At 44.9% G+C, this 231,085-nt stretch overlaps 12 protein-coding genes and 1 long non-coding RNA gene across 23 annotated transcripts; 8 read left to right on the top strand and 5 right to left on the bottom strand.

The window, feature by feature from the left end:
• Positions 1–27,285: 27,285 nt before the first annotated feature.
• lrrc40 (leucine rich repeat containing 40) lies at positions 27,286–41,998 on the top strand. 3 transcript variants are annotated; one of them, XR_004795604.2, is made up of 15 exons: positions 27,286–27,553; positions 29,951–30,132; positions 30,407–30,480; positions 30,753–30,882; positions 30,976–31,099; positions 31,199–31,338; positions 31,440–31,612; positions 32,687–32,777; positions 33,113–33,158; positions 33,236–33,338; positions 34,600–34,707; positions 35,157–35,267; positions 35,597–35,665; positions 35,859–35,936; positions 41,402–41,457. XR_004795604.2 is itself a non-coding variant. In XM_035647297.2 (15 exons), the coding sequence occupies exons 1-15, from the start codon at positions 27,403–27,405 to the stop codon at positions 41,835–41,837; spliced, it is 1,803 nt and encodes a 600-aa protein (XP_035503190.1). In that variant the 5' UTR covers positions 27,286–27,402; the 3' UTR covers positions 41,838–41,998. The 3 variants fall into 3 exon arrangements, 2 of the variants coding, with proteins under 2 accessions (XP_035503190.1, XP_035503191.1); XM_035647297.2 differs by lacking the exon at positions 35,597–35,665 and adding an exon at positions 41,732–41,998 and having other exon boundaries at positions 41,402–41,587; XM_035647298.2 differs by lacking the exon at positions 35,597–35,665 and adding an exon at positions 41,701–41,841 and having other exon boundaries at positions 41,402–41,587.
• Positions 41,999–43,262: 1,264 nt separating this feature from the next.
• LOC118318035 (prothymosin alpha-A) lies at positions 43,263–50,936 on the bottom strand. The gene is made up of 5 exons (XM_035647300.2): positions 50,751–50,936; positions 46,342–46,410; positions 46,179–46,254; positions 45,355–45,452; positions 43,263–44,207 (listed from the first exon to the last, which is right to left on the bottom strand). Exons 1-5 carry the CDS (start codon positions 50,793–50,795, stop codon positions 44,169–44,171), a joined length of 327 nt encoding a protein of 108 aa, XP_035503193.2. The 5' UTR covers positions 50,796–50,936; the 3' UTR covers positions 43,263–44,168.
• Positions 50,937–53,623: 2,687 nt separating this feature from the next.
• Positions 53,624–60,281, top strand: LOC118318796. The gene is made up of 3 exons (XR_004795824.1): positions 53,624–54,005; positions 58,204–58,446; positions 58,972–60,281. It is a non-coding gene; the product is annotated as an uncharacterized LOC118318796 (long non-coding RNA).
• Positions 60,282–63,242: 2,961 nt separating this feature from the next.
• phb2b (prohibitin 2b) lies at positions 63,243–104,143 on the bottom strand. Of its 2 annotated transcripts, none has more exons than XM_035648486.1 (10): positions 104,065–104,143; positions 103,370–103,502; positions 73,168–73,252; positions 72,289–72,384; positions 70,874–71,058; positions 70,669–70,798; positions 69,934–70,037; positions 69,612–69,689; positions 69,436–69,515; positions 63,243–63,802 (listed from the first exon to the last, which is right to left on the bottom strand). In XM_035648486.1, exons 2-10 carry the CDS (start codon positions 103,394–103,396, stop codon positions 63,778–63,780), a joined length of 810 nt encoding a protein of 269 aa, XP_035504379.1. In that variant the 5' UTR covers positions 103,397–103,502; positions 104,065–104,143; the 3' UTR covers positions 63,243–63,777. The 2 variants fall into 2 exon arrangements, with proteins under 2 accessions (XP_035504379.1, XP_035504378.1); XM_035648485.1 differs by having other exon boundaries at positions 72,289–72,368; positions 104,065–104,137.
• A 3,054-nt stretch (positions 104,144–107,197) lies between these two features.
• pde6d (phosphodiesterase 6D, cGMP-specific, rod, delta) lies at positions 107,198–121,656 on the bottom strand. 2 transcript variants are annotated; one of them, XM_035648166.2, is made up of 6 exons: positions 121,527–121,656; positions 121,263–121,436; positions 114,622–114,710; positions 113,011–113,136; positions 108,897–109,002; positions 107,198–108,604 (listed from the first exon to the last, which is right to left on the bottom strand). In XM_035648166.2, exons 2-6 carry the CDS (start codon positions 121,310–121,312, stop codon positions 108,523–108,525), a joined length of 453 nt encoding a protein of 150 aa, XP_035504059.1. In that variant the 5' UTR covers positions 121,313–121,436; positions 121,527–121,656; the 3' UTR covers positions 107,198–108,522. The 2 variants fall into 2 exon arrangements, with proteins under 2 accessions (XP_035504059.1, XP_035504058.1); XM_035648165.2 differs by lacking the exon at positions 121,527–121,656 and having other exon boundaries at positions 121,263–121,520.
• A 6,424-nt stretch (positions 121,657–128,080) lies between these two features.
• rpl36 (ribosomal protein L36) lies at positions 128,081–130,606 on the bottom strand. The gene is made up of 4 exons (XM_035647350.1): positions 130,470–130,606; positions 129,696–129,790; positions 128,744–128,878; positions 128,081–128,206 (listed from the first exon to the last, which is right to left on the bottom strand). The coding sequence occupies exons 2-4, from the start codon at positions 129,786–129,788 to the stop codon at positions 128,117–128,119; spliced, it is 318 nt and encodes a 105-aa protein (XP_035503243.1). The 5' UTR covers positions 129,789–129,790; positions 130,470–130,606; the 3' UTR covers positions 128,081–128,116.
• Positions 130,607–135,394: 4,788 nt separating this feature from the next.
• Positions 135,395–145,444, top strand: lmnb2 (lamin B2). Its single transcript, XM_035647349.2, has 13 exons — positions 135,395–135,823; positions 137,111–137,247; positions 137,349–137,505; positions 138,139–138,264; positions 138,543–138,641; positions 140,653–140,724; positions 140,808–140,933; positions 141,046–141,266; positions 142,103–142,334; positions 142,407–142,514; positions 142,747–142,866; positions 142,974–143,060; positions 143,264–145,444. Exons 1-13 carry the CDS (start codon positions 135,611–135,613, stop codon positions 143,297–143,299), a joined length of 1,734 nt encoding a protein of 577 aa, XP_035503242.2. The 5' UTR covers positions 135,395–135,610; the 3' UTR covers positions 143,300–145,444.
• A 9,876-nt stretch (positions 145,445–155,320) lies between these two features.
• Positions 155,321–161,721, top strand: commd2 (COMM domain containing 2). Its single transcript, XM_035648352.2, has 6 exons — positions 155,321–155,512; positions 156,962–157,039; positions 160,235–160,317; positions 160,737–160,811; positions 160,924–161,022; positions 161,302–161,721. The coding sequence occupies exons 1-6, from the start codon at positions 155,446–155,448 to the stop codon at positions 161,509–161,511; spliced, it is 612 nt and encodes a 203-aa protein (XP_035504245.1). The 5' UTR covers positions 155,321–155,445; the 3' UTR covers positions 161,512–161,721.
• Positions 161,722–165,585: 3,864 nt separating this feature from the next.
• On the top strand, positions 165,586–187,922 carry trappc8 (trafficking protein particle complex subunit 8). Of its 4 annotated transcripts, XM_035647293.2 has the most exons (31): positions 165,586–165,916; positions 169,035–169,244; positions 170,545–170,628; positions 171,963–172,052; positions 172,455–172,629; positions 172,808–172,961; positions 173,456–173,543; positions 175,086–175,336; positions 175,666–175,781; positions 175,869–176,019; positions 176,294–176,394; positions 176,884–176,989; positions 177,214–177,345; positions 177,902–178,126; positions 178,543–178,648; positions 178,967–179,161; positions 179,429–179,604; positions 179,689–179,763; positions 180,300–180,405; positions 180,823–180,980; positions 181,845–182,278; positions 182,659–182,815; positions 182,935–183,031; positions 183,509–183,577; positions 183,667–183,725; positions 184,749–184,955; positions 185,357–185,458; positions 185,656–185,795; positions 186,198–186,240; positions 186,336–186,425; positions 186,978–187,115. In XM_035647293.2, exons 1-30 carry the CDS (start codon positions 165,760–165,762, stop codon positions 186,402–186,404), a joined length of 4,233 nt encoding a protein of 1,410 aa, XP_035503186.1. In that variant the 5' UTR covers positions 165,586–165,759; the 3' UTR covers positions 186,405–186,425; positions 186,978–187,115. The 4 variants fall into 4 exon arrangements, with proteins under 4 accessions (XP_035503186.1, XP_035503182.1, XP_035503181.1 ...); XM_035647289.2 differs by lacking the exon at positions 186,198–186,240 and having other exon boundaries at positions 165,588–165,916; positions 179,429–179,589; positions 186,978–187,922; XM_035647288.2 differs by lacking the exon at positions 186,198–186,240 and having other exon boundaries at positions 165,588–165,916; positions 186,978–187,922.
• A 2,989-nt stretch (positions 187,923–190,911) lies between these two features.
• Positions 190,912–202,225, bottom strand: ctns (cystinosin, lysosomal cystine transporter). 3 transcript variants are annotated; one of them, XM_035647296.1, is made up of 11 exons: positions 202,135–202,225; positions 201,198–201,303; positions 200,811–200,889; positions 198,898–198,988; positions 197,638–197,741; positions 196,105–196,242; positions 195,427–195,526; positions 194,097–194,216; positions 193,184–193,354; positions 192,679–192,796; positions 190,912–191,309 (listed from the first exon to the last, which is right to left on the bottom strand). In XM_035647296.1, exons 2-11 carry the CDS (start codon positions 201,274–201,276, stop codon positions 191,149–191,151), a joined length of 1,161 nt encoding a protein of 386 aa, XP_035503189.1. In that variant the 5' UTR covers positions 201,277–201,303; positions 202,135–202,225; the 3' UTR covers positions 190,912–191,148. The 3 variants fall into 3 exon arrangements, with proteins under 3 accessions (XP_035503189.1, XP_035503187.1, XP_035503188.1); XM_035647294.1 differs by having other exon boundaries at positions 202,039–202,184; XM_035647295.1 differs by having other exon boundaries at positions 202,043–202,184.
• Positions 202,226–204,284: 2,059 nt separating this feature from the next.
• Positions 204,285–208,309, top strand: mrpl55 (mitochondrial ribosomal protein L55). The gene is made up of 3 exons (XM_035648287.1): positions 204,285–204,442; positions 205,043–205,253; positions 207,944–208,309. The coding sequence occupies exons 1-3, from the start codon at positions 204,393–204,395 to the stop codon at positions 208,091–208,093; spliced, it is 411 nt and encodes a 136-aa protein (XP_035504180.1). The 5' UTR covers positions 204,285–204,392; the 3' UTR covers positions 208,094–208,309.
• A 633-nt stretch (positions 208,310–208,942) lies between these two features.
• Positions 208,943–211,540, top strand: ndufa11 (NADH:ubiquinone oxidoreductase subunit A11). The gene is made up of 4 exons (XM_035648286.2): positions 208,943–209,099; positions 210,032–210,124; positions 210,765–210,887; positions 211,352–211,540. The coding sequence occupies exons 1-4, from the start codon at positions 208,973–208,975 to the stop codon at positions 211,462–211,464; spliced, it is 456 nt and encodes a 151-aa protein (XP_035504179.1). The 5' UTR covers positions 208,943–208,972; the 3' UTR covers positions 211,465–211,540.
• A 3,253-nt stretch (positions 211,541–214,793) lies between these two features.
• Positions 214,794–228,848, top strand: LOC118318398 (calcium homeostasis endoplasmic reticulum protein). Of its 2 annotated transcripts, XM_035648018.2 has the most exons (20): positions 214,794–214,979; positions 216,550–216,723; positions 219,362–219,400; positions 220,781–220,950; positions 221,976–222,113; positions 222,203–222,354; positions 222,830–222,941; positions 223,364–223,453; positions 224,259–224,469; positions 224,576–224,739; positions 225,041–225,295; positions 225,442–225,637; positions 225,719–225,981; positions 226,185–226,318; positions 226,640–226,729; positions 226,820–226,966; positions 227,140–227,253; positions 227,342–227,436; positions 227,605–227,790; positions 227,905–228,848. In XM_035648018.2, the coding sequence occupies exons 1-20, from the start codon at positions 214,955–214,957 to the stop codon at positions 227,940–227,942; spliced, it is 2,793 nt and encodes a 930-aa protein (XP_035503911.2). In that variant the 5' UTR covers positions 214,794–214,954; the 3' UTR covers positions 227,943–228,848. The 2 variants fall into 2 exon arrangements, with proteins under 2 accessions (XP_035503911.2, XP_047192825.1); XM_047336869.1 differs by lacking the exon at positions 219,362–219,400.
• Positions 228,849–231,085: the final 2,237 nt, after the last annotated feature.

Below are 231,085 nucleotides of genomic sequence, written 5' to 3'. Positions count from 1 at the left end.
GAGACTCAGGAGATAGAGAGGGTTGTCGACTAATCTCAAGAAAGAGCGAGTGTTCGATCCCCGCTTCCCCCAGTCCTCATGCTGAAGTGTCCTTGGGAAAGACACTTGACCTTAAATTGCCTCTGACGGCTGTACCAGCAGCGTATGTGACAGAAAATGCACAATGAATAGCGGCGCTGTATGAATGTGTGTGAATAGGCGAATGTGACTTGTCCTATAAAGCGATTTGAGTGGTCGACAAGACAGAAAAGCAATTTAAAAATACATACAGTCTATTTACCATTGAAGCCAGTCATGCTTCCACTACTGTGTGTGTGTGCAGTGAGCTCCACCGACCTTGGAGGCAAACCCAGAAGCTAGAAAACTTTTTCGGCTCAAGCACTGTGAGCAACTTACATACAAGCGGCTGATTGAGTCCAGTATTCATTTCCTATGGTTCATCCATGTAGTCGACTGTGAGCTGACAAGTCTCAGCAGGGGTGGCTGGCAAACAGAAGTGAAGGTAAAGTATGAAACAACCATGTCTCTCTGTCCCTAACTCAGCACTGGGCTCCTCCTGATCACCTCCATCTCATAGGAGTAAACAGACTCTCGAAACAACACACACACATATAGCACTCCGTATAACAATACCGTGGCAATGTACACCATTTCAATGTTGTTACAGCAGTACAATGACAATAGATGAGTGTGAAACAAATAAAAAAATGCGTTACACGAGTGACTGGCTGACAGGAGGAGGCTGTCTAAGATTTGCTCGTGCTATTAATAATTGCATCCCATTACTAGAGAAGCGGAGATTGGTAGACACTCTACATCTCCTCAATTCAATCTCACTTAAGCCATCGCCAGCTCCACCATTCCAGTCCAGCAGGTGGCAGCAATGAAACAACAAAAAAAGGAGCCATCCTTGCACGATGGCATGGCAGGCCGAACTGTAGGCTTCCGCACTACTGGCACTGCTATCACTGAAGCTGTGGGCGAAAAAAACCCAGAAAATGACACTGTGCAGAAATAATATACAATCAGCATTTATGTGAGTTAAATTATATTATACTGAACACCAACAGTTTACAGCCCACATTCTCTGCACGTCTACTGTAATAAGGGAGGTTTCTCCCACACTTTCAGTGCTTTGTCCTGATGGCTCACTAAGAAGAAACCTCAGCTGGAGTTCCTCCTGCTTGTTTTTCAATAAGCCAGCAGAGGAAAATAACTTGCCACTATATTCTCCATACTGTATATTTTTCCATAAACCTCAATTCAGTTTGTAAATTAAAGTATATGTATTTGTCTAATTGTATGTTTGTGATCTGATGATGTTACAAGACACAAAAAATCAGTTGTATTCATCAGATTAATCCGACATTAATCAAAATTTTTAGTCATTCACTATTTTATGGCCGTAGATGTTAAAGTACTGTCCTTCTTCCCCTTCTTCCCTTCTAGCCAAAGCAAAAAGTATTGCAGAACACTATAATAGCATAGATATAATTTCAAAAAAATATGTCATGATATCTAAATATATTATACCACAATTGATTTGATTGCCATCGTGATACTGTTTTTGAAAGACATTGCATCCAGGACATATTTTACCAACAAGGTTGTGTGGGCTGAGTTTGATTTGGCAGCTACTTAATGCTCCTCTTGCCTATGCAGTTATATAATTTTTTGGTTGTTGTTGTAATTATTCGCTTTCCTTACAACCTGGCAGCAAATTTTAGGAAGCCCAGTTCACTTCCATGGACTGGCTGTGGGTCTTTATATCGACACAATGACGAAGATGTCTATATTTCACCTATCAAGAAATTCAGGGAACAGTTAAGAAGCTGCCACTGACATCCAGCAGATTGAGAGCAGCTTGGCAGCCTGATGCCTGTGCAAGGTACAAAGTGGTAGAAAGTCTTACACCAACTGTAGCTCAGCTGCTCCTGCAGGTTCCCAGCATATGGATATTAGATTGCATAATACACAATACATGATCTTTGGTATAAAGTCTTTTGTTTAAAACAATTTTATGTCAGTTTACTATTGACTTAATCCTGCATTCCTTGTGTCCGACTGTGCTCCTCTGCCTCGTGGTGTCCCCCAGGGATCGGTCCCGGGTCCCCTTTTATTCTTCTTATACATGCTACCATTAGAACAGATTATCAGACGTTTTGACGATATCTCCTATCACCTGTATGCTGACGACATCAAATTATATTTCTCTTTTGAACCCGTGTGTCACATAAACTCTCTTCACTGAACAACTGTGTGGACACAATTAGGGCCGGGATGGCAAACAATCTTCTGCAGTTAAATGTAGACAAAACTGAAGATATGATCTTTGCTCCGGACAGTCTTCATTCTGAAATTAATCAGAACCTTGGTGCCTTGTCCTCATCCCTTCGTTCTCACAATCCATGAGCTTCAACAACACTTTAGATCTCTGATTCAATCCTGTTTTTTTATTTGAGAAACATAGCGAAACTCAGATCTGTTATTCAAGGTAATGAATTGGAGATGCTAATTCATGCTTTTATTTCCTCCCGTTTAGATTATTGAAATTCACTGTTTACCTGTCTCAATAACTAATCTCTCCACTGCAAATAGTTCAATACGCTGCTGCCTGGCTCCTGACCCAGTCCAACAGATGGTCACATATGACACCTCTTTTGACATCACTGCACTAGCTTCCAGTCAATTTTGGGATTCAATTTAAAATCTTGGTGCTCACTTATAGAGCCCTACTTGCCCAGGCGCCACGGCTTATCTCAGAGTCTTCCCATAGGCCATAGTTGTTTAAAATCAAATTACTATTAATGATTTGATATGAATGTTTTATCCATGCCTCTGTCACTAGTATTAGTATTATTATGGTGACTCACCTAACACTAACCAGATTGAACCTTCTCCTAAACCTAACCAGGTTTAATGTCACCCAAACCCTAACCAGGGTGAAATCTCTCCTAAACCCTAACCAGGGGTAATTTTCCCCTAACCCCCCCCTGCCCCATCACCTCACACTTACCAGGGTGAACCTTCCCCTAACCCCTACCCAAGCCAAGGTTTGTATCCAACCCTCACTCCTCACCCTAAACCCAACCCTTACCAGAACCAGGGTTTTTATCCCAATCCCACCCCTCACCCTAACCTCTACCTGAACCAAGGTTCGTATCCCATTCTCTTCTCTCTTTCTCCCCCATTTCTCTCCTCGCACTGAGGAGAGGAATGGGACTCTCTCAGTCGCCAAGTGCTGCTCATCGTGGGAACTGTTGGGGTTTCTCTGTAATATTGTGACGTCGCGACCTTAATAGGTAAGTGCCTTGAGATAACGTATGTGGCGATTTGGCGCGATAAAATTTAATTGTATTTAATTGAATCAAGTTCATTATCATCATCATTATCCTGTCTGTGAAAGGTGCTACATCAATAAAGATTTTTTACTTACTTACAGTTGATCCCAAAATGGCAGTAATTTGCCTCTAATGTTTTGTTAAGCCAAACATTGAGGTAAGACCTGTTGGCACAGCTCTTTCACTGAATATCTCAGACAATTTGTTTTTGAATTATTATTATATTTCCCCACAGCTTTAAAGGGTTTTGCATACTTGAAAAACATTTATCTTGACTTAAAATTATGGAGTAATGAAGTAAATCAAGCCATACCCTGCCAAAAAAATTAAAAACAACTCAGGTTGTGTCTATACATTCCTTGAATTTACAAAGGATTAAATAATAACACAACAGCTAAAAAAAAGTTTCATCACAAAAAATTTGCGGATTTAAATAAATGAATGGTAAAGTGATATTGGTATTATACTTACTATCAGCTTGCACGTCCAGTGTGAGTATAAGCCATACTCATTTTATGAAGCTCTTCTTCACTAATGAAGAATACATTCTTGTTCCTACTGACATCAACATCACTCTTTAATCTCATGTAGTGGAGAATTTCAGTGATAGTGCACATCCTTCAATAATCCCAGCACCACTGCAGAAATGCCAAAAAAGACTCCTGACCGTAAGACTGTTGTTACAGTGCATGCTGGGAGGTTTCTGTACATGCTCCAATATAAACTCATACAAATATTACAGCATGTTTACAGTAGTACCTCACCACCCTCCTCCATTACAGTACATCTAAACTACCACCTTTCACAAAACCATTTTCAACTGTGTTTCACAACAATTACAAAAAAGTCAGACATTTATCTTTTAAAGCCTATCAATTACTCATCAATTAATCAATTATTAGACTATGTTATTAGGTCAATTCAAAATGTGGCATGAACAGCAGTATTTCATTTCAAGCTGAAAATAAAGGGTAAACACACATTTCCTTTTGTAGCTCTTATCTACACAACAGTAGCCTCCTCCTCAGTATTTGTGTGTGTGTGTGTGTGTGTGCATGCGTGCGTCATATAACTAACCAATGGACCAAATAGGCATCAATAACAGCAACGTAAATGCATGCATGAATGCGTGTGTGTGTGTGTGTGTGTGTGTGTGTGTTTGCGTGTGCGTGTCCTAGAACAAAAGAGGAGCAGATGCTGAGTCAGCCTCCTTCGATCTGCATAGCAACTCTCCCTGGAGGTCTGCATGTTCACCCACACACAGACACACACTAAGCGCCCAGAGCTCTTCCTACATACTGGAGTTGGAGGTTGGCTGCAGTGCTAAGAATAAGAATAATAGTAACACAAAGCAGGAGGGAAAGTTAATCTTTTCCTTCTTTTGCCCAGAGCGGTTCAAAATCTCATGCAGTCAGCAAACAGAATGAGATGATTCAGGCTCTGCAGGGCTGCCGGTTGGACAGGAACAGGTGGTGAGCACTGAAAGTGTAACAATAATAAGTCTATAAAAAGACTGCATTTATACGGCGCTTTTCTAGTCTTATGGATGAAACAAAGACATTCACACACACATGCACACACACACACACACACACACACACACACACACATTCACATGGCACTTCTATATCTAGTATTTGTCTTATGTTTGTATCAGTTCTGAATCTCATTCACACACACAGCTGTCAGGTGCAATTTGGGGGCCGGGGTCTTGCCCAAGGACACTTTGGCATATGGAGTGGACGAGCTGGGACTCAAACAGCCGACCATCCAACTAGTGGACGATTCGCTCTATCCATCACAGCACGTGTATATGGTCGTCTGACCACGAATTCAAGGAAATTCTGAACATTCAAAACATTTCTAAATATCTGTCATATCTAAATCCAGTACAAAGTCTGTCTGCACTATGGTACTAACTACAACAACACTAACACCCACGAAGTCATGACAGGTGAGCAAAGTCCAAAATCCCTCATTCTCTCCTCCCTGCAGCAGAGTAGTTTCAGTCATTCACTCCATACATACACCAAAAATGGATGCTACCCAGCTCTTGGTACAGGACAGGTTAACTCTTTAGTGCGGTGCCCTTTGGTCGGGCCTCCCTTCAGGAGCTGTGAAACAGTTGGCCTCAATGAGCCTCAAAGGGCAAATGACACTGCGTAGCTCATTGCCCTCCACTGAACCAGTTACTAATGTTTGTCTCCAGAGTGGCAATCATATGAGTTTCCCCTTGGATACTCTGTTCCTCAAAGGGAACGTTTTCATCCCTACACTCAAGGCAATCACAATCCAGACTCTTCTCCCTTTTGGTTCTTCAATGGTGGAACGGATCCTCTCTGTCTTTAAGAACCTCTTAAAGACTCTTACTGGCACTTGACTTCTTTTGCCCGATCTTCTACACGTTGTCTTCCTGAAAAGATTTAGAGGCTTTAGTGATGTCCCCAAGTTGTAAGTTCCTCTCAATAAAAGAGTTTGATAAATGAGTAAATGTAAGTTGAAATGTAAATGTAATATGACACATTAACTGAGATTTTGGACACATATTGCTTAAAGGGATAGTTCAGTGATTTTGAAGTGGGGTTGTATGAGATACTTATGCATAGTTAATATGTTACCTTAAGGAGATGGAGAACAGCGATGTCATTTACGGAGTTTGGAGGAGAAGTGGAAGTAGCCCCTGTGCTACAACCAGAGGGCAGTAAACTCCTGGTCAGGGTTCCTCATATGAAAGTGCTACTCCTCCGGAAAGGGAAAGATATTAGATAACGCTGAGCATGCACACGTAACTTCAGTGCAGATTCTAAAAATGAAAACACATGCACAGAAGACAAATGCATCCTTTTACTGCAGGAATGGACTGAACCAAGTCCTTATTTAGTTCATTTCCCTCTTTCTTCGAAAGAGAGGCGGGAGATGGAGCGTGGCTGAGTTATGTCTTTCGAAGCATCCAGAAGACAGATGTTGGTGGAATTACAGAATTTGCTTTAAGCCGGATCAACAGGGCTTACGGAGCTCAGCCTCTTTCTGCTGGACCCACAACTACATCTGTGATAAACTCACACTTGGATGTACATGTCACTGTCTTGGGCAGTGATGGACAGTGAGAGTGAGTGAGAATACACTCCAGCATCACAGCGGCAATGTGAGAAATTAAACACAAGAATCTCAACTCTTCCAAAATAAACAAAGTCTTCACGGTTGAGGTTAGGAGGGGTGAGAGTTGTGGGGAGGTTGAGGGGGTGGTCTCTCCTGCATCACTCACATGTCTACCTGTGTCTCCGTCAAACAATAGCCATGACCTCAGACTGCCACTAGAGGTCCTCGTTTGGTGAACGTGAAGACAGGTATTTGAATAGTGAAGGCAGCGTCGCTCTGCATGTCTTAATATGATATATTTCATATGTTTGATATTTTTTCTCTAAAGGATGTTAATACTGTAGAATAAAATACTATCTTAAGACTACCTTAACTCCTCTACTGCTTACTTCTAGTACTGATTTAAATACCCTGTCTGATTCTGATGTTCTCAACACCAAAATCATTTTGTTTTAGCCAGCTTAAATGGGAGCAGTCGAGACGTTTACCAGAGGTAAGTCAGAGGGCTGAGCTCAAACGGCTTCCGTTCAATCCTCAGATCCCCTTTGACGTTCAGAGATTAATTGAACAACTACGGTAAGAAGGAGACATTTGTGAGGCACTTGGGATCCTTCAGGATTGATATCAGCGTAAACATGGCTCACACCCATCAAGCTACAACTGGCTCCTACGAACCTCCTCCATTCAGTTCACATGAGTCTTTCAACACCTCACAATCTTCCTGGCTGAATATTGCTACTTCGGGGTCAGCTGGACAAATCCCATCTGCTCGTGAACAAACTGTAGCAATAACGAGGAAACCTGATCATGTCATCCCGTCAGATGTTCAGATTCCACAGCCCCTGGAACATCAGAACTGCACTTACATGTTTGTCTAACCATGAAGCCCTCTGGTCACCAGCCAAACGCCTTCAACTCAATACGATGAACTGGCCCTGAGCCACCTTACTCCCAGCAAACAGCCTGCTGACCTCACGTCAAGGTGGTAAGCCTTTAAAGACAAGCACACTCCGCCATGTTAAAATCATGTTCCTCAGCTGGACCCCGATCTGCACTTTCAACAGCTGCTTTCTTCTTTCCTCCCCAACCGACAACACAATACTGACAACGCAATAACAATGAGTATGTTCATTGGTTCACGTCTCCTGGAATTACAAAGATGGCGCACAACGACTCATGTATTTTCTTTGACTTGACACTTTTTAGGGTAAAGGTCAGGGTGAGGGTTCGTTGTCATTGCAGACAAACTGAACATCCAACCACAACATTTTTATAACTTTCTTATAATTAGGGCCCGAGCGCTGACCAGCAGGAGGCTGGCGAAGGCCCTCTTGTTTTTGATTATAATCAAAATGAAGAATATACTGGTTTTAAAAACAAACCATCACTACATCTTTATAACGTCAATGTAGGTACCTCCCTTCTTTCGCTTTTTCGCCACATTTTAACATCTGTCTCTGTCAGAGGAAAGGGAAAACTCCGGAGCAGAAGATGCCGATAATGCGCCTATTACGGTTGCCAACTGCCATTAAAAATGTCGAAGAAGACTGTACTTTACAACCGATCAACACGGCCGCAACCAGAGCTCCAATTATATGAAATTGATTGAGTAAGGGAGTTGCAACACTTTGGATTCACTTAAGTTCATTTCCAGGAAATTCCTGAAATACAGAGGTGATGATTATGATGACAATGAGAGTGATCTTTATTTGAAGGCTGAATTTGATCAGTCAGAATTCTGCTTGCACTGACTCAAACAGTGGTCTCTTGTTAGTTCATGCTCCATGTCTGAATCTGCTCTGCCTTTTCTCTTCATTCTGGTAATGAGCAGCTTCTCTTGCTCAGGTTGTTAGTTCCTCTGCCTTTCCCAGTGTATCTGTCTCCCTCTCTCTGCTCACCCCCTCACACACATTATGAAGATCACACTGCCCGCCGCCCTCCTACACATCACTTGCCACCCAGTGAGTTGTTTAAACCTAAATGGGATGTGACTGGCACAATAGGGACCTGCTGCTAACATGGACCTTTTCAAACAGAGTAAATACTAAAGAGCATGGTCTTGTTGTTTTCCTCTCAAGCTTCTGGAGCTGTGCAGTGTAGAAAAACCCCACGGTTCAGTACTGCATCACAGTCCAGTCGTCGACTGATCAGATCTGATCGAATCCGATCGAATCCGCACATGATAATTACACAGACCAAAATGACACAGCCATAATACATAAAAACACATCATGTCAAGTGTCTGAATAAATGATATTACTCACAAAAAATATAAAGTCACCCGCACTAAGCACACACACAGTTCAAAATATTCCAATTTTCATTGACTGTTATTTCTCATAATATGAAAACTGTTAAGCTTTGACTATGCACTATGACAGACAACTGACAAGAAGAATCTCTGATCCATCAGAGCCCTGACGACAGACTGACAGTCCCTGTAATAAAGTCTGAGAAACATCGTAAAACACTGCAGACAGTACTACTATGAACTTCACTAATAACAGAAAAAAATGACTAGATGATAATGTGAAGTATACCCAACCCTACCAAATAATTTAAATATGAATATATTACATACGACTTGAAATGACAAAGTAACTGAATCCAATATTCTATTTCAATTTTTCTATTTCAATCATATCTAATTCAGGTTTAGATTGTTCTTCTTAGTGACTATAAGCCTTGTTTGCCATTTCATTTTCTCTGGTGCTCTTGCTTTCGTATTTTACACAGTCAAGGAACAATATACAGTCGATATAAAATCAGAGTCCAGGGGTGTTTCTGAGTCCCGGGCTGAGGCCTATCTTTGATACGAATTTTCATGAAAATCCTTTTTGGGTAATCCTGCCAACAAACAAACCGAATATCACATGATCTACTTAGAGTGGGTCAAAATCGGTCCAAGGGGGAGAAGATGTTTGGCTGAACACGTACTCGTTCTCTTTTCACTGATCATCTGACTGTTCATATTTATTGCCCTGTCTGGCCTAAGTTTAAGATTCCACTGTGTTCCCAGATCTCAGCAATTCACTATATTTCTGAGTTGATATTATTTGCAATCAAAATGATGGCCAGAGCAACAACAATAAGAAATCTTGCAGAAGTCCTTAAAGTAGTGTTAAAGCCTGAACAGGTAACAAATGTTACAGGCAGCATGACTGAAAATATGAATATGAATATGAGTTCTTGAAAGCACAAATTAGGACTGCAACTTACGATCATTTTCATAATCGATTAATCTGTTGATTATTTTATCGATAAATCGATTACTTGTTTGGTCCAAAAATGGTCATAAAATGGTGAAAAATGCCGATCGTGTTTCCCAAAACCCAAAATGACGTTTTGTTTTGTCCACAAGTCAAAGATATTCAGTTTACTGTCATAGAGGAGCAAAGAAACCAGAAAATATTCACATTTGAGAAACAAAAATCAGAGAATTAAGACTTTTTTTCCCTAAAAACTACTTGAACGGATTAATCGATAATCAAAATAGTTGGCGATTAATTTAGTAATCGATTACTAATGGCTTAATCAATTAGCTGTTGCAGCTCTTGCACAAATTAAAGCCTTGTGAGCCTGAAAGTGTCTGAGGGAAGCATATGATTTTTTTCAAAAGTTTTGAGACTCATTTGTAAAAGGACAGAGATGAGAGGAACAGGGAGAAGAACTCTGAGTTTGTTGAAAAGTGTTTGGACCAGTCAGTCAAAAGCAAACAGAAACACACATGGTCTTAGCTACAGGAATGGTGTGTTCGATGTCTTGGTACAGTGATGAACAATGAACATACACTGTACAAAGAAATACAGAGTTCAAATAAAAGCAGGGAGCGGTTGTTTCAGCCATCGTTGTGTCTACAAGACTAAAGGTGATTAGACTGCTAACCTCGGTAGAAACAAAGGGCCGATAGAAATAGAAGCAACGCAAGAGTTAACATTTGCGTTACCAGATGATGATCTCGAAACATTTCTGATAAACTGGGAAGTAAACAGCGAATGCAAATGTTGGCTATGGAGCAATAGCAAAATATCATCAGGCTACTGGATCACATTTCTTTTATCATCTTATTTAATTCGGGTCAACATCCAAAAATTGCATACTGGGAAAATATCCCATGCAGTCCAGGGTATCACTGCCATAGATCTTTTAAAATTAAAAATCTAAATATCAATAACACATAGTCAGAGAAGCCCAAGAAGTAATAATTCATTCTACAGTCAACATTCAAGATCCCTGAACCACGACACGTTTTGGGCCACGAGGGCGTCAAACTCACCATCCACCACGTCTTGGCAGTGACATCATAACACAGCTGCCACTTCACCGAGCTGTCGGCCTCGCCACAGCCTCCTGTTGTAGTTGACATCGACATGACCGTCCAAATATCAACCAGGCATGGCTTTGGAGTGAACACAGGACTTGTGGTAAATCCGAGCAGCGAGAAGACCTCCGTAGAGACGTGATGTGATTTTGGCTGCTTTTCTCAGTATTTCCTGGACGTTTTTCCCAGTTTGTTGGACAGAATCTGTTACTCTTTATGAATTCAGTTCCTGTCCCCGTGGATCCCCGTTGCTCTGATTCCTTACACAAAGAGGGAGTTCTTTAGGAGTGCATTTTGTCTCCAAAGGCAACCGCCGGCAAATTCATGACAAGAACTTCAGCTGCATTAAAAATAAGGTCACCCGCGTTTAACCTTCATTAGAATGAATCTAATCTTCGTCTTTTATTGACGTGAAGATTTGAAGATGCATCTGAAATCTAGACAGTATGTGCTCCCTTAATATGACGTTCTCCTGGTTCAGCACATCTTTCCCGTCTCAAAAACGTAGAAGACTCACTTGAAGACGTTTCAACCACGGAGCCTACACACCTTTGAACTAAAGCGTCATCCTGTTAGATCCAGCTCCGTTTCTCCTCTCAGTTCAGCTGGACCTTCCTTCAGATAGAGATGTTCACAAGTCCACATCCAACATGTGTTCTGGTCACAATTGTTCACCTGGAGCCTCTTCCCTTCCAAGCTGATGTTCTTCTCTCTCAGCCTCTGGTCGATCAGGCGAAACCTTTCTGCTCTCAAAGATCCATACAGCAGTTAAAGCATCAAGCAAAACTCCCTGTAAATTCAACCACCACTCAAAATCCATGCATATAGCTCTGTGCTGTTTCTACACATCACCTGATTTTTATTTTTTTCTTAGTTCTCCATGGGTCTTGAAAAGATTCCAGGGCAGTTGTTCCAGCTCCTCTCAGCACCTGTCCAAGTCCAACAGTGTCTTTACAGAGGAACTCCCAGTCAGAAATGCCCAATCAACTCCCAGTCCCTCCGAGCAAAAGAGCACCAACCAGCCACCGACAAAACCAACCAGCCAGCCAGCCGCCCCTGAGTGGGCTGTCACTTTGAAGAGGCGGATTAGGTACTAGTAGACACAGACACACACACACACACACACACACAAACAAAATGCTTCTTACCAGCTGTCTAAACACACTCACATGCAACGTGTGTAGGTTTTAAAAGAGTTTGATCATATATGGTTGGAACACCAATAAGGTCAAAACTGTTTCTACCATGACCTCGGTCTGTCCGTGTCCCTCCACTGTGACTCAGTGGCCATTTTAAAATAACGACATTGACCTTTCTCTTTTTTTTCTTACTCACTCTCTGTCCCTCTTTCCATCTTCCTCACACCCTCTGAACAAAAAAGGTTCTTCGGGGGACCTCAAAGCTGATTTGGAGCACAGAAGAACCATTGAGAACCCATTCAGATCTCGCGTCTTATCTCAAGGAGAGTAACATTCAGATTAAAGTGGTAAAAATCCAATTTAGGATTTTCTGTAAATTCTTGGGAAGACAACTTTGGCACAATTTGCTTTCAGACTTTCTTTCAAGAGGCAGAAGAAAAGATGGGTATCAATCACATGTGATGTGTGGAGCTGGAGTCAGCATGTGGTTATCCTAGCTTTATATAAAGAGTGGAAACAGTTCACTCCCTCTTTCCAAAGCTCACATGGTGTATCTCGTTTGTTTAATCTGTACACAAGCAGAAATGTAAAAAATGACACTTGTGTTTAGATGACGTTTTGATGCGGAAGTATCTAACAAGCTGTAGTTGACGTCTGCCTATTCTGTGGTGTCTCCTCTGGTATCCTGGCAACTTCACACTTATGACAAGATTTGCCACAGTGCAGACTTTGACTGTCCTCCAACCAAAATCGACGTATGTGAAAGACTGCTGACCTCTTGCGATAGTTATGTACACAGCTCCTAGAGGTTCACCACATATGACATAGTTCATCGTGTGAGTTGGAGGACTTGTTGGGTGTTTTATGCTAAGCTACTCCAACTGCCTCATCGGCTCGGGCGCTGTACAATCTCATTATCTAACCCACAGCAACAAACCACGTAAGCATATTTCCCAAAAGTTAAAACTATTATATTAACATTTTTTCAGTGTTCACAAATAATAACTAAACCATGATAACTATTTCTATGACAATACAACAAACTCCTGATGAAGGCTGCTGTGTGCAGACTCATTTGATTTTGTTAAACAAAGTGTAGTCGCAGAAAATGAATGTCTGGGTTCGGATTTGATTTGGTCTATTATTGAAAATGAACCCCTGAGTGGTGCTCAGTATAATAGGCATGTCAATAGAACCTCAGAGTGACATTGGTGAATATCAACACTAGAATTCAGTCGAAGCCTATGATCGAGATGGCCGCACTTTTTTTTACCATAGTAATACTGTGTTGTCAACAAAATGCCTTACAATAGAAGCTCTGTACATTATGTTATGTAGATTAGCGAGGCATTTTGGGAAATATGTCATGGATGGCTTGAATTCTAGTGAAATGAAAATTTTACCCATTACCAGAGATGTATTTTTTACTTCACACTGACATAGATGCTTGCAAATGGCTCATCACATGGGACTTCTCCTTTCTTCTGTCTTTTTGACACGAGGAAGGGCAAAGGTTCAATCACACCATCCTACGGTCATTAACAAGAAGTTTGAGCTGCATGTCTTGCTGGGCGTGAGCGATACTACGCTAGCTTAGCTTCAAAGCTAGCTTAGCGAACAAGCATTACTATTTGGTGTTAAATACCTTAAATGTAAATGTAATGTCTGTTCTGACACTGGATAACTATGCAAAAAAACAAGTAACCCTTTTGTTTCACAGTTATTTGTAAATCAACCAATTTACAGTGCCTCTACCCTCAACAGAGAACCCTTATATAGAGCACCAATGGGTTTTAAGGGTGTGGTGACAGTGTGGTCAAGTCAGTGTCTATGTCAGCCCACAGAGCTAGAGCCTCACAGCTGAGGGCCTGAGGTCTGTGGATCAGAAAACCACAGCCCACTGTGGAGAAGGTCAAGACTCTAAAAGCAAATGTCTCCCGGCCTTTTCAGGCCTGTCCTTAACTGGCATCTTTATTCATCGCTGCATTGCTGTTGTTCTCTTCAGTGGATTTTCACATTGTACCTCCAACTGTAGGAGAGGATTGAAACTCTTTAAAGGTTTATCAATGTCGAACCGCCCACACAAACCCCCACACACGTGCACATAAACATGAGTCTTATAATTAGAAGTTCAGTCTGTAGACTGCAGGCTCCCACCCCCTCAGTTAACTGGCCAATTAACCTCCCTCAGAGGTGTAAACATCCAGCCAATCAGGCTTAAACGCAGGGGATCTGATCCAATCACAGTGTCGGTCCAGAGGAACAACAGGACGAAAAGAGAGAAAATTACAGGACAGAACACACACACACACTCTCACACACACACACACACACTCCATTGCCGAACCCCTGAGCAGACCTCACACTTACTGAATGACAGAGCAGAAATGCTGGCTCTCCCCTCTGTGGTCTTAAGATCTGCTGTACGTCTTCTGACCTTTTAACAATTCTGCTACCCTCTTAGTTGACATTCATACGGCGTTCCATAAAAAACTGTCTGCAGCCACGCATTTTAATTTAATTTTGTTTTAGTTCCGTTTAGTCAGCAAAACTTCATATCGCATATAGCTGCGATCTTGTAAGGTATTTTCAACATGATGTTGGTTATTGGATAATTAGATCACTATATGCTTTCATTGTCATGTATTGGACATATCCGTCGGTTAATGGATAAGTCTGTAATATGATTCTGTACTTGTTGCACTGGGAGTACGATTTGTTGTTTCATGGCACCAGTCATTGACTGACACCAGAATCGACAACACTAACGGTGCAAATTCAGTAACATATCAAATCCAGAACACACAGAGCGCAGAAACAGCTGCGACGACACTGTCCTGCTAAAAAAAAGCAGTACTAACACTGGTCTTTATTCAAACATCTTCCTGACAAGAGCCAGAGTGTAAATACTTTCATCTGCACGTCAAAAAAGGCAGTTGTACTTAAACTGTCATAAATAACCAAAATAGTCTCAAACATATACAAAAACAAGCAGTATACTTTGTGTAGACCACAGACTAATTTATTGATTTAAAAGAAAGTAGTTTTCAATAGTGAGTAAAGTGGAACCTGGCCAATATGATAAATGCTCCCAATCTGCCATCTTTCAAGCTCATGCTGAGTTTCATTAGTTGTTTTTTCACTCCTTCACTTCCCCTCAGCCCTTGGTATTACGTAACAGCATAAGTCACACGGAGGGGAGGAGCTGGGAATTGAAATGGAAGGCACTGGCAGTTGTAGACTTAGTGCTATACTGCTTCTTATACATAATCAGAAATACCTCTAGACTCATTTCAATGAGACAGAGGCGTTTTCTACGGATGATTGCAATACGTCAGCACCACCGTTGGGCGGACTGGAACCAAAATTCAGCCCTGTCACTTTGGTTCCTGACCGGCCCAATTTCAGACTGGGCCATCGTTTGCTTTATAATTGCAAATATCAGGCTCACGTGAGATTATGGCACCAGCAACCTGCGGCTCACATACAGGCTTTCATAATTAAATATACGCACACTGAAGCAATTCATAAAACGTTCAATTAAACCCCCATTACCTGAAAATAAAAACTAACTGGCTCTGGACAAGGATTGTATCATTTACAGGGAGGCAGAGAAAAGTTCACTGATGCCCTAACCCTCTCTCTCTCACTTGCTCACTTGCGCATCATGATTATCATCACTATTATTGATATTCTTCTTTAGTGTTGAGCAATCGCGTAACTGCAATGTATTGTGGGTGATATCCACCTCTCAAGTGAGAGGGTCGATCTCCACGAGTTCACTTCAGATTTTTTTAGACAAAGGGAACGACACTTATTCCCCCGAAGGCAAGTGAACGAGGGCATGTTGAACCACCAATGACACGGAGCCTTGGTGTCACGGATCCACCCTCCCCTGTCTGTGTGTGTGTGTGTGTGTGTACTGGTCTCACTGGCAGTCCGGCTCACCTTCTCCTCATCAACTCATCAGCCCCTGCACAAGAGCTCCTGCCGCTCTGCATTCGGCGCCAGATTATACATCTACACAAGTGGTAGTTCTTCTGGGCCGTGATGCACTTTGAATTAAGTCTGAGTTCCTGGTGATCCCTGCGATTTCCCTAACTTACTGTTCTCCCTATACAGATTCCTGCCATGCCGCTTCCACTATAGTTCCCTCCTTCCTAAGGACACTGTTGTTTGTTTTGTGCTTATATCTAAATCAGGAAATTGAATGGATCAGATTAAAACCTTGACAGTAAACCTTCCAATAAAATCCTTGGGAAACAGCAGAAGGGATGTTTATACGAGACACAGGTGAAACAAGAGCACTCAGAAGTCACAGACCTGGATCCAGATCCCTCCCAAAGTGTAATAACCTGTTACCATGGCCGAGACTTAGATACATTTATGCAAATCCATCGTTAAACTTTTCAGTATCCTTCGAACACACAAACAAAGAAACAGACAATCCAGCCCAACAAATCACATAGCTCCTTGGCAGAGATAATACATTTGATGAATTAATAAGCACCTTTCCCACCAGAGCGGGGAAGGGGGTGAGGGCTTTAGCCAATCCCAGCTGACATTGGAGATAGGCGGGGTACACCCTGAACAGTTCCCCAGTGTATCACAGGGCAACATACAGAGACAAAGAACTATTTACTCCTACGATCAATTTAGAGTCTACAACTAACCTTAAAGGGGCAGTCAGCAATTATAAAGCAAAACACGTTTTGTAAAAATCTGTGAAGATTTCCTTGCGGTCCATTAGTTGTCGGTTCTGTGTGTGCGCAGCAAAAAATCTGGGTTTTCGCCCCTAACCTTAACCCCCTAACCCTAACCCCTAACCCTTTTAATCTGCTTCAATGGGACAATTAACGTTGAAAAATCAGCTAATGGAGCCCTCTGACGAGGAAAGTGGCCCCATGTTAACCAGCGGAAAGGTCTGGGAGACACTTCATGCTCAAGGCCAAGCTATCGCCGAGGCTGAGGAACGCATTTCTGAAGTGGAGGCACGCGGTGCGGTAACCAAAGAGGCGCTGCACGTGTCATGTGGAAGAACAACCCAAGCTGAAGGAAAAAGTGACCGATCTGGAAAGTAGATCTAGAAGAAACGACATGCGGATGGACGGCGTGCCCAAGGGCTCCGAGCAGTGACGGGCTGGCCATCTGGAATTTGGGCAAATGCCAGAAGGGCCAAGTATGAGACTGTTTTGACTCCACAAGTGTTCCTGTGAATTTTAACACTGACTCCGCCCCCATGTCAGAGTACCTCAGACCAGCGGGATGGATCTCCTGGACGCCCATCGGATGGGTAAAGAAACACACCGATAACTGAAAACCTTTTTAACATCGTGAAAGTGGTTGCAGACAATTTTGTGAACTGGGCAAACACAATATTTCTAGGTGAGGAATGTAAAAGTGCAGGACGCATTGCCAGCAAAACAAAAAAGAAAAGCCATGCCAGAGGAGTCTGGTGATGCAGCGGACACAGCTACAGACTTATTGTCAGACTATAGATGTAATAGCCACAATGTCATTCTCCATACAGCATCAGAATGTATGAATCGCTGGTTCCTGCAGCACAGGGAACTTTATACTGATCTAGCGGATCCTCATAATTTCCCACAGATAAAAGCCAATGGACCACCACCAGATTTACGTCAGAACATAAGTAAATGCCTCCATCTTTACATTTGATGAATGTAAAGATGAGTTGAGAATTTACAGTCTGAGTTTTCAAATCTCGCCACACACTGGGACAGTCTGAAAAGTCTCCACTCTGTGAAAACACAGTCAGATTGTTACAACCTGTTGCCTGTAGCCTACTGTACTGTAAAGGGGCAGTAAGAGATTTTAATTCAATACACGTTTTGTAAAAATCAGCGAATATTTCCTCACAGTCCGCTACCAGTCGGTTCGGTTTGTGCAGGAAAGATCACCGGACACTGGCTGTAGTGATGGTGGTTTGAGTGTGTTGTGCATTTCTGCAGTCTTGTCAGTCTGTATGGTTTTATGCTTTTAATGTCAACATTTAAGTGGGGTTGGTGTTGTTGAGTTTGAAAATAGGGCCGGTGTGTGTTGCAAATGCCAGTGCCGTCTTTTGATCCCAGTCCGTCACTGACTCCGAGGGGGACTCTGTGATTAAGTTTGTGGAAAACTTGCTAACCACGCAGCTCCCTCTGCGCAACAGCATGTCCCTCCAAATTCAACGCGCTCATAGAGCTCTGGCACAGAAACCAGCACCTGAAGCGACGTCAAGGTTCATTGTCATAAACTTCCTGCAGTTTGCAGTTAAAGAAACTGTCCTGAAATTAGCTTGGATGAAGAAAGTTCACATAAATAACAAACAGATTCTCTGCGACCACGACTATGCATACGAGATGATGCAGAAGCACAGAGCGTACGGGGGAATCAAAAGATGCTCAAGGAGAAAGACTTTCACTTTCAAACTCCATTCAAGAGGATCCGAATCCACTGGAGCACTGACCATTAAAAACATGGTCATCACACAGTTCAATGAGTGGACAGAATGGACATGAGGAGGTAACTCTATGTCACTCAGGCCTTTTCTTCATAAATAATAATAATAGCGTTATTGGTTATGCTGGATGTTGATATGGAGTGAACGTTCAGGCTGGTCTGTCTGACACTGGGGAGGGCCCCATGGTCTTTAGAGGGACAAGGGTCCCCTTTTCCAGGAGAGTGTCTGTTTATGTTCTGATGTTCTTGGCAGCTTGTTTTTGTTTAGTGTTAAAAGCAGGGGAGATCTATTTTTCACAATATGACACTCAAAACTAAAACCTTGAATTTAGACGCCAGGTTAAATGTAATTTATCAAAATGTTTATGGGCTTATTAGCCCAAGCAAACACAAAAATATTCGTACGAAATTAAAAAAAGAGATCATGCATTTCTGCATGAAAACCCATATGACGAAGAGAGAACATGAAAAACTTAAAAGACAAGGATTTGAAAATGAATTTTCTTCAAACATGCAAGAGGGTTAGTTACACTGATTTCAGGAAGAGTAATGAATGAAGATATGATCACTATTAAAGATAAAGAAGGTATTTGTACTGATGAAGGGGAAAGTTGACAGAAATGTTCATAACCCTATACAATGTATATATGCCTCCTGGCTCCGACTCAGATTTCTATATAAAAATACAAGACAGAATTGCAACAGAAGCACAGGGGTTCCTAATGTGGTGAAGCCTTTGATATAGCTCTAAACCCCCATTTTGACTCATCAGGAACAAGAACATTTCAATCCTGATAGGACTGATTGATGTCTGGAGACAAGTAAACCCATCATGTAGAGACTTCACTTTTTTTTCCTTTCCACATTCATATCCTTCAGGATGAACTTAAAAACCTAGAGTCCAAACACAAGACCTCAATTGATCCTAGAACTAAAGTTGAGATGATGAAGAAATATATACACAAGAAATTCAAAAGAAATTGTTATTTACCAAGCAAAAGTACTATGAGAGGGTGGAAATTATACAAAACTATTGGCTTATAAACTACGAAAACAACAGGCGGATAACACAATATATAAACTGAGACCCCACATCTAAGTATATCCACCATCAAATGAAGGAAGTTAAGGATTGTTTTAAGGAATACGATGAAAAATTATAACCTCAGACCTACAATGATCAGAAAATGGAGACATTACTAACTTGCCAACCCTCGCAGAAGATCAAAATAAAAATCTAAGTCCCCAATTTCAAAAGAAGAACTCCATTCTGCTTTAGCCACACTGATTGACAGACCGCATTTTAGACCCCAATATTCCTTGGATATCTGGTTCCCTGAGGACATGGAAGAAGTTAATTAAAAAGGACCAATCGACGGACATCACAGAAATTTTGAAATGGTTTGCCTATGACCCAGATTTCATGCCCAGTAAATATGACACCAGGTTTAGAAGCTGGACTGGAAACAGTCTTACTGCGTACTGTACCCTCTTCAAACCATATGATTGGGAGCTTCCAGGACTTTAATCGACAGAATCAGGATCACTTCAAATATCTACAAGTTAGAGATTTCCAAAAAGGTGCCCGACAATTGAGAAAGAAATCTTGGATATTTTCCTACAAGCCAAAAAATGATATCTAAATTACATAATGTTATTCAAACATTAAAAGGAGATCATACTCTGAATACAAAATCAAGATGGGAAGCAGAGGGCAACCTCACAGTAGCACTAGACGAATGGGACAGGACCTGCAGACGGCAATGGTCGACGACAAGCACTCCTCCCTGCAGAGAAGTGTCCGCGTCGTCCTGGAGGCAGTATTTAGAATGAAAATCTATTTTCATTGTAAAATAATGTACCTTGGAGATTTAGAAGAGCTTCACTGGGGAAAGCGAGACAAATACTTATTAAGAGTAGCAAAAATGCTTTGACCAGAAAGTGGCTTACGAAAGATATGCCGACCAGAAATGAGTGGATCGACTTGGTTTATAATATATACATACACCAGGGAGAGAATTACTTTTAACCAAAGAACTCTGGTCTAAATGGCTAAATGTACAAACTAAAAGACCTGATTTTGTATAGTAGTGTTTTATTTGCACTGAGCGGACATTTTTCAATATGACGTGTTTCTCCTCGTTTCCTATAGGAAGAGTCACCAAGGATTAATAGGATTGTGCATTGGAATATACATTTATAAATGTGTTACGTGTGCATATATACAAATCTATCTGGACTTGCAGTTCATTCAAGTAATGGATCCTCCCCTGTTCAAGGTGTTTTTTTGTGTCCGGAGGGAACATATGTATCTGTACTTTGTACTGATTGTGTTCTTTAAACAAAAACTTCATATAAAGAACATTTAAAAAAAACAAAAAAAAAAAACAATTGCTCATAGCACCAAGTTCAGCAGTAGATACCTATTGAGCTAACCAAACGCTAGTCTCATTGACTCCATGTGAGCTAATTGAACAAAAGATATTCTTTATTTGTCCATCAACTTTTTCTGATGTCGTGGTAGGCGGAACACATCAGGAACAAGATTGAACTAACACACTATGATATCATGATAGCAGATACTAGACTGTGTTCTACCTCAGTGTTGTTTCCCTGTGTTGTGGGCTCCTCTGCTGGTGACAGAAACCAGAGCGGCTCAATATCTTGAGGCACAGTGTAGAAGCACGACTGACACTGAGTGAAACATTCAAATAAAAGAGTCTGTGTATGACTTGAATGCATTCTTTCACAAAATGGAAATATTCTAAATGTCCTGTGTAACATTTTTCATATATTTTCCAAAATTTCAGTCTGACAGATTGGGAATTTTTGGAAACTTGGATCTCCACTGGGATATAAAATGAACAGCATTAGTTCACATGCGTGGATACACAGGTGGTTTGAAACAATGCAGAGGTCAATAGGTTACATTCCTCCTAAAGCACTGTGATTGGACCACTCACTCAGAAGGCTGTCGTTTAGGCAATGGCTTGAAATGATTATGGTTTGGGTGCACGTCTTGAGATGGATGTAAAAATCCATTTTTTATATGATGTATGTATGACAGTTGAAACAAACAAAGGCCTTTTTTAAATTTGTATTTCTGTTTTAAAACAAATATCAAGACATGAGTGAATCAACACAACTCAGGCCACTTCATACTGAATAATCAACACCCCAGACATTGTTAATGGCTCTCACTGAATTTAAATGGACATCATTTTCATAACTCAACAGTCATCTTCAGTGGATGGAGCACAATAGAGCTGTCAGTCGACTTTGTTTCTACAGATTTGTTTGTTTGGTGTCAGCTCCCTCCAGCTCCACGGCCCTGTTGTATTCCCATCCATCTCCACTGTCCCTGCAACACAAAACACCAAGCAAACAGGCTGTTTTAACTGAAGTTGGTCATTATGCGTAATGCTGATGCAAGGCTATAATTGATGAGGTGGAGGAGGGGAACATAGGACTGCTTTATTATGGCACACTTCTAGTCTTATCAACCACTCAAAGCACTTAGGAGTACAGTTGACATTCACACACGTTCACACAGCGCTCTGTCAAACAGTCAGGCATCCCATCTCATTCACACCTTGTCGGCACAGCCGTCAGGGGAAATTTGGGGCCCAAGGACACTTCAGCATGCTGTGTAGTGGACAAGCTGGGAATCAAACCACGACCATCCAATTAGTGGGCGACTGACTCTACTTCCTGAGCCACAGCCGCCCATTGTGAAGCAGAATTTACTATTTTGGACATCGACGAGTAAATTTGACCTTGACTGCCTACTAAACAAAAAAAGGATTTGGCTCAATCCGTCAACCATGGTTATGGTAAAATTAATTTTATGAGTCTTGTCTTCATCAGTCAATTCACACAGTTAGATTAGTTTTACCCCTGAGTTAACTGGTAACACAACCTGAAGAAGGAGTACTGTTACTATATATATGATAGGATGATACTAACTCTTTTTAGTGGACATGCTTTGGGAAGGCACACACCTTCTGAATAAGGTCTCACAGCTGACAATGCACATGAGAGGAAGGAGAGACCTGCAGTGCTCAGAGACAGGATTGTGTGGAGTCTACTAATCTGTACTGAAGATCCCATTTTTAAATGGAATAATTTTGGAACATCCAGGGTTCCTCCTACAGCATATCACCCAGCCAAATTGAACAAACAGGGAAGACGGGCATTGGTAAGAGACGAGACCAAGAACCTGATGATCACGCTGGCTGAACTCTAGAGATCCTAGAGTGGAGATGGGAGAAATGTTCAGATGGACAATCCACTGAATCACAGCATCATGTCTGGAGGAAACCAGGCACTGCTCATCACCTGCCCATGAAGCACGGACAGGGAAGCCTGCTGGTGGCAGCATTATGCTGCAGGGACTGGGAGACTGCTGAACGGAGAAATGTACAGAGATATTCTCAACGAGGATACTGTTAGTGAGTGTGTGTGTGTGTGTGTGTCTGACCTGTTCCTCTTGAGCACTCTGCGAACAATCAGGATGATGAAAACGATGAGCAGGAAGCCGACCACAGCTGAGAGACCCACCAGCCAGGGCTGGACAGTCACTGACTGAGATCCTGCTCCTACTTGTATGCCACTCCCCACACCTGACACACACACACACACACACACACACACACACACACACATTCTGAATCTGAATGATGTATGAACAACAGTGCTGTTTTGAGGTCTGAACCAGTCCTTCACCATAATGAATATCACACATTAGTCTGATTCATACATATTATCAGTTATTAAACTCACTTTGTTCACATGTTTCCTAGCAACTCAACAAAGTGATAAGTGCTATGACTCACTCAAAAGCTGATTTGTGCTACAATAAAATAGAAACTGATTACCTGTGTACCTGTTCTCTGATAGCCAATGGCAATAATAAGTGCACTGCAGTGTTTTTTTTATGTGTCTGTTTTCATCATTTTTCACTATCAGTGCAATTACTGAGCAGATAGGTGAGATTCTGATTGGAGTTTGAGTTGTCTCACTCAAGAAATGTCATTTTACTAGATAATATTGTAATCTTATGCCACAAAGTTACAAAATGTTGAAAACAAAAAAATGTCCACATATTATTACAGGTTGGGTCTACAACACGGATTTTGACGTTTTTCTTTGTTTACTTGACAGGGAAGCACACAGGCTCCCATATACACTTATAAGTCAATGAATCAAGAGAAAGAACAGAAAGGAAAAGTTTTACCTCTTTTGGCTGCACAGCTGGTGACAGACAGCAGCACACACAGCATAAGGAAAGACACGTCCATTCTGAATATAACAGACCACAGTACTACAGGACTGGACACACACACACACATACACCTGAACCTACCTGTGGCCAAAGTTCACAGTCCAGAGGGAGGGTGCCGCAACAATCTTTCTGTGTGTGTGTGTGTGTGTGTGTGATCAGCAGTTTTCAGTCAGTTCTGCTGTAGTAGCCTACATAAACATGAAAACATTGGCTCTGATTGTCTCATTGACACAATCTCAAGTGACTGACTGAACTTGATCAAGGAATATGTGCCATTTATGTTTAATATGAATTGCGATTATACTTATTACTTTTACTGTGAGCCACTCTACAAGACTCTTCCTTAAGATTGAAAATTATAAAGTTAGATGGTAGATAGATGTAGTAAATCTTTGTGCTTTGTTCTGCGTTTGACGCTGTTATCACTATAAGTACTTACTCGGACAGAGCTTCTCCATCAGACTTGCAGACTCTGACTTGATGAACTGATCCCTTAGCAAAGGCTTGTTCACTTATAGTAAAATAATTAAAGCCAAAGATTTGAATTTACAATCTTTATTTACGATTTCCACCACAAACTATTCTCACACTCATTTTAAACAATCCACGTCCATCAGACATAATGTCTGAAGATCTCACTGAAATCATTTTCTACTGAAGTAATAGCTTCTATGAAAAATGTTGACCCCACCCATACCCAATCCCCCAACATCACGAGACAAGGGCTTCCCTACTCACAAACCTAAATTGAATCACTGTTTATAACCAGTGATGCATCAATGTGCGAATCACATTAAAGGTCCAGTGTGAACGGTTTAGGGGATCTATTGGCAGAAATGGAATATAATATTCATACTAATATTTCCATTAGTGAATAATCACCTAAAAATCAGTGGTTTAAAAAAACTAATCAAACAAAAAAATGAATAGATGACAGTATAGAGCATTAAGTGTATGCATTGGAGCTATGAGGTCAACCCCCATTAAGGCAATACCCATAGAAGGATGGTTTCAGGGGCATGGGTTTGGATGGACGAGGCAAAAGAGAGTGAGGGGATATGAAATGGAAGCCTTATTAACACACCACCATGGCTTTTTCCAGAAGTAAAGGCAGATATCAATATTCTGGAAAAGAAAAGAGACTGGAGAATGGAGGAAGTAAGAGTTAAAACAAGCATTAATCTGAGAAACAGTTACTATAATCATCTCAAAATTTACACAGAACAAGCAGGAATGTGTCGGAGTTGGTATACTACTCCCGAAATTCAAAATAAACATCTCCAAAAGTTTTTTCTGACCAGTTATCTGTATACAGCAGAGATAGTGGCAGCCATCTTTACACTACAGTGGGTTGAAGAGGTCAGACCTGATAGGGTGGTATTATACACAGACTCCTTAGCTGTCATAAAAAGCATACAGTCAATGACATCTGTCAGAGAAGACCTACTTATAGAACTTTATCACAGTTTGTTAAAACTACACCGGGGTGGCACAGATGTTCAGTTCTGTTGGGTTCTAGCACATGAGGGGGTGGAAGGGAACGAGGGTGCATGCGGACAAACTAGCGAAAGAAGCGTTACAAAAGGAAATAACAGTTCCAATTCCACTTGGAAATGGAAAGGGAAAAGCAGTGGTTAAGAAGGAAGGAATTGAAATATGGCAGAAATGGTGGGAGGGAGACACGAAAGGAAGGGGATATCATAAAATTCGAAAGTCTGTCAGTACAAAAAAAATTATAGGGAAAAGACCAGGAGGGAGGAAATTGTAATGACAAGACTCAAAGTGGACCACACGGGACTAAATGGATCCTTGTTTTTAACGTTGAAAAGTGTGAAAAGTGTGGGGTGCAAGAACATGCTGAACATGTCATAGTTGGAAAGACAGTGTTTCTAGATAGGGTTCAGGAGGCAGGGTGGGAGTGTAATCTGGTGGGGATACTGGGAACAGAAGGAGAGGGAGGGGAGATAAGAATCACCAGGAAGGACCTACTCAAATTTTTAAAAGACACAGTGTTGGTGTTAGTGAGTAGAATGTTAGAACACTTTAAAATGACATGACGTGACACACTCCAGTACAGTAGGTGGCGGTATGCCAGGGAGAAGAAGAGGAAGCAGGACAGTTATGAACAAGTAAAATCTGATTTTTTTGGTGTATGGTTTGATGAAAAGCTCACATGGAATACTCACATAGGAAAGGTTCAGAATAAATGTAAAAAGATCATTAATGTAGGTCCTCTCTACAAAACATATACTGGGCACTCATGAGACCTGTCTTAGATTATGGTTGTATAGCTTTCATGTCAGCAACAGAATCACATCTCGAGAAGCTCAATGTCTTTCAAGCTCAGGCCCTGAGAATCTGCAGTGGATCTTTTAAAACATCTCCGGTATCAGTGGTGCAGGTGAAAATTAGGGAGATGCCTTTTAGAATAAGAAGGGTCAAGTTAATGCCGTCATACTGGGTTCATCTTCAAGGGCGTTGTTATTCAAATCCTGCAAAGAGCATTTTAACAGCCTGCTGGGAACACAATGAAACACATTTCATCAGTTTTGGATGGATTGGATTAGATCAACTACAGTACAGGCCTACTGTTTCAATCTCCTCCATTGCACCCTGGTTATTCCCCTTACCACGTGTAGACCTCAATATACAGCAGGAATTGAATAGTACGTCAGAACATCTTCGTATGGCACTTAGTCCAGAATTATGTTTACAGATGGCTCTAAAGATCCAGATACAGGGTGTGCAGGTGCAGCAGTGAGTGGATACATCAATAAAGAAAAGGGTATCAGACCATTTATCAGTATGCACCACAGAGTTGTTAGTAGTGTTATTGGCATTACAGTGGATAGAAGAGAAGGAAATCCAAAAATACTGTTATTGCATCTGACAGTTTTTCAGCCCTTTCCAGTATCAGATCAGGTAGATCGTCAGTTAGAACTGATATTATCAATTAAATATTTCCAATTATGTAAAGATTGAAAAATTAAGGGAATATTTACAAGTTTCATGTGGGTTCCTGCCCATGTTGGTATGGAGGGAAATGAGAAGTCGGATATTCTGGCCAAACGAGCACTTAAGATTACAAATGTAGACCTACAGGTTCCACTTCGCAAAGCTGAGGTTAAAAAAGTTAACAGGACATATGCACAAACAACCTGGCAGCAGGAGTATTGGGACATTAGTGAAACAGGAAGGCATCTTTATAATATACAAAGATGTGTCGGTGATGGGAGGACAGTGGGTTTTAAACATAGGGGAAGAAAATATCATTACTCATCTCAGAATTGATCATACAGGTCTCAATTATATGCACATAAAATAAAAATAAAATGCACATATTGTAACCAGCCAGAAACTGTTGAACACATACAAATGGAATACAAGGAATACAATACCCAGAGAGACCACCTTTTTCAGACACCACAACTTTTCACTGTCAGGGCTATTGGTAAGGCAAGACATATCACAGTGTTATTACGTTTCTAAGAGAAATTGATTTCGTAAAAATAATCTAGTTTTTTTGTTTTTGTTTTATTTTCTGCATTTATCTGTAGTTTACACTCCAGTCCAGTTGGTGGCGGTAATGCGTCTTTAACTTGGTTTGCCAACCGCCAGTAAACAATAAAGAAGAAGAAGAAGCAGTAGTAGAAGAAGAAGAAGAAGAAGACGAATACAACGACGACGACAGTTGGGCGAGGAGGTGTGGAGGAAAACACGCTTCTCGGTGTCTCACCACAGAACACTTCTGTTGACATGTCTCGACCCAGGCGAGCGGATCGCGTGGACTCTCTGGCGGGCTTCAGGACAGAGAAGACGGAGCCCGCCGGTGCCGTCCCTCACGGTCTGCTGAAGGCAGCGAGGAAGAGCGGCCAGCTCAACCTGTCCGGCCGAGGGCTCACGGAAGGTACAGTAGTCCCGTCAGAAGGTACAGTAGGTACAGTAGTCCCGTCAGAAGGTACAGTAGTCCCGTCCGAAGGTACAGTAGGTGCAGTAGTCCCGTCAGAAGGTACAGTAGTCCTGTTAGAAGGTACAGTATTCCCGTCAGAAGGTACAGTAGGTACAGTAGTCCTGTCAGAAGATACAGTAGTCCTGTTAGAAGGTACAGTATTCCCGTCAGAAGGTACAGTAGGTACAGTAGCCCTGTCAGAAGGTACAGTAGTCCCGTCCGAAGGTACAGTAGTCCTGTAAGAAGGTACAGTAGTCCTGTAGGAAGGTACATTATTCCTGTCAGAAGGTACAGTAGTCCCGTCAGAAGGTACATTAGTCCTGTAAGAAGGTACAGTAGTCCCGTCAGAAGGTACATTAGTCCTGTCAGAAGGTACAGTGGTCCCGTCAGAAGGTACAGTAGTCCTGCAGGAAGGTACAGTAGTCCTGTCAGAAGGTACAGTAGTCCCGTCAGAAGGTACATTAACCTGTAAGAAGGTACAGTAGTCCCGTCAGAAGGTACAGTGGTCCTGTAAGAAGGTACAGTAGGTACAGTAGTCCTGTCAGAAGGTACATCAGTCCTGTAAGAAGGTACATCAGTCCTGTAAGAAGGTACAGTAGTCCTGTCAGAAGGTACAGTAGGTACAGTAGTCCTGTCAGAAGGTACATTAGTCCTGTAAGAAGGTACAGTAGTCCTGTCAGAAGGTACAGTAGGTACAGTAGTCCCGTCAGAAGGTACAGTGGTCCCGTCCGAAGGTACATTAGTCCTGTAAGAAGGTACAGTAGTCCTGTCAGAAGGTACAGTAGTCCCGTCAGTAGGTACAGTAGCCCCGTCAGAAGGTACAGTGGTCCTGTCAGAAGGCACAGTGGTCCCGTCAGAAGGTACATTAGTCCTGTAAGAAGGTACAGTAGTCCTGTCAGAAGGTACAGTAGGTACAGTAGTCCCGTCAGAAGGTACAGTAGTTCCGTCCGAAGGTACATTAGTCCTGTAAGAAGGTACAGTAGTCCTGTCAGAAGGTACAGTAGTCCTGTCAGAGGCGCATTACTGTTTGAGACAGTTTTAGATGTGATCTTATTTTGGAAGAAAAAGTTGTCATCTATGCTCTTAGGGGCAGTTTTCTGTCTGACCTTAGACCACCATGTTTGTGGTAAATTTTATTAATGTGAGTTTTACATTACAATCTTAATTTTAATCCACCAACATATGACTTCCAAAGATGTGTAGTGGATCTGTTTTTTAATAAGTCAGCATGGGCTGCTGTTGTTTAAGGGATAAAAGGTGGAAATTAAATGTAAGTCTCTTTATGGTTTATGGTCCTGACTCCGCCTCTCGTAAACTGGATAGGATAACCCAAGGTTGACTGAGACTTGGGTTTGAGGTTGATATGGGACGTTCTAAAGCACTTAACGTGAAAAGGCATAACGTCACTAAATTTGCTTAAGCAGCGGTCAATAATCACCACATTTCTCTCAGATATGCCAAGTCATAAACACTTACACCTGTTAACGTTAAGCCTTTTCCGGTCCTGTCACTCAACTGAAACTACCTTGACCAGAGTAGTCAATGATATACTGATCCCTGTCGACTCTGACTCATCATCTCGGCTGTCGCTCCTTGACCTGTAGTACAAGGGTATACAAGGGACGGCACTTTGATGGTTTCACTCATATCTATCAAATAGAACTGAACATGTAACAATAATACAAATTCTGACTCCTCTAGAGTGAAATCTGTTGTGCCCCAGGGATCAGTCCTTGGCCCAATGCTTTTTTCCATCTACATGCCCCTTGCTGACATCATTAGCAAATACAGTGTTGAATTTTACTTTTACGCTGATGATTCACAGCTATATGTACCATTTAAGCCAAGCGATCTTTCCCAACTCTTAAATTTAGAGGCATGTGTAGCAGATGTAAAAAGATGGATGGGTATGAACTTTCTGCTGTTAAACGCAGACAAAACAGAACTTTTGGTAGTTAGACCAGCTAAACATGCACACCTGCTGGAAAATGTTTGTGTTAATATGGATGGATGTGTTATCTTAGAAAGCTCGAGCATCAAAAATCTTGGTGTGATTTTCAGTACTCTATTAACAAGACAGCATTTTTTCACCTTAGTAATATTGCCAAAATTCAACCAATGTTAACGTTGCGTGATGCAGAAACTATAATTCATAGATTTTTCTCTTCTAGACTTGATTATTCCAATGTCCTGTTTTCTGGTCTTCGAAATTGTGCGGTCTTCAACAGGTTCAGTCAAACTAGTAAACTAGTTAATTTTCACTGAAGTGTGTGTGTGTGTGTGTGTGTGTGTGTGTGTGTGTGTGTGTGTGTGTGTGTGTGTGTGTGTGTGTGTGTGTGTGTGTGTGTGTGTCAGTCCCTCAGAATGTGTACCGCCTGAACGTTGACACACCCGAGGAGGCGCAGCAGAACGTCGGCTTCGGAGCCTCCGATCGCTGGTGGGAACAGACTGACCTCACCAAGCTCCTGCTCTCATCCAATCAGCTCACACAGCTGTCTGATGACATCAGACTATTGCCTGGACTCACTACTCTGGATGTGAGTTATATCTGTCTGCAGAGACCAGCAGTGAAAATAAGTTTGTACTGTAATAACAGTAATCTGGGATAAATTCACCCACATAACTAACCTGACTCTTTTACTTTCGAACACTACAAATTACTACAACTCAAATGAGTAAATCCATAGAAGCTCTTATGGTCGTCCTTTATTACTTGTAGATTTTGATGAACATTACTATGACACATTAGTTGAAATAATTAAAAAGAGGTTTTTAATTCCATCTAATCTCAAATGTTCCTTCACCGTGAAGCTCCATGACAACCAGCTGAGCAGTTTGCCCTGTGCCCTGGGAGAACTGCAGGAGCTGCAGCAGCTGCGAGTCAGGTACACGCCTACTAACACATGTGTTAGTGAGCTGGATATTACAGATTTGATGATGAGGTTTTTGTCAGAAAATGCCGTTCAGATTTCAAAACTCAATATACACGAATGCAGTAATACGTGAACAGAGCAAGGCACAAGAAGTCCAAGGTTGTACTGCCTCATCACGCTGCTCTGGTGTGCACCTTGATAGGGAGTAACCACAGAAGGAAACAGACCTGCATAATATATTTCTGATTTATTATTAAGTGAAGCATTTATTTTCCTGTGGCCAGTCACAACCAGCTGACATCGCTGCCCGCGGAGACGTGCACTCTGAAGAACCTCTGTGTCCTCACGATGCAGCAGAACCTGCTGGAGAACCTGCCAGAGGAACTGGGCCAACTGGAGAACCTGACCGAGCTGGTAACTAACACAAACTCCCCCATCGGGTTCTTCTCTCTTCCCTGTTGTGTGACTGGCTGACGGAGGTGTCCTGTGTGTTGGGATCGCTTGAAGGACCTGTCCAACAACCAGCTGGAGGACCTGCCGTCCAGCCTGGGTCGTCTAACCCGCCTGCAGAAACTGAACCTATGTGGCAACAAGCTCAGCTGTCTGCCCGACAGTCTGGCCCAGCTCACGAGTAAGACCAGACAACTTGTGTTCGCCAAATCCTCACCAATCCAACCTTTTTAACCTGCTACTCAGGTCTGTTCGACTGAGTTTTGACTTCATTTGACAGATGTGAAGCTGCTGGACTGCAGCAGGAACCAGCTGACTGACATCCCTGCCAGCCTATCAGAGATGCTTGCTCTGGAGCAGCTCTACCTCAGACACAACAAGCTCCGCCTCTTACCACAGCTCCCGGCACCCGCGCTGAAGGTGACCACAGCACCACCACAGTTCCACATCTCGACCACAGTTCCCCTTGTGTATATGTGGTGTAAATAATACTGATGGTGTTACATTGTGTGTGTGTTCAGGAGTTGTACGTTGGGAACAACCACATTGAGCGGGTGGACACAGAACAGCTGGCCTGCCTAGCGGCCATCTCTCTTCTAGAGCTCCGAGACAATAAGATCCAGACCCTCCCTGAACAGATCACCTTACTGAGCACGCTCACACGCCTCGACCTCACCAATAATGACATCACCACGTAGGTCCTCGGCATCATGACACCATGACCTCCCATGGTAGTCGTCCGTTTGTGTCGATTGAAATATCCTTTGAGAAACAAAAGTCTTTGCACCATTCGCACTCTGCGCAGCTTCCAGTGGTTTCACCAGGTGAGCCACTGGAACACATTTGTGCTTCGTATTATATATTTTCAGTCATCTCAAATATTCTATTTCCGTATGTTAAGTGACAGTTCTTACATGACTTCAGTGTAGATGCATGCTCACTGTGACTCCATTGAGCCCAAACATGCGACAGATGTGTTTTTGATGATCAGTTTAATGTTACTGCATCGTAATGCACACTAAGGATGCATTGTGACCACATTGAACAAAAGTGTAATTACGTCATTAATCCACATGATCACACACGACTAATATCAGCAGTTAGCTGGTTAACACAGGAACACACCTCCTCAGCCCTCATGTTGTTCAACACAACCTGTGGACATAGGCGTCGGACCCATTGAACGTGGGTGAGACAAGACCCACCCACTTTTTAAGACAAATAATATCTGACCCCCCACTTTTACCATATCTAATTCAGCGCATCTCTCTAATAAATTAAACTCTAATAATTCAACTAAACCTGTGTTTTAGCTACTCACTTGCCTTCCACGCTCATGCTTTCTGACACCCCCGGCCTCTGTTACACTTAATTAAAACGCACCAGAATACAGGAAATGGCATCTACAGTAGAAAAAAAATTCTCAGGGAGGACCCACCAGTATTTTTTTGGCTTCCTATGCCCATGCCTGTGGATGAAGTGAAGACGTAAAACACGACACAGCTTCACTGATGGATAAAATCCTCCATTTAATTCAGTTTTATTTGTATAGCACATAATGACAATATGCATTATCTCAAGGCACAATTCTTTCTCTATCTTTACTTTGTTGTTTTTGGTGACGAACATAGAGAGACAGACCCATCATATCTTACTCAATCTGGAGACGCAGGTGTCAATGGAGTGTAGTTGGTCGACGTTATCAGCTAACACAGTACTGTTGAGTCTGTCTGTCAGAGCAGAGACTTTATTTATTTGTTTCTGTCAGTCTTCCAGCGGCGCTCAGCCTGTTGCCCAACCTGAAGGTGTTACTGTTGGAGGGAAACCCTCTGCGAGGAATCAGGAGAGACCTACTCACTGTAGGTGACACACTGAGCATCCACGCTAACTCACATGGGAGAATTGGAGAAAATGGACAACACGTCTGTTGATGTATTTCATATGTTGATGTAAATCATTAGGGAGAGATGAGGGCTGTTGACCAGACAGATTAGTGTGTCAGAATAACCCTCATGTAAAACCACTTTTAGCCAAAATCATTAAGAGTCTTCATTTCCATTCCTCTGAATGCAGTAATCCTGTAAATTGCAGTGACAAGTTTCCAGGTGAAACCCTCAGATAGGCTGTTGATCCGTCAAACATTCATATTCATGTTGTGACCGCTTACCCTCGTCTGCTGTCGTTCTCGTCACAGAAAGGAACCAACGAGCTTCTGAAATATTTAAGAGGAAGAATTAAAGGTAAAGTTCACTTTTTGTGCTGACTGGAAAACACTGGACATTAAGGGGCTGAAAAATGCGTGTGTGTGTGTCTGCAGAGGAGCCTGAGCGACCAGAAGACGGAGATACTGCTATGACGTTACCCAGCCAGTCCAATGTCAATGTACATAACATCAAAAGCCTCAAGTTATTGGTGTACAGGTTGGTGACATTTATGTTTGAAAAGATAAAGGAAGAGCCAAGTGCTTGAAATGTCACTATGGCAAATAAAAAGCATGCATCAAAAAAAAAATGTGTTAAATTTGCTGATGCAGAAAAGCTATCCCCTCATCCACATCAGTATGGTGTTTTCTTCTGAATAGGCCCAGTTCACGGCAATGTCCGGATGCTTCTGATAATATGGTGATTCTGGGCTGAAATCACAAGTATTTCCTTATTGCTAAATCAGATTTCAAATTATCATTTGAAAGACATAGTACATGGCATGCCGCAGCGTCTGTGGTGATCCTGAAGCGTTGTAGTTCCTTGAAAAACAAAACACTATTTTTCCAACTTTTGTTCTCGTAAATTTACGACTTTAATGTCAGAAATTCAGTTTTTTTTTCTCAGAATATTACCCCCCTCCCCCGGCTCCATAATTTATTTTTCCCCCTTCAATCGCCCTAACACGCCGTCGTACAGACACACACACAATGTTCATCTACATAAAAAACAAAACAAAAGAAATTTACCCAAAAAGAAAGTCCAGAAAACTGTGGCAGTCCAGAGGTTGAACACTGTTTAAGAATGAAAGAGTGCTGAGACATTCGACTTCGCGCTCTACATGCAAATAAACACACACATTATTTCTGTTTAGGAAGACCAAATGATGATTTAGATTCTGATGACGTTTGGAGATCCTCTGACTGTGAAAGACGGCTCTGTTGTCTGCGTTGCTCTGAGTTGAGTTCAGTAAATTCATTTGTCTTCGAAATGTCCCACTCACTACATAACTTGATCGCTTTTGTTTATGGAGTAAAAACTCACATAAATGTTGTCTAGTATATCATCAGACATCAGTATCAACCTCTGATGCCCAGTATTCAGAAGACTTCCTGCTTCTGTACTCTCTCTTTCTTCACAGTTTCTCTCTCTCTCTCTCTCTCTCACACTCACACACGCACACACACACACACACACGTCACTGTGGCCCAGACCTCAGAAACTACTGGTTTGTACAGTGTTAATATCAAAATGTTGCTGGTTTAAACTCTTACTTACACTCGTAACTAGTTACAGTGGAAGTTGGAGTGAGTCGAGTGTAATTGTGTGTGTGTGTGTGTGTGTGTGTGTGTGTGTGTGTGTGTGTGTGTGTGTGTGTGTGTGTGTGTGTGTGTGTGTGTGTGTGTGTGTGTGTGTGTGTGTGTGTGTGTGTGTGTGTGTGTGTGTGTGTGTGTGTGTGTGTGTGTGTGTGTGTGTTCAGTGAGAAGCAGGCAGGGGACGTTCCAGATGAGCTGTTTGATGCTGCAGCGGATCAGGGTGTGGCCACAGTGAACTTGAGCAGGAACCAGCTGACCTCCATACCTCCCAGGTACACACACACACCACAGGCACAGTTTTCTTATTTGTCCAATGAAGGTTTATTCTGTGTTGTGGCATACTGGGTCCATTGTGTTTATATTACACGTAAGTCTCATAGACTGTACTCCGTGACAGTTGTATATGAATACATGAATATTAATACTAGTTGTAGACTATTGATCTATGTGAGGGACAGGTCAAGCAGCCATTGAACTGATGTGATGGCTGCCTCACATTACTGCCTCAAGTCACTCTTCATGTAAAATAATGTTGTAATGCCATATTATTATTAATTATTGATGACGGTGTGTGTGTGTGTGTGTGTGTGTGTGTGTGTGTGTGTGTGTGTGTGTGTGTGTGTGTGTGTGTGTGTGTGTGTGTGTGTGTGTGTGTGTGTGTGTGTGTGTGTGTGTGTGTGTGTGTGTGTGTGTGTGTGTGTGTGCGCGTGTGCGTGTGCAGACTGGTGGAGTTCCACTCATCCCTATCAGATCTCAATCTGGGTTTCAACAGACTGACCTGTTGTTCACCTGACATCTGCAAGTTACTGCAGCTGACGCACGTCGACCTCAGGTCCGTACACACACACACACACACGCACACACGCACACGCACAGATCAGTTCACATACTTTTGATGCATAAAACTCCGTAATGTGTGTTACAGAGTTTTCATGTGTAGGGCTGCAAACGGCACAGTGCTCAATTCATTAATTGATGTATTGTCTTGTGTTGTCCAACAGTCCAAAATCATACCAAAGACATTTAGATTATGGTAATAAAAATATCTCTAACTATCCACACAGATGAAACATTTGGCTTCCAAATACACAATACCATGACATGATGTCATTGCTGTTCTGCCACAGTTGTTTTTTAAACTCTATCTGTGATGCTCAACAGTCTGGATTTCTGCTGAGGCTGCATGTGGAGTCAGAATCTGCCTCATTTCAACAGTCCAGGCTGCTGCCGGTGTGGTGATGCTTTCTCGTCACACTTTGGGCTTTAATACCAATCAACTAAACCATGTTCATCCCTCTACAACAGTTTACCACGAGTGTGGTCATGAACATTACAAAATGTGATGACAGCTTGAGGAAGCCAATAATATGACAGATAGTATTTCTGAACTGTATGTCTTCATGACCTGTCTTTACTCTTTCAGGAACAACCAGCTGATTGATTTACCACCTGACATGAAGAATTTGACTAAACTGCGCTCCGTCATTCTCAGTTACAACAGGTGAAGCATTTCTACTGACAAACTGAATGGGTTTCATAATGAATTTCATATTCCGTGATGTTTCCTCAGGCCCATGGATGATTAGCACCTGTTTGTGTCTGTATTCATACACATTCATATACTGCCAGAAGAGCTGTCAAAGGCAATTTAGGGTTAAGTGTCTTGCCCAAGGACACTTTGGCATGAAATTTCCCTGTATTTCTTCAACTTGTTTGCATGATCAGGTTAGAGTTTATTTCTGTAGTTGTCTGCGTGTCGGCCGAGGGATCGACAATCAGTCGGTGTGTTGGGAGGAATGGCGGCCTCCCAGACGCCTCCTCCGTGTCTCCGGCAGGGAGCGAGGATCGTCCCGCCGGATCACAACGTGATGGTGGAGGAAGTGTTGTTGTCTGTCGGGGAACAGGTGGGACACGACAAACTGTCGTACGCGTCCAGAATGAACAAAGCAGTGGTTGTGTTCTTGACAGAGGAGCCTCTCGTCCAGTGCCTGGTGGAGAGCGGCGTGTTCATCCGGGACCTGTTGGTGCAGGTGTCCCCGCTGTCCACTCCCTCCACACGGATCACTGTGTCCGGGGTTCCGCCGTTTATTCACAACGACCTTTTGGAACATGAACTCCGGAGGTTCGGCAAACTGGCCAGCAGCTTCAAGAGTGTGAGTCTGGGCTGTAAGGACCCGAAACTGAAGCACGTCCAGTCTCTGAGGCGGCAGGTGTTCATGTTCCTCGACTCGCCCACACAGACACTGGACATGTCCTTCCGGGTGAAGCACGGCGACAGCTCGTACATGGTGTACGCCAGCTCCGGACACATCCGCTGCTTTGAGTGTGGAGACGTGGGTCATAAACGCTATGCGTGCCCGCACAAACAGACGGCGTCTGGCTCCGCGTCCACCAGCCCAGTGGGCCTTGTAGGCTCGTGGAGGTGGAACAGTCCGTGAACACTGACAGGGTGGAACAGACACTGGCCGAGAGGCAGCAGGCGTCTGTGGCTGCAGGAAACCTGAGCAGCTCTCAGTGTGCAGGTCCAACACAAGCACAGCCAGCAGTCAGGACTGAAGAAGCAAACAGAGAGCACGGTGTGATCACCAGTGAAGAACAGGGTGCACCCACTAGCCAGGCACCAGATCAGGGAGATGACATGGAGGATGACTCGGGGTCAGACACAACATCTATTGGTGAAACTCCTGTCAAGAGCACTGATCTCTATTCACTAGAGGAAATCAACAATTTTCTAGACGAGACATTCAAGAAATCAGACAAAGTGAGTGATTACTTCAGTGATATTGATAAATTCATAAGATCTGTCAGTATACTGAAAAGGGTAGTCGGGTTTGATCTGTTGGATCAAAAGAAACGCTTCCGACTTAAAAAGCATATCACAGCTTTGAGGAAGGTGTCAATAGTTCGACCTGTAAGAAAGACCAGGAAGTAGAACGATCATGCATCACATGGTGTTTTCTTCTATATACGTTTCTCTCCTCGTTTCCTTTTTTCTGTACTCTTTATGCGGAGCCTTAAGATAGGATCTTTAAACATCAATGGAGGGAGAGACAGACAGAAAAGGGCTTTAATTTCTGAATTTTCAACACTAAAAAATACAGATGTGTTGTTCCTACAGGAGACACATACTACTCCAGCAGACGAGACAGACTGGGGCCTTTGGTGGAAGGGCCCAGGGTCCTTAGCCATGGCACCAACTTCAGTGCAGGGGTTGCTGTGCTATTCAAAGCATCTGCAGGGCTAACCCTCCTATCTTCTACTGAAGTGGTGAAGGGCCGTCTGCTATTTGTCAGAGCAGAAGTAGATAGCTCAGTTTTTTGTTTTGTTAATATTTACGCTCCAAATCAGGGAACAGAGAGAGTCAGTCTTTTCACACTCCTAAGAAATGAGCTGAAGAATTACCAGCATGATCAGCTCATCATCGGTGGAGACTTTAACTGCACCGCAGATTTCACCATTGACAGGACAAGTGAGGATCCCCACCCACAGTCAGCTCAGAGCCTCAACAGCCTCATCACAGATATAGATCTGTTAGATGCATGGAGAGTGAAGCATCCACAATCCTGGCAGTACACATGGGTGAGGGTCAGCAATAACAGTCCAGTTGGTTTCACTGACCATCACTTCATTAGTGTAGAGTTGGTCATCTCACCAGGCAACAGGGTGTGTCAGAGCTTTGAGTGCTTTTGCCAAAAGTGGAGGGCTGAGAAAGCAAATTTTTGTTCTCTGAAGATGTGGTGGGAGGTGGGTAAAGCACAGATTCGTGTTTTTTGCCGGCAGTACACCTCCCAGTCGACTGCTAGGATCAAGGCAGTGGTTCATGAGCTTGAAACCAACATTAAAGACATTGAAGAGGGGTTGCACAATAATCCAGACCCCTCAACAGGTCACCTGTTGAAGGAGAAGAGGTTGGCGTTGAGCTCCTTTCTGCCGGAGAGAGTGAAGGGAGCTCTAGTTAGGTCTCGCTTCCTTCAGCTCAAGGACATGGACGCCCCCACCTCCTTCTTTTTTAACCTAGAAAGGTCAGCGGCTCAGAGGAAGCAGATGACCTGCCTTCAGCTTCCAGGAGGCAGAGTGACCACCAGTCCAGGAGAGATGAGGAGCCATGCAATGGTTTTCTTTGCCAATCTCTTTGGGGCGGAAGAGTGCAGCAAGGAGTGCCGTGAGGAGCTCCTGGAGGGCCTTCCACAGCTCAACCAGGGAGAGAAAGCTGCTCTCGACTCTGACCTGACAATGGAGGAACTAACAACTGCTGTCAATCAGATGTCTTCCGGAAAGGCACCTGGGATTGATGGTCTCTCCTCTGACTTTTTTAAACAATTTTGGAACTCTCTGGGAGCTGATCTTCACAATGGAATGTTTCAGGACAGGATCACTTCCTGTCTCCTGTCAGCGAGCAGTGCTCTCTCTGCTGCCAAAGAAGGTAGACCTGGCCTTACTAAAGAACTGGAGGCCATTTTCTCTCCTCTGTACAGACTACAAACTCCTTTCAAGAGCTCTATCAAATAGACTTAAAATCATTCTGGAAGTAGTTGTACACTCGGACCAAACTTATTGGATTCCTGACAGAAAAATTATGGACAATATTTTTCTTATGCGTGATGTAATTGATTTATGTAAATATCATAATTTAAGTGTTTTTTGTTTCTTTAGATCAAGAGAAAGCTTTTGATAGGGTTGATCACTCATATTTGTTTTCTGCACTCAAGGCGTTTGGTATTGGTGATGGGTTTCTGGCTTGGGTTGGTGTATTGTACAGTGATGCACAATGTTTGGTGAAGATGGGGGCGGGGCTGAGTCGGCCAATCCCTGTAAAGCGAGGTATTAGGCAGGGCTGTCCTCTCTCAGGTCAGCTGTATAGTCTCGCTATTGAGCCACTACTATGTATGTTGAGGAAGCGACTCAGTGGACTCACCGTGCCTGGGTCATTCGGACTCGACCAGGATTTTCCGTCTCTTTCGGTCTATGCAGACGGTGTGAACATCCTGGTTTCCAACCAGCAGGATGTTCAGAATGTGCAGGACACCCTGTCGCTATATGAACGAGCGTCGTCTGCACGGGTCAACTGGGCCATGAAGCCTTGTGGGTAGGACAGGGATCAGGTGATGCCTAGTCTGCCTGGGGGGCTTAAGTGGGGGAAGGAGGGGTTAAAAGTGTTAGGAGTGTTTTTGGGTTCAGAGGGGTTTCAAAAGAAGAACTGGGCGGGAGTGAATGAGAAAGTGTGTGCTCGGTTGTCATAATGGAAATGGTTGCTACCCCAGCTGTCCTATAGGGGAAGAGGTCTGGTGGTCAATAACTTGGTTGCCTCGAACCCTTTGGCACAAACCTATATCCCTGACGCCACCGTGAGGCCTGATAGAGGATGTTCAGAGATCCATCGTGGACTTTTTCTGGTCAGGTAAGCACTGGATCCGAGCAGCTGCCCTCTACCTGCCTGTGGCTGAAGGAGGACAGGGACTAATAAACATCCAGGCAAGAATCGCATCATTCAGACTACAGACAGCACAAAAACTGCTTTTTAACTGTGTCCCGAGGTGGTGCGACACAGCCCGATTGGGCTATGACAAGCACCTCTTCCTCCTACAACCTGGGGACGTGGACCTGACTGGGCTGTCGCCGTTCTACTCGTCTGTGCTGGAGGCATGGCAGATTTTCCAGGTCACACGTAACATCAATGAGACTCCGGGCCTGTGGGTGTTTGAAGAACCGTTGTTCTTCAGCAACTTCCTCAGGACCCGAACGCTGCAGTCTGCCAGCCTCCGAGCCAACCTCAGAGAAGCTGAATGTACAAAACTAGGCCATCTGATGAGGGTGACGGCGACGTCAGTCAACAGACTGAGGGAGACCAGCAACATCACCTCTGCCAGGCTGGTCCACAGAGTGGTGGAGGAAATCTGTGCTGCTCTGCCACCATCCTTGAGAGCACTGGCTGAAGACCGAACCTGTGTGACCAGTGGAGTGAGGGGTGTGAGTACAGGTTCCCTTCCCTGTCCATCACCCCGGCTGTGGGGGAGTGGCAGGAGGGAGGGAACCAGCTGCTGTCCTTCACAACCCCTCACCTGGACACATTTCAGGATGCAGGGAAGAAGACACTCTATCAAGCCTGTGTAAAGACCTTGACTCTGAACTCTCTGGCAGGGATAGAGGAGTCGTGGTGGACTGAGTTTTTCGGCCCAGACATTTCCCCGAAAGGCAGCTGGCGGTCCCTGTACAAGCTGCCTGTTGAGAAGCGGACAGCACACCGCCAGTGGAGGATTGTGCATGGGGCGATAGCTACGAACAGATACAGAGCACACCTTGATCCGGAGCTAGGGGAGGGCTGTATCTTCTGTTCACAGTCTGAGACATTGGTGCACCTGTTTGTTCAGTGTCCTCGCCTGTTGCCAATGTTTGATTGTTTGAAGGTGTGGTTCCAAGGGCTTGGGGAGGTTTTTTCCTTTTCGTTATTTATTATGGGCCCAAAATACTGTGCCAAGAAAAAGACTGTGCACACTCTTTTATACTATTCATCTGGTTCTGCAAAATTGGCTATTTGGCCGACACGTAGGAACCGGGTCCATAACGTGGGCAGTGTGGAACCCATGCCGGTTCTGAAAGGACTGTTGAAAGCCAGACTTCGGGTGGAACACACATACTTTAAGATGATGGGTGATGTGCTGGCCTTCAGTCGGATGTGGGCTGTTGGGGAGCTTTGTGCTCTGTGGGGGAGGGCGGGGAGTTATTTGTTAATTTTTGAAATTTTTCCTTTTGCCGTTTACCCTCAAAATGTTGAGGTCACAGTCATTTATTTTGTTTGTTTAATGTCTCAATGAAGGGCCTTTGAAAACCAAAACCTCTCCTCGCTCCTCTCTCCTCGCTCCTCGCTTCTCTCGCCACTCTCAGTGATACAACAGCTCACCGGACTGAAGGTGGTGGGCCGGAGGATCAGTCTCCTCCAGTTTGTCATGGTCTTTGTACTTGTCACAGGTTCAAGTCTTTCCCTGAAGTCCTCTATGAGATTGCATCCTTGGACACGTTGTTGCTTGGTAACAACCATGTGGGAGTGGTGGACCCTAGTCGTCTGATGAAGTTGGTTAATCTGTCAACACTGGATTTGTCAAACAATGACCTACTTAACATTCCCCCTGAACTGGGCCTCTGCTCCAGCCTCAGGTAGGAACACAGCACCACACTCTACCGTCTCATTAGGATTAGGACTCAAAATGTTGGTTTTGATTATTATTTTTTAATCCAGGAAGTTTTTTTAATATAAAAATTCTGTACAGGTGATGAGTTGAGGCCTGTGTTGTCCCTCAGGTGTCTCACTCTGGAGGGGAATCCTTTCCGCACACCCAGAGCAGCCATCATGGCCAAAGGAACAGACGCAGTGATGGAGTACCTCCGCAGCCGCATCCCCACATGACCGCTGAGCTCAGCTTACACTGCCCCACCAATACAGTCCTGTTTTTAATCCAGTTCAATCAATTTTTACATTTCAATGTGTCAAGCAACAACACATGATTGTTCTTTTGGATTCAAGGACACTTTAAGGCACTTTGTGAATAAAATCGTTGCTAAGCATTATGAGGAGTGGTGTGAATTTATTCATCTTGAAGTAGTAACAGTTGGTGGCCATGTTAAACAATCACCTGATGAACAGTCAGCCACATGTTACCAGAGGTTGTCAGGATCACTTATGAGGTTTCAGAAGGCCTTGGGAAGGTCCAGTGTTTCTTTGGCTTCAAGGGATTGTTCAGAAGATTCAAGTGTTCATCAAAGAGGCAAGATGCTTTTAGGTTTTACTAGGCTCTGCTCTAGTAGTCCCATAGGTTGTTCTAGGAGTCGTTTAGAAGGTTTGAGTGGTCACTGAGAAGGTTCGCCATGTAGAAGTTTGAGACAGCGAGACAGTTGGTATTGGTCATTTTAGGAGGTTTTGTCCCAGAAGGTACCTGGTGTACCTTTCGTAGCTTATGGTGGCCATTAAGAAGGTTCTAGGTGTCTTCTAGTTGTTCTTTAAAATGTCCCTTATAATTCATATATAGTCTGTAGAGTGTGAGGTGATGTGTTAGACAGTGTTCCACACCAAATAAGGAAAAATCTTCACTGTGAGAGTGAACCTCATCCCTCCAATAGTTTAGTACAAGTCAAAGAATTTATGACAATGACCACTGTAGATGTTGTATATAATCGTGTTGGTGTATCACATTTTGTCCTTTGTTCGCAGAAAATTCAGCCATGCCGTTACAGCTTGGTGATGTCAACCAAAATGTGAGCTGAGGAAATGTTCTCATCAAAAGACACATTCAAACCTTCAGCTCTGTCGTTTGTCTGACAGTTTGTCATCCCCAGACCTGGACCAAGAAACTGTGGTTTGAAATGTTTCATAACACAAAGAAACTTTGGCTGACTGACTAAATATTTCCTTAATATCTAAGGCTACAGTGACTGTGTGACATTTATTACCCAGAAGATGTGGTAGATTAGTGTAAATGAGAATTTTGATTCAGTTTTCAACAGAGGACACACCAGCCTGAGAACTGGTTTCCCAACTGTCTTCACACTAGCTGTAAGTGTTGCCTCTTTCCAAGTTTAGCAGATTTATTGTGGCATTAATAACACATGTCTTATGTTTTCCTTTACTTTTTCATCTGGTCCTACATCAGAAATACTACTGTCATACTTCATAATGAACATGTCATGGACTGACATTCTAAAGAGAGGAAGGTGAAAGAAGTGTCATGTGGATCAGTGACCAGCTCGTTTCCAGGTGAGGGTAGAGTGACGGTCACTTCTCTCAGCCTGCTCATCACTCACATCATCCAGGAAACAGACATGCTCTGACTGTATGCACTGTTTGGAACAAACTTTATTGAAACTGTCTACCAGGACAGGTGCAACCTGACAAGCTGAATATTTTTTCAAAAGTATGAAGAGAGTCACCAACAGTTAATATGCCAGTTTTTGTTTTACAATCCTCAACCACAACATATTAACCAGTTATCTAAAAAATAACAATAATAATAAAAAAAACAATCTGGATACCAGCTTTAATCCGTAACCAAGATGCTGAGGAGCTCAAAGATTTCTTGGCTGTTTAAACAGATTTGGATTTTTTAAACCACTAACGTGCAGCCAGTGGGAGTCACATGACCACACATCACTGATGACTGATTCTCCTCATTCTTTTTACTGCAGGTATACTGTACCAGGTCAACTGTACATGACCTCTGACAGGTATCAACTAACACAGTTACTAACCAACAAACAGCACAGACAATAAGAACATTGACATCTGGCCATGACAGACAGACGGATAGTGACGGACGCACAGTAGGAACTAGCCTTCTCACACAAACTATCAGTAAAACACAATCAGTCACCATTATCTTCCCCATGCCACTACAAGTCAACACCCTCCCTGTAGGAACCCTAATGTAAGAAAAGTAAGCCGGTGCGGGGACAGGGGGCACAGCGGGGGGGTGGATGATACAGAATGTGGACGGCTGATGACGAGTCTGGATCTAAAAGTCCTCAAAGCACCACTTGATACCCAGAAAGATCATTGTTGCAAAATGGCCAACCTCCTTACAATATTTACAAAAATATAAAATGTAAATAAAAATACAAACTTATTCTGTTTGTAAAAGTATTCTTGTTAAGAAGGGAGGACTGAGGTGTTGAAGGTTTGCTGGAAAACTGTCTGTCTGTCCTCTCGGTGGCATCGTCCCCCAGACAGCACGGGCGCGGCCAATCTCTACTTGTCTGTCTTCTGCTTCTTGGTTTCCACCTCGTCCTGGAAATGAGAAGAAGAACCAGGTGAGACGAAGTGAGAGGAAGTGAGACGAGGTGAGACGAGGTGAGACGTGTTGTGTCAGCTGACCTGCCTCTCCCTCTGCAGAGCGCTGTTTGTAATGTGGCTGTGCAGTGTTACCATGGAGCTCCCTGCTCCCAAAGCTAAACCGTCTTTTTATTTGACTGGTTTTGTTGATCGCTATCTTTTCTTATGTTTGCAAGTGGCAAAAGAACTTCCTGGTTCCTGTAATGCGGTAACATTTTGGCTTCAATTATGAAGCCAGCATTCTTTCAGAATAGTGACATATTAACTATTAGAAATACATATTGGTCGAGCCAATATATATATATATACAGTATATATATAATTTGCAACACAAAATACAAATTATTCTATTACAATGTCCACCCTGTAAGGTTCGCAAAGTTTGTGTTTAGTTAGCCATAGCTCTTTGAGTGACCAACATTTGTTAGTTAACCCTTTTACAGATCAACAAAACTTCTTTAATTATGTCACGTGTTGAAAAAAGTGTTCCATTGGATATACATTCTCAATAAAATAGCCTAACAGGGGACCTTTGTTCGTCCCACAATGGGGAAATTCCGGACAAGCAGAATAATATTTCAAAAACTAGACAAAAAGGTAGGAGTGACGGTTGAAGCGTACCCTAATTTACCCCAATGTGTGATCTGTCAAATTCTATTTTCTTACGATCACGCAGAGGGAGTTAGCTGAGTAGGCAGTCCCTAATGTGGCCAGAAGTCACATACCCGCTCTCACTGCTATTAGAATGTGGTCACATGAGGCTTAAACCACCTCTGAATGGGGTTTTTGAGGTCCGATCTCAGTGTTTTCACCTGTACTTAGAGCTGTCCACTTGTGATCGGATCACTCTGGACGGATGTTACTGCCAGGTGAAAACGGGGTCTTAGAGAAGCATGTGGATGTGGAACTACTTTCTATCACACAAAATCACCATGAAATGTTTTGACCTTGTCTTCTGTAGATTTCCCAAAATAAAAGGTTTAAATCTAATTATGTGAGAACCTGAGTCTATCCTGTATGTTCCCTTCACCTCCATTGTGCTGTCATTGAGGGAATAATAAGTGTACTACTACTTCACGTATGTATGGCAACTCCTCCTTACCTCTTCATCATCATCATCATCATCATCATCATCATCCTCAGCTGCTCTCTTCCTCGTTGGCGCATCAAGGTCGTCTTCATCATCATCATCCTCATCACCTGAACAAACCCAGAAAATCACAGTGACGCTGGATAAATCCTGAATAACACAACTCGCATGTCTTAGATTCTAAATGTCACCTCCTAATGACCAGTGAATTGAATTACATTGTTATGAACTTATTTGAAAATTAGGTTTAACTCCCAGTTACAGTATGTATTCTGATGTCAGTATGGTCTCAAGGACATTGTACAGTTGCACTGACTGGCCACCAGGTGGCAGGCCAACCCCTTCTATTGAATAAATATGGAATTCAGGGGAACAAGCTGGTGTCATTGATCGTGATCCATTGAATGTGCAGCTCTGTTTCAGCAGACGACACATGCAGATTTTAAAGATAGTGATGTTGTGAATCCTTTTTTCTGTTTGGCTGTTTGACGTGTCCCAAAGAAACAGAGGACACTTGAATTCTAAATCATTTCAGTTACAATTTCCAGCAACAACAGATGCATTAAATGGCACCTGCCGTAATGAGAGCAAATGCTTTGTGAATAAACTCCTGTGCTCTTTTACGTGAACAGCCACTGGCCAGGGCCTTTGTATTCCTGTTATAGATATGTAGGTGCTATATGTACGTTGCACAGCAAATCGTTTTTGTACTGAAAACAATATCATCCCATAATAAGGAGCCCCACAACGTTGCGTCAGCTGTGCTCTGGCTGGTATTACCACCTTCACTTTCTCTCTGTTTGTGTCTTCGTGTGCTACTGTATGAAGACACCCACCCTCTCCATCCTCGTCCTCGTCCTCTTCTCCCACGTCCTCCTCCACCTCGTTCTCCTGCTCGCCGTTCTCCTCGCCCTGACAGAGTTACAGAGTTACATTGGTGGCCGGCAGACAGACTAGGATCATTCGTGTTCTGCGAGCGGAGAGGAGGAGCAGTCTTACAGTTTTGCCGTTGGCAGCAGCATCCTCTCCGTTCTCGGCCTCCTCCGTCTGCTTCTTCTCCTTCAGCTCCTGAGAGCAGACATGTTCTTAGACACACAAGTCCACTTTTATGAATTTTGTGTTGCATTGATATTAACAAAAGGACAGGATGAAACGATCTGGTGACCAAATCAACTTCACTGATGAGTGTGAGAGGTCAACACTCAGCTCGCTGCAACAAATACTATGTTTACACATCTGTTTTTCTAAACTTTGTATTTTTACTCTGTAGTCAAACTGGTTGCACTCAGGACTTGGTGAGAGGTTGGATACGAGCTGCAGTCCCCGAAGTCTGATAACAGACCCTCCATCCTCCTGACCTGTGGAGCGGCCGTCAGTTGCCTTTTACAGTCAGGTGGTTGATCTCACACCTCCTATTGGTGAGTTCCTCCTAAGTCCCGCCCACCCCCTACCAGCTGAAACCCGACTCCGTCTGTCACTGCTGCCATGTAGCCAGAGCGGAGGCTGGCAGAGGCCACAGCCTCACCAGTGGAGACTACAACTCCCAGCAGCACAGACGCAAATGATTCTCTTGTCTGCTAATGAGATCAGATCAGCTCCCTTCTTCTTACCAAGTTCCTCAAACAACCGTCCGCAGTACAGATGTCACCTGAACAACACTGTATACACTGTACTACACATCAGTATTACCACATGATTCTACTATCTTCATATAGTAAACACAGACATCCTGTCTGTGGTGTCTTCTGATTGTATAGTTAGGTTTCCTATACAGTAGAATAACTACCTTCTCGCTGGCCTCACATCAGGGGACCAGTCCACATGTCTGCCTTCTCTTTCTAACACCAAGAGCCCCAGACACTTCACCTGAATGACACTTTACCTGAGTCAGGGTGGATCACAATGTTGAGCATCAGTTTACTGTTCTTTACTCCTGTCTGTCTGTCTGTCTGTCTGTCTGCCTCTGCACATCTGTCTGTCTGTCTGTAAGTCTATGTCTCTCTGTCTGTCTGTCTGTGTCTGTCCATCTGTCTGTCTGTTAGTCTCTGTCTGTCTGTCTGTGTCTGTCCATCTGTCTGTCTGTTAGTCTCTGTCTGTCTGTCTGTCAGTCTCTGTCTGTCTGTCTGTGTCTGTCCATCTGTCTGTCTGTCTCGCTCGCTGTCTGTCTGTCTGTCAGTCTCTGTCTCTGTCTGTGTCTGTCCATCTGTCTGTGTCTGTCCATCTGTCTGTCTGTCTCGCTCTCTGTCTGTCTGTCTGTCTGTCAGTCTCTGTCTCTCATTCTGTCTGTCTGTGTCTGTCCATCTGTCTGTCTGTTAGTCTCTGTCTGTCTGTCTCTGTCCATCTGTCTGTCTGTTAGTCTCTGTCTGTCTGTCTGTCAGTCTCTGTCTTTCTGTCTGTCTGTCTGTGTCTGTCCATCTGTCTGTGTGTCTCGCTCGCTGTCTGTCTGTCTGTCTGTCAGTCTCTGTCTCTCTGTCTGTCTGTCTGTCTGTCTGTCAGTCTCTGTCTCTCTGTCTGTGTCTGTCCATCTGTCTGTCTGTCTGTGTCTGTCCATCTGTCTGTCTGTCTCGCTCTCTGTCTGTCTGCCTCTGTCTCTCTGTCTGTCTGTCTGTGTCTGTCCATCTGTCTGTCTGTCTCGCTCTCTGTCTGTCTGTCTGTGTCTGTCAATCTGTCTGTTTGTCTGTCTGTCTGTCTGTCAGTCTCTGTCTCTCTGTCTGTCTGTCTGTGACTGTCCATCTGTCTGTCTGTTAGTCTCTGTCTGTCTGTCTGTGTCTGTCCATCTGTCTGTCTGTTAGTCTCTGTCTGTCTATCTGTCTCTGTCTGTCAATCTGTCTGTTTGTCTCTCTCTGTCTGTCTGTCTGTGTCTGTCCATCTGTCTGTCTGTTAGTCTCTGTCTGTCTGTCTGTCTATCTGTCTGTCTCTCTATCTGTCTCTGTCTATCCATCTGTCTGTTAGTCTCTCTCTGTCTGTCTGTGACTGTGCATATGTCTGTCTGTCTGTCTGTTAGTCTCTGTCTGTCTGTCTGTGTCTGTCCATCTGTCTGTCTGTTAGTCTCTGTCTGTCTGTCTGTCTGTCTGTGTCTGTCTGTCTCTCTATCTGTCTCTGTCTGTCTGTCTATCTGTCTATCTGCCTCTGTCCATCTGTCTGTCTCTCTATCTCTCTCTGTCTGTCTATCTGTCTGTGTATGAATGGAAACACAGGATGACAATGCCTCCATCATCCAAAAGGACACATGAGGTCACTGAAAGGTTTAATGAGTATGAAAATGATGTGCATCACTGCTCAGTCACCACATCTCAATCTCTCTCCACCTCCATCATCACATCACCTTCCCACAGACTCAATAGCAAGCTGGAATGTGGTGGTCCATCACCTAACTAACTAAAACTAACTGACTGACTAGCTAAAACTAACTAACTAAAACCATCGAACTAACTGATTAACTAACTTAAACTAACTGACTGACTAAAACTAACTAATTACAATGAACTGACTTTGTTGGGTTTTCCCTGTAATATTGTAATATTGACCTCACTATGTAAAGTGCCTTGAAACAATGTATGTTGTGATATGGCGCTATACAAATAAAATTGAATTGAATTGAATTGACTGACTAGCTAAAACTAACTAACTAAAATCATCTAACTAACCGATTAACTAACTAACTAAAACTAACTGACCGACTAGCTAAAACTAACTAACTAAAACCATCTAACTAACCGATGAACTAACTAACTAAAACTAACTGACTGACTAAAACGAACTAACTGACTAACTAAAGCCAACTAATTGAAACATATAACTCACTGATTACCTAACTAACACTAACTGACTGACTAACTAAAACTAACAAATTGACTAAAACTAGCTAACTCACTAAAACTAACTAACTAAAACCATATAACTAACTGATTAACGAACTGAAACTAACTGACTAACTAACTTAACAACTCACTAAAACGAACAAACACTAACCAACTAACTAGAACTAACTGACTAGCTAACTAAGACAAACTAATTCAAATTAACTAACTAATTGATTGACTAAGTAGCTAAAACGAACTTACTAACTGATATCCTAAATTAACAACTAACTAAAATGAACTAACTAACTAAAACAAACTGTCTGACTTACTTACTAACAAACTAACTCAACAACTAACTAAAACAAACAGAACAAACACTCACCAACTAACTAAAACCAACTGACTGACGAACTAACTAAAACCAATGAACACTAACCAACTAACTAACTAATGAACTAACGAATCACTAACTGAAATGAACTTACTAACTAAAACAAACTGTCTGACTAACTTACTAACAAACTAACTTAACAACTAACTAAAACAAACGGAACAAACACTCACCAACTAACTAAAACCAACTGACTGACAAACTGACTAAAACCAATGAACACTAACCAACTAACTAACTAATGAACTAACGAATCACTAACTAAAACGAAAAAGACAAACACTAACAAACTAACTAACAAACTAATATGAACTCACTAACTGACTGACTAACTAAAACTAACTAACTAACTGACAAACTAATTAAAACCAACTAACTAGAACGAACTAACTGTTTGTATAGGTTCTTCCTGTCTTGCTTGCCTCGCGCGCCCTGCCGTGCACGCGCAGCTCCCTGACAGACACGCCCCCCTCGGTCACCAGGAGAGCACGCGCTCTGTGATATATGTACATATTCAATAAAACATCACTTTGTTCTTCACCGACACTGGACACTTTTCTCTTTCTTCTTTCTGAAGCGACCGACAGGTACAGTTCAGTGCTGTGCGCGCGCGCACGTGTGCGTGCGTGTGCGTGTGCGTGCCTCCGCAGTGACCAGTGAACACACACTGAACACAGACGCGTGCGCGCGCCCAGCGACGAGCCGGAGCGGGAGGAGCTCCAGATGAAGAAAGTCAGATTACTATTCACTGGATCGCGTCACCGGTGAGTTACAAGCCGCGGGACTAAGCTGGACACTGTACTTATGATCCACGCTCCGTGTCTGGACCTGCGCCTTCTCCTTACACACAGTTGTGTCCGAGCTCCGACTGACACAACTCTGATGAAATACAGTGTGAACCTTCACGTCGACACCAGAACGAGATGCACACCATGCTCCCTCCCTCTTTGTGAATATACACAGTGAACATGATGCACAGACAGTCACAGACCGTGAGTGTCAGTGTCAGTGTCGGTGCACACTGAAGGGACCGGGGCGCCACTTCCAGCCCTCTCCTCTCTCCTCTCATCCACCAGCTCCGTCCTCAGCTCCTGTCAAGTCTCACTGCACTGATGGATTCCACGTTTCAAACGGTCTCTTCTCTTCTGTCGATGCCGCGCGGCTCAAAATAGACCAATTACTAATACAGTAATATGTGTCCTCCTCGTCCTTACCTTGACGCTCACTTCTGCGCTGCTCTCTACTTTACTGTCCGCCATGTTACTGGTGCCAAGACAGCTCGATGTCCAGTCAGAATACTGAAGAATTGAAGAATTGAATTGAAAAACAGAACAGACGTAAAGTCCTCAGCCCTGTGGGAGAAAAGACGCGGTCCTGCCAGCTGCGGCTCGCGCAGTCGGCGCTGCCGCCTTTATAGACGAGTGGGCGGCGAAAGGTGTCTGGACGGAGCCGCTGATTGGTCCGTTAGCTCTGGAACTACTTAGCCTGCAATTGGCCAAAGGGAAACAATAGACATCTCTCTTTCTCTCTCTCTCTCTCTCTCTCTCTCTCTCTCTCTCTGTGTGTGTGTTGTTTTCAAATGGAGGGATTTTTTTGCCCACACAAGTTTTTCATATTTAATAGCTGTCTCTCTCTTTTCTTATGATATATGTACACAGCCACGGGCACATAAACACGCCATAAATCTCACGCGCGCGCGCGCACACACACACACACACACACACAAACACATACACACACATACATGCAATCCCTTGATTAAACTGAGCAGTCCAGCACACACTCATGCTCTTCACATGCTATTGGCTAATCAGTCATTGGTTAGTGAAGAATTAACTACAGGCGGTATTTTAGTGTTGTATCTGGTCCAGATGCATTTACTACTTTAAATACTGTATGGTAGATAAGATAAGATAAGATAAGGTAAGGTAAGGTAAGGTAAGATAGTGTAGCCCCACAACGGGGGCATTTAGTTGTTACAGCAGCAAAGTGGACAGCAGAGTATAAAAAAGCAATGATATGTACAACTATAAAATAAGAACACCATATACAGAGAGCAGTAACAATAATTGCACATAAAGAATAATTATTGCTCAGTTGGTAGTTGCACTGTTGCGCAGTACAAAGGACATGAATATTGTACTTAAGTGGTCCAGTGAAGATCTACCAATTATCATATCCATTAATTCATGAATGTGAAAAAAAAAACACTTCCATAAAACTCACTGCTACAGTAATTATTACTTTGTGCTGGTAGATACCACAGCTACTGTAAATACTGTAACCACAGCAATAGCTACTGATACTGTACTGCACTATATCTTTTCTATTTTCCTCTTTGGCCTGTGTGATACTGATTAATGATTTTGCCACTGTTGGTCTTCTGATGTTTTTCTTCATCACAGCACTTCACTTTAGATATAGATATAGATATATAGAGTGGGACAGTGACATGGAGACGGGGAGAAACTGAGAGGGACAGAAAGGGAGGAGATGAAAGAGATGGATGAGAGCGACAGGGAGGGAGGGAGGAAGAGAGGGTGATGGGAGAGAAAGGGAAGGAGGGAGGGTGAGTGATGGGTGAGGGTGGGAAGAGATGGGTGAGAGAAGGAGGGAGGGTGAGAGATGGGAGAGAGAGGGAAGGAGGGTGAGTGATGGGGAGGGTGTGGAGAGATGGGTGAGAGGAGGAGGGTGGGGAGAGATGGGTGAGAGGAGGAGGGAGGGTGAGAGATGGGAGAGAGAGGGAAGGATGGTGAGTGATGGGGGAGGGTGTGGAGAGATGGGTGAGAGGAGGAGGGTGGGGAGAGATGGGTGAGAGGAGGAGGGTGGGTGAGAGATGGGAGAGAGAGGGAAGGATGGTGAGTGATGGGGAGGGTGTGGAGAGATGGGTGAGAGGAGGAGGGTGGGGAGAGATGGGTGAGAGGAGGAGGGTGGGTGAGAGATGGGAGAGAGAGGGAAGGATGGTGAGTGATGGGGGAGGGTGTGGAGAGATGGGTGAGAGGAGGAGGGTGGGGAGAGATGGGAGAGAGAGGGAAGGATGGAGAGATGGGTGAGAGGAGGAGGGAGGGAGAGATGGGTGAGGGTGGGGAGAGATTGGTGAGAGGAGGAGGGAGGGAGAGATGGGTGAGAAGAAGAGGGAGGGAGAGATGGGTGAGAGGAAGAGGGAGGGAGAGATTGGTGAGAGGAGGAGGATGGGAGAGATGGGTGAGAGAATGAGGGGGGGTGAGAGATGGGAGAGAGAGGGAAGGAGGGTTAGTGATGGGGGAGGGTGTGGAGAGATGGGTGAGAGGAGGAGGGTGGGGAGAGATGGGTGAGTGGAGGAGGGAGGATGAGAGATGGAAGGATGGAGAGATGGGTGAGGGTGGGGAGAGATGGGTGAGAGGAGGAGGGAGGGAGAGATGGGTGAGGGTGGGGAGAAATTGGTGAGGAGGAGGGAGGGAGAGATGGGTGAGAGGAGGAGGATGGGACAGATATGGGAGAGATGGGTGAGAGGAGGGAGGGAGAGATGGGTGAGAGGAGGATGGGAGAGATGGGTGAGAGGAGGGAGGGAGAGATGGGTGAGAGGAGGAGGATGGGAGAGATATGGCAGAGATGGATGAGAGGAAGAGGGAGGGAGAGATGGGTGAGAGGAGGGAGGGAGAGATGGGTGAGAGGAGGATGGGAGAGATGGGTGAGAGGAGGGAGGGAGAGGAGGGAGGGAGAGATGGGTGAGAGGAGGATGGGAGAGATGGGTGAGAGGAGGGAGGGAGAGATGGGTGAGAGGAGGAGGATGGGAGAGATATGGGAGAGATGGGTGAGAGGAGGGAGGGAGAGATATGGGAGAGATGGGTGAGAGGAGGAGGGTGGGAGAGATATGGGAGAGATGGGTGAGAGGAGGAGGGTGGGAGAGAGATGGGTGAGAGGAGGGAGGGAGAGATGGGTGATGGGTGAGGGTGGGAGAGGTGGGCGGGAGGTGTCACGTGTCTGTGGATGATGTTTACATCATGTTCATGTGAAGCTGTTGTCTGTAGCAGACAGAATGATTTCCAGACGCTCAGTGTTTGACCCGTTGGTTCACTGTTCTTGTTTACATTTTATTTCAAATACACAATCCACATAAAAGATACGTTTGAGGAGGAGGAGGAGGAGGAGGAGGAGAGGAACAGCGTTTCTTCACCGTGACGTCCTCGGTGAGTGTCGTGCAATCAGAGCCTCCCTCTTCCTCCCTCTTCTTCCCTCACCAACATGGCGGCCCGTCGCGTCCGTGTGGCGTCGTGATTATTGAACATCCCCTCTGATTGGCTGGTGAACTCGAGCGAACATGAAGCTGACGCTTTGCGCACGACGATTTGCTGAAAGAGCTGTCAATCAGACGCCGCCGGCTCGTGTTAGGGGGCGGGGTGTTCAGTTGAAGGTAACAGCAGGAGCGAAGTGGAGGAGCAGCGGACTGGATGTGTCAGTCCTCACGACGACAAATGACCAAAGTGAAAGTAAGAATGAGATGAATTCATTACATTTACAAGATAAAACAACCCAACTTAATAAAATAACAAACTAAATAATCGAACCTAATCACATTGTATTACTACAATTCTATCATCTGTTTAGATAGATAGATAGATAGATAGATAGTTACTTTATTTATCCCAAGCTGGGCAATTCCAGTGTAACAGCAGCACGTTTCACGTTTCACACATCACACAAAATATATACAATATATACACAAACAAATTTAAAAATGTACGAATTGCAAAAATATAGAGAATAACAATAATAAATATAAAGAATTTACATGAATATTAATAGAGGAAATGGTGCAGTAGTACAATCAGCTACCAGTAGTGTGCAGAGGAACATGGTAACATGAAGGTGCAAATGTGCCAGGATTCATGTTTTAATTTAGATTAAACAGAGATAAACAGATTTAACAGATTAAAGATGGTCTCTGGTGTCCCGGTGGGTTTTGTGTTGGTAAAATGAGGACCAGTGACAAGAAGACTCTGGCTATAAGACGATGTAGAGATCTAACTGTAGATCAGGTGGTCACAGGTGTTGGACCCTCACTACACCCCCATCTCCCTCCATGCAGACAACATGCTGCGGCCCGTCTGGGAGGTTCTTCACTGCTGAGTTCAAATTTACTCTCAGGCACACTTTCAGTCATAACATATTCACGCCATATAGTTTAAATCATAATTACAAGCAGCTGAGTGGAGGGGAAATTCAAATGAGCTTCTGAATTGGAATTGGAGACATCATGAATTTCTGTCTCTCATTTGGTGAAAAGAGCACGAGGTGTCCACCAGCTGGAAGCAGGATCACCGCGAATGCATCAGTTCTGGCAGTTACATATATTAAACAAGTTGAAAACACTAATGTAATAAATTTAGCTTATTTAAGAAGAGCAAAGTATATTTATGAGCCTTTTCACTTTTAATTAGAACCTCACTGGTTTCCTTCCAGGGGCGGTGGGGTAGGTTGAGCAGAGTCATGATGTAGTACAGACCTGCAACATGTTGAAAAACCTGCGGAAGAACTCATCAACATCACAACGAGCTCATCACATTGTTCTTCCAGGTTATTTTGACATTGTACTATTGGTTTCCTTATGACTCAACCACTGTCTGGTTTCTGTCTATGTCTAACTGTGGGCTCATTTAAACTGCATCAGGTGCAGCCCTGACAGCTCAACAGCAGGGGGCAATAGTGGACTAGCAGTGGACTGACACCTCCAAAAAACTCACAACTGCCATGATGATTATGTTTTGACAGTTTGAGACGGCAGATGACGTACAAACGAATCAACAATGGATCTATTTAAAAAATAACAATGGGGCTCTGGTGAAACAGATTGAAGAACTTTATTGTCCAACAGAGTGAGACATTTGTCTTGGGCCCTTCACCCTCTCTGCAGCCATAAAACAACAGCATTTCATAAATAGAATATACAGATTCATCATTCATCAAATCATGAACAAGGTTTTAAACCACGTTACACATGCAGAAAATATACAAACACAAAATGCATTTCCCATTAAAAATACCTTGATGATCCGAACCCACCCGGCCTCATCCAAATGATTTATTGACACCGGGACAAAGCGGTATTGGATCTGCTGTGAGGGACTGTGAACCTCCAAGCAGAGGGCAGTAGAACATGGGTGGGTCACTTCCTTTCTGTGTGCTTGCCTCAGGGTAGTCTGTTCATAAATAGACTGCAAGGACGTATGCTGCATGGAATACTGTTCCAACTTGTGATTGGTCATCTTGCGCGTTCTTTTAGTCTCACACACACAAATCACTTGTAAGCACATTGTTCTTTAGCATCTCATTAGAGTACATGCTGTGATTTGTCCCATATTTAATAAAGCAAACCACACAGTTGTTAATACCAGGCAGAGAGAAGAACTGTGAACTGTAACAATCAATCAGTGCTTGGTGTCACGGATGTTTCTCTCTGTTCTGCCTCGTTACAATAACGACAAGAGGTCACACTGCTAACAAGCTACATGCTAATGAAGGGGATCTTGTTGCTTGTTCTGTAGCTACTTGTTAATGAGTGAAAAGTTGTCTGTTGGACTTTATTTAGATTCGTCAAGAGCAGCAATCGGCATGGTGGTAGTAACTTTGACTTCAGCCAAAATGTCTGCAGTTCCTTTTGAACTGATTGACTTGAGCATCTGATTAAGAAAGCCTGCTCTGTAATAGGCTGCAGGCTGGAGACTATGAACAAACTGTTATCTATCATGATAAACCCTGACCACCCTCTCGCCCTCACACTGGACAGACAGCAGAGCTCTTTCTCCAAAAGACTCATTCAGCTTCACTTGGTCACTCCCCTTTACCTTTTTTGGTCTCCACCAGCATTCAAATTATGGGATGCAAGTTAAGCTCACCTAAAATAGTTCCCCCGAAAAACGAATGGTCAGCTATGAAGTTATTGCATCTCTAACGAGAAATGAGGACCTAAATGAAATGATCATCTGTCATCTGTATTTTTAGCTGAACCACAGCAGGGCCTAATAAAAACCATTGTCTGTTGCTGACTGTCTGTCTGACTGACTGACTGACTGACTGTCTGACTGACTGTCTGACTATCTCACTGACTGACTGTCTGACTGACTGACTGTCTGTCTGTCTGACTATCTCACTGACTGACTGTCTGACTGTCTGTCTGTCTGACTATCTCACTGACTGACTGTCTGTCTGTCTGACTGACTGACTGACTGACTGACTGACTGTCTGACTGACTGTCTGTCTGTCTGACTATCTCACTGACTGTCCGACTGACTGACTGACTGACTGTTTGTTTGACTGACTGTCTGACTGACTGACTGACTGTCTGACTGACTGACTGACTGACTGTCTGTCTGACTGTTTGACTGAATGACTGACTGTCTGACTGACTGACTGTCTGACTATCTCACTGACTGACTGTCTGACTGACTGACTGTCTGACTATCTCACTGACTGTCTGTCTGACTGACTGACTGTTTGACTGAATGAAGGACTGACTGACTGACTGACTCTCTGTCTGTCTGTCTTACTGTCTGACTGTCTGACTGACTGACTGACTGTCTGTCTGTCTGACTATCTGACTGACTGTCTGACTATCTCACTGACTGACTGTTTGACTGACTGACTGACTGACTAACTGTCTGTCTGTCTGTCTGACTGACTGACTGACTGTCTGTCTGACTATCTGACTGACTGTCTGACTATCTCACTGACTGACTGTTTGACTGACTGACTGACTGACTGACTGACTGTCTGTCTGTCTGTCTGACTATCTGACTGACTGTCTGACTATCTCACTGACTGACTGTTTGACTGACTGACTGACTGACTGACTGACTGACTGACTGTCTGTCTGTCTGTCTGACTGACTGACTGACTGTCTTACTTTTCAGAACCATTAGCAACTCTTTTAATAAGTTCAAGTGCACAAAGCAACACACCACAGAACGTTGTGGACTTAGCTGAGCTACAGGGACAGAAGAGTCAGAAGCACCAGTCTGCTCCGGCCCACGAGCCTGACATCGGGCTCTGCCTCAGTCTGGACTTGACCTTGTCTTGTTGAATGTGTCCAGCTCTGCGCTGCTCAGTGCACCAGACCTTTTGTCAGTGACTCATATGAAATGATTGGACCGGACATTTACGTTAGTGTTTTGTTTCATGAGGTGTTGATCTGTGCATGTATCTGTGAACTGTGAGGAGAAAGACGGCGGAGCTTCTGTCTAACACGTGGTGCAGCACAGGTCGGACACAACACAACACATCTATCAGCCTCTTTTGGGAATATTTGATGCTGTGGGTGATGGAAATAAAGCAGAGAGAGATGAGGTCTCCACATGGACACCCTCACCTTTCACATGAAATGTCATTTGTCATCTAATGTGATATTGATCAGAAACCATTTGAACAGTTTACTGATACTTTATCAAGCTCCTATGAATGTGAGAAAAAGGATTCTTAAGACTATGTGTTGTAAATGTGATCACAAATCTGTGTGTTTCATTTGACTGAAGGAACATTCCACCAAACTTGCAACGTTGACTTTGACAGAAAAACAGGATTCTGCCAGTATAACTCTGATTTCCCTCAGTTTCCCTCGGGAGCGTGTGTTGCTGCTGGAAGCTGTGATTCCCTCTTCCCATTTTGTCCCTCCCTTTCATGTTCTGTCCGCAGAGATCTTCTCCGTCCTCCTCCATCACGGGGCAGACAGCAGGCGGTGGTTTGAAATGGCGGCGTGGGGAGGAGAGCAGCAGCGCTGCAGAGAGGCTGCAGAGAAAACCCAGGGTGGACTCACAGTGCTGAGTGGACGTGGATCGACTGGAGAGGCAGCAACTGACATGACTGTCACTCATCTACATTACATTATAACTCTAATGTCTCCTACAGCTGATACGGCTGAAGACGACTGTATTTCAGGTTGGAACGACCCTTTATAGTTAAAGAATGAAATTAATTGAATTGAAATGTTGGCGATTGTGGAGAGAAATAACTCAAATAAATTCAAGATAAATATTCCATTGTTATTTACTCCACTGCCATGTGTCGGTACAGAGCAGGATAGTTATCAAAACTTTACTCCCACACAAATTGACGATGTTGTCGATATTGCAGCAGCCTCACTACGTTCCACCCCTCTGAAAAAGAAGACAGTCAAACAGAGGAGGATAGCTCCATGGTACAATGCACAAACACCTGCTTTAAAACAGACATCACGTAGGTTAGAGAGGAAGTGGCGTTCCACGAATCAAGATGATTCTCTACTAGATTGGAAAAATAGTTTGATTACATATAAGAAATCCTCCGAAATGCCAGAAAATGTGTGTCAGGGATGAAGCTTGAATCAGTTGTCCCATTTTTTTAAACTATACACAAACAGAAATAGAAAAAAATGCCGATGTGGTTGCTGATGATATTAAGGCTCTGCTCTCTCCCCCTTCTCAGCCAGAGTGACCATCGGGTTTTTGGTCACCTCTCGAGCAGCCAGCTCCATGAAGAGTCGTGGTTGTTCCACATCATGGAGGACACTGTGGCAGATAACTCAGCTCTGATGTGCATCGTCAGCTGTGAGGCCTTACAGTACATAAACAGATGTGTGCCTTTGCAAATCATGTCTAATCAGTTAAATTTAGTACGGGTCACCTCAGAGATGATCATGTGTCATGGCAGTGTGTCTGAAGAGTTTCCTCATACATCCTCTTGAGTGAACAATGATGTGCTCCGTGAAGGCTCAACACAGGTGTCACGTCCCTACCTCAAGTAGTGTGAGGGAGGAACGAACAGATCAATGTGTCGGACACAGGACCTTCCCCCGGACAACTGGGGTTTGAATCCGGGTCATTTATTGACCTAGTTAACATAGTTTTTTCAGTTTCTCTTTATTTTCATTGTAGGTCTTTCACAATAATCACTCAAAATAAGAAGAAACAGCATTTTCTGGCGTGTAACTCTTTCTCTCTCTGTGTGTCTTTCACCTCTTTTTACAGATGAGGAAAAAATCTGATAGAAAACATATGATCCTGTTAAGACAAAATTCTCAATTGCCTTTCAGGGCTTCCATAGATCATGTGTATATAACTAGTCTTTACTCTCCTCATGTATTGAGACGAGTCTTCTTTTTGAATTCATCAAACTTTATTGTCAACAATGTTGAACAAATTATTTGCTCACCTACCCTTTCTTTGTGTTCCTGGATATATACTGTGAGTTGGCATGAACAGAAACTTGTGCTCTGATTATTTGTATATGTCAGTAGTGAAGAGTTTGTCTTAAATTGAATTCAAATAGAATTTTACATCACTTGTCATGAAAATGGTAATGCCTCACATTTTGATCTTTTCTTTTCATTATGATTTTGAACTGCTCTGCCTGTACCTGTCATTTCTATTACCTATTTCCTACAGGCTGTGGCTCAGACGGTAGAGAAGTTCGTCCACTAACCAGAAGGTCGATGGTTCCATCAACTTCTCCTCCAGTCCACGTGCTGAAGTATACTTGGGCAAGTCACTCAACCTTAAATTGCGCCTGACAGCTTATGAATGCAGTATATGAATGATAGAAAAAGCTGTATGCTGTATATAGCAATGCATTGTGGCACCGAGTGTCCCCACAGCAGTTCGGTCTGAGATTTCTTCTGTTAAAAGAGTTTTTTCTCCTCCACAGTCTCAGAGCTTCTGATTGTGGGAACTGTTGTGTTTCTCTATAATATTGTGAGGTCACAACCGTAATGTGCTGTGAGACGATGTATGTTGTGATTTGGCGCTGTAAAAATGTAATTGATTGTTGAGAAAGACAAACATTGTGTGTCTGTCGTGTGTGTGTGTGTGTGTGTGTGTGTGTGAATTGTACTGTACAGTGCTTTGGGTGGTCAATGAAACTAAACTATATAAAAAGAAATCCATTTAAATAGGCCAACAGTATATTTCTGAGTGTTCCGTTGATGCTGGTCTTAGGGTTCGGTTACGACTCTTCTCCCACAATGCAATGGAGAGAAATGCAGAGGAAGCAGTTGGAAATAATTTCAATAAACTGTGGATTTTGAGGATTTTGTGGTTGCTGCCCTCTCTCTCTCTCTCTCAAACAAACAAACACACACACACACACACTTAAAGGTGGAGTAAGCGATTTTGGAGAAGGGCCAACAATACACCCCTCCCTTCAGTGCTCCTTCAGAGGCTCTGCCCTCCCAAATTCATGGATGCGCATTATTATCGTATTGAAGTCAACAAACACAATACTGAGCTTCTTATAAGGTGTGGAAGAGGATAACCCACTCTCTTATAGCTGAAGCAAAACAAACGTCATAATATGAAACATGCTCAGACAAAAAACACACACACAGGAAACACAGCATCCAACACAGAGCAGGGGTGAAAACCGGTTGGATCGATGTTCGACTGACAGGTGAGAGGGGCATAGAGTGTAGCTAACCAGGATGCTAATCCTATTTACCTGGCGGAGCATCAACCCAAACAGATCCACTGGTAAACGTGTGTTTTTCTTGGCTATAAAATGCTGGATACCATGATACAGAGAGAAAACAACTAAACCTCAAACAACTGACGCTACAGATTCTGCATCATCTCATGATGTAAAGCCTTGTGTACTAGCTATAATAATATTATTACTATAATTATTATTATTATTATTCATGCATTTATGTTTGGCTTTACAAATTAAGTGGGAGTGGCCAGAAGGACAATCACACAGCTTAAACCAGGGGTGGGGAACTTCCCACCTTGCGGCTGTATGAGGCTGGAGAGACAGTTCATGAATACTAAAAAGAAACTCAGGAACACAAAAAGAAATCCCATGAAATCAATATTTTTGCGATAAAGGAAAATAACATGAAACCGTAGACTTAACATGCACCTTGGTGGTCCATGCTGGCACATGTCTGACAAGCATGATTTGGAAGATTTGGAATGTTGAGCTTTCCGAGAAAAATGGACTAACTATATCTTTATTCCTTTTGTTGAAGTAAAGGTTTGTTGTAGTTAGTTTGCAGGGACAAGCTCAATCTCAGCACCATCACTGTTGGGAACTGGATGAGTGAAGGACACATGTTAGTGTCCAACACGCAGCTTCACTGGACAAACTCTGACAGAGACAGTGTAATACACCGGTTCTGTGGTGAGAAGCTGAAACTTCATTCAGAAGGAGAATAGGTGAAGGAACCTCACTGCTGCTGTGAATCTGCTGGAACCAGACAGTCAAACTGTCCCAGTGTCAGTTGGTCCCAAAGAAAACATCACAGAGCAGATTGATGCTGTTGTACAGTTACGTTTACAGTTTTTCTATTTGGCGCAACGAAACGAGAAACATGACAAATATTATATTTGTGCATGGGATGACTGAATAGTTTTATTCAAGGGAGGAGTTACTGTCTTTGCAAACCATGCATGCTGTAGCAAGTATTTGTGTGTGTGTGTGTGTGTGTGTGTGTGTGTGTGTACTGTGTTATGACGTGAAGACAGTGGTGAGTTTGTAATCCTCCCTTCGGCAGTGGGCGAGAACTTTCAGGACACGAAAAGTCAACAGAAGGAAATGAATGTGTTTGCTACAATGTTTAATGTGAACCAGCTGGTTTCCCCTGGTCTGTCTACAACAAAAAATCTTGGAGCTGCAAAGCAACAACAAGCTCTGCTCCACTTCTATAAGTGTCAGTGCAGGTACAACGCCCTCCCTCTGTTACACTTCCATAAAGTCAATGTACAGGTACAACGCCCTCCCTCTGTTACACTTCTATAAAGTGTCAGTGCAGGTACAACGCCCTCCATCTGTTACACTTCTATAAAGTGTCTGTACAGGTACAACGCCCTCCCTCTGTTACATTTCTATACCGTGTCCATACAGGTGCAACGCCCTCCCTCTGTTACACTTCTATAAAATGAATGTACAGGAACAATGCCCTCCCACTGTTACACTTGTATAAAGTGAATGTACAGGTGCAACGCAATCCATCTGCTACACTTCTATAAAGTGAATGTACAGGTACAACGCCCTCCCTCTGTTACACTTCTATAAAGTGAATGTGCAGGTACTACGCCCTCCCTCTGTTACACTTCTATAAAGTGAATGTACAGGTACAACGCCCTCCCTCTGTTACACTTCTATAAAGTGAATGTACAGGTGCAACGCCCTCCCTCTGTTACACTTCTATAAAGTGAATGTACAGGTGCAACGCCCTCCCTGTTACACTTCTATAAAGTGTCAGTGCAGGTACTACGCCCTCCCTTTGTTATGCTTCTATAAAGTGTCTGTACAAGTACTACGCCCTCCCTCTGGAACATTTCTATAAAGTGTCTGTACAAGTACTACGCCCTCCCTCTGGAACATTTCTATAAAGTGAAAGTACAGGTACAACGCCCTCCCTCTGCTACACTTCTATAAAGTGTCTGTACTCATACATTCTGTGAGAGTACAGAACAAGCCAAGTACAGTATTTCATCGTGATTGATGGTGATGGTTCTTCAGGTTGGTTTACTCATTCATTCAGGTATTTCCTTCAATCCTTCTCCGTGTGACAAGGAGGAGCAGTCACATTTCTCATCGAGAAAAATATGGACATGATTTCAATAAACAGAGATAAAATAAAGTGTTACCTGGTTAAGGGAACTTCAGCAGAGTGAATTCATTTTAATGCAAAAAAAGGATTTTACTTGATGATTGAAGTTAAATTCAATAAAATCATATTGATTAGATGTGAGACAGTGTACCTAGAACAAAAGTTTATTTACAGATAAATTAGGATCAATTTGGTCAACCAGTTCTTTTCACAGCACAGTCAGGAGGAGCACTGGGACATTTCTGATGACGTGTGTCCAGATCAGATGCATAGAGCAGTGAAATATTCTTCCTGATAGGAGACACTCTTCTCCTACATTATTCTGAAGTATTGTTGCATTCATTCCCTAATTCATGAAAGGCCTCTACAGGACATTCTACAAAATCATTGGACCGAGCAGTAGGTCCTTTTCTTTTCCCATTTGCTTTCTGAAATATAGATTTGTTGTTTGTTGAAACAAGATCGCGGTCGTTGTTTCACTTCCATAATTCATTGAAAAAAAACTACAAGCATAAAACAGGCCACACACAGTCTGAGAGAGATTTAGACATTTAAAAGACAGAACAAAAAGCATAAGAAATGTTGTCTTCTTTCTTGTTGTCCACGTTCACACCTGTCGGTCGTGTGTTTATTCTCTGTGCTCTGTTCAGATGGAGCTCTTCTTCCTCTTCATGTCCTCTTCATCACTTCTTTACACCCAGTGACATGCTGAAACACAGAGTTAGTACGATGAATTTAACCAATCACAAGGACAGATTGATTTGATATCAAGTGACAGGAACGATGGGTTTTAGGGAGTTCCACCAATTCTCTTGTACTTGGCACTTTCTCTCAGGAACAAACACACTTCTCTGATGAGAGTTGCGAGTTGTGAAGAGATACAGATCTATAGATACAGATCTAGAAACACAACAATGTGTTTGTTGGTGGTCATCACCTGATTGTTCAATTCAATTCAATTCAATTTTATTAGTATAGCGCCATATCACATCATACATTGTCTCAAGGCACTTAACATAGTGAGGTCGATATTACAATATTACAGGGAAAACCTAACAAATCCCACAATGAGCAAAGCACTTGGCGACGGTGGAGAGAAAAAACTCCCTTTAACAGGAAGAAATCTCTGACAGAACGAGACTCAGTTGTGTGCGGTCATCTGTCTCGACCGGTTGGGGTGAGGAGAGAAATGGGGAAGAGAGGAGAGGTGGGTAGAAAGAGGGTGAGAGAAGAGACAGGAGGAGAGAAGAGAGAGAGAGGACAGTTGTACAATCGCCGCTGTAATCTCTACCAGACTGATACTTATAATTAAAAATACAATTATGTTGTTGTTATTATTAGTGATGATATTAATATTAATATTAATAATAACAATAATAATGACGGGTTTGGGTCCTGCAGCTCTGGGGTCAGAGATACACTAGGAGAGATAGAAAACACAAACAGGGTTAGTGACATGTACTGTAAACATATCGGGGGATGGGGGGGGTTGTATAACAGTTGCTTTAATTTCTACCAGACTGATACTTATAATTAGTGAAAACTGATACTTATAAATACAATGATGTTATTAATAATAATAATAGTAATAATAATAATGACGGGTTTGGATCCTGCAGCTCTGGGGTCAGATCTACTAGGAGAGAGAGAAAACAGAGTTAGTGACATGTAATGTAGATACATGGGGGCAGAGAGAGAGAGAGAGAGAGAGAGAGAGAGAGATCGAAAAAAGTGGGAGAAGGAGAGAGAGATAAAGAGAGAGAGGGAGAAAGATGCTCATGATATAAGTTCCCCCAGCAGTCTAGGCCTATAACAGCATAATAAAGAAATGGTTTATTAAACACCTGAGCAGTTCTAACTATAAGCTTTATCAAAAAGGAAGGTTTTAAGTTTAACTTTAAATGTAGAGGGTATCTGCCTCCCTGACACAAACTGGGAGCTGGTTCCAGAGGAGAGGAGCCTGGTGGCTGAAGGCTCTGCCTCCCATTCTACTTTTACAGATTCTGGGAACCACAAGTAATCCTGCATTTACAGAGCGAAGTGATCTATTGGGATAATATGAAACTATGAACTCTGTAAGATATGATGGAGCTTGATTATTAAGGGCTTTGTAGGTTAGGAGCAGTATTTTGAATTTTACAGGAAGCAATGCAGAGATTCTAACACTGGAGAAATATTATCTCTTTTTCTAGTTCCTGTCAGAACTCGTGCTGCGGCATTTTGGATTAACTGGAGGCTTTTCACAGACTTATTGGGGCATCCTAGCAGTAATGAATTACCGTAGTCCAGTCTAGAAGTAACAAATGCATGAGCTAGTTTTTCAGCATCCTTTTGAGATAGGATGTTTCTAATGTTCTTGATATTGCGCAGGTGAAAGAAGGCTGTCTGTCCTAGAGACTTGTTTTATGTGTGAGTCAAAGGACATGTCCTGGTCAAAGGTAACTCCAAGGTTTCTCACAGTAGAGCTGGAGGCCAAGGTAATGCCATCCAAAGTAACTATATGATCAGATAATGTTTCTCTGAGGTGTTTAGGGCCGAGTATAATGACCTCAGTTTTTTCTAAATTTAGAATCAAAAAATTATAAGTCATCCAGGCCTTTATGTCTTTAAGACAATCCTGAAGTTTGTCTACCTGATTAGTTTCATCTGGCTTTATAGATAAATACAGCTGGGTATCATCAGCATAGCAATGGAAATTGATGTGGCGTTTTCTTATAATATTGCCTAAAGGAAGCATATATAAAGTGAAAAGTATCGGTCCCAGTACAGAACCTTGTGGTACTCCATGTCTCATTTTGTATGAATGGAAGATTTGTTATTAACGTTAACAAACTGAAATCTATCAGATAAGTAGGACTTAAACCATTCTAGTGCTGTTCCTTTAATCCCAATGTGTTCTAGTCTCTGTAACAGAATTTTGTGATCGATGGTATCAAATGCAGCACTAAGATCTAAAAGGACGAGAATAGAAACATGTCCACTGTCTCAGGCCTTCAGTAGTGCTGTTTCTGTACTATGATGTTTTCTAAAACCTGACTGAAAGTCTTCAAGCAGACTATTCCTGTGTAAATAGTCACATAACTGGTTAGCAACAGTTTTTTCAAGGATTTTAGAGATAAAGGGGAGGTTTGATATGGGTCTATAGTTAACTAAGATATCTGGGTCCAAAGTCGTTTTTTTGAGCAGAGGTTTAACTACTGCCACCTTAAAGGCCTTTGGTACATAGCCTGTCAATATAGATAAATTGATCTGATCTAATACGGAATTATTAATTAAAGGTAATACATCCTTAAATAGCCTTGATGGAATAGGATCTAAAAGACAGGTTGATGACTTGGATGAAGTGACAAGTGAAGTCAGCTCAGCTAGATCTATAGGGGAGAAGCATTCTAAATATAAATTAGGCGATACTATTGGTTCAGAACCTACTGTACTGGACAGTGTGTCTGTGCCATTAGTGGGAAGAAGCTGGTAATTTTTTTCTCTGATGGTAATAATCTTCTTAGTAAAGAAACTCATGAAATCATTGCTACTTAGAGTTGGAGGAATAGACTGTTCAGTAGAGCTTTTACTCTCTGTCAGCCGGCTACAGTGCTGAAGAGGAACCTGGGGTTGTTTTTATTTTCCTCTATTAGTGAAGAAAATAATTGGTTCTGGCATTTCGGAGGGCTTTCTTATATGTAATTAAACTATTTTTCCAGTGTAGGTGAGAATCATCTAGATTATTGGAACGCCACTTCCTTTCTAACCTACGTGGGGTCTGTTTTAAAGCACGTGTCTGTTCATTAAACCATTGAGCTATCCTCCACTGATTGACTGTCTTCTTTTTCAGAGGGGTGACAGTGTCAAGTGTGGAACGTAGTGAGGCTGCTGCACTATCAACAACATCATCTATTTGTGTGGGAGTAAAGTTTTGATAACGATCTTGCACTGTATCGACACATGGCAGTAGAGTAAATAACGAAGGAACTGTTTCTTTGAATTTACTTACAGAGTTTTCTGATAGACACCTGCTGTAATAGACATTTTCTCCAAATTCAGTAAAGTTAATAAGTGAGAATTCAATTGTAACTAAGTAGTGATCGGACAGAGGGTTTTGAGGAAATACTATTAGATTGTCAATGTCTATGCCATAGGTCAGAACGAGGTCGAGGGTGTGATTAAAACAGTGAGTGGGTTTGTTTACATGTTGAGTAAAACCAATTGAGTCTATGAGCGAATTAAAGGCAGAACTAAGACTGTCGTTGGCAACATCCATATGAATGTTGAAGTCACCCACTATAATAACTTTATCTGTGCTAAGCACCAACTCAGATAAAAAGCCTGGTGTTCGATAAACAACGACTACAATAACTGGTTTTTGACATTTCCAGCTTGGGTGAAGGAGGCTAAGAGTTAGGCTTTCAAATGAGTTAAAACTATGTTTAAGTCAAGGGTTAAGCAATAAGTCTGCTTGGTAGATTGCTGCTACTCCTCCTTCTCGGCCTGTGGTCCAAGGAATATGAGTACTATTATAAGAGGGAGGTGTTGATTCATTTAAACTAACATATTCTTCTGGCTGTAGCCAGGTTTCAGTCATACAGAATAAATCAACGTGCTGATCAGTTATCAGATCATTCACTAACAAAGATTTAGATGGGAGTGACCTAATATTAAATAATCCACATTTTATTGTTCTATTGTTAGGTTCATTGATAGGCTTTGTGTTGATCTTTATGAGATTTGTGTGAATTACACCTCTTTTATTTCCCTTTGGATTAGATAGTTGAAGTGGTTGTGGGTCAGAAACAGTTTCTATGGGGTTCAGGACATACTCTCCTCTGACAGAGCCACTGACTCTGTGTGAATGTCAATGCTTGTTAGCCGACGGTCATAAGTGGAACAGGTTGTCTCATGTAGAAATCTTAGCGCCGTCCATTATGCTGCTGAGGAAATCTCACAAACATGCAACGTCGTCATGACCAGTCAGAGATGACACCAGCGAAGACTGATGGAAGTTGGCGCCACCCTGTGACAGCGACTCGATCACACATGTAGCTCAGCTCGGCATGATGTGACTGTTCTACTGGTGCATTTGAGGCTGAGGGGATGTGTTACAGGTCAAATTTAACAAACATGCTGACAGAGTATAGTTAAAGCTACATATATACATATTTCTGCGTAGAATTTGTGATTACTAATATTATAAATCTGTGAGATGCTTTTCCCCTGACAAGCTGCCATGATTTATAAATGATGTACAACAAACAACACGTACCACCCATGGCCATATCTACCATTGAGGACACAGAGGACATCGGTGTTATTTTTTGCATAATTTGCTATGAAGTCCGTGAAACCGAAAGTTAAAAAATACGCGTTTTAAGCGGCCCATGGTATCCCCGGTAAAGTCTGTAAAGAAGTGTGAATGAAATTCGGGTTTTGACGCTCTACGGAAAGCTCCGCTGTGTTCTCATTAACATTACTAGTGTAGTGGCCATTCTCAACATGTATGTTTGGCCCGCGGTGTTGATGGTTTCAGTTTTCTTTTTGAAACGGCAAAAAGTGACCTGCAGTAGTTGAGTGTGTGTGTCTGAAAAATTACTTAATTTCTTTAAAGAACACAAAACATATGTAAGAAAGTGGAAATGAAAGGAAAATCCTAATACAGAAAGAATTATGGTCTTTAAAATATCAGGAAACGCCACCTGATATATTGCAATATCCTCAGGAAATATTCTGTTCATAATTTTATACTAAGTAATAACTTAGTACTTACTATCCGTTCAGTATGGGTACTTTCTTAGTACATAGATTGTATTACCATCTAGTTTCCAATTACGTTTCCATGTACTTACTTGGTACTGATAAACAAAGTTATTTTGGTACTTTCCTAGTAGATAGAAAGAGAGAAAGGAGGAGGGAAATATGGCAAGTAACCCCCAACAGAAAATATCTACAAACCAATAAACCTAGGGGAGACACTTATAATGTTGTACTGTTATGATCTCCACTGCTCTCTGCTATCATTGCCCTCGCTATCGGAAGTCATTTATGCTTCTGCCCACTGATATGGTTTTGAAACTACTGTCAAACAGTAGTTGCTCTCCAAACGTCTTAAAATGCGCAAATTTATATCAGGGAAATAAAAACAAAATTGGACCTCAGTATTGCTAAAATCCTCGATACGGGCCTGGTTCCACCATTACAGTTCCATCCCTGCATTGTTCAAAATGTGTTACTCAGCTATGTGATGTGTTTCACCACCTGCCCCCCCCCCCTTCAATTCCTTCACATCAGGGATTATGACCTGACATGTTACACATGTTAATCTTTGAGTGAGTGAGTGAGTGCAAACCTACTTGTTAAAAGATGTCTGGTCTTGAAGGTTCAGGACCAAACTGTCAGCATTGAGGTACACCTTGTTCTGAGATGATGACACCTGTGAACAGCCATCATAATCATCATCATCATCAATATTCAATCCTGTGAGTTGTATCAGACAGCCATGAGACAGGACAGAACCAGTGGTACTGACCGTCTTAGCGATGCTCTGTGCTGCTCTAATCCTCCTCAGCTTCAGGTAACCGGGGTTCTTAGTCACTGCTTGGCCCAACTGACCAACACACACACACACACACACACACACACACACACACACACACACACACACACACACACACACACACACACACACACACACACACACACACACACACACACACACACACACACACACACACACACAAGAAATGTGATGCAAGGTCGGCAATGTCACGTTGTGTTACTATTCAGGCTCTATAATAATCAATAATTCGTCATGATTCAAGTTGACTTAAAAAGAGAAACTGTGAGAGCACCATCTTAGCAGCTTCAGCTTCTCCCTCTGCCTGGATGATCTTGTGTCTCTGGTCTTGTTTGGCTTTCTCCACATAGAACTGGGCCCTCTGGGCCTCCTGCTGGGCTGAACACAGACACCAGCACTCAGGACACACTTGGTTATTCTGACAAACTTCCTCAGTTAAACAAACATTTCAGAGAGATAAAAAATAAATTCTACCAACAACCAAACCCTGAAACTTCTGGTTGAATCTTTTGCCCCTGTGAACAGGGTTAGGGTCAGCGCTGTCATTTAATGGAGTTTGGAGGAGAAGTGGAAGGGGATCACCGAAAAACGTCTTTTTCTCCATCTCCTTAAGGTAACATAATAACTATGCATAAGTAGCTCATATAACCCCACTTAAAAATCACTGAACTATCCCTTTAAAAGACCTGCTGGCTGGTGGCGCTGCCACTCATGGCTTTCGCCTAGTGGTCAGTGCGTCGGTCTCCCATCGGCTCAATGAGCTGACTACTGTTTGCTCCTGTCATAAAACATTTTTTAAGTCTATTGTAAATTCTTAAACTTCTGAGATGATCTGCTGGCTCTGTTCCTGAAGCCACTGTCAGCAACTAACCTACACATTAAACAAGAACCTCTGTAGATTTGTGAAACGTTTAAAGTGGACTGAATTTGACAGGAGATGATGTGAGATCACTGTGGCAGCCGAGCAACATGACAACATGAACATGGTGTGTGTGATGCTGAGCCTCACCAACTTGCTTGGCCTCCACAGCTGCAGTGTACTGGCTGCTGAAGCTCAGCTCAGTGATGGACACGTCGTCGAGGATGATGTTAAAGTCTTGAGCTCTCTCAAACAGCTCCCTGCGCACCAGCAGGGACACCTACACCAACACTCAATATCAACTTCACATCATATCAGAAAACATAACATCTGTTGAGAAGAAGTGAACACGTACCTGTGCTCTCTGGGTGATGAGCTGTGAGGCGTTGAACTTTGCCACCACAGACTTCAGCACCTCGTTGACGATGGAGGGAAGGACGCGCTCATCGTAGTCCTTCCCCAGCTGCTGGTACATGACGGGCAGGTTGGACGCCACGGGCCTGGACAACACTCGCACTGCTATGTTAACCATCTGCAAATCTACACAAAGTTACACATTATACAGAACAATATCCCTGTCATAAAACATGAAAACTGAGCAGCAGCTTTAAGTGTACCAAGCCTGTGCAAGGCAACCAATATGTTCCTTACTGTACATCACTATCACTGTGTGTGTCACTACTATCACTACATACTAGTGCCCTCTTCTGGTGTAAGCAGTGTTTACATCACAAAAATCATTCACTATATGATATGATCGAAGATTTCAGGGGGGGGGGGGGGTGATAACAAAGCACTAGACATAGAAGCACTGTATGAATATCTGGGTCAATGTATGAGATAATGTATGTTGTGATTTGGCGCTTTACAGATAAAATTGAATTGGGTGAATGTCAGATGCGCTGTAAAGTGCATTGAGTGGTCAATAAAACTACATAAATACAGTCACTGGCATGATTCTCGATGCACATGCTTCATATTTACAAAACTAAGCTGCAGATAGTCATTCTATTCTCAAAAATGTTTTGTCAGAGGAGAGTTTAAAACTTGTCTTCTGCTGGTACATTACAGAATTGCATGTCTAAATCTACAGTACCTTGACTAGGCACAGGAGCCCCATAGTCAATCTGAAGCATCAGGCCAAAGAACAGCAGAATGATGGGCTACAAAGTTTTGCAAATCTACTGTCATCTCGTCTCAAAACCTAAACAAAGTGCACTGCTCTACAGGAGTGATCCAGCACAAGTTCTCACGTGACGACTGATGATGATGTGCGATGCAGTAAAACCTCCGCCCTGAGCAGTGGACCTGACTTGTGCTGGTGCAGGAGTTCAATGTGCACTGGAGTGTTACTGGACAGATGTATAATATAATACTATAATATTATAATATTACATTACATTAATTTTACGTAAAGCAACTTACAATCATCGAGCCGGCAGCATTCAGGGCCTTGACTAAGGGATGACCTGGAATCGAAACCCCACCTTCTGTACCAAAGTCAAGTGTAACATACTAATGTTTTAGACAAGAATCACCACCTCCACCCAACAGTCGGTCGAGACTCATAATATATGTAGAGAGGACTTTGGAGGAATTTAAAAAAGGGATTGAGAATAGTGTGATGTTACTAAAATATGAATTATGGCCAAAGAACTTGATTTTCATTCTCATCAGTTCAGCCTTGACTGCAAGCGAACGTCATATCTCAGAAGAGAAGAGAGTGTGTGTGAGAGTGAGTGCGTGCGTGCGTGCGTGCGTGTGTGTTACCTTTGCTGCCAGTCAAAGAGGAGATCTTCCTGGGCCTGGCTCTGATATCATAGATGATGGGGTACTGGAACCAGGGGACCCTATGACACACACACACTACAGTTGTAGTAAATGTCAGTGTCACACAGTCCTCTGCCACACACACAAACACTTCTTAAGAAGACCAACAACCAGTCAATATGACAATTAAAGGTGAATGAATCGAGAGCTTCCACCAACTGTAATGCATTTATCAGTTGAGCAATATTTTCCTCCCTATCAGTGTCTCCTGCATCAACTCCTTAATTCACAAAGGGAATTAAAGCCTTGATGCAAAGGTTACAGATGCTTTTTCAAAATAGCAACAGGTTAGAGGGTTCAGCTGCACACAGCAGAGACAGACCTATAACAGCAATCAATACTCCAGTCCAGCCGACCATCAACGTAAAGGAAACAAAGACCATACTAACATAATAAAGGCTTTAATGACTGCGTAACAGTTTCCTGCTGCTAATGCTAAAACCAACATGTCCAAACTGTTAAAATGTGAGGTACATTAGCTGAACTGACACACACTCCTTTAACTATCTGAACCTGAAAATCAGCAAAATACAACCAAGTATCTGTCCTGTCTGGCAGTGCTAATATACTAACCTAAATCTGTGGCATATGAGCAGCAGAAGCTGACGAAAACAAAACTTTTTATTTTAGTCCTGGGTAAAAGGGCGATAATAAACTACTTCTGAGCCTGGTCATTTGTGGCTCCAAAATGGAGCATCAAGAAATGAAGAGGAAGCCAGTGCAGAGGGTTAACACTGATGTAGTATGTGACCATGTGTTGGGTCGTGTTAGAACAGAGTCAGTGTAGATGAAGTGAGTGAACTGATCAACTGATCCTACCTGAAGTGCAGCCCCTCAGCAAGTACAGTGTCCATCTGCATGCCTCCAATCCTGTTGAAGATGATGGCTCTGTGCCCACCTTCCACTGCACGCACGCACACACAAACAAACACACACACAAACACACACACACACACACACACACACACACACACACACACACACACACACACACACACACACACACACACACACACACACACACACACACACACACACACACACACACACACACACACACACACACACGCAAAAGATTTAAGGACTGGGAAAGATACAACACAGCTTTCTGAAAAAGGTTTTGACATGTTGCTGTTAATGACAGATATTATCAATAGTATAATCAGGATTAACTGACCCTCAGACAGCTCTGACTCTCTGACCCTCAGACTCTCTGCAGCTCTGACCCTCTAACCCTCTGCAGCTCTGACCCTCTGCAGCTCTGACTCTCTGACCCTCAGACTCTCTGCAGCTCTGACTCTCTGTAGCTTTGACCCTCTGCAGCTCTGACTCTCTGAACCTCAGACTCTCTGCAGCTCTGACCCTCTGCAGCTCTGACTCTCTGCAGCTCTGAACCTCAGACTCTCTGCAGCTCTGACTATCTGACCCTCAGACTCTCTGCAGCTGTGACTCTCTGTAGCTGTGACCCTCTGCAGCTCTGACTCTCTGCAGCTCTGACCCTCAGACTCACTGCAGCTCTGACTCTCTGACCCTCAGACTCTCTGCAGCTCTGACTCTCTGCAGCTCTGACCCTCTGCAGCTCTGACTCTCTACAGCTCTGACCCTCTGCAGCTCTGACTCTCTGTCCCTCAGACTCTCTGCAGCTCTGACTCTCTGCAGCTCTGACCCTCTGCAGCTCTGACTCTCTGACCCTCAGACTCTCTGCAGCTCTGACTCTCTGAAGCTCTCAGAGCTGCAGCTGTGACTCTCTGCAGCTCTGACTCTCTGACCCTCAGACTCTCTGCGGCTCTGACCCTCTAACCCTCTGCAGCTCTGACCCTCTGCAGCTCTGACTCTCTGCAGATCTGAACCTCAGACTCTCTGCAGCTCTGACTCTCTGACCCTCAGACTCTCTGCAGCACATGACTCTCTGCAGCTCTGACCCTCTGCAGCTGTGACTCTCTGCAGCCCTGACTCTCTGACCCTCAAACTCTCTGGGGCTCTGACCCTCTAACCCTCTGCAGCTCTGACCCTCCGCAGCTCTGACTCTCTGACCCTCAAACTCTCTGCGGCTCTGACCCTCGGCAGCTCTGACCCTCTGCAGCTCTGACTCTCTGCATCTCAGACCCTCTGTAGCTCTGACTCTCTGCAGCTCTGACCCTCTGCAGCTCTGACTCTCTGCAGATCTGAACCTCAGACTCTCTGCAGCTCTGACTCTCTGACCCTCAGACTCTCTGCAGCTGTGACTCTCTGCAGCTCTGACTCTCTGACCCTCAGACTCTCTTCGGCTCTGACCCTCTAACCCTCTGCAGCTCTGACCCTCTGCAGCTCTGACCCTCTGCAGCTCTGACTCTCTGCAGCTCTGACCCTCTGCAGCTCTGACTCTCTGCAGCTCTGAACGTCAGACTCTCTGCAGCTCTGACTCTCTGACCCTCAGACTCTCTGCAGCTGTGACTGTCTGCAGCTCTGACCCTCTGCAGCTCTGACTCTCTGCAGCTCTGACCCTCTGCAGCTCTGACTCTCTGCAGCTCTGACCCTCAGACTCTCTGCAGCTCTGACTCTCTGACCCTCAGACTCTCTGCAGCTCTAACTCTCTGCAGCTCTGACCCTCTGCAGCTGTGACTCTCTGCAGCTCTGACCCTCTGCAGCTCTGACTCTCTGACCATCAGACTCTCTGCAGCTCTGACTCTCTGCAGCTCTGACTCTCTGCAGCTCTGACCCTCAGACTCTCTGCAGCTCTGACTCTCTGACCCTCAGACTCTCTGCAGCTGTGACCCTCTGCAGCTCTGACTCTCTGCAACTCTGACTCTCTGACCCTCAGACTCTCTGCAGCTGTGACTCTCTGCAGCTCCAACTCTCTGCAGCTCTGACCCTCAGACTCTCTGCAGCTCTGACTCTCTGACCCTCAGACTCTCTGCAGCTCTGACTCTCGGCAGCTCTGACTCTCTGACCCTCAGACTCTCTGCAGCTCTGACTCTCTGCAGCTCTGACCCTCTGGAGCTGTGACTCTCTGCAGCTCTGACCCTCTGCAGCTCTGACCCTCTGTCCCTCAGGCTCTCTGCAGCTCTGACTCTCTGCAGCTCTGACACTCTGACCCTCTGCAGCTCTGACTCTCTGACCCTCAGACTCTCTGCAGCTGACTCTCTGCAGCTGTGACCCTCTGCAGCTGTGACCCTCTGCAGCTCTGACCCTCTGCAGCTCTGACCCTCTGCAGCTCTGACTCTCTGCAGCTCTGACCCTCTGCAGCTCTGACTCTCTGCAGCTCTGACCCTCTGCAGCTCTGACCCTCTAGAGCTCTGACCCTCCGCATCTCTGACCCTCTGCAGCTCTGACTCTCTGACCCTCAAACTCTCTGCGGCTCTGACCCTCGGCAGCTCCGACCCTCTGCAGCTCTGACTCTCTGCATCTCTGACCCTCTGTAGCTCTGCAGCTCTCTGCAGCTCTGACCCTCTGCAGCTCTGACTCTCTGCAGCTCTGACTCTCTGCAGCTCTGACCCTCTGCAGCTCTGACTCTCTGCAGCTCTGACCCTCAGACTCTCTGCAGCTCTGACTCTCTGACCCTCAGACTCTCTGCAGCTCTAACTCTCTGCAGCTCTGACCCTCTGCAGCTCTGACTCTCTGCAGCTCTGACCCTCTGCAGCTCTGACTCTCTGCAGATCTGAACCTCAGACTCTCTGCAGCTCTGACTCTCTGACCCTCAGACTCTCTGCAGCTGTGACTCTCTGCAGCTCTGACCCTCTGCAGCTCTGCCTCTCTGCAGCTCTGACCCTCTGCAGCTCTGACTCTCTGCAGCTCTGACCCTCTGCAGCTCTGACTCTCTGCAGCTCTGACCCTCAGACTCTCTGCAGCTCTGACTCTCTGACCCTCAGACTCTCTGCAGCTCTAACTCTCTGCAGCTCTGACCCTCTGCAGCTGTGACTCTCTGCAGCTCTGACCCTCTGCAGCTCTGACTCTCTGACCATCAGACTCTCTGCAGCTCTGACTCTCTGCAGCTCTGACTCTCTGCAGCTCTGACCCTCAGACTCTCTGCAGCTCTGACTCTCTGACCCTCAGACTCTCTGCAGCTGTGACCCTCTGCAGCTCTGACTCTCTGCAACTCTGACTCTCTGACCCTCAGACTCTCTGCAGCTGTGAATCTCTGCAGCTCCAACTCTCTGCAGCTCTGACCCTCAGACTCTCTGCAGCTCTGACTCTCTGACCCTCAGACTCTCTGCAGCTCTGACTCTCGGCAGCTCTGACTCTCTGACCCTCAGACTCTCTGCAGCTCTGACTCTCTGCAGCTCTGACCCTCTGGAGCTGTGACTCTCTGCAGCTCTGACCCTCTGCAGCTCTGACCCTCTGTCCCTCAGACTCTCTGCAGCTCTGACTCTCTGCAGCTCTGACACTCTGACCCTCTGCAGCTCTGACTCTCTGACCCTCAGACTCTCTGCAGCTGACTCTCTGCAGCTGTGACCCTCTGCAGCTGTGACCCTCTGCAGCTCTGACCCTCTGCAGCTCTGACCCTCTGCAGCTCTGACTCTCTGCAGCTCTGACCCTCTGCAGCTCTGACTCTCTGCAGCTCTGACCCTCTGCAGCTCTGACCCTCTAGAGCTCTGACCCTCCGCATATCTGACCCTCTGCAGCTCTGACTCTCTGACCCTCAAACTCTCTGCGGCTCTGACCCTCGGCAGCTCCGACCCTCTGCAGCTCTGACTCTCTGCATCTCTGACCCTCTGTAGCTCTGCAGCTCTCTGCAGCTCTGACCCTCTGCAGCTCTGCAGCTCTGACTCTCTGCAGCTCTGACTCTCTGCAGCTCTGACCCTCTGCAGCTCTGACTCTCTGCAGCTCTGACTCTCTGCAGCTCTGACCCTCTGCAGCTCTGACCCTCCGCATCTCTGACCCTCTGCAGCTCTGACTCTTTGACCCTCAGACTCTCTGCGGCTCTGAACCTCGGCAGCTCTGACCCTCTGCAGCTCTGACTCTCTGCATCTCTGACCCTCTGTAGCTCTAACTCTCTGCAAGTCTGACCCTCAGACTCTCTGCAGGTCTGACTCTCTGACCCTCAGACTCTCTGCAGCTCTGACTCTCTGCAGCTCTGACCATCTGCAGCTGTGACTCTCTGCAGCTCTGACCCTCTGACCCTCTGCAGCTCTGACTCTCTGACCCTCAGACTCTCTGCAGCTGTGACTCTCTGCAGCTCTGACTCTCTGCAAATCTGACCCTCAGACTCTCTGCAGCTCTGACTCTCTGACCCTCGGACTCTCTGCAGCTGTGACCCTCTGCAGCTCTGACTCTCTGCAGCTCTGACCCTCAGACTCTCTGCAGCTCTGACCCTCTGACCCTCAGACTCTCGACAGCTGTGACTCTCTGAGGCTCCAACTCTCTGCAGCTCTGACCCTCAGACTCTCTGCAGCTCTGACTCTCTGACCCTCAGACTCTCTGCAGCTCTGACTCTCTGCAGCTCTGACTCTCTGACCCTCAGACTCTCTGCAGCTCTGACTCTCTGCAGCTCTGACCCTCTGCAGCTGTGACTCTCTGCAGCTCTAACCCTCTGCAGCTCTGACTCTCTTACCCTCAGACTCTCTGCAGCTGTGACTGTCTGCAGCTCTGACCCTCTGCAGCTCTGCAGCACTCTGCAGCTCTGACCCTCTGCAGCTCTGACTCTCTGCAGCTCTGACTCTCTGCAGCTCTGACCCTCTGCAGCTCTGACCCTCCGCATCTCTGACCCTCTGCCGCTCTGACTCTTTGACCCTCAGACTCTCTGCGGCTCTGAACCTCGGCAGCTCTGACCCTCTGCAGCTCTGACTCTCTGCATCTCTGACCCTCTGTAGCTCTAACTCTCTGCAAGTCTGACCCTCTGACTCTCTGCAGCTCTGACCCTCTGCAGCTCTGACTCTCTGCAGCTCTGAACCTCAGACTCTCTGCAGCTCTGACTCTCTGACCCTCAGACTCTCTGCAGCTGTGACTCTCTGCAGCTCTGACCCTCTGCAGCTCTGACTCTCTGCAGCTCTGACCCTCAGACTCTCTGCAGGTCTGACTCTCTGACCCTCAGACTCTCTGCAGCTCTGACTCTCTGCAGCTCTGACCATCTGCAGCTGTGACTCTCTGCAGCTCTGACCCTCTGACCCTCTGCAGCTCTGACTCTCTGACCCTCAGACTCTCTGCAGCTGTGACTCTCTGCAGCTCTGACTCTCTGCAAATCTGACCCTCAGACTCTCTGCAGCTCTGACTCTCTGACCCTCAGACTCTCTGCAGCTGTGACCCTCTGCAGCTCTGACTCTCTGCAGCTCTGACCCTCAGACTCTCTGCAGCTCTGACCCTCTGACCCTCAGACTCTCGACAGCTGTGACTCTCTGAGGCTCCAACTCTCTGCAGCTCTGACCCTCAGACTCTCTGCAGCTCTGACTCTCTGACCCTCAGACTCTCTGCAGCTCTGACCCTCTGCAGCTCTGACTCTCTGACCCTCAGACTCTCTGCAGCTCTGACTCTCTGCAGCTCTGACCCTCTGCAGCTGTGACTCTCTGCAGCTCTGACCCTCTGCAGCTCTGACTCTCTGTCCCTCAGACTCTCTGCAGCTCTGACTCTCTGCAGCTCTGACCCTCTGCAGCTCTGACTCTCTGCAGCTCTGACCCTCTGCAGCTCTGACCCTCTAGAGCTCTGACCCTCTGCATCTCTGACCCTCTGCAGCTCTGACTCTCTGACCCTCAAACTCTCTGCGGCTCTGACCCTCGGCAGCTCTGACTCTCTGCAGCTCTGACCCTCAGACTCTCTGCAGGTCTGACTCTCTGACCCTCAGACTCTCTGCAGCTCTGACTCTCTGCAGCTCTGACCATCTGCAGCTGTGACTCTCTGCAGCTCTGACCCTCTGACCCTCTGCAGCTCTGACTCTCTGACCCTCAGACTCTCTGCAGCTGTGACTCTCTGCAGCTCTGACTCTCTGCAAATCTGACCCTCAGACTCTCTGCAGCTCTGACTCTCTGACCCTCAGACTCTCTGCAGCTGTGACCCTCTGCAGCTCTGACTCTCTGCAGCTCTGACCCTCAGACTCTCTGCAGCTCTGACCCTCTGACCCTCAGACTCTCGACAGCTGTGACTCTCTGAGGCTCCAACTCTCTGCAGCTCTGACCCTCAGACTCTCTGCAGCTCTGACTCTCTGACCCTCAGACTCTCTGCAGCTCTGACCCTCTGCAGCTCTGACTCTCTGACCCTCAGACTCTCTGCAGCTCTGACTCTCTGCAGCTCTGACCCTCTGCAGCTGTGACTCTCTGCAGCTCTGACCCTCTGCAGCTCTGACTCTCTGTCCCTCAGACTCTCTGCAGCTCTGACTCTCTGCAGCTCTGACCCTCTGCAGCTCTGACTCTCTGCAGCTCTGACCCTCTGCAGCTCTGACCCTCTAGAGCTCTGACCCTCTGCATCTCTGACCCTCTGCAGCTCTGACTCTCTGACCCTCAAACTCTCTGCGGCTCTGACCCTCGGCAGCTCTGACCCTCTGCAGCTCTGACTCTCTGCATCTCTGACCCTCTGTAGCTCTGACTCTCTGCAAGTCTGACCCTCTGACCCTCTGCAGCTCTGACTCTCTGCAGCTCTGACCCTCAGACTCTCTGCAGCTCTGACTCTCTGACCCTCAGACTCTCTGCAGCTCTAACTCTCTGCAGCTCTGACCCTCTGCAGCTGTGACTCTCTGCAGCTCTGACCCTCTGACCCTCTGCAGCTCTGACTCTCTGACCCTCAGACTCTCTGCAGCTGTGACTCTCTGCAGCTCTGACTCTCTGCAGCTCTGACCCTCAGACTCTCTGCAGCTCTGACTCTCTGACCCTCAAACTCTCTGCAGCTGTGACCCTCTGCAGCTCTGACTCTCTGCAGCTCTGACCCTCAGACTCTCTGCAGCTCTGACTCTCTGCACCTCTGACCCTCTGCAGCTCTGACCCTCTGCAGGTCTGACTCTCTGACTCTCTGCAGCTCTGACTCTCTGACCCTCAGACTCTCTGCAGCTGTGACTGTCTGCAGCTCTGACCCTCTGCAGCTCTGACTCTCTGCAGCTCTGACCCTCTGCAGCTCTGACTCTCTGCAGCTCTGACCCTCAGACTCTCTGCAGCTCTGACTCTCTGACCCTCAGACTCTCTGCAGCTCTAACTCTCTGCAGCTCTGACCCTCTGCAGCTGTGACTCTCTGCAGCTCTGACCCTCAGACTCTCTGCAGCTCTGACTCTCTGACCCTCAGACTCTCTGCAGCTGTGACCCTCTGCAGCTCTGACTCTCTGCAGCTCTGACCCTCAGACTCTCTGCAACTCTGACTCTCTGACCCTCAGACTCTCTGCAGCTGTGACTCTCTGCAGCTCCAACTCTCTGCAGCTCTGACCCTCAGACTCTCTGCAGCTCTGACTCTCTGACCCTCAGACTCTCTGCAGCTCTGACTCTCGGCAGCTCTAACTCTCTGACCCTCAGACTCTCTGCAGCTCTGACTCTCTGCAGCTCTGACCCTCTGCAGCTGTGACTCTCTGCAGCTCTGACCCTCTGCAGCTCTGACCCTCTGTCCCTCAGACTCTCTGCAGCTCTGACTCTCTGCAGCTCTGACCCTCTGACCCTCTGCAGCTCTGACTCTCTGACCCTCAGACTCTCTGCAGCTGACTCTCTGCAGCTCTGACCCTCTGCAGCTGTGACTCTCTGCAGCTCTGACCCTCAGACTCTCTGCAGCTCTGACTCTCTGACCCTCAGACTCTCTGCAGCTCTGACTCTCTGCAGCTCTGACCCTCTGCAGCTGTGACTCTCTGCAATTCTGACTCTCTGACCCTCAGACTCTCTGCGGCTCTGACCCTCTAACCCTCTGCAGCTCTGACCCTCTGCAGCTCTGACTCTCTGTAGCTCTGACCCTCTGCAGCTCTGACCCTATGCAGCTCTGACCCTCCGCAGCTCTGACTCTCTGCAGCTCTGACCCTCTGCAGCTCTGACCCTCTGCAGCTCTGACCCTCCGCATCTCTGACCCTCTGCAGCTCTGACTCTTTGACCCTCAGACTCTCTGTGGCTCTGACCCTCGGCAGCTCTGACCCTCTGCAGCTCTGACTCTCTGCATCTCTGACCCTCTGTAGCTCTAACTCTCTGCAAGTCTGACCCTCTGACTCTCTGCAGCTCTGACCCTCTGCAGCTCTGACTCTCTGCAGCTCTGAACCTCAGACTCTCTGCAGCTCTGACTCTCTGACTCTCTGCAGCTCTGACTCTCTGACCCTCAGACTCTCTGCAGCTGTGACTGTCTGCAGCTCTGACCCTCTGCAGCTCTGACTCTCTGCAGCTCTGACCCTCTGCAGCTCTGACTCTCTGCAGCTCTGACCCTCAGACTCTCTGCAGCTCTGACTCTCTGACCCTCAGACTCTCTGCAGCTCTAACTCTCTGCAGCTCTGACCCTCTGCAGCTGTGACTCTCTGCAGCTCTGACCCTCAGACTCTCTGCAGCTCTGACTCTCTGACCCTCAGACTCTCTGCAGCTGTGACCCTCTGCAGCTCTGACTCTCTGCAGCTCTGACCCTCAGACTCTCTGCAACTCTGACTCTCTGACCCTCAGACTCTCTGCAGCTGTGACTCTCTGCAGCTCCAACTCTCTGCAGCTCTGACCCTCAGACTCTCTGCAGCTCTGACTCTCTGACCCTCAGACTCTCTGCAGCTCTGACTCTCGGCAGCTCTGACTCTCTGACCCTCAGACTCTCTGCAGCTCTGACTCTCTGCAGCTCTGACCCTCTGCAGCTGTGACTCTCTGCAGCTCTGACCCTCTGCAGCTCTGACCCTCTGTCCCTCAGACTCTCTGCAGCTCTGACTCTCTGCAGCTCTGACCCTCTGACCCTCTGCAGCTCTGACTCTCTGACCCTCAGACTCTCTGCAGCTGACTCTCTGCAGCTCTGACCCTCTGCAGCTGTGACTCTCTGCAGCTCTGACCCTCAGACTCTCTGCAGCTCTGACTCTCTGACCCTCAGACTCTCTGCAGCTCTGACTATCTGCAGCTCTGACCCTCTGCAGCTGTGACTCTCTGCAATTCTGACTCTCTGACCCTCAGACTCTCTGCGGCTCTGACCCTCTAACCCTCTGCAGCTCTGACCCTCTGCAGCTCTGACTCTCTGTAGCTCTGACCCTCTGCAGCTCTGACCCTATGCAGCTCTGACCCTCCGCAGCTCTGACTCTCTGCAGCTCTGACCCTCTGCAGCTCTGACCCTCTGCAGCTCTGACCCTCCGCATCTCTGACCCTCTGCAGCTCTGACTCTTTGACCCTCAGACTCTCTGTGGCTCTGACCCTCGGCAGCTCTGACCCTCTGCAGCTCTGACTCTCTGCATCTCTGACCCTCTGTAGCTCTAACTCTCTGCAAGTCTGACCCTCTGACTCTCTGCAGCTCTGACCCTCTGCAGCTCTGACTCTCTGCAGCTCTGAACCTCAGACTCTCTGCAGCTCTGACTCTCTGACCCTCAGACTCTCTGCAGCTGTGACTCTCTGCAGCTCTGACCCTCTGCAGCTCTGACTCTCTGCAGCTCTGACCCTCTGCAGCTCTGACTCTCTGCAGCTCTGACCCTCAGACTTTCTGCAGGTCTGACTCTCTGACCCTCAGACTCTCTGCAGCTCTGACTCTCTGACCCTCAGACTCTCTGCAGCTGTGACCCTCTGCAGCTGTGACTCTCTGCAGCTCTGACCCTCAGACTCTCTGCAGCTCTGACCCTCAGACTCTCTGCAGCTCTGACTCTCTGATCCTCAGACTCTCTGCAGCTCTGACTCTCTGCAGCTCTGACTCTCTGACCCTCAGACTCTCTGCAGCTCTGACTCTCTGCAGCTCTGACCCTCTGCAGCTGTGACTCTCTGCAGCTCTGACCCTCTGCAGCTCTGACTCTCTGTCCCTCAGACTCTCTGCAGCTCTGACTCTCTGCAGCTCTGACTCTCTGACCCTCAGACTCTCTGCAGCTGACTCTCTGCAGCTCTGACCCTCTGCAGCTGTGACTCTCTGCAGCTCTGACCCTCTGCAGCTCTGACCCTCTGCAGCTCTGACTCTCTGCAGCTCTGACCCTCTGCAGCTCTGACTCTCTGCAGCTCTGACCCTCTGCAGCTCTGACCCTCTAGAGCTCTGACCCTCCGCATCTCTGACCCTCTGCAGCTCTGACTCTCTGACCCTCAAACTCTCTGCGGCTCTGACCCTCGGCAGCTCTGACCCTCTGCAGCTCTGACTCTCTGCATCTCTGACCCTCTGTAGCTCTGACTCTCTGCAAGTCTGACCCTCTGACTCTCTGCAACTCTGACCCTCTGCAGCTCTGCAGCTCTGACTCTCTGCAGCTCTGACTCTCTGCAGCTCTGACCCTCTGCAGCTCTGACCCTCCACATCTCTGACCCTCTGCAGCTCTGACTCTTTGACCCTCAGACTCTCTGCGGCTCTGACCCTCGGCAGCTCTGACCCTCTGCAGCTCTGACTCTCTGCATCTCTGACCCTCTGTAGCTCTAACTCTCTGCAAGTCTGACCCTCTGACTCTCTGCAGCTCTGACCCTCTGCAGCTCTGACTCTCTGCAGCTCTGAACCTCAGACTCTCTGCAGCTCTGACCCTCTGCAGCTCTGACTCTCTGCAGCTCTGAACCTCAGACTCTCTGCAGCTCTGACTCTCTGACCCTCAGACTCTCTGCAGCTGTGACTCTCTGCAGCTCTGACCCTCTGCAGCTCTGACTCTCTGCAGCTCTGACCCTCAGACTCTCTGCAGGTCTGACTCTCTGACCCTCAGCCTCTCTGCAGCTCTGACTCTCTGCAGCTCTGACCCTCTGCAGCTGTGACTCTCTGCAGCTCTGACCCTCTGCAGCTCTGACTCTCTGACCCTCAGACTCTCTGCAGCTGTGACTCTCTGCAGCTCTGACTCTCTGCAGCTCTGACCCTCAGACTCTCTGCAGCTCTGACTCTCTGACCCTCAGACCCTCGGCAGCTCTGACCCTCTGCAGCTCTGACTCTCTGCGTCTCTGACCCTCTGTAGCTCTGACTCTCTGCAAGTCTGACTCTCTGACTCTCTGCAGCTCTGACCCTCTGCAGCTCTGCAGCTCTGACTCTCTGCAGCTCTGACTCTCTGCAGCTCTGACCCTCTGCAGCTCTGACCCTCCACATCTCTGACCCTCTGCAGCTCTGACTCTTTGACCCTCAGACTCTCTGCGGCTCTGACCCTCGGCAGCTCTGACCCTCTGCAGCTCTGACTCTCTGCATCTCTGACCCTCTGTAGCTCTAACTCTCTGCAAGTCTGACCCTCTGACTCTCTGCAGCTCTGACCCTCTGCAGCTCTGACTCTCTGCAGCTCTGAACCTCAGACTCTCTGCAGCTCTGACTCTCTGACCCTCAGACTCTCTGCAGCTGTGACTCTCTGCAGCTCTGACCCTCTGCAGCTCTGACTCTCTGCAGCTCTGACCCTCAGACTCTCTGCAGGTCTGACTCTCTGACCCTCAGCCTCTCTGCAGCTCTGACTCTCTGCAGCTCTGACCCTCTGCAGCTGTGACTCTCTGCAGCTCTGACCCTCTGACCCTCTGCAGCTCTGACTCTCTGACCCTCAGACTCTCTGCAGCTGTGACCCTCTGCAACTGTGACTCTCTGCAGCTCTGACCCTCAGACTCTCTGCAGCTCTGACTCTCTGACCCTCAGACTCTCTGCAGCTGTGACCCTCTGCAGCTCTGACTCTCTGCAGCTCTGACCCTCAGACTCTCTGCAACTCTGGCTCTCTGACCCTCAGACTCTCTGCAGCTGTGACTCTCTGCAGCTCCAACTCTCTGCAGCTCTGACCCTCAGACTCTCTGCAGCTCTGACTCTCTGACCCTCAGACTCTCTGCAGCTCTGACTCTCGGCAGCTCTGACTCTCTGACCCTCAGACTCTCTGCAGCTCTGACTCTCTGCAGCTCTGACCCTCTGCAGCTGTGACTCTCTGCAGCTCTGACCCTCTGCAGCTCTGACCCTCTGTCCCTCAGACTCTCTGCAGCTCTGACTCTCTGCAGCTCTGACCCTCTGACCCTCTGCAGCTCTGACTCTCTGACCCTCAGACTCTCTGCAGCTGACTCTCTGCAGCTCTGACCCTCTGCAGCTGTGACTCTCTGCAGCTCTGACCCTCAGACTCTCTGCAGCTCTGACTCTCTGACCCTCAGACTCTCTGCAGCTCTGACTCTCTGCAGCTCTGACCCTCTGCAGCTGTGACTCTCTGCAATTCTGACTCTCTGACCCTCAGACTCTCTGCGGCTCTGACCCTCTAACCCTCTGCAGCTCTGACCCTCTGCAGCTCTGACTCTCTGTAGCTCTGACCCTCTGCAGCTCTGACCCTATGCAGCTCTGACCCTCCGCAGCTCTGACTCTCTGCAGCTCTGACCCTCTGCAGCTCTGACCCTCTGCAGCTCTGACCCTCCGCATCTCTGACCCTCTGCAGCTCTGACTCTTTGACCCTCAGACTCTCTGTGGCTCTGACCCTCGGCAGCTCTGACCCTCTGCAGCTCTGACTCTCTGCATCTCTGACCCTCTGTAGCTCTAACTCTCTGCAAGTCTGACCCTCTGACTCTCTGCAGCTCTGACCCTCTGCAGCTCTGACTCTCTGCAGCTCTGAACCTCAGACTCTCTGCAGCTCTGACTCTCTGACCCTCAGACTCTCTGCAGCTGTGACTCTCTGCAGCTCTGACCCTCTGCAGCTCTGACTCTCTGCAGCTCTGACCCTCTGCAGCTCTGACTCTCTGCAGCTCTGACCCTCAGACTCTCTGCAGGTCTGACTCTCTGACCCTCAGACTCTCTGCAGCTCTGACTCTCTGCAGCTCTGACCCTCTGCAGCTCTGACCCTCTGACCCTCTGCAGCTCTGACTCTCTGACCCTCAGACTCTCTGCAGCTGTGACTCTCTGCAGCTCTGACTCTCTGCAGCTCTGACCCTCAGACTCTCTGCAGCTCTGACTCTCTGACCCTCAGACTCTCTGCAGCTGTGACCCTCTGCAGCTGTGACTCTCTGCAGCTCTGACCCTCAGACTCTCTGCAGCTCTGACCCTCTGACCCTCAGACTCTCTGCAGCTGTGACTCTCTGCAGCTCCAACTCTCTGCAGCTCTGACCCTCAGACTCTCTGCAGCTCTGACCCTCAGACCCTCTGCAGCTCTGACTCTCTGAGCCTCAGACTCTCTGCAGCTCTGACTCTCTGCAGCTCTGACTCTCTGACCCTCAGACTCTCTGCAGCTCTGACTCTCTGCAGCTCTGACTCTCTGACCCTCAGACTCTCTGCAGCTCTGACTCTCTGCAGCTCTGACCCTCTTCAGCTGTGACTCTCTGCAGCTCTGACCTTCTGCAGCTCTGACTCTCTGTCCCTCAGACTCTCTGCAGCTCTGATTCTCTGCAGCTCTGACCCTCTGCAGCTCTGACTCTCTGACCCTCAGACTCTCTGCAGCTGACTCTCTGCAGCTCTGACCCTCTGCAGCTGTGACTCTCTGCAGCTCTGACCCTCTGCAGCTCTGACCCTCTGCAGCTCTGACCCTCAGACTCTCTGCAGGTCTGACTCTCTGACCCTCAGACTCTCTGCAGCTCTGACTCTCTGCAGCTCTGACCCTCTGCAGCTGTGACTCTCTGCAGCTCTGACCCTCTGACCCTCTGCAGCTCTGACTCTCTGACCCTCAGACTCTCTGCAGCTGTGACTCTCTGCAGCTCTGACTCTCTGCAGCTCTGACCCTCAGACTCTCTGCAGCTCTGACTCTCTGACCCTCAGACTCTCTGCAGCTGTGACCCTCTGCAGCTGTGACTCTCTGCAGCTCTGACCCTCAGACTCTCTGCAGCTCTGACCCTCAGACTCTCTGCAGCTCTGACTCTCTGATCCTCAGACTCTCTGCAGCTCTGACTCTCTGCAGCTCTGACTCTCTGACCCTCAGACTCTCTGCAGCTCTGACTCTCTGCAGCTCTGACCCTCTGCAGCTGTGACTCTCTGCAGCTCTGACCCTCTGCAGCTCTGACTCTCTGTCCCTCACACTCTCTGCAGCTCTGACTCTCTGCAGCTCTGACCCTCTGCAGCTCTGACTCTCTGACCCTCAGACTCTCTGCAGCTGACTCTCTGCAGCTCTGACCCTCTGCAGCTGTGACTCTCTGCAGCTCTGACCCTCTGCAGCTCTGACCCTCTGCAGCTCTGACTCTCTGCAGCTCTGACCCTCTGCAGCTCTGACTCTCTGCAGCTCTGACCCTCTGCAGCTCTGACCCTCTAGAGCTCTGACCCTCCGCATCTCTGACCCTCTGCAGCTCTGACTCTCTGACCCTCAAACTCTCTGCGGCTCTGACCCTCGGCAGCTCTGACCCTCTGCAGCTCTGACTCTCTGCATCTCTGACCCTCTGTAGCTCTGACTCTCTGCAAGTCTGACCCTCTGACTCTCTGCAGCTCTGACCCTCTGCAGCTCTGCAGCTCTGACTCTCTGCAGCTCTGACTCTCTGCAGCTCTGACCCTCTGCAGCTCTGACCCTCCACATCTCTGACCCTCTGCAGCTCTGACTCTTTGACCCTCAGACTCTCTGCGGCTCTGACCCTCGGCAGCTCTGACCCTCTGCAGCTCTGACTCTCTGCATCTCTGACCCTCTGTAGCTCTAACTCTCTGCAAGTCTGACCCTCTGACTCTCTGCAGCTCTGACCCTCTGCAGCTCTGACTCTCTGCAGCTCTGAACCTCAGACTCTCTGCAGCTCTGACCCTCTGCAGCTCTGACTCTCTGCAGCTCTGAACCTCAGACTCTCTGCAGCTCTGACTCTCTGACCCTCAGACTCTCTGCAGCTGTGACTCTCTGCAGCTCTGACCCTCTGCAGCTCTGACTCTCTGCAGCTCTGACCCTCAGACTCTCTGCAGGTCTGACTCTCTGACCCTCAGCCTCTCTGCAGCTCTGACTCTCTGCAGCTCTGACCCTCTGCAGCTGTGACTCTCTGCAGCTCTGACCCTCTGCAGCTCTGACTCTCTGACCCTCAGACTCTCTGCAGCTGTGACTCTCTGCAGCTCTGACTCTCTGCAGCTCTGACCCTCAGACTCTCTGCAGCTCTGACTCTCTGACCCTCAGACCCTCGGCAGCTCTGACCCTCTGCAGCTCTGACTCTCTGCGTCTCTGACCCTCTGTAGCTCTGACTCTCTGCAAGTCTGACTCTCTGACTCTCTGCAGCTCTGACCCTCTGCAGCTCTGACTCTCTGCAGCTCTGACTCTCTGCAGCTCTGACCCTCTGCAGCTCTGACCCTCCACATCTCTGACCCTCTGCAGCTCTGACTCTTTGACCCTCAGACTCTCTGCGGCTCTGACCCTCGGCAGCTCTGACCCTCTGCAGCTCTGACTCTCTGCATCTCTGACCCTCTGTAGCTCTAACTCTCTGCAAGTCTGACCCTCTGACTCTCTGCAGCTCTGACCCTCTGCAGCTCTGACTCTCTGCAGCTCTGAACCTCAGACTCTCTGCAGCTCTGACTCTCTGACCCTCAGACTCTCTGCAGCTGTGACTCTCTGCAGCTCTGACCCTCTGCAGCTCTGACTCTCTGCAGCTCTGACCCTCAGACTCTCTGCAGGTCTGACTCTCTGACCCTCAGCCTCTCTGCAGCTCTGACTCTCTGCAGCTCTGACCCTCTGCAGCTGTGACTCTCTGCAGCTCTGACCCTCTGACCCTCTGCAGCTCTGACTCTCTGACCCTCAGACTCTCTGCAGCTGTGACCCTCTGCAGCTGTGACTCTCTGCAGCTCTGACCCTCAGACTCTCTGCAGCTCTGACTCTCTGATCCTCAGACTCTCTGCAGCTCTGACTCTCTGCAGCTCTGACTCTCTGACCCTCAGACTCTCTGCAGCTCTGACTCTCTGCAGCTCTGACCCTCTGCAGCTGTGACTCTCTGCAGCACTGACCCTCTGCAGCTCTGACTCTCTGTCCCTCAGACTCTCTGCAGCTCTGACTCTCTGCAGCTCTGACCCTCTGCAGCTCTGACTCTCTGCAGCTCTGACCCTCAGACTCTCTGCAGCTCTGACTCTCTGACCCTCAGACTCTCTGCAGCTCTAACTCTCTGCAGCTCTGACCCTCTGCAGCTGTGACTCTCTGCAGCTCTGACCCTCTGCAGCTCTGACTCTCTGACCATCAGACTCTCTGCAGCTCTGACTCTCTGCAGCTCTGACTCTCTGCAGCTCTGACCCTCAGACTCTCTGCAGCTCTGACTCTCTGCAGCTCTGACTCTCTGACCCTCAGACTCTCTGCAGCTCTGACTCTCTGCAGCTCTGACCCTCTGCAGCTGTGACTCTCTGCAGCTCTGACCCTCTGCAGCTCTGCCTCTCTGCAGCTCTGACCCTCTGCAGCTCTGACTCTCTGCAGCTCTGACCCTCTGCAGCTCTGACTCTCTGCAGCTCTGACCCTCAGACTCTCTGCAGCTCTGACTCTCTGACCCTCAGACTCTCTGCAGCTCTAACTCTCTGCAGCTCTGACCCTCTGCAGCTGTGACTCTCTGCAGCTCTGACCCTCTGCAGCTCTGACTCTCTGACCATCAGACTCTCTGCAGCTCTGACTCTCTGCAGCTCTGACTCTCTGCAGCTCTGACCCTCAGACTCTCTGCAGCTCTGACTCTCTGACCCTCAGACTCTCTGCAGCTGTGACCCTCTGCAGCTCTGACTCTCTGCAACTCTGACTCTCTGACCCTCAGACTCTCTGCAGCTGTGAATCTCTGCAGCTCCAACTCTCTGCAGCTCTGACCCTCAGACTCTCTGCAGCTCTGACTCTCTGACCCTCAGACTCTCTGCAGCTCTGACTCTCGGCAGCTCTGACTCTCTGACCCTCAGACTCTCTGCAGCTCTGACTCTCTGCAGCTCTGACCCTCTGGAGCTGTGACTCTCTGCAGCTCTGACCCTCTGCAGCTCTGACCCTCTGTCCCTCAGACTCTCTGCAGCTCTGACTCTCTGCAGCTCTGACAATCTGACCCTCTGCAGCTCTGACTCTCTGACCCTCAGACTCTCTGCAGCTGACTCTCTGCAGCTGTGACCCTCTGCAGCTGTGACCCTCTGCAGCTCTGACCCTCTGCAGCTCTGACCCTCTGCAGCTCTGACTCTCTGCAGCTCTGACCCTCTGCAGCTCTGACTCTCTGCAGCTCTGACCCTCTGCAGCTCTGACCCTCTAGAGCTCTGACCCTCCGCATCTCTGACCCTCTGCAGCTCTGACTCTCTGACCCTCAAACTCTCTGCGGCTCTGACCCTCGGCAGCTCCGACCCTCTGCAGCTCTGACTCTCTGCATCTCTGACCCTCTGTAGCTCTGCAGCTCTCTGCAGCTCTGACCCTCTGCAGCTCTGCAGCTCTGACTCTCTGCAGCTCTGACTCTCTGCAGCTCTGACCCTCTGCAGCTCTGACTCTCTGCAGCTCTGACTCTCTGCAGCTCTGACCCTCTGCAGCTCTGACCCTCCGCATCTCTGACCCTCTGCAGCTCTGACTCTTTGACCCTCAGACTCTCTGCGGCTCTGAACCTCGGCAGCTCTGACCCTCTGCAGCTCTGACTCTCTGCATCTCTGACCCTCTGTAGCTCTAACTCTCTGCAAGTCTGACCCTCAGACTCTCTGCAGGTCTGACTCTCTGACCCTCAGACTCTCTGCAGCTCTGACTCTCTGCAGCTCTGACCATCTGCAGCTGTGACTCTCTGCAGCTCTGACCCTCTGACCCTCTGCAGCTCTGACTCTCTGACCCTCAGACTCTCTGCAGCTGTGACTCTCTGCAGCTCTGACTCTCTGCAAATCTGACCCTCAGACTCTCTGCAGCTCTGACTCTCTGACCCTCAGACTCTCTGCAGCTGTGACCCTCTGCAGCTCTGACTCTCTGCAGCTCTGACCCTCAGACTCTCTGCAGCTCTGACCCTCTGACCCTCAGACTCTCGACAGCTGTGACTCTCTGAGGCTCCAACTCTCTGCAGCTCTGACCCTCAGACTCTCTGCAGCTCTGACTCTCTGACCCTCAGACTCTCTGCAGCTCTGACTCTCTGCAGCTCTGACTCTCTGACCCTCAGACTCTCTGCAGCTCTGACTCTCTGCAGCTCTGACCCTCTGCAGCTGTGACTCTCTGCAGCTCTGACCCTCTGCAGCTCTGACTCTCTGACCCTCAGACTCTCTGCAGCTGTGACTGTCTGCAGCTCTGACCCTCTGCAGCTCTGCAGCACTCTGCAGCTCTGACCCTCTGCAGCTCTGACTCTCTGCAGCTCTGACTCTCTGCAGCTCTGACCCTCTGCAGCTCTGACCCTCCGCATCTCTGACCCTCTGCAGCTCTGACTCTTTGACCCTCAGACTCTCTGCGGCTCTGAACCTCGGCAGCTCTGACCCTCTGCAGCTCTGACTCTCTGCATCTCTGACCCTCTGTAGCTCTAACTCTCTGCAAGTCTGACCCTCTGACTCTCTGCAGCTCTGACCCTCTGCAGCTCTGACTCTCTGCAGCTCTGAACCTCAGACTCTCTGCAGCTCTGACTCTCTGACCCTCAGACTCTCTGCAGCTGTGACTCTCTGCAGCTCTGACCCTCTGCAGCTCTGACTCTCTGCAGCTCTGACTCTCTGACCCTCAGACTCTCTGCAGCTCTGACTCTCTGCAGCTCTGACCATCTGCAGCTGTGACTCTCTGCAGCTCTGACCCTCTGACCCTCTGCAGCTCTGACTCTCTGACCCTCAGACTCTCTGCAGCTCTGACTCTCTGCAGCTCTGACTCTCTGACCCTCAGACTCTCTGCAGCTCTGACTCTCTGCAGCTCTGACCCTCTGCAGCTGTGACTCTCTGCAGCTCTGACCCTCTGCAGCTCTGACTCTCTGACCCTCAGACTCTCTGCAGCTGTGACTGTCTGCAGCTCTGACCCTCTGCAGCTCTGCAGTACTCTGCAGCTCTGACCCTCTGCAGCTCTGACTCTCTGCAGCTCTGACTCTCTGCAGCTCTGACCCTCTGCAGCTCTGACCCTCCGCATCTCTGACCCTCTGCAGCTCTGACTCTTTGACCCTCAGACTCTCTGCGGCTCTGAACCTCGGCAGCTCTGACCCTCTGCAGCTCTGACTCTCTGCATCTCTGACCCTCTGTAGCTCTAACTCTCTGCAAGTCTGACCCTCTGACTCTCTGCAGCTCTGACCCTCTGCAGCTCTGACTCTCTGCAGCTCTGAACCTCAGACTCTCTGCAGCTCTGACTCTCTGACCCTCAGACTCTCTGCAGCTGTGACTCTCTGCAGCTCTGACCCTCTGCAGCTCTGACTCTCTGCAGCTCTGACCCTCAGACTCTCTGCAGGTCTGACTCTCTGACCCTCAGACTCTCTGCAGCTCTGACTCTCTGCAGCTCTGACCATCTGCAGCTGTGACTCTCTGCAGCTCTGACCCTCTGCAGCTCTGACTCTCTGTCCCTCAGACTCTCTGCAGCTCTGACTCTCTGCAGCTCTGACCATCTGCAGCTGTGACTCTCTGCAGCTCTGACCCTCTGCAGCTCTGACTCTCTGTCCCTCAGACTCTCTGCAGCTCTGACTCTCTGCAGCTCTGACCCTCTGCAGCTCTGACTCTCTGACCCTCAGACTCTCTGCAGCTGACTCTCTGCAGCTCTGACCCTCTGCAGCTGTGACTCTCTGCAGCTCTGACCCTCTGCAGCTCTGACCCTCTGCAGCTCTGACTCTCTGCAGCTCTGACCCTCTGCAGCTCTGACTCTCTGCAGCTCTGACCCTCTGCAGCTCTGACCCTCTAGAGCTCTGACCCTCCGCATCTCTGACCCTCTGCAGCTCTGACTCTCTGCAGCTCTGACCCTCTGCAGCTCTGACTCTCTGCAGATCTGAACCTCAGACTCTGTGCAGCTCTGACTCTCTGACCCTCAGACTCTCTGCAGCTGTGACTCTCTGCAGCTCTGACCCTCTGCAGCTCTGCCTCTCTGCAGCTCTGACCCTCTGCAGCTCTGACTCTCTGCAGCTCTGACCCTCTGCAGCTCTGACTCTCTGCAGCTCTGACCCTCAGACTCTCTGCAGCTCTGACTCTCTGACCCTCAGACTCTCTGCAGCTCTAACTCTCTGCAGCTCTGACCCTCTGCTGCTGTGACTCTCTGCAGCTCTGACCCTCTGCAGCTCTGACTCTCTGACCATCAGACTCTCTGCAGCTCTGACTCTCTGCAGCTCTGACTCTCTGCAGCTCTGACCCTCAGACTCTCTGCAGCTCTGACTCTCTGACCCTCAGACTCTCTGCAGCTGTGACCCTCTGCAGCTCTGACTCTCTGCAACTCTGACTCTCTGACCCTCAGACTCTCTGCAGCTGTGAATCTCTGCAGCTCCAACTCTCTGCAGCTCTGACCCTCAGACTCTCTGCAGCTCTGACTCTCTGACCCTCAGACTCTCTGCAGCTCTGACTCTCGGCAGCTCTGACTCTCTGACCCTCAGACTCTCTGCAGCTCTGACTCTCTGCAGCTCTGACCCTCTGGAGCTGTGACTCTCTGCAGCTCTGACCCTCTGCAGCTCTGACCCTCTGTCCCTCAGACTCTCTGCAGCTCTGACTCTCTGCAGCTCTGACACTCTGACCCTCTGCAGCTCTGACTCTCTGACCCTCAGACTCTCTGCAGCTGACTCTCTGCAGCTGTGACCCTCTGCAGCTGTGACCCTCTGCAGCTCTGACCCTCTGCAGCTCTGACCCTCTGCAGCTCTGACTCTCTGCAGCTCTGACCCTCTGCAGCTCTGACTCTCTGCAGCTCTGACCCTCTGCAGCTCTGACCCTCTAGAGCTCTGACCCTCCGCATCTCTGACCCTCTGCAGCTCTGACTCTCTGACCCTCAAACTCTCTGCGGCTCTGACCCTCGGCAGCTCCGACCCTCTGCAGCTCTGACTCTCTGCATCTCTGACCCTCTGTAGCTCTGCAGCTCTCTGCAGCTCTGACCCTCTGCAGCTCTGCAGCTCTGACTCTCTGCAGCTCTGACTCTCTGCAGCTCTGACCCTCTGCAGCTCTGACTCTCTGCAGCTCTGACTCTCTGCAGCTCTGACCCTCTGCAGCTCTGACCCTCCGCATCTCTGACCCTCTGCAGCTCTGACTCTTTGACCCTCAGACTCTCTGCGGCTCTGAACCTCGGCAGCTCTGACCCTCTGCAGCTCTGACTCTCTGCATCTCTGACCCTCTGTAGCTCTAACTCTCTGCAAGTCTGACCCTCAGACTCTCTGCAGGTCTGACTCTCTGACCCTCAGACTCTCTGCAGCTCTGACTCTCTGCAGCTCTGACCATCTGCAGCTGTGACTCTCTGCAGCTCTGACCCTCTGACCCTCTGCAGCTCTGACTCTCTGACCCTCAGACTCTCTGCAGCTGTGACTCTCTGCAGCTCTGACTCTCTGCAAATCTGACCCTCAGACTCTCTGCAGCTCTGACTCTCTGACCCTCAGACTCTCTGCAGCTGTGACCCTCTGCAGCTCTGACTCTCTGCAGCTCTGACCCTCAGACTCTCTGCAGCTCTGACCCTCTGACCCTCAGACTCTCGACAGCTGTGACTCTCTGAGGCTCCAACTCTCTGCAACTCTGACCCTCAGACTCTCTGCAGCTCTGACTCTCTGACCCTCAGACTCTCTGCAGCTCTGACTCTCTGCAGCTCTGACTCTCTGACCCTCAGACTCTCTGCAACTCTGACTCTCTGCAGCTCTGACCCTCTGCAGCTGTGACTCTCTGCAGCTCTGACCCTCTGCAGCTCTGACTCTCTGACCCTCAGACTCTCTGCAGCTGTGACTGTCTGCAGCTCTGACCCTCTGCAGCTCTGCAGCACTCTGCAGCTCTGACCCTCTGCAGCTCTGACTCTCTGCAGCTCTGACTCTCTGCAGCTCTGACCCTCTGCAGCTCTGACCCTCCGCATCTCTGACCCTCTGCAGCTCTGACTCTTTGACCCTCAGACTCTCTGCGGCTCTGAACCTCGGCAGCTCTGACCCTCTGCAGCTCTGACTCTCTGCATCTCTGACCCTCTGTAGCTCTAACTCTCTGCAAGTCTGACCCTCTGACTCTCTGCAGCTCTGACCCTCTGCAGCTCTGACTCTCTGCAGCTCTGAACCTCAGACTCTCTGCAGCTCTGACTCTCTGACCCTCAGACTCTCTGCAGCTGTGACTCTCTGCAGCTCTGACCCTCTGCAGCTCTGACTCTCTGCAGCTCTGACTCTCTGACCCTCAGACTCTCTGCAGCTCTGACTCTCTGCAGCTCTGACCATCTGCAGCTGTGACTCTCTGCAGCTCTGACCCTCTGACCCTCTGCAGCTCTGACTCTCTGACCCTCAGACTCTCTGCAGCTCTGACTCTCTGCAGCTCTGACTCTCTGACCCTCAGACTCTCTGCAGCTCTGACTCTCTGCAGCTCTGACCCTCTGCAGCTGTGACTCTCTGCAGCTCTGACCCTCTGCAGCTCTGACTCTCTGACCCTCAGACTCTCTGCAGCTGTGACTGTCTGCAGCTCTGACCCTCTGCAGCTCTGCAGCACTCTGCAGCTCTGACCCTCTGCAGCTCTGACTCTCTGCAGCTCTGACTCTCTGCAGCTCTGACCCTCTGCAGCTCTGACCCTCCGCATCTCTGACCCTCTGCAGCTCTGACTCTTTGACCCTCAGACTCTGACTCTCTGACCCTCAGACTCTCTGCAGCTGTGACTCTCTGCAGCTCTGACCCTCTGCAGCTCTGACTCTCTGCAGCTCTGACCCTCAGACTCTCTGCAGGTCTGACTCTCTGACCCTCAGACTCTCTGCAGCTCTGACTCTCTGCAGCTCTGACCATCTGCAGCTGTGACTCTCTGCAGCTCTGACCCTCTGACCCTCTGCAGCTCTGACTCTCTGACCCTCAGACTCTCTGCAGCTGTGACTCTCTGCAGCTCTGACTCTCTGCAAATCTGACCCTCAGACTCTCTGCAGCTCTGACTCTCTGACCCTCAGACTCTCTGCAGCTGTGACCCTCTGCAGCTCTGACTCTCTGCAGCTCTGACCCTCAGACTCTCTGCAGCTCTGACCCTCTGACCCTCAGACTCTCGACAGCTGTGACTCTCTGAGGCTCCAACTCTCTGCAGCTCTGACCCTCAGACTCTCTGCAGCTCTGACTCTCTGACCCTCAGACTCTCTGCAGCTCTGACTCTCTGCAGCTCTGACTCTCTGACCCTCAGACTCTCTGCAGCTCTGACTCTCTGCACCTCTGACCCTCTGCAGCTCTGACCCTCTGCAGGTCTGACTCTCTGACTCTCTGCAGCTCTGACTCTCTGACCCTCAGACTCTCTGCAGCTGTGACTGTCTGCAGCTCTGACCCTCTGCAGCTCTGACTCTCTGCAGCTCTGACCCTCTGCAGCTCTGACTCTCTGCAGCTCTGACCCTCAGACTCTCTGCAGCTCTGACTCTCTGACCCTCAGACTCTCTGCAGCTCTAACTCTCTGCAGCTCTGACCCTCTGCAGCTGTGACTCTCTGCAGCTCTGACCCTCAGACTCTCTGCAGCTCTGACTCTCTGACCCTCAGACTCTCTGCAGCTGTGACCCTCTGCAGCTCTGACTCTCTGCAGCTCTGTCCCTCAGACTCTCTGCAACTCTGACTCTCTGACCCTCAGACTCTCTGCAGCTGTGACTCTCTGCAGCTCCAACTCTCTGCAGCTCTGACCCTCAGACTCTCTGCAGCTCTGACTCTCTGACCCTCAGACTCTCTGCAGCTCTGACTCTCGGCAGCTCTGACTCTCTGACCCTCAGACTCTCTGCAGCTCTGACTCTCTGCAGCTCTGACCCTCTGCAGCTGTGACTCTCTGCAGCTCTGACCCTCTGCAGCTCTGACCCTCTGTCCCTCAGACTCTCTGCAGCTCTGACTCTCTGCAGCTCTGACCCTCTGACCCTCTGCAGCTCTGACTCTCTGACCCTCAGACTCTCTGCAGCTGACTCTCTGCAGCTCTGACCCTCTGCAGCTGTGACTCTCTGCAGCTCTGACCCTCAGACTCTCTGCAGCTCTGACTCTCTGACCCTCAGACTCTCTGCAGCTCTGACTCTCTGCAGCTCTGACCCTCTGCAGCTGTGACTCTCTGCAATTCTGACTCTCTGACCCTCAGACTCTCTGCGGCTCTGACCCTCTAACCCTCTGCAGCTCTGACCCTCTGCAGCTCTGACTCTCTGTAGCTCTGACCCTCTGCAGCTCTGACCCTATGCAGCTCTGACCCTCCGCAGCTCTGACTCTCTGCAGCTCTGACCCTCTGCAGCTCTGACCCTCTGCAGCTCTGACCCTCCGCATCTCTGACCCTCTGCAGCTCTGACTCTTTGACCCTCAGACTCTCTGTGGCTCTGACCCTCGGCAGCTCTGACCCTCTGCAGCTCTGACTCTCTGCATCTCTGACCCTCTGTAGCTCTAACTCTCTGCAAGTCTGACCCTCTGACTCTCTGCAGCTCTGACCCTCTGCAGCTCTGACTCTCTGCAGCTCTGAACCTCAGACTCTCTGCAGCTCTGACTCTCTGACCCTCAGACTCTCTGCAGCTGTGACTCTCTGCAGCTCTGACTCTCTGCAGATCTGACTCTCTGACCCTCAGACCCTCGGCAGCTCTGACCCTCTGCAGCTCTGACTCTCTGCGTCTCTGACCCTCTGTAGCTCTGACTCTCTGCAAGTCTGACCCTCTGACTCTCTGCAGCTCTGACCCTCTGCAGCTCTGCAGCTCTGACTCTCTGCAGCTCTGACTCTCTGCAGCTCTGACCCTCTGCAGCTCTGACCCTCCACATCTCTGACCCTCTGCAGCTCTGACTCTTTGACCCTCAGACTCTCTGCGGCTCTGACCCTCGGCAGCTCTGACCCTCTGCAGCTCTGACTCTCTGCATCTCTGACCCTCTGTAGCTCTAACTCTCTGCAAGTCTGACCCTCTGACTCTCTGCAGCTCTGACCCTCTGCAGCTCTGACTCTCTGCAGCTCTGAACCTCAGACTCTCTGCAGCTCTGACTCTCTGATCCTCAGACTCTTTGCAGCTGTGACTCTCTGCAGCATTGACCCTCTGCAGCTCTGACTCTCTGCAGCTCTGACCCTCAGACTCTCTGCAGGTCTGACTCTCTGACCCTCAGCCTCTCTGCAGCTCTGACTCTCTGCAGCTCTGACCCTCTGCAGCTGTGACTCTCTGCAGCTCTGACCCTCTGACCCTCTGCAGCTCTGACTCTCTGACCCTCAGACTCTCTGCAGCTGTGACTCTCTGCAGCTCTGACTCTCTGCAGCTCTGACCCTCAGACTCTCTGCAGCTCTGACTCTCTGACCCTCAGACTCTCTGCAGCTCTGACTCTCTGCAGCTCTGACCCTCTGCAGCTCTGACTCTTTGACCCTCAGACTCTCTGCGGCTCTGACCCTCGGCAGCTCTGACCCTCTGCAGCTCTGACTCTCTGCATCTCTGACCCTCTGTAGCTCTAACTCTCTGCAAGTCTGACCCTCTGACTCTCTGCAGCTCTGACCCTCTGCAGCTCTGACTCTCTGCAGCTCTGAACCTCAGACTCTCTGCAGCTCTGACTCTCTGACCCTCAGACTCTCTGCAGCTGTGACTCTCTGCAGCTCTGACCCTCTGCAGCTCTGACTCTCTGCAGCTCTGACCCTCAGACTCTCTGCAGGTCTGACTCTCTGACCCTCAGCCTCTCTGCAGCTCTGACTCTCTGCAGCTCTGACCCTCTGCAGCTGTGACTCTCTGCAGCTCTGACCCTCTGACCCTCTGCAGCTCTGACTCTCTAACCCTCAGACTCTCTGCAGCTGTGACTCTCTGCAGCTCTGACTCTCTGCAGCTCTGACCCTCAGACTCTCTGCAGCTCTGACTCTCTGACCCTCAGACTCTCTGCAGCTCTGACTCTCTGCAGCTCTGACTCTCTGACCCTCAGACTCTCTGCAGCTCTGACTCTCTGCAGCTCTGACCCTCTGCAGCTGTGACTCTCTGCAGCTCTGACCCTCTGCAGCTCTGACTCTCTGTCCCTCAGACTCTCTGCAGCTCTGACTCTCTGCAGCTCTGACCCTCTGCAGCTCTGACTCTCTGACCCTCAGACTCTCTGCAGCTGACTCTCTGCAGCGCTGACCCTCTGCAGCTGTGACTCTCTGCAGCTCTGACCCTCTGCAGCTCTGACCCTCTGCAGCTCTGACTCTCTGCAGCTCTGACCCTCTGCAGCTCTGACTCTCTGCAGCTCTGACCCTCTGCAGCTCTGACCCTCTAGAGCTCTGACCCTCCGCATCTCTGACCCTCTGCAGCTCTGACTCTCTGACCCTCAAACTCTCTGCGGCTCTAACCCTCGGCAGCTCTGACCCTCTGCAGCTCTGACTCTCTGCATCTCTGACCCTCTGTAGCTCTGACTCTCTGCAAGTCTGACCCTCTGACCCTCTGCAGCTCTGACTCTCTGCAGCTCTGACCCTCTGCAGCTCTGACTCTCTGCAGCTCTGACCCTCAGACTCTCTGCAGCTCTGACTCTCTGACCCTCAGACTCTCTGCAGCTCTAACTCTCTGCAGCTCTGACCCTCTGCAGCTGTGACTCTCTGCAGCTCTGACCCTCTGACCCTCTGCAGCTCTGACTCTCTGACCCTCAGACTCTCTCCAGCTGTGACTCTCTGCAGCTCTGACTCTCTGCAGCTCTGACCCTCAGACTCTCTGCAGCTCTGACCCTCTGCAGCTGTGACTCTCTGCAGCTCTGACCCTCTGACCCTCTGCAGCTCTGACTCTCTGACCCTCAGACTCTCTCCAGCTGTGACTCTCTGCAGCTCTGACTCTCTGCAGCTCTGACCCTCAGACTCTCTGCAGCTCTGACTCTCTGACCCTCAGACTCTCTGCAGCTGTGACCCTCTGCAGCTCTGACTCTCTGCAGCTCTGACCCTCAGACTCTCTGCAGCTCTGACTCTCTGACCCTCAGACTCTCTGCAGCTCTGACTCTCGGCAGCTCTGACTCTCTGACCCTCAGACTCTCTGCAGCTCTGACTCTCTGCAGCTCTGACCCTCTGTCCCTCAGACTCTCTGCAGCTCTGACTCTCTGCAGCTCTGACTCTCTGACCCTTAGACTCTCTGCAGCTCTGACTCTCTGCAGCTGTGACTCTCTGCAGCTCTGACTCTCTGCAGCTCTGACCCTCAGACTCTCTGCAGCTCTGACTCTCTGACCCTCAGACTCTCTGCAGCTCTGACTCTCTGCAGCTCTGACCCTCTGCAGCTCTGACTCTTTGACCCTCAGACTCTCTGCGGCTCTGACCCTCGGCAGCTCTGACCCTCTGCAGCTCTGACTCTCTGCATCTCTGACCCTCTGTAGCTCTAACTCTCTGCAAGTCTGACCCTCTGACTCTCTGCAGCTCTGACCCTCTGCAGCTCTGACTCTCTGCAGCTCTGAACCTCAGACTCTCTGCAGCTCTGACTCTCTGACCCTCAGACTCTCTGCAGCTGTGACTCTCTGCAGCTCTGACCCTCTGCAGCTCTGACTCTCTGCAGCTCTGACCCTCAGACTCTCTGCAGGTCTGACTCTCTGACCCTCAGCCTCTCTGCAGCTCTGACTCTCTGCAGCTCTGACCCTCTGCAGCTGTGACTCTCTGCAGCTCTGACCCTCTGACCCTCTGCAGCTCTGACTCTCTGACCCTCAGACTCTCTGCAGCTGTGACTCTCTGCAGCTCTGACTCTCTGCAGCTCTGACCCTCAGACTCTCTGCAGCTCTGACTCTCTGACCCTCAGACTCTCTGCAGCTCTGACTCTCTGCAGCTCTGACTCTCTGACCCTCAGACTCTCTGCAGCTCTGACTCTCTGCAGCTCTGACCCTCTGCAGCTGTGACTCTCTGCAGCTCTGACCCTCTGCAGCTCTGACTCTCTGTCCCTCAGACTCTCTGCAGCTCTGACTCTCTGCAGCTCTGACCCTCTGCAGCTCTGACTCTCTGACCCTCAGACTCTCTGCAGCTGACTCTCTGCAGCGCTGACCCTCTGCAGCTGTGACTCTCTGCAGCTCTGACCCTCTGCAGCTCTGACCCTCTGCAGCTCTGACTCTCTGCAGCTCTGACCCTCTGCAGCTCTGACTCTCTGCAGCTCTGACCCTCTGCAGCTCTGACCCTCTAGAGCTCTGACCCTCCGCATCTCTGACCCTCTGCAGCTCTGACTCTCTGACCCTCAAACTCTCTGCGGCTCTAACCCTCGGCAGCTCTGACCCTCTGCAGCTCTGACTCTCTGCATCTCTGACCCTCTGTAGCTCTGACTCTCTGCAAGTCTGACCCTCTGCAGCTCTGACTCTCTGCAGCTCTGACCCTCTGCAGCTCTGACTCTCTGCAGCTCTGACCCTCAGACTCTCTGCAGCTCTGACTCTCTGACCCTCAGACTCTCTGCAGCTCTAACTCTCTGCAGCTCTGACCCTCTGCAGCTGTGACTCTCTGCAGCTCTGACCCTCTGACCCTCTGCAGCTCTGACTCTCTGACCCTCAGACTCTCTCCAGCTGTGACTCTCTGCAGCTCTGACTCTCTGCAGCTCTGACCCTCAGACTCTCTGCAGCTCTGACTCTCTGACCCTCAGACTCTCTGCAGCTGTGACCCTCTGCAGCTCTGACTCTCTGCAGCTCTGACCCTCAGACTCTCTGCAGCTCTGACTCTCTGACCCTCAGACTCTCTGCAGCTCTGACTCTCGGCAGCTCTGACTCTCTGACCCTCAGACTCTCTGCAGCTCTGACTCTCTGCAGCTCAGACCCTCTGCAGCTGTGACTCTCTGCAGCTCTGACCCTCTGCAGCTCTGACCCTCTGTCCCTCAGACTCTCTGCAGCTCTGACTCTCTGCAGCTCTGACTCTCTGACCCTCAGACTCTCTGCAGCTCTGACTCTCTGCAGCTCTGACCCTCTGCAGCTGTGACTCTCTGCAGCTCTGACCCTCTGCAGCTCTGACTCTCTGTCCCTCAGACTCTCTGCAGCTCTGACTCTCTGCAGCTCTGACCCTCTGCAGCTCTGACTCTCTGACCCTCAGACTCTCTGCAGCTGACTCTCTGCAGCTCTGACCCTCTGCAGCTGTGACTCTCTGCAGCTCTGACCCTCTGCAGCTCTGACCCTCTGCAGCTCTGACTCTCTGCAGCTCTGACCCTCTGCAGCTCTGACTCTCTGCAGCTCTGACCCTCTGCAGCTCTGACCCTCTAGAGCTCTGACCCTCCGCATCTCTGACCCTCTGCAGCTCTGACTCTCTGACCCTCAAACTCTGTGCGGCTCTGACCCTCGGCAGCTCTGACCCTCTGCAGCTCTGACTCTCTGCAGCTCTGACCCTCTGTAGCTCTGACTCTCTGCAAGTCTGACCCTCTGACCCTCTGCAGCTCTGACTCTCTGCAGCTCTGACCCTCTAGAGCTCTGACCCTCCGCATCTCTGACCCTCTGCAGCTCTGACTCTCTGACCCTCAAACTCTGTGCGGCTCTGACCCTCGGCAGCTCTGACCCTCTGCAGCTCTGACTCTCTGCAGCTCTGACCCTCTGTAGCTCTGACTCTCTGCAAGTCTGACCCTCTGACCCTCTGCAGCTCTGACTCTCTGCAGCTCTGACCCTCTGCAGCTCTGACTCTCTGCAGCTCTGACCCTCAGACTCTCTGCAGCTCTGACTCTCTGACCCTCAGACTCTCTGCAGCTCTAACTCTCTGCAGCTCTGACCCTCTGCAGCTGTGACTCTCTGCAGCTCTGACCCTCTGAAGCTCTGACTCTCTGACCCTCAGACTCTCTGTAGCTGTGACTCTCTGCAGCTCTGACTCTCTGCAGCTCTGACCCTCAGACTCTCTGCAGCTCTGACTCTCTGACCCTCAGACTCTCTGCAGCTGTGACCCTCTGCAGCTCTGATCTCTGCAGCTCTGACCCTCAGACTCTCTGCATCTCTGACTCTCTGACCCTCAGACTCTCTGCAGCTGTGACTCTCTGCAGCTCCAACTCTCTGCAGCTCTGACCCTCAGACTCTCTGCAGCTCTGACTCTCTGACCCTCAGACTCTCTGCAGCTCTGACTCTCGGCAGCTCTGACTCTCTGACCCTCAGACTCTCTGCAGCTCTGACTCTCTGCAGCTCTGACCCTCTGCAGCTGTGACTCTCTGCAGCTCTGACCCTCTGCAGCTCTGACCCTCTGTCCCTCAGACTCTCTGCAGCTCTGACTCTCTGCAGCTCAACCTGAGCTGTCTGTCACACAGTGCGCGCTGCAGGTGAAAGTACTGTACGAGTGTGTTTACCAGTGTACGTGGCTTCTTTGACGCCATATGCCAGAGCACCAGCTCCAAGCAGCAGCTTCAGTCCCAATCCTGCTCCTCTGCCACCAGACGAAGACATCCGACCGGCCAGGACCCTCAGCTGCTGAACGAAGCGCTGCGGTGTGTGTGTGAGAGAGAGACAGACAATCAAATCAGATCACAATCATGTCCTTCCAGGAACGTGTGTCTCTAGAGTAGCACTATAGTAATTGATCAGTAAATAAATCTTATCGTTTGACATCACAGAAAAACTACTCCTGAATCACTGGAACTAGTCGCTCACAGTTGACAGGACTGTGACGTCACACAACACCACCTGACCTGAACTTACTGTACAACCAAATACAGTGTGTGTGTGTGTGTGTGTGTGTGTGTGTGTGTGTGTGTGTGTGTGTGTGTGTGAGCGTGTGTGTGTGTGTGTGCGTGTGTGTGTGTGTGTGTGTGTGTGTGTGTGTGTCTGTGTGTGTGTGTGTGTGTGTGTGTGTACAACCCAGGCTGACTGCAGGGTTAGCGATGCACGAGCAGCTAGCCGAACATGCTAACTGAGCTGTCTCTGTGAACAGCTCGCCGGCTGACAGGTCTAACGCTGACTTAAGAACAGACCGTTATAGACAGACATGTCGATCGGCATCGTCGTTAGACTCGTCACACACACAACAGTTCATTTAAACACTTACATTCGGCTCCTTGCTCGCCATGCTGCCACACGTCAAACCACCAAGGTCGACACTAAACCCCGCCCCCCTACGACTCGGCCGCAAAGTCTACTGGGAGATGTAGTTTGTTGTTCTTCTGTCATCCGGCGAGTTGGAAATAGGACCAAAAAAATAGTATGAGCATAAATATAATGAATAAACGTTGAAATAAATAAATGCAGATATACAGAAATAAATGAAAAAAACATTTATTTCATATCTGCATGTATTTATTCTTTTCTATACGTTTATACTAATTGTGGTCCTTCAGATTCAGTAAGCTGCACAGAATGATAGTTTTGTCACTGTATGTTGATTTAAATAGTATTCCAACTACCCTCTGTCCCAAAATGTGCTGTGCTTCACTGCACTAACATTACATACAGTAGCAGTCAACTCTCACTGTATGTGCTGCCTGAAGTGTAGCTACAGAAGAAGCACTTTGCATTGAGATGGACTAAGACAAAGGTGCACTAGGGAGAAGAGACGACTCTTCTGTCATTTGCAGTGGTAAGTACATTTCAATCTGGCTTCCGGTAGCAAGCACTGGTCTCTTTTTACATTCAAAAATACAGACGTAAACTAATGTTTATCTCACAATTTCTAATGGATCATGTTTTTGTGTTGTTTCACCATTAATGTATAGTTTTGCCAAATTTTCAGACCTTCCTGTTCAACTGCCTTCCCTCCTGCTCATAGCAAACAGGCATTACACCGTCATTTACTGTACATGGACCTACAGCCAAAAGTACCTGAGAGGATCAATGAAGTCAATGAAAAGTCAATATGACTCTTTCCGCATCTTCACGCTCACAAAAAAATCTAATATAACAGGTGATATCTCAGTATGTGTCTTGGCACTTACACATGCAGGGTTATTTTGTTGACTGTATGAACTGTTGCGAAAGGTTACTGGCAACTACTCCTGGCCAGACTTTGTGTCGGCATTACCAAATCTCAAGGTGTTGATGGAAACCAGCTTAGCAGAACATGTGTAAGACTCTGGACACATATACCGAAGGATGAACCGAAGGATGATGAGTATAAAAGTGATAACGAACTGAATGTAAACTGATCCGATCTGTGGCTTCAGCTGAGATTAAAGATACTGTTGTTGCCTCTTCACCTCTGCATTTCTCCCACAACATAATAGCGAGCCAGCCAGGAATCTGAGTAATTGCCAGGAACCCTTTTGCAACAGGTCACACGTTAAGGGTCGTGGTGGGCTGGAGCCAGTCCCAGCTGATATTGGGCGAGAGGCTAGGGGTTCACTCTGGACAGGTTGTTCTGTATGTTGGCCCATCACAGGCCAACATATAGAGACAAACAACCATTCACTCTGATATTCACACCTATGGTCAATTTAGAGTCTCCAATTAACCTAAAACCAATGGGTGTGTCTTTGGACACCCTTCCCTTGAAGTGTGTTACGTTTAATGTAATTTCAAACCAGTAATAACCAGTATCATTTTATGCCAGACATGTGTATAACTCTTATATTTTGCCAAACATTAGCGGACTTGTCTTTGAACGCCCTGCCTGTAAAACCACAGCAACCATCAGCATTAATTAAAACAGAATCATCGGAAAAATGTTATTAAATATCAGAATCAAATTCCTGTAGTCACTGAAGCAGTCATATAATATACAAGGGCATCAGGTCTGTACTTAAATATTGAAAAACATGCGCTCGTGTTATCAAAACATGTTCAGAATTTGCTCGGTACAATGTTCAGACAAAATTAAGTTTTATATTTGGTCAAATTGATGACCCCGAAAAACAGGAAGTTAGATGCTATGAAGGTATAAGTAAGTTATTTTCATAAATGGAGAAACCCATGTGTGAATCAAATGAAATCAATGCTTTGAAAAGGAATCTCATCACTCCTGACTTGTGCATAGTACCTGTTAGAAATCCTCTGGTCTACACAGCCAAACAGGAAGTGAGAACTGAATGTTTAACGGGCTTTTAGGGGAATAATCTCTTAAAAATAATCTATTTTGTAGAATTATGATTGCTGAGAGTGCAGATCACTTCAGCAGCATCGCTGTAACACTCGGAGATTGGCGACCATAAGCCCAATCGTTATCTTTAGCTGGTTTCTGAATTTTCAGAATTCTTAGAACTTTTTCATTTTGGTCTGGTGAAATGAGCAAATTAGGCATCCATCACTCGGCCAGTCCTTCCACATTGTATTGCTGCAAGAAGTTTATTGTTGTAGGGGCAAATTATTCTTATATTTGATTTAAATTGGCATCAAGAGCAACAGTGGACGAAACAAGGCCGTCACAGATACTGTAGCCTTCATGTTTGCTGATTCATCTTCACTTTAAACAACATTGCTTTAGTCTCAACACGGGGTCATAGACTGTGAAGATGTCTAAACACATTTATGTAAACTCAATAGCTTTCTAAAAAAAATGATCAGCATTAAAAATAATGCTCAGAAATAATTGCAAATTTTAATGTGGAAAAACATTTTTGCAGCAACTAAATAAAGTAATGGTACTTAAAAAAACTTGTACTCACTATGCATAGTGGCCCCTTAGTTATATTATTGGATTACATTTTTTTTATGCTTATAAAGTTCTGTTTTGTTAGTTAAAATCTCAATCTGCAAAGGAAACAGCTGTCAGCTAAAATAGCTGTCAGATATTTTTTATGTAGTGTTTAAATATTGGATGGACATCAAAACTGCACTTTACCATTACTGATGAGAGAAAAGTACAGGCTGCCGATAACGGGCAGATAAGTCGATAAGTTGGTCTCTTAGATTTTAAACAGTAAATAGTAAAACATGTTGGGAAGCATGGGCAGACATGTAAAAAAACAAAAACAAAAAAAACTAAGGTTTAACTTGGCTGGTGTGATGAATATAGAGCATGTATTAAAACTAATGGTTTAATAAATAAAACTGAAGGGGTCCACGTGGTGGTTACTTACTTAAAGAAGTGAACATCATCATTACAGATACGCCTTCAAAATTCAGTCTTAACTGATTTCTACAATTCAATCACACTTCAGCTATGGTCGAACCACACGTTTTGAATGAGGTTCATGTAACCTTGTTTGAAAGCAATACAATAAAGACCAAACACACACACACACACACAATGTTATTACAACACAACTTTAATTCACTACTCCTGTCATAATAAAACAAATCTATGTTACACATCTCAGTTAGCAGCTAAGGTAAAAACAAGAGTGAGAGAAGAGCTGAGTTTGTGACACCTTAAGCAGCTGTTAACATTTGGGACCATTTAGGATTAAATTATCAACAGGTGAACTACTGTAAGTGATGCAAGTCTCCGTCCGGACATGATGATAATTTCAGTTGAATGTTTTTAAGTGAGTGTACCACTGTATGCACTACTGTACGCACTGCCACTGGTGTTTGCCGATGAATGCATCAGTGGTTCTGGTGATGGACAGAAAGAAACCCATCACACTACACTCGTTGGTGTGGTCAGAGAACAGGTCAGAGAACAGGTCAGGTTTGGTTGGTAGAAGCTGTGTCCAGTTTCAGAGGCTGCCTGCAAACATGTGCCCTTCAGGAAGAAGCTGCATCAGCAGTTGTGGTACTTGGCCTCACGGAGACCATCAACAGTTCATCTAGGCAGTCCTCACCAACTCCTGAGCACGGACACTGATACACGTCCAAATACAGCCACATAACTTCCGTTTCTCTGGTAACAGAACAATTCTCTGACTTGACGAGTAAACAATGGAACACATTTTTGTTTTTGTTTCTATAAATGTATTGAAAGGCAGGCTCATTTCAGCTTTGTTCACCCATGACGATATACTTTGTGTCACAGGAGGTAGCCTCTGGAATGAGACACAGTCAGAGGATGGAGACTTGTTAAGTGAAGCTCGGGAGAGACACTGCACTACGTCGGAATGTGCAGCTCCTGTTTAAATGGACTATTCCATATGTTCACACAGACAAGAAAATCAGATCACAGAAGGTTACGAGTCTAATGTTCTGTTCCTGAGTAAATGCAACCTTGGAGACGGAGGGCAGAGTTAAAAAAACAAAAAACAAACTGTAATTTCAGAGACTTGAAATCAGTGGGATGTATTTACAATGGAACAGTCTGAGTGTGTGTGTGTGTGTGTGTGTGTGTGTGTGTTGGGGGGGGGGGGGGGGGGGTTGCAGAGAGATCATCTTGGAGCAGGGGGAACAACCAAGTCCTCTCCCCTCCTCTCCTCCCTCGCCTCCCAAGGTCTAGAAGAAGTTTTCAGGTCAACAAAAAACATGAGAACAACCAAACACAAAGCTCACTGACTGTGGGACCCCAGCTGGGTTTCACCATGTGCGCTGATCCAGAGTCAGCTATGAACGGTTTACTGCTGCAAAGGGGAAGGTAACCTCGGGAAATGTTAGACCTTGGCAGGACGTCAGCATTTTGGAAGGTAGAGACATGAGTCAGAGGTCAGACGTAGAAAAGTCGTACCCTTGAAGTGCTGACATGGAGGTCGTCATCGTAGAACTTGGTCTCGATAATCACGTTACCACTGGAACACAAAGACACGTTCACTGGAACTGAGGCATCACACACTGAATATTTAAAACATTTGATGAAAAGCTGATGATTGAATATCATTATCAATCCCACATTGGACAGTGGGTCTGTAAACCTTGATGTGGACTGACATCCTGGAAAATCATTTCACCATTCATCTTGTCTGCATATCAAGATGGACCGTCTATGTGTCTGGACTCACGACTTCATTGTGGTGGTATTCCTTTCAGAAATTCACTTGGTGAATACAATACGGAAACATAAAACAGAGAGAAGACACTCACGTCAAAACATTGGCCGGCATCATCTGGGACTCTGGAGCTGCTTCTATCAGGGACTGCCACGTGTTGGTGGAGTTGGGGATAACGAAGCCAAACTCAAAGAACCATTCTGGACAGAGAGAGGCACAGAGAAGCAGAGAGCTCAGGGCCCTCATGAGACACGACAGGGTCATTCATCAGGATCCCTGACTGTGTTGTTCTAGGCGCTCTGCGGTTCAATAACGTGTCCACACTGCACCCAGCGAGGTGGTGCAGATGCTGTAACGCTTCAGGGGAATGAGCAAGGACGGACGGGGTCCCTTCCCAGTGCCCAGCCCTTCTGTGTGTGTGTTTGTTGTAGGAGCCTGATCACCAGACTCAGTCAGATCTGGAGAACTCGAACCACCTACAGTAGGGCTTCCTAGGAAAACGGTTTTGGCCTCTACACCTTGAAACAACTCTCACTATTATTGTTCGCACACATCCACATTTATACCACCGACGTTACTGAGGTTACATCTGCTTCCTCAGTTCTCCTCAACTCCCGTCTCCACGGTTGCGGTTAAATACTGTGTCCTTTATGCTCAGGAGCATTAATATTTCAGTCCTGGTTTTTATTTTGATCTTTTCTGTTATTACTTCCTATGAGCAACTGATGAATAATTATTACCTCTGCATAAACTGAAAACATCCTTTACAAGAGGTGTGATTCTGTTTGTACAGGAAACCGTGCTTGAATTTTAGGAGTACAGTACATGTAGTCTGCCACTGTACGTCTATGTGTTCTAAAGTTGGTTTAATAATAATAGTGCACTCAGATTGTCTTCCTGATTCTCCACATATGAATTATCCTTCACACCTTTCCTTGAACTTACAAAGCAACCCAGCTAATATCTGCCGGGCTATGTTTTCTACTCAGTCCTGCCATACTCCTTCCGCCCACCAGATGTCCCTTGACTTTCCTTTCCTCAATCACTTAAGCTTCCCTGTTCACTCCATAGACTGTGGGTGAGGTCGAATTGTCATTTTGGCTTAGGAAGTTTCCTAAATCTTGACGTGAGCCGGAAGTATTTGATTAGCAGCCATCAAAAGAGCTGTTTGGATTCTCTAAATGCATAGGAAAGGAGCTTCAATGCTTCCTTTCCTATCTCCTTTAGCATAAGGGAAGCCCCACAATTCATTGCGGCAGTGATATTTAACATGATATACCATGCATGAAAGTAAGAGATTCAATCCGAAGTAGAAGTAGAAGAGTATGAATATGACCCAGAAGAGATGCACGTCATCATGTAAGTTACTGTTACATATGAATCATTTACATCTGATGTCACACAGTGGTAAAACACACTGAAACATGCTGATGGAGCTGCTGCGTTTGTCGTAGTCACTCTTCGGAAAACTTGTAGTTTCCCCCGGCAGATGCAAGTCAATAACATCGTAGTATAATGACGTCGTTTAGTGAAAGTCGGATTCTCTGAGTAGCGCTGTCGGCTTTTCCTAATTCCTATCAGTCATCCTTTACACCTTACCTTGACCTCATGACGTTTTCCACTGAGGTCAAAGAATAGTAGACAGGAAGGACATTTCGACCGCACCCTGTATATAAAAAAAGGACGTAGTCACCGGGTCTGGAAAGTGAAGCCAATGTGGAAGTGCCTGAAACCTATAATCTCTCAAATGACCAGCAGAGTTTGACTCCACTGGTTGTTTCTATGTTTCTAAGTCTATGAGAACTTGATTTATAAAATCATTGAACATGTTATGGTTCAATCTCTAATTTTTAGCCTTCTTCAATACAGCATGATGTTCATTTTGTAAATGATGGTCCCAATTAGTGTCAAATAGACAATAAAGCACGGTAGATATTGGGGCGTGGTTGTGTGATTGACAGCTAGTACAGACCAGTGGGTGCAGGCCGCAGGTGTAGGTGGATGTGCAGTGGACAAACTGTCAGTCAGCCCCCTGCTGCTCCAAATATAGTTAGTTCTAGTTTAGAAAAAACAAGATGGCACTGACCAAAATGCTAAACTCAAGGCTTCCAAATCGCAGTTCACAACAGAATATTAATAATAATAACATATATTTTTATAGCGCCTTTCAAGTGACTCAAAAACGCTTTCACACTTAAACACACACATCCAGACATCATCAAGTCATTAAGGATTGTAGGCCTTGGTGAACAGGTGGGTTTTTAGCAGGGTTTTTAGCAGGTTTTAAAAAGATTGTCCAAAGAGGGAGGCATTGCAGATCTCTGAGGGTCCCCAAAAGTCTGCAGTCTGGTGTGGGGGTGGAGAGCTGACCCCTTGTCCATGGACCGCAGATTCCAGGATGGGGTGTAAGGATGGAGAAGGTCCAGTAGGTACTGGGGGGGCAAGGGCATGGAGGGATTTATAGGTTAGGAGGATGATTTTATAGGTGATGCGGTGCTTGACCAGGAGCCAGTGAAAGTGAGAAAGGGCGGGGGGTGATGTGCTGCCAGGGCCTGGGGTGAGTGAGAACCCTGGCAGCTGAGTTCTGCACATGTTGGAGTCTGTCCAGGGCTTAGCTGGGTTCCCCCAACAGGACACGATTGTAATAGTCCAAGCGTGATGAGAGGAAGCCATGACTGAGTGTCTGTACCAGAGAGTAAGAGAGTGAAGGCCAGAGTCTGGAGATGTTCTTCGAGGTGATCGAAGGCAGATATGGTGATGAGTTTGGACTTCTGGGGATGGGGAGATGGAGCAGCCTCCCACCTTCAGGAGGAGATATCTGACCCTCCGGACCCACGACCATGAACTCTGTTCTACTAGTGTTGAGTTTGAGTAGGTTTGAAGACATCCAGGTTTTCATTTCATTCAGGCAGTTGACAAGTGAAAGAGGGGGGTACCACCAAGATACAGCTGTGTATCATCAGCACAAAAGTGGAAACTGAGAGCATGGTGGTGGATTGTCTGACCAAGGGGGAGTATGTATATGGTGAAAAGGAAGGGTCCAAGCACAGAGCCTTGAGGCACACCTCGTTTGACTGGACATCACGGTGGGTTGCCACTTGATCCACTTACACAAATGAACGAAGTTTCCCCAACCGGACGTTTGCACCACACCTTCGTCAGATCATCTGCTTGTGTTCCTGCTCATGTTGCCCTGTGTTTTTCCCTGTGGTTCTGTGGCTACAAGTGTGCATTTCCTCTACCTTCATGTGCTCCTGCCAGTCAGATCGTTCACCCCTCTGCCCGTAAACCTGTTTGCTAATATTAAAAACACATTACATCATTCATTCTTTGACTTTGTATTTGGGTCATTCTGCCTCTTTGCATTACTGACACACACACCTCATATTCCAAACTGTTGTTTTGTCTTGTGTGTAAGTGGACCATAATGGTCAATATACATTTCTCTTGTAGAAACCGGTGACATAAACATGTTGCGTAGGTGTGGCTTTTGTGTTGTCTCCTGGGACTCTCTGTAAACTCACCTCTGTACTGCAGGGCCCCAGGGACAGCACTTCAAACACACATAAGGTACTGAGCAGCCCGTTGAGGTGACTGGAGATGATGCTCCACTGTGATCAGGTCTGCTTTGAAAGATTAATAGTATGGTGGGACAGAAGGTCGTAGATCTACGGGATATACATAAACCTACAAACTAAGTCTCGTTTTGAAATGTCCTCAACCTTAACACAGAGATAGAAGAAGAGATGGGTGATGGAAAAGGGGAGGGAGGGAAGCAGAACACCGGACAGTATGACTCGTCTCTGTTGGATGCTCCAATCCTCTCAGCTCTGGTGTCCAGGTGACAATTCTGTCAGTGGCCTGGCAGGAGATACTCTGTACGGTTAACATTTTGTTTCTGAGCTCTGACCGAGACGCAAACTTTCATCTCTTCGAGTTTGTGGAAGTCTGATGTTTTCACTTGTCAGATGATGAACAAAAACTTAAACAAGAGTTTTTATGTAAACCATGGGGGAATGGTATTGAGGTGGCTAAACTGACACTATCGGCCCTAACTCACACCCAACGCAACAAGTTAAATCATTGGCAGAAATGTACATCGTGTCCCCAAAGTACATGACAACCAAAATGGGGACCCACTCTGCTACGAGTGATGTGAACTCCCTCAGGTTCATGTTCCTAAGCAGTCCAGTGTTTATGAGAATTACCTTCTAGACACTGTCCTTTGAAGAAGACTTTCTGCTCCAGCCTGAACTTTTCCAGTTTCTCCGAGGAAGAAAAGTTCAGTTCTCTGGACACTGCTTTACACTTCAGGATCTTCTTCGGGACACGAGCTGGGGAGAGAGTAAGAAACGTAGTTCAAGTTAGTAACATTTAAACTGTGAAGGCTTCCATCAAACTGAGACAGTGTCTGGCAGTGGTTGAGTGCAACCCGATGAAGGCATTTTGCATGTATACACCATCAAGGCTAGCCCTACTTAAAAGGGCAGTACGCAATTTTGGAGAAACCTTGTCTCTCTCTTTGTTGTTGTTGATGATGATTTTACTGCACTAACCACGAGGCCAAAACCCCTGAGTGGTAACCTCATTCTCCAGCACATCTCTTAAGGTGTGGGGGGAGTGATGTTTACTAACTGCACACACAGTGTTGTGTGGTGCGGTCTGCAACTTTTTTTCTTTTCAATTTACAGAGCCAGGGCTGAGCCGAAAAAAGTGGGGTTTTTTGTCGCACACACAGAACCGACAGTTAGCGGACCATGAGGAAATATCCAATGATTTCTTAAAAAATTGTATTGGATTTAATTTAATTGGATTTGTATTGGGCTTACTGCCCCTTTAAACCCTATTTAAACCCTTCTATTTTATCACCAAATACTGACAGTAAGTTATTATTACCTTTAATATCAAAGAATATCTGCTTGTAACAGAGGGACAGTAAATTAACTTCTTCTGGCTTTAATTACATGCCACTTCATGGCTCATCATGTTTTTTGTTCATTGATAATTATTTTTAAATATTTTGAATTAGTAAGTAAATATTCTGAAACAGAGTGATGTCTGCATGAGGTCCTCATATCTGAATTCATGGGGCATTTACAATACTTGAATATGTAAAATAATTTGCACAATTTCACTCATGATACTGGCAGTTGATTCTCATTTAAATCCAACAGACACATTTGACAGACAACATTCATCCTTATTTTCTCTTCTAACTAATTAAGATAAACTGGATTCATGTCAGATCTCTGTGGCTCTTGTAGCTGACCTCTGTACTTGTAAAGCCGCGTCTCACACCCACAGCTCTCAGCAATGTAACTGGTGAACAAATGTTATTTACACTGGTAGGATGATGGAACACAGTTAAAAAAGGAACAAGAGTGCTACTCAGTGGAGCAGATTCCTCCACCAAGGACAAACAACCCTTCTCGGGTCTGTTAACCTCTAATAATAGAAAAATAAAAGGAAGAAGGGATCAGTGGAATAATCTGCACCAAATCCTACAAACAATTTTTTTTACATCAAGATCAAAAAATTGTTTCCTGGGGAATTATTTTATTCATTATAATCCTACATGGATCGGTCTCATTAACAAGACATGCACCAAGATTGAGCTGGTTCGTCCCTGACCCATCCCTCCAACAGGATGCTGAGTGAGTACTGAACTCACAGGTGAGAACATAACCTCTGAGGTGGAGGTAAAAATGACCAAAACAGTGCAAAAGAAAAATCTAAAAAATCCTTTCACCTGTTGTCCTGTGATCCATGCGGTGTACCGTCGTGTGTCTAATTGTACACATGTAATTGTGTGAATGTACCTTCGTGCTCTACGCCTGGTACAGAGAGGTCCTCCGTTCCCTGCCACAGCACTTTGCCCGTTTCTGCATCGCGAAGGTTCATCCAGTTTCTGCCAGGAAAAGGTTCAGCGAAAACAACCCAACCACAGAAGGTACAAAGTGAAATATCGATAGAATATTTTAAGCAGTAGACCTTTGAACGACAGAATGAATTTCAAATGAATACTAAACTAAAATCCCTCATTTACAAAAGTATTCCGTTAATCAGTACTTTGCTGAAGCCTATGTGTGTGTGTGTGTGTGTGTGTGTGTGTGTGTGTGTGTGTGTGTGTGTGTGTGTGTGTGTGTGTGTGTGTGTGTGTGTGTGTGTGTGTGTATGTGTGTGTGAAGGGATGAATGTGGGATGAAGTGCTTTGGGTGGTCAATAAAACTAAAAGAGCTCTATATAAATGGAGACCATCTAAATGCAACGGTTCTTTTACAAAGATCAACTAAAGTCCTGCTACGAGCAAACAAGGCCAATCAGCAACTTGTATTTGACCTGAAAGGTCCAATGTCCCTGTTGTAATCATACAATGCTTTAGTAGAAACAGTGTTGAGCCTAGAGAGGAGCAACAAGCCTTTGTGTGGCTGGTTCTGGCTGTTAGCTGTCCTGCCAGGCTGTCAGCTGGTCAGCTGTTCCTGACCTCCACTAACGCTACCAACACAATACAACCGTCAATCACAGAGCCTGAGGACCTTAGCATTACAGCTTCTCATGCTGCGTCTCCACCACCAACTGCTAATTAGCCACACACACACATATTTGTATATGGTGCTTTACTTGCAGAGGAACGGTGTGTAGGCTAAACAGCTCTGAACATCCCAGCAACCACATCAATTCCTTAAAGCATGTGATACAGAAAATGTAATCTGATACCACCTAATGTTATCCCTGGATACAAGACTGCTGAGCATCAGTAAACAATCATCATCCCTCTGTTTCAGAAGATTCTCCACTCGGCGTCCTGTCAGACTCAGGTACTACTTAGTGTCACACACACACTCGACTCCGCACCATCTGTGAAACCCTTCATCCAACCTCAACCACCACACAGTTCTTTCGTGGGCCATATTCTGCCCTCAGATGACATACACACAACAGTGAACATCAGCTTTCATCGTGCTTTCAGGGAGTGGGAGCATCCTCTCCATGACATCTTACACAGGTTATTATGTGGTCACACATGGTGGATTTCATCATACTCTATCTGTTTGCATATCATATGTACATTTGTTAGATAATCATCTGACATCACCTCCTAGAATTTTCAGGCCACATTTATTACCTCTGCCAAGGTGTGTGCAATGTAGTGCGGCCTGATTGGATTTAAGGGGGCTGTAGGACCTTGGTGGAGGTATGCGCTCTACTCAGTGCCCTTGTTGCGAGGAAACCTGTACAGGTCACGGACCACCCCCACCTCTCCTCCTGGTCTGCTGAGTTGAATGGTTACTCTAATCCTCCCAAGTATAAGTAAATCCTATCTCCCACATCAAAGGCATCATCCTCCGCACCTTCCAGAATAATCCAGGCCAGACTGCAATGTCTCACTCATACTCTGTCGCCTCTAAACATGCGCTAGTTTCAAATAAAGCATTCATCATTTTAGTAGGATGTCCGTTGTGACAGTGGCCTAACAAAACTAAACTAAACAAAACAAGGAGGCAAAAACCTAACACCCACATCCCCAGATCAACTAAGGAAATATATAAAGCAGATTTAAAGATCCAACAACATCATGCAAGGTTGTACCACAGTCTCCCCAGGGCCACTTTCAGGTTGTGTGTGTGTGTGTGTGTGTGTGTGTGTGTGTGTGTGTGTGTGTGTGTGTGTGTGTGTGTGTGTGTGTGTGTGTGTGTGTGTGTAAACCACCAGGGTGCCTGCACAAGTCGGTCAGAACACACAGGTTAATGAGCCCCCAGTGAAAAGCTGCTGTCACTGTTTAGTCTGCATTTATCTTTAAAGATGCTCTAATAGCTCAGAGTCTCTGCAACTTCCTCAGCAGACCTTCATCCAAAACAATGGCCCGACACAGTTCACTTCAGTCTATTCATACTTCCAATGCCTCAGCAAGACCTGGTCCATAGACGGCTGGAAACATTCATCCAGTGCCTTCGGTTTTCAAACCTTTACTTTTCTTATTTGCAATATTGTATTAAAGATGATTCTGTGAAGTGTGTAATTTTTCCTCTTGCATTAGAAAAAAAGACAGCATGCCAACTACACAACAGATGAGGAACACTTGAGCTCTGATTGGTAATTATTACTCCTCAGGACCATGACACACAACCGAGCGAAGATACGGTGGAGAGGGGCCAAAAGGATTATTTTATCACTTTCTTTAATGTTGCAATACAGGGTGTTTTTTAACAGATTTAACCAATTTCCCAGGAAAATATTACATTGATCTTAATTAAAAAGGACTGTATGCGATTTACTCAGTGCCATTCTAGTTAGAAGTGTAATGAACAGACCTCGATTCTTGAGGGGGAATTTTGCAAACTCAGTGTTTTTATCCATCTTTAGCTACTTAAAATAACTTTTACTGCTAGTGTGATCACTCAAATTAGTAATGTGACACTCGAAGACAATAAAAACGGTGTAATCTGCAATATTTACAAAAAACACAGCTTGCCCTAATTTAAAGGGGCAGTCAGCGATTTTGGAGGAAGGTTGCTTCTTCGTTGTTGTTGTGATTTTCCTGCTCTGGCCGGGCCATGAACCCAAGTCCTTGGTATGTGAGTTTGACGTACTGACCACTAGGCCAAATCTGCAGAGTTTCAACGCCACCGGCTAGCACGTCTCTTAAGGTGTCGATAAGTGATGTTTACAAACTGTACAGAGTGTTGTGTAGTGCAGTCAGCACCCCTTTTTTGTTTTTAATTTACAGAGCCCGGTCTGAGCCGAAAACCCAGATTCTTTCCGGCGACCACACAGAACCAACAGCTAACGGACAATGGGGAAATATTTGCTGATTTTTAGATTCGCCAGAATTGCGTACTGCCCCTTTAACAGAGGCAGCAGCTTCAGGCTGGGGTGTCGCCATTCCGTTGTCCTGTATCACCATAGGAGATGGGGGACGTTTACACTTGTGGTTTCAATGTACTAACAAACTATTTACTGTATACATTTTTATGGATTTGCTGTCAATTAATCGTATTATTTTTCCAATCAGCCGATCAAATGACCATGCTGTACGAGAAATAATCCTTTTACAATGATATGAAATGTTTGGTGTTTTTTTGGAGCTAATAATTTCTGATCTGAACAGTCGTTTTACTACATTAACATAAGATCATAAACATTTGTTATCCTAAGATTTGAAACTGACCGGCTATAGAAAGTCAAAACACTTTCCTTCCACACATAATTTTAGGCCTACACCAATACATTAAGTAATCTACAGCTAATGAAACCATGACAACAATCCAGACATTGATTGATGTTCTTGGCAAATGTATTAATAAATTAAATATTGTGTGTATGGCTGACCAGAGGTCATCTTCAGTGAAGCTCAGAGTCCTGTCTTAACAGGAGCTTTTACAGAATTATCCACAGAACTTAGTTGAGCAGAACTGTGAGCAATCCATGCTGCAGGTTTGAAAGGATTCAGGAGTTATGTAGGTAACTTAGTGAACAAGCTTCTCGGAGCAAGCACCGGGTTCAACTGTTACCATGTGATTTCTTCCACTTCCCTACAGATTGTCATTTTGAGTACGAAGCAATATTGACAAATGGTCATCCTCAAGTAGAAAAAGCATGAGAATGTTTTAGAAATTTCTAGTCCATAATGTTTCCACTGCTGCAACAATGAATGAAAACTGTTTGCAGGAGCAAAAGAACAGTGAGGAGGTTGAGTTATTTGTGACAATGATATCTCTCATTTGAAGGTCTTTTTGAATGTGTATACCTCTCTATTTTTAAAACAAATTTTTCTCCTAGTATCTCAGAATGACGATAAATTAAGCCAAACTCTGCTTGTGAATATGTGAGACGACCAGTAACTGAGGATCTTTGAGGCCCTCTCTATGCTTCCTTCTTGAGACACACTGTGGTTGGCAGATGCCACATAAAAGAGACGATTTCTATCACTCAGAAACTGGAGGACCAGATAACACTTTATCGACATGTTAACAAAGATTTTTACATTCATCAACAAAGTGAGAGGAGTTCCCTGAGTGCACACTGCATGGTCAGTTATATTCTAAAGGTTAGTGATGTTACCTTTACCTTTAAACAAAGAGAGTGATATACTGTTTAGCCTCCATGTTGGCTTTAATAGGGCCGTATGGACAGAAGGTAGTAAATCCCTGCTCCACTAGATCATGGATTTAGGCATTACCACACTACAGCAAGAGAACTGTCCTTACCAAGAAACATAGACAAACACTCACACCTTCATCTTGTGTAGAGGCTGGTATAAGTAAGGGGGCAGACTTCACTCAAATAACTCAAACTCAAAGTTTGAGTTGCAGCTACATTAACGGTGTATGTTCATGTTTCCTTCTGCTGCAGTGCTCTGCTACTTATACTGGAAGGTATTACGGGGGATAATTCAGTCCTACGTGGTCACATGAAGTTCAGGCAGTAATATGGAGAGCATCAACTTGCCATGTTGGCTCCACCCACTTCACATCTCAGATACAAAGCTCCATTTTGCTTTGATAAAAACAGATTGATGGCAAATGGATAACATGGAAGTTCAGTAACAGTGGGGAAATTAAAATGTGGTACACACTGGATGTAAACTCCTGCACAACAAAGTAACTTTGAGCAGACCACTATAACAAAAAATGCCGTTGATAAGCCAACTCAAAGCTTGGCCTGTCACGATAATTACATTATGGACTAATCGTACGAAACTTGAACATGTGGGCGATCATTTTTATTGACTTCGATAATAGCCATTGTGTTTAAATGCTTCTTTGTTTACATAAGAATGAATGTCACCATCTGCTTATAGACTTACATTTAGGCCAGTGGTTCTCAAACTTTTCTAGTCCCGACCCACCAGAATAATCAGGCTGGCGGGTCGGGACCCATTTCTGTCACCAGCGACACGACTCATGTAGGAGAAGAGTACAGTGACTCGCACGCGCATCCACAGAAGAGACTATACAGCAAGCTCACGTGATTGAGTAGCAAAAATAGTCTGACGACGACAATTATATCGTTTATTCAATAATTTCTGGGACAATGTATCGTCCAACAAAAATTAGCTATCGGGACATACCTACTGAAAGCTCAGAAATAGTGGTTGAGGGTTATATTTTCCATTTGACTATCTGACTAAAGACATCTGGACGTCAACGAGGCTGAGGTGAAAATTATATTAGATTCAGGTTTGTTAATGGTTTGGGACTATCAATAGATCACTGTCTGCATCATCCTCCTGCTTAACTGTTCATCTCAGGTGGATCAGCTTAAAAGGCCAAATACAATCCAAAGTAGACGTGGACACTCTATATTTGGGTGCATGCATACACAGATGTGTTCACCTGCGTTTGTCGGCCCATGTGGAGTAGGAAGTGGCTTCAGGCTACACTTTCTTTTCCTTCACTTTGGTTCTTTCACTGATCTTGTTACTCAATAGTAAACCATATGTTCCTCTACGATGAGGACAAAACTATCAGAATGTACAGGATGTGGAAGCACAGTTGATTGGTTGGATTTGCTTGACTAAACCGAAACTCTCCTCTCAGCCATTCTGCATGTCATCATCAGACTACGTGCGGTCACCCCAGTGTCCCAAACAGCTTCAGACTCTTACGGCAGAGTCGATGTCAGACCGTCACCTTATAGTGGGACCAAGATGCACTGAGCCACAGGAAATACAACAGGGCCCAGATAGATGAGCGAGAAGGTGAATGTCCCAGTACCAAGTAGATTGAGGCATGTTGCCGCAAACCCTTCACAGTTTAAAACACAATAACTTTTGGAAACAGAGTCACTTGAGCGCTGAACGACTGTAGGCAAACACAACCAGATGAGTTCCAGTGCTGTGACCACATGGACAAACGAACACGCCTGTAAACATAGATGAGAGGTCATTCTGTGACCTTGTGCTCTGGGATGTCCCGTACGAACTCAACATGGCAGCTCTGATTCCCTCATACCATCATCATCATGTCATCCTCTGTGTCACCTCTGATTCAGCTTCAAATAAGGCTTGTAAACTATTTACTGGATCACCACACAGCAGCTCATACAGAATGACATTACGCCTTTTATACAAAGCCCCTTGTAATCATCTCACAGCCGAGAGACGAGAGCAGACGTGATGCTCGGTGGGACAGGAGGACACGCAGCTGGGTTTGACACCTCCTCACGCGAACACCAACACGAGCGGAGCCAACGCGGAGCAGCCGCTGGAGGAGTACACCGCGCAGTGTTCCCGCCGACTTCCGTCAGCCTCGTGTGGACACGGAGACTGCCACGAGCCGTGGAGCCGCACGGGGCGACGGGCTGGTTAGCGGCAGCAGCTAACACCGCTGTGCAACAGCTACGTTCGCCAGACGAGGCTGACACATTGCTAATGCTACAAGGCGCTAGCTCCAAGCACACTTAGCCCGTGGCAGCGTCCGACCTCCGCGGGGCCCCGGCGCGCGAACAAAAAGGATACAGTTTGAAGCCCTTCAAGATTTCCTTGGCCCTGTCTTCGTCTGAAGACATGTCGGAAACCGTCTGCTCGCTCCTTCCACAAGCCCCAGGGTGTGAGACAACAGACCGCCGCCGCCGCTGCTGCCGCTGCTGCTGCTGCCGGTGCCGGTGTTAGCTTCAGCAGTTAGCTGTTCGCCTGAAAAGCAGCGTGAACTATGTGTGCTTAACTCTGAAATGTTGTGCTGCAGGTTAAATCTGATCCGATAATGCTATCAGCTAAATATACCCTTCTCCGTAGCGGACAGACGACCTGACCAGTCAGGGGTGCGATGTTACCCCCGACAGCCAATCACAGGCCGAGAACGAGAGGCGCGGGTGGGACTGAGGGAGATGGAGACGCGTCACCAGGGGCAACGCCACCAATACAGTGAAGGGTGTCCGGTCCGGGGCCACGGCGCGATTACCACCCCTCCCCGTATACTCTTAAGTATATATATGCAGTAGTAATGTGTTCCATACACATTACTACTGCATGGATTTGTTCTGTTATACAATCATGTGGCAGGAGTGAACTGTATGAAACGCTGCAGATTCAGGTCGGTGATCAAACATCATGACTTTGGAACTGCTCATCGACTACTGCTGCTCCTCAGAGTGGATCCAAAATCAAAAACCATAAACGATGAGATAGGTCAGAGGATGGTTAGACGGGTTGGATCTGAAAAAGAAACTCAGTCACTAGCTACAGAAACTCAGATAACCTCTGTACAGCTGTGCTGAACAGAAACGCAGCACAGAATGAACGTCCAACCTTCTGCAACAGCAGAAGACATCTGGAAATCTTTATGTTGACACAATGAGGTGATTTCTGATAACATATTGAATTGCATCCTGACTAGATGAAGTAACTTGTGTCCGCTGTCTGGAACACTGCATCCTTTCATGGTTGCCTGCTGTTGTAGGCCTTTGTAATATGAACTTTCAAGTGCAACTAAACTCTGCACAAATTAGTTCAAAATACTTTATCACACTATCATTTACTTCATAGGGGTTAAGGAAAAAAATCTGTACAATTTTAAAATCCGTCAAATAAGTTGGTGACATTTTGTGATTGAAACAGATGAACAGTGCCTGTGTCGTTTCTCTTTGTCTATAAATGTCCAAACGATCTGTCACATCATGTTCACCTTCTCTGTGGTGATGTAGGGAAACAAGTGTCCCCAGCACAATTACACTTACTGTATGTTATGTTTTCCGGTTGTCCATCCCATTCTCATCACTGATATATCTCAGGAACATCTTGAGGGAAGTTGTCACAATGATAAAGTAAACAGATTGTGGTGGTCAACCGTCCAGGTCCCTCTGACATCACATAACACTGAGGAATGAATGTACTAATTGTGACAAATGTTCAGATAAATGGCCAAAGGTCAGCTTCACATTCTGACATTATAATGACTGATTGTATTTCATGCAGTAATTCTTGTTCCTAATGCAGTATTACACAGTTTGTCCCCAGTCCTAAAACTCAAACACACTGTACAGATGAAGTTTGATTGTTTGATCTGATATTTCAAAACATTCCACTTTTTACTTCATCTTTACTTTATCCAACAGTTTCAATAAAGTGCAGGACTGTTTAATTCTTGTACCATGTGCAGCAGTTATGGCTGTCATGGTCTGCCAGGATCTGGAACTACTGAACTCTTGAAAACTCACAGAATAAGACTTTTTGGTTTAATTCGATTTTTTAAATATTGTTTGCTGTGGTCTTTATTATTTATTCATTCTTTGATTTACCTTTCCTTGTGTGTCTCTGCTTTAGTGAAGTTATCTGTTGTCATCCCTTTTGTCTAATCTTGAGTTGGTATTTCCTGTTTTACTTTATTATCACTTTCCCTGTGCCTCTTGTCTTCCTGTCTTCCTTGTGCTTTACTTTCTTGTGAATCTTCATGTGTTGTTGTTTCCTGTTTTACTTTGGCATTCACTTCCTGTTCTCCTGTCTCTTGTTATTTGTCACTTGTTCTTGTGTCTCTGGCATAGGCTGTATACACATTTGTTTCACCTGAGTTCTACTATCCCTGCATCCCTTGTGTATATAGTCTCTGTGCTTCCCTTTGTCGTTGACATTTCCTCCATTCTGTTCCTGTTCTGCATCGTTTTCTGACCCAGTGATGTCTGTAATATCTCCTGGTCGGTTCAGCCTTTCCTCGTGTTTCTTCTTCCTTGTGTTTCCCCAGATTGATTACTTTAGTAAGATTTGTATCATTACCTTCTAAGATTGTAAGTCAGGCTTACCTGATCATCAGGTACATAATACAGTATAATCCATCCTGTGTGATTCAGAATAAAGACAAGTTAAGAAATAAATGTATAAATAAAGGTCAATGTGTAACTATGAGGTGTGTATTGATGCAGCTATAAGGCTAGAATTTTAATATATCTTCAAAAGGCAATTTTTTCACATTAAAAACTTGCTTGTGGCAAGAAAAATGCCAATTCTGACCATGCACCCGGGTCACTTTGTGTCAGAGTCACAAGTTGTATTATGTTTCTCAGTCTCAAAGAAAAGATGTCATACTAATGTAAATATAGAGGAATAGATTAACGCTGTTGTGGGATTTACACTCCCGTGTAAAAGGATAAAACGAAAAATGTATTCCACAGTTTGTTGTCTTCGTACAGATAGGTATACTTCGGTTTCTGAATCTCAACTGAACTAACTGGTCAACAGCCAAGCGATGCTGAAAAATTTCAAAGGCACTTTATAAAGTGTAATTGCAAAAGAGCCAATTTTAATTGTTGCAGAGATTCTTGTCATATCAAATAAACCGGTAAAATCCTGGCAGAATAAAGCAAATCCTCATACAAGCACAGTATTAATGATTCAACACAAGCACTCTATCACTTGTATTTTACCTTTGATTCACACCAACTGCACAGACATAATTATTAATACCAAGAAAAGTCCCATTGTAAAGTCCCATCATTCAATGCTTCTCCCACTTCTACACTAAAGACAACAAAACCACTGACAAATGTAAATGTCTTTGTTTGCACTGCATAAACCTGCTCAAAATAACAATGTGCAAAGAAAGAAAAAACCTGCAAAGAAAACCAGATAAAGAAGAAAAATGTCCTCAGTTTTTGCTTATTAAACATGACAGATTTCATTTTAACCTCTGTTAATAAAGCTTAACAACTGAGGTGTTTTTCTTGTCATATGTAGACTTAATGAGCCAATGAGCAGGTGAATGGTTCCTCCCCATTTGTCAAATTTGTACACTGTTTCCTCAAGCCTCACATTCAGCCAAGACTGACTAAATGTTTTTTCACTGAAAGATCTTTATCAGAATCAGAATGATATTTGTTGTCATTATACTCATGTAAGACATTTGGCATGGCTTCTCATACAGGAAAAAAAAATAAAAGTAGAAACAGACGAATGGAAGCAGAAATTAACACATAAAGCAAAAAGTCAAATGTTAATGTTTCACCATTGGAAGAGTGTGAAGAGAGGAACTACTCATGCAAAAATCATTTAGCTGACTTGCTATGATGAGTCCACACCTGATGGTGAGGTGATCAGACTGGTCCACACCTGACAGAGAGGTGATCTGACTGGTCCACACCTGATGGTGAGGTGAGGTGATCTGACTGGTCCACACCTGAGGGTGAGGTGAGGTGATCTGACTGGTCCACACCTGACAGAGAGGTGATCTGACTGGTCCACACCTGATGGTGAGGTGAGGTGATCTAACTGGTCCCCAACTGACAGAGAGGTGATCTGACTGGTCCACACCTGATGGTGAGGTGAGGTGATCTAACTGGTCCCCAACTGACAGAGAGGTGATCTGACTGGTCCACACCTGATGGTGAGGTGAGGTGATCTGACTGGTCCCCACCTGACAGAGAGGTGATCTGACTGGTCCACACCTGATAGAGAGGTGATCTGACTGGTCCACACCTGATGGTGAGGTGAGGTGATCTGACTGGTCCACACCTGAGGGTGAGGTGAGGTGATCTGACTGGTCCACACCTGACAGAGAGGTGATCAGACTGGTCCACACCTGACAGAGAGGTGATCTGACTGGTCCACACCTGATGGTGAGGTGAGGTGATCTAACTGGTCCCCAACTGACAGAGAGGTGATCTGACTGGTCCACACCTGATGGTGAGGTGAGGTGATCTGACTGGTCCCCACCTGACAGAGAGGTGATCTGACTGGTCCACACCTGATAGAGAGGTGATCTGACTGGTCCACACCTGATGGTGAGGTGAGGTGATCTGACTGGTCCACACCTGAGGGTGAGGTGAGGTGATCTGACTGGTCCACACCTGATGGTGAGGTGATCTGACTGGTCCACATCTGATGGTGAAGTGATCTGACTGGTCCACACCTGATAGAGAGGTGATCTGACTGGTCCACACCTGACGGGGAGGTGAGGTGATCTGACTAGTCCACACCTGACGGCGAAGTGATCTGACTGGTCCCCACCTGACGGTGAGGTGATCTGACTGGTCCACACCTGACGGTGAAGTGATCTGACTGGTCCACACCTGATAGAGAGGTGACCTGACTGGTCCACACCTGATAGAGAGTGTGATCCTCTTGAGTCCACACCTGACGGTGAAGTGATCTGACTGGTCCACACCTGACGGTGAGGCGATCTGACAGGTCAGCACCTGACGGTGAGGTGATCTGACTGGTGCACACCTGACAGTAAGGTGACCTGACTGGTCCACACCTGAAAGTGAAGTGATCTAACTGGTCCACACCTGACGGTGATGTGAACTGACTGGTCCACACCTGAAAGCGAAGTGATGTGACTGGTCCACACCTGACAGTGAGGTGACCTGACTGGTCAACACCTGACGGTGATGTGAACTGACTGGTCCACACCTGACAGTAAGGTGACCTGACTGGTCCACACCTGACAGTAAGGTGATCTGACTGGTCCACACCTGACAGTAAGGTGACCTGACTGGTCCACACCTGAAAGTGAAGTGATGTGACTGGTCCACACCTTATGGTGATGTGAACTGACTGGTCCACACCTGACGGTGATGTGAACTGACTGGTCCACACCTGAAAGCGAAGTGATCTGACTGGTCCACACCTGACGTTGAGGTGATCTGACTGGTCCACACCTGACAGTTAGGGGACCTGACTGGTCCACGCCTGAAAGTGAAGTGATCTAACTGGTCCACACCTGACGGGGATGTGAACTGACTGGTCCACACCTGAAAGTCCTGCTACACACCCACACTTTATTAAAACAATGTAAGTCAGATACATTATTACACTATTAATTCTAGTTTTTAACATCTTCACATTCTCTGCTCTATGTTTTTAGTCAATGTGTGTTTTTATGTTTGCACCATAGAATAGCATTTTAATACCATGTATGTACTTTACCATGACAATAAAGTAAATTCTGCTTCTGATTGGCTAAAATTATTCCTGTTGAAAAAGGTCCTGTTTCTGCAACTGTAATTTAACATGGTTGCAACTTTATCAAAGCTCTGAACATTTGCACTGGTTATCAAACTAGAAGCAGCGGAGGCCTCTGGCACTCCCTCTGCTGGACTGCTAACTGTCTACAGTCCAGTCTGTACAGGCTGTGCAGTTTACCTTCCAAGAGTTTCTGCCAGAAAAACTTTGTATGTAGTTACATTTGTGACACTTGTCCCAACTGCACGTCACTGCATTTAAGACCAGAGGAGAAATCTGTACTGGGGACAAACAATCTTGTCCCTGGGTGAATAACCAAATGTGTCAGATAAATGTAGCACTACTCCTTGATGGTAGTGAGTGTGGGGACTGGGTCCCTCTACAGACGGGTCCATAATTGACTGGTCTGAGTCAATGAATGAATGAACGTAAAATGTAGTAAATTTACATTTAGTGGCCAGGAATCAACATAACTTATTTCAGCTAGCTGATGTTATTAATAAGGTAAAAAATAATTAAGTAGTGTTCTGACGAGGCCGTTTGAACATCTCACCTATCTCAGAATGACTTCATGTTCATCAGCAAACCAAATCCAGTGTTATGTCCAATGTTTTCGTCCACAGCAGGATGACAAAAGCTACGTAACAGATTTCCACAAAACTTGGTGGAAGGATGGATTATGGGCCAAGAACGAACCCATTCAATTTTGGTGAAGGATTGATTTGTGCTCTAGTAAGTGTCATTCTAGTTGTTGTATCGGTCCACTAAACTGACAGACCCAAGGAGTCTACTCTGCCTCCAGCTTCTCTCACTCTGTAAATGACTCAAAAACCTGACATTCATTGAATCTCAGCCACAGCTGTTAGAGCCTTGGGAAGTCTGCCTCCAAACCTCACTGATGGTCTGCTTTTACTGCTGACTGAGCCTCGGGCACGTGAGACCGACACTAACTACGAGGCCAAAACCCCAGAGTCATAGCGCCTGTCACCAACACGTCTCTAAATGTGTGGGGGAGTGATGAGTACAATCTGCAGTGTTGTGAGGTGTGGTCACACCTTTTGTTTTTATTTGAGCTCAAAACAGATTTTTTTTTTTGCGGAATTTTGCAAAATGTATGTTGGTTTAAAATCGCTTACAACCCATTTCAGCTACAAACAAATGCATTTAGTCACCGACAGCAAGACAGTACAAACAATGTAATGCAATCCTACAGGAAAACTTCAATGCAACTTATTGTCCCTCTCAGATTGCGCTGCACGAGACAGAACAGACCCGAGGTGGCGATTACTGCCTGTCAGGGATTCCCATATATGCAGGACATGGAATATCACAACATGGCCACTAACAAATTGGCTAAAGAAACAAAAAGACGAAATCAGCCTGGCTTTTGTTGTTTATCAAACGTTTATTGAGGTGACAAATTAGTCCTTCTTGGCAGCAGCCTTTCTCATGGCAGCCAGCACGTTGCTCAGCTCCTCCCTCTTTCTCTTGGCCCGGATGTGAGTTCCGATCTGAGGAAAAGACAGCAGCGTTAGACCGACTCACTCAGCTTCTCTCTGTGGCGTCACTGTAATGCACCGACCAGCTGAGCCATTCACAGACACGTCGCATCAGCTCTTACGTTTACTGTTATGAAATTAAATTATGATTTTACAGAATAAACAATGCAGGAAAAAAAAATCCATTTATGTTTAGATTTAGGATGTTTATTTTTTTAATTCAAGTTCTATATATTTGGTTGTATTTGTGTTTTCTTTCTATTTACAAGGTTTATGGTTAAACTAAAATATCAAGCTTCAATTACATTTCTTTGTCAAAGAGATTTGATAACATCGCTTTTAATTAATATATTCATCCAACAATGATTCTTAAGATGACGTTATCAAACCTCGGCCAATGTATTGTATTGGAAACCTTGTACTCCCTAATATCGATAACGGCCCCAAAAATCCCTTTTAAGTCAGACTAGTAAATACAAAGTTAGCGGCAACAGCATATATACTATGCTACGTGTGGTTATCAGACACTACTGACACACACACACTCACCCTCTTCTTGATGAATTTGAGAGCCCTCTTGTCCTTGGACACCTTCAGCAGCTCCATGGCTCTCCTCTCGTACGGGGCGAAGCCACACACCTCGCGGATCATATCCCGAACAAACTTGCTGTGTTTGGTCAGACGCTGCACAGGAAAGACAAATGTTACAATCAAGCTTTCATACACAGGCCAATTCATCGCAGCAGTTCTACTCTGTTTTTTTGGATAGTACCAAATCACGATAAGCGTCACATTAGCACCTTGTTCTTCATTATGTATTAGACTGAGTGGAGATGCTATGATAGGTCTCAGTCTGAACAAGGCTGTTGTGTAATCTTACTTTAAACTAAACAAACTCATTCTCAAAAAGTAAAAGACAAATTGAGACATGGGGTAAATTCCAATCTTAATCATATATTGTGTTTACTGCAACAGTTAATCGATTAGTAATCGACTACTTAATTAATCGCCAACTATTTTCATAATCAATTATTCGGTTCAAGTAGTCTATGATTTCAGCTTCTTAAATGTGAATATTTTTTGGTTTCTTTGCTCCTTCCCGAAAGCAAAACGGAATATCTTTGGTGTGTGGACAAAACAAAACATCACCTTCGGGTTTGGGAAACACAACCAACATTTTATGGACCAAACGACTAAGATTAATTGATAATGAAAATAATCGCTAGTCGCAGCCCTACGTGACAGCTTAATCCGACTAAGCTCTGCAACATGTACACGGGAATATGATCAGCGTATTCCATTAGAAGGATGTCTTAATCAGAATAGATTCCAGAGTTAAAATGTTCCTGTCCATGTAAACCTCATCACTCTTCCTGTCCCACTTGTAATCACTTCCACAAAGCATGTTGTTGAAATCGTCAGTTGTGTCGGGAGATGAACACCATACAGACGTCTCCCTTCAAAGCTTGAGGTCACAGAGGATGCTCTGACAGATACTCACCCCACGCCGGCGGCTGTGTTTGGGAGCAGTCACATTTTTGGTAACTGGGTGACCTTTGTTGAGGCCAACGGCCATTGGGTAGCGAATAGCCATGTCTGCAGAAGACAACACACACACACACACTCAGTCAGTAACAGGAGTAAACAACTTTGTTTTGATGCAAAGAGGGGGCGTCCCGCCTCCTTTGCGGTGATTATCTTTGAAACACTGGCAGCATGGTGACATCAACCTGCCACTTGTTGTGCAGCAGTTCCTTCATCATAATAATGCACCTGCACCACCACCCTCCATCGTTTGAGTGGATGTGATGACGACGAGTGGAACAGACTCTTCCAGGTCGACCGTGGTCATGGTTCACGCTACACTGATCTGTTCTGGTCCTCCTCATCAAAGCCAGACACGTCGAGGCCAAAATCGATCTACGGCTGCCGGCAGAGTCCATTTAAGTTCTCACCGGCTCCGCTGCACCCTACGGCGGCAGGTGGCGCCTCCAGAGAATAAAAGGCTCTCTGGGACCATACACATGATCGGCGAGGAGCTGCTGCAGTACTGCTGTGAAGCCTTCGGTGGACGAACACACCCGGAGCTACTCGCTAGCTACCAACGCGGCTACAAATTTACCTCCGTTCAGTTAGCTAATGTGCTACAATACTGAACATATATGTCGAATAAAGCCGATAGTCTTTGGTAGTTTCAATTTATTAGGAAGAAACCGACGGATGGTGAAGATTGAACATCAGTTTAGACGGATAGTTATCAGCATTACGATCCTACCTGCTCTCTGTGATGGCGGTCAGGCCGGAAGGACTGTCGAGGGAGCGAGGCGGGGTGATAGAAGGTCTGACCCGGAAGACACTTCAGCCACGTCTGCCGGCAGAGCCCCCTATCGGCGTGGATGAGCTACTGTTGGTCAATTTGGATTGGACTCTTATCGCATTTGACTAGTGTTCTGCGTTGGAAGTTGGAACAATAATGTTGTACCAACAAGTTGAGCGCATATTTTTACCAATGCCGTAGAATCCTACATCCGTCCATCTTTTATAATTAAAACATAAAAGGGAAAAAAAACAGTCTGATCATCTGCCCCACATTCTATGAAATCATAGATTAAATGTTATTTCCTGAGAAATGGGGAGAAATTTTGAAAGATATTTCGCAATGTTAAGTAATGCAAATGAAATGGACTGCACTCTAAGCGCTTTACACTGCATATCTCATTCACCATTGATGACACAGCATCAGGAGCAGTTGGGGGTTCAGTGTTTTGCTGAAGGACACATCCGCACAGCTGTGATACACAGTACCTGACCTACTGAAGGTTATTAAAGGGCAGTGAAAGCCACACAAACAAATTAGCTGCAAATGAGTTTGAATTGACAAAACACTGCAAACTGAACTGACGACGGAAATATTACACCATCAACTTCTGCTACAAAGCATTAAAAATGTTTTCTGCAACTCATCATGATGCAAGAAAAACAACCTTTCTTGAAGCTATGTTTATTGATAAGATAAGATTGCACTGGATAAAGAATGTATTTCACAGGATGATAACTTACACAGTTGTGGTGGATAAAAATGACTATGTAAAGTGCAGGGAGTGAAAAATAATAATGAATATGTTACAACTCCTCTAACATGGTTTTTCCCCCAGCACATTCTCCCATCATGCGTTGCGAGGCCTCAAGTGTCTTGAGCTCTCGTCGCCACACACCAGTCCCTCATCTGACTATAGGATTGGACTCAATTACAGGTCCAAATGTTTGGGCTGAGATATGTCATGCGTCTGGGATACATGGACATGTTTCTCAGATCTTGTCTTTAAACAGTTCACTAGGTGCAAGGGCAGTTAATCTTATCTGGAACTCACTTGTGGAATAACCTTTGTTGCATTGAGGCTGTGTTTAATACACATAAGATCAAACCAGTACGTCCTGCTCTGCTCCTTGGAGCTGTTTCTTGCTTTGTTGTCAATGTTTCCGTTTTGAAAAAGATCTGTTTCTATGATAGTTTTTCTTCTTGTCTTTGAGTGTTTGTCACCTGTGGGATTGCCTGCTCTGCCCCAATTAGTTTCATCCCTCACTGTTCTGTAATGTTATCCTTATTACAGTTAGGAGAATAGAAAAGGAAAATAAACAAAAATCAAAAAAAAAATCAATAAAAAGCCTCTGATTGACTCAACAAAAGACAAGAGCAAACAGAAAAGCCTTGATTTAAAAGAATTGAAAGTTGTAGCAGACACAAAACATTTTCTGTTTATTTATTAGGGAAAATACATTCGGTTTTAATTCATTTATTGACATTGATTATATGCAATACTTATGATTATTGTAACATGGTATGATTTTGAATCCTATAAAATCTCAGTGATATTGCTCAGTTCCCTTATATACTGCAGAAATGTGCAGTGAATGTGACAGGACCCTGTTTGTTGAACTTACCCTTAAGTAACCTTCACGCCAGCATCAGTATTGTAAGCAACCATCACAACTCGTTCCTAAGATATAAAAAAAAACCTCTGCATCACATGAGAGCAAAGCCACAGTGTCCGTTGCATGAGAGATCTTGTGAGAAAAAGGGTTTTGTATGTGCGATTAGAACTTTTAAAGATTTCACTATGCGGATGAATTCTCAGTGATTTTTTACCATCAGATTAAACTGTGGACCATATGTTCACACCATCTGCTTGTTCATCTGCCCACAGGCTTGTTTCCTCAGAGATTAAAGCTCTCCTAAAATAATCCCTCTATATGTTTGACTTGCAATACACTTCATCACAGCTCAACATCACGGCTAACGAAAGCTAGAGTGCTCCATTTTAGATATTTTGTATTTTGTTTTATTGATTCAAGGACTAAGGTGCAGTCTGAACCGGTTAGTTTTCAGTTTCTTGTCAACGGGGAGTTAAGTGTAAAATCCTCTGCAGTCAGATTTTGACATCATCATACTCTTTGAATCTTCCCTGGTGATTCTCACTCAGAGCTTTACTGCAGCCCCTTCAGCGTTCCACTTCAGCAAGTGGAACGCTGCTCAGTCGGACTGAGCTCAGGTGACTGATTCGGCCAGTCCTGGGTATTTCACTTCCTTTTCCTGAAAAGAGGAAATTGGGGAATTCTGAGCACAAGACTTACAATATCTCTGCCCCACCATTAAGGCATTAGTAGATCTGACTAAAATTACATTTTTGTAATCCATGAAATCAATATATGTTGCTTAGATGTACCCTCAAGGTGTGTATGACAGGTTTAGCCTTATTAATTCATCTGCAACTCTGGTAATGTCAGACAGACTTAACAGCAAATAAAAAGCTCAATGAAATGACTTTGACATCGCTGCAGACAACCAATATGAAGAAGACAGAAGAAGGCTCCCGTGAAGGAGCTGTACCTCTGCAGTCAGCTGCTGATATAAGAGTAATCACTATTATCCTTAGAACTACCTTGAGACCTTGATTGTGACACTCCACTGCCATTCACTACCCTCATCCTGTGAAGCCTAGATGTGATATATTGTTTTCAAAATTCCTGCAGTCTCTCATCAAATGTCTTGCATGCCAGATCATCTGAAGTTTACTTGTTTCACCATCTCTGTTATTTAAGATTCATGAGCCAGATGTAAATGGCAGATGAATTGCTTTTATGTGACTCTTTTCTCGTCTTGAGGACAAATGAGTGACACTCACTCATTCACACACACATTAAGATTCAGAGTAAAAAATATTTGTGGTGCCATCAACATTTCTATGACATTAACATCACTCCTGATATTTTTTTCCACTTGTCCAGATTTATTATATATTTGTTATCAAAGGTCTAAGTTTTGACATATTTACGTATGTTTCTGCTCCTTCTAACAACTAAATATGAAATTCTTAAAGGTACCCATAAGCCACACTCAGCATTGATGACAAGGGCTTGCTATTGGTATATACAGAAGAGCTTTGCTGCCATGGCAGAAAAATAAAAAAGGATCAGTATCCTGTTATAGCGGGCATGAAAACATATTATTATAACGTGGAACATCATGTTTGTAACTGAGTGCCAAGATTTGGATCGTTTGGATGAAAATGATGCTGTTGCTCATTGTGTACCTAACTCTGAATGGGAGGAGGCCGTGCTTGTGTTTTAACAACGTTTGGTTTTGTTACTAATTGATCCGGGAAGTCCAAATCTGTGAATATCTTTACAACTTCACGGCAGTAAAGTACTGCAGTAGCCCCATGCATTTACGCTTATCACAATATCATCAGAAAATACGCACAGGTGACTGGGCAAACCCACAGCATCCAAACAGAAACAGAGCAGATGACCTGACAGAGAACAAAGGGAGTGAACTACATACAGAGTCCAAAGTTGACTCAATCAGGTGCAGGTGGGAAGAGTTCAAGAGGGTGGATGATCAAAGTGTTCACTCATTACTGTATTATAATAATCACGGTTGTGATTAGCATGCTTTATAGTTTGAAGAAATTATTCGCTATCCCAAATGTTTGTATATTTACACTATACAGTTTCCAGCCATGATAGTGGACAGTTTCTCTCTCAGAATACTTATTGTTGATTCAGTTAAGAAAGAGAATTAACTGCTGATATAGATAAAAATATAGTCATGCTGCAAGGGAATGTTGTCACTGAGTAAAATGGCAGGAGCAGGAAAACTGGAAACCACGCCCAAAACACACACACACACGCACATGCACAAACACACACACGCACACGCACGCACACACACACACACACACACACACACACACACACACAGGAAGTGAGGACCGGCCAAACTGTCCTCACTCAATTAGATCTGGACTAAGAATGGTACACACACACACACACACACACACACACAAGAAGAAAGTATGCCAACTTCTCGGAAAATAAGGCCTCCATAAATGGGAAAGAGATGAAAATACATTGAAAAGGCAAATATCTCAGAACTAAAATATTTGAAGTGAATGTATTCTTGGTTGTATTAAATATTTTTTATTAGATTCAATTCTTAGAATATGGGGTAGACAGTTATAAGGAATGTGTCAGGAGTATTAGAAACAAGTTAAAGAGGATTTTTTTTCTATTTGTATGTTTTCAATACAAAAGCTTTGGCCTTTATTTGATCATAGAAAGCCATGAGATGGATGCATCACTCTGCCTGGAGGAGTCGGAGAGGGAAATGTGTGTTTTTCTTTTGGGAATAATGGGTCAGAAGGTGCAGTCAAATCAGTAGTACTTTAAGGGGATACAAATAATTGATGGAAAATTCTTTAGGTTTGTTACTAACAATAAGCAAAAAATAATGTCACGTTTTCAAAAATTTAGAGCAAACTTAATATTTGATGTTGTCACTTCCATGTAAAATTTGTGTGGGTCACGATGCAACCGTACCTCATCTTTTGTCTGTTGTATATGCATAATTCAAATGTTTTGCTTTTAATTTTGACAATACTCCCTTTATACTGTGTTTTTAATTAAAAAATCCCATCAGTTCAATACTTTCTTCCTGTGTGTGCGTGCGCGTGTGTGTACCATTCTTAGTCCAGATCTAATTGAGTGAGGACAGTTGGGCCAGTCCTCACTTTCTGTGTGTGTGTGTGTGTGTGTGTGTGAGAGAGCGAGAGAGAGAGAAAGTGTCTTTCCTTCATGAATGCATTGAGCTCTGAAAACCACACACATTCTCCCATCATGCGTTGCGAGACCGGAAGCATACCCTGCTTTTGGCGCGGTCTTGTCAGCGGTGCCGGCCATCTTGGAACCACTTTGCCAGGCGAATGTGTGAGGCTTTGTATGGTCATAGAGACGTCGTATCGTTGATAGAGGACACCATCTGTTTTTCCTTGTTACTCACGACAACAGCCGATACGCTTGTTTTTCTATTTGCGCGCTGAGCGGCGGAGCGAACTGCGGATTATCGAAAGAACCGTCATGGCGACTGCTACCCCAAGCCGCGAAGCTGGCCGGCCGGCGGCCTCCACGCCTCTGTCCCCGACCCGCATCTCTCGCCTGCAAGAGAAACAAGATCTGCAGCACCTGAACGACCGACTGGCCGTGTACATCGACCGCGTCCGGTCCCTGGAGCTGGAGAACGACCGGTTGATGGTCAAAGTGTCCGCGAAAGAGGAGGTGACCACAAGAGAGGTGAGTCTGACCGGAACAGTTGGAAGTGCTCGCCCTCGTCTTCCCGCGGCCGCGCGGTAGTCGGGTCCCTGAGCGAACTGGTAAATACACACTTAGTGAATCTATTCGAACCACGCACACACACGCACGCACGCACGCACACAGACAGGCGCGCACAGACAGTCCCAAGCACCATGAAGCAGTCGTTGCGGCAGCAGCCGGCCTCAACACGTGCAGACGGACTCGTTCACGTTCCTCGCGCCGGTTCGTCATCACAGACGATCACTGCAGCGGCTCCACGACTCCGGCGCTCCGATCACAGCGGGCCCGGGGGGTCTCTGGAGGTCGGGGTTCGGCCCGATCTACGACTGGTACCCGTGTCTTTTTGATATGGTGTACTCCTTCACACCGAGCAGCGTCTGTGCGTCGTGTTCCGGTGAGTTCGATGGTGTGTCGGTTGATGCTAACTGCTGCTGGAGCCTCGGACTAACAGACAGTCACCAACAGACCATTGTACTGGACAGTGGTGGACATCGACTTGTGAAGTTTCTTAAATTTCAACGTTATTACATTTGGTATTTAGCTTCTCGTCCTCCTCATCTGATCCACCAGCACAGCGGTGACAACTTGCGTCCCGGTCCAGCTAATCGTTAACAAGGCCGCTTTTTTTTGAAATGTAAAGAACCATGGTCGGAATGTAGCTTGTGACTCTACCGTAGGGTCAATGTGTGAATCGAGGATGCAGTTGAAAACCGTTAAGAGCTGCTGTAAACCGCTAACTTTCAGTGGATAGTCCTCCCTAGAGGATGTAACCCATATTGATGACATCACCTCGTGTGATCACATTCTGCCCTGTGCTCCTGGCCTCCTTATACAAACACATTCCCAATGAAGTCCGTTTGGCGTTGTTTTTCTCTTTCTGTTGTAAGACAACGGAACACTTATATTTACATGAACAAACTCCAGAGATGGTTTGATGTGTGGTGTGGGACGGGGCTTTGATTTTAAATGAGGGAGAAAGATGTCGGAGCTTCCTCACAGCCGTCCCAAGTTCTTCAAGCAGGTGTGAGATACTGTTCTCGGAATACTTTGGTCATGACTGGTGGAAGTCCATCTTTACATCATTCTGAGAATGTCCACTGCCTTCTCCCTGAATGCTAAGTGTGGCATATTGGTATTGCTAAAGTCGCAGATATAGTTAATTTGTTATTGAAAGTTCTAATGTAAATTCAATCAAATTATAACTTTTCCTTTTTCCCCTCCTAATAGCCACTTCGTGATACATTTTTGTGTTTTCCTTCTCTGTAGGTGACCGGCCTGAAGGCTCTGTATGAGGCGGAGTTAGCTGATGCTCGACGTGTTCTGGATGAAACAGCTAAAGAGAGAGCCAGGCTCCAGATAGACCTTGGCAAGGCTCAGGCTGATCTGGATGAAGCCACACGCAGGTAATATAGAACACAGGGCAGCATTTTTGAAACAGGCTCACTCGCCGGGGTCGTCAGCCAATTGGAGGCAATAACCTTCTTTCCCTGTCTATGTGTTCCAGTGGCAAGAAGAAGGATGCTGATCTCGCGGCAGCGCTGTCCAGGGCCGCTGGTTTGGAAGGCCAGCTGAACAAGAGCGAGGCTGCTCTTTCTACAGCTCTAAGCCAGAATGCAGCTTTGACTTCTGAGCTGGCTGATGTCAAGAGCCAGTTGGCTAAGGTGTGTACTGCACGGTGGACCGTTAACGTCAGCCATGTTTCTTGGCCGTAGTGCTAAACACTCAGGCAAACTGACCCGCACCAAATTATGAAATATGTTTATAAAAATGTTTGACACGATAGCTCCGGCTCGATAGTTGGGGGAATTGGAGTCATGCTGTCATTGGAGGTTTAGCGAGCTAAGACCTTGTTCTGCAAAATTTTAACACGATCAGAAATGTACGACCCGGTTCTCATGTAGCAACTGCGGCTACATCGTTGAAACAGCTTGGAGCATTCCAACAACAGTTGCTGAAACGGCCCAGAGCAATAAGGAGCACTGACCACACCCCACAGAGGTCAATCACCTGAGTTTAACCACAACCTATTTAGAACTGAAGAAGCCCTTTGGGTGAGAGGTAGAATGTCTTCAAGAATCTACAACCAAATCTAGTTGCTCCTTAAGATTCTGACATCCCTCAAACGGGTATCGTACTGCGACCAAATATTTATTAGATCTATCCTGCACAGTGTGATATACATTCAATCAATATCTCTCTGTTAATCATTTGAGGTTAGCCTCTAATCAATCGGGGGGTTTGGCCAGTTTTATTAAGTGTCCATGTGTGTTTCTATGGCGTTGTGTGGTGTTTAGGCAGAAGACAGCCATGCCGTTGCTAAGCGGCAGCTGGAGGCAGAGACACTGATGCGCGTTGACTCTGAGAATCGCAGCCAATCACTGAGTGAAGAGCTGGAGTTCAGGAAGAGCATGTTTGAAGAGGTAAGACATGTGTGATTTATGAAAGTCAATGACTAATAAACAAAATTTTGAATTTTTGTATAAAAGCAATTCAGGAACTTGTATATTATATATAATAAAGATCCATGGAAAAATGATTAAACCCTGGTCAAAAGTTACAAAAAAAGTGTTAAAATGCACTTTTTATTGAAAAATAGAGCAAAGCATGAAACCCTGTGTCACTCAAAAAGCAGTAACATTGTTTGAATAGATCAAACCCATGAAATGTCTGGTATTCAGAACTCTGTCTCTGTGTTCAGGAGGTGCGTGAGTCGCGGCGTCATCAGGAGCAGAGGATCGTGGAAGTGGATTCTGGAGTGAGACAGGACTATGAGTTCAAACTGGCTCAAGCTCTACAGGTATTTCAATTCAATTTTATTTGTAAAGCGCCATATCACAACATACATTGTCTCAAGGCACTTTACATAGTGAGGTCAATATTACAATATTACAGGGAAAACCCAACAAATCCCACAATGAGCAAAGCACTTGGCGACGGTGGAGAGAAAAAAAACCCTTTTAACAGGAAGATATCTCTGACAGAACCAGTCTCAGTTGTGGGTGGTCATCTGTCTCGACCGGTTGGGGTGAGGAGAGAGAAGAGAGAGAGGAGAGGTGGGCAGAAAGAAGGTGGGAGGAGAGACAGTAGGAGAGAAGAGAGAAAGAGAGAGAGGACAGTTGTACAACTGTCCTCTCTGTTGTCATGTTGTCATGTCTGGTAGGGCTGCGTGACAGGAGTCATGTTATAAATATTTAGAATCAGTTCTACGATAAAATGATGATTGTATTGTGACAATACATTGGCTGTAGCACATTTTTAGTTCTTCATGGTAAACTTCACTGCACTATATTCACAAACATTAGAAAATTTGTGAAAATTATCACTGCAAGAAAGATTTAAAATAGAGAGGTCATTGGTAGTTCACACATAGTGTTCAAGTGCTGATTTGCGAGTCCTGATTTCAAACAAGTATTATGAACCGATGGGGGTATACTGGTTTGTGTATAAGTTTGGGACCTCTCGGTTCATTTATGATTTCCCAGATGCCTTACCAACGGACGCAGACGAATCATGTGACGTCTGTTGAGTGACGTGAACATGTCAACAGACTAGAGAAGAGATGTCTGTGATGATGATTCCACTAGGGCTGCAACTCACGATTATTTTTATAGTCGATTAATCTGTTGATTATTTTCTCGATTAATCGATTAGTTGTTTGGTCCATAAAATGTCGCTAAATGGTGAAAAATGACGATCGTGTTTCCAAAAACCCAGACATTATGTTTTGTTTTGTCCACATACCAACGATTTTTAGTTTATTGTCATAGAGGATCAAAGAAACGAGAAAATATTCACATTTAAGAAGCTAAAATCAGAGAATTTAGCCCTTTTTTTTTCATAAAAACTACTTATAGTTGCCGATTAATTTCGTAATCGATTACTAATTGATGAATCAATTAACTGTTGCAGCTCTAGATTCCACAATGTCAGTGAACGAGTGTTGCTGTTTCTGTCAGTGTTTGAAATAAGTACCAGCGCGTTGCTGCGGTAACAGAACAGTAACGTGTGACTAGATACACATATTGACTGTAACGGAGGCTGTAACATTATTGTGTTCACCACCACAGAAGAGAAATAAAAAGTCACAGTTCATGTCGTGCACTCCGACGTTCTCCTGCTTTCTTCACCGCAGCAGAGACAGAAACACAAACTGAGCTGACCTCAGATAAAAAGCTCAAGTTAATGATAGTTAATGTTAAGACGTCTGCGAACGTTACCGTTCGCAGCATCGTAAGCCACCTGGCTTTTATAAATGACACATTAAATAATATTAACGCAACACTAGCTCTCCAATTTCTTTGAAACTGACAGGCTGCCCGTCCTTCAGATATTTAGCCAAAATTGTGGAGTTCCCTCCTCTGGTAAAGCTTTTCACCTGTAGGCTTCGATATTTGCGATACTGAGATGATCAGAGATCGTTTCGTTTTAAACACGTGGTATATAATTAGTATCAAAGTATGGATACTTTTGACAACCCTAGACTCATTATGAAACTGTAGCAGGTCAGAGAACGTCAGCGCAGTAGGCGGTCCTTCAATGTGGCCACGTGTCCCAGCCAGCCCCCCTCCGAATCTGCTCAGTGATCAGATCTTAACTGTACTTAGATCTGCCTTGTGATTGATTCCACAGCAACAAGTCATAATACAAAAAAATAACAGTGCATTAACATTTTAGAAATGTTCAATTTTAATATTGGAGTTCTGCTTTCTTACTTAATGTTGCTTAATATTTAATATTTCCCCAAGGTTGCCCAAGCTTTCGGCATAGTTTGAGAATTAGTATTAATCAGGTTTGTGTGATTCCACCAGGACCTGAGGAGGCAACATGACGAACAAGTTTCTCTCTACAAGGAAGAACTTGAGCTAACCTTCCAGGCCAAGGTCAGTCATCATCAGAGATGTTTGTATCCGTTCTGTCTTGATGCTCCGGCTCTCACCTGGTCTGTGTCGGCCTCTCTCTCCAGTTGGACAACGCCAAGGTGTCCTCCGAGATGAATGACAACGCAGTGAGCTCGGCCAGGGAGGAGGTGCAGGAGTCCCGTATGAGGATCGAGAGCCTGGGATATCAACTGAACGCCATGCAGAAACAGGTACGATTCACACAAATCAGCTCGTTCTGCCTTTGTGGTTCATACACTGCACTGCCAGTTGGCTTCACCAGTTGATGACGTGTTGCCTGTGGGTGTGTGCGCGTGTTTGTAGGTGTCTGCCTCGGAGGATCGCATCAGGGAGCTGGAGGAGATTCTGTCAGCAGAGCGCGACAAGCACCGCCACGCCATTGAAGGAAGAGATCAGGAGATGAGTGAGCTGAGAGAGAGGATGAACGCTCAGCTCAGTGAATACCAGGAGCTGTTGGACGTGAAGCTGGCCCTGGATATGGAGATCAATGCCTACAGGAAGCTGTTGGAGGGAGAGGAGCACAGGTACAACAGGTGTAGCTACGTGTGTGTGTGTGTGTGTGTGTGTGTGTGTGTGTGTGTGTGTGTGTGTGTGTGTGTGTGTGTGTGTGTGTGTGTGTGTGTGTGTGTGTGTGTGTGTGTGTGTGTGTGTGTGTGTGTGTGTGTGTGTGTGTGTGTGTGTGTGTGTGTGTGTGTGTGTGAGAGAGAAGAGAGTGTGATATCGCGATATCAATGAAACAGTGGCGCAATGGCGTATGGCGCACTTACGAAACACTGGTAATCCGTAAAAAAGATACGAGGCATCTTTTATTTCAGTTTTGAAAGCATTACTATATTAGTTTCATAATCAGTGAGTGTCTGAAGTTTTGTTTGTTTTGCTGCTGTTTGTTTACATCTGGAGGTACATTTTATTGTATAGTAGTTATTTGGAAAAGCCAGCCTTTCTTAAATTTGCACTAATAAATGCTGCTGCCTGCAAGCTGCAATCACGAATATAGTGTTGTTCAGTATTTTTTTTCTATATAGTCATAAATATCGTTTGAGGCTCTGTCTCCCTTCTGGCAGTGAACAGGCTGGTGTTTGCTCTTCTGTGTATATCTACTGTGAAGACTGAAGTATTTGATCTATTACACATCTGATGTTGTAGCTTGTCCTTCCCTCCGTATGTGCGTTTGATCGTCTGCCCGACTGTCCCATACATCCGACTCAAATGTCCACTCAGACTCAAGGATGCACTGATCACAGTTTTGTGGTCAAAAATTTCATCTTTAATGAAATACCAAAAGTCCTGTCTATATCCACTATAATGGAAAAGCCGTGAATTCACAGTGAACTCACCTGGACTGCTGTGCTTCTTTCAGACTGAAGCTGTCCCCCAGCCCATCGGCCCGAGTCACAGTTTCCAGGATAACAGGATCTTCGTCCTCCCGCTCGTCCAAGAGGAAGAGAGCGGAGGCCAGGGATGTTCCCGAGGTGGGGAGAGGGGAGGAGCAGCTGCTGGTGTCGGAGGAGGCGACGGCCAGTGGAGCCGTCACCATATCCCCCACGGACATGGATGGAAACGCAGTCACACTGACTAATGACACTGAGCAGGTGTGTAAAACTGTTTGTGTCTGCGCGTGTGGTAAGAAAATATATTTTTTTAAGCTTCATTGTGTTTTACAGGACCAGCCTTTGGGAAGCTGGAGGTTGAAGAGACAGGTTGATGACGGGGAAGAAATAATCTACAAGTTCTCGCCAAAGTTTGTCCTCAAGGCTGGACAGTCGGTCACGGTGAGAAAATATGAAGTACACAACGATGTGTTTGTCAGTATAGTGTCTTCCAGCCACGGAGCGGTATGTGAAAGTGTTTGCCCACATGTTGGCCCATCTTCCTGATCACATCTCTCCTGCAGATCAAAGAATGTGTCTCGTTTATAACTTTAACTGCTAACCAACAAATGTGTGATTTGAGTTTGATCACACACACACACACAGTCTGGTCACTCACACGATGTGTTTCCAGGTTTGGTCTGCTGACGCGGGCATGGCCCACAGTCCACCGACTGACCTGCTGTGGAAGAGCCAGGCTTCCTGGGGCACAGGAAATGACATGATCACTTCTTTGATCAACACTGACGGCGAGGTAGAGATCCCCATACATGACCACGTACACCGCAGCTCCAGCACATTATATCTATACATATCTATATGAAGAATGATGTTCACGTGTGTGGACCGACTGTCCTGCAGGAGGTGGCCATGAGGAGTGTGACCAAGACTCAGGTGGAGGTGGAGAACGGAGACGACGAGGACGAGGACGAGGAGGTGGCACAAACGGTGAATACACTTTAATATTCATATCACCTTTGATATCAACTCATTTTTCCTACTCTTTTGTTAATTTCTATATTGATTGTACTGTATGAATGGGGGGGGGGGCTGACTGATGCACCCCAACACATCCAGTGCTTTATAGTCACTTTTATAGTATTAAAATAAATATTTCTCTGACCATGTGAACCTTGTTGTCTGTCCTGCAGGGCAAGGCGTCGTCCAGAGAGTGTTCCATCATGTGAGGCCTCCTGCTCGGAGATGGTCCATTAGGTCTTTTTATTGTCCGAGACAATGTAAGAACCTTTTGGACTAATGGGCTCTTTTTTCTTTTCTTTTTACTGTTCCCCACATGTCTGGGCTTTAATACCAGTCCTTCCCTCAAAGTTCTTTAACAAGGCATCATGTGTGCACCACGTGTGCATCAAGTTTAGATGATGATCACAGCTGATTCATTTTATTCTTCCATAGCAAACATTTAATTTCACCTGTCGCGGCAACATTACAGTCGTGACGACGAGGACCTCCTCTCTGTAGCCATAATGATGTGATGAAGTGTGAATGTGTGATGAGCAGTTCTTCATTAGATTTTGGAAAACTGTTTTTTTTCCCCTCCAAATTCAAAGAGGTCTTAGATTGTTTCCCACCTATAACATAAACATTGGCCCTTTGCACATCTTCCTTCGAAGATGAACACAATTGCAGTTGTTAATTCTGATTCGTTGAAATTCTTTCTTTTGTGATTGTGCTGAAAGCAGAATGTGCAGCTCCACGGCTGCCGTGTGTTGATGACCACCATGAATATAGAACTCAAACCCTCATCTGAATACAAGTAGAAGCACACATTTGAAAAGTTAATGAAAAGGTTTGGAGCCACATGTGAACCGTTGCTCTGAGCTGCAGCGAACAGAAACACTCCTGTGTAGTTTCATTAAGAACAGCACCATGGGCATTTCACGCAATTCTGACACTGGGATGAAAACATGTGAAGACCTGTAACAAATGTGACGTTAACAAAATCCCCAGCAGTGAAAGGGGAATGTTGACCTGTGCTTACAGCTCATCGGGTGTTGTCAGTCGTGTGTCTGTCACCTGTCAATCAACAGACCACCACCAGGAAGAGAGTGGCATGTTTGTGGCCATGTTACTCAAATCTCCCATGTTCAGGTTTTTCTCAGACAGTCACCAGCTCAGGACATGTCAAGTGTCACATGTCCTGTGCTGAGCTGCTCTTAAAATAGGGAGTTGCCATAAAGTAGCCGGAGTTTCAGCTGGTGACTTTTCTGAACTAATACCAGTTGTGTGACAATGTTAAACTGACCTCACGTTGCCTCCATCCTTTAAAGTACGCAAGGTGAAGAGCGGAAGCAGCTCTGGTATCACCGGGTCTGAGGTGATACCATCTGTGTGTCGCTCTCACACCTCGTGTGCCATCTTAGGAAACTCAGTTTTTTTTTTATAGCGTGTGTTTGTATGCCGTGCTTTACATTGGTAGTTATTTTTCTATAGCTTTATTGTCTTATGTAATCATTTTTATTTACATGAAATCTTTCATTTATTATTTTGTATTTAGAACTTTCTGGGGTGACGATGGGACAGGCGGTCGTGTCCTAAACTGATACTCTGGTATATTTCAGGATTTTGATAAAAACATTAGTGAATGTTCAGTCTTCACTGAACATATGAAAAAGGAGCAATGACTTCCGGTCTAATAACTGATTAGAGATCAACTTTACATCTACGTGAGTCCATCAGTGTTTGACTGGGACCCTGAATTTAATACTGATCTGATTTTTAATTTCACTACAAAACAGTGACGCTGTAAGATTTTTAATATATAGGCTGACAATTCAGTCCCTCCAGGAACCCTCCGCCTTTCAGTTCAACTTCCAGAATACATGAAATTCAACCAATCCCTGCAATATTTGCAGGAGATGATTATTTTTTGATTACTAAAGCTTTTTCACAGAGACTGGTGAAACTGCCGGTGAAACTTCACTGTATTAAAAAAAAAAAGGAAAAACTTTAATATAGACCTTTTTTCACAAGCCAAAGTCAAACAATGAGGTTTGAATGTCAAAGACTTCCTGTATCGACGTGGAGGGTCATTTTTTTCTTTTTGGTACGCTGCTGTTGCGTATCAGTACGCATGATTGTCAGGTTATGTTTCAACAGTGATGCATTTTGCAGCTGATTTGCAAACATTTAACTAGTATTGATATATAATATTGAACAGCTCAGATCCTGGAGGGACTGGGATGTCTTGTCTGTGACTAGTTCCACTCCAGTGTATGTAGATGTGACGGGGGGGGCATGCTATATGTCAGGTTTCGTTCATGATTAACTGTCAAACTACTTTTTGTACACACAATAAATGTTTTACATATACACATGTGGTCTCACTGCTGCTTATTGAAACACGCAACTGTTGAGGTCACAACTCTCAGAGGAATTATTTAAACCCACAGCTTTATTCTGATTGGTTCAACTGAAACCTTTGTTTCCGGGTGATGAGGTGATCAACACCGTCACTTCTCACTACTGAAGCTCCAACAGCAGCAGTGGCTGATAATATAATATATTTGTTATACGTGATCAAATAATAAAAATGGATCACCAATAGCCATAAACTCTTTATCTAAAGTTGTTGGCTACTCTCTGAACTGATGCATTTTGTAATCCAATTATGTTTCACAACCAATGTGGTACCGATTACATCATTAAACAGGACTGAGTCAAATCCCCAACCTGAGACACAAGAGGGACTGTGGTGCATCATCACCTGGACTAAGTGACAAGGAAGAAACTGCTCAGTTTCAGAGAACTTCTTTTAAATGGTAGATAATTCATAACTTATAAGGCAGGTATTCAAAACAATAAGTTGTCTATAATGTAGAATGAACACCACATAGGAGACTATACTTTAGGAAAAAAAACTCCAGACTACATATTGTTTGTTTTTTGATATTTCACAGAACTCATTCATTTCAAGGACTTAGTATGAAGTTTGATTTCATGATCATAGCATGTAAAAGTTCTGTGTTTTTGTAAATGTCTCACGAATTAAGACTTTGGCTTAAATGAGCACAACATTGAACATTAGTACTACATTTGTGTCCTCTAATATGTCTGTGGAGAGTCTCGTTCATCCAGGTCATAGTTCTCTAGAGGGTGTTGAATCAGGAGCAACTGGACTTGGTTGTGATGTCCTCTAATAAAATGCCAAAGTAATACTGTCATTATCTCTTATGATCTGTAAAAGGAATTGATGAGAGACTTGATCTTAAAAATTCACTGGAGGGCGAATCCTGCAATCATTGTCTGTGGTTTAGGGGCGTGACTCTCCCAGCGTCACCACGCAGGTCAATGTGCACATTTAAGTCCAATATTTAAAACACTCATCAATAAATCCATTAAAAGCAACCCAGATGAAATGTAATCCAAAACATGCATGGCATGATAAAACACTGCACTTGGGATAAAATGTCATTCAAAAGAAACATGCAATGAAACTTGGACAAAGGATGTTTCTGAAGCCCTGTCACATAAGTACTTTGGACCTGGATAACTCCTGACAACAGCTCCTCAGCCTACTCCTCCTATACACGACAAGACAGAGGAGCAGACGGAGGAGAAGACGGAGGATCAGACGGAGGAGAAGACAGAGGATCAGAGAGAGGAGAAGACAGGATCAGAGAGAGGAGAAGACGGAGGAGCAGACTGAGGATCAGACGGAGGAGAAGACGGAGGATCAGAGAGGATCACACGGAGGAGAAGACGGAGGAGCAGACTGAGGATCAGACGGAGGAGAAGACGGAGGAGAAGAAGACAGAGGAGCAGACGGAGGAGCAGACGGAGGAGAAGGAGAAGACAGAGGAGCAGACGGAGGAGCAGACGGAGGAGAAGGAGAAGACAGAGGAGCAGACTGAGGAGCAGAAGACGGTGGAGCAGACGGAGGAGAAGACAGGAGCAGACGGAGGAGAAGACGGAGGAGAAGGAGAAGACAGAGGAGCAGACAGAGGAGCAGACTGAGGAGCAGATGGAGGAGAAGACAGAGGATGAGAGAGAGGAGAAGACGGAGGAGCAGACTGAGGATCAGACGGAGGAGAAGACAGAGGAGTAGACGGTGGAGCAGACGGAGGATCAGAGAGAGGAGCAGACGGAGGAGAAGGAGAAGACAGAGGAGCAGACGGAGGAGCAGACTGAGGAGCAGACTGAGGAGAAGACGGCGGAGAAGACAGAGGATCAGACAGAGGATCAGAGAGAGGAGCAGACGGAGGAGCAGACAGGATCAGAGAGAGGAGCAGACGGAGGAGAAGACGGAGGATCAGACGGAGGAGAAGACAGAGGATCAGAGAGAGGAGCAGACGGAGGAGCAGACGGAGGATCAGACAGAGGAGAAGACAGAGGAGCAGACGGAGGATCAGAGAGAGGAGCAGACGGAGGAGAAGACAGAGGAGCAGATGGAGGATCAGAGAGAGGAGCAGACAGAGGAGAAGACGGAGGATCAGAGAGAGGAGCAGATGGAGGAGAAGACGGAGGATCAGAGAGAGGAGCAGACGGAGGATCAGAGAGAGGAGCAGACGGAGGAGAAGACGGAGGAGCAGACGGAGGAGCAGAGAGAGGAGAAGATTTTTTTTGAAAACAACTTTTATTAAAAAATTCACCAGAAAAAACTGGGTCGTTTTTTAAAAAACACTCAAAAAGAATACTAAAAAAAAAAATCAAAGACAAAAGTCATCAAAACACAGGGTGAAAGATGAGCTCAATGTCCGGAAAAGGGTCTCCCGCAATCAGGGGGTTCCGGCCCCGTGAAGATAGTCCCGCAGCATCCCTCTGTCTTCACTGTCCAGTCTGTTGTGTCACCCCTTCAGAATGGTCCTGGTGTACCTGGTACATTTCTTCCTACACCGACCCAACAGTGACCTGTGAGTCAGTAAGAGGCTGACTGACTGTAGTACAGTCCTCCTCCTCCGTCTCCTCCGTCTCCTCCGTCTCCTCGCCCTCCCCCTCCTCCTCCACCCTTTCCTCCAGCACCTCCTCCCCCACTGCCACTCTTTTGGCCTGAGAACCACTTTTCCTGTTTTTTTGTTTCCTTTCCTCGCAGTCAGTTTGAGAACATTCTCATCTTCGCCCCAGCACAACCTCAATATTTCTCACTGTGTCCACTGCTGGGACTGCAGGGACGACAGTTGGCTCATCTTCAGCTGTTGTGCCACTTTCATTAGGTTCTGACCTACAGTGTGACTGGGAGGCCTGTCTACTGACACGTCCTCAGCCTCCTCAACCTCAGCTGACTTCCCACTTTCGGTGCAGGTCTGTCCGTCAGTGTGACTGTGAGGTCTGTCCACTGACTGGCCCCCAGCCTCCTGGTCAGTCTGAGGTTGAGTCTCCCCATCCTCAGACTGAACTATTTTCCGACTTTCATCCGTTCCTGACGGCATCTGATTTCCAGACTGACCTGGTGGATCGTTTTTCTTCGCAGGACCAGCTGGGTTCGGATTTTCCCCTTTTTTGACGGCGTCTGGTGTTCAGTCTGACCCGGTGGATCTTTCCCCTTGTCAGGTTCAGCTGGTCTCTGACGTATCCCAGGGCAGGCTTTCACTACATGCCCCACCTCCCCACAGCCATAACACTTTTCTGGCCCTGACTTAACATAGATTGCTGTTGATGTCACCATGAAGACACCAACCACACACACACCAAACACTCACCAAACTCCCTAACACCCGACAAAGACGCAATAAAAACAACCACGATCACACACACTCACACCATAGAACACATAGGACCAGTTTGAGTAGAAAAAAAAGTTTGCACCCGCAGTCTGGCTTTCAACAGTCCTTTCAGAACCGGCATGGGTTCCACACTGCCCACGTTCTGGGCCCGGTTCCTACGTGTCAGCCATATGGCCAATTTTGCAGAACCAGATAAATAGTTTAAAAGAGTGTGCACAGTCTTCTTCTTGGCACAGTATTTTGGTCCAAAAATAAATAACGAAAAGGAAAAAACCTCCCCAAGCCCTTGGAACCACACCTTCAATAAATCAAACATTGGCAACAGGCGAGGACACTGAACAAACAGGTGCACCAATGTCTCAGAGTGTGAACAGAAGATACACCCCTCCCCTAGCTCCGGATCAAGGTGTGCTCTGTATCTGTTCGTAGCTATCGCCCCATGCACAATCCTCCACTGGAGGTCTGCTGTCCGCTTCTCAACGGGCAGCTTGTACAGGGACCGCCAGCTGCCTTTCGGGGAAGTGTCTGGGCCGAAAAACTCTATCCCTGCCAGAGAGTTCAGAGTCAAGGTCTTTACACAGGCCTGATAGAGGGTCTTCTTCCCTGCCTCCTGAAATGTGTCCAGGTGAGGGGTTGTGAAGGACAGCAGCTGGTTCCCTCCCTCCTGCCACTCCCCCACAGCCGGGGTGATGGACAGGGAAGGGAACCTGTACTCACACCCCTCACTCCACTGGTCACACAGGGTGCGGTCTTCAGCCAGTGCTCTCAAGGATGGTGGCAGAGCAGCACAGACTTCCTCCACCACTCTGTGGACCAGCCTGGCAGCGGTGATGTTGCTGGTCTCCCTCAGTCTGTTGACTGACGTCGCCGTCACCCTCATCAGATGGCCTAGTTTTGTACATTCAGCTTCTCTGAGGTTGGCTCGGAGGCTGGCAGACTGCAGCGTCCGGGTCCTGAGGAAGTTGCTGAAGAACAACGGTTCTTCAAACACCCACAGGCCAGGAGTCTCGTTGACATTATGTGTAACCTGGAAAATCTGCCATGCCTCCAGCACAGACGAGTAGAACTGCGTCAGCCCAGTCAGGTCCACGTCCCCAAGTTGTAGGAGGAAGAGGTGCTTGTCATAGCCCAAACGTCCAGCTCTCCTCAGCAGCAGTCGGGCTGTGTCGCACCACCTCGGGACACAGTTGAAAAGTAGTTTTTGTGCTGACTGTAATCTAAATGATGCGATCCTTGCCTGGATGTTTATTAGTCCCTGTCCTCCTTCAGCCACAGGCAGGTAGAGGGCAGCTGCTCGGATTCAGTGCTTACCTGACCAGAAAAAGTCCACGATTGATTCTCTGAACTTCCTCTATCAGGCCTCTCGGTGGCGTCAGGGCAATAAGTTTGTGCCAAAGTGTCGAGGCAACCAAGTTATTGACCACCAGAGCTCTTCCCCTATAGGACAGCTGGGGTAGCAACCATTTCCATTTAGACAACCGAGCACACACTTTCTCCTTCACTCCCGCCCAGTTCTTCTTTTGAAAACCCTCTGAGCCCAAAAACACTCCTAACACTTTCAATCCCTCCTGCCCCCACTCAAGCCCCCCAGGCAGACTAGGCATCACCTGATCCCTGTCCTACCCACAAAGCTTCACTCTTGGCCCAGTTGACCCGTGCAGACGACGCTCGTTCATACAGCGACAGGGTGTCCTGTACATTCTGAACATCCTGCTGGTTGGAAACCAGGATGTTCACATCATCTGCGTAGACCAAAAGAGCCGGAAAATCCTGGTCGAGTCCGAATGACCCAGGCACTGTGAGACCACTGAGTCGCTTCCTCAACATACACAGTAGTGGCTCAATAGCGAGACTGTACAGCTGACCTGAGAGAGGACAGCCCTGCCTGATACCTCGTTTTACTGGGATTGGCCGACTCAGCCCTGCCCCCATCTGTGCATCACTGTACAATACACCAACCCAAGCCAGAAACCCATCACCAACACCAAACGCCTTGAGTGCAGAAAAAAAAATATGAGTGATCAACCCTATCAAAAGCTTTCTCTTGATCTAAAGAAACAATGCCAACACTTAAATTATGATATTTACATAAATCAATTACATCACGCATAAGAAAAATATTGTCCATAATTGATCTGTCAGGAATGCAATAAGTTTGGTCCGAGTGTACAACTATTTCCAGAATGTTTTTGAGTCTATTTGATAAAGCTCTTGAGAGGAGTTTGTAGTCTGTGCAGAGGAGAGAAACTGGCCTCCAGTTCTTTAGTAAGGCCAGGTCTCCCTTCTTTGGCAGCAGAGACAGCACGGCTCGCTGACAGGAGACAGGAAGTGATCCTGTCCTGAAACATTCCATTGTGAAGATCAGCTCCCAGAGAGTTCCAAAATTGTTTAAAGAAGTCAGAGGAGAGACCATCAATCCCAGGTGCCTTTCCGGAAGACATCTGATTGACAGCAGTTGTTAGTTCCTCCATTGTCAGGTCAGAGTCGAGAGCAGCTTTCTCTCCCTGGTTGAGCTGTGGAAGGCCCTCCAGGAGCTCCTCACGGCACTCCTTGCTGCACTCTTCCGCCCCAAAGAGATTGGCAAAGAAAACCATTGCATGGCTCCTCATCTCTCCTGGACTGGTGGTCACTCTGCCTCCTGGAAGCTGAAGGCAGGTCATCTGCTTCCTCTGAGCCGCTGACCTTTCTAGGTTAAAAAAGAAGGAGGTGGGGGCGTCCATGTCCTTGAGCTGAAGGAAGCGAGACCTAACTAGAGCTCCCTTCACTCTCTCCGGCAGAAAGGAGCTCAACGCCAACCTCTTCTCCTTCAACTGGTGACCTGTTGAGGGGTCTGGGTTATTGTGTAACCCCTCTTCAATGTTTTTAATGGTGGTTTCCAGCTCCTGGACAACTGCCTTGATTCTAGCAGTCGAATGGGAGGTGTACTGCTGGCAAAAAACACAAATCTGTGCTTTACCCACCTCCCACCATATTTTCAGCTAAAATTTGTTTTCTCAGCCCTCCACTTCTGCCAAAAGCATTCAAAGCTCTGACAGAAAGTACTGTCCTGCAGGAGCTTATTGTTGAAAAACCAGTGTGATTTGACCCTGTTGCCTGGTGAGATGACCAACTCTACACTAATGAAGTGGTGGTCAGTGAAACCTACTGGACTGATATTGCTGTGTGTTAGTCGTGAGCTGAGGCTTTGAGAGATGTAAATCCTGCCAAGTCTCACCCTGTTATTGCTGACCCTCACCCATGTGTACTGCCTGGATTGTGGATGCTTCACTCTCCATGTATCTAACAGATCTATATCTGTGATGAGGCTCTGAGCTGACTGTGGGTGGGGTCCCTCACTTGTCCTGTCAATGGTGAATTTCCGTGGTGCAGTTAAAGTCTCCACCGATGATGAGCTGATCCTGCTGGTAATTCTTCAGCTCATTTCTTAGGAGTGTGAAAAGACTGACTCTCTCTGTTCCCTGATTTGGAGCGTAAATATTAACAAAACAAAAAACTGAGCTTTCTACTTCTGCTCTAACAATAAGCAGACGGCCCTTCACCACTTCAGTAGAAGATACAAGAGTTAGCCCTGCAGATGCTTTGATTAGCACAGCTACTCCTGCACTGAAGTTGGTGCCATGGCTAAGGACCCTGGGCCCTTCCACCAAAGGCCCCAGTCTGTCTCGTCTGCTGGAGTAGTATGTGTCTCCTGTAGGAACAACACATCTGTATTTTTTAGTGTTGAAAATTCAGAAATTAAAGCCCTTTTCTGTCTGTCTGTCTCTCCCTCCATTGATGTTTAATGATCCGATCTTAAGGCTCCGCATAAAGAGTACAGAAAAAAGGAAACAAGTTGAAACGAGGAGAGAAACGTACGTAGAAGAAAACACCATGTGATGCATGATCGTTCTACTTCCTGGTCTTTCTTACAGGTCGAACTATTAACACCTTCCTCAAAGCTGTGATGTGCTTTTGAAGTCGGAAGCGTTTCTTTTCATCTAACAGATCAAACCCGACCACCCTTTTCAGTATACTGACAGATCTGATGAATTTATCAATATCACTGAAGTGATCACTCACTTTCACTGATTTCTTGAATGTCTCATCTAGAAAGTTGTTAATTTCCTCTAGTGAATAGAGATCAGTGCTCTTGACAGGAGTTTCACCAACTGATGTTGTGTCTGACCCCGAGTCATCCTCCATGTCATCTCCCTGATCTGGTGCCTGGCTAATGGGTCCCCCCTGTTCTTCACTGGGGGTCACACCGTGCTCTCTGTCTGCTTCAGTCCTGACTGCTGCCTGTGCTTGTGATGGTCCTGCACACTGAGAGATGCTCAGGTTTCCTGAAGCCACAGACGCCTGCTGCCCCTCGGTCAGAGTCTGTTCCACCTCCACCACCTCGAGCCCACCAGGCCCACTGGGCGAGGCGGACTCGGGACCGGCCGTGTCACCGGCCGCGTCACCGGCGGCCGGCGCCGCATCACCCGCCGCTTCCCCGGCGGAACCAGACGCGGAACCAGACGCAGAGCCGGACGCGGAAGCGGAACCAGACGCGGACGCGGATCCAGACGCAGAGCCGGACGCAGACTTGGAACCGGCCGCCGGCGCCGCATCACCCGCCGCTGCCCCGGCGTGAGCGGAACCAGACGCGGAGCCGGACGCCGTCTGTCTGTGAGGGCACGCATAGCGTTTGTGACCCACGTCTCCACACTCGAAACACTTGATGCTTCCTGAACTCGCGTACACCACGTAGTGCCCGTCACCGTGCTTGACTCTGAACGACACCTCCAGAGTTTGCGTGGGCGAGTCCAGGAACATGAAGGCCTGTCGCCTCAGGGACTGGACGTGCCTCAGTTTGGGATCCTTGCATCCCAGGCTCAGCGTTCTGAACCCGCTGGCCAACTTGCCGAACCTCCGCAGCTCGCTCTCCAGCAGCTCGTTGGGGATGAACGGAGGAACCCCGGACACGGCGATCCGCGTGGAGGGAGCTGACAGCGGGGACACCTGCACGAAGATGTCCCGGATGAACAGCTGATGGACATGCGGCTCGTCCTTCGGGAACACCACCACGGCCCTGTTCATCCGCGACGCAAAGAGCAACTGGTAGTGTCCGACCTGCTGTCCGACCCCCAGGAGGACTTCCTCCACGGTGCTGTCACTGTCCGGCGGGACGATCCTCGCTCCCTGCCGGATCGACGGAGGTGGCGTCTCGGAGGACGCCATTCCTCCCGGAGACCAAACAGAGACCAGACAAACAGTTCCGATCTCTCAAAAAAACAATATAAATAATAATAAAGACTTACCCGATCATGCACAAAGTACAGATGAAAAAGGACAGTAGAGATAACCGACAAACAAAGAAACATTCAAATCTCCGCGCCACTCGCACTTCCACCACCACCACTCACGCTCACACACACCGGGAGGAGAGGAGAGGAGCAGAGAGAGGAGAAGACGGAGGAGAAGAGATAGACTCAGACAGAGGAGAAGACGGAGGAGAAGACGGAGGAGAAGAGATAGAATCAGACAGAGGATCAGGCGTGGGAGGGCAGAGTGAGGAGGGGAAGCAGGAGAGTGTAGTGGAGGAGGTGCGCATGGAGTAGCTTCATTATTAACAGCAATTCATTTATGGCTGTCATTTGTCTGTCTCTCCTTTCTTAAAAAACCTTCATGCTTTTAAGGTTTTGTATTTCTGCTGCCTTGCAAGCACTGTATTTCCTTCAGGAAATACATGTCTAGTTAAAAGCATTAGGTTTAGGGTTCCCTTGTCAAAGATGTGTTGGTTTGTTAACATTTCTATTGTTTGCAAAAAATGATAGCAAACGAGGCTTGTATTTTTAGTTATGGTGAAATAATAACAATTTAAAGAGCACACTATCCATGTAGTAGTATTTTCAAGAATATAAACACACTTGTATACCAAGATTTTTGCTTTGACAATTACTCATACCATTACTAGTATCATGGAGTATGGAGATTTTGTCGTCCACAGCCACCTCAGTCAAGAGTTACTTACTTTCTTACTTACAAGCACTCACCACTAAGCTTTGTAGTGGTGTGGGGGAATAGTACAGTAGGTGGGCTTATTTAAGGGGACCACAACGATGGTGTAGGTGTTGTCTGAGCGATTGTGGTTGGCCGCATTGGCCAAAAATGCCAGGGCCATATTTTTTTAAATTCCTTTTTATCAAGAAAATGAATTGCATGTATGAAATGTGACATGTTGCAATTGGAACACAGGAGTACAGTGATACAGGATAAGTGATGTGTTGGATATGACTTTGGTAGGGGATTTAAACTCTTTACAGTTCCCTGTGGAAGTTGGATGTGGACCTCATGACAATATTTTTTTACTAATATATACACACACAAACACAAACACAAACACACACACACACACACACACGCACACACACACACACACACACACACACACACACACACACACATATGACCCATGGTCTGTTTATATATAGTCTATGGTCATAACAGAAGAACTGCAGTCTCATTCCCACCTGAGGGGGCAGCAGAGTGCGACGAGGCCGAACCACAATTAGAGAAGAAGAAGAATGGAGCCGTAGGAGGAAAACACCAGCGAAGAAGAAGAAAAAGAAAAGAAAAAAGCCTGTGGTCCGAACATTTTCCGGGTGTGCTTGTCGGACCCCGTGTGCAGGATGCTGCTGGTTCTGTCTGAAGAGCATAAAGAACATCTCTCCTTCCTGCCGAAGGTCGACGCCACAGGTACCGTCCCTCAGTGTGCTGCTGTCCGACACCGAGTCTGACGCCGAGTGAGTCGGACTGACTGACTGTCAGCTGATCGTCTCCTGAGCGTCCCGCACTCCGCAGCTCACCTTCACATCACTGTCATTGTGCTGGAGTGTGTGTGTGTGTGTGTGTGTGTGTGTGTGTGTGTGTGTGTGTGTGTGTACATATCTTGTGAGTTGTTGTAACTCTCAATTCACAAGGTCCACATTGTATTTGCCTCCGTTACAGTATCATAATTTATAATATAATACACAATACCTTTTACATTGTGTGTGTGTGGTGCTAATTAACTAATTACTTTATATACTGATGGATAATAGTCTATAAAGAGTCTATAAAAGTGCATGATATTTTCGTCTCGCAGGTTTTTCTCGCATCCCAGCTCTGCTCCGTTTGTGACATCACGTCAAACTCAAACGAGAGGCAAAGATTCAGATGTTCAACTTTACATCACAGTCACAAACGCATGTTCACCTGCATTGAATGTACATTTGATCTGGGCTTTACTGCCATATTGTGTCGGTTTGTCTTCACTGTTCAGGACGTGGCTGGGGCCAGACACTGTGTTGTTGGTCAGCCAGTGGTTTAACACCACATGATGTTATAATGCAGTGGGACACTCATGAATTAGAGATTTGTCTTTTAGAGCACTAGTTAATATGTGAATTGACTAGCAACAAGTCAGTTAAATGCAGTGAATCCCTTTTGTCCAAAGCGACTTACAATAAGTGCATTCAACCATGAAGTTTTACCCAAATAGTGCAAGAATCAATAGACATAAACATTTATCAAATAGGCAAAAACAGCTTCAAGTGCTCATTTAGATGGTTGTCGTCTTTTCCATGTTCAAATAACATGTTTTTCTAACAGTGTAATAATGTAGGGGAGTGTGGATTTCCAGTACTCGACTCTCAAGTTCTTTGATACAACTGATGAAAATAAGAATAATCCAACTCATCTCACTATCCTCTGTCGATCATATCTTGAAATATACAAATTTATGGATAAAGATGAAATTTCATCCCCAATATCTCTGATAACCAATGCTCCATATGAAAACAAATCTCCCGACTTTTACTACAGTAACAGTTACAGTTTCTATAATGCAAGGAAGAATAAATCTGTGATGACACATTTAACACACGGCATGCTTAGCTCACTTGACATGTGTATGAAATAGTCTATTGTCTTCATTATTGCATACAATGTGATGTCCCTACGAACCCACACAAAAGGATGGCCAGAGTGTTAAACTGAAACTGATGGAGAAGAGAATGAAGCAATGAAAGAAAAAGAGAGACGGCGTCACAAGTTGGAGCATTAACATTGAAAAGTGTGCGACACACTGTTCATTCACTTTTTTTTATGACAACAATGAAGCCCTGTGTAAATTGAGCATGTGTCTATGTTTTTTTTTGTCCTCAGTGGTTTTAGAGTTTGGTCGCATAGCATTGGAGTTTCTGAGGAGAGGAAGCAGCCCCAAGATCTACGAGGCAGCAGCCAGTAAGACTCTTCACCTTTCATACATACTGATATACCAAGCAGCTGACGGCGCCACACTGCTACAGGCACAAGTCAACGTTGTGGGTTTAAAAGAGCATCACAGAAATTGACAAAACACTTGTGCTTATAAGCGGCCTGTACTAAGAAGTGTGTTCAACATACCCAGGATATATTTTTGTTATCTAGCTTGACTTAACTGTACATTGTCCGTACTGATAACCTGAACTACCAAGCTGGATATGAACTGTCTCAGTGAACCCTGGGTTTTCTTGTCCCGTTCATGTGAAAGAGGCAGAGTCGTTAAATAAAAACAACATCGTCGGAAACATTAAAAAGTTTTAAATATGATATGAAAAGAAACACTGACGCGTGCAAGTGAGTTTGCCTTAAGCGACATGTGAAAGTGACATTCTACAAAGTGAAATATAGATGAAATAAATGAAATATAGATGACACAACTAAAACAAAAAAGAACCACTCAAAATATTTTTTTAAATTTCAAGTCAGCCTAAAGATATCATGTAAATAATCACAGGAATTTATCAAGTTTAGTATTGGGTGAATATTTTTGCCCTTTTGTCTGTCTATGATCAAACGGTGATGAAGAGAAGCTGAAGTGACGTCAGACTGTTTCTGCAGTGATGTCATCAATCACACTGAACTGTTCATTCATGATCATGGGGAATATTGAGCATAGTTCTAATATGAGATAGTACTTAATTTTTGTTACTATTTATCGCCACAGTCTCCTCCTGTCGTTCCGAGCTGCAGTGATAGAATCAGGAAGTAAAACACTTAATCAAATCATCTTTATGAATTCAAATGAAGCGCTAATATTAATGATTATATATGTATTTATTTAGTGTGATAATCTCTCCCTCTGTTTATTAAAAGGTTCTGTTTTAAAACCAGAGTGGACACATGAAAAGTCTGGAACAGCAACATGATTCCACTCATTCATAAATATCTGCTGCACTTTATTATTTGTCACGTTACTCTAAACTCCTTTGTCCCTGACGGGATCCTGTAGATTAGAATGATGACTCTGGTTACCAGTGATCTTATTGGTCCGAAGTTTGGCTGTTGCCAGGTTCTGGGGTCTCATTTATAAAACTGTGCGTAGGATCCTAACTAAAAGTGTACGTGCACCCAAAGTCGAAAATGGCTTACGCCGAAATATATTCAGACTTATAAAACCGTGCGTATGCACACCTGTGCGCAATTCTCCCTTTATAAATCACAGATCACCTATAAATGTGTGCGTACGTGAATCAGCCTCATATCCCGCCCTGTACACGCCCATTTTAACCATAAATAGTCAATGCAAATCACCTCATGAATTCTGATCCGTATATTAATGACCCTGACATCCAATTGTTCTTTCGTTCTGACAGGTGAGGGAAAAAAAACACCTCACTTCTCAGACACTGACATAGACTCGCCTGTAGGGAGGGGGACGCCCGGAATACAGCGTTATTTGGTGCCACAGCAGCGGATCAGTAATAAAAAGAAGCAGTGCGACAGGCGACGTGTTGCTGCGGCTGTCAACTGTCAGTGGGAGGAATTAGAAAAAGTGGTCAGATCTGAAGTTTCACTACATCTTTCTACTCCGTTAACAAGTATTTAATTTGTGTTGCTTGAGTATTATTTAAATGTGCGACATAAAGAATCTCATTCATTCAAGGTGGAGGCTAAGAGGAACGTGTCTGCAGCGACCCTGCACTCTCTCCCTCTCCCTTGCGCGCAGTGTGTGTGTGTGTGTGTGTGTGTGTGTGTGTGTGTGTGTGTGTGTGTGTGTGTGTGTGTGTGTGTGTGTGTGTGTGTGTGTGTGTGTGTGTGTGTGTGTGTGTGTGTGTGTGTGTGTGTGTGTGTGTGTGTGTGTGTGTGTGTGTGTGTGTGTGAGAGAGTGTGTGTGAGAGAGCGAGCGAGCAGCGAGGTCCGAAGAAACAGAGTTGCAGTACTGAATTTGCAGTCTGTCTAAATGCTGCAGTGTCTCAGGGCGAAGGGGAAGTGTCTCTCAATCGCTCTTTTCCATACAGTCTATGCTGTTCTCACATTTACTTTCTACAATCTGACTTCAGTTCACGACCTCACCGCCTGTGTCGCTTATTCCCTTTGTCTCCAGAATGTGCGTACGCAAAGTTCAAAGTTTGCTTACGGTGCGCACATTCTCCCGTCAAGTTTGTTTTTTATAGATCACAACCTTTGCATGGGAAGTGGCGTACGCACGTTTCCAGCCCGTTTTGTGCGTACGCCACGTTTATGAATGAGACCCCTGATCTCTTATCTGGAACATACCCTGCTCCAGAGAAGGTTAGTCGTTCAGCATCAGTTACCATGGTGATTTACCCCGGTAAGAAGAGAACCAGCTTCGTAGGATGGAAAACCCAGAGTTAAAGATTAGGGTTATCTCGATAAACGCATATCCTGCTTCGTAGTACAGGCCCCTAGGGACACACTGTAAATAGAGTGTTGTAGCATTACTGTAGTCTTCAGATTATTTGGAACACCTTGGAAAAGCAAATCCAGTCTAATACAATAATAATATGTAAAATATTTAGTTTACCTGTTGATATGAAGTGGACAATATATGAGAAATTCCTGTCAGAGTTAAAACAAGACAACTGAGAGGAAGCACATGCAACAGCTTACAAAATGACACACCTCAAACTGTTTCAAGAGATCCTGAACATTAGAAGGTTCATGAAGGCAGCAGTTGCAGCTGGCCTGTCCCCTAACCCCTTTAAGTGACGTTAGGTGTAGTTAGTGCACATTCACGCTGCAGAAACCCAGCTCGGCTTCAGGATTAAAAAATCCTTATTTTGTAGTTTTTTGATGTTAAAATAAGTAAATAAAACCACCTGCAACAGACAGAGACGTCAAAAATCTTCCTTCTGGTTTTGCTTCCATGGGAAAAGGAGAAACACAAGCAATTACAGAATTCTGGGCAACGTAGAGTCAGTTTTATACACTGCACTACTTCCACACGACTGACTGATTTTGAAGATTGCATGAATAAGTATTTGTTTTCAGAGTTCTTTATGAAGTGCTCGGTGAAGGATCTCAAGGACAAAAATTCACATGATAACAGTTATTATTATTAATGCTAATCAGAACTGAAGAGGAATATGATACCATAACATGCAACTTTGACTCACTTTGTAAAGTAAACCCATAATGCACCACTGCTTGCAGGGAAGCTGTGTGTTCCTGTTGATACGGTGCAGCATGGAGTAGAAGGCCTGATGTTCCTGATGACAGAGAGCTCCAAACACATGGTGACTCACACACACACACACACACACACACACACACACACACACTCCTGATACTTTGTGTTTTTAAATGTCAGAACTCCAACTCCCAAGATCCAACCAACGGATCATTGTCAGTGTCATTTTCCACACACTGCGGTTTGTTCATAATCCCAGCATGTCATGATGTAAAACAAGTAGGAAGGAGAAGGCACACTATGACTTTGTCCTATGTAGTCCAAGTTCATCATGCCAGTGAGCCTGAATGCACAATAACAGGTCCTTCAATGCACGTGTGTGTGTGTGTGTGTGTGTGTGTGTGTGTGTGTGTGTGTGTGTGTGTGTGTGTGTGTGTGTGTGTGTGTGTGTGTGTGTGTGTGTGTGTGTGTGTGTGTGTGTGTGTGTGTGTGTGTGTGTGTGTGTGTGTGTGTGTGTGTGTGTAGATCTCTGAAGTGGATTTCCTGGACTCTGTGTTAACTTTGGGGTTCAGTGATGAGCTCAACCAGATCCTTTTACAGGTGAGAAGCGACTTTTAACCGGTTTCTTTCCTGTGATCATGCGAGGAGAAGATCTTGACTGATGTTCACATGTTCACTGCACTCTGACTGAGCATGATTGTTTGTGTCGCAGCTCTACCTGCAGCACCACGGTCAGATCCGCAGCATCTTGAGTCAGCTGCCCTCCACTCTGCCTGCTTACCACAACTTGGAGTGGAGACTGGATGTACAGGTATGTGCGCCTGAAAATGAATATGTTAATCAAATGAATAAATGAATGTTATATCTATAATGTGTAGTCATGTTTGTTATATTTATTAGGTGTTTAACCTTGTAACATGTTCACATGATACAAGACGTGATCATGAGTGTAGTAACGGTATATTTATACAATGCTGCTTTATATATGTATTACCCCTGTGTTGTTGGAGCTGTAAAAGTTCAGTTTATTAATATTCAGATTTGAATGTCTATTCTCCCTGTTGCGGTTCCCCTCACTCCTCCCTGCCAGTTGGCGAGTCGCTCCATCCGTCAGCAGGTCGTCCCCATGCTGACCCTGCGTCTGCTCTTAACAAGAGGCTGTGGCGGCCGCGGTGACCACAGCAGCAGGATCCTCCACGCGGACCCCAGCACCCTCTTGCACCTCATTTCCACACTGGAGTCCGCTCTGGCCGCCATGAAGACCAGTCACTCTCGGCGCATATTACGCAACATCAAATAACCTCCCACATGGCTTCCAGTTTAGTTTGTGGGCCTCCTGCAAAACACCGCATTACTGCCTTTATGCCTTGAAAACATGAAGCAATGTCTCTTTATTCTTCAGACTGAGAGCTGATCATCATTTTATTACCCTATGAGCCAAATGGTATTGACTGTATTGTACATAAGGCTTCTACAGTGCCACTGACATTGCATTAAAGTGTAAGACAGAGATAATCCATTATTGTGGTTTGTTGAAGCGAAGCCAACGTGTGTGTCAATGTTTGACTGGAACAGAACATTACTCACGTGGTGGTGATCACGAGGATGGTGATGGGTTAAACATGCAGCAGAGGAGACAGTCCTTACGGTTTTAAGAAAAAAACGTAATGTTTGTTCAGTTCATGTCTCTGTGCAACTTTGTATTCAGTATATTGTTTGATATATTTAATATAGGGTTAAAATATGTATTATTGTCATGTTTAATGTAACTGATATTATATCTGAACAAATGGAGAAGAAACAGCCACTCAGAGCAGATAGTTTGAACAAGTCCCCCCTCCAACTGAATTAGAAGAGGAGACACGCTCATGTAGGGCGACTGGAGAAAAAGAAAATAGACGAGCAGGATAAAAGTTGACGGAGTTACTAGGATTCAATGTATCTGCAAGTTAGATAATCAAACCGATAGTTAACTAGAGAAGAAGAGGAACTGGGAACTTGGAAAGAGCTGCAGTTCCCTTCCATCCATCTCAGTCAGGTCTTATGGACAGAGTGAGAATCACTTACGAAGATCATTTCTATTGATGGCGTCTGGAACCTGGGGATAGCGTGGGGCCAGTTGCCAGGACTACAGTCACACCATCAGAAGAAACTCTCACAGGAACAATCATAAACTTAAAGAAACCACAGAAAGAGGGTTGACTAATACTTTAAAGACTACTGACAAAACAAAAGACTCATTTACTTTAAAGGGCCCATTTCGTATTGTCATTCAATGTGTTATAAAAATGTTTGTGAGTTCTATCATGCAAACAATTTAGTAAAATTACATTTAGTGAGTTACCTTGTTATCTGTGCATGTTCATTTATGGTTATTCCAGTCCGAACCTAGAGTAACTTTGAATTTACCATTAAGTGGGTTACACTTCCATCATCACTCTCAGTGTACAAGGATATAGCAAAGAGTATTTAATATCAGCTGCACGGAGATTATTTTTGACAGCGTCAAACTGCCGATGTTTCATGATCAAACCCTTACTGAAGTATATGGATTCAAGCACCCATATATTGGTGAGCTCCCTTCTCTACATGGCCAGACGTAAGATCTTCACTTTGTCCTGGAAATGTAAGAACCTATCGAGGATGGATCTGGGCGCAGATCTTGTACTGGAGCTGAAGGTGGGAGAGCGCTGACCCCTTCCGACAGCAGGCATAGTGGAGAAGTTCTCTTTGACAAGAAGTAGTGTGATCAGCTGATTCATGAAGGCGACCGTGTCTCTTCCTTCACTTTGTTCATTGATATAAATCAAATGAAGGCTGGATGACAGACTTCTGTTCTCAGCATCATCAACTTTACCCTTCAGGTAGGCATTGTCCGAGTGTTTGCACACGTTTTGTCAGATCAACAATGTTATCTACAATCGAGCTCAGAGACTCGCTCACCCAGTGAAGATAAAGATCGCTGGATGTTAATAAGACCAGTTTGGATGGTCTAGATTTTTGCATCCAAATGAGCCATCATTCTGACTTTGTCCTGTTTATGGCATCCCAAATCGTTTGTAGGGAGACTTTATCGTGATCCATAGATCCATAAAACAGATCGGAAAACAGGAGACAAATCAAAATTAATTACTTCAAAGCAGATGCAGATCAGTTGATGAAAAAGTTTGTAACAGGCCCAATTTAATGAGGCAAAAACTGTGGAGAAACTCAAGCTATCGCGGCCATCTTAAAAATAAAAAAGAAATAAATCTTGGTGGTTCACTGTGACTAAAGCTGATGAGAGGTGGAGCAGCATGACAACAGAGGAGACGGAGTGGAGTTCCTTTGTGACAGCTAGGAGGCAGTCTCTGTTGAGTGCCATGCCTTGAATCCGGACTGGTGGGGGTCAAGAAGGTTGCTCTGGTGGAGATATGCAGAAAATGTTGTGAAGACAACACATTTTAGTGTTTTAGAAAGAAATGGTAGAACTTTTATAAGGAAGGAGGGTGAGAGAAGCCCGAGTTGTAGGACACAGAAGAATGGCAACCTTTGTCCCCAAGGCTGTTCAGCATCTCAACTCCCAACCACTCATGACCCTCTGCCCACCCAGTTGAGAAAGAAATGTGTTGCTTTGTTTCTCAGGAGGAATTATAGGAGCACAGATACTAGTTAAAAAGCCACCTCGCATACGGAACTGCAGACAGACGTGTACAGGTCACAGAAGAGTGAGGCTTCATTATGAAAACAAAGTAGGGACAACTGTCTATGATATATGGACCAATTTGATATATGGGTTCTGACAAAAAGGCAGTTAAATCCTAGTCAAGAAAAATCAGTTAAAGACATGTCTGGAACAAAAGGAAAAATGAGCAAAGGGAGAGCATGCAGCTTTGTCCAAAAAACAAACAAACAGCAGCGCTCAAAATAAAGATGCACAAAATACAAGAGAAACACGCAAATAAGTTACAAATTAATAAGGAACTAACTAATCCTTTGTATTTTTATTTTCATCGCCGAGGTACAAACACCATGAAAGTAGAAAAAACAAAAAACAAAAACATTCTGCCAGTGAATCCAGACCTGGACTCCGTCTCCTCCTCCTCATGCTCCAGATGCTGATGTGCCTGCACCTGAGACACCAGAACTAAGACTGTCGTAGGCAACATCCACATGAATGTCGTAGGCAACATCCACTATATTGACTTTATCTGGGCTAAGCACCAACTCAGATAAAAAGTCTGATAATTCAGATACAACTTCAGAGTAGGGGCCTGGTGGTCGATATACAACGACTAGAATAACTGTCTTTTGACATTTCCAGCTTGAGTGTATGAGGCTCAGAGTTACGCTTTCAAATGAGTTAAAACTAAGTTTAGGTCGAGGGTTGAGCAATAAGTCTGATTGGAAAAATTCCTGCTACTCCTCCTCCTCGGCCTTTGGTCCGAGGAATATGAGTACTATTATAAGAGGGAGGTTTTGATTCATTTAAACTAACATATTCTTCTGGCTTTAGCCAGGTTTCAGTCATATAGAATAAATCAAAGTGATGATCAGTTATCAGATCATTCACCAACAAAGATTTAGAGGTGAAAGTTATTTAATATTTGATAATCCAGATTTAACCGTCATATTTTTTGGTTCAATAATTGTATTTGTGTCGATTTTATATGGTCTGTATGAGACTTTTGGTTTAAATAGTTTGGTTTCTAATTTGTTCGTTTTTTGTAATGGGCCATAATATTGATTGCTAATAAAATAACAAAATGAAAACTGTAACATTATTATTTAATGCAAGGGCAGGCATCCTTGATCACCAGCTAACGTGACAATTCTTGTGTAACCTGTCAGAAACAGATAGCGCTTAAATGCCAGAGACTTTACATCAGATTCACCCTTGATGACTGGGCTTTAGTGACTCAACTACAACACTGCAATGAAACCCAATCTGCATTATTGTTGCAATAACTAGTCAAATGTGTGAACACAGATGAGAGAAGAGATTAAAGAAGATTGTTTGACGAATTCAAAAAGTGATGAAGACATCTTCAGGAGTTGTACAACTGGACATGTAAGTGTTGCTTGAAGACAAGATGAATACAATGTCTCTATTTCCAACTCAGACTCTTTCACTGCTGCTGATGTAATAGGATAAATGTGTATTCTCACATTTTAATATTTATATTTCAACTGGATTACTATGGAAGATCTGCTCCCTCGAATAGGCCTGACGTCAGAACATCAACAACAGGAACGGAAACGGAAGTGTCCATCCAACCACCTGAGGTGGGTGAATGCCCGCCCCTTCCCTGCCTCGAATTGGCTTGAACCCTAACCAACTATCACTCCTAGCCAATCAGAGGCAGGTTATGGGTGTCGGTGGTGTCGGGCGGTGTCAGGCGTCACCTGACCGTCTTAGAGCTACACAGGAAGTAGGTTGACGAATTCAACATGGCTGTTGTCTGCAAATAGAGAAGGACTGGTCTTCAGCAATGAAATAGTCCCGCTTTCTTAAATCACAGGACAACTGACCCCGTTCTCCGTGTTAGCTGCTTGTTCGCCCTCCGACATGGCGCAGTGTGTTCAGTCTGTTCAGGAGTTCGTCCAGGACTCGTTCGTCCCGATGGTGGCCGTCCTGTGTAGTGAAGAAGCGGAGAGGGTGACTCGCAAGAACAACCTGAATTTCGCCGAGCTACTGAGGCCTTTCTGCAGACTGACGTCCGAAGGTAAGGGGCCGCCGCCCGGAAGCCGGCGTGCTGACTGTCGAGCCGGAGCTGTCACAGTCCGAGGCTCGGGCGGGTAGCTAGCATCGTTAGCTTGACGTTACAGTCGACGTTAGCTCCGCGCTAACAGACGCCGAGCAGCCTGGACTGTGACTAGGCAGCAGTGCGTCGACAGGAGGGAGGAGGGGGGGGGGGGGGGGACCTCAGGTCCACCGAGTGACACCGGACCGGTCTCCCCCTGGTCTCCTCTCCAGGGAAACTTTCAGACCGCCGGCTAGCAAATTCAGCTGCAGCTGCGTTGTCCGAGCGAACACGAAGTAACTGTAAGCAAGTGATGCGATTCGTAGTAGCACCTGTGGTTTTTACCTTCAGTTTCATATCAAGAAGGCCTCTTGACTCTGCTCATAACAATTTGACAAATATTAATACCTGATAAATGAGTGGAGGAAACAGGAAGACCACCTGTCGCCCGTCCATTGGGCCTGAGGCCGCTGAATGGTTCGAGTGAGTTATGTGAATCGTATGCTATTGCCATAAGGGAGATTTAGGTTCAGCAGCAGCATCATCATCATCATCATCATCATCATCATCAAAACAGAGTGAGGGAAAACAATATTCAACAGACTTTAGTTGTGGCCCTACACCGTACTAAGACAGTCAATGTTGGTTATTCCTGTAATGTGTCTCCAGTCTGTAGTTGGTACCATCAACACCTCATGTACTCAATGAGCAGGAGCTTTGGCAAATATCAGCCAATCACGTGGCAGTAACTCAATTCATCTAGGCTATTTAAAGAAAATAGTATGAGCATTAAACTCTTTGCCATTCAAAAGTTTCAAGCAAATTAAAATAATCCTTCGTAGGAAAATATACAGTCAAAACATCATATAAAGCTCTGAAGCGCCGTGGCATTCCACTTTTTTTCCGGGACCATATATCTTCTTCTTGTTATAGAACTGTAGTAATACTACACAAATTGATTTATTTTTTCAGCAACAACTATTTACATGAATACATGTTATACATTATCCTTAGGGTGTCTTGAATGTTCAGTACAAATTTCGACCCAATCCAAAGAATAATAAGCAATTGGTAAGGCTTAGAACACACACAGAATCATGAAATGAATAACTTAAAAGGTGTTTGGAGTAGAGCTATAAAACCTTGCAAGGTCCCATGAATTTAATAGAAGTTTATACATGAATTTTTGTCAAGAAAATCCATGACGTGAACTGGCAGGCCCTCGTTGAGTGGGCATGGAATTACCCTTAAGCATCATGATTGACAAATAGCACCGTCCAATAGGTGAAGGTGTAGGTGGACATGCGTGGACCCGAGCAAGCAAAGCTAAATTCTAATTGTGGACTATGTATATTATAGATTGTATGCAGTCTATGAGGAGTTCCTACAGTAAAAGCTGAATATATTCAGCTTTCTGATTGACAAGTCACCATTGACCACACAGAATAATAATTCACAGAACAAAAAAAAATAAACTCTTCATTTTTCAGGTTTGCTGCTGTAGCAGGCAAAGCTCATCACTGCAAGCCTTCCATTCATAAAACACCCACATCAGAATAATCATAGCCAACACAGTGTTACTACCCCCCGCGACCCTTAAATGGATAAAGCGGTAGACGATGAATGAATGAATGAATGAACACAGTGTTACTGGCCTTGACTAATAGGAAACTACAAAGAAACATGGGGCCACGCAGTAATGCACAGTAGTCTGCGACGCAACGTCACGCCAGTAACAAGGAGTGCACAAATCCTGGGTCTGATATTAACAGTAAACCATTTTACTCTGCAGCAGTCTCACTGTCAGTTTGAAGCCATAAATCAACCACACGAGTTTCACCTTTACTGTCTCTCTCACAAACACAAAAATGCAAACACTTTTTTTCACTTACCTACCTCTGGCAGGTCTAATTCCAAAAAATAAAGTATCCAGTTAGCCCCAAAGAAAATTCAAGATAATGCCCAGTTTTAGATATATCCATCCTTTTGCATTTCATCCTGGCAAAATGCCCTTGATAGAATAATTAGCAGCATCTTCTCTGCCTCAGTGTGTCTATGTTTACTTCTGTGTTGCTGCCGTTTAGGTCATGTCGACTCTAGTACAGTGGAACTAAATATCCCTGGGGGGGAAATCCTGCTGACAAAAATTGAAAACAGACCACAAATCTATGACAGATTTTTTTTTTCTGCCACTTATATAACCTACTTATTTTTATCAAATGAATTATTAAAAGAGAAGGTCAAGGGGCATTTATTATCAAAATTGATTCATGAATGGGTTTTTTTGCCAGCAATAGAATCAAGTTAGTAATATAAAATTCATCTTACTAATAAATGGAGAAATGTGTGGTCTGATTTTCTTGACAACTGCTCACCTGATTGATTTAAAACTTGGCTGGTGTATGTCTCAGGCCCACAGGAAGTTCAGTAATGTGTCTGTGACGTTTTGAGGTTAGGGGTCGTGTTGAGGTCTGGACCACCGCCAATGTACTTTAGACTGGATTAGCTGTCGATGTTGCAAGCGCAGTTTAAACTGAATTGAGGGTTAGTGTTAGGATTCTTAATGCTGCCCATTCAGGACAATTCAGTCCACGCTACACTTTTGACACATTATACCCATTTTAAACCTTTCTGCTTCAGAATTGGTTTTAAAATCCTTCCATTTGTTTTTAAAGCTCTTAAGGGGCTTGGTCCTTCTTATCTACCAGATTTTCTCTTTAATTTATGATCCCTCTTAAACTTTCAGGTGTTGTGCTCATGGGACCTTTTAATTATTCCTAAATTCAGAACAAAACCCACGGTAAGGCATCCTATTACTACTATGGCCCACATCTCTGGAACAACCTTCGTGAATACCTGAGGACAGAACAGGTTTTGATTTTACTCACTTAAAATGCATCAGTTTGTGTCAAAAAATATAACACAAAATGATGCATTTAAAAAAGACAGATTTCTGAGATAACTATTAGGATAAATTTAGCATCACAGAGACAGTAGAAGAGCAGAAACCACAATAAGACCAACAGCAATGCAGGTCACACCTTGAGACTGTTTGTAGAGACAGAGTGACTGAACAAAGTGTTGTGCTCGTCTCCTCCAGGTCACATCCGGGACCCCAACAACCAGGTGCAGGTGGTGAAAAACATGCGCATCTCTGTCAACAACGTGGCGACGAGCCCCAACATAGCGTCCGCCGCACTAAGCCCCGCCCAGCGTCGGCTGCTCAACGAAGTGGTGCTATCCTCTCAGCCACAAGAGGGCACTGTGGCCAGCGTCATCACTGCAGGAGACTACGACCTCAACTTCAGTGGTGAGGATAAAAGCTGCACTGATGTTGGCTTTTTAAAGGTCAGTTAGACTGTATGTTTGGGACTTTAAAACAAAAAACCTTGAAGGAGGTTACACATTACACGGACAAACATTTTTGATAAGGATCCCTTACATTTATTTTTTAATGGATTCTGTCCCGATTCTGTCCATCTATGGACTAAGGGACATTATGCAGTTGAAAAACAAATTATCTTATTTTAAAAAAGAAGACTAGCAGCAACTATAACACTGAGTTACCAAAAGTCATCACTACATATATATTGATTGTGGACAGACATGGATGTAAACTGCAACAGACCTCTTGTTGATGGTGTTGTGTATATATATATATGTCTACGCTCTGTAGCCACCTCCAGTCAAGAGGATTTACTAGTGTCTACTTACCTAAAGAGCCACATATATGCATCAGTATACATCCTGCATGTTATGACTACAGTCAATAAGGAACTCTATTAAACAGTTGTTATAATGCTTAAAAAGTCATTAACTAGCTCCCCCAGACATTAGCTGGTCTCGTGAAGGTAGAGACTAATTTTGCAAAAAAATCTCTTTCAAACATATTGTATAACGGCTGTTTGCATTGTGGTGACACAGGACAAAATTTTAGAGTTGTCTGTGTTTCACAAAATAAATGTTAAATTAGGTTTGACAGGAAGCTATACGCTATTTAACCACTTGAATGCACAAGAGGAGGCCAAGGCTAAAAAGACTGCTGATAGTCTTATTTTAGGTTCTACAAAAATGAAAAATGAGGGGACGTAGTAAGGAGCCCCTCATCACGATGACAGTCTATGTTCTGCTCTGTCAGTGGGGAGCTCAGCTCAGTGTTTTTGTTGAGTGGCAGTGCTCTGTCGTGGCCCAACTGAGTAACAAAACAGCTCAAGTGCATATTTCTGTCTTTCCATTTCTTGTTACAGCTTTTACATCAATTTATCTGCAATAAGCAGAAATCTGTCAATACTGTAAATGTGGCAACGTGTTAGTCAAGCCTCTAGTAAGGACATTGATGTCCTGAAGCTTGAAGAACAAATATGTTTCACTGTACAAATCCTTCTGGATGTGACTGTATGAAATCACTGGAGAGAAGTCAAATATGAAGACTGTTACTGACACTGTTGAATCTGTTCACTACTTTGAAATGACACAATAGGATTTCCAATAGTTGTCATAATTGATATCAAAACCCTGGTTTTTCCTCTGATCATCTGTGAACTCATTTGGAATGAGGAGACTTGTCCGCGTACTAACATCAGCCCTGGCTCTCTGCTTCCACCTGTCAGATCACTCTCTTAAAGCTAGCCTCCCATGGTACAGTGCCTGGAGAGACACACTGTTGGAAGTCAGCACCTCCAAGCACTGCACAGGTATCACTGTCTCTTGGCTCGTGTGGATCGCCGTAGTCCTCCCAGCTCCACACCTGCCTTTCTCCTCTCCCTCTAGTTTACAATAGCTGCAGTGCACTGTGGGTGTCTCCGCTTGTTGTACAGGGAGGTTGATGGTTTTTTGAAATGTGACACATGACATGATAAATATGTCCAGATACATACAGTCAAAAACGTGCACATGCCATCTCTAAAATATAAACTGGGATTGAAAAAAAATAATACACAGTGATCGTATCTTTAGTTTTTCCTGATTTTATTGTTTTTCTAAAAATGCACAATCTTCTCAAATTTAAATTCAAGGCCAATTTATAAACATGAGCTCAAATAACTTTTTGTGGGTGATGAATGTTATCATTCTTTTTAGAGCCATGCATTGTGAAGTCCTAGGTTTTGGTGTGAGAACTATATATTATTTATTTATCCTTTTTTCTGATGTTAAATAATCATGTCTGAGATATTACTGGTGAAGTTTTACAGGATCTTCTACATCTAATCGGTTTTAATAATCAATGAATAAAATATTTTTTTTTAAATGTCCTATGATTAATAACGTCTCTGTATTGACTGTTACTATTGGAGTCTTGGAATGGTATCGATATACAGATATAGGTTTATGAGTGCATATATGGCAAACTGGACAGGAAATGTCAGATTCCACTACTAGTACAGTTGTATTATGTATATATGTTTGACATTTGGGAGGCTTCATTAGCTTACTTTGTGTTGTTACATACGTTTACTTTTCATGAAGTGACAACCACCGTCATTACTCTTGAAATCATTATCCAACAATTATCATTTATATTAATGAATTATTTTATTTATTATATTATGCTTTTGATAGAAAGTTAATGACAGGAGAGAGAGAGCGAAAGATGTTAATAAAAAGACATGCAATCACGGTCTGTAGGATCTGCATACATGTTACCTGGGTACCATCCTGTGTTAGTATCAAGACTGACACTGTTCCAGATAGCAATACATGCTGGTTAATCCCCCATCTGACCTTGGGACACCCAGATGAAAGCAGCTCATGGCCTGCACTAGTTTTCTGTGGGCTGTTTGATTTCTCAACAGACTTGTCCTGTTACAATAACTGATAAGAAGCAGTTACACATAGTTAAAATGGAAACTGTGCATCTCTCTTGGCAGTGCAGGTAGTGTTGTTGTGATGAAAGTTTTCACAACAAACTTTTTTGGCTTGAAGCAATGGTTTCTTACTAATGATCTGGTAGACACTGAAAACCAAATGGTGTGGAACAGTGGCAGATGTCTCCCCAGATGAAATAGTCTATCTTGTTTTGTGTTTCCAGCGACCACGCCCTGGTTTGAAGCCTACAGGGAGAACTTTCTGCAATCAATGCCTGCCTCCGACCACGAGTTCCTCAACCACTACCTCGCCTGTATCCTTCAATCGGCTGCATGACCTGGTCGCGTCACCTTTTAACCTTCAAATAAGAACAGGCATTGTCCTGGTTCAGGGTGGGAATTTTTATAAAATCTCAGATATGTGACTTGTGCTGTATAGAGCTTTGAGTGGTTTAAAATGTGTAAAATCATGAAAACTGATCATCACAATCTTGTCCTGTCGGCCTGTAAAGCTAAGGTTAGTCCAGCAGTGCAGAGCAGTGAGATCATCAGACTTATTAAAATTGTCATTATCGTCCTTACTGGGCAGCTGTAGTTGTAATATTTGAATTGAATTTAGACAACCATGTATTTGAGAGGCTGTGGTAGTTCTCGTCTGCTCCCATAGACATTCCAGATTCTTTGTCTGTGTGTTGTCCTTGACCTGGTACTGACAGGCCTCCTGGTGGTGTCCTCCACTGAGGCAGTCCCCGTGGAGCAGTTCCTCAAGCTTTCCCAGGAGCAGCACAGGATTCAGCACAGTGGAGAATACACCAACCCCAAGTGGTTCATCCCCAACACTCTCAAGTACTACGTCTTACTGCATGACATGAGTGAGGGGGATGAACAGAGGTAATGAAAGTAGCTTTACTATGCCCTTTTATACAGACAAGATGCATCATCTCATGTTGTGTAACAACAGTCTCGGTGTGACATCAGTGAAACATTCCATGTTCTATAATTTCTGTGTTTTGGTTGTAGTAGGAGTAAGAGGACTGATGTTTGATGAGTGTTCCTCCTTCCTCTCCAGGGCAGATACAGTATATGAGGACATGAAACAAAGGTATGGTTCTCAGGGCTGCTATTTGTTGAAGATGAACTCTCACACCTTCTCCACTGAAGACGACGAACAGATTCCAGACCCCTGGAGTCAATACCTGCACAAGAATAATCTGCATAGCCAGGTAAGAAATGTAGTGACTGTTATTGGTCCGGTGTCATAAGCCACTGTATGGCAACAACAAATGTATGTGTATGTTAGCAGCACTACAACAGTGAAAAGCCTTTTCACTTTCACTCACATACAAACAAAAGGGAAGTTATTGTGACCGAACCATTCTCAGCCCAAACATCTGTCACTCAGTAGAAAATTCATCACAGCAGTGATGGCAGAGTTGCTAGTGAGCACAACACATGAATCTGACAGTCTGCTGTAAATGTTTTATATTGCAGTTTTCTAGTCTTATCGACCACTCAAAATGCTTTACAGTAAAAGTCACACTCACCCATTCACACACACATTCACACACTGCCAGCACAGCCACCAGGACTACTTTCTGGTTAAGTGTCTTGCCCAGGGGATCGAACCAATGACCTTGTGGTTAGAGCCACAGCTCAGTTTTGTGTACCACCATCATAAATTTGCCTTGTATTAACATTGTGACCCTTATTTATTCAGGAGGTGCTGGAGGATCTAAGTGTGAACAGTGCTACAGCTGAGAACAGTGTCGGTGCACCTGAAGTGGACCATAACTCCTCAGAGAAAGGTCTGTCATATTGACATTCACCTATGTGTCTGTATCTGAATCTACACTACAAGCTCTGTACTTGGAGCTTAATATGCTCTCATTTTTTATTATGATTGGGAAATGCTTCTAGAAATACATCTGAGTTTAAGTGAATTATTTAATCCCTGAAAACAATTTTTGCTTCATCTCTCCCCCTGAGAATCTGTTTGGATTTTCGTTTCCTCATACATATATTCACCCTTCTGATAATACAGTTTCTCTAAGATGTGAAAGTGAGATGTAGACTAACCTGGTCAGTTTACACCCAAAGAAATCAAAGGATTTGCCCCTGCTCAAGTAACCACTGCATCTCTTACTCAGATTTTTTGTTAGTTATACTGTATATGTCTGGTAAAGAAAAAATGGTAAAGTCGCATTCTGATGATGTGCACAAAGATGCACTCTGTCATATTTCAGTTTAAGATTTTATTTAAAGGGCCCATATTATGCCCCCATTTACACAAGTTACATTGGTTTTCAGGTGTGTGAACTACATGTCTTTGCCATTCCATGTCAAGGATCAAGCCACACAGCACCCTCCTCTTTCTGTATAAACAGCCCTGTGAGACTATGGTCGATTCCAGCGCTTTCCTGCTCACTCCTCGCCCCCCTCCCTTCGTGTTCCGCAAAGCTCCGCCTCGCTCCTCCTCGCTCCTCCCCGGGTCTGCTGTGCAACTAAGGCGTTGCGCTGCCATGACAACAGTCGCACGTAACAAGACACATACACGACGTAGAGACCCGGGAGGCACAGCGAACACGTTCTCCATAATTACACACAGAGCACAAGGGGCTGGGCGATAGAACGTTAACGACATCCCGGCTGGCGGAGCTCGCGGCCGGCCGCAAGTCTAGCTACGCCGGCAGCCACGACCGCCGCCAGCCGCGACCGCCACCAGCCGCGACCAACTGCCGGCAGCCGCGAGAAAATTATGGCGTAGACGCAATCTGTTTTTCCGCACTACAAGGGGGGAGGTGCTGCTCAGGTTGGGGGCGTGGTCGCCCCAGTAGCAGGAGTCAACTTAAGTCACTTGCCGCCCGGGCTGTGAATGGCTCGTTTACAGACTGTCTGCACGATCAACCCAAACCACGAATCAACGACTCATTGTTTTCTTTTCATTCTCCGTGGGCTGGCAGACACCCCAGATAACAAAATATACGTGGAGGCAGGCTGAAAAGGTGCCTGGAGCATAATATGGGCCCTTTAAACTTCGGTCCCTTCGGACTTGAAGGTTGTTTCCATTTAAGACCATGGGCAAAAGTTCTCTGCTTTTTTTTCTGGAAAGCAACGTTTGCTATTTCGCAAGTTAAATGCAAAAACATAGAATATTTTTGAAAGTTATGAAAAGGTGGATCCAACCAGAGTGTGTCCTAATTGAGTTGAACGTTTTGATGAATAACGTGTTGTGAATTTTTCCAGCAATCACACCAACGAGGAATGTTTTGTGTGAACTGGTCTGATTCATCTGAGTTGTTTGGTGACTGTGATAAAGCAAGTCAAGAATAAAGATGGTTCTGTTGCAGAGGGAGTGTCCAACAACCTTGGTAGCCATCCTCTCCATCTGGACCCTGCCAGCAGCTCCGGGAGCCTGCAGGCGCTCACTGCCCTGAAGAAAGGTGCAAGAGATCCAGAGAGTGTGGCAGGAGGGGCAGGGAGCCACGGGGCATGTCTGACCCTGAACGACCACGACCACATCAGACAGTTCATCCAGGAGTTCACCTCCAGAGGCCTGCTGCCGCACATAGAGAAGAACATCAGGCAGCTCAACGACCAGGTACGACAGCACGTCTTGACCCTCGACGTTTAACCTGATAGAATCACTTGCTCCCGACATGTGTTCAATTCCACTTCTCCTGTCATATGTTCAATCATCACCAAAATTGTTCACAAAACTAAACAATAATAACAGAAAAAGAACAATAACAGAATTTTTTTTCCAATTCTATAATTTCAGTAAATATGTAAAAAAAAAAAAAACGCGTTTCTTTTTTTCATCCTTTAATTGGCGCTTTGTGTTTGAACTCTGGGTTCATATATTGCACTGAGCCCATATTATATTATGTTATATTTTATATCAGATCATATCTGCTCCTCTGTCCACAGCTGATCTCCAGGAAAGGTCTGAGTCGCTCTCTGTTCACTGCCACCAAGAAGTGGTTTGGTGGAGGGAAAGCTCCAGAGAAGAGCATCAGTGAACCAAAGAGCACGTTTGGCCTCCTGTAAGCCCTCCCATTCATTTATACACGCATTATAAGTGGTATTTACTGATACTTTTCTGGATTGACTTTTAACTTCTATGACGTCAGATATCCCCCAGAAGCCCCGGAGTTGCAGATCAGGAAGATGGCCGACCTGTGCTTCCTGGTTCAGCACTACGAGCTGGCCTACAGCTGTTACCACACTGCCAAGAAAGACTTCCTGTCCGACCAGGCCATGCTGTATGCTGCAGGGGCACTGGTGAGAACACACCTTTTTATCTGTCCTTATGTATAACAATTCCCCAACTCAAATCTTAAAGCTGCATTCAGCAGAGTAATATCTAACATTACACCTGGCCGTAACAGCTGAATCAGAGCAGTCATTCGTTTCATCAAATTCAGCTTTTCAGTTGTAAGATTGTAAGAATGTGTTTGCTCATCTGTCCAAAGTCAGTCTCACTTACACTCACAACCCTATGTTCTCTGTCCCCTCCCGACTTGACGACCTCCTTTCATCCTGCTGTACTCTGAAGGAAATGGCTGCAGTCTCTGCCTTCCTGCAGGCTGGAGCTCCGCGCCCATACCCAGCTCACTACATGGACACTGCCATACAGACGTACAGAGATGTCTCCAAGTACGTTCCCATCAAATCACCTCTTCTTCTGTCTGTAGAGTATTTTTAAGTACTGAATATTTCTTTATTTGATCATTTTCTCCTGCATGGTTTATTAAGGAACATATTTTAATCTGTCTTGCGTTTTCTTTGGCTGTAGGGATTGTCTGGAACACAAAGGATGTTTTTTATTATCTAGAGTGTGCAGTCACTGTGAGCCATGGCCCTCTCACTTTTCAAAGAAACATTTTCTCAGGGCGTTACGTTCATAAATCCCATTTGAGAGTTTTAAAATGATTGAACGCTATTGAAAATTTAAATAAAACCTGATCACACGTCCCCTTTGCAAGAGCACTTCCGGATCTTGTCAGAGTTGCCACTTATGTCCTTGTTGAGTTCTGTGCTCACTATTTGACCGAACTACATCACAAGCTCATCTTTTCAGAAAGTCCCTCAGAGACTGTGGCTTTGGTTCAACATGTTAACTTCCTCCTGACTGCACCTCCGCAGGAACATGGTGCTGGCTGAGCGATGTGCTTTGCTCAGCGCTGAGATACTCAAGAGTCAGGGGAAATATTCTGATGCCGCCACTCTGCTCATCAAGATGACCAGCGAGGTGAGGAAATGCCGCGGGTGTATATATATTTCACTATAGCGCACAATGAGTTTTTAGTTTTGTCCAAATGGGAATTATTGCATTTATACATTTTATAGATTATATATATATATGTTCTATAATATTACAGTCAAACAACTGGAGAGGGTAAATTCACAGAAGTAAAATCCTCAAGTGAAAACGCAGTGGATATACTCTGCTCTAACCTTTTTTTTTATGTGCAGGACTGTGACCTGCGTAGTGCTCTGCTGTTGGAACAGGCCGCCCACTGCTTTATTAATATGCGCATCCCTATGGTGCGCAAGTTTGCTTTCCATATGATCCTGGCCGGTCATCGTTTCAGCAAAGCAGGACAGGTGAGCCCTCCAGCCAACACTGTTCTAGGTGGTCTGACCTGAGTCATACCTATGAATGAGTCGCACCTCATATTTCTCATGAGTCTTTGTTCATTTTAGTGACGATTCGTCTTTAATCTGCAGCATTTAGTTGTGTTTAGCATTATATTTTTTCACAACTACATGAAAATTTTCTGGTTAAATCAAAGCACAATTATTAATTGTCTGAGTTTAGTTATTGTCTACTAATTCATCCCTGAATTGTTGAGTTGATTATTACTCTATTATTTTTTAATTCCCATCAGTTGGTAGGTTACTGTGGTGGTAGTGATTTGGTTAATTTAGGATTGTTAGTTCATATGTAAAATGATGAGCTCGGATCAGGTCAAATGTATTTTAGCTGGAAGCTGAAGAAGACGAAATATGGAGTTGTGGTTTGGCAATCCTTTATGAAACTTGTCTAAAGGTCTGACAAAGGGAACATCTCACTCCTGCTCTGTGGTGGTTGACTTGAGTACGTCAGTATCTCTTCTTTCTTACACCTGTCACTTTCCCTCTCTGCTGTTTTCCCCTTCAGAGGAGGCATGCTCTGCGCTGTTACTGCCAGGCCATGCAGGTGTACAAGGAGAGGGGCTGGTCTTTGGCAGAAGACCATATCAACTTCACAATCGGCCGTCAGTCCTTCACACTTCGCCAACCGGAGAACGCTGTAGTGGCCTTCAAACAGATCCTGACCAACGACAGCAGACAGACGGCCACACAGCAGGGCGCCTTCCTCAGAGAGTATCTCTATGTTTATAAGGTAATTACAGTTTGTCTCTGTGCTAAAATCCCTTATTACTTGTCATTACAGGATACATACTACTACTACGGTAGGAATAGTTCTTGAAAAGATAGTGATATTTTTTTAATTCCTCACTTTAAGCTGAAGGTCTACACATCAATCCTTCTTTATGGATCCAACTGTAAACAAGAACATCAAAGCTTGATCGGAATGGGAATATCTGTGCACGTTGCTATGAGTGAAACAGACACAAACGCTGGAAAGTCATCCAGTGTGTGTGAAGTTTCGTAAGACATCAAATGTATTCATTATTATAGCATACTCTCTATTGACAGATAATTAAATTAAATAAATGAATACAAATACATGTAGTGGGTCAGAGTCTGAAAACTAAGACATCACATAAGTAACCAAGTTGTTTGTGTGTTTTTCAGAGTGTGATTGGGGAAAGTGAAGTGAGCCTCCCCCAACTGCCTCTGCCCTGCATCCACAGCTCAGCTACAAGGGTCTACTTCGGACACGAGCGCCGCCTTGCAGAAGGTAACGCCGAGGCGTCACCTCAAGCTTCACCTATTCTAAAACCCCCCAGTAGGAGGACCACTGATCCAGATAAAAGATTAGTTCTTGTATCACTTGATCATCTCACTCTCTCACACACACTCACACAAACACACACACTTTGCTACAAGGGCACCATGTGTCCTTGTCGCATGCAGTACTACTGTCCAAGAGGAAGAGTTATTAATTAGCTATTGAGGTACCTTTGAGCAAAGTTTAACTGTAACCGTGGGCTCTGACATAGGACATGAGTCTTTACATGTGCATTATTTTCTGATTCTTATCATCTGATATTTGCAGGGGAAAAACAAGCAGCGACCCATGTGTCCCTCGACCAGGAGTACGACCAGAGTTTGACGGACATGTGGTGCCACCTCGAGGAGCAGCTTGTGGCTGCTGCCAACCGGGGAATTGTCCCAGGGAACTTCCAGCCCACCCAGTGCTGCCTGAACAGTCAGACAGACAACCTGCGCCACCCGCTGGCTGTGGTGGAGGGTAAGTAGTGGAACTGTGTTTCAAATGGTATCCCTCATCAGTCTAAACCTAAGTACGAGGAATTTTGTCTTAACATTTGAACAGACACTTGACAACCAATCCAAAATTACTTCAATTTTATTTTACAGCCGTGGTAGAGATACAGTACGGACAGAAAAGGGGTTGTGTGGTTTTCACCACTGTAGCCCTGCTTCCATTGTATAATGGAATCATAATATGAGCCATGATATCGCTGAGCTGAGACATTTTCTGCCCTGGTCTCTGCAGAGCCAATCATAGTGGAGCTGACATTCAGAAACCCTCTGAAGATTTCTATGGCTCTGTCCGACCTCTCGCTTCTCTGGAGCTTCACTGCCAGTGATTCCTCTCCATCGACTGAAGAGTCACCAGCAGAGGTCGTCACCAACGAGGAGACCCTGGCTCGAGGGGTGGGCAGCCTAGATGTAGTGATTTTTATTTGCTTTGATGGAAAAATTGCAATTAATCAAACAAAGAAAAAGATTTTCATGATCTCAATCTTCTCGCAGATGACACAGAAAGATGATATTGTCACCACAGAGACCATCCTTGATTTTCATATGAGTCCTGAGGAGACCAAAATGGTAAGGTGCTCATACGACTGGACAGCCTTCTGATACATTCAATCGTGTATAATCTGAGGGTTAATAATATAGACTTCATTTGACACTCAGAGAACTCATCTTATTAAAGACAATTTTACAAAGAGTCAAACATTCAACAGTACAAACTGACTCGGTTTCAGTTTTAGACCTGAGAATTATTTTGACTCTAAGAAAATATTGTTAAGAGTAATCATGTCTTCTTTCACGTTGCTTTGACATCAATACTTTCCCTGTATTATTTCTTTTGTTCTGCTTTTGGTCACATAGAAACCACTATATGTTCATCAAGTTCCTCAAAGTCCCACGCTATCATAAGATAAGGTTTTAGTGAATCTGGTTACTGAGTTTAAGTTTTCTGTGTGCATGCCTTTTGATAAATAACCTGTCTATGTTGGCCGTGGAAATGCATAAAGCACATTAACATTTCAAGACCTTTTGATCTCCAGATGATAATAACTAAGACTGTGCCTTCTGTGGAAACGTGAACATTAAGTGTGATCTCACTCTGATCTCAGGCCCGCCTCAGGCTGCTGCCACACAGAACCGGACAGCTGAACATCGTGGGTGTGGTGTACAACCTGGCTGAAGCCTCGCCTGGAGAGATCGCTCCCAGCACTGACGGTAATGTCCACAAGTCGGAGCATCAAGTCCCAGCGTACATTCAAGTAGTTTCACATCAGTATCATCCCTTTAAATAAACAGTGCCCTATGTTTAGGGGTTAAAAAGTATAATCCAAATAGACGCTGGGTGCTGGACTTGTGCTGCACGGTCGACCAGCTTGTTTATTTTGTTTTCTTGTTTCCCTCTACACACATGCCTTTTTCAAATGTACCCAACTGTCCAAGTACTTTTGAACTTTTTGTGTCTCTGTTAAAGAGCTGTAATAAAAGTTGAGTCTACACTGACCTAGACGTACTCAATTTAAAGTACTTTAATGTAGTATCCATTATTTATATGTGAAACTGGATGTGTTGAATGTGCCCATATACTTCCAGTTTTGACCACAGGTGACTATGTGGATTTCCTCCTGCCCACAGGTCAGCAGACGACGGATCTGATGGTGGTTCGTGGAAAACAGGACCTGAAGATCCAGGGCCAACGACTCAACCAGACCAAAGAGGACAAGATGTCGGTTCAACATGGTCCTGATCGACGCCTGGATCCCATCATAACACCACCCATGCCCCTGATGGAGGTACCACCGACTCACTGACAGTAGAGACATCCCATCCTACAAATCTAACAGATTCTGACCAATCCACAGACTAAGAATGTTCCAATACCATTTCTCCATTCCCTATTCCGATACCTGTCGGCCAATACCTGTGCAAATAAATCAATCTAGGAGTAAAAAACAATAACTGCCTCTAAATAGCTGTTAAAGTGCAGCAACAGCTTATTAAAATAAAATACAATTTTTTTTCTGTACAGTACAGTTACAGTATAAACCAACAGCAACTTCAAAAATTTAATAAATCTAGGAATACATTCAATTCCTTTAAAAACCTTAACGTGCAGCCACAGTTAAGAAAGAGAAAATAACTTTAGTCTGTATCTTTCACAGTAACAGTATGAAACCACAATATGGTTCACGTGGCTGTTTTACTCGTGGGACTCTTCAGCGTGAAATATTGCCAAATTGCTGACATTTTCTCTGCCTCCAGCTCCAGGCTACAGTACCGGATATCACTTCTTTGCTGTTTTTAAAATCAGTGCTTGCCAGTGGCAGAGAAGTTCAACAGAGTGGAAAAAAATACGTGATTTCAAAGAAAAGAAAATGGCTGTTTTATCTTGGTGAAACAAATATACTTTGAAGTTGTGGTTTCGGATCGAATGTGACTGATCCAGAATTTTTATATCTGAGGCATTTCCAATACTGGTATCAGACTCAGAACATCTGTATTTATTTATTTTTGGGCCGCAAACCCAATCTGAGTCATTTCATGTTGAGTACAATGTGTGCTGATACTGTCATTATACTGTAACCACACCAAGACAAAATGTAAACATATAGGTTATTCACTTATGCCCATGCTGTCTGTCTCTGTGTGTGTGTCAGGTCTTCTTCCTGCAGTTCCCCACTGCTCTGCTGTGTGGTGAGATCAGGAAGGCCTATGTCGAATTCTGCAACGTCAGCAGTGTTGCTCTGTGCGGCCTGCGAGTGGCGTCCACACACCCTGAATTCTTCACCTTTGGCAGCCAGGCCACTTCACCCCTCACACCGCTCAGCCCCACCTCGGCCGAGAACTGCTCAGCCTATAAAACGCTTGCTGTGGGCCCCCAGCCGGGTTCAGTGGCATCTGAGGTGTTGGTTTCAGCTGCGGATTTCAGCCAGCACTCCAGTGTGATGGACATCCCGATAGAGGGCAACACACTGCAACCGGGGGAGTCCACCCAGATGCCTCTGTGGCTCAGAGGACCAGACCAGGAGGGGGTCCATGAAATTAGCTTCCTCTTCTACTACGAGAGCAAAGAGAAAGGAAACAAAATCAGGTCAACATTTAAGTGGAACTGTCTTGAAGGAATTAGGGATGCACCGATTTATCGGCCGTACATCGGCTATCGGCAGTGGCCGATGTTTATCTTTAGCATCGCATTAATTTTGCACTGGCTACATGTTGTGTTGGTTATTCGCACTCTGACTCAGCTGACAGCAGCTAAAAGTTGTGTCTCTGTGTTGAAGCTCTGTGCTGTGAAGGGGGGAATGAATAACCACAAAAACAAAACAAACAAACAAACAAAACCAGAAACGTCTGTATCAGCCCAGAATTTCACAATTGGTGCATCCCTAGAAGGAATGATAAGATTTACAGGTACAACCCACTCATCTAAACATGAACCTAAGCAGTATGTATCTCTCTCTCCACGTGCAGTCACCGGGTGTTGCGACACACGGTATTCATCTGTGCCAGTCGCTCTCTGAGTGTGCAGGCGTCGGCCTCCCGCAGCAGCGTCCCTCCACATCACAGTGTGGATGACACTGGCAGCGGTGGAACGCTTGTCTTCATTGACGTGGAGAACATCAACACGGTGAGATGCACAGAGACACACACATCCACTATACATTTAACTTTGGAAGGTTTGTTTGTCGAGTTGAACAATGTGTCACTGCTCAAACTTGGTTTGATTTCCTTCCTGTTGGTTCTCAGAGTGAGTCTGGTGTGCGCGAGTTCCACATCATCCAGGTGTCCAGCAGCAGCCAACACTGGCGTCTCCAAAAGTGTATCAACCCAGCCAAAGATAAAGGTGTGTCTGTGTGCTCCATCTTCTGCTTTATTGTGAATATAGTGTTCATGTAACTGCTTTTGTGTGAACATTGCTGTGGTCTTCACAATATCTGACTCACGGAAAAAACAATGGCCATTTCTTTTTTATATTATACGACTATCATCTTTCTCCCCGGTTGATGTAACTCATGAAAAGGAGCACGAAAGAAAATGCCGTAAAATTGAACTACATTTAAATTCCATAATAAATTTAGCTCAGAAGTGTGTCCAACAGTAGTTCAGACGGGTGGGGGTAGTATTGTTCATACAGCCACAGAAATCCTGCACAGTGACCATAGTACATGTATGATACAGTAATCTCTACTAAAAAGTTTAACTCCTGATTTGTCTAAACTCTCCACCAAATCCCATAGTTTTCATCAGTGACTGCAACAAGCTGTGTAATCATGGCACATGAGTGGTCATATGTCATGATTCTTCTTATCTCCATCTGCAGACTGTAAACTCACCAGCAGAGAAAGAGCCAAGCTGTGTTTCAGGGCCACGCGCTGCAAACCCCAACAAGGTAGAGATCCGCATCCATCCGCTCTGATCACAGTAACAATATTCAATAAACGCTGATTGGACTGGTTTTCTCTGCCCTTTGTTCCGTAGCTCCCCCGGATGCCGTGGAGAAGTACACGTTTGCAGACCTGAACCTGGGAAATGAACGGGTACATGCGAGGAAGTAGTTTGCTGCATGTTGGGTGACTGTGTGTTGTTGTTGGTGGTGATACTTTGTAATAGTGGCAATTTGTCGTCTGATCCTTTGGAGCTCAGTGACATCATGGCCTCATTTCACTGGTTTGATATAATCTGGAATATTTAGTGTACATCACATACAGTATGGTGTACCTTGTCATAACTGATTTTCAGACAGAGCAACATTAGCAGTCATTTGAAGTCAAGTCTGCCTGATGAAAACATTCACTGTCATTCAAGCAGTTTTTGGTCTTTACCAAATCCTGAGGGAAACCTCAGGCTCTGAGCTGCAGTATACATTATAACCACATTAAAGGTGACATGTTATGCTCATATTCAGGTTCATTCTTTGAAATTGAGTTACCACTTAAAAGGTTTACATGCTCTAATGTTCAGAAAAGGCATCAGTGTCTCAAACTGCCCTCTTTTGCCCCTCTGTCTAAAACACCTGGATTTCTTATAGCTCATCCTCCCGATAAACCCTAGTTTGCTCTGATTGGCCAACTGGCCCAGTCTGTTGTGATTGGTCAACCGTTTTCAACATGTGTAGGAAATGTCATACCCCTTCACTAGGAAAGTTGAGTATGTCAGATTTTGGTTACCCCAAAAGAGTCCAACTGTGACATCACAGTGGGAGAGAAATCTGAACCAGTTGTTCAGAGCTTCAGGCTGTAGGGTTTAGCCAGCTCGCAGAAAAACCACAGGGTGGTCTTTTTCCCAGTTTGTGGGCCGACAGGCTCCGCAGATACACACATTTATGTTTACATTCACTGAAAAAGTGATTTTTGCATAATATGTCACCATTAAGGGTAAACAGAACATAAAGTAACAACATTAATTTTGTGGGTGGAAGTGGTGTTTCTGTTAGAACCAATTGCAATTAAGGAGACTACATAAATGAGGCTAATTAACTTAAAATATTATTTGTTGCCATGGAAACGTGTAGTCATGTTGGAAACTTTTTCTGTCTCCACCCTCGGCCTCCTTCTCACCAGATTGTCAGCTCTTCCACGCCCTGTGGAGATTTCTTCTTCCGCTGCCACCGGACCCTGGCCCCCCAGAGAGGGGACGTGGCCTCGTTCAGGACATCAAACAGCAGCAAGAGTCCGGGTGTCGTCTCGTCTGAGGACCAGGCCGCAAATATCACCAACATTGTCAAAAAGTGTAACGAGCTGGACCTCAACATTATCGTCATCTGGAAGGTGCATGAAGCAAATGACACGTGTGAAGCCAGATCAGTCCGAGAGCCTGATCCTGTAGAACTACAAGACACACTTGTTCTATCCAGCCAGAAGCAATCAAATATAAATAAGATTCATAATGTAATAAAACAGAAAGCACAGAATAGAATGCAATGATTCATATTAAATAGGGATGCAGCGAATATTCGGCCACCGAAATTGTTGAATAAGTGAAAAGACCAAATCATTTTAACTGAACAATGTTTTTAATGACGCGATCAAAAAGCTCCCAGCGTGGAATGAGGTGTGCAACATGTCGGCAAAGTGGAAGCATTGATGATGTCAGAGTATGATACAAAAATATCTTCTATCTACAGTGGGTGTTCAGTAGCGTTACCAGTGTGTGATTTGTGGCTCTGCAGGCATATGTGGTCGAGGACAACAAACAGCTGATCCTCGAGGGCCAGCTCCACGTCGCACTGCAGGCCATCGGCAAAGAGGTCACTTCTGTCACTCCCAAAGAGGTCTGTGATGACACACACACACACACACACACTCTCTCACTCTCTCTGCAGCTTAGCGGACATGCTTTAATGGTGAGAAGCCACAGTGTTATGTATGTTTCAAGTTGAAAACAAGTAGCCCATCTGAAAGCTGTAGGATAAACAGTGGACGGGCTACCATAAAATGATGTGTGTGTGTCTGTGTGTGTGTGTTTCAGGAAGCTCAGGAGATGGTGCTGCTCAAGTTTAAATCTGAGCTGCCTCCTCCAGTCGCTCTTCCCTCTGCAGAGCTGTCCCAACTCATCAAAACCAACCTGCACTACCCCGAGACTTACACACACCCCTTTGTCCAGGATAGGTGAGACACACACACAAACACACACACACTCTCTCTCACTCTCTCTCACTCTCACACACACACACACACGCACACACACACTGGTGTTGTAAGCTGGTTGTCTAAGATTCACACACACAAGAGTCTTCAAATATTTACACGTATACGGAACAGACTAGACAAAGTGTGCTCCGAAGTCTGAAATATTGGAGAAGTTGAAGATAAGCAAACACGGACAAACCGAGGAATGTTAGGCTTGAGAAGTTCCCTGAAGCCTTAACTGTTCCACTTCTCCATCACCACGTCCTCTGTTTCAGTAGGAAATGCCGGCTGGCGACACATTCCAAAACTCATTTCTTCATACACATCAGAATGAGTTTTCTGACTTTGTTAACAGCACATTGTCTGTTTAAATGTTTCAAGCCACAGGTCTTCTGAGCAAGACTGTCAGCGTCTGTCGTTAAAGGTAGTGTAGGGTCGGGGTCTGGGTTAGGGTTAACAGGTGACCTCTGTAACCTCTGGGAGGACCAGGTCAGTGAAGCTTGTCGTCTCTGTCTCTAGTCTCTGTCTGGTGCCAGTTACTCTGAATCTGTCCAACTGCTCCTTGGCTCAAGTGGACGTGATCATTGACTTGCGGCACAAAAGCACAAGGTAAGGATCCTGACAGTTGTGATATGTTATGTGTATGTTATTCCACTGTGAAGGGGCTTTAATGTTCAGTAAATCACTTGTATAGAGAAGGAGGGACAATGTGCATGCTGGCTTGTGATGGTTGTATGAGGACAGCCTGAATATATCTGAACTGCTCCTTTAATAAGATGCAGCCACTGTTTAGTATCACACTTCTGTGACGTGTGGCACTGGCCAGAGACTTTAAATCCCTGTATGGGTGAAATTTCCATCATGCAATTTGGCTCCTGCTCGTTTGACCCTGCTGTTAACACTCGCGTCTTTCCACTTTGTAAAACCGAATTTGTATTTGCTGTAATTCACTGATCACTAATATAAAATATTGATACACAATATAATTATTATGTAATATTTCAGGGGGGAAAAAATGTCTGATATTGACAAACTCCACTTAATGACATTTACCGAGTAAATTATGATATTGTGTCTGTGTATTATGATGCACAGTGAAGGCATGTTGCAGTTAAATATCATGTTGATTTATTAGACGTCTGTGTTTATGTGTGTCCTCAGCCCAGAGTCTCTGGAGGTCCACGGCTCATTCACCTGGGTTGGGCAGAGCCAGTACAAGCTGCAGCTGCAGCCTCAGGAGGTTTTGTGCCTGAGCCTGCGAGCCTGTTTCCTCCAGGCCGGCGTCTACAACCTCAACACGCCGAGAGTCTTCGCCAAGCCGGCCAAGCAGGCGGCGCTGGGCGAGACGAGTCAGCAGACGGCGAGTCCTGCTCTGATCATCATCAACAACGCCTGAGAGGAGCATCATGGGAGTCTGGACTCCTTTTAACTCACCTTACCGGTCCTCATGAAGAAGACTGGAGATGTTCATTTACATCCAACAGCTGCAGTGTACAGTATGGAGACCTTTTGTGTACGTGGCTCCACCACCCTCTCACAGGTTTTCCCTCCTACATCATACTTGAACTGTCTCCTCCCGTCACCAGCATCTTAAACCAAATGAGAAGAGGTTCTGCTGGTGTTGGACAAGAATGTTGAGTCTGACCTGAAGTCCGCTGCTCTTCTCTTCATGTTGAACCACGTTACTACAGGCCTCACGCCACTGGGTCCATTTCACTTGTCTGTCCTTTAGATTCTATCCTCCGTTCACTTCAACAACCTCAGTCTGCAATTAAACTGAAGTGGAAAAGAAATCAGACGTTAAAGTCCTGAAGGGACTGAGCAGTACACATCTGTTTACATCCTGATTATTGTACGTCACCACTCAGCTGCCCTCTCATACTGTAGCTTCTCCTGAGCAAAGACAACCGGATCAATGTGTGATCTTCACTCAGTACAACAGACCATCCATGTGCTCATGTGCACACTCTCCATATTGTGATCAAGTGCTTGTATGCATCGACTCGACGGCTTTTCCGAAAAATTATGTATGATATTTATATAACAAAGTGGATGTAAATAGTAAATAAAATGTAACTAATGATACTGTAAGTATTGTGACGGATACAGAGAATAGTGTGACTGTTTCTGATTTTAAAGTAAAGTATATAAAGACAGAAGATGCTGTGAAAACTGAGCACTGAAGAAAATTTGTGTTCTTCACAATGTAACAGGTGCTTAACTGTTTCTCTGGGTGCTTCCACCAACCTACAGTACAGAATTAATACTCACACACAATGGTTATTTTACTGGCTGACAATATAGTAACATCTTTTATTAAATTATTATTGCACTTTGAGATTGCTTTTAGCAATGAAAAGTGCTCTATAAATGAAATGTATTATTATTATTATTATTATTATTATTAATAATAAATACTTTTAGACAAACAATTCATTGTTCAAAATGTACAGGCTGACACAAAAATCGTATAGAACTGTTTCCACAAACCTGGGTGAGACGTGGGCCGAGAAAGAACCCTTTAAATGTTCTGTATCCAGGATGTTCCCCTCTTCCATAACGTGAGATAATGCAGCGAATAAGTTGATGAAAAAGAATCAGGGTTTGGCTTGAGTGAAGTTATGGGGGCTGTTGTGCCATTCTGGTGAAAGGGGGAGCTGCTGATCGTGACGTCTTTAAAGTGGCTTCTGGAAAGTTTTGGAATGCAACACCCTGTTCCATCCAGCCCCTCCATCGCCACCTTTACCCCAAGATTGTTCCAGGTTACATTACATTCATTTAGTAGATGCTTTAGTCCAAAGGGACTTACAATTCATGCATTCAACCATGAAGTAATTTCCCAAAAGTTGGGTAGATAAGATTGGAAAGATTACGTTGCTGTTTTGAATGGGTACTAAAATATCTACGAGAAGAGCCATGTACAGGAATGGAAAGTATACACAGGAGATCAAGAGATGCATGGTTCCTCTCGTTGGCCAACGAAACACTCCTCAGAAAGACTCCACGTCTTTGTCTGAGTTCGTCTTCGTGTGATGAGCCTGAAGCTCATCACAATGCGGACTTTTCCACGTGCTGATTCCGAAGTTGGCCACAGGGGCGCTGACCACGACGCCGCAATTAATTAGAGATTCAAACCACCTAATGGCGGAGCAATTGAAACTAACTCCACTGAGAAACAGCTGAGAACAGCAACAGTTTTCCACCTTAGTCAATGAAGATAAAACTTCTAAAATGGCTCTAAAGCAGCAATTAACTCACGTCATGGGCCATCCTGAGAGGGGTGCCGTTGGAGGTCATATGCGCTGTGGCCTCGCGGGCATCACCGAGTACATTCGCCAGATACTACAGTGTAAACGTTGCCACCCCCCCATCCATTGGGCGTGGTTCTTCAGCCGAGTTCATCTGCTTTATCTTTATTAGCAGGTTGCTCAGGATTCCTCGTGACTCTGTTGTAGTCATCCAGTGTTAAGCCCTGCCTCTGGCGGTCAGTAAGGATGTAACAAGTTGGAGCCCAATCCCACTCTGCCTTGTTGGACGTGGCCGACCATGTCCTGGTGCTGAAGGGCAGATTCTGTGGTAGTTGGGGTCCACTGGCTCCCTGTGGCCAGGGTGGGAGCGAAGCCTCTTACCACTGGGTCCCAAGGTTCTCTGAGTATCGTCTCCTGTCGTACTTTGGCACATTTAAATTCCTCCACCAAACTGTAGAGCCATCTCGGTAGTCCGAGCTGTTTCCTTACTGCTGTTCACCAACCTCTCTAGACGCTTGGCCTCAGACAGGCTGACCTCATACATGGCAATGGGCCATGAGTTGGGGCATCAGGCCGAACTGGAAGCACCAGAGCGTCAGCTGTATGCCAGGTTTTTAATACCAACTGTACCTTAACACAGAGAACCCATGAACAGCCGATTTCACAGATTAGCATGGTGATCCCACATAAAACTCAGGAGGATCTTCAACAAGCATCATATCTCTGTGATTTTCAAACCCAGGAACACATTAAGACAAAGACCACACACGCAGACAAGCAACTTAGTATATGCAGTCTAATTCGGGGAATGTGCCGACATGTACAGTGGAGAAACTAAAAAACCACGAGAGGCAGGACTCACCTGTCTATCTACACTTAAAAGACAAGGGACACTTCTTCGTAGACACATATTCTGGACAAGGAAGAAGATGGTTTGAAATAGGATTGAAGGAAGCCATCTATGTTAATCTCTCAACAGAGGAGGCCTGAGACGTCATCTTTCTCCCACTTACAATGCTTCATCCGTTCATCCCTTCATCATTTAATCTGTTCCCAGGGACACTTAAAAACAACTTAACCTCTTGTGACCACAATACCTGTGGACACGTGACTCCAACAACTCTAACAAACTCGTTACAACAGTTTCACCGACAGTGGTTCAAACAGTCTCGATCATCGACACTGTCAATACTCCACAGATGATAAATACCTGGTTTCACCACAACTCCGTAAGAACTGAAGAAGACTCTTGGATGAAGGTGAAACATCTTCAAGAAATTACAACCAAGTGCAGTTAGTCCTGATTAGACACCCTCATGCATATCTTCTACCAGCTCACCGGTTCTAAAGCACCAGTCAACCAGAACCAACCCAAACTACTCCGCCCAGTGATTCAATGACACGCCTAACTATCACCATGGTCAAGTGTTGTTTATCATTTGGTCTTTTGAGACCCTGATTGCGTTGGCTCACTGCTCTGTTCCGCACCATGCTAGTTCTTACAGCAGGCTCCACCCATTCATGATAATTAAACGTAGTAGCACTAGTATTAATAAATTCACATACTGTATATGAATATAGTTTAGCCATAATTATTTAACTATTATATAATATTTCCGCTTTTGGAGAAATAGGGAGTGTGAGGTATTTGAATATTATTCTGCTTCTCTTCAGAATAATGTGCACACCGTCTGAAATGGCAGGAAATGCCACACGGCAAGTTGCACAGGATTAAGTCAGGTTAGCTTTCATCAGGCCTATAGACAGTTTGAACAGCAGCTATTTTCACATTATATGGTAGGTAAACATAGCGGTGAGGTCGAATGGTCAAATTGACAACTGCCAGCTTAATGTGATGGAATTTTAATAAAAAAAGTGTTTATATCAATACAATCAGTTTCTCTTATACATTTTATCAAACATATCAGAAACAAAACAACAGTGATGATCCTGAGATATCTTAGAGATTAGAGTTGCCAGTATACAAAGCTGGACATATCAAAGATGACAACCACCACGTCGGTCAGTCATGTGCTCCCTTTGTGATTGTGTTTGTAGACAGTCCATCCACTCAGCAGTGTGCTTCAGTCTGTTTGGCCCGCGACGTCCTCGTTCTGAGGCATGTTAACGTACTGAGGCTGTCTGTAGAGGCAGTAGTGCTGCATCATGAACAGGATGTCGAACACCATGGAGAACAGGCCCAGACCAAACTTTGTAGGATCGCCGAATATCAGCCCCCACTCATCTGAGGAGAGACACAGTACAGTCAGTCAGACATACAGTACATTATTTGTTCATTTGAATCCTAATGTAACTGTCACTCAATGGTGAGACTCTAGGAATGGAATTGTTGCACTACCCTGATCTAACAGCGACTTTGTAACTCGTGCATGTTCCCTGACGACTGGTGGAGAACAAACAAAAGTTAATCATCATTTGTACTTCCACTCTTGGAGCTGCTTCATGTGCACTCAGTTACACAATAAAACAAAAGCAGGGTCCTGTTTGGCTTTATACATGTGATGAATGCATATGCATATTTTCATCTTTGTGAAACTACAGATTTGAATACATCTGGCCCCCAGTGTCAGTATAAATTACTCATAACTCATTTGAGAATAAATTAGTTTGCTCTTGATTTTCTCTACAACTTAAAATGCAAAAGATGAGAAAAGAAATAAAAGATAAAGTGACCTCTTCTGCCACTGTTTTGCAATTATTTATGAATTGGCCTGTACTATGAAGCAAGTTCAACATACCCACGATATGTTGTCGTTATCTGGTTTGACTTAACCTAACATTGACCATTCTGATAACCTGAACTACCAAGCTGGATATCAACTGTCTCAGTCAACCCTGAGCTCGTTCATGTGAAAGAGGTGAAAGAGGCGGAGTCGTTATTTACAAGCGACAAGCTGGAATCAAACCGACAACCATTTGTCCCTGACGGGATCCTGTAGAATGATGACTCTGGTTTCCAGTGATCTGATTGGTCAGTAGTGGGGCTGTTGAGAGGTTCTGATCTCTTATCTGGGACTTAACCTGCTCCGCAGCAGGTTAGCATCAGTTACCATGGTGATTTACTCCGGAACCAGCTTAGTAGGACGTAAAACCAGAGTTAAACCTGAACTGACCTGAATAACCACAAATCCTGCTTCGTAGTACAGACCTCTGGACAGCTCTACAACACTGAGGGGAAATTGAGTCCCCAAGTTTATCAGTGTATCTTACAGGATAATGTCAAACTAAGTTCAACCAAGACTCCTCCTGTTGGAGAGGCCCAGTCAGAGCTCAGAGAGATGTTCACATCACATCCTGTCATTGTGTCTGAGCTGCTGCAGCTCTGGTCCCCAGGAACTGGACCTAGTTGTTGTGGTTGGATCAGTTACTAAATCAAAGTGTTGAATTACTTTTTACATTGATTCTTAAAACACAACAAAGACAATAGTTTGTGTTATTAGCTGAAGCACGTTTTGACTCAGATGAAGAACAATCAATGCAGGAGACCAGGTAATTCCAAACACTTCACATCCTGCTTCTTGCCTCTGTAGATATGAAACATTAAAAAAGTGCAGCATTCACTACAGCATAACACAGTACATGGCAGTAGTTACCGTTGTTGTAAGACTGTAGAACCATCTGTAGAATACAGAGGACTCCTCCAGTGAAGTCCAACAGCACATTGCCAATACTCCAGCCCACAGTACTTTTCCTCCTGTAGTTCATGAATGCCTGCAAACACAGACACAGAGCCTGTCAGTCACAACTCCTCCCATGACCAACCAACGACATGAAGCAGTATAGTTTATGTTGATGAGATTTTAGAGTAAACATGAAAATCAATGAAACTGGAGTACAAACTGTTTTAAGTCAGTGTATTTTCTGTATCACAGAAATGGAATAACACAGTTTCTACCTTTATCAAATGTAGCATTTCAGTTGTTGGTCATGTCAGAGAGGATCTGCAGTGAGTATATGTGTATGTAGTCTTTGTTGTTCCGCTGTTTTACTGTATTCTATTGTTTTTTTTAAATCATTTTGCGGACAAAAGAACAAGAACAAATACACTATTTGCTGCTTTTCATTCTTCAAATGTGTCCTTGCATGTGTGTTGCTTACCTGCGGCACATATTTAATCAGGGTGACTGCTAGTTTAATGTAAGAGAAGTAGTAGAGGTAGTCCAACCAGGTGATCTGTTTGGCCACGGCCAGGAACAAGCTGACCAGGGCAAACGTCCAGGCAGCCAGCAGCAAGACCAGGGCCGTCCAGGACACCTTCTGACCCCCCCTCTGGAAGAGACGTGATACCGAGTCATCAGACAAACCACAACATGACACAATCAACTACTTAAAGCTGAAGTATGTCACTTTATTTCTTATATCTTTTGGTTGAAATTCTCGTTTGGCTTTAACTTGTCATTAAGATGTTGTAACACTGACTGCACAGTGTCATGTTATTCTCTTGGCCACCTGGACACTGTTTTCTCTGAAACACGGCATTCACGGCACAAAAGAACTGCATCACCCACTGCGCAACTAAGACAAAGAAGATAACAGATGAATTGACTGAAGCAACTGAGAAAAAAATCCCAGCGTCTGCAGCATTTCCACGACGTGAACAATCAATAATTCCAATTGTCTGTTGCCTCTTAAAGTTTTTTTTGTGAGTCTCAACCTTCTAACCAATCAGAGGAGGCTGTCAATAAACACACCAGCACACTTCTCAGGTCTAAGCTTAGCTTAACATGCAGCTCATTCTAGTGCGGCTCAAATGTCCACTCAAACCGTTTCCGTCCTTCACACGCATTTCTCATATTGCTGATGTTTGCTGTGTTTTTACAGCTCATGCCAGCTGTACGCACCACTCGACTCTCCTGCACACTGGATATCGGTAGAAGAAAAACGCAGTGTTCTCTCTCCTGCTTCACAGACTTCAGGGAGAAGTGGTGAACTGGTTTGGTTTGGGACAGACAGAGCGGAGATGGTGGGAGAGGAGTACTGACCAGTTTGGGGTTTGATACCAAGCACTCACCTCATAAACAGCTGCCTGGCTTATGTACAGCAAGCAGAGCAATACAGCGTGGAGACTGAAGAAGACGTCGTTAGCTTCGACAGGGTTGATTCCATTAGGGTTCTTCTCCAGAAACTCCTCCTGCAGAGCAGACACACACACAGACACTGTGAAGTGAACTGTCTACAGCGATGTCTTCAAGTCAATTCACGTATATTTGTATAGCACCAAATCCCAACATACGTTACTATGTAAAGTACCTTGAGACCTCACAATGTGTGTGTGACTTTGTGAGGCCGATAAGACTATAAGTCCATTTATATAAGTGTAGACTGTTGAAGAAAGTGTTACTCCAGTCTCCGTCATATTAAACATGACCAGTAGACGGACCTACAAATGTTCACTGCTCAGATGAAGTAAGGGGACACTTAATGATCACAGTTAAACAACAAGGATTCAATCTGTTCATTTAAGACGGGCATACACTGCGATTTAAGGCAGTTTTTGCCCAGATTTCTGATTTTCAGCTCTGATTTTCAGCTTTGCCATACGCTGCTTGCAGAGCAGTGTACAGGGGGGAGCGAGCAGTGATCAATTGCTCGCAACCATCCCTCGGATGTTCCGATAAATTTCTGACAAGGCACAGTTGAAGCAGAGCCACGAGTCGATTCCTCAAACTCTGCCTTTTTCCTGACTGCGCCTGTGTGAAGTGGCAACATACTCAAGTTGGCTTCCAGGATAAGAAATAAACAGTATATTAAATAGTCAGTGTGTTGGATCGATGGAGGGTCCCTTCGCTGCTGAACGGTTGGTTATAATATAATAAATTATGTTAATTGGACATTTAGTGCATGCGTGCGTCCTTATACGCCGTTTCCTCTTCAGCACACAGATTACAGATTACGCACGTTTCTGTCTTGTCAGCGCTCTTCATCTATGGTAAACAAAAACTTCTCCGCCTCAGAGGAGGTCTGATCTAGGTCTGGGAGGAGATCCCCCAGGACACCATCCACTGACTCATCAGGAGCCCAGATGTAGTGTATACAGGCAGGCAGGGGCCATACACACTACTGAGTCACATTCTGAGTTGCAGTGATAAAAGTTGGATTAACTTGTGATTTACATTTTTTACTTTGAGGGCTTGATTCAAAATCACACCGAAAATCATTGGGTTAATGATTTTAGTATCCATTGACTGCGTTACATCATTTTTTTCTCAACAAATTACACAATGTACATTAGTAGAGATTTTCAATTTGAATAATTCGTTAATCAAGATCTGATGTGGGATTTAAGTGTTCCCACATCAAATTGGGCTGTGTATAACCAGGTGAGTCAGAGAAGACGTTACCTTTATATACGGCACCCAGAACAGGCCGATGTTGAAGACACTGTAAGCGATGAAGCCCGTTAGGTTGAGAGCCAGGAAGTCAAAGTTGAGACCTACAACACTGAAAACACACACATGCTCTTATTATTATTTTCTCAGTCAGATTATTTGTTCTCAGATACTTAGCTTTTTTTTTATTAATTTTTTTATAAAAAGCCAAATCAGACATCATCCACTCAGGTGAAAAAAACAAAAGCTTCAAACAACAGGTGCTACTGTATGTCCTGTTGTTTAACATGTTGAGATATAAACACCAGGAAAAAAAAGCTCTGGTCTCATATGAATCGTTTGATCTTCAACACAAATTTATTCAGTGTGGACAAAAACTAAATAACTGAACTTGTTGTTCTATAGTCTGAGGGGATGTTTCAGCATTCAAAAATGATTATAAAATAATAAAAAGACTGAACAAAGTCAAAACAAACCATTTATATAACTCTTAATGTTACAAAAAGAAAATCAGCTAACACACACACGATTCTGTGTTCAAAGCTGCTAAGTCCGTTTAAACATACTGTACAGTATCTGATGAGTATCACGAAAAGATCATGTTGCTGAAAAACAGATTTAGTTCAAAACATCACAAGGAAAATATTCAAGAAAAGCAACATGGAAAAAAAAGGGCCGAGAGAAAAGTACCTTTTCCTCCTCCAGTTCTCCCAGGCTTGTGGATAGAAGGACACCGACCACGCCAGGAAGTAAATCCAGCCAATCACCTGACTGATGACTGACAGGATGTTGCTATGGACGACCATGAATCGGATCCTGACGGACAGACTGGAGGAGAGAGTATCAAGCTTACACACAAAGTGCAGTAGAAGGACACACTGGTCACACACCATCCCCAGCATCTTAGTCCATGGTTAAATCCAAGCTCTCTGATTCCCAATGTGTGAACCTGAAGAACAGTCTGATCTGTGCTCACCACATGATAGTGTGTCTAACAGATAAGGATATTTTTATTATTGTACATAAACTTCAGCTTATCTGTCAATGTGAGAAAGCACCTTTCAACGCAGTTACGTGATTTACAAGTTGAATTAGGTTGAAATGAGGCATTGAAGATGACAACATGAGGGCAGAAACAGACAAGATAATAGTAAAAAACTAAATAAAACAGTTTAATATCAATTAAATAGTAAGATCAGAGCCAGGATGAGAACAACGTACAGTAAAAGGTTAAAACATTTTAAAAAATGAAGGGTGAATTCAGAGCCCACATCCAGAGAGAGCACACTTATAAAAATGTGTATGTGGAGCCAGACGGATCTCCTCAAAGAGAAAAGGCCTGGTGATTGGAGGTGCAACTAACGATTATTTTCATATTCTGTCGATTATTTTCTCGATTTTCTCGATTAATCGATTAGTTGTTTGGTCCATAAAATGTCATAAAATGGTGAAACATGTTGATTGTGTTTCCAAAAAAAACTGAACTTTGACTGTTTTTTCATAAAAACTACCGATTAATCGATTATCAAAATAGTTGGCGATTAATTCAGTTATCGATTACTAAGCGATTAATCGATTAACTGTTGCAGCCCTACTGGTGATAATTGCTGTGCAATGGTGAGCAGGGCTTCACTGAGGACCTCAGCTCCATTAATGTCCATTGCACAACATTTTTGGGGTGAAGGTTGAGCATCGTCTTCTGTGGTGAGGCCTCTCTGGTGCTCATCTCCACAGAATGACATATGAAAGCCTGCGTGTCTATCAAGGGAACAGTGTTAGTGTGAGAACAGAGGGAACCCAAGTCTGCTGAATCCACTGCCTAGTAATTTAGGCAGAGACAAATATTTGACATCTTATTTGAATATTTACAGTGTTAACTGTAAGACAAAAGGACACGACAAACCCTTCATTCTCTTTGACACGATGGACTGGTATTATTAAAAAGTTCACATGACCACATACAGTAGAACCTAGCTGTAATCGTGAAGGGACAAACTGTGTAAAAAATGCACTCCAGGATTCAGCCAAGGCTAATTTGAAGCTTCAGTAGTGTGTTTTGGACGAATCACGTGAGTAGAATAGAACAGAATATCATATTATCTTCTGCTGAACTGTAGAAATAACTTCTTTTTTTTACAGAAAAGGCATATGTGGATGTTGTCAGGACCTTTTTAAGATCTGATTGCATGCATGCTGCTGCTGCTGTACCGACACCTATTGTACCTGTTGAAGTCTGTATTGTTGCTGAGCAGGTGTGCGGTCACCTGACCGACCTCATGGGCTGTCACATTGACACTGACTGAAGTCGTCTCCACTGGCAGCAACACCTGAACAAAGAACAAGAACAACATCAACTCAGGCCCACCCCGTGTACAACCTCCTCTATAAGTGATCCCTTCTTCTCATGTGCACGTTTGATTTCTTTGGCTGATCCATGTCATTAATGTCGCACAATGAAACTGGATGTCATGTGGTTTAAACTCAGAGACCCGGGGCCTGGACTACGAAGCCAGGTTACTGGTTACCATGGTAAGTTCAGGAGGAAGTTCGTGACGTCGGGGGGAATTTTCTGGTTAACCGGTATAACGAGAGGTGGATAGTTTTTAACCTGAGGCATTTTGCATGGTTAATGATCTTAAAACTGCTCCGAGCATGATAAATACATAATATTTTTAGTCTGACTTTAAATTTTGAAAAATATTTAGAGTGGTTCTTTTCTGTTTCAGTTGTTTGATCATATTATCTATATTTCATCACTTTTACATGTCGCTTAAACCAAATTTACAGGCAGGTGTCAGCGTTTGTTGACATATAATGTTTAGAACTTTATTCATGGTTCTGATGATGTCGCTTGTAATTGATGTAATCACATGTAGTCTCTTTCTATAAGCATTATTATCGTTATCCTGGGCTACTGTTGACTCTTCTGAGCAATTTTGCAACAGGGCACAGAGAAGTGTTTAGTAAATCTTATTTATTTACACCCTTTTTATCATTTTGTTAGCCTACTGGCTTATCATTAGGGCCCGAGCGCCGACAAGCAGGAGGCTAGCGAAGGCCCTCTTGTTATTATGTTTTAATTTTTGAACTGTCTCTACACATATATGCAGTTTTTCAGTCGGTATATTATCATTACGATGTTTTCCTGAAGTGTCTTTCTATAGACATTGCTATAATTTTCCTGGGCTTCTGTTTTCAAAGTAACATGATTCTGTGCAGTTGACCCATCTTGAACTTTTTTGTCACAGGCCTCAGCCCACAGGAACATTTTCTATTGTCTATTATTGCGCTTGATTTTTTTTCAGTCTTAGCTCACATACGTGAGAAGCAGTCTTAGCACTTATTTTTGCATTTCTTCTTTCTTTCCATTGTTATGTTTTTTCTCCCATGTGTTGGAAGTTTGCATATCATCTCCTCTGGGTAAATGAATGTGTACAGGTGTATATTCTAGATTAAGTTCATTGAAGCCCAGATGACAGTTACCTGCTCAGGCACGGTGATGACAGACGAGGAGTTTGACTTTGAGCTGTAGGTGACGTTGAACTGAATCACAGCTGACTGGTTGAGGGGGGAACTACACGGACACAAAACACGTGAAGAACGTCAGGAGCTGCCAGGATCTGGATCTCACATCTTTAACTCACTTCTCTAGAAACGAGCAGCATCAGTGCTGAGTCACATGAGTGTTGTGTAACAGGTGGAGCGGCCCGGAGGGCTAAGACACACCTACACACTGCCCTCCACTTGTTCAACAGCAAATTCTACTTTCATGTTATGGTTATTTACACAAATGTCTTTTTTTTTTTCAAATATCATTCTCACACATGAAGTTTTACTGCTTCAAAGTTACAATTGGTAAAAAAAAAACAGGTATACAAACTCAAAGGGGGAAAAGAAAAGAAAAGAATGAAATCAAATTTGTTTTAAAGGAAGAAAGGATGGGGCATAACATACAGTTTGGGCACGGCCTAGATATTTGTGTTAATTATGCATATTTTATAGATCTTTATAAATGCACAGTATGAAGTCACGCACCTGTACAGTCTTACAAAGCCCTTAAATGCAGCGACCATGCAATGGAGAGAGACTTAGGCTGTGTCCGAAATCACCCACTCATTCACTACCCCCTACTCACTACAAAGGGAATTCGTTGTAGTGGGCTATGCAGGCTGTTTATCGACCGTTTTGACACTTTTACGTTACTTAAAGAGACCCCAGACCTTATTTGTTATAAAAAAAAGGCAGGAAATCTCAATTTTGACAGTATGGGCCCTTTATTGACCTGCATGGAAAAAACAATGTAAATCAATTCCATGACTTTCTCCAGTGTTCCTCCGGTAGTGAGAGCATTGTCCCATATGAGATTCACATATTCTGTCTGGAATCTAGACATATCTCATTTTCCATTTGTAGTTTTGTGGGATTCATTACACTTGATTTCTAAGTAGGTGACACAGTAGTTGTAGTACTATATACTATACTACTATAGTAGTAGTAGTCGTACAAGTTTTCTTATTTCGGCAAACTATTATCAAACATAATGATTGTGTTGGTTCCATTTTAATTCAGTGCATCTCTGACTCTAGAGCTGCAGATTCCAAATTCGTCATTATTATTATTATATATTATATGTTCTGGTTCAGTTAGAGATTTCCTCCTGGGTTAGGGTTGGGGTTAGGGGGTAGAGTTTTTTCTTTCCACAGTCTCAGAGCTGATCATTGTGGGAACTGTTGTGTTTCTCTGTAATATTGTGATGTGTCTTGAGATAATTTATGTTGTGATTTGGCACTTTACAAATACAATTGAATTGAATTGAATTTCTATTTTTGGATTTGTGGTGATCCTTAAATGTTTAATCTGGGCAGCACAGAAACAGCTACTTAGATCTGGCAACGCTAACCGTCGACATTGTTTCAAGATTTAAAGTTTTATAATTTGTCTATTCCAAATACATTCTCCAGAATTTTTGGAATTCATAATGCCCAAAACAGGTCAAACTAAACTGTGCTGGGAAACTTTACAGTGCTTATGGTGTAAACAGTAACTGTCGGCTCAGACTCTTCTGCCAGGTGAAGGCTCATCTTCAACCTCATTTTGATGCCATGCCTGTTAACTCTCAACTGTCCACTGCCACGAACTGTTGTGTCAATACAACGGTGACCTTGTTGAAAGAGTCACACACTATGACAGGCTACACAAACAAAAACTAAAAGCTAAAGATACATATTAGCAAATTGCAATTTGCCCCCAAGTTAGCTTCCACCTTCTCCTATACTCCCTCAAAGAATACTGACTGGAGCTGAGCAGTAAATCAAGTGCAAAATAACATTGTGTTTGTTTGTTGCTGTTTTTTCTATAATGCGAATAAAAGGTGCAGACTGTGTATCTGTGGTTACCTGGAAGTAATGGTGATGTTGGCTGTAGAGAATTCCTCAAGTGTGACGGCATCAGGAGCAAACAAATACACACTGGAGGCTGGAGGACAAACATACCAATAAATAAAATATCAATACATCCGGGACACAGTGTACAGGTTGTAGTATGGATTGACATAATCATAAAGCATTTTTAAACAATAAGTAAGTAATTATCATAAAGCATAAGCATATTTACAATTTTCCATAATCAGGATCATCATGAGGTCACTACATGCTTATAGGGTGACTAAAAAAAACCCTGTGTTTTGCCTGAGACGTCTGTGCTGTGTCCCCAGTGTCAACGCAGTGACCTCACTGAAACACGCTCTTTACGGCGAAGTCAAAGAAGGCGTAAGAGTTAGTTACCAGAGACGTTGTGCAATGTCCACAGGAGCAGCAGCAGCTGAGCAGACAGACGCCCCCTGGCCGAGCCTCGAGCAAACATCTCTGCTGAACGACGGATGCTGCAGACCTGAAGGACACAAGGCATCTCCGATGTTATAAGGAGAAATGTGGTGCACATCAAACTATCACATTAAACATAAATTGAGTAGGAATTATTGGGCCATTTTCAAACAATGATGTCAGTAAATAAAGGCTGAATTCTAGAAAATAATTATATTTACTGAATAGGTATAAAAATAAAGACAGACCAATAGCTTTTTTTGTGCTGAATATACACATAACATATGTATTAATGTAATTCATTGTAATAAACTAATATGAGTCAGTGTAAAGTCCCTGTCTGCATCCACAGCACCGTCCGAATGACAATTGATATTGCTGTAAAGATTGAGTGGTCACAACAGAATAAACAATATATATTGTCCCATTGCACAGCCCTAATGCGGACACACACTTTTTTTATATGAATTCATAAAAATCATTTAGAACGCCGGTGTTTTGAGCGCGTGCTCAATATTGCAAATAATTGGAAATAATGGTAACAAAATCTACTTTCATTTGATATTATAAAATGAACTAGTTGTAAGGTTACAGAATTTTACATTTTAGGTGTAGCCTTTTTTTTAAGAATTGTGCAGATGACATGACACCAAAATAAATACTAAATGCCCATTTTAACATTTTTGTTCAAATGCAGTTTTGTTCTAAAAGAAAGTGAACCGTCGAAAGGACAGTCCTCCATCGTCGACTGCTGCTCCCTGTCACACAATAAAGACTGCAGTGGTCAGACGATGGAACCTACATACAAGGAGTGAAGTCCCTCAGCTGTTCTTCGACACGTCCTGCTTCAACACATGAAGTCTGTCTGAAAAACGACCAAACCAAGGACCCAACTTACTGCAGCACTACTTCCTCATTGGTCACGAGACCCGCTGCCGCCGCTGCTTCTTTTTCTTCTACTTCTCCTTCTTCTTGGGTTTTAACGGCGGTAGGCGACCAGTGTAACAGGCGCATTACCGCCCCCTTCTGCTCCGGAGTATGAACCACAGATTGGTCCAGTCCGCCTGATGAACTCAGAAGATTCCCCTGCTCTGTTCACTTGGCAGCCGGTTCATTAAAGCTTTGATGCTGGACTCCTGAACTCCTGAACTTTTCATATGGGATCTGTCTGGACTATATTTAGTAAATTCAATGATGACATGAGTTACAGTCTTCTCAAGAACCTCGGCCTGACAGCTGGATGCTTTCCTATTATCCTGAATGACCTATCCTTATCCACTCACAAAGGACTTCTTCTTTTCTTGGGGATACGTCTTATGTTGAATTAGCTTAGTTGATTAACCCATATAGAAATGTTCCCCTTGTATCACTTTTCCACTTATATTGACACTCTTCTATTAATTTTCTCCAAACTAATAAATTTGACCTCTGGTTTGTTTAATGGAATTTGTAAATCTGTGCTGTCTCTGTCTAATGCTTGTTTTGATCATCTGTCCACCTCCTCATTTCCCCTCAAACCTCCATGTCCCGGAAACTATAGAATGAGTCTGGGATGTGCTTGTAGCCGATGGCTAAATATTACAGACTAGTAGGTTGTGGGAGCTTCAATTCTTTGAAGATTATGGTTATTGAAGTAGTCCCTTGTTCTGCAATGAGAAACCTTTTGAATTGTATATATATATATACAAATATATATATATATATATATATATATATATATATATATATATATATATATATATATATATATATATATATATATATATATATATACACACATATACAAATATATATAAATATATATTTATTTTTTTATGCGGGATCATTTGTTGTGTTTTTTTCCTGCAGTGTACATGCTAACTAATTGAGGCCATTCCCTCCAATTCGAGTCACCTGTCTATTGTGATAATGAGCCAACAATGTCACTTCCTGATATCTCCTGGGTCTTGTTCTTCCTTTATTTCTGGTGAGACACCCTGATGAAGGTCAAGGTGCTGCAGGTTAGGGTGTAGAAATGTTCCCATCGGGTCAAAAACTCATGACCACACCGGTGTTATACCGGACATTTTTCAAAAAAGGATGTGTGTTGGCTCTGTATCTGTGAAGCTTTTACTGAGGTTTGTAACGACAGATTTGGATGCGGGCATTTCCATTAATTACTTAGATTGTTGCGGTCCACATCTCATAAAAACGTAAAAGATCTCCAACTTTGTGTTGCTCCATTGTAGAGCTCACTCTGTCTCTGCCTAAAGAACGTTGACCCATCTGTCGGTGAGCTGGTGGACCAGTGCCATCTTGGTTTTCTGAAACCAGAAGTAACCATATTTGGACGAGTAGGGCTGGATCTGACCTGAGAGCTGAAGACACTGCACGTCCACCTACACCTGCGACCTTCACCCATTGGATGGTATTTGCTGTCAATCACACAGTATCCACGCTCCAATGCATCGAACTTTATTGTCTTTTTGAATCTAAATGGGACCGTAGTTTACAAAATAAACATAATGTTGTGTTGAAAAAGACCATAAACTCCTTATGAAAATGTTTACTGGGGTTATGAATCAAGTGAGAGATAGAATGATTATCTCATCGACTTGAAGAGAACACAGGTTTCAGGCACTTGGCTTCACCTTCCATACCAGGAGTCTATGGATGTGGTCTGCTCTGCTGCTGCAGACAAATTTCACTTTTGGTTTATAAGTGTAGTACTCTACAAGTTATTGCTTATTTGATGAATTTGATACTGATTCAGATACTTCATACTGATACTTAAATGTAGCCTAAGTAATTATTTCAGATAAATGCTGTCCGTAATTTAGAAGTGTTTCTTTCCTATTGTTACAGTAAAACCATTAATTCAATCTTTATCAAATTTGTTTAAGATGTGATTTTTTCACATCTTAAACAAATTTGATAAAGTAGTTTTGTCTACAGTCATTCAAGTTTGAGAACAGTGGTCTGCCATTTATAAATCTACATCCAAGGCCCCTGGTGTTGGCCGGAACCATTCTGCGCTGCACAGTAAATTTGTGTCAGTGGGACATTTACTGTGCGCACTCCAGTGGTCGACCTTTAGAAGTGCTTCCTGTTGGGCGGCTGCGCGTCTGCTCCACCTGCAGCGGACTGTTGTGTGTGACTGTGGTCAGCGGTGTGAACATGTTCCTTACAAGGCTGTGTGCTCCTCTCCGCTCCGGCCTGTCGCCGCGGTAAGAGTCAGTGACATGTCGACAACTACCCTCCTCTCACTGTCACGTCACGTAGCGTCACGTAACGTAACGCGGTGACGGCCCAGGTTCCGTAATGCTAACTTACCTAGGCTGTGTCCGAAACCAGCCCCTAGTAGTGGCTAGTACTACATACTGACCTATGTAGTGGTTAGTACTACATACTGACCTATGTAGTGGTTAGTACTACATACTGACCTATGTAGTGGTCAGTAGTGACTAGTACTACATACTGACCTATGTAGTGGCTAGTACTACATACTGACCTATGTAGTGGTCAGTAGTGGCTAGTACTACATACTGACCTATGTAGTGGTTAGTACTACATACTGACCTATGTAGTGGTTAGTACTACATACTGACCTATGTAGTGGTTAGTAGTGGCTAGTACTACATAGTGCACTATGTAGTGGTTAGTGAATGAGTTGGTGGTTTCGATACACAACATACAACCTTGTTTTCTAGTGGTACAGTCCACATTTACAGTCTCTCTCTCTGTGTTTGTGTTTGTGTGTGTGTGTGTGTGTGTGTGTGTGTGTGTGTGTGTGTGTGTGTGTGTGTGTGTGTGTGTGTGGGATGCAGGACTGTATCCTCGGTGGTCGCGTGGACCGTGTCACCCCTCGGTGCACACGCCTCGCTGCTCCACACCGCCACAGCTCAGCTGGACTCGAACCGCACCTCGGTGGTGCGCTGCGGGCGGCAGCGGTACGAGAGGCTGTACCCCGTGATGCTGGTCCGGCCTGACGGCTCCACCGTCACCGTCAGATACAAAGAGCCCAGGCGCATCCTCATGGTGAGTTTCTTTTTCTTTTCCCTGCCGTTATTATTGAGAGAAAATACACTCGGTGATAAACAAGTCATGAGTCGAATGTGCTGGTTGACTTCTCTAAAGCAGATGCTGGAAACTAGTTCTGGAAACTAGTGTAACAATATTAGAAAACCCCATCGAGAAGTGTAATGCCACCATGCTCAGTGCGTCGTGTAGGAAAATGGGTATGTGAGCGGAGTACAAAAATGTGTGAGGTGATATTATGGAGTACTTCCCTCACTTTGCAGAAACTAATCAAAAACGATCTGTAGGGGTCCACACCTTGATCCTACAGACACATGCTAACAGACTGTCGCAGGCTGCACCACAAGTGTTTAATTCAAGGGGTCTAACAAAATAATTGTATTAACCTTTAACAAATGACATCTGGTTTTACACATAGTCCTTTTTCAGAGGCTCAGAAGTTATTGGCCAATTGGGTGAAAGGCAGTTTCATGAGCAGTTGTGACCTGTTCCCTCACGATTCCAAGACGAATCAAACAGATGAAAGGTCTGGAGTTGATTCCTACAGTTGAACTTGCATTTGGCAGCTGTTCAGTGGAACTCTCAATACGAGGTACAAAGACGAGTTGATGCAAGTGAAGGAAAAGAGATGTTCAGAGAGATGAAAAAACATTAGGAGTAGCCAAATCAACAAGGTTAGTTCTTAAAAAGAAGGAATCCACTTGAAGACCATGGATGACTTGGACAACTCAAGCGGATGATCACAGAATTCTTTCCTTGGTGAAGAAAACCTCTTCACATCATCCAGCCAAGTGAAGAATGCTCTCTAGGAGGTAGACGTATCATCGTCAAAGTCTACGATGAAGAGACGTCTTCATGGATGTGAATACAGAGGATTTACAACAAAGTGCACTACCTCTAGCCTAACATAATTGTGATTGCCCCAAACATGAGCACACGCTTGTGCGCATACACACACACAGACATACACAACTACTCCAGACATTCGCAAAGCAGACAGTTGCTATATCACCATCAAACATCTAAAATAGCTGAAGCCAGACTTCATTAACAAATCAACACAAAGTTAACTTACAGCTGGGCTACGTTAATAAGCATAGAACAAACAAAAGCACAGCAACTCTTTCTAGGCCTACAGAATGAATGAATGAATGAATGAATGCACGGCACCTGATGACACAATCACTTCATTCATTCAGTCTGTGCACAAGTTATCACAAAGGAAAAAGAGCAAAGTCATTGGACAAAAAATAATTTCCCATCAAGCATTCCTATAGAATATAACTCTCCTCCCTCTGATTGAATATGATTGTATGATCTGAACAAATTTGTGGAGATGAGCGTGGCTCTGGCACTCTGTAGTTGTAGCCGTAGGAGAGAGAGGCGGAGCCGACACAGAAGGAGCAGTGGGATGCCCACCTGGATATATTGGTGTTGTGACTGCTGATGGAAGTAGCAGGAGGATTTCAGAGGATTAGATAGTGAATAGTTACTTATAGGACTTCACTTCCTGTCCCATTCTGAAAAAATGCTGAAAAACTGATAGGACAGCACTTCCTGATCAAAACACAAAAGGCCTTTACAGTTACTGCAGGTGAAAACTGAAGGCAGAAAGAACTTCTTCACAAACAAGCGGCACCTGAAGGCAGCAGCTGTGGTAAAGGCATGACGAAGCATCTCAAGGGAGGAAATTTCGCTTTCAGGCAGTCAGTGACTGCAAAAGATTGTCATCCAAGTATTAAAAACAATCCTTATATTTATAATGTGTTAGTTTATCCAATTACTTCTGAGTCTATGAAAATGGAGGGACCTCACAAATGTAAAAGAGCAGCAAATATTGGGTGGGTCACAATTGGTTCACATGTTGCATTGTAGAGTGCACAATTGGCAACTAGCGTAACTGAGCCATTGGTTTTTATCAACTACTGTGTTGAAGTATTTTGACCAGCGCCATCTTGGTTTTGTGGAACCAGAAGGACCCATATTTGCAGGATAGTGGTCTGGGTCTGATTAATATACCACCAGAACAAGAGGTTAACCACCACAACATTTTGTTAACGGTGTTTCCATTTATATCAAAACCATCAGATACTCACTTATACCAAGAACAATATGGCCTGAATATATATATGGACAAACCAAGCTTTTTATAGTAGAACTTGTAACAGTAAATATAATGTCCATGTTCCATCCAACCATTCTTGATATAGAAAACAATTGCTCTTTTTGTAATTATATGATGTAGACATTAAAATATTTATTCTTGCGTGTCTACATGTGTTTTTGGTCTCAGTTCCAAGTTACATTTACGCAGATTAAAAAACAAATAAAGTTCGAACAAAATTTTAACTTGCCCAAACTCTTCAACATTTTACCTAATAAAGTAGACACCCTGTGTGTGTTCTTGTGAATGTTATGTAGAGTAATTACTTCTATCTTTTTATTTTATGTTAATTTATGATTTGATACTTATTGATGATGTTGTACTTTATATTACTTTTCTCTAAAGGCTTATGTTAACAATTTATATTGTTTTATAATTAAATTAAATAACTTTGCAGCATCTTGCTTTGGCACAGCAGTAACTCTATAGACGCAGCACCTAATTCATAACCTCCATGTCCATAGGTGTGTTCATTCATATTTCATGTCATATGAATTCATTGGTGTCTCTCTTTGTGTTTTGAAAGATGCCAGTCAATCTGTCAACTCTGTCCGAAGAGGAGCGCCGAGCACGAATGAAAAAGAGAGAAGTCAGGAAGCTGAAAAAGGAGACGGCAGTGCACTATGAAGATGAATTCCAAACTGACAAATACAGCCAATTCTGGAAAAAGAAATGAGAATACATGCCTGAAAATCTGACTCAAACTTGAAGCTTCCATTTGTCCATGTGTATGTTTGAATTGGATAATTTTAGTTATTCCTGCAAAAAGTTCCATCGGAGCACTGAATCCAAGACTGTGACTCTGGGATTTCATCTTTCTACGAAGTTTAAAACAGCCTCTAATGCTGGAAACAGTAGCAATGTTAAGTTAATAAATTCTTTTAAAGCTCAATATCCATGCGATGAATTTTCATTAAGTACAAAAATTGTTTGATGGTCTCCAAAGTCTACTGTTGTAGAATGTTAGTGTGCCTGCATGTGCCATGGTTGATATCGGCCGTTAAAGAAGACAGAGGCAGGATATGCAGAACTCTCTGCTCTCAGGTGACGAGATAAACCTTCCACTCGCACATCGCTCACCGCTCCTGGTTTATAGAAGTTCTCTGTCACTTCATAAGGTAAAATTGCTATTTTTAAATGCACGTAAAACATGGAGGGAGTTTGACTGACAGAAGCAAAACAAGTCAAGTGACATTTAATTTACTGTAATAAGTATTGTAAGCTATTTTATTCATGTTATATTACATTTTATTTGGAATCTGTTTTTGAATTCTTTTATTGTGAAGAGCAGAACGGAAGAAGAGAGCGGATGCGCTGAAGTGTGTGTTGACGGTGAAGAATGAAGTTGTTGTTCCATCTTGGTTCACGCTGGTTCAGACTACGGTGTCCGTGTTTAGTTTTGTTATAAATGATTCCGTACAGGTGCAACAATAAACCCTCGGTTACAGTATTTATTTTCTCCAATTAATCCTAATTCAAGTGTTTACACTCCACTCCAGTAGGTGGCGCTACACGGCAATCCCGGCCGCTAGTCGGAAAAAAAACAAACACTCCCATGTATCGCGAGAACATCGTTCTGCTTAGTGTCCTTGCTGAAAGAGAAATGGGCTACTGGGACGTACCAGAGGGCACGGACTGCGTGGACAAAACATGGACCACGACCAAAGTGGGAGCAGCTCTGGGTAAATAAAATGACACAAGAAGTGTCCCGAGCTGGGCCGCTCACCGGTGCGGCCTGCGGCGACGTGAGTGCGATCCGAGTGTGGAACTAGCGTCAATGCTAACGCGTTGGAGCTAGCTCAAATTAGCCCAGGACTCTTTCAAATGTATTGTTATGATCTTTATTCAAGTAAGAAGTAAGCAGTAAGAACACAAAATGTCTTTTTGAAGAGTGAAAGCAGCCAATGTATCCATTTCCGAAAGGCGTGCACACTCACATCACTGCTGGCTGTTTGTTAACACACTGAACTCATTTCAGGAGAAACTCAACTAACGACATGTCACAGCAACACCCCCTCAGTCTGGAGTGTGAACCCAGATCACATTTGCAAACTCCTTTGGAGAGACTGTTATGAGCTCCTCAGTCACTGGGTAACCTAATAATATATGTTCACATGTTACTATGGGAAACACCTAATCTATTAGTGAACTTAATTCAAGCCCTTTTGGGACCATCAAGTTAAATATTGTTTACATTGTTGAATATCACAAATTACATGCTGTACCACCCACAACACCCTCTGTCGTTAAGCCTTCAGACCAGACTAGGACAGAGTCCCTTGAAAAAGTAGAGAGAAAAAAACCTTGGAAAGAACAACAAAGGAGGGAGAACAGAGAGAGAGACAATCAAGATTCATATCCAAAACCTCTGGAATGAGGCGAGGACAACCAGGCAGGGAGAGAGGTCCCAGGACAGTCAATGGGCCCGCACATGATAGAGTCTGAGTGAGAGTGTCTCACGGTTTCAACAGTCCCTCTGGTGCCAGATCATGACAACGTGCCTTCACACATTGTGTGTTGATTCCTGTGGCCAACAGGGGACGGGACGCGGTGGGACACTTCACAGGCATTCAGTGACTTTGAGCATTTGAGTGTCTTTGTCTTTTTTTTCCAGGCCTGGTTGGATCAGCCTATCACATAGTGGCATTCCAGCCTAAAACGGCATTGGCAGGAGTACAGAGGGCGACCACCGCAACTGTCACCATGGGTAAATATTCATATTGTCTTTCAAAAGTCCACTAGTAAACAGCTGTGAGTGTCACATATTCCATCATACAGCACACTAGCAAGAGCAGGGTGATTGACAGCTGGTACCGTCCAATCAGTGCATGGTTGCAGGTGTAGGTGGGCGCGCAGTGACAAGCTCTCAGACCAAGATTGGGCTGATCAAAATGCTAAACTCGAGGCTTCAAACAGTGGTTCTCAAACCAATGGGTGACGTGAAGGTGGGTTGATCCACTTCTGTCCAGTAATGACAACACAAGAATGACAGGTCATTATATTATACTGTTAAAATAATAAACATTTGTGTTAAAATTTGTTCTCTGGTATTTTTAAAGTTATGTTTACACCAGTATTGTCTATAAAAAAATTTTTTTTAAAAGCCTACAGACACATGTTCATTTTTAATTTATGTTATGCCCTCTCCTCGGCTGCTTGTCTCCACCATTCAAATGGACCGGCTGCATTATCCTCAAACAAGAGCTGGAGGCTCTGAGTTTTCATCCAGAGGGTTTGAGTACAGAGCCTGGCTGTCCAATGTGCTGACGTATAGTTTCCACAGTTTGCTCTGGGTGATTGCATCAAATTGTGCCATGCTGACATGGTGTCTGTCTGTGTTCTATCAGCCACTATGGGAGCCATCTTTGGCATGGCGACGTGTCTCAGTGCTCAGGCCCGTGACGCTCCAGATGATCCGCTGAATTACTTCATTGGGGGCTGCTCCTCTGGGATCTTCATAGGAGCCAGAAGTAAGTATGGGTTCTGTCAGGAGAAACACTCCGTCCTCCTTCCTGAAAAGGAGAGGCCCACTGTGTCCACCTACTTTATCTGTAGAACACATCCTGACAATGCACGTTACCCCATTTTCCTTCATACTGCTGGATCCACTGGCCTTTAACTAGTCATGTACTCTAAGGGCAAGTGCAGACAACAAAACTTAAAATATCTCAGAGTTGCTGCATTGCTCAAATTAAGCTTTCAACTTATAATTGATTTCACTCAGTTGATTAAACAGATGAGTTTTTTCTTTGCCTCTTTCTCAGACAAAAAACTTAAACCAGTGAGGTGTTTAAGCCCTTTGAGATCTTTTGATGAAAAGGGCCGTATAAATAAAATTTATTTATTCATATTTATTTATTTAAATCTACGAACCAATTAACGGCTTGAAACTTTCCCTTTTACCTAATTATACTTTGTGTGTGTCCATCTCCAGCCCACAGTCCTATGACGGGAACGGCGGCGTGTCTGGGTCTGGGAACAGTCGCCTTCTTTACAAAAGTCGCCAAGAAGGAGGGATGGAGGGTCACGGGACCACCCATACTATGAGGAGGAGGATTAACTGTATGTTATAAAAATTATAGTAATAAAATGATCATAAAAATAAAACGCATTAACGCATTAACAGGTTCACTATTATCCTGCTTCTGACAAGGGTTCTGCAGTATTCTGGTTGTGTGGCACACGTAAACATCTTATCCTGGTTTTGAGAAACCTGGATGCTCCACTAGAAAGCAGCATACATTGGCAGGTAAATGTGAAATCCAGGTTTCTGAATATTATTTGTTGGCACTGACCACAAGATGTGATGGTGATGACGCGTCCCTGTGTGTTTGTGTGTAAGTGGCGACCTCAGTCGGCTCAGGGTGGGGTCGAATTGTCAAATTTGCATAGGAAGTTTCCTAAATCTTGATGTCACCTGGAAGTATTTGATCAGCAGCCATGATCAGAGCTGTTCTGATTCTCTAAATGCATAGGAAAGGTGCTTGAAAATGCTTCCTTTCCTATCTCCTTTAGCATAGGGTACACTGGACCTTCCAATGCGAAAGGATAGGCGATACAGACGCCCCACAATTCTTCGCGGCAGCACTATGTATCGTGACGTGCCATGCAAGAGCGTAAATGATTCAATGTGAAAAAAAAGAAGAAGAAGAGTATTAATATGACCAAGAAGAGATGCACGTCATGTTAGTTAGGGGCGTACAGCCGTTCGTCCACCAACCGGGTTGGCGGTTCGATCCCACCTCCCGCCAGTACACATGCCGTTGTGTCCTTGGGCAAGACACTTAACCCCCTAACTTGCCTCTGACGGCTCTTCCGACAGTGCATGAATGAGTATGAATGTGACAGAAAAATGAATGAGTATGAATGTGACAGAAAAATGCGTGGTAAATAGCAGCGCTGTATGAATGGGTGTGAATGGGTGAATGTGACTTTCCTGTAAAGCGCTTTGAGTGGTCTATATGACTAGAAAAGCGCTATATAAATACAGTCCATTTACTATATAAATACAGTCCATTTAGTTACTGTTACAAATGAATCATTTACATCTGAAGTCACACGGTGGTAAAACACAATGAAACATGCTGATGGAGACGCTGCGTTTAACCCTAACCCGTTTTGTAGTCCATATTTTCCACCGAGGTCAAGGAATAGTAGATGGGAAAGACATTTCGACCGCACCCTCAGTCTCCTGTGTGTGTTACAGTGTGGAGAGGACATTTTGAAAAAGGGACTCTTTGATGGTTAAGGGTTCAGGTTAGAATTAGGGCAAGGGTAGGGGTTAAGTATTTAGTTGCCATGGTTCAGATTGGGGTAAAGGGGGTAGGGAAAGCATTATGTATGAGTGTGAAAAGGCTAGAAAGAAATGTAGGACTCTGATGATGTTTTTACCCAGGAAACGCCCGTCAAGTTGTGTTTATCAGTAGCATTGGCCTTCTTGTTCATATTCAATGTGCAGCGGTGAATGCCGCCATTCAAACACACTGTCATTTGTGTCGTCCTGTGAGTGGACAGCTGGTGTGAAGAGGACACAGACTGCCTGTCAACGGACAGTAGATGTTCAGTGCTCGGCCACAAACTGTGTGTTTCCTTGGTTTTGTATTGAGGGAAAAAGAAGCTGATGTGTCCTATTAATTATCAGGGTTGGACTAGCTACATCTTTTATCCAGGTGCTAGATGGGCACCGACAGACTTAACATAACAAATAACAAATTATTACATACAGAAAGCAAATCAAGGTTAAATGAAATCCTATCCTGAGCAGTAAATACTGGACTGAATACCGCAGGATGATGTTGCTCGGCGCTGCTGGATGTGTTCATCGCAAACTTTGCTCACAAGTCCGTTATAACTGAGATGGAGCCAATCCCGGCTGACATTGGGCAGGAGGCGGGGTTCACCCTTGGACAGGTCACCAGCCTATCACAGGTCAGCACACAGAGACAACCATCCACTCTTACCTCCACTGCTATGGTCAGTCTCCAGCAAACCTAACCACCACACCACCATGCAGCTCATATCTCAAGATTCTACAGACATTGTTCTATTCAATTAATAGCAATTATTTATACCCCAGGTCTGTCAATGTTTTAAAATGGGGGAGTAAACTTGTAGAGATAAATGTTGATTATGTTGGTGATGTTAGTGTTGGGGGATACAGAGAACTCCAGATCAACACTGGGAAAAACCAAAGAACTGGTGGTGGATTTCCACAGGCGCAGTCTTAAAATTTACAAATCAGAGCAGCTTGCTCTGATTTTGTCTGATGTTCTCCTTGTGTCTGCGTGGGTTCTGTGCGGGTTCTCTGGCTTCCTCCCTCAGTCCAAACACATGCAGACTCAAGTTAAGGGTAGCTGGAGACTCTATTTTGGGCGTATGGTTGAATGTGAGAGTGAATGGTTGTTTGTCTCTGTATGTTGGCCTGTGATAGGCTGGCGACCTGTCCAGAGTGCATGTCAGCTGGCCCTTAATAGATAAAGTGGTAAAGATTATGGATTATTTTTCTCACTTTCTGTGAAACAGAAGAAGAAACAATATGTATTTTTTTTATCACTGTATGTATGAATGTTTTGGTGGAAGTTCAAATTAGAAAAACTGGGCCAAAATGTCAGTTTCAGGACGATGTATTGAAAGTAATGAGATGGATACAGATGTAATTTTTTGTACCAATAATTTACCTTCACAAGAGGAGATCGATGGTTTCTAAAAAAGGAAACCATCCTGTGTTTTACAAATTCTTATGGACTGATAATACAACATTTGGAATTAGTATTAGTGTTTTTCCAATATTTTATTTCCCTTGTCTATCCTCTAACATTGTATATGCAAGAATGTATGTGGTACGTGAAACTCTGGTATAAAAAATAAAACACCAGGGCCTCATTGTAGAGGAGCTTGTCAGAGTTCTCAGGTTGTATAGCTCCTACCAGGTTTGTGATTATTGTTGGGTGTATATATATATATATATATATATATATACATACATATATATATATATATATATATATATACATACATATATATACATATATATATATATATATATATATATACATATATATATATATATATATACATATATATATATATATATATATATATACATATATATATATATATATATATATATATATATATATATATATATATATATACATATATATATATATATATATATATATATATATATATATATATATATATACATATATATATATATATATATATACATATATATACATATATATAACAATAAACTCTTGAGAACAAGTAACATGTTTCAGTGATAAGGAAAGTAAACAAAGTAGCGTAAACGTCGTTTCTCCGCCGGACCTGAGGTGGCGCTGTAGGCTCACACAGCACATTTCTTTCCGTGTCGCTGTTTCCGTGTGTTAATTCTTCCGGTGTACGTCACTGTGGAAATGAAGTGTGTTTTTCCCTGACAATTTTACTGAGCATTTATTGAAATACAGAACGGGCTGACTGGTCTCGGGACCACACATTCAAGTCCAGTGGGTTCGCCGTAGCTCAAGTCAACATGGATGTTCCCATCGCCCCCGAAGGTGAGCAGTCACGGTGCGGCGGTTGGTGGTATCCATTGAACGTTAGCTAGCCACCATGCTACCAGGAGCCGCTGCTATGCACAACACAGCTAACGTTAGCGCTTCATTTAGCATCTCGGCTAACGCCAGGCTAACCGTGTTTTTCTCGCAGGTTTTTGTGTACACCTGTGCACTTCAGCACTACGAGCAGTTATGTTACAGAAGTCTGCAAACAGCTAACACGCTGCTCTTTATACGTGTTTTTACTTTTGGGTTCTGAAAGTTTGACGGACAAAGTTATCAGGCGATTTATCTCTGCTCGTTTACTTTAAAATTTGGTTCGATGATCCAATTCTCGATAGGTCAGATATTAAGTCAACATTAAACAAGCAGCTCGTATTTCCTGTTTGGCATATGGTCACGGATCCGACAGTCCATGTTGTGATAATGGCTTCCAGTGCAGATTAAAATCGTTCGATGGCTGTAACACAATTGTATATTGTATTCTATCTGTAACATTATTAGTATTTTGGTGTTGAGACTAAAATCACACTGATGATTAGAATCAGCATCTTTTTTTCTCTCCTAGAAGATCGTTTCCCTATAGTCAGCAGTGTTTTGAAGGTATTTGCAAAATCCTCAAAGATGTTTCCAGATACCTGGATAAATGTCAGTGCTGAATAGAGAGGAAACAAAAACACTGGCAACCAGTTGCAATGGTGTTTCCTAAGCCGAACGTAGATGGAAGTCTGAAGTAGGGATGGGACCATACCACTTTTGCTTATCCGATACCGATCCTGCAACCTTGAGTATCAGATTCATACTAATCTGATACAATCTTTTCCCCACTCATAAAATAAAATATTAATAAAGCATAGTTCAGGATGCACTTTGCTTAACCTAGTCATCTAAAACCTCATACTCAACTGTGAAACAAATAATCAACTCCCTAAAGGAAGACACACATACATATCCACACAACATGACTGAGTTATGGAAACCTGCTGTTTTATTTCTCACAGAACCTTTGGCAGAATGTTTTATGGTGAGCACCGTTCAAACAAGCAAAAACAAATGTACTGTAAAGTGTTTATTAAATAATAATAAATGAAAATAAAAATATGATGCCGGAATGTCGTTCAAGGCTTAGTAGATATGTAAATAGGCATTTATTTGGTATGTTTACTGTAATGTATTGGATCTGATTTTATTTCTTATTTGTTCCGATATCCGATCCAGTCATTTTGTCCAATATTTCCCCGATACCGTTATGGAATATTGGATCGGACCATCCCTAGTCTGAAGCAAAAAACCTTTACCATCAGTTCCTTGTGTATATATTTATGTTCCTTCACATTGTTTTAGATTTGCATGCAAAGTTATATTTTTATACTTATCTTGTGTTGTATTAAATGAGCAAAGGGATATTTCACTTCCAGCTGCCTAAATGGAACACGTTTAAGTTATGTGCCTATAATAAATGTTCTTAAATGTTCTGAAACATCTTTCCCCCTTTCATTATTTGATACAGATCATCTGCCTGTCACCACTCTGACCATATCTTTCCCACGTTTGTCTCTTCCTGGTTTAGATCAAGAGCTGAGGAATGTAATTGACAAACTGGCCCAGTTTGTAGCTCGCAATGGGCCCGAGTTCGAAAAGATGACGATGGAGAAACAGAAGGACAACCCCAAGTTCTCCTTCCTCTTTGGGGGAGAGTTCTTCAGCTACTACAAGTGCAAGCTTGCCATGGAGCACCAGCAGCGTATGTAGTTAAATGGACAGTCCAACCTAAAATGAGAATTTGCACATTGATAGTTTTATAAAGCAAACCTCACTAGCAGAGGTAGTTAACACATGCCTTGTGTCAACTTGTGACACGGGGCATACCGCCTGAACACAGAGCTGTGAACTGTCATGAGGATTCTGTTAGAGAGTGGATTTTTCATTATTCAAATCAGATTGTTGTCAGATTCAAAATTGGTTGTATTCAGGCATGGTTCTTAGTTAGTGTTGGGTCTGCTGTCAGAGATTTTCATACCATAACAAAATATCTCTGTGTCCCTAAATGTCTCTGGGTGCATTAGACCAGCATTACCGTGAGGCACATAAATGTCAAATGCACTACCACATGTACTAACAACATCGTTAAACAAAACAGACTTAAAAAAGACTTGCAGGATTTATCATTACTGAATCCAAATCAATATGCCAACACCCGAAGATGTGAAAAAATACTGTAAAATTATAGTTATATTTCTTGTTATCGCTTTATTTAAAAGGGACCTTGTACAGCTCAAACACATTTGATGGACCACAGCTCATTTTGAAAATTAAAAGAGCAGGACTGTTCAATGGTACTTTGATACGTCAGATCTTTACTATGTTGATTAGATTGAAACAGATAAACAGACATAAACTTATACACAGTATATAATGACTGAGGCACCCTGTTTCCCAAAGAATTATAGAAAAATATATGATATAGACAAGTTTTTAAAATGTGTTCGTTAACACACGTTTATACCAAATACATATGGAAATTAGTTTAATTGGATTAAATTCAGTGTATATATTAATTATATTGGAGTATATTCAGTTCTGAATGTATTTTGACAAGTGAACATCTGTGAAATAGTGTTTGCTGAAGGTGCAAAAGCTAAACGAAATCAGTTGAATTAAAAAGTCAAAAAGCAGCCCTGCTCAGCAATGTTCATCCAGTGAGTAATGCTGGCCAAAAGTGTGGAGACACTTGAAGCACTGGCCCATCGGTTGAGTCTTCTCTACAACTTCTATTTACTTATCAATATCTTTCATAAAAGAATGCTTGAAGAATACCTTATTAACAGATACATGTACATATTTTTGTTCTTCCAGATCAAGTTCTTCCAGCTGTAAAATACAATTATAAAAATAGGGTTACTTAAATATTTGAAATGACGTAAAAAGAAATTTATGTATTTTCTTGTGTCATCTGTGAATGATTTAAACATCATGTGTGAGATGATGTTTAAATCATGAATTCATAAAAACTGGCACTGATGATCATAATATTTCATGCTACCAGCACAAGCTATACAACACATTAAAAGCCGTATCTCCACAAATTCCAAAGGTATATTTCTTCTTTTCAAGCAAGGGCAAGTAGTCATATTGGTACTCTGTATTGGCAAGTAGCTAAATGTATGTACTTTTACTTGGTCTGACAAAATGTGGTATTGGTACATCCCTAGTTGTTGGCTGTCTGAGGGCAACTTCCTGCAGTTTGGAATTTACAAGACCCTATAACTTTGTTCGCTTTGAGCTCCATCCACACACAGACCATTTCCAAGGATAAGGATGTTAGATTGGCTGCAACAGCCTGCGTGCATCAGTGTGTCTTATTTCACATCAATGACATTTTGTTGCCTTTGCAAGGCCAGGTGCTGATTTGTGCTCTAAAGCAGCACAGTGCTTCTGCTATGTGGGCGGAGTGTCCAGTCCATTAAGTCACTGATATACTTCATCCAAACAGCTGACAGACTGTTGAAGCGTGAAGAGTTCAACCTCGAGATTTAATTCTGAGAGTACAGAATTTCTTTGTTTCAGTTCACATTGCTTTAGTTCACTAACATCTGATAAAGTGCTTCTCTGAATTTATCCTATGGATTTGAATTTGTTCTTGTGTGTTTGTAACACATTATGGACTCAATTCAAAAGACAATTCTTGGTTTTAAAACTGCAGATTTATTTTCTTTGCCTAATGCAATGCGACTTAAAACGTGGCCCCTCCCATATTATTCAGGACTACATTCGCAAATCAGCAGAGCAAGGCGTCATCAGACACTTGAGTGTGCTCACTAGTTCAGAGCCATCAGCCTGATGTGAGCAGGTAGCCGATTCAGTCTATAAACTGTGCTGCTGTCATCTGCGTTACTCTGCACCTATAACTCTTTGTGCAGACATGTGACACATTTAACTGAACCACCTACATACACATAACATTCAGTGAAGATATTCACATTCTTATTGAGAAAAAGTACTAATGGATGTGCGATGTGGTCGGACAGCACATCTTCCAAACTCAACCTGACAGACAGTGAGTTGGCCTTATATTCACCTGAACGAGCATCTCGAGGCGACAGTCTTCTAAAGTCATTGTAAACCTGACTAATAACCACATCATTCACATGGCTTCTAATGGCTCCATTTAAATAGGAAATGTTCCCACCGTCTCCACCCGTTCCGAAAATGTATTTTTATTTACTCATGATTTGGACTCGTCGGACTGTTGATGCCACTTGTTGCTTCTCACGTCACCCACACTGAAAGATGGTCAGTGATAAAGCAGAGTGTCTGTGCAGGTTTGCATGAAGTTTTGTGATCCCACTGAAATGAATTAAAGTTTGCTTTTCTCCACTTAGATCCCTCTACCCACGATGGGGAGGAGTATAAATCTGAAGGTATTTATTTGGAGCCGGATGTGTCAGATTAATGAAGAATTCCAGTTTGAAAGTCACATTTTGTCTTTGTACATTTGTTTGCTGGACATTATCACACCACTGCCTGTGAGCTTTTTGCTTTGTTTCAGTTGCATTTTTTTCCTGTTGGTTTGTTGCTATTCATTTTGAGTTTGTGCTGTATTGTTGTTTGACTGAAGATATGTCAAGCGAAACTTGGGGAAGGTGTCTTATCATAATTTGCTTAATCCTCCATCTGAGGCTGTCATGCTGTGAGCAGATGACCTGGGGGAGGAGCCTGTTGTCTGGGAGCGTATGACTCACGGCGTCTGTACCTTTGGGGCTGCAGTGTTGTGTTCACACCACTTGTATCTGCTTCATTACGTTTTCACGTCCATAGTCTCAAGCCCAGTTAACAGAGACTTGCAGTGGGAGATGGCAACTTTGGTTAAATGGTAAATTGACTACATTTATATTGTTTATATTATTAACAACCAGTCAAACTCAACCCATTCACACAGCATTTCTATATGCAGTGCTTCTTCTAACACACGCCATCCATGGTGAGCACAAGGTATTGTACAAGGTATAATAAAGTACTGATGACAGTGAAATGGTTGGAAAGATTTTTAGAAAATCATTCATTTATTTATTCAGTCTATGCCCCTTATCGTTTGAGGGTAACGCCGAACTGGAGCCGATCCCAGCAGACATTGGGTGAGAGGCAGGGAAAACACTGGACAGGTAGCGAGTCTATCACTAGCCTAGATGCGTGTTAGTCTGGGAACTCTCGGTTCATGTTCGATTTCCATGAGGCGTTACCACGGACGCAGAGCAAAAGCCTCCAGACAGCAGCAGCAGCCCTGGTTGTTTACAAAAGTCGCTTCTCTCTGCTTCACGATATGAATACCCCCCGTTATCAGATAATCGGTTGTGATTGGACCGGCAAGTTTTCTGCCAGAGTAAATCACTTTCCAATGGAGGAGATCCAGACTGTGTCTGGCAGAGCAAATGACATGAGCTCCCAGAATTCATCTGGGTCCCAGGCAGTAGTCATAAGGTTATGGAATGATATAAGTTATGTGGTTGTTGGTTGCATGTCTTCTGAATGTTGTTGTTTTTGGGGAGCGTTTCATCTGCCTGACGTATGAAACCTGTTCCTTGTCATTTGGCCTTTACAGGTCACTTTAGTGGTTCATAGTGTAAAACAACAAACAACACAGTGTCTGCCTTGTATATATGATTTATTCAATACATCTTTCTATTTTGCATCTCACACAGCCTCAAACCAGCAACCACCCAAGCTCAGCCCTGAGATCAAGGCTTTACTAAAGACTAAACTTTTTCCCATGGCCTGCTGTTTTCCTGCTGCTCTTCTTGCAGATTTGTACAACCCGGGCGCCAGTGAGGTGGTTGACATCCCTCCTCCACCAATGCCGATGATTGTTCCTCCTTCGGTTCCTCCGCCTGCCGCACCTGCCCTCGACGAGATCATCCAGCAGAGTCAGTGGAATCTGCAGCAGCAGGAGCAGCATCTCCACACGCTCAGACAGGTACAGAACAACCCCAGCCTGCTGATATCCTGAATGGAAAGGCTGAATGCATCCTACAAATCCTGCTCATCAGTGGTTGGAGGAATGGCAGGAGTGTATTGCTAGCTGCTGCAGCAGTCCCATCTTCTTTGGTTGACACGTTACAAAGTGTCTTCAGGCACTGGTGAATGAAAACCCCGGGTTTTTATGCCGTTTTTTTCCTACATGGTCATCCTACATAAGCTCATCAGGAAATACTCATCAGGAAATACAGGGCTACATCTAGTGTTACCGTTTGTGTTGCCTTGAGAAGGATGTACTGTATGTTGTGATTAGTGCTAAAAACTCAAATTGAATTGAACTGTCACAATTGTGTACATGCAGAAGATGTAAATAGCTGTGAATGTGTAATTAAATGAATTACACAATTTCTGAAGAAGTTGCGGTGTGATTGCTGGATGCTGAAAGGTGGACGTTAACCTGATCGCTGGGATTTGTTGAGTTTTCCCTGTAATATTGTAATATTGACCTCACTATGTAAAGTGCCTTGAGACAATGTATGTTGTGATATGGCGCTATACAAATAAAATTGAATTGAATTGGTTGAAATTGGATGAAGAAGCTGAAGGAGTATGAGAGTAGGAAAAGTAGAAAATGTGTAGTTGATGTGTAATCATTAGAACCGTTACAATAACGTTGAATGTTTCTGAAAGTATGAAGGTTATAAAATAGTTGAATACAAGCCAGAATGTCCTGATTGAGCTGAACGTTTTGATGTTTGAATGAATTTTCCAGGTTGAAACATGTGGAAGGAGAAGAAAATAACATGTTATATTATATGTTGTGAATGTTTCCAGCAATCACACCAATGATGAACAACCAACATGTAGTGCTTCTACTCCCCATAAAATCTTTTATCGCTTCCTTGTTTGTCTCCCTCCTGCTAACTCTCGCTACACTGATGTGAACATCATGAGAACAGGCTAGGGAAGAGAGGTCGGAAGCATTTTCTGATGTGTTTTTTAAATCTGTCCTTCATAATGTAGGAGCAAGTGACTGCAGCCATAGCTCTGGCCATGGAGCAGCAAACCCAGAAGCTGCTGCTGGAGACTCAGTTGGACATCACAGAGTTTGACAACCTATTGCAGCCCATCGTGGACACCTGCACCAAAGATGCCATCTCTGTGAGCCCCTATAATGGAGATTTGTTTTCCACATCCCTAAAATTATAGAGGAAAAAGTTTTGTTTCTCACTCGTGTGTGTTTCTCTCAGGGTGGTAAGAACTGGATGTTCAACAACGCCAAGAGCCCACAGCACTGTGAACTGATGACATCACATCTCCGCAACCGCATCACTGCTGATGCAGCGCATTTTGAGCTCCGCCTACATCTCATTTATTTAACCAATGACGTTCTCCATCACTGGTACACAAACCTGAATACATACATAGAAACGTGTCACTTTGCTGGTATTTGGTACCAACTGCTGATTAAACCTTATAATAATAAATATTTTTATTTCATTCAGCTCAGTGGAGTTTAAGATGTAAGCATTTGCAAAATAGCTCCTCTGATCACAATGTAAACAAGCAGTCTGTCATGAAAATGTAAACTATTATTACAATCATTGTATTTTTTAAATCAGATCAGCAAAAAGGGCAACATTCTTTTATTGCTGCTTCTCAGCTTTGCAGCCTTGTTGCGTTTCTCGGTTTTATATCCTTGTAAACTTCTGGAAGACGTTAGCACTGGGAAACTGCATCATCACATTTTATAGATTAAATGATTAGCTGAATAATTGAAAACCTAACTGAAAATTTGACCTGATTATGTCGTATAAAAAGCTCATTTGGTGGATTCCATGAGGAGAAGCCTGATGTGTTGTATTGTATCCTCCCAGCCAGCGGAAACAGCAGAAGGATTTGTTGGCGGCGCTGCAGAAAGTTGTGGTTCCCATCTACTGCACCAGCTTCCTGGCTGTGGAGGAAGAGAAGCAGCAGAAGATCACTCGGGTAAACGTGCGCGCACACACAAACACACACACACTGCACTGGGAGCAGACCAGTGTGGCTTGGCATCCAATCTTACAACAGGATTCTGTGTTTAACTCTACAGATGACAGAATTATATTAATCTGGGAAGCAACATAAAAATCATAAGTCACCCCCACAACCCAAAAACAACACATATTCACATAAACTTAAAACTAATTTCTTTATTGTTGTCTTATTTCAGTTAAGGGGCGTAGTGATATATAGTAAAATAAAAATTGTCACGTTGTCTTATCCTTACTAGGACGGTGTATGACAATAAACAATTCTTCAGTCTAGTAATCATTGATGAAATATATTTACATTTGTGTGTGTATATATTTATATATAAGTTAGTTCTGCTGCTGATTGGTTGAATGTCTGTCTCTCTGCTGACTCCCCAGCTGCTGCAGCTCTGGGAGAAGAATGGATACTTTGACGATGAGACCATTCAGCAGCTCCAGAATCCGGCTCTGGGGCTCGGCCAGTATCAGGTGGGTGGACTCACGGCTCATCTGTCCTGCCTGTGCAAAGCCAGCGGTTTGTGTCTCCATACACATGTGCACCGAAATACAGTTTTTAATGTAAATGAGGTAGATTCTTCCTGTCTTTACTTCTCCTGAAAACCAACTCCGTGGCAGATGATCACATTGACTATTAGAGAATCCTGCGTACTTTACTCACAGCATAGATTTAATCTCTGAAGCCCATTGTTCCATTTTTGGGACAGTTTTCCCCTCACGGGATAAATATGGACTTCCATGAGGATTTAGATTTGTTGGAGTAATGACATATAAAGGAGGAGGAAAAAAGCTGATTTTATAAATGCATTAATTCATTAGTCTACATTATCTGCACTATATAACAGCCCACACAAACATCCCAGCTGCTGCAGCAGCAATATGCTGTGCATCTATTTAGAGCATTAGCGATGATGTATTTTAATATAGTAGTTTAAAACAGGAATGTTTGTTTCTTGTTGAGATGAGTGAATGCTTATTGGCTGAAAAGCAGTGATGTCACCTACTGTGCCTCGGGGGAAAATCACTGAATGTGGATTGGCTAACACACAGTGTAGCTCAAAGTAATGTGCGTGATGCAACTGGATTTCAGCCAATCAGAAACGGCTACATAGAGACAGACCGACAGATCCATTGAATTGCACTTGAATATTTGTCATTTGTTCGTGCTCTATTTCAAGAAAGAAAAGAAAACACAGCCCTTGGTGATTGTCATTCACTATCTTCATACATGCCCCTGTCTTTTCTCTCTCTCTCTCTCTCTCTCTCTCTCTCTCAGGCCTCTCTGATAACAGAGTATGCTGCTGCGGTGCAGCCCATCCAGCTGACCTTCCAGAGGCAGATCCAGGCTTTGAAGACGCATCACGAAGAGTTTGTTTCCAGCCTGAAGCAGCAGCAGCACCAACCGCAGCCACTGCAGCCGGCCCCTGTTGCACAACTAGCGACCCCCACTGAGCCCGAGCAGGCCCCGGCTATGACTGCACAAGCAGGTCAGGAGACACGCTGGACACAACCGGAAAACACTGCCCCAAACATGCACGTTTATTATTCGTGACATTCTGTAGAGATGAATGTGTTGGTGTATGTGATGTGCAGGGGAAGTGAAGCCTGCCATGTCGGGCCCTCCTTCAGGGGACTTTGATGGAGCTTCCTCCAGACCGCAGGACCCTAGCAACACTAGTGGACCCTCAGATATCCCCCCCAACAAGCCTGGGTGGTATGACACCCAGCACATGGGCCCCTGGAACCCCAACCAGCCGGTAAAGCTCTCTCTCTCTCTCTCTCTCTCTCTCAGTTTATAGTGACTGCATGGAGAAATTAGCTTAATTAATTAATTAATTAATTAAATGAATTAATTAATTAATTAATTGGTCCGTGCAAAGACAGTGACAGGGATGAATAACTGTATCAGCTTCGACTTTGTGGACTCTGCTAGCCTGTTAGCTTGAGCTCCACCCACACCACACCATAGGAGTTAATTTTGCCCGGGGAATTGCAGCTTTACTATTTGTCATCTCTAGGCGATGCTAATGTCTTTCATTACTATTGTCGCTCCCCCAGCCTCCTTTTGACCCAAACCAGCCCCCCCCTCCTTGCCCGCCCTGGAACAGCCATGAGGGGATGTGGAATGACCAGAGGGACCCAGGGAACTGGAGCGGGGGTCCACCCAGAGAAGGAGGCCCCTGGAGTGGTCCAGGTGGGTCTGAACCCGGCCCTCCATCCTGGAACTCGTATGACCAGCAGCCACCGTGGGGGAACCAGCCGGACCAGCCTCCCTGGGGCCAGAGGGAGCCCCCATTTCCTCCTCGCATGCAGGTGTGACTTCCTCTGCTCCCCTTTCTTTAGGCTGCTTTATTTGTTTTGCATTGTATCCTTTATCATCAGTAGTTACACAACACATCCTACCCTAAAATTTGTAATTTTACATAAATTACCATATTGTCTCACTTCAATTTTTACAGAGACCGCCGCATTTCAGAGGGCCCTTCCCTCCCCACCAACAGCCACCTCCTTTCAACCAGCCCCCTCCACCGCCACACAACTTTGGACGCTTCCCACCACGGTTCATGCAGGATGACTTCCCTCCCAGACACCACTACGACAGGCCGCCATACACCCCCCACCGCTTTGACTACGCTCAGGGAGAGTATCCCGGAGGTGAGAGCAGAGACACCAAGTGATTCATCAGTAAACCTTAAAGCTGCCTGGTTTTCATAACTATCCCCCCTTTTTTGTCAGACATACCAGGTCCTCCTCCTCCTCCTCCTCCTCCTCCCCCCCACCACCATCCCAATCAGAGGCCCCCTCCCCCAGGTATTGGGGCTGAACATCCCCCCTGGGGCGGAGGCCAGCACCAGGACTTCGGCCCACCTCCGCACGGCTTCAACGGCCATTCGCCACATGTGCGCCATCGGCAGCACCCAGTCCCAGACGACCCGAGTCTGGTGCCCAACGTTCCCTACTTCGACCTGCCAGCTGGTCTCATGGCTCCGCTGGTCAAAGTAAGTCACAAGAGCTTAACACATTCAGAATTTGATCTGCTGGTCAAATGTCTCCGCTGAGTTAAGACTGCAGAAGATACCAAATAGATTCTCACTCTGAAATAGGTTCAATCCAAATCTGCCACAGTTTAGAATTGTCTCATTAGACTCATTTACCCACAGCCCTCACACCAGCATGTCTCCTTCTGCTCCCCACTGCTCAGCTAGAGGATTATGATTATAAACCTCTGGACCCCAAAGACATCCGCCTGCCCCCCCCCATGCCACCTAGTGATCGACTGCTTGCTGCGGTGGAGGCTTTCTACAGCCCTCCATCCCATGATCGGCCTCGGAACAGGTATGCCAGATGCACGCACGCGAGTATCTCTCAAGTAATGATGATTATTTGCTGCTGATCTGTTACAACTGTACCAGGATGTTGAGGGGATTTCTAAGAACAAAAAAACTAAGTTTGTTTTTGTTGTTCTTGAAGGATTAAAAAAAAAATACAGTCACATGGTGTCGAGCTTTTACTGTTAAAGCTTCAGTGGTTATATTATCCATGCGCGGGCAAAACTAGGCTACTGTCTGCTTGGGTTAAAGTATTTCATCACGACTAGTTTGATTAGTATCAGTTGCTCGTACTTGTGTAACAGTCTGCGGTCTGTTCCCCCTGCAGTGAAGGCTGGGAGCAGAACGGCCTGTACGAGTTCTTCCGGGCCAAGATGAGAGCCAGGAGGAAAAAGGGACACGAGAAACGCAACGCAAGGTGAGTCAGCTTGTCGCCACCTTCGCTCACTGGTGTTTGTGAAGGGATAGGAACACCTCATCATGTCCCTGTGTGCCTCTCTCTGTCCAGTGGTCGTGGAGGCAGCCGGTCCAGGAGTCACTCTCCCAGCAGAGGAAGGTCCTCGTCCCGCTCCAGCTCGCACTCGTCAAAGTCGTCCCGGTCTCGCTCCCGCTCGTCTCGCTCCCGCAGCAACTCGCGCTCCTACTCACGATCCAGGTCTGAAAACACACAGCACACAAGCCTTTACACTGATATGTGCTGACTGTACAAATGTTGTGGTTCTGTTGGAATTCGCCTTGTTTCACTTTGACACAAAGATAATTTGTGTCGCTGAAGCTGCTGTGTTGGTGTGCTGCTGTCTGACATGCTTCACACTGACTTGTCTTTAGGTCCAGGAGTAGATCCAGGTCCTCTCGGAGTCGCTCTCACTCCAGGTCCAAATCCCGCTCGCGCTCACCCACCAAGAGACGTCGTGGCGCCAAATCCCGGAGCTCCTCCCCTGCGTAAGTCCCCTGCTCTCTCCTCTCTGCGGTGTATTTTCCTTGTTGTTCTGAGCCGTATTACAGATGACACCTCTCCTGCTCTCAACAGCTCCACGTCAGCCCTGGGCGGTGCTTCCTCCAAACTACCTACAGACAACAGGCTCGGGGAGGAGAACAAGGGCCATCAGCTGCTGATGAAGATGGGTGGGTGCCCTTTTCTTTTTATTATTTTATTATTCCTTTCATCATTCCAACTCCATATCCAGTTTTCCAGTAAGAGCATTTGAGACATTTGAATGCGATGGAAGTGTGGACTGTATACTGTTTAATACTAGCCTTCCCTCTATTCCTCCTGTGTCGTCTGTCCTGTAGGCTGGAGTGGTCTGGGGGGGTTGGGGGCAAAAGAACAGGGAATCCAGGACCCCATCAAAGGAGGCGATATCAGGGACAAATGGGACCAGTACAAGGGTGTGGGGGTGTCATTGGACGACCCGTATGAGAACTACCGCAGGAACAAGAGCTACAACTTTGTCGCCCGGATGAAGGCACGAGAGGAAGGTGCGACTTTTTATATTCTCTTCACCCATGTTCTGTCTGTGTCCTTGAAATCTATTTCAAGGTTTCTGAGGTCACTGTAATACTTAAAAAAAAAAAATGCTCTTTTTGATTTAGTGAATCGGGAACCACAGGAGGCCCCTCCAACTGAGTGATGTCATCAAACGGTGCCCAACCACCCCCTCATCTTCTCTGCCGCCACCTCCGCCGAGGATCTGAATCTCACATGTCCAACCAGGATTCTCATCCCAAAACTCTTTTCTCAAAAATTTCCCAGTGAAGATGCAAAGTACCACCACACGTGTGTCCCAGGAGAAATCCTCCCACCTGCAGATGGAGCCGTGATCATTGGCTTAATTCAGCAGTCTTAGTCTGGAACTACAGTCTAATGAAAACGTGGGGTTGTAGCTCATATTTCACTCCCAATATATCAGATTAGAAATTTTAAAGACTGAGACTGACTCTTTCTAAAAGAGTGTGTAGGCAGAACATTTCAGATCGCTGCAGAACATAAATGGGACAAATACAAAAAGTGAAATTGAAGGGAACCTCTTTAATTCATCAGACACGTCAACAGCTGAATGGAGAAGTTTTTAATTTTGGGTTTTACAGTTTTCATTTGTCTCAAGTTGCTTAGTTCTTAGATCTCCTTTGCCCTCATGGCGTCTCCAACAAAATGCTTTCAGTTTGATTTGCAGAGGACTTTGAAAAAAGTCAATTTTTGAAGAACAAAAAACAAAAAAAAACAACACGGATGTCTATGTCCAGATTTGATGCCTCCTCCCTAATCCAGATGTTACTGTGGCAGGTGTCAGACTCATCTCATTGGCTGATATCTTGTAACCTCTGCAAATACAACTGTAGATGTATATATATTCTAGATACAGTATCTCTTGGAGGATATGTGAACCAACTTTTTCTTTTTCAGATGTTATGGTGGCTCTTGTTGGCTATTCACTGCTGATTATTGTGATACTTTTTCATGTACCGCCTTCTCTATAGTCATATGTACGTCTGTCATTAAGTTGTAGTATTAAAATAAATCCCACAACAAAAACGAATTAATATGAATCAGTTGTATTTATCTCCACACACAGCAAACAAATATGAATCCACATGATCAGAACGTTGACTCACCTTTACTTCGATCATGTGTATTCTCTGTAGAAAACAAATCCTTTTTGGGGGAATTATAAAATAAAAACACTCAGTCCACAGTGTGTCACCGTTAAAAGGTAAAACTTTATAACCTGGTCATAATTCTGACTAAATAACACATATTTAATGTGTTATTTAGTCTTTAACAGCCCAACACTTCAATTGGATAATGACCATCTTCATCTAGTGCAGCTGACACAGCGGTCAAATACATGATGATGAGGAAGGTGGTAGTGCAAGTGCTGTCAGACCAGATAGAGCACACACACTGCTCCAAAAAATTAAGGGAACACTAAAGGCGCTATCCAAATAAAATTGAATTGAATTAAATCCCATATCAGATCTTGATGAACAAATGATTCAAGTTGTAATTCGTTCATTATGTACATTGTGTAACTGTTGAGAACAAAATGACGTAACAACGGAAACAGAAGAGGGCTGGATTCTAAATCACACTGAAAATCAAAGTAAAAAATTGAAAGATCTGGGGCTGCTCAAACTCGCCTAAATTTGTCACATGCTCAGTGTGAATCTGTTCCCATCTGTGAAGAGAACGACCTGCTAATTCTAATGTTCTCTAACGAATGCCAATCGAGCTGCACGGTGCTGGTCTGTGAGCTCAGTCCCACTAGAGGAGGTCGGCCCTCATGGAGTCTGTTCCTGACAGTTTGGTCGGAGACATGCACAGCAGTAGCTGCTGGAGGTCATGTTGTAGAGCTCTGACACTGCTCCTCCTCCTGTTCATCACACAGAGGAGCAGATACTGGTCCTGATGCTGGGTCGATGCTCTTCTCCAGCCCTGTCCAGCTCCTGGTGTCTCCTCCACGCTCTGGAGACCTTCATCTCCTTCATCCTGGAGGAGCTGGACTACCTGTGCAGCCTGACTGGTACACAAACATATACATGTTTGTGTACCAGCTGCTGACAGCATACTGTACATCCAAGAACGTCTGAAGTAGCTGTCAGTCTGAAGTGATATAATACACATAGTGGACATACAGCACTGTGTTAGTGATCTGCTGGAGGAGGAGAGCATCATCGACAAGCTGATGGACTTCAGATTCTGCAGGAGAAAGGCACCTGGACTGTTTACAAGCTCCTGATTCTGCAATTTCCTCAGAAATATTGTATTCCGTTGCCTTGTCTTTTTTGATCAGTGATTCCAGTCAAAACTCTTCTATAAGTCCTGCTCGCGTTATTTTGTCTTCTTCTAACCTGCTCTCCACACCGAGCCGCTCGCCCGCTCGCCCTCCTGCTACTCTCACCGACATTGTGTCCTGGAGGTCACAAGACTGGGGTGGCTGTGGCTCAGGAAGAGTGGTTCATCCACTAATTAGGAGGTTGACGGTTCGATCCCTGGCTGGAAGAGTCTGTGGGCAAGACAGACTGAACCCTAAATTGCCCCTTATGGCTGTGTATGAATGTTGTGTGATAGAAAAGGCTTGTGTATAGAAGCGCTTTATGAAAGTGTGTCTGAATGTGTAAATGTAACTTTAGGTGGTAGATTTTTTTATTAAAAGAATGTAACTCAAATAACTTATTCACTACTCATTTCACTTTTTTACCATCTTGTCGTTCTCTGCTCTGTTTTAAGTCATTGTGTGTTTTTTTTTTAATGTTTGCACCAGAGACAAGCATTTTTAATTTAGTTGTATGAGTTTACAATGACAATAAAGTCAAGTCTGATTCTAATTGTGTTGGGTTTCTTTGTAATACTGTGAAGTCTCAACCTGGTCTCAACCGCCTGTGGTAAAAGTCAGGCTAGTTTAATTACCTGAAGATGGATGATAACCCTGAGATTGTAGAGCTCAAGTTGTTGTCGTTGTGTTATTTAAGACTCTACTTTCATCATGAAAGCTCATGATTGACATTTGATGAAAAGTGAGTGATAATATTCAAATGAGCAAATAAGATAATCAAACAGAACTAAACAAGTGAATTCAATAATTCCCTGCTTTGTATTTGTTATTATTTGTTTCAATACAATGGACTTGCTTCCATTGTCCAACAGGCCAAGAGTCACTGAGGTAGACATAAACATCTCACTCTGGCATTGGTTGAATAAAGACATGTGCATTGACGTATGCAGCCACAGGGGGGCGCTGTTATAAAAGGAATGGAGACAGAAGGCGAGTACAGG

Source organism: Scophthalmus maximus, chromosome 13, assembly GCF_022379125.1.
Source record: "Scophthalmus maximus strain ysfricsl-2021 chromosome 13, ASM2237912v1, whole genome shotgun sequence".
In the NCBI taxonomy this organism is placed as follows: Eukaryota; Metazoa; Chordata; class Actinopteri; order Pleuronectiformes; family Scophthalmidae; genus Scophthalmus; species Scophthalmus maximus.
This window is presented reverse-complemented; position numbering and strand designations above follow the sequence as displayed.

What these genes read in the sequence shown, in the direction of transcription:
- trappc8 (XM_035647288.2), top strand. Translation starts at nt 165,760, where the DNA reads ATGGCGCAGTGTGTTCAGTCTGTTCAGGAGTTCGTCCAGGACTCGTTC. An exon ending in CTGCAGACTGACGTCCGAAG is followed by an intron (nt 165,917 to 169,034) that starts GTAAGGGGCCGC and finishes CGTCTCCTCCAG; the next exon opens with GTCACATCCGGGACCCCAAC. An exon ending in ACGTGGAGAACATCAACACG is followed by an intron (nt 182,816 to 182,934) that starts GTGAGATGCACA and finishes GTTGGTTCTCAG; the next exon opens with AGTGAGTCTGGTGTGCGCGA.
- ndufa11 (XM_035648286.2), top strand. Translation starts at nt 208,973, where the DNA reads ATGTATCGCGAGAACATCGTTCTGCTTAGTGTCCTTGCTGAAAGAGAA. An exon ending in CAAAGTGGGAGCAGCTCTGG is followed by an intron (nt 209,100 to 210,031) that starts GTAAATAAAATG and finishes TTTTTTTTCCAG; the next exon opens with GCCTGGTTGGATCAGCCTAT. An exon ending in CACCGCAACTGTCACCATGG is followed by an intron (nt 210,125 to 210,764) that starts GTAAATATTCAT and finishes GTGTTCTATCAG; the next exon opens with CCACTATGGGAGCCATCTTT.
- LOC118318035 (XM_035647300.2), bottom strand. Translation starts at nt 50,795, where the DNA reads ATGGCGGACAGTAAAGTAGAGAGCAGCGCAGAAGTGAGCGTCAAG. An exon ending in CTGCTGCCAACGGCAAAACT is followed by an intron (nt 46,255 to 46,341) that starts GTAAGACTGCTC and finishes TAACTCTGTCAG; the next exon opens with GGCGAGGAGAACGGCGAGCA. An exon ending in ATGATGATGATGATGAAGAG is followed by an intron (nt 44,208 to 45,354) that starts GTAAGGAGGAGT and finishes TCTCATTTCCAG; the next exon opens with GACGAGGTGGAAACCAAGAA.
- phb2b (XM_035648485.1), bottom strand. Translation starts at nt 104,085, where the DNA reads ATGGCGAGCAAGGAGCCGAAT. An exon ending in CTCTTTGACTGGCAGCAAAG is followed by an intron (nt 71,059 to 72,288) that starts GTAACACACACG and finishes AACTTTGTGTAG; the next exon opens with ATTTGCAGATGGTTAACATA. An exon ending in CACAGAGCATCGCTAAGACG is followed by an intron (nt 69,516 to 69,611) that starts GTCAGTACCACT and finishes GGCTGTTCACAG; the next exon opens with GTGTCATCATCTCAGAACAA.
- mrpl55 (XM_035648287.1), top strand. Translation starts at nt 204,393, where the DNA reads ATGTTCCTTACAAGGCTGTGTGCTCCTCTCCGCTCCGGCCTGTCGCCG. An exon ending in CGCTCCGGCCTGTCGCCGCG is followed by an intron (nt 204,443 to 205,042) that starts GTAAGAGTCAGT and finishes TGTGGGATGCAG; the next exon opens with GACTGTATCCTCGGTGGTCG. An exon ending in AGCCCAGGCGCATCCTCATG is followed by an intron (nt 205,254 to 207,943) that starts GTGAGTTTCTTT and finishes GTGTTTTGAAAG; the next exon opens with ATGCCAGTCAATCTGTCAAC.
- rpl36 (XM_035647350.1), bottom strand. Translation starts at nt 129,788, where the DNA reads ATGGCTATTCGCTACCCAATGGCCGTTGGCCTCAACAAAGGTCACCCA. An exon ending in AACACAGCCGCCGGCGTGGG is followed by an intron (nt 128,879 to 129,695) that starts GTGAGTATCTGT and finishes TTTCCTGTGCAG; the next exon opens with CGTCTGACCAAACACAGCAA. An exon ending in TCAAATTCATCAAGAAGAGG is followed by an intron (nt 128,207 to 128,743) that starts GTGAGTGTGTGT and finishes TCTTTTCCTCAG; the next exon opens with ATCGGAACTCACATCCGGGC.
- lmnb2 (XM_035647349.2), top strand. Translation starts at nt 135,611, where the DNA reads ATGGCGACTGCTACCCCAAGCCGCGAAGCTGGCCGGCCGGCGGCCTCC. An exon ending in GGAAGAGCATGTTTGAAGAG is followed by an intron (nt 138,265 to 138,542) that starts GTAAGACATGTG and finishes CTCTGTGTTCAG; the next exon opens with GAGGTGCGTGAGTCGCGGCG. An exon ending in AGCTAACCTTCCAGGCCAAG is followed by an intron (nt 140,725 to 140,807) that starts GTCAGTCATCAT and finishes CTCTCTCTCCAG; the next exon opens with TTGGACAACGCCAAGGTGTC.
- lrrc40 (XM_035647297.2), top strand. Translation starts at nt 27,403, where the DNA reads ATGTCTCGACCCAGGCGAGCGGATCGCGTGGACTCTCTGGCGGGCTTC. An exon ending in CTCAAGTTATTGGTGTACAG is followed by an intron (nt 33,339 to 34,599) that starts GTTGGTGACATT and finishes GTGTGTGTTCAG; the next exon opens with TGAGAAGCAGGCAGGGGACG. An exon ending in GTCATTCTCAGTTACAACAG is followed by an intron (nt 35,937 to 41,401) that starts GTGAAGCATTTC and finishes TACTTGTCACAG; the next exon opens with GTTCAAGTCTTTCCCTGAAG.
- commd2 (XM_035648352.2), top strand. Translation starts at nt 155,446, where the DNA reads ATGCTGCTGGTTCTGTCTGAAGAGCATAAAGAACATCTCTCCTTCCTG. An exon ending in GCCGAAGGTCGACGCCACAG is followed by an intron (nt 155,513 to 156,961) that starts GTACCGTCCCTC and finishes TTTTGTCCTCAG; the next exon opens with TGGTTTTAGAGTTTGGTCGC. An exon ending in AGTGGAGACTGGATGTACAG is followed by an intron (nt 161,023 to 161,301) that starts GTATGTGCGCCT and finishes CCTCCCTGCCAG; the next exon opens with TTGGCGAGTCGCTCCATCCG.
- pde6d (XM_035648166.2), bottom strand. Translation starts at nt 121,312, where the DNA reads ATGTCTTCAGACGAAGACAGGGCCAAGGAAATCTTGAAGGGCTTCAAA. An exon ending in CAAAGGACAGTGTCTAGAAG is followed by an intron (nt 109,003 to 113,010) that starts GTAATTCTCATA and finishes CTCTCTGTCCAG; the next exon opens with AATGGTTCTTTGAGTTTGGC. An exon ending in ATGCCGGCCAATGTTTTGAC is followed by an intron (nt 108,605 to 108,896) that starts GTGAGTGTCTTC and finishes TTTGTGTTCCAG; the next exon opens with TGGTAACGTGATTATCGAGA.
- ctns (XM_035647296.1), bottom strand. Translation starts at nt 201,276, where the DNA reads ATGTTTGCTCGAGGCTCGGCCAGGGGGCGTCTGTCTGCTCAGCTGCTG. An exon ending in GACATTGCACAACGTCTCTG is followed by an intron (nt 200,890 to 201,197) that starts GTAACTAACTCT and finishes TTTGTCCTCCAG; the next exon opens with CCTCCAGTGTGTATTTGTTT. An exon ending in AACAATACAGACTTCAACAG is followed by an intron (nt 196,243 to 197,637) that starts GTACAATAGGTG and finishes TCTCTCCTCCAG; the next exon opens with TCTGTCCGTCAGGATCCGAT.
- LOC118318398 (XM_035648018.2), top strand. Translation starts at nt 214,955, where the DNA reads ATGGATGTTCCCATCGCCCCCGAAG. An exon ending in TGTTCCCATCGCCCCCGAAG is followed by an intron (nt 214,980 to 216,549) that starts GTGAGCAGTCAC and finishes TTCCTGGTTTAG; the next exon opens with ATCAAGAGCTGAGGAATGTA. An exon ending in TGGGGCTCGGCCAGTATCAG is followed by an intron (nt 223,454 to 224,258) that starts GTGGGTGGACTC and finishes TCTCTCTCTCAG; the next exon opens with GCCTCTCTGATAACAGAGTA.